This window comes from Antechinus flavipes, chromosome 2 (genome assembly GCF_016432865.1).
Source record: "Antechinus flavipes isolate AdamAnt ecotype Samford, QLD, Australia chromosome 2, AdamAnt_v2, whole genome shotgun sequence".
Classification (NCBI taxonomy): Eukaryota; Metazoa; Chordata; class Mammalia; order Dasyuromorphia; family Dasyuridae; genus Antechinus; species Antechinus flavipes.
The window spans coordinates 542,025,213-542,266,112 of NC_067399.1; the positions used below are offsets into that span (position 1 = coordinate 542,025,213).

Consider the following 240,900-nt stretch of genomic DNA (forward strand, 5'->3'; position numbering starts at 1 on the left):
TACTACTGGGCTTATACCCCAAAGAGATACTAAAGAAGGGAAAGGGACCTATATGTGCCAAAATGTTTGTGGCAGCCCTGTTTGTAGTGGCTAGAAGCTGGAAATTGAATGGGTGCCCATCAATTGGAGAATGGCTGGGCAAATTGTGGTATATGAATGTTATGGAATATTATTGTTCTGTAAGAAATGACCAACAGGATGAATACAGAGAGGCTTGGAGAGACTTACATGAACTGATGCTAAGTGAAATGAGCAGAACCAGGAGATCATTATACACTTCAACAACGATATTGTATGAGGATGTATTCTGATGGAAGTGGATTTCTTTGACATAGAGAACTAACTAGTTTCAATTGATAAATGATGGACAGAAGCAGCTACACCCAAAGAAAGAACACTGGGAAATGAATGTGAACTATTTGCATTTTTGTTTTTCTTCCTGGGTTATTTTTACCTTCTGAATCCAATTCTCCCTGTGCAACAAGAGAACTGTTCAGTTCTGCAAACATATATTGTATCTAGGATATACTGCAACATATCTAACATATATAGGACTGCTTGCCATCTAGGGGAGGGGGTGAAGAGAGGGAGGGGAAAAATCGGAACAGAAACGAGTGCAAGGGATAATGTTGTAAAAAAAATTACCCTGGCATGGATTCTGTCAATATAAAGTTATTATTAAATAAAATAAAATAAAATATTAAAAAAAAAACACCTCAAGGAATGTAAAAAAAAAAAAAAAACATGTATGGGACTATCTGCCTTCTAGGGGAGGGAGTAGGGGGAAGGAGGGGAAAAGTTGGAACAGAAGTTTTTGCAAGGGTCAATATTGAAAAAATTATTGAAAAATTATCCATGCATATGTTTTATCAATAAAAAGCTATAATAAAATGAAAAAACAAAAACAAAACAAAAAACATAGTTCAAGCACCACCTTCTTCATGAAGCCTTTTTTGGTCTCTATAATTGCCAGTACTTTCTCTCCCAAACTACTTAGTATTAATTGTTTTGATATATTTGTGTTTATTCACTATATATATTGCATATATTTATATATGTTCTTGTCTCCTCCATCACAAGTTCCCTTGTGCCCAAAAGGCTATAAAACTATGCATACCCTTTGATCCAGCAGTGTCTCTACTGAATCTGCCTCCATTTTCTCAACTATAAAATGGGGTTTATAATACCTATTTCACAGGGTTGTAATGGATATCAAATGAGATAATATTTGAAAAGCTCTGAACACAGAGTCTGCCATATAATAATTTAACAAATGCTGGTTCCTTTCCCCCTTTTTGCTTTCCATTATCACCTTATTATTTAACATAATTCTAGAAATGCCAGTTATAGTTAGCAAGAAGAGAAAATGAATGTTGAACATAGAAGAATTATACTATATAAGGCAGTATACACAATATTTGGTACTGGTTTAAAAAATAAGTCAATAAGGCAGTATACAATATTTTATGCTGGTTTAAAAAAAGTCAATTAGTGGAACATCATACCCAACATGCAGAAGAAAATGAACGCCATTGCATAGTGTTTGAAAAATTCAGATGCCAGTTACTGGGATAAGGATTCACGACTTGACAAAAACTAATAGGAAAACTGGGAAGTCATTTGGTAGAAATGGGTATAAATCAAAAGTTCATATCATATACCAAGGCAAGCTATAAATGGGCACATGACTTAGACGTAAAGGATGATATGATAAAAAAAATTTGAGAAGCAAGGAAGAAATTACCTTTCAGAGCTATGAAAAGAAGAACATCACATAACAATTTTGATTGTATAAGATTAAAATATTCTATATAAAAAATTAATCTAGTTAAAATTAAAAGAGGAACTGGTAATTGGGGGTGAGGGGAATCTTTCAGCAAGTTTCTGTGATAAAAATCTCATAGCCAAGATATATAAGAAATTTAAACTTATAAGACTGAGTCATTCCCCAGCATATACAAAGTCAAAAGATATGAACAGACAAATTTCCTTTTAAAAAATATTTTTCTTGGGGCAGCTAGTTGGTGTAAAGGATAGAGCAACAGCCCTGAAGTCAGAAGGACTTGAGGTCAAATATGGCCTCAGACACTTAACACTTCCTGGCTGTGTGATCCTGGGCAAGTCACTCAATCGTCTCAACCCAAATATATATATATATATATTCCCAATAACATGTAAAAACCATTTAAAAATTCATTTAAAATTTTTTTGAGGTCCAAATTCTCTCTTTCCCTTTAACTGCCCATTAACTGGGAAATGACAAATTGTGGTAGATGAATGTAATAGAAGAATATTACTATTCCATAAGAAGTAAAATAGACATTTTGGGAGAATACTGGGAAGACCTCTATGAAGTGAACAGAACTAGGAAAATAATTTATATGACAAGTTAATGGAAAATTTTTTTTTCAAAAGACTTTAAAACTCTGATCAATGCAATGATAAATCACAAGGCTAGAATCATTTCCTGCCAAAGAGGTGATAGACTTAAAAAGTGAAATGAGGCATATATTTTTGGACATGGTCAATGTTGGAATTGTTTGGTTGAACGATGCATATTTGTTATGAAGGCTTTTACTTTTTCTAAAAATTGCTCAATGGGTGAAGGAATAGGAGAGAAAGAGATAATAAATGCTTGCAAAAATAAACTTGGAATAAATTTTTAAATGAAAAAAGAGGAAGGAAGAATATAAACTGGAGACTTGTACAGACCCCTTAGGGCAATGACTCAATATCATTCCTCTCCTCTCTCAGGTAGAGCTCAATTTTTAACTCTCTTTTGGATCTGGGCTAAACAGAGATGTTTATCTAAAACAACTTCTAACTTTCCTAATTTCACATCTTATATACTTAAAGTGATTTAAGGGAGTGTGGTAAAATGAAAAGAAAACAAAAGTGAGTTTTTGTACCCAAGTTCTAGTCCTGAATGTATCCACTAATGATTGACCTCTTAACCATTTCTGAGTCCCTTCATTTCTTTAATCTTCAAGTACTTTATTTGTAGAATGAGAAGTTTGGGCTAGAAAGGTGGCATGAAACTCAAATAGACAAAGGTCCCATTAGTCATTACCCAAGGATATCTAGGGGATGCATACTGACTTAATTTTTAAATGTAAAATTATCTATTTTATTGTATTTTTACTTTGTTGAAGAGTTCCTAATTATATTTTAATCTGATTCAAGCTGTACTTTGGAGTGTTGTGGTTAGGGAGTTGACATTGACACCCTAGACCAGATGATCCTTCGTCTCTTAAAGCATTAATATTTCATAATGTCGTTTGAGTATCTTCTGCTCATTTTTTAGTCCTCCACCTGGAGAACTAGGCACAGAGGAGGTGTTTGATTTACTTTGTTTCGGAGGGGTCAATGTGCTTTACACGGTCCTTCTTTCAAAATACACATATACACAAAATAAATTCCATTCCTTTTCCTTTCTCCAAAGTTTGATGGACATTGTTGGCACAAACACACCGCAGAGGAAAATCACTTTCTTTTCCCCTTCTTTCTCCTTTTCCCTTTAAAACTAGTGAGATCCTTTGATGAAAGGCCTGGAATACCCTGTAAAGCTACAGGCTGTTTTGATCTTATGTACTAGCCAGTGTCTTAATAAACCACTAGGGGGAAAACCTGCACTGCCAAACAGTAGAGAGGTTCAGGAAAGAGGGCGTTGGTCTAATTAATTTGCAGAAAGATGATGTAAATAAATGATCTGGGTTCTATCAATAATTGATTCAAAAAGAAAAATATAAAGGGGCATTAAAAAAAATTCAATATATTTAAGGTACCTATTATGTGAAATGTACTGTTAGGTGATGGAGATGGGTGGGGGTAGGGTGTAAAATAAGACTCCTTGACCCAAGGTGCTTACAATTGCGGGGAGAGGGAGGAAGAGAAGGGAAGGGGACATAAAATCTAGAAAGGTAACCATAATACAAATTTTAATAGAGCAATTTTATATGAGAAATATAAAGTATGAAGAGATCATATGGAATACTTGTTGGTAGGTTCCTGAGAATGTGGCAAATTAAAGTAGCAGAATTTTATTTTGGATGTCACCTCTTAGTCATAAATTTCTATATTGTATGCCTCACTTAATTTTAATAAGATTGCTGTTGCAGAAATCTTTTGTGATTTTAACATATACATGCATGAGAGGCATTTTGTTCAAAGAAAGCCTATAAATATATTTTGTTCTGAATCAAATGCATTTTTATAACAAAAAGCATAGTATAATCTTGCATTTTTTGTACCTTTCAGTCAGTTGTGTAACCATAAAGACATGGTCTACTATGAAATATCATTTGCAAAAGCTTAACTGTTTCCTTGTCATATTTTCATTAATAATGCCCTCAATATGTGTAAAAATTATCCTTGTATTTTATAGAGATGAGCTTATCATTCTGATTTTCTCCCTAATTGCTATCTTCCTGTCTCCTAAATCTTAAGATTGATCCCCAGATGCCCTAAACTTGTCTTTTCTACAGTGTGAAACTATGCTGTACATATTTAGTTTGGTCTGTTTTTCCTGTCTTTGTTTGCTTTACAATCATTTGCACTTCCTTATGTAGGACACTGGCAACTGTGATATTTGAATCCAAATGTGTTGATTTCATTGAAAATAATGGGGAAAATAATTTGTTGCAGAAATCTTCACAGATTGCAGGGCTTATCTGCTTCTGTACTAGAAAGAACATTGCATGCATGATTAAAATTAATCAAACCTAGCTAGGTTTGAATATTTTCCATGAAATTTGCTATTTGTATGACAATGGACAGACATTTAGCCTCTTTAAATCTTAAGTTTCCTCTTCTGTAAAAATGAGGATAACAATGCCTATGATATTTAGCTGTTTTGTGAAGATCAAATGTGTTAATATGCAAAGTACTCTGCACATCCTAAAGTACTACATAAATGTGGTTATTTTTATTTTTTGTGTATTTCCTAACAGTTATTTATATAGCTATCTCCAAAAGTTCCCCCTAGAGGTAGATCCTCTTTGAAGTCTTTTAAGCAAAAACTATATGATCACTTGTCCACAATGTTGTAGGATTATTTTTGTTCATCTATGAGTCATAAATTATTTTTGTTTAGGTATGTTATGAATTCTGAGTTTCAACTTTAAATTCTGTTACCAAAAGACCTTGGGGAGTACAGTGCAAAAAGCACATCCAGGAATACCTTGCCAGAAGATGGATCTTCTGAGGATAGTATTGGTTGAAAGAGTGCTGAGATGACAACGGGTGGAAGCATAACTAAGACATTCATCTCTAATCAAACTTCTAGGACACTAAGGACTGTCCCAGGTGGGGCTAGGTAAATCGTGATAAATGGCATTGTGCTTCTAGTGCAAAACTGAGATACTTTTTTTTCTTCTAGTGCTTCTTGCTGTTCTATAAAGTGATAGAGCTCATCATCTTCCTACATTGTGCTCTGAAAATTTTGCAAAAAAGTTCATTTTCTAAGTTGGTATTGCACATGAGATTTTTCTCTGCCCAGCAAGAGACAGAAGTGTTTACTCGTTTAACTCAGAACAAAGCGTAAGTTCCTTAAAGATGGGGTTAGATTTCTACCCCTTGTGCCTAGCACAATACTTGTCATAGTAGACACCTAATAAATGCTTACTGATTGGTCAATTGGCAGCAGCAGTTTCTAGGCTCTTCTGGCCTCTTCATTGTGAGAAGTGCTTTGCATAGCAAATAGTTTTTGATGACATTTATTCCCCTCTTGATTTTCTGACTTTAACTTGAATGTGTCTGAAGATGTCTGAATTTGTAATTTCATTGTTGTGTAAATTCCTTTCACTGATATAGAAATTTATGGTTTTAGAAAGTCACCTGGGCATTGCCTTGAAAATTTGCCTATGGTCACCCACTATCAGAGCAGTCATTGTGCCTGCCTTGTTTGGTCATCTATTGTGCCATATTCTATCTCCATTTTAGCTTGTTTAAATAGATCAGATTGGAACTGTGTTAATTTCATGCTAGATGTGTGATTTTTGTTCTTATTTCTAATTTGGTATTTATACCATTGCTCTAACAAACCAATAGCCAATGACTATGGAGAACTTAAAGAAATATGAGAAGATTGATATGAAATAATGTAACATGAAATGATACTAGGAAAACAATATATACAAAGTCTCTAATAATGTGAATGAGAGGGAAGAATAAAATTATAAACTTAATGCTCTGTGATTATGTTCACCATGCTTGCCCTTAGAGATGAAATGAGAAATAGCACTTTCATTCTTCCTTCTTTACAGAAATGAAGGACTATGGATTTGAAATGATACATACACCATTCAGACAATGTGTTGAATAGTTTTGCTCAGCTGCTGTTTCCCACTTTCTTTTTAATTTGTTGTAACTACTAGCTCACTGGGTAGGAGATGGAAAGAAAGATACATTTTAAAATGAAAGCAATATAAAAATAAAAAATTTAAAGGATGCAATCATCTTCATTTTTGCTGATATTTAGTATTTTCCATTATCAGTTATTCTTCTTGAACTATTCATGATATACAGATATTAGCCTTTTAAGCCTTTAATTCTTTTCATTTCTTGATATTTTCTAATTTTTTTTTCTGTTTTCTTCTATGCTCATCTTTGCATCAAAATCATTCAATATGAAAATAAACAGTAATTTCATTTTCAGTGTCTTGGATTTTTAGAATTTCCTGTTTCTTCATTCTCTACAAGTAGTATTGGCACATAAGCTTTTTTTTTAAATAGCAGTTAATTTTTCCAAATACATGTAAAGATAGTTTTCAACATTCATTTTTGTAAGATTTTGTGTTCCAAATTTTTTTCTCCTTCCCTTCCCCTTCTCCAAGACAGAAAGCAATCTGATACAGGTTATTCATGCACAACACTTTTAAACTTATTTCTATATTTGTCATGTTGTGCAAGAAAAATCAGACCAGAATAACCACTGGAAATAAAGAGAGGGAAAAAAAAAGTGAAAATACTATGTATGCTTCAGTCTCCATAGTTCTCTCTCTGGATGCAGATGGCATTTTCCATCTCATGTCTATTAAAATTGTCTTAGATCACCCACATTGCTGAGAAGAGCTAAGTCCTTTATAGTTGATCATAACAGCATCTTACTGTTATTGTATATAATGTTCTCTTGCTTCTGCTTATTTTACTCAGCATCAGTTCATGTCTTTCCAGACTTTTTTGAAATCAGCTTGTTCATTATTTCTTATAGAAATATTCCATTCCATTCATATATCATAACTTATTCATACAAACTCCAGCCACTCAATTTCCAGTTCCTTGGCACATAAGCTTGAATTATTTTCATGATACTCCTTTATTTAGGCTTAGCATGAGTATTGCTCTGAGATATGACCAAATGTCCCATGAAAATTTTTGCTTTTCAGCAACCATCACTTTTTATTTGAGAAATTGTGAGCCATCCTTTGTTAAACTTTTTTATATCTTCTGTTATCACTTGAAATAAGTTAATATTCACAAAGTTTAGTTCCTTTAGTGGCATGTAGACTAACTGGTCATTATACAAAGATCATATATGTAGAATACCAACAGTTAATGATTATAGGCTAAAAACTATGATTCCGCCACTCATAACTTCACTTACTGTCACTGTGGAAGTAAAAAAGGGTTATAGAGTCTAAGGGTGGGTTTCTATTTTTCTCTGTTGCCAAGGCCAAAGATTTACCACCTACTAGCCAGATTCACTACACTTGCCTTAGAAAGTACAAACTGTTCAATGTTAAGATCATAATGATGCGGGAAAGATTCCTTTCTAGATTCCCACCCTCTCCTAGTTAATAATGTAAATTGCCCTTTAACTCCCAAATCCTGGTCCCTTTGAATTCCAATAGAAGACCTGACCTGTTCCCAGCCCCACCCGGATCTGAGCCAACTTTGGGGCTACACCCGAAAGCCCCTCGAGCTAAGTCTCCTATTATAAAAAGGCCACGCTGGGAACCCCTCTTTGCAGAGATTCCAAACATGGCTACCATGTGAGGACCCTCTGTCCACTGGATCCTCTGTCCAGTGCCCTCCTTATCTCTACCTTCGCCTATACTTTAACTTTGCTTACCCAATAATAAACCTCTTTTATCAATCTAGCTCTCTGGGCCAATAAATGCTTTTATTGGGAACTCGCGCCGCTACTAGACCCCCTTGCGCCGAATCTGTACCCCAAACCTGCCACTAGACCTTAACCCTAATTTCATTTAGGTTCCCCAAATCTAGACCTCAACAATACTAAAAACCTTTCTAATAGGATAAAGCCTTTGCTCTATGGGCATAACATTTGAAAACCCTGTAGCATCAGAGTAGGATTCCTGTAGCAAGTCTTAGAGGCCTCCTGAGGAATCCAATCACTCATTTTACAGATGAGGAAAAGATACTTGATTTAAGGGATGACAGTCAACAAATATTAAGCTCTTGCTAGATGCAAGGCATATACGATGTGACAAATATTAATAGTAGTGTACAAGTGAATTTAGTGAAGGGTGTGATGTCTTCTGGTTTTGGGGTAGAGGGAATTTGAAAAAAATTGAAAGATAAAGATCCTATATAAGAGAAGTCCTAGTCATCTACTAGGAGCACAGATTAGAGTGGGACTCAGGATTATTAACAAAGCATCTTTATATTTCATTATGGTGAACTGAAAGAACACTACAAAAAGAAGAAAGAAACCCATGTTCTAGTTCTTCCTTTGCCATTTGCCATGAGGATTCCTACCTTTTTTGTGTCGTTGTCCATCTTAAAATTTAAAAAAATCATAACTTTACGAAATGCTAAATTTCAGTAAAAAAAGTTTGTAAAAGTAAAGATGTAACTATTTTCTCATTAAAATTCATAGACTTCCTGAAATCTGCAGACTTCTTGGGGATGCGTGAAGTCCTAATTAAAAACCTCTGACTGACTTACTTGATGCATGTGACCTTGGACAAATCACAATCTTACTTCTATTGCAAAACTGAGATAATTTAACTCACTTAAAAGCTAGCATCCTGTTAGCAAAAGCTCTCAATTATGAACGTTTCTGATATTAGAAGGCTCTTGGTCTGTGAAGTAGATTTGGTCAGCTTAGAATACACGCTACTGCTTATGGAGACTTTATGATGTAGATTTGGAGCCAGAGGACCTGGACTTGAACTGGATACTGAATGACACTGTCCAGGCTGGTTCACAGCTCTTCACCAGTTAAGATCTTAAAGGTCTTTTTCAAGTCTAATCTTATGACTTTCATTTAAACCTCTTGGGAGATAGCCCAAAGGGATAACACCAATGTTCTCTCTCCTGGATATATACTTGGTGTGAATTATTCCTGGTGTCCAATAGTTTGGGATATTGGGAGTGATGAAGTCCGATGGGAAAATAGCCTAGACCTCATTTCACCGTTCTCCTAAGGGCTTTAGCTTCATCTTTGCAGCCAATCCAGAGCAAGCACATCATAAACACACCCATACCTTGGATGGATATTTCTGAGTGCTCTTTCCATAACGGCCCTGGGGCAGCAGGAAGGGCAGTAGGTCGTGGGAACAAGTCCTGGGCTCCTCCCCCACAACCCACACAGAAGTCCAGGCTCCACCCCACCCACTTCTGCCCCTGTCTTTCTATAACTTCCCCTCCTCCCACCTCAACTCCAGCAGGAGGAGGAAATGAAGAACAATGCGGCAGATCAGAGAGTGGGCACGGGGCCCACTGTTTAGGACCAGTTTTCGGGAGGAGCATGGGCTTTGACTTCGGGCTCCCCTCCCTCCTCTGCCAAGATCTACCCATTGGCTCCCCTTTTGGCCAACTGTTCTCCCAGACTGTCCTCCCACCTTATGGCTGTGGAAGTTCAGACTTTAGTCAGTCTCATGTCTGTTTTTTGGATTCCGGGCTCTCAGTTTTGGGCAGCTGGTAGTTTCCCTTCTTCCTCGTTTTATATATTCCTCATATATCCCTTGGGGATATATAATGCTTTCCCATCCTCTCCCTCCTCCCCCCTTGAGAATCTATAGCTAGGGAAAGAGTGATTGTTTTGGTGCTCTCAGAGGGAATCCTGGGCCTTGAGCAAGAGAAAGGAACTAGTCCCGAGGCTACAACAGCAACAAAACAGACCTGAACCTCCGAGTCCAGAGGTGGGAGGGTAAGGGGCTGGCTCATGAATGGGAAACACTATTCTCCAGAGAACACAAAGGAATCTCCAGCCTACTTTGCAGCTTCCCAGAGCTGGGAGACTGGTGGGAACCACAGCTTTTGTTTTTCCTTTTGGACTGAAATAATGGTCTAGCCTGAACCGGAACACCTTCTCCCCTACCCTCAAAATATATGCTCTCTATTCCAAGGCTTCCTGCCCCACAACTCTAGGGTACTTCCTGTTCTATGAGCCTGGGGGTGGGGTTTCCCAGGAATCTGGCCACTTCTGAAAGTCAGGCTACTTCCTGACCTTACTTCCATAGTCAAGGAGAGTAGTAGCAGAAGAATTAGAGCTGAATTCCAAGCTAATCATTTTCTTGTTGGCAAAGGGGAGGGTTCTAGACCACTTGTGTCTCTAACATGGGAAGCCTGAGAAGTGGATAAAACTCTCATTTCCCCTAAGGCCAGAATCACAGTCATTTATATAGGCTTCACATTTCCTGGACAGACTTGGACTGTGGGAAAGACTCAAATGACCTCCTATTTCAAGCAACATCTAATGACTTCCTTGGCCCTTTTTCTCTTCTGATATCTTGGGTTCCATTTTTACCCAGAAAAAAAACTGATATACTTCATATGAAGTATCTCTGTTCTGCCTCTGACAAGAGGCCAGGAACCTGCCAAATCTTTTAGACTATATTTGTTATCATACAATAATTTTGCACTATATATAGTCTTGTATTGTTTCTTAATTATTTCATAGGAGGAAATGTCCTCCCTTGAAGGGAGAGACCATCTTCAACTGCTTCTGTATTCCTCATAAGTTCTTAATAAATATTTGATTGAATTGCCTGTAAACACCGAGATTGAATTCTTGAAGTTGGTGAGTTATTTTCCTAGTTAAGGGGATTGCAGAGACACTTTCGTCAGGTACCTTTGAGGTCATTCAGGCCCAGAGGGTTGGATGTCCAGGACTGAGAAGGTCACAAGGTGGTCATAAGATGAAGAATTCTTAAATATATCTTAGAGATCTTCTAGTCTCTAATTTTTTTCCCTTTTGTTGAGACCTGTGACTTTATCCATGTAAAATGTAAGGACTTTCTTCTGTGCAAACTCCCTCCACTAATATAAATTCAGCAATTTAAAGTCATGAGGAACTATGAAACCCTGGAGATTAATTAATTATATATGGTCAAATAGTATGAGTCAGAGGCAACTTGACTTGAACCTAGCTTTTCATTACTTTAAAGCCAGCTCTCAATTCACTGAACACCCTGTTTATCTCTGTCCTATTATAAATGGGGAAGCCGAAGGAAATGGGAAGCATAGAAGGTTGAAGTGGTTTTCATGGAGTAGAAACAAGAGTTGAGATCAAATGTATTTTCTGCCTCCAAATTTAGTGCTTTTCCACCTCATATTATTTCCAGGAAACAAGACTGACAGGCTCAAAGGTCCAACCAGTTTCATTGTCCTGATATAAATAATAACTCAGGCTGGGGCAGGTTAAGAGAGGCTGGAAATAATTTTTGAGAGAGCCCAGTTGGATGAGCTGAGCTCTGCTCTGTATATTTCACCAATACTCTGCTGTGATTTACTTTAGCTGAAGTGCTGGAGATATTCAGGGAGGACTCGCACTGCTGGTGTGAGGGCTTCCTTTTCAGGGCTGCTCATCCAGCTTGGCTGTCCACCTTCACCCAGCTCTTACCTGTGGCTCCAGAGGCACGTACAGCAGCCACTCCCCAGTAAATAGTTGGCAGACAGGCTAACCCAGGTTGAGAGTAACTGACTGGCAGGCCTCAAATCTCTTGATGAGATGGGGGATGTCTACTCCAAGCATGTGAAGACTTCCCCCATAGGAATGGGCGGATGAGAACAATTTGTTCCAGGCCCAAGCAGGCGGGTGCGTGGACAGGGAAGATTCCAAGGTCATCATCCTGGGCCATGCCACTTTTGTTCTCCTACTGGTCTTCGGTTACTCTGGAAGAGAGATGGGGCTGACTACTTTGCACAGCTCTGTCTCACTTAAAGCCAAATCACTCCAAAGTCAAGACATCACCCCATGATGTCACGGGTCCCCTTTGAAAAGGAGAGACCAACAAGCGCATGAGCGCTGGGAAAAGCCTGGTGGACACCTCCAACCATTTCCACTCCTCTCCCCACTCCTTCAAAAACCTTAGATTGTTCGTGAAATGGAGTAATTGTGACCGCGGACAATTATGACATGGGCTGACTATCAACTGCGGTGACTTTTAATCTAAGGCAATTGTGACTTCGGACAGTTGTGGTCTGGAGCAATTGTGATTTAGAGTGTCGTCTGTAGTGACAGATCTGGAGGGATTAGGAAGTGAAGGGACTGATTGGAGTGGTTTGTGAGGGGCAGTGATTATGACCTGGAGTATACTAGCAGCCAGAAGACTTGGGTTCGAATTCTAGCTCGGCTCCTTTTTAGCCAGGGTGCCCCTGAACAAGTCAAGCCTCTCTGGGCCTCAGTTTCCTCATGTGCACAAAGCGGGGAGATGGGGGGGATGGCGGGTGGCGGACCTCCCGGAGCTGACATTCTGGGGCACGCCCTGAAGGTGGCCTCTCCGCTCTCGGCCGCAGCCTCGGCTTCCGTGGGTCAGTTTTTTCAGACTGTCCGTCCATCTCCAGCGAGTTGACCGCCCTCCCCCTCCCCCCCACGACACGATGTAATACTCGGGTCTCGAGGCGATGGGGGTGGTGCCTATGGTTCCCTCAGGAAACAGAAACAGAAACAAAAACAAATCAGCTCCTTCTCCCGACCCAAAGCTGAGGTACGCCACCGGCGCGTCAAGGGGGGGAAGCCCCGATCCGCCGATCCCTGCTGCGCCTGCGCGCAGGAGGGGTGGTGCTTTGCCCTTTGTTGTGGGGCCCCAGTTTCCCAGGACACCGCGCGGCGGGAGCGGGGGTGGGGCTATGCAGATTAGGAGGCTCGGGGGCGGGGCGGTTGCAGCAGCGGCGGTGGTGGCGGTGGCGGCCGGGGAGGGTCAGTAGGAGGGAGGCACTCGCTGAGGCAGCAGGAGGCTTTCGGCCCGAGGCCTCTAAAGGGACTTTAGCCCGCAGTGACTGGCCCCGCGCCTGACCCACTCTCGCTCACTCACCTACTCCTCCACCCACTCACCCCCTCCACGGCGGTGGCAGCGGCGGCGGCGGCGGCAGCGGCGGCGGCGGCGGCAGCAGCAGCGGCAGCGGCATCGGCAGCGGCGCCACCTCCTCCTCCCACCCTGAGCATAGCAGCCAAGGATGATAAACACTCAGGACAGGTAACGGGCCTGGCTCCGGCTCCCCGCCCCCTGGCAGCCCCCACAAGGCCCCGTCCCTTTCCGTCCCCTCCCCTCCGACCAGGCCCTATCCCTCCCCCTCTCCCTTTCCTTCCCTCTCCCTCCTCCCCCCTCCTCCTGCACATCGGCCCCATCCATTACCCTTCCCCCAACTGGATCTCTGCCTCCGAAGCCTCCTACCCCACTCCTTCCTCCGTGGGTTTCTCTAGACCTGGTTTAGCCCACCCCCCCCCCTTCCCCAAGTAGGCATCATCTCTCAACTAGGAACATCCCGTCTATTCCTAACCATTAAATTGGGCCCCATCCTCCCTCCCCCTCAGCTAGGCCCCATCCCCCACCAAGGGTTCCCCTCTTCCCCTTTCCCATTCTAAAGCTATCCTCTTCTTATTCGTGCCTTTCCCCCCAAAACTCCCCCCATTAGTTTTATTCCTTCCTTCAAGGCTACACAGCTTTATGCTTTTCTCCCTCTAACAGGTTCCCATCCCTCCCTCCCTTCCCCCTAGAAAAACCACACATACAAGTGGGAAACACCAAATGGGCCTCTCCGTAACCAGGCCTTGGTCCTCCTTTCCTCTCCCTAAATTCGACACCCCCCCTCAAAGTTGGTACTATCCATGTATTCTTCTCTTCCTTCTCTCTTGTCCTATATTCTTCCTTCCTCTAAACGAGGTTCCATCCTTACCTCTCAACATTGAGTCCCATTTTACTCATTCATTCTTTCAAAATGAACTAGGCCTTATCTTGCCCCCTCCCCCCATTCCTTCTCCCAAGTGCTTGTCTTCTTTAATTGAGACCAATCATCTTTCCACTCTCCACTTTCATTGTCTGTCTTTCCCACATCCATACGATCCCCTTACTTGCGGTTTTTTTCTCTTAAACTTAATCCTAGCTTCATATCTGTCTTCTACTCAGGACCTACCTTCTGTTCCCCTCTCCCCAAAAACTGGGTCCCCTTCAAAGTCCTCTAACAACCTAACTCATAAGAGCCTACCCTCATTACACTTTTTTCAAACCTCAATTCTCCTAAAGCCAAGTGTCATTTTTTTCCTCTAAAACTAGCTTATAATTTTTACCTAAATTAGACTGTTTCTACTTCTCTCATATATGTAGCAGTATTTCTAAAGTTAGTTCCCAATAGACCACTTTATTTGGGTCCCACCCATCCTAGATCATAACTCCTTAGTTCTCCACAAACGGCTCTGGTGGCCTCTCCACACTAAATTTGTCCCATTTGCCATTTTGTCCCAAATTTCTTTCTATAAAGATTCCTATTGCACCCCTAAACTTGGCACTTTCCACCCAAAATCAAACTTGTACTTTCCCAATCTGCCTCTAGAATAGATTTCAGAATTCAAGCTTTCAGTTGGACCTTATTCTTCCTCAAACTAATTTAGTCCCCCAAAGCCCAAATGGAACTCAATTTCTTCATTTAAATCAGGTTTTAATTTACTTAACCCCTTCCTCAAATAGGATCTTTGCACTCTTCCTCACCCAAACTGGTTCTAACATTCCCATAGCTATACTGTCCCTATTTCACATTTCCTACGAAGTATGATCCCATAGACTTTTTAGTTGGCCTCAACCCTTTGCTCACTGCCAGCCTTTTGTTCCATGTTTATTTTAGGTTGCTTCACCTGCAGCAGATCTACACCATTCAAGGGTCCTTCTTCTTCAGGACTTATTTGCTCCTTCTAGTTCCTTGTCAGAATGATGGACACAAACATCACTCCAATCTTTGTTTAGCAAAAAGCTACCTTTCCCCTATTTTCATTCAGCAATCTAGCCCAACCCTCCCACCTATTTCCTTGCCACCTGAAGAAATAAAGCTTGTTGACATTTCCTGGTTGGTTTTTCCGACCACTTTGTCCCACCAGCTGCCCCTAACCACCTCCTGCCCACAAACCTATTCTGCTGTTTTGTTCTTCAGGTTCTTCCTCACCTCTCTTTATCCATCTCCTTTGGCTTCCGTCTCTTCTTCATCCATATTCTCAGAGAGGCTGAGAAGGAGGTTTGACATCAGATCCTGGAACCTCTCTAAAGGACAGTGGAGGCTGACTTGGTGTGTTAGTGTAGAGCTGGTGGTGAAAGTGGGGGAGGGGAGAAAGCTTGTCCCTCTAGGGATGAAGGATGTAGGGGAACTTTGCAAGGCTCTGAGGACCCAGGGCACTAATGATGGTGGAGGCAGAGTTGGTGTTTCAGTATGAAAAAAGCAAAAGATCAAATAGGGCCCCCTTCTCCAGGAATGGAAGGGGGTGGGGGAACTTACAAAGCTCCCAAGTATCATTTAGGATTTGTTTGGCTGGCCAGCTTCCTTATGGATAGAATCTTAGGTGTTTAGAGAAGTATTTTAGTGAAGGCTGGGAGACAATGTGGTCTTTGGGGGCCTTTAGTGAACTATATGTTGAAAGACTGAACTTTTCCCAAGGTGAGACCTGTGGAAATAAAGGGGCTTTGGGAAGAATTATGCAAGACAAAGATCTCATGCTCAGTGTTCTGTCACTACTTTTATGACCTTAGGCAAATTATCTTTCTGGGCCTCAGTTGCTTCATTTGTCAGAAGGGATAGGACTAGATTATATAATGACCCTTCTGATGCTATGTGCTGGTGTTGTGGATATATGAAAGACAAGGAGCCTGAGGGGGTTATGAGAACCGAGGTTTAGATTAGACTAGACTTAAGAGCCTAGAAGTTAGGGGTATATGTGTAAGGAGAAGATATTTCATTGCTCTGAATTATGACAGTTATATTTCTGGAGCGTTTCTACTTTACTCTGGCTCTCCTCTTTCTGTCTAAAAGGAATTCTGATAGAGTACAAACTAGGGATTCTGATAAGAGCCGGATATTCTTCTCAGTCAATGTTCTTGGTGTTTGGTATCCACTGAGAGCTCTGGCTGGGAGTTCAAACTCCCATTGGGGGTGGGGAGGGATGGGATTTCTGGCTGGCCTGGCCCATGTGAAAAACCCAGGAGGAGGAGGTTAGGTTTCCTGGAAGAAGTTGCAGAGTAGTCTGTGTTGTGTTTTGAAAGCAAGACTTTTCCTTTTCCTTTCCTGTCTGATTGGTGCTTATGAAATGTCAGAATTCCTATAACGATTCTATAGGAGAATCCTATGTTCCTATAAGGGAAAAGGCATAGGTGCATGATACAATCCAACAAACATTTATTAAGTAGCTATTGTATGCTTTTTAGATAAATTTTAGCAAATTTGTTGTTGCATGAGATTAAAGAGCCTTTCTTGACTGTAGCGGACTTGCAAGGTACCTGGTAAGTAGAATGAGTTTGGTTCAGATGACAGTTTACATTTATCATGCAGGGTGAGTTGCATGAAGAGACTAGTTGTGATTTGGGTGTAAGAGGGCCCAAGTTTCTCCATCTGTACAATGAAGCCTTGTCTTGGTAAGAACCCTGTTAAATTGTTTTCTGTGGCTTTTGTAGGGTAGGGAGGAAGGGATAGGGCCAAATCAATTGCCTGATAAAAATCTTAACTGAATGGCTTCCTGGGAAATAGAATTTCTGTCTTCTAAAAAAGGGAAGTTTCCCCTTTTTTTTTCTGGCACTGCAACTTTGCTGGAAGCAGGAACTTTGCTCTTCTAGTGTCTTCCTTCAAGGTCATCCTTTTAAGAGATTCAATCCTGGAACTGTCAAGAAGCCCCCCAAATTGGAGGTGCACTTCAGAAAACTGTGTGAGTTATTAATAGCATTTCCCACTCTGCCAATGAATCCAAATTTAGCTTCTGAGAGCTGCTCAGAAATATAGAAAGGGGAGTGGGATGGGGGTGGGGCAGATATTATTATTAATTTTTGTTTCTTAGTTTAAAAAAAATCCCAAACAATACCAACAGTAATTCATACCTTCTCATGCTGCTTTGAGGTGGGTTCCATGATTCAAAAGGTTTTGAAGTGTTTTTGAAGGGTATAAACCAGAAATTATTAAGTAGGTGGGGTTGTGAAATGTTACTAGATAGGAACAAACCAGGTAAAAATTTTCTCTTAGCAACGGAATGATAAAAGGCTTTGTATGAAATATAACCACTTAAAAAAATCTTCTAGGCCTTCAGTGCTATGTAAACAATGAAGTAATTCCATCCAGGGACCTGGGAAAAGAGGCTGGGGCCAAAAGCTTGTGTTGCTTGTGTCACAGTAAACCAGAGTTAGACAGGATCAGTCTGCCTGCGTCTTTTAAAAAGTGAAATTAAGGATCTTTTGGATCATAATTACTTAAATACCTGATATGCTTTGGCAATATTTATAACTACCCTTGTGCAAAAGATAGGGAAGAGCAAGCAGTTTCAATAAGGAGCATTTCTTTCCTCAGGAAAATAACCTTTCTCAGCAGCAAGGAGATGCACACAAATCCTTCTTTAGTTGTCAACACAAATATATTTCACATAGAGAATCAGACCCTAGGTTTGCTTTGGAGCTGTGATTGCTCTGGGAGTGATGTCATATTTTTTCTTCACAACAGTGCTTAGTACGCAGGCTTCTTTGGAACAGAGTAGCTTTGGTGAAATGACTTAAGGTTGGCTTCTGCCCAAGGACCCTTTCTCATTTGCAAGGGAAATTGGCAAAAAGCAACTTAATTGTGGTGCCCCTTTCCTAGCAGTAGCAGTCCCATTCTCCACATCTCTCCTTTCTGTTACTCTTTGCGGGGGTGGATGATAGCCTTAGCTATGTTTATCCTTACTCTTGCCTCAGGACCAGTGATTTGGGAGAGGCAACTCTGGTCTTTGTAAAAGTAGCTTAAATGAAGAGAACCTTGGAATATGGGTGAAAAGTCCTTATGATAGATCCCAGGGACATGGGTGTACTGGAGACATATACCCGTGATTCTGGAGGGAGAATGCACAATACCAGGAATGATGATGGTATTCCTTTTCCCTATTTGACATGGCACCTGACTGCCAGGGTCATCCAGACCTCCTGTGGCAGGTAATTGAAACCTCATGATGGTTCCAAATGTTGAGCAATAAAGAGAAAATCACTGGGCATTTGGAATTGAGTGTTATATTCTTTTGAGATAAGTCTGACTAAAAGTTACCTCTAGAATGAAATCTTTATCATGACACTGTCAAAGCAGCAATGCTGCTTATGGTTTATGTGTGGGTACATCTTGCTTTAAGCAAAACTGAAATTTAAAAATTTAGACTAAGTTTAGGGGTTTTTCTTTCATGTAACAAAGGAATCTTTGCTTTATTCAAAGTGATTCACTGTGACTGTTTAAATGGCAAACTCTTAGAACAATTGAAATATAACACAATTTGAATTGCACAAATATGATTTATATATGACTTCTCAGAAATGCATTAAATAAGGTCAGTTTCTATAGCCAAACTATAGGAAAGCATAACCTATGCTTCTGCAGACATATTTTGAATAAAAACTGCCAGGATGTGGTATCCGAATAGCATTCCCAAGGAATATTTCTCAGGAGACAGCCAACTGTTAACAGGAAAAATAAAAGACTGGTAACTGGGCTGACATCTCCCAACTTTCTTCCATGTTGACTTGTTGATACCCATTTTCAGAGGTTTTTTGCTTTGTCTAATGGTGTGTCTAAAAACAGGGTGGGTTCAGCTTGGGGTTTAAGTTTAGGCTGATAAATTTGACCTTTAATCCCCCTGGTCTTTTCTGCCTCTTGGGTTGAGCCTTTGAAATCACTATTTGTGTGGTATTATTAAAACCTTCACAGTGGGGAAAGCAGGATGTAAGTGAGGATTGGAAAAGGTTGAACTTCAGGCCCAGTTAGGAGCAGGATTCAACATGTGTGAAATCTAATCAGGTAGAGGTTCTGTAAAAGACAGCATTCCTGTATTCAAGAATCGCAATTTAAAATGTATAAGTCCTTCTTTTCCATTTTGGATTCACTCTTTATGGTGAGATTGGATTAGGCTTTTAAAAATTTTTTATTTTTATAACCACAACTGTCTTTGGAACACTATAGGTAATTATGGCAGAAAAAAGGATTTGTGGGGAGCTTCATGACCTTAATTTTTTTTTTTTTTTGCTTCTGAGTTTAATTACAAGTCTGTTTTAGAAATGAAAATAGTTTTTGAAAGAGAAATAGCGCACAGCCGGTGGAAGGGGCGGGGATGGGGAGGGGGAATGCAGATACATTATATAACGAAAGAGAATTAAATATTGATTAATTGTAGTTAATCTGATTTGTAGTTATCTAAAACTATAGCTGTATCTCCTAGGAGCTGGAAGTGGCTTTAGTGTGGGGACCTAAAATGTTTTTTCCCAGTTTGGTTTTCTGCAAAGAATTCTGAATCTTGTATAGACCGTGTGGGGGAGGAGGGAAGAATCTCCAGGATTGTTCTCAGCCATCTTCAAGATGCAAAAAGAGAAAGTGAACTAAGTGACTTCTTATTGTGATATAAACATGTGTGTTTAAAAAGTAGAGAATTCATAAAACCAAAAGACAAAGGGCCTATTGACCTTTTAAAAAGGTTCATTATTCTTCTGATCCTATTGTTACCTTCATTTGCCAGGCAAATTTCTTTATACGGAGAACCAGACTTTGTGGCCAAACCTGTGAGTTGGTGGAGCTTATGTCATTCAGGTTGGCTTAGGAAAGAGTTTCTGCCCTTTGGTGGGAACAGGCAGAGAATCTCTGGGATGATTCTTATGGTCTGTTTGTTCATCTGTAAAATAAGGGGATTGGATTAGCTAACCTTTGGGGCCCCTTCCAGTTTTTTTAAAAGTTCTAATGCCGTTGATATAGAGAATATATACATTGGGAGTGGGTATCTAGATAGTTTCACATGATCTCTCTGCGCTTCTTGTTTTTTCATCTGTGAAGTTAAGGGGTGACATTTTATGACCTTAGATTCCTTTAGCTTGAAATTCTACAAAGAACTCTATCATCCTGGGCCTTTTCTGGAAAAAAAAATTACTTGCCTTAATATCTGAATATATACCCTTGATTGATCCAGGTTATCAGTGACAGTTGCTTTCTCTCTAGTGTGTGACAGGTAAAACCTACATGTCATTCCTAAAGGATGAAAAGTTTTAATCAGAGATGGTTCCTTAGGAATAGCAAATGATCATATATTGTGAATGTTCATTGCTTTGAGGAAAAGCCTATCTTAGAGGTAGATCACAGGTAGAAGAATTTTGAGAAGTCATCTAGTCCAGTCCCTCTCATTTTATAGGCAAAGCAGAGAGATCCAGGGACCAGTCAGTTCCACAGGCTAGTTAAGTGACCCAAGTAGGGTCTAGCTGATTTCCAATCCAGCTAAGTGCTTACTATACTAGGCTACCTTATATTCTATTATTCTGTCTCTTAAAATAGTGAATCCATTGGAAAGGGATCAGTTTCCCAGTGACCCCAAGAAAAAAATAGTCATGTTCTTGAGAACAGGATGGAAAAGTACTCTGCCATGCATATTTGGGCCTGGGCAGGGTAACCTATATTCTGGGTTGGAGTATGGCCTAAAGGTGATTTCCTGAAGAGTGGGTGATGTTGCAAAATGCCTTTGTTTTATTGATCTGTCAATTTAGTACCTTTTCCAATTACATTTCCCAGATGTATTTCTGCCTTCCACTTGGATTCTTGAGGTCTTGAACCTCTGGAGTTGGGCTGTATCATTGAAAGATCTAGGATTTGGTCCCTTATTTTCTCAAACTGAGTTGGGATGTGGCCTGGTTGGTAGTAATAATAAGAAAGCAAGTCACTCACTACTTGAGGTTCCACAAAAATTTATAGTGTTGGGGACTGAGGCACTATTACCAGAGTTGGAATTAATGCAAAGACCTGCCTGTAGTGTACTACAGTTTCAACTGAGACAGAAGCACCATGAGAAACTCTTGCTTTTCTTCACATGAATTGGTTAGACCACAGACCAATGGGCAGGTGGCAGATATACGTAAGGAGAACTTTGGACTGCCTCTTACCTGTGCTTGACTTGTCAGCCACTGGCTTTGAGGTAAGCTATTGATGGAAAGAGTCATCCAGCTGTCTGAGAAAAAAGCATCTGGATTGAATGTGGGTCTTTTTTATCAGGAGTCCTAGATGTACCCTCTATGTGTCATTAAGAGATTCAGCCAGCCCTTTTATGTCTTTGACCTGTGAACTAGCATGCTGCAGTGCCTTCCTATTAGCTACCTTATTAACTCCCATTAAATTTGTGCTTTAATGTTTATAAAGCTACTTCCTCATAATAATCTTGTGAGGTAAATGGTGCAAGTATAAATACCTGGTCTTACATATGGGGAAACTGAAACACAGAAAAAGTAGATAACAACCATACTCACACAGTTTTAAGTTTCAGAGCCAGGATTTGAACCCAGGTCTCCTCATTACAAGTTTCCAATGTTTTCTGTTTTACTGAACTGTCTTTTAGTCTTAACTATATGGCTATATATCATCTTCACCTTAGCTTGATTAGTTAGACTTCACCCCCTATTCCCTTTTCCTCCACAGCACCAGTACAGACAAACTTCCTTCAAACATTGTTGCACACGCTAAGCCAGCATTTGGTAGAGGAGCGAGCAAATCCAGGTCCCCGTAAAAAACCTTGGTGATGCACCAAATGTCCTCTGGGGAGCAGTTAAGCTATGAGAGTTCAGTTTTCAGTTTTGATGTAGCTTTTGATCTTGATTTGAGCAAATGATTTCTCCTTTTTCTTACCCCCACTTTCCTCTGGCGTCAATGAGGAGGCTTGGGAATGAGCACTTAGTTCTTCTTAGGAATAGGTCTTCCTGTTTTCTTGTGATCCCATATTTCTCTTCACTCCAGCTGGGAGCTGCCATTGTAATTTTTGTGGTCTGTGTTGGGTAATTACATTTATGCAGGTGGAAGGATTGTAATCCCTTCTTTTATGCAGGTGGGGGGATTGTAATCCCTTCTTTCTTGGGCATGCTGAGCCTGCCATCTTAAATTTCCGTCTCTGCCACGCAAGAGGCAAGGATCAAGTTCCTCTTGAAAGCTGGCTGCCCCTTTGTGAAATCTATTTGTAGATGTTTGTTTATCAGAGATGTGAGCACTTCTGGTCAGTCATCTCCAGCCAGTCTCCCTTGGCTGTGTTCCAGGCTTTCCTGGGGCCTCCCTTCTCCTCCACAGGAAGGCTGGCTTCCTCAAGTCCACGCTCCCCTCTCCCCCCTCCCCAAAGAAAACGGAAGTAGGGATGGCAACCAGGGGTGAAGCAATGAAGACAATGGCTTAGTTTGACTTAGAATTTTAAGTATGAGAGCATTATTTTCAGGGGTTGAATAATACTAGGTCAGGGTGTCAAGTAAAACTTTAAAGCTAACCCAATTTCTCTTCACCTCTTCTCTCTTCCAGTAATATTTTACCTTTGAGTAACTGTCCCCAGCTTCAGTGCTGCAGGCACATTGTTCCAGGGCCTCTGTGGTGCTCCTGATGCCCCTCACCCACTGTCGAAGATCCCCGGTGGGCGAGGGGGCGGCAGGGATCCTTCTCTCTCAGCTCTAATATATAAGGTAAGAGAGTTCATGGGGAAATGAGTTAGGAGGGACTGGGTCCAGGGGCTGTTCCATAATCAGTGGTGGTCTTGATATAGTACAAGATCATGAATTATTTTGCGGGATGAAGCCACATCTACCAAGAAGTTAGTGTCCATGGTGACCAGGCTGAGCATAATGGCCGCTATAGAAGATGGGATATTCAATAGATCATTTTTACTTGAAGCCATTTTATACATGTCCCATGAAACTTTTCCTTGAAAAAGTTCTCCTCATTCTAAATTTTATATTATACCTAAAACCTGCTCTTGAAGTCTCATTCAAATGAAATAAATAAGTTAATATGCAAATAAAAAAAAAAAAAAGAAGATGGGATATTGATCCTCGGGCTAGGGGAAAATCTGTATTGTGTCAGTTCAGTTGTAAAGAGGCCTCTACAAATGGAAGGCTATTCCGTGGGTTCCCTTAAAGGCTTTTTTCCAGCCTTAATCACTTTCAAATCCAATGCACAACTTACTCAGCAAGATGCCTTACGTTCAATCATCTTTCCAGTGTTTGCTAACCAACACTTTAGAAGCAGAGTATTAAGGACTGTTTGGTGAGGTGAGAAGGTAGTCTCTTTTAGGAACTTAGATACCTGCTTTCCTGAAAGAAAACCAGCAGGAATGAAGGAGAGAATCAGCAGACTGGATAAGAGCCACAGGCCCACCTTAAGCCAAAATGATTCCAGGTCAACCAAATCAGAAACAAATCCAGAGAAATCTTATAATTTTTTCATTACAAATATCTGATCATGAGATCTGCTCTTCACAGCCCTTTCATTTCCTGGGCTTAAATACCTATTTTAGTATCCCTCCCATCTTCAAGAATTGGGTGGCTTCAATCTAATGTAGCCTCTGGCTTCCTCCACAACATCTAAAGCCTGGAGGCATGTTTGGCTATTTTTCAAGCCTGGAATAGGAAGATCTGAAAGTTTTCACCCAGGGGTGGATTCTAGGCCCCAGTCTGCTGTGAACCTTCTTCAGGACTGTCCTGAGCACACCATGAGAGACCCAGTTAAAGCAGGATATCAGTAATCTATCTGTAGTCCAAGCCATTGTTGTGTCGTTTAGAAACTCAAGTTTCTAAAGCCTTTTTCCCCCAATGGGAAGCAGTTGGCTAGACCGAGGGACAGAGCAGCAGCTTAATTTGGATTGGGCATATCCTTTCTTTCAAACTAACCCTTCTACTGGCTGTTCTATTTAAGATTAGAGCAAGATGATCTCTCTGCAAATACTTGCTGTAGAGGATGAAGGAAGGATAACGGTGGTTGCAGGATAGTATCTACCTTGCCCTCTTTCCTGATGTCCCTTCTAGGACGAGAAGCTCACTGTGACCCAGGACCTCCCAGTACACGATGGGAAGCCTCACATTGTTCACTTCCAGTATGAGGTCACCGAGGTGAAGGTCTCTTCCTGGGATGCAGTCCTGTCCAGCCAGAGCCTGTTTGTGGAAATCCCAGATGGGTTATTAGCTGATGGGAGCAAAGAAGGGTAAGGAGTGAGTGGCTTTCCGGCTGCTCCTTGGAAGTGATGCTGTGGATTAGGTGGGAATTAGTTGTCCAAGGGAAGCCTGTGACTGGGGCTAGTCCTCTTCCTCCAATATTCCCAAACCTTTATTGTCTGTTATTTCACAACAGATTAACTTTAGCCAGTAAGGCAGGCCTTGTTGCAGGCTGTAATTAAAAGAGAATCCATATCACATTAACCAAATCCCTACCAAATCCCCTACTGAGCTGTCCATGATGTTGATTGTTGACAGTACTGCTCAGAAAAACTGGGTAGATCCAGTGGACTGGAGCTGAGGTAGCTAAGTTTCCTGCAATCTCCAAGTTGTTCACAACAGTCCCAGAGTTGCTCTCTGCACATCTCTTAAGAAACACCTTTGCAGGGCTCCTGGTGGCCTCAGATCATCCTCCTGAGATGCTCAAGTTTTCTCTGCTGAACTTCATCTCCAGAGATGCTGATTTTACTTCAAAAATGAAGGGCTCTCATTTATCAACAGATTCAACCAAGTCTCTCTTAAAATAGCAGACATATAATGCTTTCATGTCTCTAAAGCACTTTGTATACATAATCTCATTTGAGGCTAACAACAACCCAATAGGTAGGTACCATTCCTATTTTAAAGGTGAGAAAACAGCCTCATTCATATCATGTCATGTCAGAGGTGGGATTTGAACTCTGGGGCCTTCCTTCCTCCCAACCTGAATTCACTCATCCCACTGTACTTCCGAAGCTGAAGCTGAGCTTTCTGAGTAACAGTCCCCAGGGGCCTTAAAACAGGAGCCCTTCCCTAGAACCTCCTAGGTCACCAGGATGAAAAAACAACTCGAAGACTTTAGTGGGTCCTAGAAGGTGTAGGCCTTTGGCCAAGACTAATACCCTCTGGGCACCATCCACTGCAGATTGTTAGCACTGCTGGAGTTTGCTGAAGAGAAGATGAAAGTGAACTATGTCTTCATCTGCTTCAGGAAGGGCCGGGAGGACAGAGGTGAGCAGCTAAAGTGGACCCGAAGATGTAGTTCCCAAATGGGCATTATTAGGGATGAAAGGGGAGGATGCGTGGTGGCTAACTGGGGAGGGTTAGGGTTCTGGTTGCCATTGGGCAATCATGGAAATGCTAGGGAAGAGAGTTGGGGAATCCTAGTTTGCTGTACCAGAAAGACTTGAGTACTGCTCTGTTTTAGATGCTTTATCTTCAGTCTTCCTTTGGTGGAAGATAGGAGAGGAGCTCCTATTCTATATCCCTTATTGGGGCCCTCCATCCTCTGTTTCTGCAGCTCCACTTCTGAAGACCTTCAGCTTTCTGGGCTTTGAGATTGTGCGTCCAGGCCATCCTTGTGTCCCCTCGAGGCCAGACGTGATGTTCATGGTTTACCCCCTGGACCAGAACTCATCTGACGAGGACTAGATGCAATGGAGGAGGCCATTTTGACCAGGAGCCACAGCAGGGGACTAGGGGAGGGTCAGGCAGCCCTGGGGTGGAGGGGGCTCCACGCTGCCAAGGGAAGGACGCTGTAGGGCTCAAGGTGAGGGTCTCCCAATTGTGTTCTCGGAGTTGACTCGTTGAAATGTGTTTTCCATAAAGAACAGTATAAACATATTATCCACATGTAATCACCAATAGTAAATGAAGATGTTTATGAACTGGCATTAGAAGCTTTTTAAACTGCGTTGTGTGGTGTCCCCTAGCCTGGGGGAAGAGATTGCCTGTAGGAAGGGGCTGTCCGGGCACAGGGGCAAGCCACATGGAGGGCTGGCGGGCATCACTAAGGCTCTAGTTCCCCTGCTTTTGGTCTTCTTTCTTGTTTTAAAGATTTGTGTATCTTTCTTTGCTCTTCGCCCATTACTTTTGGGGCCCCTTGGGGGGTGGCCCCCTGATAATCCCTTGAGATGTAGTTTTAAAAGTTTTTTTTTTTTTCCTTTCAATTGACTCATTACAGTCCCCAATATACATTTGCCTTGGAATAAGCAACACCAGTCTCTGGTTTGAATCCTTTACAACTTTAATGCTATCCTGGGCTTTTGGTTAAGCAGGCTTAGTCTGTTCATTGTTACCACTGCATTTGATAAAGGGGCATTCAAGTTCCCTCCCACCACCAGGACTTATATGTAGGGCCCAGGCTTCTTGGCTCTCAGCTCTTCTGCCAGCACTAGGGGTTTCCACTCCTGGCCGCTGGCCTGGGATCCCAGTGTTTCCTTCCCAGGCTTGGAGAGCTAAGAAAGTAATTCAAGACCTGGGAGTAGGGAAAAACTGTTCACTGGGGCTGGGTGATACTTCAGATGAAGTGACATCTCTGCCCTTCTCCCCAACTCCCACTCCCCACAGCAGAGCCTGGCCATAATTTTCTGCCCTATCCAGTCTGAGCAAGGTGGGAAGTAGATGGGAGTGAGTGTCAGACAAGTGGCCTGCACCCTTGTTTTCACTTAACAGCTTGTTCTTGGGGAAGAGGGGAGGGAGTAGGCAAGCAGAAGAAGCTGGTCTGACCCATCCAAGCTGGTGAACTGGGTTGGTCCTTTTGGGGAGGGGGGTGGTAAGAGTGTGTTGTGTTACTGTGTCAATAAACTGGTTTAAAGTTGTGGTTTTGTGTCTTTCCCCTGCCAATGTGATCTGCTACTGATTTAACGGTGGCCTTTTAAAAACTGCTTAAAGTCAGAGGGTGGACTAGAATAAAGAACTTTGAGCTAGCTGGGAGGAGGGACTACCCAGAAAACAGTAATAGTTCTGCAAGAGCTAGCCCTCTGTCCTTACAGTCTAGGGTCTCTAGGGTCCCATTTATGCTTGTCAGGCTCAGGAGATTGTGTCCAGAACACATTACTAGTGATACTCTAGAGAGACCTGTGTATATACTGCAGCTCTGGCTTAACTTGAGGTCCCCTGTGGGAGATGGCTCTTAACACCTGGCTTGCCATACTTTTGGGGATTGCTGCCTGCTAGAGATCTTAAAAAGTCCAAAAATGTGCTTAAAATAGGCTTCTAGTTCCTAGTGTCTAACTTGTAGGCCCTTTTTTCTTTTACTGGGTAATGTTTCTCCTTTCCCAGGGGCAGTGTGAACGTTTCTCCCCATCTCCTGGAAATTGGAACTTGTCTGATGCCCTAAGCTAGGCCTAGGTGTTGTTCTGGGTGCTGCTATTCAATATCTAGCTTGAAATCGACATGCTTTTTGCCTTTTCACGTGATTGATATAAATTTTTTTCTATTTTCTGGGCCTGATGCTCAATATCTAGAAATAGCAGTCAGGAACTACTGCCCAGAGCAGTGGCCTTGAAGCCATTTGCTTTGATTTAGGCACAGAGGGGGGCTGGAGCTGAGCAAATTCACCGAAAGAAACCCTGAGGGCAGTACCTGTATGCTAGGTAGTACACCAAGAAAGTGTGTGTGTGGTTTGGAGGGGGGGGTGGGGTGGGGAGCACACAATTAAATGTGGACAATGAAATAAGACCAATGACACAGAAGTTAGAACCTGGTACAAAGAAAAAGTTAAAACCTGGTCAAAAGAATGCCAAAATAAGAAAAAAGAGTGGGGCGAAGGGAGCAGGAGTCACTACCAACTAGGTATAGGCAGAAATTGTAGCAATGACCCAAATCCTAGCTTTTCTCCTTCCCAAAGCAGAAAGGCATCAAGTGGACTGGGTGAGGAGGATTCTCAGTAGGAGTTTGCTGCCCTCTCCTGGTGGCTCCTCAAAGACAGGACAAGATAATGGAACTTTGTACACTAGGTAAGGCAATCCTTTTGAGGCAAGAATGGGGATTATTTTTTCCCTGTGAGGGCCACTGACTGGAAAAAAAAAAATGAAAAAAAACCGCCAAGGGCCACACTTTTTCCCCTCCCTGAAATGAGTTACTCATTTGATTTTCACAAAAATTGTGAACAAGATCTTAAAGCTTTACTATTTTAGAAATCAACCTCAATTTTATATCATGGTCAACTGGGGAAAAGGGAAAGAGATAGAGAAAAAAACAAACTGGGAAATGGGCTTGCTTGAGCCTACATTTTAGAATGGTCCACTGCCCTGTGGCTTTATACTAGTTGACTAATAATGATTCACAACCTTCAGCTGCTCTTTAGAGTAGACCTGAGATATATTTCTAAATGAGACAACTATAGCAGGTACTATTCTTTGGGCTGCAGTTATCATCCTAGGGCTAAATATCTGTATTGAGTCAGTAGACAAAGAGCTCCTTCCTTATATATCCCCAAAGCATATATACAAGCCTAAATTTTGGGGTTTTATAGTCCAAAATATAGTTCCCAGTTAGCTGCACAGCTTTTTCATCATCTCCACTGTCCCAACCTCTGGAGTTGGGATGTACCCAAAAGTACTCAAGTGCTCCACAGCATCTTAGAGGTTGGGGCCTGCAGGTGGAAAAAAGCAAAGGTTGTAATGAAATAGGAAAAAGCAAGCATCTGTATTGACCCACGCAAAGCTCTGGAGAGTACCAGATATAGCCTGCCATCAACCATATGAGGAGGCTATGTATGTGAATCAAATTAGGAGAGAAGGTAGTAAAGATCCAAACATGGAAGTGTGTGTGTGTGGTGAAACAGTTTGGGGGGACACTAGTAAGCTGAGTGCAGCTCTGTGGCACACACTTGGGAGAAATAACCAGCAGCCCTCACAGGTTTGTGATTGTCTCTTAAAAAGATTTATTTTCTCTTCTTGCCTGAATGTACAAAGGCAAAAAGAGTACAGTTTGTATATATATATATATATATTTATATATATATAAAAAACAAGGAACTTGTTAATGTACACTTTACAGAAGGGAAGAATCAGGAAGACTGAAATCAAACCCAACAGAGCAACTCCAATGGAACAAGCTATAAACAGCAACACTGCCCCCTCCTTGCCAGGCCCAACCTGTTCCCAATGGGCTGAATACCATGGCAAGGAGCTGGGCTGGGGAAAGGAGTTGAATAAAGGGGAAAGGGGAGAGGGGGTAGAGGAGGGGCAGAGAGAGGGGTTCATCCTGGGATAGCCCCCTGGCAATGGGCTAGACAGAAGTTCTTGGGTTTCCCCAATACCACCACAAATAGCAAAAATAGGGCCCATTTATTGTGGGGCCTAATTGCTTGGTCAGACTCTCTGAGAGGATTCAGAGTAGCTTTTGAGTCCTGGGTTGAAGAGGGCGGAGCAGCAGCTGACATGGAGAATTCTCTTCTTAAAGCCTGTAGTTAACAGGCCTCTCTTATTTCCTCTGCAAACTCCCCAGCTTCCCACTGGCCTCCTTTACCCTGTCTAAGGGAGTGGGAGAAGGGGCTAATCATTCTGCATTCCCACACTACGCACTGTATGTTACTTTTATCTTGGTACTAATTAGGTGTCTTGCAGAGCTGGACATAAATATAAGAAACAGACTAACCCTCGAATCACAGCCCAATTCATTTCAGTTGGGAATTCAGTGCTGCCCTCAGTTTGATGAATAGGCTGGCTAGGGACAGATCCCAGGCCTTGTTATAACCTTCTCCCCTTTTCTCAGCTTTCTTCTGAAAGCCTTCTTTCAATGGGGAGGCTTCAAGCATTACCTTTGTAGTCCTGGGCAAAGATAGCTTGATTTGTTCTGGCCAGGGTTCCTGGTCCCTCCCACCCCAAGGGGAATCCTTACTCTACTCGCTAAAACCCAAGAATGGTATGGTTCCCTCAATGGTCCCAATTGTGCCTGGAAGTCCTGAGGCCTGAGGTAGGAGTGCAAATCCTCCACTTAACATTGTTCTTCAACTCCATCTCTTCCAAATTAGCAGCCTCATACCTGCTACCACAGTGTGAGTGGTAGGATAGGGAGAGAAGCCTGGGCCTGGCAAAGGGCCAGGGGTCTGGGAATGGGAAGAAGCATGTTGCCTGCTTTTGCTGCCATCTTTTTTTTGTGAGCCCTTCCTCCCCAATCCTGGGGGGGAAGGTCTTGGATACAGGGGTCAAAGAGCCAAACATCGGTTTAAGAATAAAGAAAATTAAGAGAAAAGCTGTTCCCTTCTGAAGAACCCCGAGCCCGTCCCACTGATCCACCAGCTACCTCGTCTCTATGTTACAAAGTGAGACAGATGAAGCAAGAGTTTGGGGCCATACCCGCCCAATGGGAAAGAAAACTACCCCAAACAATTTCCAAACAATTCCTCTTTACAGTATGTACAGAGCACGCCGCAGACCGGCGCCACAGATACAAAACACACAACAATATTTAAAAACAAACAGGAACAGTGAGATGGGCCACTGGCTCAGCCCCACAGCAGCCTGGGAAGTTACAATGCAGATTAGGCCCCAGAATGAGCTCTTGAGTGGTGGCTGGTCTCAGGGAGGGCACCTGGATCCAAGTCCAGGAGCCTCCTTGAAGGGAAGTCACTGCTCCAAGCACAGCCTATTGGGAGCAGTATAAAGTAGGAAGAATAATTAGGGGGAGAGGGTGACTGCTTGATGGCCTGCGATAAGGTCTGAAAATAGCAGCTTTGCAGAGGAAGGAGGCTTCGTACCCAATCTAGGGCAAAGGGAGAGCATGGATTCCCGTAAAGGAAAGCCCTGTAAGGCTGACTGCCTTTTCTACCTCCAGGGATGCCCATAACGCTTAGAAAACAACCTCAACTGGGTATTGTGCTTGCCCCAATAAACTTGCTACACCCAAGAGTCAGAGCCAGGTTCCTATTTCCAGCTACTTCCTTCTGGCACTCCAGTCACAAAAAGCTTTCCTCTACCCAGCCTGGTCCAGCCTCAATCCTAGAGACCCAAGGGGAAAGGGGAGGGAAGAAAGGAGGTTGAACTCAGAGGTTGAGCTCTGGAAGCAATATTCTTGGAGGTCCTTTAAGCACAGCTACCTGCCCCCTGTGGTCCACATCTTCCAGAGGCAAAGCAACAGGCTCAATGCTGGCTTGAGTTCCCCATCAAAAGGGAAAAGGGAGGGAGAATCTCTTATCTTCGAAGCATCTTAAGGGCCTAAGGTCCAAGAAACCTCCCCTAGCCAACAACCCCTATAAAACAGACGTGTATTACATATAAACACGGCTTATATTGGCACACATGGAAGTTAGAGAGTTATATAAAATCAAGTACACATGTACAGAAAGGGACAAGGGTTGCACACGTGTGCAAAGCCCTAAGTGGGGAGGACACAGAGATGGCTGACTGTGGACAGTGTCTCCAAGATCTTCTGGGTGCTCCAGGGGCTGTCTCCCTAGTGCTACCCTAGGAAGAAAAGGCAGGTTTCATAGTTTCTAGCCCCCGGGTTTCCCATATCAGAAGCAGGTAGGATTTTCTCTGCCTGAGCACTGGGCACCAGGAAGGAAAGAAGAGAAAAGGGTAGAAACTTCTGGAGAGAGGAATGAGGGAGGGGGAAGAAGAAAAGAAAAACTGAAGGAGTTTTAAAAGTGGAAAAAAAGGAAAAGGAACTGGGAGACAGACAGCAGGACCTTGAAAAAGTGGGAGGATGGGGGAGAAGGCTCCATTTTAGAGGCCCCAGCTCTCCCAGGGGGATCCAGTGGGTGGGCTCTGTGCTGGTGCTGGGGTTAAGGGTATAAAGAAGCCTCCCTTTTGGGTCCTCTGGGTGGGGACGTAGGTGTTCCTGTACGGGTCAGGCTCTAAGCACAGGCACACACATAGGTGCACAGGGAAGGGGGAGAAGGGATCTTCATTTCTGATGACTTTGTTTTCACAATCACAGAGAAAACAGCCCTAAAATTTCTTTCCTGAGATTCTAATTCCTCTGCTTGCTTCCAGCCCCTGGAGCCCCAGCTTCTGGGGAGATGAAGGGTCTGGTGGTGGTAGAGATGGGGGGTGATTGCCGCGCTTTCTTCAGACCCCATCTAGTATCTGGGGTGCGCCCCCAGAAGATGACCATGATGGGGTCTCTTGGTTTGGAGAAGGGGCTCAGGAAATGGAGCAGTGACTTCCCTGGGCCAGAAGCAATGCCCCCAGATTACAACCGATGCCTTTACCCCTGTTGTGACCACAACAGTCATTGTGGCCAAGAGAATAAATACTTTTGCTAAGTACCAGCTCTCCGGCTCCTGAGGAGGAGGGAGGGACGGGGAGTCCAGGGGTCTGCTGGAGGGGAGATTGCCAAGGATCTGCCTCCAGTCTCCGTGAGAATGGTCAACAGGATGATCAACACCATTCAACTGATGTCTAATGGCACCTCCAGCACCTCCTCGGATCACCGGCCTCGGAGCCCACATTATCCCAGAGCTTCAGGTCCTGCCAGAGGAGACATGGATGTTCAGCAGCTGACAGGCCACAAGGTGGCGTCCCAGGAAAAAGAGATCAGTTGGCAAAATGCTTTGTTGGAATGTTAGGTTTCCTAAAGTGACTCCAGGGGACAGGGGAAGGGGACAGGGGAAGGTTTCTCCCACCAGTCAGAGAAATGATTCTCAACTTTTGGAAGACTTATCTGGAGGAACCTTAGAGATCATTAAGCCCCCTCACTTTGCAGATGAGTAAAAAACTCCAGAGAAGCTGCGACTTATCAGGAATATACAGACTGACACTAAGCTGCAAAGCCAGGATTTGGAACAGTCCCTCTGATTCCAAAAGTTATAGGTTTTTCCACCACATACACATGCACAAAGTTCTCATAGCTATTTTTTTTCTAGGAGCAAATGGCTTTTGGGCAAGGCCTATTATATGAAATTATATGAAAGAAGTATCATATTACATACAACTAGCCTTCCTACCAACAAGAAGGAATCTTAATAAATAAAGTAAGTTCACTTTCAAATGAGGGGCCTGCCCCAAGAGCTTCCAGAGACTCAAACAAGCCTTCCTCTTCCCCCCATCTGTTTAAATACCTACCATTCTCACCTCCGGGGGGGTGGGTAGAGTGAGGGAGCTGAGCCTTGCTGGCTGGCAACAATGGCTGTAGAAGAAAGTCCTAAAGGAGAAGGAGAGGGTGTTACAGACCAATTTTCCTGAGGACTCTTAACTGCTTTCCCCTTCCCCTTCCCCACTGAGAAGGATTACTAGACTAGATTTGTGTTATTCTAAATCCTGTGTCTTCTCTTTCATTAGGTTGAGTGGTTCATGGAAGTCAGGATGACCAATTATCTTTTCCCAGTCCTGTGGAGCCTAATTCTTTATTCTAAACCTAAAGGGCCTATATTTTGAGGGTTTGGACTAACCTAAGAGCTTTAGGGGAGAAGGAAATGTGACCATTGAATGCCAAAGCTAAATGGGACCTCAGATATCACCTAATCCAATGTCTTTCCTTTACATGTGGGGAGACAGAGGCTGAAACTTAAAGTGACTTACATATGGGCAACCAGTAACAGCGTTGAAAATAGAGCCCACTGAGATAAGCTCACTCCTTGCTTGGGAAAGGTTCGAGGGCTCTGCGTGAAGTTTAAAGGTCCAGGGAAAGTACCTTACTGGCAGGCACTTTCAATGGTCAGTGGTTTTAGCAGTGAAGGTAAAAAGATAGGTAGAGGGAGGCCAGGGCTCACCTGCTGCATAGGGCAGGTTATACTGTGCAGGGAGGAGTGAGTACCCTAAGTGATGGTGGTGGTGGTGTGTGGACATCAGGCGCTGGGAGGGAGAGGTGCGAGGCCGGTCTACACTTCTCTCACTCCCACTGGCTCCCCCGACGCTGCTACAGCCTCCGCCACTCCCTACCACCCCGCAGCCTCCTCGGTCTCTGTCTTGAGAAGCCTTCTCACTTATCTGAAAGGGAGAGCAAACAACAAAGCTGTAAAATAGCACGCACGCACACACATACGCACAAACAAGGCACCTAAGCCAGTCAGGACTTCCTGTTGGATTCAATCAGGCAGGAACCCAGGGAATGAGGGAGTAGCTTAGGGACTCCTTTTAGACCCTGAAGCTTCAGAAGCCTCAGAACAAAGTGGGTGTCCCTCATGGGATCAACATCAAGCTAACCAAGTTAAATTGTAACCCTCTGTGGGACTGGGGTTATATGGCTCTGCCAATGTCATCAAAACGCTTACCGTGGGAGACTTGCTCTTGTAGTGGCTGGCATGCTGCTGCAAGATGTCCAGGGCCTTTGACTCTGAGCTAGACTTGCAGCTCACACTGGGGCTGGCTCTTGCCTTGTCAGCATCTTCACCCCCCGAGACTTTGCTACCATATGGGGAAAAGGAGTAGCTGGAGGGCAAATAGGAACCTAGGATAAGAGAAACAGTCATGAAGAGGGGAACCTTTTGTGAGGCTGGAGCCACTAGACTCAAATGGTACTCATAATCCCATGCTAAGATGGCTGGGCTGTCCTGTTTGCCCTGGTAGGAACCCCTCCCTACCAGGAAAGAGGTGCAACCCCTCTGGAGCTTCTTAATCAAACTAGCTTAGCTAAAATTTAAACTCCACTGAAAGGATCAATTCTAAGAGACAAAGGATACTGGCCCCAAAGAGAGATATTTCTTTTGCTTTCCTCCTTTTCCTTCATTCCCTTCCTTCCAACTTCATGTCTGGTTTGGCCCCATGAACCCATTTCAAGAACCCTTGTGAAAGGGTTAGGGGTTGAAAAAAAAAAAAAAGAAAGGAATTATACTGTTATCTGTTTAAAAACCTGGCTATTTCTAAATCTGCCTTGAAATGTCTTAACCATGAATGACTTTCTATGGTTTAGGCCATCTAGAACAAATTTAGGACATATAGGGTAAGAGGTGTCAGAAATATTCCACTTGACAAGGACTTCGAATATCAGGAATCAATAGGCAATACATACATGTAAAGTCAAGTCAACAAGTATCAACAAAGAATTTACTTTCTGTCCAGTGTTCTTATCAATTAACATAGGGAGGTTGTGCATAGGGGCTCCCCGGACTGACTGGACTGAAATTCCACCCTGTTCTCTGCTTTTTCTGAATGTCTTGAGTACTACATTGTACTCCAGAGATTTCCCCTTAATTAACTTATATTGAGTTGGATTTTATATTTAGTCCAAGTGTGTACCTTGAGGGCTTGGATTATCTTTACTGCTTTTAAGGACTCTAAAGTGCTCAACACTAAATGAGCTAAATAAAGACCTCCTGAACCTCCTGAACCAAAATGCCTGTTTCTGAGGGGAAGAAGTCATGACAGAGAAGGGTTTTTGCTCAGTCATCAATGAGCACAGACAGATGCCAACTGTATAACTGAGGCAAGGGAGGAGGGGTGGTGAGTAGTTCCTACAAGTAGCAATTAGGACAACATGGCAGCCAGTTTGAGGTAGAGGGACACAAACAGGCGCACCTTACAGGAAGACATTTATGAATAAGATGCTGTCTAAGAACTGGTCAAATAAACAATTTAAAATCTCTCCTCACAATTCCCTGGGAATAGTAACTGATGCTTTGGTGCCATACCTGGGTAGTTCTGCATCATGACAGCTGGCATGCCTCGGTAGCTGGGATGGTTTGGGTCATAGGACTGGCTGTAAGAGTAGCCGTGCATATAGGGAATATAAGACTGATGCTGGGTAAGAGGGGAGGACACAGGCACATGGACGCTGGGCCGGGGCTCCTTGCCCCCAAGTCGGGAGTCTTCAGAGGGAGGCAGTTTACAATCGCCACTTGTGCTCTCTTTCCCATCCTCCTTGGGGACAGAGTCTTTACTCCGGCTTCTTTCCTCCTTCAACTTTCGGTCCCTTTCCTCCTTCCACCGCTCATCTTCTGACTTGATATCTGAGTACTTGGCAGGATAAACATATGTCCACATTCGAGGTTCTGTCTCCTGTAACAACCAGGGGTTAGGGGTTGGATGGGGTTAGGGAGAAAGAAACCCGATTCAGGCCCAGGTTACAATGGAGACACAAGGACAGCTTAGGAACCAAGTTATGGGGAGAAAGGCTATTTGGGCATTTATTCTTCTCTTACAACTTAATTCAGACCTTCCTACTCCTTTCTTATATGAGAGACAAAAATAAACAAAAAGAAACAAAGGCAATAAGCAAAGAAAAGAAGAGACCACATCAACAGGACCAACAAGTAAAAGGAGACAACTTAGGAAAACATCTAAAAGTAGGGATGCCTCTTCAATAAGTATTCTGGACCATCTGGCATCCTCCTCTCAAGAAGAAAGGTGATAGTGTATTAAGTCAGGAAAGAGAAGTAGAGCAGCGGAGAGAAAAGGTGCTCTTCTGTTAACTGGAAGACAGGAGATACTCTAAAATTCAAGGGCAAGGCAAGTTCTGAGTCCCCAATTCTGTTTTCTAAATCCTTTTGTTAGCAATTGAATGGGGAATGGAAGAATTATTATCACTGCATTTCACAGAAGTTGGAGGCCAAATTTAGCAAAATAAAGCATTTTCAAACACTCAATGATCAAATAGAAATCAAGAGTTCTTGCCTTAGTTACCACCCTGGGAGCTAGAAGACTCTTGCAGAGGATGAAGCACTACACAAAAGCGACTAAGTCTGCAGGTCTCGTCAACCTCTGAGAGATCCCAGGTTTGTGCAATTCTGGCACAAGGGCAAAATGAAAACAGGGACAGGAATGGGTATGGAGGGGAAGGACGAAGAAACTGCCAAATAAGAAAAGACTCCCAAGTGAGTTACCTGTCGGTACCAGAGCACCGGATCCACGTCTGTCTGCCGGCCACACTCAGTGGCTGCTTTGGAGTCTGAGGCCTCCTTAGCCAGGTGGCCAGCCTCACTCAGTTTCACCTTGAGCCCCTCAGCGGCCTGGCTGGGGAGTTTGGAGGAATCCTCCAGTTTGGGGATGATGACAGACTTGGCAGGATCGGGCCCTGGCTCTTTGGCCTTACTGGGCCCCGACTTCACAAGGTCCGTCAGGCTCGGGGCCTTGGTGAGCGTGGGGGGGACGGAGGGCTTCTGTTTCCAGTCCTCCTTGAGGGCGGCCTCGCGTTCCTTCAGGCTCAGCTCCACCTTCTTCTCCAGGCCGCGCTGCTGCTGCGTCTCCAAGCTCTGCCGCTTCTGCTGCTCCTCGTATTGCTGGCGGTAAGCTGTGTTGGTGCTGAGGAGGTGGGTGTGGTAGCTCTGGTCGCTGTAGCCGTAGGGGGGGACGTAGGCGTACTGGTTGTAGTACAGGGACTGCATGTACATGTTGGGGCGCTGCTGAATGACCGAAGGCTGCTGGCTGGAACTGCTCAGCTCTGCTTTCTTATCCTCACAGCCCTCGTTCTTGACTTTTGTCTCAGGGTTCTCGGGTTCTTCATCCTTCTTTACCTTCAGTGACTGGCTCTCCACTCCGGTCTGGCTGCTGGGGTTCAGAGTCCCTGGGCTGGACTGGGGATAGCCTGGAGAGTAGTAGGTTTCAAAGCCTTGGTAATAGGGAGAGTCTTTGCTCTGAGGCTGAGGGGGGAAAAGGGTTTTCTTAGCCCCTTCTTTGACTAACTGGTCGGGATCTTTTGATTTGACGCTGTCCACCTTGCCTTCCCCATCCTCTCCAGCATCCGATATGTCAGAATATGCAGGACTGTTGTTCTTAACAGAACTGGCTTCTGCTCCATTCTGAGTGACCACGTGCAAGGGAGTCATGGGCTGGGCGGGAGTCGTGCTATCCAACCGACTGCTGCTGCCAATGGAGGGGCTGGGGGCATTATCTGTAAAGCTGTAGATCTTATCTGCCTCAGCTTTGATGCTGGCCAGACGACTCTGATGGGGGTCTGATGAGCCATTAAGGAGCCCCTCGCTTTTGGTCCGATCGTCACTGGAGGACTCCCTGAATGGGCTCTTGCCTTCTTCGGCTCGGCAAACCTTTCCAGGAGTCAGGGGGTTTTCAAGTTCCTTCAACTCTTTCTTCTTTTTTTCTTTCTTCTTCTTATCCTTGGCTGGGGTCAGGGCAGGGTTGACAGTAAAAGGCTCTCCCATCACAGTAGGTTTGGGTTGAATGGGTTTAAGTTGTGGGCTGTTGGGCATGGCCTGGACAACTGTAGTGGTCAACCCAGAGGAAGAACCTGGGCTGGCTGCGGTAAAGGTAGCAGTCTGGAAGGTGTAGATCTGTTGAGGGGGAATAGCAGGGGCAATAGGTCGGGCTGACTTTAAGCTCTTGGAAGAAATCTTTTCAGGTTTTGAACTAGAAGGTTTTTTAGATTTGTCTTTGTCCAAACATCTCTTCTCCAATGAATCAAAGCCATCATTGCTTGTCTCATCCACTACCGAGGGACCATCCTCAGAGCCATCATTGGACAGAGCCCCTGGATCTGTGTCCCCTTCTCCACTCAGTTTCTTCTTACAGAGGCCCTTTGTGCTGAATTTGCTTGAAGGAGAGGGGCTATGGGGTTCTACCAGTCGGACTTTGGGGGTGGCTGAGCGGGCAGGGGAGAGGGAGCCTTTCTGGGAGACAGAGGCACCATTACAGCTTCCAAGGTCTGTGTGCAGGGAGGTCTCCTCCCCATATTCACTGTCTCCGTCAGCTTCTGGCTTGCTGTCATCATCTGTGTGTGCATGGGCCTGGTGGTACTTTAGTCCATTGATGTGCTTATATTTCTTGTTGCAGTTTGGGTGGGGGCAGTCAATGAGGACTGGGGAGGGGCAATTTCTATCTAAGATGGCAGGCTCTACCTTGACCCCAGGAAGAGGTCCAGTGGCTGAACCCATAGAATTGGTTCGGACTCTCTTGCTCCCTTTTGAGTCCTCAGAGCTAGAGTTCAGCTCCATGTCAGAAAGGGGTTTATTTTTTCGCTTGTTGGCAGAGGAAGGACTGGCCTTGACATCTTCAGTGGTCGTGCTTGGGGGAGGGCGGTGCTCTGAAGAATTCTGGCTGCCCCGGCGGCCTTTGCTATTAGCCCCTGCCCGGGTCTTGCTGCTGTTACTGGTCCCCTTGCTGTCGGAAGCCGTAGTTGTCTCATTTACGGGTGTGTTGCTGTTGGGACGCATGCGCTTACCTCTGCCTCTGCCGTTACGCATCTCCAGGTCGCTGGTGGGGGAGTCACAGAACCTAAGTAGTAGCAGTAATAAAACAGTAATAATAATAGCAACAATAACTAGTATTTATGTAGTGCCTATGATGTGTCGGGCACTGTATTATAAGAGCATTTTACAAGTATTATCTCATCTGATCTGCACAACAACCCTGGGTGCTGTTATCCTCAACTTACAGATGGAAGTGAACAAAACATAAGTGGCTTGTCCAAGGTCACAGTACCAGGAAATGTCTGAGACCAAATCTGAGCTTCCTGACTGCAGGCTCAGAGCTCTATCCACTTCACTACACTGATGCCCAACTAAGAAGCAAACAGCTGTTGTTAGGGATAGAAAACCAGGGTGGCAGCAGACCAGAACTAAAGTATAGCAGACATCGAAAAGAACAAAGTCTATTTTTCTCTTAGAGGAAGCCTCTCAGCTTCATAAAATAACAACTATTGAGAGCATTGTCCTTCATAGTTTGATTGCAATACACAACCTAGTTGGATATTAATGATTACCCAATCAGTACACCTAAAGACACAGTACTTTAATGGTTAACCAGGCCTACATGTTGTTGTCATCATCAGCATCAGCATCAGCATTTAAGAAGGCCTATTATGTGCCAGGGACTATACTATGCACCTTACAAATATCTCATCTCTGGGAGGTTGACACTATTAGGATTCCCATTTTTCATGGAAGGAAATTGAAAGTTAAGCGACTTACACAAGGAAAAACAGTAGATGTCTAAGCCAAGATTTGTATTCAGGCCTTCTTGACACTAGGCCTAGTGCTTTTATGTATCATGACACCAAGCAGCCTGTACATTTCTCAAGTACTATGCTATCAAGTGTCTAAGAAAAATCTGAACAAGGAGATAGAGTTCACATAGAGTTAAAAAACTTCTCCCCGGGATGGATCCTTCTTTAACTGACCAATCCAAAAGTAGTTTTCACGGTACTCTAAACATTGCCTATGATAACTTATAGATTTAAAACGTATTTTGGTTTTCTTTTCAAAGAGGGTGTCTTCTTCAGGAAGCTGCTATGACCTTTCTTCCCAGATCCAAAAGAATAATTTGTATCCCGTACTGTTTATAACTCTTTAACAGATTTTTTCAAATGGTTTAATTTGCTTCCTGGGTTCATTCTATCTGCTGAATTGATCGTCTATGAGCAGATTACAATATCCAGGCCCTAAGAGGCCACGCAATATTTCTCTTGAGAACTGGGAAAGACAACCAACACTACCCCACCATGGGTTGAAGAAACCTTTCAGTTTCCTTTGGAAAATATTGCTATATATTCCACAGAACAGTTGATGGTTAGATAAGAGTCTAAGTGCATTTTCCTGATCCCTGAGTTTTTCACCTAACAGGGCACCAACATCAAACAAGTTAGGAGATTCCCCGTGCTGAAACAGGATTCAAAGAGACCAAATGGCCACTAACATATGCAGGGGGAATATGAGAGGTATTGGGTTCAAAAGATTCCCTATCTATGTTGTCCCAATAAGCTCGGAGATGAGTCTACAAGCCACCATAAAATGAGAGTAGACAACCTTCTATGTCTAAAGTCTCTGATGAAGAAGAAATGGAATCTCAATAAACAGTGAAAGTTAAATATCTGTGTATTGTGAGATCTACGCTGTTGCCTAATCACCAAATGGGTATACGAAGAAGCTAGGCGTACATGAGGGTATAAAGAATATAAGCTGGATAAAGGTTACAAAGAACAAGGTACAGAAAAAGATAGAAATCTTTCTATTTGCCCAGCTGTATGTAGTTCTCAGAGAGTAAGATTTACTTTTTTCTATTTTTTCAAAAATTCAATTTTATTTTCATCCCTGAATTTGCTCCCTCCTATATCACTCCTCCTTCCATGGCAAAAGAAAAATAAAACTCATTCCAAACATGTAGAGTCAAACAAAACAAATTCCTGCATTATCCATGTTTTTAGAAAAAGGCCTCACTCTATGTTCTGAGTCCATCATCTGTCTATCTGAAAGTGACAGGTTTCATCATGAGTCTTCTGGAATTGTGATTGATCATTGTGTTGATGTTTTTCTAATATTGCAATTATTATATAAATTGTTCTCCTAGTTCTGTTCACTTCACTGTGTATCAGTTCATATCAGTCTTGCCAGGTTTCTCTGAAACCATTTCCCCCTTCATGATTTTTTACAGTACAATAATATTCTAGCATATTCATATAGCATAACTTATTCGGCCATTCCCCAACCAACAGGCAATCTCTCAAATTTACAATTCTTTCCCATTATGAGAAGAGAGGCTATAAATATATACAACTAGACCCTTTTCCTCTTTCATTGGTCACTCTGAAATACAGATCTAGAAATGCTATTTTTTGATCAAAAGGTATGCAGTTTAATAGCTTTTGAGGCATGATTCTCAACTCCATTTCAGTACAAGTAGATCAGTTTTCATAGCTCCAAAAGCATATTAATAAACCTGTTTTACCATAGATCCTCAAGCATTCATCATTTTTCTTTTTTTGGGCAACATTGTCATTTGGATAGGTGTGAAGTGATAAATACCTCAAAACTCTTTTAATTTATATTTATCTCAAAGTAATTTAGAGCCTTTTTCATAGTTATTGATAGTTTGGGTTACTTTTCTCTGAAAACTACATATGTTTTGAATATTTATTATTTGCATAATAATTGCTCTTATAAATTTGACTCAGGTTCTCAATTTATCTTAGAAATGAGACTCCTATTAGTGAAACTTGCTGCAAAGAATGCTCCCTTCTCCATTTCCTTCCTCTTTTTTAATTTGAGCTGCACTGATTTTCTTTATGCAAAACCTTTTTGATTTTCTTTTACCTATTAATCTGAAAAGTAATTTCTTCCATGTTCCTCTATTCTGTTTATTATGGTAACCTCCTTCAATATAAATCACATATCTATTTTGAACTTACTTTGGTGTAAAATGTTCTATACTTAGTTTCTGCCAGAGATTGTTTTCCAGTTTTCCTAAAAGTTTTTATTAAATATTGAATTTGCCCCAACAGCTGGAATCTTTGGATTTATCAAATATCAAGATAAGGTTATCATTTGCATCTCTATTTTGTGTGTGTGTATATGTTTTTAAAAGTTCCACTAATTAGCCTATTTATTTTTATCCAATACACAATTGGCTTTGCAGTATAGTTTGATACCTGGCACTGATAATCACCACCCCTCACCCAATTCATTTTCTTGACATTCTTGACTTTCTCTTCCTCCAAATTTAAGCTCTATAAAGTAATCCTTTGGTAATTTGGTTGATATGACACTGAATAAGATTAGACTAGATAGTATTCTCTTTTTTTACTGACTTGGGACTTACCCCAATGGCAATTAGTATTTTTCTATTTAGGTCTGTCTTCAAATGATATAAATTAGATCTGATTTTCAGTAAAAAGCTAAGAGAGAACTCACCTGGGGGGTGCCCAATCATGACGTGTGCAATCAAGAAGGGTGCCCACGTAGGTCTTGTTCCTCCATGTCACATTCACCACCAACATGCCTGAAATACAAAGACAACTTATGACACCAAATCTACAACTACTGGGGATCTTAGTAGTGTCCTTATATGTGAGAACTCATGAAGTGGGCTATGCTAGCTTTAAGGATACTGGAGTTTTTGATAGATATTTAGAAGAAAGACAAGTTTGGAAAAACATATAGGCCAAATGAAGTCAAAATCTTTAGCTTTTGAGAAGAGGCATGGGATAATGGACTTAAGAGTCAGAAGAGCTGAGTTTGAAGTTCTATTATTTATATTGGCAAGTTATCTTCTCAGAGCATCAACTTCCATATCTGCAAAAAGAGACAATAATACTTTATACCTGTTTTAGGGTAGTTGTGTGGACCAAATGAGATAATGTATTGTGAAAGTTCACTTCCTCTTGGAAAAGCCACTGAACATTAAAACTTGTTATTCTGAGTTAGAAAAGTACAGATTTGGGCTTTAGCCTGGTTTTTGCCACTGGCTCAAAATGTTCTATTAAGATATGTATGTCACTTCAAAGCCCTATTTGCAATGAAAAGGGGACAGCATTCCCTATGCCAATTTTCTCTCTAGTGAGTAGAATTGTCTAAACAGGGAGGAAATCTAGAAAGCATTCTGCAGAAAGTACTATTCAAGAGAACAAAAACAAGGACCTTTTTTTAATTTGAGAGGGATATCGAAAACTAAGACTATGGAACATCAGGACTCTAGGATCAGGAAGCAAAACACTTTAGAAGAAAACATTCTTTTAGAACAGGAAGTGGCAATTACTAAGGATACTAATATTAGAATCAGACAGCATTTTGGCTTCATCACTAAATAATCAGCTCTTCTCATAAGTACCTCAAACATTCTTCCTAAATGCAACAGGGACTCTAAAATGAAAAGTCCCCTTTTTTCAGGTTTCTCTGGCACCCCCCTAAGAAAACAATTACATTAAATGATTTCTAGCCATTAGCAGAGTGAACTCAAGTGGATGTTTCCTCCGAGAGATGGGCTGCTCTGATTACTGCATAACTAATTTGACTAGGAGCAAAGTCCATTGAATTGAATGTATTTATCCGAACAAGGTAAGACTCGGAGATAGGCATCTCATTTACAAGGGCAGACTAGTACAACAGCAAAGAGAACAGGCACACAATTAGAAGATGAATGTGATTCTCAGCCCTGAAACAGCTGGGAGTGAACACATGTTTATAAATCTGGGTGTTTCTCCTAAGTGTAATCTGCAAACCAGAGAAATAATGAATGAGCGGAAAAGATCAGGCCAGAGGGGAGAAGGGAGGAGGGGAAAACCTAATATGGATAGACAGTCTGGGGCGGCCTGTTTAAATGTCAAAGCACAGTTTTTTTTCCCTGCACCGTAAATCTCTCTGCAGGGCCCTGAGTCTAGGAGAAGTAAAGAAAGAAAAAAAAGATCAGAAAATGACATTGGACAGATACTATTTCTGTCAGAGGATGACTAAAGAGTAGCAAAGGTTAGTTTAAACAGGGGAAAATAGGTTCCTGTTACAAATGGTGCTCACACCATAAAGAGAAGGTTGATTTGTTTGGAGATAAGAATATCCAATTTGTTGTTTAAAAAAAAAACAACAAATAATAAAGAGTACTTTGTATTTCACTATAATCATAATATTCTCATAACCACTAAAAACCTTCCAGACATGATCTCATTAGCCATCATTTTGTTTCAAAGTGATGAACATTCTTCCTCCTTAACAGACAGTAACCCTGGGGCATAGGAAGGAAAAGTGACTTTGTGGGAAAACAGTCAATAGCTTCTGCTAAGTTTTAAGAAATATTCTTCTAAGTTATGAAAGATCCAAGCTAAATATATTTCTTTAGCATATAGCATCTATGCTTCAAGAACTCTGAACAGATTAGTGTGGTAGAACTACCCACTCTCTGATGAAACTGTTATCTGCTACCCTAAGGGGCATAATTCCCTCATGTTTTTTTCATCTCTCAATTCACTAGCAAATTCTGTCCTCAGGAAATGATGTGTATAGGAAAAGATGTATACTGTGGAACAAAAGTTTATACTGAGGAGTAGGGAGAAAGAATACTATAGAAAATACTTCAGAAATCCCTCCTTTCTAATGTTTAGCAATAAAGTTCATCATAGGAAGTCTCTGTCTAGAGACAAATCTCCTAATCAAGCAATTAATCAACATGTACTATGTGCTAGGACTATATACATGTGTAAGCGTACAAAAGTATGTTTTATAAATTTATTCAGTATCATACGGGAAAATAAGATATAGTCAAGGTGAGTGAATTTTCAACAAAATTGAAGTTTTTGCCCCCTTAATGTACACAGTTGAATGAAATGCCACTGACTTAAGTTTATATATAATACCCACTACAAGTGGATAATGAGCTGAACACAGAATTGAATAGGGAACAAAGTGGTCTAGAGGTACTTCAGATAAAGCTCCCCTATGACACAAGTACCTATATCTTTTTTTTTTTTTCAAATAGCAACAGTATCTTCTCACTCATACTATATGGCTGCCAATCATGGAATATCATGATCTCAAAATTTTTTTAAAAAAATCCAGGATCTGTAAGGAAATGGAGAGATGAATAACAGGCTTAATTTTTATTACATAGTACTACTGATGACTTGGGTAAACGAATTGGTCTAAGAGATTCCAGGAAATGTACAATAGGCAAAGTTAGGCCAGTCATATATTAAGAGGCAAAGAATAACATATGGACAGCCTTGCTACCCATGAAATTTTTAAACGTTCCAGAAGAAGATCTTGGCGTACTGCCCAAATCTTTTAATGGAAGACTTATGGGAGAAAATGCAAGAATCAATCAATAAGACAGAAAGGTATGGATAAATGGAGATCTTCACTATTTGAAGAAGTGCCTGCAATTACAGAGTTAACAATCAGATTCTAAGAGGTATTGGCACACTCCTTTTAAAGTGCCAAAACTTAAAAAATTCATCAACTTTGGATACATTTTTTTCTAAAACATGTTACATGTTTTCCCATCAAGAAGACAGAAGAAAAAAAAAAAAAAGAATATAAATAATCCTCAATTTAAAAGCCTGTTAAAGCTTAAAACTGTATATTAAGACTCTTGGGATAGTCTGTATATAGCAGGAGATCCATTAATACATGAACTCAATAAAACAATGTTGTAAAGGTCTGTTTTTAAACTAATTTAAGCTTACAGGTTGAACTGGCTTTTGTGAACTAGCATGGAAACTAGTTACTATTTATAACATTTTACATGGAAAATGTAATCTGAATTTTAAAGAATATAATATTTACTTTTTTCTTAAAAATAAGTTTGTTATTGTACTAAACTGTAATGCCTTTAGGGAAATGAGGTTAGCTGGGCTATTTGGCTCCACACTATATGGATCCATAGCTACATGCTTAAAAAATAAACAAGCCCAACACCTTTCATTTTTCTTCTTTTTTTTTTTTTCAGTTAACAAGTATTTTCATTCCTGATGAAAAGTAAACCCTTGAAATAAATACTATGTTGTACTTATTTTTTAAATTAGTTTTTATGTCTCTGAGATTAGCTGTAACCTTTTGTCATTCTGTCTCCTCGAAAGATCTTATCATTCCTTAATCTATTGGGGGGGGGGGGGGAGGAGCCTAAGGCAATTGGGGTTAAGTGACTTGCCCAGGGTCATATAGTTAGGAAATATTAAGCACCTGAGGTCAGATTTGAATTCATTCCTCCCGACTTAAGGGGTGATGCACTATCCACTGTGCCATCTAGCCCCCAAATCTATTGTTTTTAATCTATAATGCTTAAGAAGCTAGAGTTAAGATAAAAACTTCATCTCAAATAAAAATATTAAGGAGGCTTCATTTTCAGGCCCTTGTAGCCCTTTCTGCCCTATTTCATGATGCACAACCCCTCCTAGTATCAGAAAGATATATCAGCCCCAATATACCTTTCTAACTAAAGGACTCAAGTTCTGACAGACTGCCCACAAGTTCATTTTGTTACCACCTGAAGGCAGGTAGTTTAGATACTATATATCAGAAGTGGGGAAAGAACCAATGGCTTGTTATTATTCCTTATGTGGGATCAAACCTCAATATAAAAGGAAAGTATTCTAGGCAAGAACTGGGCTCATGCCTATAAAATACAATAGGGAACCTAAAGTGTTGGCATCTGGTAAAAGGAGAGATATTTTTTTTTAAAAATGGTTATAAATTATAGTCACAAAAGCCTATTGCCTTATTATTAGTTATTCAACCTAAATTGCTAGGACTTTCTCCATGTTGAAGACTAGAAAGCTGGAGACCAGCCAGGTCTCCTGCTCTTAATAGCTGGCCTTCTGGGCAACCTCCTGCTTTGTTGGAACCCTAAATTTGAAGTACTCTGAGCATTGGCAAGCAACTTCCAGGCTCACTTAGAAATAACTGGGTTGGTAATGGAGGAGGAAGTAGGGATGTTTTTACATGCCATCTGGCTGAGGAATCCCATCAAATTTCTTATTTAAAAACCTATTTTGAATTTATCTATTCTCCATCCCCATTGCCACCATCCAGATCTTTAATAATTAACTTCTGGGCTATTGTAATACTCTTCAAAGAAGTCTCTCTTAGACTAATCTCTTCCCAAGCATACTGATGGCATAAATTTGCTTAAAACACTATTTTCACAATCAATCAACAAGCATTTCTTGAATCCTACATTAGCGTCAATATTGTAAAAGAAACAAAGGAAAGGTTATAATCTCTGCCAGCTTTTAATAGACTGCAATTAGATATACACTCTATTTGGAAATGAAAATAATATAAAATGGCATACTTGATGAAAGACTGTATATGATTTAATAACTATAAATTCTTTAAGGATGTCAGAGAGGATTATAAGGAACAGAATTGTTAGTAAATTAAGATGGGTGGGAGACTTGGGCTGAATCATTAAGTATTGCTAAAATTTAGAGGCCAATGGAAAGGGGAAGAATATTCCAAATGTAGGAAACAGCAAGATCATTTGGCTAATAATGAGAAAATTGCCACTGTGACTGGATAGGAGATAGGTTGTGAAGAAGTGTATAAAATTTACAGTAAGGATCAACAGAAGGGGATCTCTGAAAGGCAGGAAGAGAATATAGATTAAATGTTGTAATAAGGAGCTACCATAGACTTAGATGACTATAATTCATAGTTAAGATTATCAAGTTACTATTTCTAGCCATATGAAAATATGCTCCAACTTATTATTAATTAGAGAATTGCAAATTAGCACAACTCTGAGAAACCAATACACACCTGTCAGATTGGCTAGAATGACAGGGAAAGGTAATGTGGAATGTTGGAGGGGATGTGGGAAAACAGGGACACTGATACATTGTTGGTGGAACTGTGAACACATCCAGCCATTCTGGAGAGCAATTTGGAACTATGCTCAAAAAGTTATCAAACTGTGCATACCCTTTGATCCAGCAGTGTTTCTACTGGGCTTTTCCAAAGAGATACTAAAGAAGGGAAAGGGACCTGTATGTGCCAAAATGTTTGTGGCAGCCCTGTTTGTAGTGGCCAGAAACTGGAAACTGAATAGGTGCCCATCAATTGGAGAATGGCTGGGTAAATTGTGGTATATGAATGTAATGAAATATTATCGTTCTGTAAGAAATGACCAGCAGGATGATTTCAGAAAGGCCTGGAGAGACTTACATGAACTGATGCTGAGTGAAATGAGCAGAACCAGGAAATCATTCTATACTTCAACAATGATACTGTATGAGGATGTATTCTGATGGAAGTGGATTTCTTTGACAAAGAGACCTAACTGAGTTTCAATTGATCAAGGATGGACAGAAGCAGCTACACCCAAAGAAAGAACACTGGGAAATGAATGTAAACTCTGCATTTTTGTTTTTCTTCCCAGGTTATTTTTTTACCTTCTGAATCCAATTCTTCCTGTGCAACAAGAGAACCATTCAGTTCTGCACTCTATATTGTATCTAGGACATCCGGTGACATATTCAACATATATAGGACTGCTTGCCTACTACCTGTTGGATATCTTCACTAACATGTTCCATAGGCTTCTCAAACTCAATTAACCCCAAATAAAACTCATTCTCTTTTGCTTAGTCTTGATTCTTTCATCTTTCTTCCTCCTTCCATCCCATATTTTAATCAACTGCCAAATCTTGTTAATTCAATGTTCCTAACACCTCCCTCATGTGACCTCTGTTGATCACTCATCTGGATCCTAGTTCAAGTCCTTCCATCACCTCAAACAAGGAATACTGAATTATGAATTGATCCAGAAGACTACAATTTCTTTTCCAATCTATTTTCTACAAAGTTGTCAAATAAATATTATTAATGCAGAGGCATAGTTATTGCACACGTTTCACCCCACTTAAGAAGCTTTAGTGACTCCCAAACACCTCTATAATAAAATATAATGCCTGTCTTGTATTTCAATACTTTACAAACTGGCTCTACCCTTTTTTCCCTAATGGATTTCACAACACACATACTGCATCCAAACCCAGGATAGGGTGGGCTTCTTACTGTTCCCGGTATAAGACATTTTATCTCCTGTCTTTGTGAGGGCTCTTCACTAAACTTGGAATGTCCTTTCCTTACTAATATCTTGGAATGAATTCCTAGCTACCTACATGACTCAGAAAGAACCACACCTACACATAAACCCTTTCCTAGTTCACCTTGTTGATAAATTGTTTTTTTCTCCCCCCATCTCTCCTCAAAATATCTTTGTTTTTAAATTATGACATATTTAACAATGGCATATTAAATATAAGGCACACCTCAGTATTTGGTTATTTTTTCCACTTTTTTACAACAATGCTAATGAACACTAATACACTGTTTGTGGAACTGGGAAAGGATCCAATCATTCCAGAAAGCAATTTGGAACTATGCTCAAAAAGTTATCAAACTGTGCGTACCCTTTGATCCAGGAGTGTTTCTACTGGGTTTGTATCCCAAAGAGATCTTAAAAGAAAGGAAAGGAACCCACATGTGCAAAAATGTTTGTGGCGGCCCTTTTCATAGTGGCAAGAAACTGGAAACTGAGTGGATGCCCATCAGTTGGAGAATGACTGAATAAGTTGTGGTATACGAATATTATGGAATATTATTGTTCGGTAAGGAATGACCAGCAGGATGATTTCAGAGAGGCCTGAAGAGACTTACATGAACTGATGCTAAGTGAAATAAGCAGAACCAAGAGATCATTATACATGGCAGCAAGATTATGCAATGATCAATTCTATGGATGTTCCTCTCTTCAATGATGAGATGATTCAAACCAGTTCCAATTGTTCAGTGATAAAAGAGAGCCATTTACACCCAGAGAAAGGACTGTGGGAACTGAGTGTCATTCACAACATAGCATTTTCATTGTTTTTGTTGTTGTTTGCTTGAATTTTATTTTGCTTCCCCCCCCCCTTTTTTTTAGTAATTTAATTAGATTTTTCTTTTGCAGCACAATAATTGTATAAATATGTATGCATACATTGAATTTAACATGTTTCTACCATGTTTAATATATACTGGATTACTTGCCATCTAAGGAAGGGCATGGGGAAAGAGGGGGAAATTGGAACACAAGATTTTGCAAGGGCTAATGTTGAAGAATTGTCTACACATGTTTGAAAAATAAAGAGCTTTAAGAAAAAAAAATTAAATAAAAAATAAAATAAAAAGTAAATAGAAAGAAACTCTAAATAAATGAAAAATCACAGATCATGAAGAACAGAAAAAAAACATTCAAACTCCCCCAAGGCAAAAGGTGAAAGATAACTAGACAAGAATATTGCATATGTTGTTAGATATTATCACTCTCTTAGATGGTTTTACTGTTTTTTTGTTTTTTTTGGTCACATGAGAGGTAGAAAGTTCTAAATGACTATGGTGTAAAGAAAAATAAGCAATAAGCTATATTTTAAAAAGAAAAAGGAAATTTTTTTGAATAATTAAAGTGATTGCTTCCACTATTGGGTCCCAACTGGTTTCATGGCCCTTAACTTTTCCAATTTTCTATCTTCTTGAAATCCATGCTTCAACCAAACTCTCTTACCCAAATTATGTCCACATAATGGCTTATTGCTTCTATGAGGAGCAAATATGATCAATGAGAAAATAAACTTTAAAATTCTGAGAACAGTAATACTCCACAGATCACCAACTCTGCTGCTATCTGCCTTCTTCCCCTAAAGCCACCATTTTAGGAGAACAACTTTTATGGAGATGTAAACTTACCTCTGTAGGTACTATAGCTTTTTTCATCTTAACTAAAGACTCTGAAAATAAAAATTCTCACCATGAATCTCTCTTGCCTTATTATCAAATGACTCAGTATCAGATACATTTATGGTTTAATCCACTGGAGATACTTGATAAGCTTCATTACTATTACTTTTGTCACTGAACCCTAAGGAACATTGGGCATTTTCCATCTGACTTGCAACTCAAATCTCCAGTATATCATCTCTCTAAATGTGAGAGCCTTGGGAGCAGGGCCTGTCTTGCTTTTCTATTCATTTCTCCCGTGCTTTACACATGGTACGTAAGTAAATGCTTTTTCATTCATTCATTAACTTTGTTTCTGCCTCTGATTCAGAGGAAAGTAAGAATAATAAATGAAGACTCTTTGGGTTGGAGGACCTGGGTGGACTGCAAACTCTGCTTTGATACTTCCCACTAACTTGTGTGACATTTAGGCACATCACAAGCTCTCTGGATTTCAGGTTTTTCACCTGTAAAAGGAAGACAGAAAAAATGATCTCTAGGTATCTTGCAGTCTGAAAACTGCTCTTTTCTCACTTGAATATAATTTTCATTTCTATCCACTGAAATTCTAGCTATCCCTAACTCAAGTCTATGAAATTATACTCCATGAAGTAATCTCAATTGTCAAGTAATTTCTGTTTTCTCTTTATGTAACACTTTTTTGGTAACAATTTTCTCCACAACGTATTGTCATTATTTGGGCTGCGCACTGTCTCCCTTGTGAGATTCAAAATTCCTCAAGAGCCTAGACTTTGCCTTATTCATCTTTATAGCACTAGCACAAGGCTATAAATATAGGAAGTGCTCAAATAATGTTTACTAAATGGAATTAATTTATGAGTGATCCAACAACTTGGTAAATCCTTAATAACTTAAGAGCCCTTATCAATGAGTTTTTCATAACTAGAAAGCCCAGAGAACTGCAGATTCTGGAACACTGCCAAAAAATTCTAACTATAAAATATTAAATCCAAATAGTCCTTTAAGACCCCATTAGCAATGTTAATCAGCAGATCAAAGAGAAAGGACTGGGGATGGCATAACATAAAGAAAGGAAGATGGTCTTTAAAGGTCTTTAGTTAACTACTGATCATATATCCTCCCAGTAACTGACTATATTGGGCAGCAGAAGTCTAATGGAAATCCTGAACTTTTAACTTTGAAACAAGAGAAATTCCAACAGATAGATGCACTGCATATTTAAAAGCTGGTCCCTATCAGCCCACTTTTTATAACTCAGAATTTGGTTAGGTTCTATAGTACAATAACAGAAAATCTAGACTTTCATATAAACTTCAGATTCTAAGAATTTCTTCTTGTTGCTTTTTTTTTAAACTAATGGTAGAATTTGAGGTGGTGGTATGAAGGATGAAAATAAAAAGGAAGGATATAGGAAATGAAAGTCAACTTCCACATCTTTCCTGACAACTATATGCAGAAACCAGTTGTCATGTTTAAAAAAAAAAAGTTGTGAATCCAATTAAAAGTCAACTTAAGGCAATACTCAAAGTTTGCCTTCAGTATCCATTTTTCTCTTTCTGTACACTTTTGCACATATAGATGGTGATTTCCTTATTTCAGTTTAAATGGTTTTGGCTTAAAGCCTTGGAGTCCCATCAAAAAAGAGAGGATCTGGGAGCCATCCAAATCTACTTTGTTGCCTGAATAGGCTTCCTGAAACTTTCCAGGGGTCCTCAAACTACAGCCCGTGGGCCAGATGCGGCAGCTGAGGACGTTTATCCCCCTCACTCAGGGCTATGAAGTTTCTTTAAAAGCCCACAAAACAAAGTTTTTGTTTTTACTATAGTCCGGCCTTCCAACAGTCTGAGGGACAGTGAAATGGCCCCCTATTTAAAAAGTTTGAGGACCCCTGCTTTAGGCCTTAACTTAATCAGGTCTTTGCATGTAAGACTTTTATATTTAAAAGCTATGAAAATCCTTTTTCCCCCCTCTTAAAGAAACTTGGTAAAATGTTTTGGTAAGCAGGCTCTTTGAAGCGTTGACACAGTTTACTCTGTGTGGTGCCTGATGTAAACTTTTCTGGAAAAGTTGCAGGTCAGGAATCTTTAAAAAATGCCTGGTCCATGGTTTCTACTGGTAGAATGGGGGCAACACATAGTTCCCTTCTCTTTGTGAATCTGGCAAAAAGATTTCCTTTTTTTATGACTTGAAGCTTGCTTGTCTTTTAGCATGGGTTCTTTCACCTATTCCTATCTTTCATCCCTGACAATGTACACAGCCTATGATCCCTAACAACATTTCCCTAACATCCAACTCCCTACTTCCTCCTCTCCTAATTAAGATCCTTTGTTTTATTGTTGTTGTTCAGCTATTTCAGCCATGTCCAACTCTTCCTGACACATTTGAGGTTTTCTTGGAAGATATTAGAATGTTTTGCCATTCCCTTTTCTAGCTCATTTTACATTTAAGGAAATGGGGTTAAATGCCTTGCTCAACTAGTAAGTGTCTAAAGCTAGATTTGAAAATGTCTCTATTTGACATCAGGCCCAGCACATCTGAAATGCCTACCCTTCCCTTTCTGTATATCCTTTCAAAAAAAATCTTAGTATTTAACAATTTTTTAGACAGCTATACAATCCTATTCAATGTTTGGCAACACAGTATGAGCCTCCTATATTATTTCTACCACTGGTTATGCGTATCTGACAAGCACATTACTAGAATTTATACATATATATATTCATTTGTAGAAATATTGCTGTAAATCTTTATTTGTATTTTTTCCATGGTACTTAACACAGCATACAAAATATTTGGGGTATTTATTGGATAAATAAAATCCAAAATTATCTAATTAATCAACATGAAAACGACTCCAGCCTTTTGACTCTGATATTTTTGACAAGACTCACCATTATGAGAAGAATTTGAAAGTATCAATTTCTGCTGCTTTCTTTTCTGATTTAATCTTCATCCCAGAGTTCTATCATCAAATTCCTGCATTCATCAGCAATGACTCTAACTCAGCTCAAAGTTATATGCATTCTGTTTTATGCTAATAGTGCAGAAATTCCCAGAAGCATAAGAAGATATTTATGGTTGGAAAGTTATTGTGAATATAAGTTTGTGACACTTCAGGATTAGTGGGCTTTTATTTGTTTCAAAAAAAAAAATCATACTTTGTTAGATTTGTATCCTATTTACCTGAGGTTCCTTTTAAATCTTTCAAAACCTTTTTTGTTTTTTTTAAAACATTTCAATCCAGAGTGAAATCTGGAATCAGTTCAAATTCCTGGCTGTTAATTACTAGACAAAGACTTGCTGCAAATTTTGCATTGAGCTTTCTTTGTGGATCAGAGAGGGAGAAGACAGTATTTTTTTGAGCTTTAATCACTCCGTGGCAAGAATCTGGAAACTGAGTGGATGCCCATCACTTGGAGAAGGGCTGAATAAGTTATGGAATATTATTGTTCTATAAGAAATGATCAGGAGGATAATTTCAGAGAGACTTACATGAACTGAAGCTAAGTGAAATGAGCAGAACCAGAAGATCATCATACATGACAATAACAATATTATACGACGATTAATTCTGATGAATGTGACTCTTTCCAACAATGAGATACTGATGCCAGTTCCAATGATCTTGTGACGAAGAGAACCATCTATACCCAGAGAGAGGACTATGGGAACTGAATGAGGATCACAAGATAGTATTCTCACTCTTTGTGTTGTTTTCTTACTCATTTACTTTCTTTTTTTGATCTGATTTTTCTTGTGCATCAAGAGAATTGTATAAACATGTCTATATGCATTGGATTTAACATATATTTTAACATGTTTAATATATATTGGATTGTTTGCCATTTAGGGGAGGAAGTGTTTTGAAAATAAAAAGCTTTAAAAAAGAAAAAACAAGCTTTAATCTCATCCTACTTCAACTTCATGAAGGCATACTGATCCTGCTGACCACACCCCAACCCACCTACTTTTTTAAAATTGGCACTCAACTTTTTCTTCTGAATTTAATGCAAAAAAGAGAAAATTTCTATAATGAGACAAAGAGCACTATAATCACAAATCTTTTTCCATAGCACTTAGTTTTTTTTTAAAAAAAGTAAATAATAAATTGCTTTCAAAACTGCTGGGCTTGTTTGTGCTTTCTTCTATATTCTTTAAAAATGTTTTAATGGTGTTCCTTTTTTTCTTTTTGGTATCACCATAAACACTCCTACCACTCCCAATTTAAAAAAGAAAAAAATCCTCAAAACCCTAGTAACAAAGAACCATAATAAAGTAAAACAAACACACACCATTTGATAGTCTGATCCTTCATAGTAAAAGCTGTAGAATGACAACTCATGTTTATATGCTTTAAGATATCTTGAAACAACACCGAGCAGATATTAAGCTTATTTTACTTGACTTGATGGTCGCACAGTTTCAGGAACCAACTTTTTCATTTTTTTCTTGCCTCCATGAAAGAGTCTTCTCTTTGCATGCAGTAGATACTTGATAAGCATTTGTTGAACTGTATCCCAGATTTGGTAACTCAGCTTTGGTTTAATTTCACTACGCTCTTACTGGAAATAATGACAAACAGCTATAAAAGGTGTCTTATACCTTTTTTCTACCATATCATTACTCTGCAGCACCTTTCCCAATCGGATTGCCCAAGTCTTGAGCATGGCTTGTGCTGGTGGTGAAAGGTCACTACATCCCGATATCTGAACCACTTTGCCACACAGACTGCTCACCACTTGCTTCCGGCCACTTTTTGCTCTGAGAACAGTAATTCATGCTAATGCAAATAGAATTTCAATTGCTCCAAAGTTCCATTCTTCATCCATGTCACTTACCTTTTCCTGATTACTATACTCTTACGACTAAAAGGCTGTCATTCTCTCTGTTAAAATGTAATCTTCTGGAGGGCAAAGATGGTTTCTCTTTGAATTTATTTTTCTAGTGTTCATTATACTGCAGGCATATAGTAATTGCTTAATAAATGCCCGTTCATTCATTCATTCTTACCCAAAATGCAAACCTCAACTCACAGGTCCCAAATAAAAGAACAGCTGTCTTCTCCATTATATGTACAGTGGTGAATATCCCCTGGGCTTGTCACTCATGAGACCAAGATTCAGGTATTGTGTTTTTGTTTTAATTTTCAATAGTATTTTATTCTTCCAAATACATGTAAAGATAGTTTTCAACATTCATTTTTTTAAAAACACTATGTTTCAAATTTTTCTCCCTTCCTTTCTTACTCCCCACCCACCCCAAGACAGCAAGCAATCTGACATAGGTTGACTATGTGCAATTCTTTTAAACATATTTCCATACTTGTCATATTGTTATGAAAAAAAATCAGACCAAAAGGGAAAAAACCACTAGAAAGAAAAAAACAAACAAAAAAGTGAAAATATATGGTATGCTTCAATCTACAATTCAGTCTCCATTTCTTAAGAACTGATGGCATTTTCCCTTCCAAGTCTATTGGAACTGCCTTGAATCACCACCTTGGTAAGAAGAGCCAAGTCCATCACAGGCGATCATCACAATCTTGTTATTGTGTACAATTAAACATAATTCTTTAAGATTACAAATTGCATTGAGAAGGGGACGCTTTTATTCCCCATGACGTCACAAATCAGAAAAACATTTAAAAGAACTTTAAGACAGAGATATGCTGGTAAATATTGTGTTTTTCTTTTAAAAATAATAGCTTTTGGCAGAGATTCCAAACATGCCAGCCATGTGAGGAACCTCTGTCCACTGAACCCTCTGTCCGGTGCCCTCTTTATCTTTACCTTCGCCTATACTTTAACCTTACTTACCCAATAATAAACCCCTTTTAAAAAAAAGTAAAAAAAAAAAATAATAATAATAGCTTTTTATTTTTCCAAATACATGCAAAGATAGTTTTCAGCATTCACCTTTGTAAAACTTTGTGTCCCAATTTTTTCTCCCTTTTTCCTCTCTCTCCCCTTTCCCTTCAACATCAAGCATAGGTTAAACAGGTCAGTCTCCACAGTTCTCTCTCTGAGTTTCCACCAGAAGTCTATGCAGAACTGACTTGAATCATCTCATTGTTGAAAAGAGCCAAGCCCATTACAGTTGATCATCACATAATCTTGCTGTATACAATGTTCTCTTGGTCCTACTGACTTCATTTAGCATCAGTTCATGTTTAAGTTTCTCCACGCTTCTCTAAATCATCCTCCCAATTGTTGCTTATGAAACAATAGATTCCCTAACATTCATATAACATAACTTATTTAATTATTGTTCAACTGATGGGCATTCACTCAATTTCCAGTTTCTTGCCACTACAAAGAGGGCTGCTACAGACATTTTTTCACATGTGGCTCCTTTCCCCCTTTTTAAATGATCTTTTTGAGATATAGACTCAATAGAGACATTGCTGAACCAAAGGGTATGCACAGATTGATAACCCTTTGGGCAAAGCTCTAAATTGCTCTCCAGAATAGTTGGATTCGTTTACAGCTTCACCTTTAATGTATTAAGTGTCCCAGATTTCCCATATTCCTTCCAATATTCATCATTATCTTTTCTTGTCATCTTAACCAGTCTGAGAGGTAGGAAATACTACTTCAGACTTTCTCAATTTGCATTTCTCTAGTCAATAATAATTTAGAGCATTTTTCATATGACTAGAAATGGCTTTAATTTCTTCATCTGAAAATGTCTATTGATATTCTTTGACCATTTATCAATTTTTATAAATTTGGGTCAACTTTTTATATATTTTAGAGGTGAGGTCTTTATCAGAAACAGTGACTGAAAAATCCTCCCCCCCATCCTCCATCCCCCCAGCTTTCTGTTTCCCTTCTAATCTTGGCTGAACAGGTTTTGTTCGTACAAAAGCTTTTTAATTTAATATAATCAAAATTACCCAATTTGCATATCATAATGTCCTCTAGTTCTTTTTTGGCCATAATTTTTCCCTTCTCCATAAATCTGAGAGGTAGACTGTTATGGGCCAGAACTGATGGAGACAATACTTATGTACTTAGTACGTATTAGAGTTCACACCTTTAAGAGAGCATATATAAGGAGGAGCTCCCACAAGCCCACAAGCCCACTCTCTCAGAGGCAGTCAGATTTATTCCAACTTCCACTTTTGTGCTGGCTGGAGACTTTGGGAGATTCAGAGTCAGGATTCAGTCGAGGAGATTCACTAGTCCAGGAGATTCACAAATCAGAAGCCCACAAGCCCACTCTTGGAGGCCGAGACAGATTCATTCCATTTTCCACCCCTGTGCTGGCTGGGGATTCAGAGGGAACTAGAGGCAGAAGCTGGAAGAGACAAAGGACTAGCGACAACAGCTCTCAGAACCAAGGAGAGAGATAGGCCTCTAAGAAAGCTAACCGGGTTATTTTGAAGAAAACAATAAAGGATCTGGACTTTGAGCTCCTGGCTGCATTTGGGGTGATTATAGTGAACTGAAAGGAAGGCTGCTCCGAGAAGCCCCCAAGAAACCTGCCCCCAGAGAACATTATATTTAGAGAAGAACATTACAGTAGACTATTCCTTGTCATCCTGATTTGCTTCATGTTTAGATCATAAACCTATTTCTATCTTATCTCGGTAAAGGATGTTAGGTGTTGGTCAATGCATAGTTTCTATCATAATATTTTCCAGTTTTCCCAGCAATTCTTGTCAAATTTGAGTTCTTATTCCAGAATCTAGAGTCTTTAGGTTTACTAAATACTAGGTTACTATAAGTAGGTAAAATAGATTAACTATAGTCATTGACTATTATGTCTTGTGAACCTAACTCATCCCACTGATTCACTACATTTCTTAGCCAATACTAAATGGTTTTGATGACTGCTTTATAGTATAGTTTAAGATCCGGTACAGCTAGGACACCCTCACTTGCATTTCCCCCCATTAATTGCCTTAAAACTTTTTTTTTTCTAGCTCTACAAAGTAATTTCTTGGCAGTTTGAATGGTGTAGTATTGAATAAGTTTGATTTAGGCAGAATTGTAATTTTTATTATATTATAATATTTATTACCCATGAGCACTTGATATTCTTCCATTTGGTTAGATTATTATATTTTTTTTTTTTGGTTGAGGCAATTGGGATTAAGTGACTTGCCCAGGATCACACAACTAGGAAGAAGTGTTAAGTGTATGAGACCAGACTTGAACTCAGATCCTCCTGACTTCAGGACTGGTGCTCTATCCACTGTGCCACCTAGCTGTCCTATTTGATTAGCTCTTAACTTAAATCTGGCTGAAATGTTTTGTAATTGTGTTTATAGTTGGATTTCAATTTTACCTCAGACTCTTACCAGCTATGTGGTCCTCAGTTTCTTCATGTATAAAACTAGATGGGCCCCATAATGGCCTTTGTTAAGTCTTTGTGTGGGCAGCTGATTGCAGGGAGCTCCAGCAGAAGCTTGTTGGTTTCAACCTATGATTGAAGGGTAACCTCCCTTAGGAAGAGACAACCCCTATCTTATAAAAATCAAGCAAGCTCCTCAGGCCATGGGGATCTCTGATGTGGCTTGGTTGCTTGTATGAGAATAAAGTCAATCTCTTTCTCAGAGAAACAAGTCGCATGAGTCTGAAATGCTTGATACTTCTACTAAGTCCTCTTCCCCATCTCTGAGAAAGCTTACTGACTTCAAAGAGGAGTGAGTGTGTGTGTATCTCACTGGTTCTGAAAATGAAATTCATGTCATTCAGGGTATCGAGGTTTTTATTTCATTTATTTATTTATTTAAGTGGGGGGGGAGAGGAGGGGAAGGAAGATGGCGGGATGGGAAGGAAGACGGCGGGATGGGAAGGAAGACGGTGGGATGGGATGGGACCAGGAAGCAAGCTACTGATTTGATGTTTGGCTTTTCTCTGCCAGAGAAATAAGGCTGCCATTATAATGGTGGCAAAGGGACAAAGAAGGCTAGGAGCAAAGGCAAGAAAGGTGTGAAAAGATGAGAGGGGTAAGAGAGCTGCAGGGTGAATAGTGAACACATAGTGAATTCTCCTGGTGCATGAGGCATTTTAGTAGAAGACTCATGACAAAGACCCGAAAAGCTGAGATTTAGTTCAATGACAATGCAGATGTCATTTATGTGTAGATCACGTTTCTTCCTATTCTAGTAGTTCAGGGCAAGTATACCACAGTAGTCAACTGTCATCTTACAAGTTATCTTAATTTACTATTATAAACTTAATTGACAAAGACAAAGAAGAAAAACCAATATAACTATAAACTCGGGAACCAATATAACCAATTTCTTTATTTGTCACAACAACAAAAACTACACAATCCAATAAAATAAAATACGATACCAACTAAAAGTAACAGCTGTAGATAGTATATTACAATCCTAAATCTATTTGTCTATAAGTTTGTGGCTGAACATATGGCCCAAAGGCAATTTCATACTAACTTTTGCAGATGAGCCCTATCTTCCAAACTCTTGAGACAAACACTCTTGGAGAAAGGTACTTATTATTTACTGATGACAGAAAATGCCCATATAACTTAGCACTACAAAAGGTCAAAGAAAAAAGTCCTGTTTTTAGCTTGCTTTAGAAGTATTAAGGTTCCCCTGGAGGGATGTAGGGGATTAAATGGAAGTTGTTATTAATGAGCACTATATCTGTAGTCAGAAGACCTGGATTTGAGTTCTCGGGATCCCCTGCTTATGAGTTCTGTGACCTCAGTGCAATCACATAATAATCTCTAGGTTCTACTTTATCTGGAATCTAGATATCTACTTCCTCAGTTTCCAAAGCACACCATGACATATTTTGGAAATGATAAAGTACTACCAGACTGTCACCTCTTGGTGGCAAACTGTCCTGGTGCAGATATCCCTGCTGAAGAAGCAGAATGTGTCCTCTTCCCCTGGGCTACAGCCATAATAACTTGTCCTCATCAAAAGGGGAGTATGCTGGTTATGTGTGGAACTAAAAACTTAGAATTCAGAAGAACACTGCAGTAAACAGCCCAATTCTCAGCCAATACAGAACACTGGATTCAGGTTTTTCCTTATCCCTAAGAGTTCAGAAGTAAAACAATCATACTATTCTGATTTATAAAACAAGGATTGGTGGCAATCTCAATTGTGATCATTACTACCTAGAGAGTCTTTTCATTTATCTTTAATGATTAACGAAAATGAAGATGAAGCTTCTATATGTCTAAAGTTTGGGGTCTGTGTGTCTATAGCCACATCCTCACCCCCACCCCAGCCTTAAACACCGTATGATGAATAAGAGAGCTAGTTACACTGAGAAGGGCCTAGGGTGTCACTACTTTAAAGCCACATTTCCCAATTCAAAAATACCTAATTATTTTGGAATTCTACATTACTACGTAAGAGCCAGAATGAGACTATGGAGCAGAGTGGCTACACTTCTTCAGATAGATACAATGCTAAACTTGTTATATAATTATACATTACATAACATATAATGTTCTGAAAACATTTTCTCTAGGACAAGAGTTCAAATCAAATGTAGGGAGATGCTAAGCATATTTAAAGCTTATGGATATATGAAAAACAAGAGGATGGCTTGGTTCTAGAACCCAAGAAGATAAAAGCAACAACATCGGGTACAGTTCTCATTCATAAAACATCACTATGAAATACAATGCTTTACCTAAAACCTGTCTTCTTCAGGTCTTAGTTGAGCACAGAATGGAGTTGTTAACCAAAGTGGCATAAGGAACTTTTAGCTTTAGTCTACTGGCTAAAGATTGCCTACATGAGGAAAAATTACCAATCCTCTTTGAATACTATTAATCTCAGTAGAGAATATCCTGTAATTTAAAGCCTCAATCCCTACAATGCTTTATTTAAGGAATCTAAAATCAGTTTAATCCCATTTTCCAGTCTACACCAATGGGATTTACCCCATCAGCCCTGGCAATACATAACAGACAAGTTATCAGTCAGACCACAAGGAAGCATTCAACTTTGAAAGAATCTGTCCGAATAAACTGCAGGCAGAAATATTATTTTTTGGAGAGGCTATTTCTTTTTTTTTTTTTTTAATTTTTATTTTTTATTTAATGATTACTTTATATTGACAACATTATTCCTTGCACTCCTTTCTTTTCCGATTTTTTCCCCCCTCCCTCCCTCCACCCCCTCCCCTAGATGGCAAGCAGTCCTTTATATGTTGGATATGTTGCAGTATATCCTAGATACAATATATGTTTGCAGAACCGAACAGTTCTCTTGTTGCATAGGAAGAATTGGATTCAGAAGGTATAAATAACCCGGGAAGAAAAACTAAAATGCAGATAGTTCACACTCGTTTCCCAGTGTTCGTTCTTTGGGTGTAGCTGCTTATGTCCGTCATTTATCAATTCAAACTTAGTTAGGTCTCTTTGTCAAAGAAATCCACTTCCATCAAAATATGTCCTCATACAATATCGTTGTCGAAGTGTATAATGATCTCCTGGTTCTGCTCATTTCACTTAGCATCAGTTCATGTAAGTCTCGCCAGTCCTCTCTGTATTCATCCTGCTGGTCATTTCTTACAGAACAATAATATTCCATAACATTCATATACCACAATTTACCCAGCCATTCTCCAATTGATGGGCATCCATTCATTTTCCAGTTTCTAGCCACTACAAATAGGGCTGCTACAAACATTTTGGCACATATAGGTCCCTTTCCCTTCTTTAGTATTTCTTTGGGATATAAGCCCAATAGAAACACTGCTGGATCAAAGGGTATGCACAATTTGATAATTTTTGGGGCATAATTCCAGATTGCTCTCCAGAATGGTTGGATTCGTTCACAACTCCACGAACAATGCATTAGTGTCCCAGTTTTCCCGCATCCCCTCCAACATTCATCATTATTTTTTCCTGTCATCTTAGCCAATCTGACAGGTGTATAGTGGTATCTCAGAGTTGTCTTAATTTGCATTTCTCTGATCAATAATGATTTGGAACACTCTTTCATATGAGTGGTAATAGTTTCAATTTCATCCTCTGAAAATTGTCTGTTCATATCCTTTGACCATTTATCAATTGGAGAATGGCTTGATTTCTTATAAATTTGAGTCAGTTCTCTATATATTTTAGAAATGAGGCCTTTATCAGAACCTTTAACTGTGAAGATGTTTTCCTAGTTTGTTGCTTCCCTTCTAATCTTGTTTGCATTAGTTTTATTTGTACAAAGGCTTTTTAATTTGATGTAATCAAAATTTTCTATTTTGTGATCAGTAATGGTCTCTAGTTCATCTTTGGTCACAAATTTCTTTCTCTGGAGAGGCTATTTCTAAAGGTAGTTCATAATAGGGAGAGGGAGGAAAAAAGTTCATTAATGTCTTCACAAAGAATAATTGATGGACCTGCAATGGTACACAGGGAGAGATGCTTTTTACCTATGTCTTCTAAAGACCAGAGAAAAATTATGCTTTCAAAATCCCTGAATTTTCATGTTTGAAACTGATGGGAAATGGAAAACCTTCAGCTGCCCTCATTTCTAGACTCTCAGGACATGCAAATCAAGAGAGCACACGAGCACACATCATGTCTGAGTTGCACTCATATGACCACAAGATTTTTTACCTTAAAAAGATTTTCACCAAGAGACTGCTCAGTAGCCAGTGGAAGCCCTGGATTATATCTGAATTATCAGGTCTGGTGCCAAGGTGGTGGTTATGAGACAGATATGTTGCTACTCTAATCATGGGCAAGAGAGCAAGCTAGGATTGGGCTGGAGAAAACAAACTCAATCTATGATAGCCCAAGTCATCCCAACACTAACCCTAGCCCAAGATGCTAGTAAGGAATGTTGAGGAACATGTCTCTTCATCATGGATATTTTATGTTGTGTTCTAATCTCTAAATCATAAATCCTCCCTTTCCTCCTCTTAGATAACCACAAAATCATTTGGTAGATTGATGACAGAGAGGTAGATTGCCTCTCTCTCAAGGAGAGAGGCAAGCTCAGTAGAGGTCACCATGCACTCAGTTGTCAGTTCAGTGAACGCTCTAGTTGCTGGAAAGGGGAAAAAAGGATTCTCTGGCTATAGCTATAAGTTCCTCCAACTTGAGGAAGCTCATACCCTGTTGTTGGAATTGAGCCACACTTTTCCACAGCTATTGTACTTCATGATTTATCATGGCATGGAGACCTTGACTGGGGGGCATTTCTCCACAAGGCTTAGCAGATGCATTTTTTCCTTTACAATCCTGATCAGCTAAGGGCTGAGAAGTTTTGCCAAAAGCAAAAACTTCCCTTTCTTGTTGGTAATCTTTGTAATATATTTTCAGTTTTTAAGATGCAGTTGTGATTAGAAGGCAAAACCACAATCTGATACTTTGTGCCACCAGAGCAAGAAAATACAATTAAGGTCTGAGGGTGGCTAGTCCTCTTTCCTGACTGACGCTGAACAGTGCTGCATATTGAGCTCCCTAAGCAATTATCTTTTCCTCTCTTCCCACCCTTAGTGGAATCCCGTAGATTAGCAGGACTAACTGTGCTTCAAGCAGCCTGATCTGGCTCCAGTTAGCTTTGCTAGGCCTCGTTCTTAGCCCAGGAAATAAAACAGGAAAAGAGGTGAATCTTGGGGGCTTTGACTGTCTAGCACAGAAAACTCATATCTGTCCTGTCAATCTTTCTACCCCACAGTGTTGAGCATGGATAGTAAGTAGCATGTTCTAAATTGATATCAAGTTTATGTCTTGTCCATTTATAACCTAATCAAAAGCGCAGTATTGCTATTATATCATCCAAATCCTCAAAAGGCAAGAATGAAAATAACAAAGCTGTAGTCTACAGCCCTAAAACACAAGACTACTTAGTAAGCCTTTTTAATAAAGAATACTTTAAAATTGTATAGTTTTTCAAAGATTTCTTTAGTCAGCTACCATATGGAGACTAGGAGAACAGCATCTTAAGAAGTCTTGAGAACAAGGTCCCAATCTTTAGAATGTGGACTCAATCTGGAGTTAGGTTCAGAATTTTTTAAAGGGAAAATAAAACAAATGGCAAAAGAGAAAGACAAAGAAATGCCTAAAGGCAGATTCAGCTCTGTCCAGCAAGAAAATGTTTTGTTTTGTTTTCCCAATTTGGAGGAAAGAACCAACGGGGTTCTTTAAGAGAAAACAGGTGAAGGAAAGCATTTTGAAAGATGCAAAAAGATAGCAAGGGAAAAAAAAGATAAATTTGAAAGTTATATGTTGAATTTAATCATATACTTCAAAATAAAAAGTAAGCTGCATATAAGAGATTTGTGGCTTCATGTACACTCCTTTTCCTGTTCTAGTTTGTCTATGGAAGTGCTCATTTTGTGTTTAAATTTAGGAATATATATATACATATACATATATAAATAGACAAAATGAAAGTTTAAAAGGAGAAATTATTCTTGAGATTTTTTTGCTTTAGTTTTTAGTACTGAAATGAATGATGCTATCTAGTATGTTTGTTCATGTTCCTTAATTCAAATGGGAACAAAGTCACCATCCAATATCAATCTTCAGTTGCAAGAAAGGGACCAAAAAGGATGTTCTTCTGTTGTTCTTGTTTTTTGGTGGTTGGGGAGCTAGATGAAACACAAAAGATGAAAGAGGAAGTATGTTGATTTCATTAATTTTTCCCCTTAGTGATTGTGTTGCCACATGGTGGTCTCTATTGCTATGAAGGTATACTGTGCCAGAGACAATGGTTGTTGAGCTCAAGGTTTGTGTTACTTGCTGAGATTTTTCCAGAGAGAGAATCAGGATAGCATTCAAATAGCCAAACTAAAGCAGGTTGGTCACAGTGCCCTGTATCTCCAGGTGAATGTATACTAGAAGAAAACAACTGATAGTAAAGAACAATTAATTACACTGAAGAAAGCAAGTATTATGTTACTTTTCTGATATAATATCTATATTGATTCAAATGTGGAACTTTTTCATGTCAGAATCACATAAAACAAGAGTGATGGTCAAAGTAGTAATATCTTTGAAAAGAGATTAATAGGATGCTTTTCTCAACTGAAAGAGATAATAACTTCAAGGGAGGGAGGGAAAGGAGGCTTGATCAAGAGGTACCTAAAAAGGAGGAAGATGATGAACCAATCACTCAGGCAGGCCTTTCTCAGGGCAGCTAACTACAGGAAAACTAACTTCCTCCTAAATAAAACCACTGCCTATTACTCTGGTAATGAGAGGACTGCAACCCACAGACCAGAGCATACAGCTCAACCACAGAGTTTGAAATGTGGCCAAGTGTTCTCTCTGGAAACTGGGGCAGGAGCACACAGAAGCCACAATAACCTGTCTGAAAAGACAGGTTTTTTTTGTAGGTTTCCATCCATCTTTATCATCCCTCAAACTTATTTCCTTTTTTTTTTTTTTTAAAAAAAAAAATCTAAAAAGCCTAAAATCTTTAGACAGGGCCTTAGAAGCAACCTACATTAAAATAACGAAGCTTAAGAAGTAAAATCACTTCCTTGGGAAAGAGTGAAGAAAAGTGCAGTGGTGGGTCACCTCTGGCATTACTGCTTTGCTCACTGTCACTCAATGTTTCTGGGCTTCAGCTTTCTCACTTGGAAAATAAGAGGTTTGGACAAGATTGCTTCTGAGGTCCCTTCCAGCTAAAAATTTATGAGTCTGTAAGACTACATTCAAGGTCATAGTTACTAGGCAGGAGTATAGTTAGGAGAAGAACCTGACTCCTAGCATTTTCTAGGGTCCTATGTGTTTTGTGATTCTTTCATTTGACTTTAGGGATGTAGGAGCAGTGTGCCATAATGGAAATCTCAACAACAACAAAATCTTGGAGAAAATAAAACCCTTTATACTATTATAAAAAAATACTAGATAGTATTCTCTTCAATTATATTCCAAAAACCATATGAAGATGCTATGGGATTGTATGGCCCATTTACAAAGTCCCAGTGAAATTTCACTGAGGAGATGTAACCAATCTGGAATTATGGAACACTTGCCAGTGTGACCTTGAGGCAAGGACCTTAAGTTCTCTCTGCCTCTGGTTTCCATATCAGTTAAACAAGTGGGTTGGGCCAATTATTTCTGAGGTCCTTTTTACTTCTAAATTGATGATCCTATGATCCCTTAATAAAATGTGGTTATATGAATTATTTGCAACATAAAACCATATTTACGTCTATTAATCTTCCAGGACTAAGTAAGCTATATTTTGGTTTAAGATATACAATAATAGAATTTTAGAGTTCAAAGACATCTCCCTCAATTTACAAAGGAATAAACATAGGCCTATGATACTTTAAGTGACTTGTCCAAGTTCCAATACCTAGTTAACTGAAAGATAAGAACCAAGGCCTTCTATTAGCTTACTTTCCACTTAAAAAAATTTGACAATTCTAGTAATAAAATATGACACATTTTTGTGGTAAATTACACACTGCCTTAAAGTGGCTCAAATATAGAGGCTTGGGTTTTTGTCTAAAAGCCCCTCCTCCCCCTTGTCTTTCATAGATTAAAAAAATATATATATTTAAAAACATATCAACATGCAACTTTGCACAAGCTGAACTACATAGTGTTTAGCTCAGGCTTTTATTGCTATCAATGTGCCCTGGGTGAGGTTACTGACCTAAAAATATGGATTATAAACAAGATCAATAGAGAGGTATAGTATATATAATCCTGGACTCAGATCTGGAACTCACTTTTCTGACTAAGTGAAGTAGAGAAGGGGATGGGTCAAGGTAAAGATATCAATGCCCTGGATACATAGAGACAGTAACACAAAGAAAAAGCAAAGGAAAAGGTTAGGATTTGTTTGTGAAGGGGCATTTCCAAGAAAATGAAGAGACAGGATACTCCCAGCCTTAGGCACATCCCACTGTCTTTCTAATAGCACAAGTCCCATAATTGAACCATTTCAGGGAGCATGATGTTAGTAGTTCTGACTGGATTACTAATAGTTTAAACGACTAAAAATAGATGAGAACTAAAGGAATCTCAAAATACCTCTAAGGCAAGATCTGAACTGATAGTAGCAGAAAGAAGAGGAAAAGGGACAATAAGGAAAAATGGAGGAAAAAGTTAAGGCTATGGCCTGGCCTTTCTACCAGTTCACATTAAGATGATTCAATTCTACAAGGTTCTTTGTGTATTCCTTGCTCTTAAGAGAGGTAAAGCAGTCTGCAGCTTCTGACTATATATCTAAAGTTTGTATTATATGAACAAGGGCAATCTGCAGTGAAAAAAGATAAAAACCAGAGGTGAAAGTAGGTAAATGAAAAGCCTAGAATCTTGGCTGTAACCTTCTTGTGTACAAGAAGGTTATTTTTTGAAGTTTGCAATTCTTTCTCTCGAGTGACAATTTCTTGTGCATACTTGGGGAAGAGAGGGCAGGAAGAGAGGGCAGCAAGAGAGGTGAATGGACAGACTAAACTAAACAAATGGTGTGGTTTATGATTTGTGATGGAATACCATCGTACTATAATAAGTGATGAACTTGATGATTTTAGGGAAAAAGGGACAGACTTGCATGAAATAATGAAGAGTAAAATAAGCAGAACCAAAAGAATGCTGTACATAGTAACAACAATATTGTTTTAAGAACAACTTAATTATTTTGACTATTATAAATATCCAAATTAACAACAAAGGACAAATGAAGATGCTAACTGCATCCAGAAAAAGAACTGATAAAGAGAAGTAGGTATAAACACACACACACACACACACACACACACACACACACACACACACACAGAGTTACATGATAACAATCATCTTTTTTCCTATACTATTTTAAAAAATGGTTGTTTTCTAAATAAAATACACACACACACACACACATATATATATATATAAAAGATTATGTGCTTTATAAATTAGGAAGACTTATTGAAGAAGGAGGAGATGGGTACATTTCAATTCAGCTCTTTCAACCATCTAGATGACCAAAACAAGGCTAAAAACATGGTGCTAGAGATAAAACTTATAAATGAAGAAGCATTTGCAGTAAACATCTTTTAAAAGGCCATATATTACACGATAATATATTAATGCCCACAAAAAAAATTAAGACCATAGTGAGATTAATACAGATAACACATTAATGTCTACTTCAGAATATACTTTAAATAAGCACTAAAAAATAACATCATCCACTGGCAAAGAATTTATCAAAATGACCAGAGGATTACCTGACAATATATGATAATCAGAGATATTTAGTCATCTTACTCTGGGTCTCAAAACTCCTCAGAATAGAAATTTTACCCTGAAGGTGATTACCCTTGCTGAAACTCAAGGAGGCTCTAGAGGGTCTAGTTTCTTCAATGACAACTCCTCTAAATATTATTTTTTAAATTGGGATTTATCTTTTTAAGTCCTCATGGGTGAGCAGGTAGAATGGTAGGAGTACCAGGAGTGGTCAAATATTTAATGGATGTATGGGAACATAGAGAAATGTTTATTTCCCAATTTTTCATAAGTTTATAAAATTTAATATGTAGTGGGATATGGGGGCTACCAGTGATTACTAGGTAGTTTTGGGAAGAGAATATGGTTTTTGTCTGGTCTTTAAAAAAAAAAAAACGCTAAAGATCATATAATTTAGCCTAATTAAATAACCCATTCCTCGATTTAAAAAAAAAATGTTCATAGGAACAGTGAAGTATGCAGAACAGGGAAAACAACATTCAACAATGACTACAATAATAAGTGGGAAAAAAAACAACAAAAGAACTAATATGTAATACTGTGAAATTCAACTCTAAAGAAGAGAATACTTTCCATTTCTCCTTTTCTAAGGTCAAAGACTATGGGTATGAAACACTATACACAATGTCCAAACTTTTAAAAAATGTTGCTTAATTTTGCTGAACTTTTTTTTTTCTTTTTTACTTTAAGAAGAGATAGCTCTTAGGAGGAAGAGAAGGAAAAGGATATATCATAAAATGTAGGTAATATCAGTAATATCAAACAAGATGTTATGAACATAAACATAATATATTTAAAAGAAAGAAAAATATATAAAGGAGGGGAAAAAAATACATGTTATTTTCTCTGATCTAAATCTACTAAATACTATTGCCTTTGGCTCAGCAATATAACATCTGTAGATGCCAAGGGGTAAATAATCAGTCAAAGAAAGAATCTCTCACAATTCCTCAAATCAGGAAATTACTGCTGACAAACTTTAAATCCATTGCAAAATCATGAGTAGGAAATCATGAGTCCTGAGATTTCTAACCTATACTTGAGATACATTGCATTATAAGCCTAAATTAAACCACCCAAAAGAAGGGAAATTGAAAAAGTACTTAAGGTATGTTACACTACACAGAGAACTTACCATCTTCTGTTTCTTGCCACACAATGCCCTCTAGGTTGACACTGGTCCCAGGTTCACAAGGGCCTAAGCACTCAGGTTCTGTAGCCAATGCCACATCACAGGTGTTCACTCCTACAGAGCGGGTTCGAACCATGATTTGCTCACAGGGGGAGGAGATATCATTACTGACCACTGGAACTAAAAGATGCAGGGGAAGCACAGCTGGTGTGGAGACAGGGGATTCCATCTGTGAAATAAAACAAAGCAGCAAAGGAGTTGCAATTAGAACATCTGTGGAAAAAAGACCTTTTTAAACCCACTTATTTTCCACGTCCCTCTTCAGTCAATCATGCTTGGAGGACTAAATTCTGCATTTCTGATTCTTATTCAAAACTATAGTTTCTCACCCTAGCGTATAGCAACACCACTGAATTCTAGATAAAGTGAGAATCCTACAATAGAAACTCTCCACTGCCTATCATTCCCCATGCCCATCTTCAATGTTTCATACTAAATAATGTAAACCACTGTTTACAATTGGCAAACACTGGTAAGATCAATGTTTCACACTAAATATGTAAACGAACTGGGGCTGTTCAATTCTTTTTTCCTCATGGAAACTCTAGAAAAAGGGAGTTTACAGATGTTCTCAGGATGACACAAGATTTACATCTGGGAAGGTGTTTAGAGACTACATATGGAATTTTTGAATTTTCCTTTCTTGTTAATCCAGTTCTTATCAAGTAATACAGTAATCCACAAGGGGAAAGTAGGTAAAAAGATAGGAACAATCCCTCAGCCAACTCAAAATGATCAAGAACTCTAAAAATATTTTATGAGGCAGAGAGATCCCTTGTTCCACTTTTTAGTTTGAGAGAAATCTACTTAAAAATTTGGCTGAGAATAATTACATGAGTGCCTCTTACTCCAAATATTTAAACAGAAGTTAAGTTAATGACAATGATTGCAAGGAATATGGATCTAGCCATTATCTTCATTGAAAAGAAACAGAAGTCTTACAAATCCCTAGGACTCACAGATGCAACTGATAAAAATATCCTTGAATGAAACAGCCAAAAATAAAAACAATCACTTCACCTACAATCTTAGTCATCTAAGAGAACATGATTACTTAGGTTTCTCAGTGAGTGCAGAATATCCTAAGGAATTAGGAGAAGAGAATTATTAATAAAAGGGGATAGTTTTTTTGGTTCCCTAATTTAATATCATTTATCAGAAGATGGAGAATGAAGAGAAATTGTATTGCTAGAAACCCATAAACTAATTAGATATTTGCTCCTGGGGCTACTTAAAGAAAACGTAGAACAGTCACTGAAACTCAAAGTCAGCAGTTAAAGAAAACATGCATATTATACCATCTCAGCCACTGGGCAGCAATGCAGTAGAATTCTAATTCTGGAATTGTATCACTCATTCCTACTGCTTCTGTTTTATTCCCTGATCTTAAAGACTGTAAGAAAAACTCAGACCTGGTCCCTGCTATGTTCACTGCATGGAGACAACTGAAGCTTTCTGCCTTAAAAAGTCAATGCAATTTGCAGATCATCACTGGTAGTCCAAAGAAGACTCAAACTAATTCAGGCTAATCCTGGTCCTGAACAATTGCCAAAGCATCCTTTTCTGCTTGTTCCTATAAAGTGTATTGACTATACTTTTCTATATCTCTCTCCACCTCACCAATTCCTCTAAGCCAACCTTTTCATGAAACAATTAGAGTAGGAGTTTGTATAATGCATCCTCCATTTTATAAAATGCATTTGGCAAAACAGTATCTAATTTTGTTTCCTCTGAAGTGGGAAGTTTATAATTTTAGCAAGTGGGTCCCCCAAAGTCTCTTCAAATTCTCCATTAGTTTTGATATAAAAACAAAGTAAAAATTTAAGTGGGATATGGGAAAAGAAGTAGGGAAAAGGAGGAAAACCCAAATGAAATAGTGATTCCTCTATGGTCCTGAAACTTTGCTTCTATCAAATAGTTCGGGAACAATATAATGAAGGAGCAAACCTCTGAAAAGTCAATTTCTTGGAGGTTGTACAGTACTATAGAGTATCACTAGAGGGGAAGATGAAGATAACAAAACCCTGAGAAAATAGCAGAGAGTGGAGGGCTCTTCTTAAAGCTACTGGGGAAGTAAATCCTTTGGAGACCAAGCACCTCATTTACAGACCTAGAGAGGTTTTTAGCATTACAAACACCTAGAAAGTCTTCCAGACCATTACTAGGTCTCCTATCCATTGGTTCATATTTATGGGCTGTCAACTCCTAGCATCTAGGCTCTTTGTGTACTACTTAGACAAAGAAAAGAAGTAAGTTCTCTGTGAAGCTTCTCACTACATCAGCTCAAATGAAGAGAACTTTTTAACCAAATAAAAAAACAAGAAGAGATTACAAAAGAGAAAACCAATCATTTTCATTATATGACACTGAAAGGCTGTGTTTTTTTTTTGTTTTGTTTTGTTTTGTTTTTTTTTTTTTTTTTGGGGGGGGGGGTATGAACAGAATTAGCACGTAAAATAAGAAACAGTTGATTTAGGAAAGAAAATCTTTATCTCAAAACTTTATGGTAGCTCTTCCAAAGAATTGGAAAATGAGTAGATGCTCACCAACTGGGGAATGGCTGAACAAGTTGTTGTATATGAAGGTAATGGAATATTATTATTCTATAAAAAAAGATAAATAAACTTATTTTATAAAGACCTGGAAAGATTTACATGAACTGATGCCGAGTGAAACAAGCAAAACCAGGAATACATTGTACACAATAACAGCAAGAATATGGGATGATGAACTTTGTTTTTTCTCAGTGGTTTGGTGATCCAAGGCAACCCCAATAGACTTTGGATAGAAATGCCATCTGCATCCAGAAAAGAAACTATGGAGATAGAATCCAAATCAACACATACTCTGTTCACTTTTTTTTTCCTCTCCCATGATTTTTTCTTTTTTGTTCTGATTTTTCTGTTCCAACATGATTCATAAAGCAACGTGTATTAAAAATAAAAAACTTTATGGTAAAGGTCTGAAATCTAAACTATATGGGAAATTAACACAAACATGCAAGATTCCATAAGTCAGAAGACAAGGAAAAATAGATCTCAAAAGGAGAATATAAAACTTAAAAGAACTTTGATAACTTTAAAATCAACTCAGTTCATTACTAAGAAAAATGTAAAATAACCCCAAGGTTTCACCTCATACTCCATAAACTGGAGAATACACTGTTGGCAGAAAAGTCACTTTATCCAATCACTGTGAAAAGCAATTTGAAATTATCTTTAAAATTTGGCTGAAATATTCCTTGTTTATCCATTGTTTTCACAGAAGACTAATGACATCATGTGTGAACTGGATTTAAGTGAGGCAGAGTCCCACATTTTCTTCTTGACTCATCAGAGCCCAGGGGCAAGACAAAAGTCAGTATAATAGGCAGTGGCCTAGGATATGGTGTTCTCCAATTTAAGCTGTTTTAAAGCCCCTACTATGAAACACTAAGAAGTAAATTTCAGGAAGATTGCAAGAAGTTGATGGCCAGTTGCTTACCAAACAACTCTCCTCCTCTTCCGCCAGTGTCAGAGGAGCCAAGCTGCTTGATGTGTTTATGTAAAAAAAAGGCATGGAGGGATAGGAGGTGGGGTGAGAGGAAGGATGCCTGTGGGTTTGAAACTGCTCAGTTTCCTTCCACTTTGTAACAGAAACCTGAGAAACCACAGTACAAAACAATAGCACTTAATTACAGCTCCAGCTCTGCTAATTACCATTCGATCACATCTATAAACTTCATTTTACCATAGTGCATAATAAGAGGCTCTGTGCTATCCATCTAATAACCAAGGCAGCTTTATGGAATTTTATATTTCACTTTACATGAGAATAAATGCAACTCGTTTATCACTCCAGGAAAAAGTGAAAATAGGAACCTATGACATTCACCTGCTCTTTGATGACAAAACATATTTTAGACTGCAGCAATGCTAGTTTTGTTAGTCTCTATAAAGAGCTAGATCCTTTCTTATGCTATTAAATAAGACAGTACCACAACCTGTGGCCTTTCAGTTCTATCGGAGTAAGGGGGGTGGAAAATAGCTAAAGGAGCTGGGAGTGAAATTGGGATGATGAATTCCTGAACTTTTTCAAAAATTCATGTCTTTTTTACTTCTTAATGAAACTTCTTTTTCATTTCACCTTTAGCTACTAATTTAATAACACCCTATTAGGCTTTAACATGTTGATAGGCAGGTGACATGGAACTGGGGACTAGATGAGAAGAATAAGGGAGACCAAGCCATTAATCTCACCACATGAAGTAATTATATACTGCCCTCCATTGCCTCCCACACATGACAGCAATGATGGCAGGAAACTCTTCAAGGCTGTATGTGACTATTTCAGTTTGTAGAAAATACATTAAGGACTATTCAGGATTTGCTTTTTACAAACTGCTCATTACAAGCAGAGCTTTGGGACCTGCATCTTCAGAATCAAAAGGCAACAGAGAGTTATTCCTCACATGCCAGTAGTTTGAAGACTAATTACAATATACTTCCAGTTATCGAGGATGAATGAGAATTAGGCAGAATCAGCAAGCTCTCAGCAGAACTCCCAGACTCCATCACCTTGAACCATGGTGTAAGTGATTAGCCAAACAGCAGTTAAAATTGCAGCAATAAACTCTAGTGGCTTCTTGTACCACTGGGATCAAACTTAAAATTCTTCGACTCACTTGTTCCTATCCTTCTAGTTTTCTTGGCTATTCCCTTTAACCAGCACACGAACTAACCAGTGATACTCATACTCAACTCCCCATAAACCTGAAGTCTACTGTCATAAACAGTTGGTAGGAAGGCACACACAGATTGAAACGTGCTTATGGCCAAGGTCACTCATCATTCTGGTATTACTATTGGACCCTGTGGAATCTCCTGTGGAATCTTCACCCAGTTTTCTCTACTGAATACAACATCTCTACTGAGCCAACTGTGCAACCTGATCTGCTCGTCTCCAGCTTGAATCAAGGATTGGTTCTCCTCTCTACTGCCAGGGGTTCTATTCCTTAAAACTACCACTTCCCTTATCTTGATCTTTAGAGCCAACGAACCGATTTAGCACCTGAAGATGGTCTGCTTCCAGATTATTACTACCTGGATGACCTTGGCCAAGTCAGTTAACTTCTATGAACTTTAATTTCTTCCTCTGTAAAATAAGGGACTTGAAATAGGTGGCCCCCAAGGTACCTTGTATGCTCAGATTTAAAGTCCTATGATACTAATGGGTAGGTAGCTCTACTGCTCAGAAGACAATGAATGGTGACAGGGTGAAACTATTTACCCACTATTTAGGAGTCAGACCCCATGATGGCTTGTGCCCAAGACTGTGTCACAAGCACTTCAAGCAGAAAAACCTGTAAAAGGGTATTAGCACATTATTGACACATAATGTCACATTATCACCTCAACTGTTGTGACTATCTCACTTGAACTTGGAGGTGAGATAAAGAGGTCACCAAATCTCTTTTCCACATGCTTTATATCTTCTAGCTATGTTGGTTTGCTGGCTGTTCATCACTGATGACACTTGTGTTTCCTGTGCCTGTCATGTTCTTCTGTCACATCTCCGATTCATGGAATTCTAGTTTTTTATTAAAGGCAGCTTAAGTATCAGCTTTTGCAACAGGCCTTTCTTGTTCCCTTCTTTCTCACTCTACTAACTTGTGTCTTCTCCACCAAAGTAGTCTAGGATTGTTTTTTTATCCATACACCTCTAAACATATCTTTTCAACAAAAATATAAAAATTAAAATATAAGTTACTTGAAGGTAAAAACTATTTTAATTTGGTGGTGGTGGTGGTGGTGGCAACAGGTCTTCAGAGTTTGCTTATCGAAGAGCCAAGATGCATAACAGTATTAAAACATGTTTATTGATTGAGGAAGAAAATGCATTTTGAAATAATCATGAGCTTTAGTTTTTGGTAACAACTAAACACTTATAAAGAACCCAAAGGTCCACAAAAGCAAAAATGAAGTCTTGCCCTCAAAGAGCTTACTTCTGTCAAAAAAAAAAAAAAACATAAAAGTAAACATCATACAATGAGGGTGGGGTAAATTCGTACTTTGAGGGACAAAGCAATTCTTCAAGTTGAAAGGAAGCATGGGATTCTAAGAGCTAGAAGTGAAAAGGGAGTGCAAGGAGGGGCACTCTTTGCAAAAGCAAGAAAATCGGAAAAATAATGGTGTTGAGGGGTAAGGGGGTGAGAGACAGAGAGACAGACAGACAGACAGATAGACAGACACACAAGACAATTTGGCTGAATCATCTAGCTGAAGGGGAATAATATGTATTAAGTCTGAGAAGATAGGATTAAAATATATTTAGCAGTGAAACAACACTGAATATAGCTTAGACTTTCTCTAAAAATTGAGAAGATATTTTCTTTCAGAAATTAACTTTTCAAGATCTTAAAATGACTCAGGATCATAGATTTAAATCTGGAAGGTATCACAGAAATTCCCTAATTTTACAGATGAAGAAAATGAAGCCCAGGGATGTTGAGTAATTTGCTCAAGTTCACACAGGTAAGTGATATAGCTAGTATTCAAACCTATGTCACTGGGATACTTTTTAATGCACTATATACCATTGTGAGTATCAGTTACCAATGCAAGACATGAGAGGCTGGTGAAAATGTGCACTGATTTAATGAAATCACTTAAAAACTGAAGTTATTATTCAAAAAAAAAAAAGTCTCAACATCAGTTAGAGACATTTGACACAAAAAATAAGACAAAAATGTAGAGACAATTCTAATTATTTGAACTTTTCTGTTGTTTAGATTCCTGAGAAATCTGAATTTACTGAAGTTATTCTTTAATGAAAGATTCAGTTTTGCTTCTTTAGGAAAGCAACCCCTTTGGAGAAGGGTCCCACCATCCTTACCACCAGTAACACCAACTGCCGACCAACTGCCACCAATTGGCAAGTAAGCCCAAGGGTCCCTGGAACAGATGCACCCCCCCAAACCACTGGACCTGCTTCCAGCCCAGTCCTTCAAGCCATCATTAAGGGAAGCAAATCCTGTAAAGAAGGAGCCAGCCATCCCCACCAACTGCCAACCAACTGCCACCTATATGGCAGGTAAGCCAGCCTGGCAGAAGCAGCAAGGCACCCTAACAGAGAGACAGCATGTGCCAGGATTGTGAAATTACTTCCAACACATTAAAACATCATCTCTTAACTACTGACCAACTGCCATTAACAAGCTGCAGCCCTGACCTCTTCAGCAGCCATATCTACTGAAGACCTCCCCCCAATATCCCCATACCCCACTAAATAAATTCTCCTCAGAGAAGTCCTTGGCACTACCAAAGGGTTCAACATCAGAAATAGATATAGTTTGTCCATGTAAATGACATTAAAGAAGATGCATTACCATCTGCTTTGCTGCTGCACCCTAAGGACCATGGGACCTTTCCATCTGACTTGCAGCTGAAACCTCCTATATAGGTGTTGTCTTCCCCATTAGAATGTGAACTCCTTGAGCAGGGACCGTCTTTGATTTTCTATTAGTGTACTCCAGCACTTAATAATTATTTTTTAAAATTCATTTGCTTTTTAATTCAATTCATTCTTCTGAAAAATTACAAATATATAATCCAAATAGGTTGACAAATGAGAATCATGAAATAATTGTACTTATGGAAATGAGCTCTCCTTAAGAAAAAAATCTTGCTATTCATATTCCTATGAATGGGGACTTTGTGTGTAGACTATGAAGGAAGGCTCTGGATTAGAATTCCTGATACTAGTTTGACTCACACCTTGTACAAGGTACTTAATTTTTCTTAATTTTCTTAACTTTGCTCAATTGTAAAATAATACTTTTACTACCAATCTCTCAGGATTACTTTGGGAAGAAAGTACTTAGCTAAAGCTATATAAGTTTATTATTATATATACTATATATAATATACTATTTATATATATACACTATTATATAATATATATATATATATATTATACACTATATAAGTATATTATTAGTAGGAATAGAATAATGTGGGAAAATCTGCAAACTTAACTATAAAGAAGGAACTTTGCCAAATGCCCAGATAACTACCTTCACCTCTCTCCTTTCTTGCTACTCATTAAAAGGAGAGTGTCAGCAATGATTCTAGAGCTAAGACTATTTTGAAAGGAATGACTATAACTTGTTTCTTTGCTTAATTTCTTTCATAGAAATAAAAAATTTAAAGCATCTGCCTCCCCAGCCCCCTTTACATCCCTGCTACTAAAACTTACTTTAAGGTATCTGTGTCTTTTCATACAAGGCTTCTAGTGTTTCTCTGGATTCTTCATATTCCTCATATTTCATTAAAAGGGTATACCATAATTTTTTCAACTATTTTTCAATTGATGGGCACTATGGTTAATTGCATTCCCCCCACCTCCCCGCCTCCATCCCTCTCAGGAAAGCTGTTTAGAAAAGGGCACTGTCAAAAATAGAAAAAATATATTGAAAGGATAGTTGAAGAATTACAAAAATCTCGCAATTCGCCACGTTCCAAATAGCAGACAAATAAGGTAATTAATAATTGATGCCCAGAATAGATTGTAAAATCCAATCATTGCTATAATGGAATCTGATGACAATTGAGAAAAGCTAGCGTGTAATGTTCAGGCTAGTTTTCTGGACATCTTCTGGACGGGTCTTAGTCTCAACAGGATAGTCACCATGAGGATGGACAGGAATAGAGTCTAGAGTCTTTACTATTTCCTTCACAGTTTGTATCTGTCACAGTCTGACCCAGTCTTGATCTTAGTGGAGGAGTTCAAGAGGCAGGAGAACCACCAAAAGGATGGTCAAAGATGAAATGTCTCATTTCCTGTCCTCTCAGCCCTTAAATACCCTATTACAATTACATCATTACAGCATACTGAGTATGTGTGAACTAGAGAACATTACATCACCGTACTAAGTACTAAGTATATGTAAATTAGAGAACCATTATCTCATCAATTCCACTGAGTTAGCACCTTGCTGTAGGTGTCCTTGTTTCAAGTATACTTCTTCAGAGTTCTGGCCCTCTGCGCTAGGAAGCCTTTCCTATGATCTTTGTTGTCACCTGGAACCCTAAAGGTTAATCCCTTCTGGAAGATAGCATATCAAACACATTTAAAACTTAAGACAGCATAAACCTCCAGTGAAAGGAAATTAGCAAATCACATTGGAAATTTAACAAACCAAAGGAAAAACTTCATAAGAGAATCAATACCTCAATTCACACTCCATTGTCCATTAATATGATAAAGGTGCTGAATGAAGAATGTCTACTCTTCTTGCTACTGTCAATCCCAATTCTTGAAATTCATAGCAGTTCTTTTCCCAAAGCTATTAACTTTGTAGCTGATGAGGGATGACAATGTCTTATCTCTCTGTACATAGCCTGAAATGGGCTGTATTTTTTCCAAATAAGACTAAAATTCTTCACATCTCATATTATTTTGGGAGAAGCATAAGATAACCTCCAAAGTATGAACAACTTGGGAAAAATTCTTTGATTGCAACTTCTGGCCTAAATTCTATTCATACCCACTTATTTTCTTTCTTTCTTTCTTTCTTTCTTTTTTTTTAATTATTATAGCTTTTTATTTACAAGATATGCATGGGTTGCATGCCAAATCTTTTGTTCCAATTTTTCCCCTCCTTCCCCCTATCCCCTTCCCCCAATGGCAGGTTTACCAATACATATTAAATATGGTAAAGTATAAATTAAATACTAAGTATACATGTATACAAAATAACAAACAGTTATTTTGCTGTACAAAAAGAGTCAGACTTGGAAATAGTGTACAATTAGCCTGTGAAGGAAATCAAAAATGCAAGCGGACAAAAATATAGGGATTGGGAATTCTATGTAGTGGTTCATAGTCATCTCCCAGAGTTCTTTTGCTGGGTGTAGCTGATTCAATTCATTACTGCTTTATTGGAACTGATTTGGTTCATCTCATTACTGAAGATGGTCACATCCATCAGAATTGATCATCATATAAAATTGTTGTTGAAGTATATCCTGGTCCTGCTCATTTCATGTAAGTTTCTCCAAGCTTCTCTGTAATCATCCTGCTGGTCATTTCTTACTGAACAATAATATTCCATAATATTCATATACCAAAATTTAGTCAGCCATTCTCCAATTGATGGGCATCCACTCAGTTTCCAGTTTCTGGCCACTACAAAGAGACCTGTCACAAACTTTCATGCACATACAGGTCCCTTTCCCTTTAAGATTTCTTTGGGATATAAGCCCAGTAGAAACACTACTGGATTAAAGGGTGCACAGTTTGATAACTTTTTGATCATAGTTTTAAATCGCTCTTCAGAATGGCTGGATGTGTTCACAATTCCACCAACAATATATTAGTGTCCCTGTTTTCCCACATCCCCTCCAACATTCCACATTATCTTTCCCTGTCATTCTAGCCAATCTGACACATACCCACCCATTTTCTAAAGCCACAGCTGGAGTCAAATTTACTGAAGTCCAGCACTACTACTAATCACTTCATTCCCAAATCTTCTTTACAAGAGGCAAAATACCAAGTAAAGTGAACCAAACTACCGCCCTTTCCTCTCTGCATCATTCAAAACTCAGAGCTGTCTTTTTGTGGTAACAAAGATTTGGAAAAGGAGCGATGCCCATCAATTGGGGAATGGATCAACAAGTTGTGGTACATGAAGGCAATGGAATATTATCTTTGTATAAAAAATTATGAACAAACTGATTATAGAAAGGCATGAAAAGATTTACATGAACTGATGCTGAGCAAAACAAGCAGAACCAGAAATACATTGTACATAATAACAGCAAAAATGTGCAATGATCAACTATGAAAGGATTCGTTCTTTTCAGTAGTTCAGTGATTCAAAGCAATCCCAATAGTCTTTGGACAGGAAATGCCATCTGCATCCAGAAAAAGAACAAAAGAGACTGAATGTAAATCAACACATGCTATGTTCTTTTTTTTTTTTTTTTTTTAATCATCTCTCATGGTTCCCTTTTGCTCTGATTTTTCTCTTCCAACATGATTCATAAAGGAATGTATATTTAAAATAAATTTACTATGATTTAAAAAAAAATCAAGAGCTGGGAAAAGAGCAGAGTCTAAAGAAGTGATTTCCTATATTCTTAGACCAGCCTAAAAGCATGTATCTGAACTTTTAAGTACTCACCCTAAATGCCATTTAGAATAGTGATTTCAATGAAAAATGAGCACAGATTTCCAACCTGAAATTTCCTGCCTGAAGCAGCTCTGTTGAAAGAACACTGAATTCTCATCAAGTCAAGGAAGGGATCTGTGGCACCTGAAGAGGGAAGAGTTCTGAAAGCTATGGTGAAATGGAATTCTAAAGGAGAAATTCACCCTTAACCGCCATTATGTTCTCAAGGGATTTGGCAGATCGGTGAATTCAGGCAGACTGCACTAGTCCTTAGAACCAATCAATTCCAGTTCACGAGAAGGAAGAAAATGAAGAAATCAGGGGCAGGTGAACAGTAGGGGATAGGAGCCTTGTGGACAGTGGTTACAAGTGAGGGATGAAGCTGAGTTTCTTGTGTCTTTGGCAGACAGGGGCTTCACAAATATTTCAACATCAGGAAAACTTAAGGATGATTGTCAGTTTGGGACTTATTATGCAAAATATAGAAATTCCCAAGATGAGAAATTATTAATCACTGTAAGTTAGGTGGCCCAGTGAATAGAGCACGAGGCCTGAAATCAGAAAGACTCTCTTCCAGAGTTCCAATATGGCCTCAGATAGTTAACTAGTTATGGGACCTGGGGCAAGTCAGTTAACTCTTCATTTATAAATGAGCTAACTACATTAGAAAATAGCAAACCACTCTAGTCTTTGCCAAGAAAATCCCAACTGGGGTCACAAAAACTTGGGACACAACTGAAACAAATGAACAGCAAAACCAAATTGAAAAGGAAAAGAAATGTATCTTAACTAGATAACTTTAGGTTTTGTACTTAAAAGGATATACGGGTCCTTTTTGAATTTTTCATTTTAAAGTCCAGTCAGAAATTATACACAGTATTAAAATAAATTGTTTCTATTCTTAACAAAGAGTCTTCCTATTTTCTTATTAATGATGGCCAAAGACACATCAACAGAAGTTGATAGATCCTTGACACTGGTACCCTCTATTAGTCAAACCTATAGGAAAAGACCACTTATTTCTATCCTAGAAAGATTTATGGATTACATGTCACTCAAAATTCATAGATATTACAAGAAACTATTCTTTAATGAGAATCTTTCTACTTGATAAAATACTGGCATTAAAAGTAAGTTCCTAGAGAAAAATTATTTTAATATATAATTATATTGTAATTAATGCATAATGTAATAAATGAGGTTTTTGATAGATTATATGTAAATCATATATTTGAAAAATAGTGAGAGAATGCTTAAATTTTCTTTTTAAGATTTTCAATCCAAAATCAATGCCAAAAATGAATTTTTTTGCAAAAGGAACAACTCTTTTAGCATATGTTTTATATAAATCTAGATTTTCTTTATTAGGTGAGGGCAAATCTTGATTTTCTTATCTTGAGCCACATCTTAACAGTGTATCTAGTTTTAAACAAATCTCCGTAAGAATAGATGAACTAAAAGAAATAACTACTATACTGTAAAATTGCCAAGCAAAGCTAAACTGTTTTCTATGCACTGAAGCTGTTCTTCCAATAACCTCTTCTGAAATAACTTCATTATGTTCAAGTAGAAGAGAAAATACTTAATGATACTATCAAATCCACGAGAATTACAGTGCAGTCACATATAATTTCCCTACTCTACTTTAAGAAAATAGGGATTAAAATCATTTTGATTTTACGCTAATAAAGTGCAAAGTAGCTTAACCAAAATAGTCTTAAAAAGTCAGTGGAACAGTCTCATCATAACAAAAGAATGTCTTTCAAATATCAGTGACAGAAAAAAAAAAGGGTTAGGAAAATCAGCAAGATGAGCAATAGGTTCAATGTAAAGTCTGTAAAAAAGTAAAACTGATCCATCAGAGAATTTTATACTGGGGGCAGAGGTTTTTACTTACCTAGAATAAATTGCTCAGATACAACAAAACTGTCACTACTAACCAATACCTAATGTTTTTGCCAAGCCAAGAGTTCTAATATGGAAGGAAGTGTGCCAGGGAATCAACTAGATGGGATAGCTTCTATCAACATATAAAAGATGGGCTTCCAGGATACTTGGCCAATCAATAGCTTTCATCCTTTTACCCCACAAAGTATCCATTCCAATTAAAGATAAAGTAGAAAACTGGAATCAAGGATGTAAATTGTAGATAGTAAAGATACATGATTTATTAAGAAAAAGTTATTTAAATTTGAGATCTCCACTCAAGTTTCAGGTTTGAAAATTGAAGTATTTTTAGTGTTCTAAACAGATGAACATTTACAGAAGATTTAAAATTTTTAGGGAAAAAAAGTCCTAAAGGTTCAGTAGTAGCTAATTAAAATTTCAGATCCCCAAACAGAAATTTTTAAAGGGGTTTGGTTGGATTCCTTCCTTAGGAACCATTGTAAATAGCACATTGCATTCTGATCTAAGCACATGTGTCAGAGATTTTCTTCTCACACCTTTTTACACCTGGAGACTCAAAAGACTGAATGTTTCTCTATGGTTGAGGGAGAGTAGGAAAAGCAGCATGGAATCTACAATTCATATGTGTTGGGCAGTCTTTAGGTGTTCATAACTTCATAAATAACTTGAAAGTGATTAACTCAAAGGGAGTGTCTCTATTACTGTAGCTTGACCCCCAGAATGATCACTTTCAAAAAGCTTACAAGGATAATTAATTTTACTCCAATTGTCTACAATGAGTGGAACAAATGTCACCTTCCAGGAGTGCTAGATGTGGAAAACCTCTGCTGTTGAGGGTGGAAAGGGAAGAGGGTAAAAGAAGAGAAACTAAAACAATTCAACTTTCCTTAACACACACCCTTTCCCCCAAGGTACTCCTAAAGAATACTAAAAGATAACAACCATTTCTGTTCTAACTAGAATTCTCCTTGGAGCAGGGCCAAGAGATGCCCCACAGAATGCTGCTGCTGGTGCTTATCAAATTAAAATGCAAAGCAGTTCTCTCCAGTGTCACTAGGAACTGTCAAAAAGAGATTATAGTTCCCACTCTGAGGATGCAGGTCAGCTAAATAATACCCATCTTCCTATGCTGATCAGAAAGAGGAGGGTGAAGGAGGAGAAAGATTAGACCTGTTTCCAAACAGTAACCCCGCCTGCTTGTTACCTTGGTAACCTCCTTTCTCTGAGCTGTTCTTATTTGTCTATCTCTGTCTGACCTTCATATTGCTCTGACAGTAACCGTGGAGGGAAAGGTGCCTGTCTGCTGACTTAGCACTCTAAACTGAGACATCAAGCTAGGGAGAGAGGCACTTAAAACGCCTTCACATTATAGTCTCTAAACTGTGCCCTGAAGGCCATTAGTGGCCTCTAAGAGCTTTCTGGTGGTCCTTGTCATCACATCACTCCTCCCCCAAGTCTGTGGGCCAACTTATTTCCCTCATATACACTTCGTAGTGTAGGCTATCTGGGTCAAGAAGAGTAGGTAAGTGAAAAGAAACAATGAAAGGGGGGGGGGGGGGAAACGAAGGTGATTAACTCAAAACAACCTTTAAAAGATAGTGTCTTGATGTAGAAAATGTTTCTACAATCTCTGCTCTTAAGACATCTGCTCATTGGTGGTAAGAATTGGAAGGATTAATATCAATGCAAAAAGCATGAATGAGAGGATGCCCCCTTTGATAAAGGAGAAGGGGAAATTTTGAATGTAATTCTTATTCAAGTAAATATAATTTTTTAGTCTTTACTTTTAAGGATTAGTAATACTGAAAAATCCATGCACTTCTATACTTCTTGACCTTTTAATGTGTCTAGATGTGATCTTTCAGAATAACTATTCATCTTTTATTTCTTTAAAGCAAGGGGCAAAGAAACTTGGAAAAGATTATTGTAGTGCAACTTCTTGAGATAAGATATTTCAATTAAATAGGGTCCAAATGACTAATTTTTGAGGATTTCCAGTCACTAGGATTATCTTTAATGAGGCTGCTATAGTTTAAGGGTAGTTCTCATCATAAAAGAATTTGACAAGGTCACAAGGGACATTTTTTGAGAGATAGCTTATAGCCTTTCTTGACTTCTATGATGTTTTCTTTCTTTTTTTTTTTAATTTTATTTTATTTAATAATAACTTTGTATTGACAGAATCCATGCCAGGGTAATTTTTTACAACATTATCCCTTGCACTCGCTTATGTTTCGTTTTTTCCCCTCCCTCCCTCCAGCCCCCCCCCCCCAAGATGGCAAGCAGTCCTATATATGTTAAATATGTTGCAGTATATCCTAGATATAATACATATTTGCAGAACCAAACAGTTCTCCTGTTGCACAGGGAGAATTGGATTCAGAAGGTAAAAATAACTCGGGAAGAAAATCAAAAATGCAAATAGTTCACATTCGTTTCCCAGTGTTCCTTCTTTGGGTGTAGCTGTTTCTGTTCATCATTTATCCATTGAAACTCAGTTAGGTCTCTTTGTCATAGAAATCCACTTCCATCAGAATACATCCTCATACAATATTGTTGTCGAAGTGTATAATGATCTCCTGGTTCTGCTCATCTCACTTAGCATCAGTCCATGTAGATCTCTCCAAGCCTCTCTGTATTCATCCTGTTGGTCATTTCTTACAGAACAATAATATTCCATAACATTCATATACCACAATTTACCCAGCCATTCTCCAATTGATGGGCATCCATTCATTTTCCAGTTTCTAGCCACTACAAACAGGGCTGCTACAAACATTTTGGCACATACAGGTCCCTTTCCTTTTTTTAGTATATAATGTTTTCTTTTAAAAGATATGTACTTCAAATATTCCTAGTTTCTTATACTACCAGGCACCTAATAAATTGAGGAATTTATAAAATAAAGTACACGACCTATTTCTGAATATTTTAAGACCTTGTTGAACCAGTTTATGTTGGAATATAAAGTCAACAGATTTAATATGCCTATTGCTTAAAGTAACATGTAGATCTGAAGAAAACCACTTCCAAATTTAATTTTGATTTTCTGGAATATGGTAAACAAAATCATTCACCTTCATTTACTCCTACCTTTTACAATATATCATCTTTGACCAAATCTACCTCAATTCTCATAAGGAGCTCCTATATTCTCTTTGTTTCACAGACTTCTTCTTTTGAACTGCTTTCAGCAGGAAATCTTGTTTTCTGAAGAGCATGAAATACTTAATATAAACAATTCCTAAATTTGTTAAGAAGAAAATATCTGAGAATGCTTTATCACTCAATCCAGAACCTGGTGGACCCTATTAACTTCTAGGATGTTCTCCTTCCTTCCCCAATAAATTTAGTGTCTGCTTCAGTCTTTTTCCTCACTTCAGTTCCTGCTGTCATATTAGGGCACTTTTAACACACAATTCAATGATCTCTCAAATACTCTATATTCTTAGTTTCTCAATTTACTTAATTCCCATGTCTGATAAACCCATAGATGGTCAAACCCTCAATCCTGCCATCACTAAAAATTTCTATTACTGATGAACTCTAAAATTCCTTTAAAGTAATAATTTTTTTTATCCCTCTATTCCTTTCCTATCCTTTAAGATTCCTAGTCCAAATCATAGACTTAAATATGGCCTCTAATCCCTTTACCTTTTAGATATTTCCCAGCCCATTTATTTAATTAACATGCATTAATATTAAGCCCATAGTATGAACTAGTTGCTATTAATAAAGCAGGCATACAAAGAAAGACAAAAATAAGGAAGAAAATGTTATGCTCAAGAAGCTCACATTATCATGTGTACCTTACAGAACATACTAAATAAGAGTAAATTCAGCCTCAGATACTAGATGAATGAGCATCAGATATCAGATAACTGAGCAAGTCACTTAATTTATTTTTGCCTCAGTTTCCTGATCTGTAAAATGAGATTAAAAACAGTACCTCCTTCCTAGGGTTGATGAGAGGATGAAATGTATTTGTAAATTTGCTAATTGTAAAGCAGTGTGCACTGTGCCTGGCACATACAAAGTGGTAAATAAATGTTAGCTATCATGATTATTGTTGTTGTTTTATTTCTACCAATGGATGAAACGAAACACAAACAAGCTTATGGACAAACAAAACATATATAGGATATGTAGGAGGTAATCTCAAGAGAAAAAGAGGGAACTGGGATCTTGAAGAACCTCCTGGAGAAGGTGGGTTATGAGCTAAATCTTGAAGAAGAAAGAGAAATCAGTAAAAGAGGAAAGAGAAGGCTCTGGCAGAGGTGACAGTGAAAGCACTAAGCCATATATACTATATGAAGAACAATAAACTGTTTAGGTTAGATGATTCTGGGGAAGGGAACAAAATGTAAGAAGACTAAAAAGGTAGGAAGGTACTGTGAAGGGCTTTACATGCCAAACAAAGGATTTTTATAGGAGCCGTTGGGTGTTACTCAGAAGGGGATGAGATGGTTAGACCTCCACTTTGGTAAAAATCAATTTCATATGTAAGAGGAGGGTAAATTGGGGTGGGAAAGAGATTTGAGGGAGGAAAATCCATTTCATGATTATTGTAAAAACCTGAGTTTAAGGTGATAAGGACTTGCACTAGAGAGAAAAAACATATACAAGAGATGTTATAAAGAGAAAAATGACAAGACCTGGCAACAGATTGCATGTTAAAGACTGGTGTTGGGAATGACAGTGTCTGGGTAACTTTCAACAATATTGTCAAGCCCAAAAGGGGAAACAAAAATCCCACACCTCTCTGATTATAAATAATAAGTAAAATGATCTAAGTCCTTAAAGACAAGAAAGCAAATCTGATGAGTCAGTGTAATCAGAACACTTACAACAAAAATATGGCTTTATAAAAGCCCCAAGGCGGGGAGGAGAAGGGGAGAAGAGGAGAGGCAGTGGAGGAAAAAAAGGAAATATACTGGAGAACATTTGGGTAAAGATTAACCAAGGAAAAAAAAGCAAGGGATGTTGTTGTGAGAGTATAATATAGATGATGTGGAGAGGAGGAAACAAAACTTTGTCCAACTAACTAATCTGAGATTTGGTGAGGAAGTCATTACCTTCACTCTCAGCCATTTCAATATCCAACTCTTAATAAAGCCTACAGACAAAAAAAACAAAAAAAAAAAACAGAAAGAAAAAAAACAACACATAGTTCAGTTTGCTCAGGACAAATATTTGCATATTTAATTTGTGAGATTTACTCTTATCATTATATTGTCCTTTACTATGTTGTCTAAGTGAACAAACAGTATGTTCTAACATGTACACAGTGGAATTAATGTTATCTGTTTAAAAATTGTAACCACTAAGTAGAATCATGTCTATATAGGAATTGTGTCATATCTTCAAACATTTCATGAAAGTTTACAATGGATAGGACACAAAGTCATTGCTAAAGCAAAGAAATACCATATTTCTCTTCCTCTCCTCATCCAGTAAGAAGATATAGCTGAGAGGCAGCTAGATGGTGTAGTAAATAGAATGTTGGCTCTGGTGTTAGAAGGACCTGAGTTAAATTCAACTTCAAACACTTAATACTTCCTAGCTATATGACTCTGGGCAAAGACACAACTCCAACTGTCTCACCAAAAAAGTCATAGTTAAGGAAAGAGATAATATGTATAAAGTATCAACAACTCCCTTGTACCATTCTAGGGTACCAAATGAATGGTGTTAAGATTAAGACTTTGATCCACGAGTGCAACTACTAGTTCTGTATCCCAAAGAGAGAATAAGAGAGGGAAAAGGACTCATACCAAAAAATGTTTGTAGCAGCTCTTTATATGGAAGCAAAGACTGGAAAATGAGTGAGTGTCCACCAACTGGGGAATAACTGAATAAGTTATAGTATATGAATGTAATGTAATGTTATTGCTCTATAACAAATGATGAACAGGGGCAGCTAGGTGGTGCAGTAGATTGAGCACCAGCCCTCAAAGTCAGGAGGGCCTGAGTTCAAATGTGATCTCAGCCACTTAACACTTCCTAGCTGGGTGATCTTGGGCAAGTCACTTAACCCCAACTGCCTCAGGAAAAAGAAAAGGAAAAAGAAAAGAAATGATGAACAGGTTGGTTTTTAGAAAGGCTTGGAAAAATTCATATGAACAAAAAACTTTCGATGGAAAATGCCATCTTTATCCAGAGAGAACTATGGAGACTGAAATGAAGATCAAAGCATACTATTTTCACCTTTTCTTCCCCATCTGTTCTTCCTCCCCATAGTTTTTCCCTTTTGTTCTGATTTTTCTCTAGATTCACAGGGAAGTATAATATATAAAAAAGAATGTATAACTTTTAAAATTGTTTTAATTTAAGAAATAAAAATTAAGTGCTAGTGAGGAAAGCAATACAAAAGGAGTACAGCTGCAAGTTCAGTTTTAAATAATAAATAATAAGAGTAGGACAATCCAGGAAATAGAAATAAAAATTTCCTTATCACAGTAAATATACTTACTTATAGTAATTGCAGGCAAATATAAGACTTCAGTTAATCAAAAGGAACAAAAAATGCTCAGATACCATTTTGGGAAGCAACATTCATGGCAAAATAGGGCCAAGACCAATTTGGGACTGCTTGATAATACCTAAGTATAAGAACATATTTCATGCTCCTGGAAATTAAATGAAACACAGACAGAAAAAGAAGGCTGAGTTTGCATACTTTGCAATACATCCAACTCACCAGAAACTGTCATTCCAACCACGTATTATGTCTTGTACTATGTCAAGTGTGATTCAGTATTCAGTGTCTATTTGGGATTTAACACCTCTTTCACTGCTCTACCAACAGACCTGGATTTCCGTTAAGTCCAACTAAAATCCCATTTTCTATAGGCAATCTTCTTCCAACCCCTCTTAATTCCAGGGCTTTTCTTCTTTTAAAAAATGTTTCCTAATTGATTCTAACTACACCAAATTTAAACTTAGACTCACCCCAGAACTGGATACCCTCAAGGGCCTCCCCAAGCCCACTTCCAGCTTTCCAAGGATTTATCTTCTTACTTTGGATTGTAAATTCCCCCAAGGCAAAAACTATCTTCAGTGTGTAGCACAATGCCTGGCAAGTACATAGTCAGGGAGTCAATAAATACTTAATTGACTCTTAATAATGAGGAACTTACCTTTAACTGAGACAAAAAGGATTAAAAGCATGTATTTAAAAAAAAAAAGATTAATTAAAAAGTAATAGGAGAGGAAAAGGACAAAGAACTGACAAAACCAGGGAAAGCTCTGTGAAGGAGGTAGTCTCAGAAAAGTTGAACTGTGAAACTATAAGGAGGTTAAGGGGATTGTGTATAGAGTTACAGTAACAGCTAAAAGTCAAGTTGGACTGAAATGTAGAGTTTTGGGATATCTTTTCAAAGGGCAGTTACACTTCAAAGGGTTGTTTTTTCCCCTGAGAGGTACATATTCTTTGACTAATTAATAGTTGCTTTCATTCTTATATATTGAATCAATTCTTTATAAATCTTGAAAAAGCAGACCTTTATTAGAGAAACCTGATGCTAAGATTTTTCTCCCCAGTTTTAACTGTTTGTCTTATTTTAGGTACACTGTTTTTCTTTGAGCAAAACCGGTTCATTTTATATTATCAAAATCATCTCTTCTATTACTTGTCTGGTTACAAATACTTTCATCTTCAGAGGAGAATACTGGGGGGAGAGGGGGGGAGAGAACTTCTACCCCAAAGAATAAGATGAAATGACTCCTGGACTAGTCAGAATTTATAGAAGAACTCAAAAAGAATTTAACCCATAGAAAACATGAAAATTACTCTCTGAAAAGTAGAATCGGGCAAGGGGAAGCCAATGAAGCTATAAGAGACTAAGGCATAATAAAATAGATCATAAAGAATGAAAAAATAGAACACAATTTAAAACATCATAGAAGAAAAATAACAGACGTGGAGAAAAGATCAAGGAGAGAGAGAGAGAGAGAGAGAGAGAGAGAGAGAGAGAGAGAGAGAGAAAATTCAACTGCCCTGTAGTTACAATTTGAATTGTACAGGACTTAGCAACAGCCTCAATAAAAGACCACAGATCCTGGAATCATATTTAAAGAATAGCAAGGCAAGTTAAGAAGCAGAATCAAAGCAAAAACAGCAGGAATAGGAAAGTTAAATATATGGGGAGAGGGGAAGGGTAATGTATCTGTATGTATATATCTACATATGTATGCAAAAATATATCCTATTTTAACTATAGCCTGCTTGAGGGAGGTGAAGTGGATGAAAGGAGAAAAAAAAAGAGTAAAGTAAAAAGAGGCAAGCAGCAAAGAACAAAAAGAAGTTCAGAAAAGATGGACGCTCATGAATATAATTTTTTCTAATATATACTTTCTTGAACTGGTAAATCATCATTATGTATTTTAAATCACCCCAGCTGTTCTGCTGGGCATATGAAAATGTTTTCTTTTCTTTTGTATTTCTTTTTCTGTTTTTTTTTTAAATAAAATTTAAAAAAAAATTTGTTAATGTAAGCTTTGTTGTTCTAAGGCAGAGGAAAAAAGGGAGTTTCTTTCTCTCTCCACACCCCACTACCTTATCTAGTTAGAATTTGGGAAATCTCACAAAATAAAAGTTAAACAGCTAGGTCAATTATTTAACTTTAAAGAGGTATATTACTCCTACCCATTTTTTAAGTGATAGATTATGTTGCATCTGAAGGTGTACAATTCCTTTCCCTTCTTCACAGATTATGGAGAGAAGAAAGGCCATAAGGAGAGCTGTGTTGGACAGGCAGGAGCAAGCAAGCTCAGCCCTTTCCCCTATAGAATCCTCTTAATTTGTACACTTCCTAGGTTTCTTAAAATTATCTCATAAGAAATGTATGAAAAGCTTAGCCCTAAAAAATAACTTCAAATCAATCAAAAAATCTCTCAGTAACTATAGATCAAAATGTAAATAAAAACAAAAGTCACCTGAATTCAAATTTAGGATGAGGTTGGTAGGGATTTTGTTTGGTCCTATGCAGACTGCCTCCTACAATCCTATTGCTGGTCCTGTTTTACTAGTGCCACTCCAGTATCTTTGCCAAGAAAACCCCAAAAGGGATCACAAAGAGTCAGACATGACTGAAAAATTACTGAATAATTTGTATACCACCAAGATTTCAGGTTGGCCTCTGACCTCTAGGTCTAGCTTTTCAAGATTTTTAGTGATTCAGGTCAGTGGCTCTAGGGCCACTCTAGTGGACAGAATACTATACATTTGACAGAAACTTTCTCAAAGGATGCTTAGATTTCCCAAGCAGAATATTCTGAGTCTGAATTTTTTTGTGACCACATCAGGGCATGCTTGACTCTCCTGGGGATGGGGTTCCTCTTCCTTCTTAGTGCTTACAAGCTCCTGAACTAGACTGGATGAACATATTGTAGTTCCTGTATTTCTTAATCACTATTCAATCTGGCACTCTTTTATCTTTTCTGGAGTACATGTATGGGAATTTGGCTGTTGTGCTATTTTTCACTTTGCTATCTTAACTCCCAAGTTCTTTCCCTCTTTTCCCTCCTTAAGGAACTATCAAGTTTGTTTGCCCTGTATTACTACTTCCCTCTCTTCTCTACTTATCAAACTGGTATTCAATGTGCTATATAACTTTTATCTGTATCTTTGCTCCCAATAGTTCCCCAAGTCAAGAATTTATTCCATTCTCTTCTCTGCTTATTGATTTTCCAATTATTCTCTAAAGCCGAAATCAAATAACATTTTCTCTCTGAAGACTTTCTATTGATGAATGATGGCTTTTCCCCCACAAATTTCTCATACATTTTATTTTACCAATCTCTAATCCATCTCTATTTAGACTAGTATTACAAATGATATTAGGACTTTATTCTAAAGTCTTGTAATTCGAATGAGAAGTCCTGTTAGTTCTTCTGAACTATTCTAAAACAATGTGCTGTAAGAAGAAATTTCTCTATTGGTCTCCCAGAAGGCCTAAGCAGTTTCCAAAGGGAGGGGCCTTCTCAAATCAGCAAGGAATTCTACTTAAAATTGATCAAGCTAATGATTAGCTCCTTTGATAACTTTGTCTTCTTATTTAATCTTGATTGAATTTTGGTTTTGCTGTTTAATGCTTTAAGTTAGATGAGGAAACAGACCTGATTTAAGAAATGATACATTCTTGCTCCTTTAGAAATCATTTAAGCAAAAATGCTTTATTTAATTATTAAATTTGCCTCTGGCATACTTGTGCCAAAGCAGAATGCTGGATTTTATTTCACACACACATAATTTTGTTTTCAATAAACTTACCTGGGTTTCTCTAACAAACTATAATTTCTCTAAGCAGAGAAACTATTCTAAACTACATTCAGCAGAGCCTAGCAAAATATAGATGTTTACTGAACAAATAAATTGTTTATTATATATTTGTACTAAGTCTGAGATCTGTTTCCTGAACTTACAAGTCTTCTTTTCACTTGGCTGAATAATATATAAGTACATTCCCACTACAAAATTGCTTCTGCTTTTTCTCTCATTGATTGTCACCAAAATTATCAGAATCATACTTTCTTAAATGAATCCCTGAATTAGATTCATAGATTTCTTCGCTTAAGCATGTCCTCTTGATAAACAATCCAAGTCCGTACCCTCTTTTGACTAAAGTCACTATTCATTAATTCTGAATGTATCTTCTATTTTCACTGCCACCACTGAAGAGCAGGTTCTAATTACTGCCTTCCTGGATTACTTCTGTAGCATTCTTATTCTTTTGATTGCCATTCTAGCTTTATTACTTACTACTTGTGTGACTGGTCTTTTTTTCTTCATCTATCAAACAAGAGGACTGAACTACTAGATTACATTCCAGAGCCAAATCCAAAGAGCCCTTTCATGAATTCTTTATATTAATTCCAGACCAACTTTGCTTACACATGGACTTTTCATGTTACCCCTGGGTTCTTATTGCCCACAAAGACTATTCAAAGTACTCCACATCACAGCCTAAGGCCTCCAAAATTTGATGCCACTTTTTTATTGGCAGGATTATCTCACTATGAACAAGCTAGATGACATACTTCTACTTCTCCATGTTAGTGCTGATGCATTAGTTATCTTTTGTTTGGAAGGTCCACATCAACCCTTTAGCTTACTTAATTTCTAAGGATTCTTTCAAGTTCAATTTAAATGCCAACTTCTTCATGTAGCCTTTATTTAGCTCTGGTCAGAAATTCTTATCTCTACTTATCTACTGTTTTCCATGCCTATATTTGTGTATTGCTCCCTCACTAAATAGTTAAGTTTCATGTGAGTAGGGTTCTTGTATCATTTAAACTATGCATGACACCCATCATCTCTCTATGATCTCCATAAAGTAGGCATAATAAATATGATGAATATTGAGCCATAGACTGTGCCAAGTTAGGGATATAAGAAAAAGAAAGATTCCCTGTCCGTATGGAGCTTACAATCTAACACTACAAAAACAATGCACAAAAAGAAGCTTTTATTTGGGTGGAGCATGGAATTTACTCAGAATATGGGCTTTTGATATTGTAGTCAAACCAAGCAGAGGAACTGGCAGCAAATGAAGAAATGGTTAAGATCTGGCAATCTCTATAAAAGAGAGCTATGTAAGGAGTTATTTGTTTTGCACTCTAACTCTAGAATTAAGATACAGATACAACGGAAGGTTCTCATGAATTATGAGTATCAAAGCCGAAGCAATTTCCAAGATAAATCAGTTTCCTAGTGCTAACTTATTGGGGGGAGACGGTAAAAACCAAGCAGAACAGCTAGTGGCAAGTGAGTACTTGATTTTTAAAATGGATAGTGAGGCTTCTAAATAGGGAAATGTGTGAGTTCTATAATATCAAGCCCTCTTTTTAGAATTCTGACCTTGTCTATACCCAAATAGTTGGCTGATCAGATATCTTAACTCCAAAACAAACCTTTTTTTTTTAATTATTTTATTTTATAATAACTTTATATTGACAGAATCCATGCCAGGGTAATTTTTTTAAATAACATTATCCCTTGCAATCGCTTCTGTTGTGATTTTTCCCCTCCTTCCTTCCACTCCCTTCCCTAGATGGCAAGCAGTCCTATATATATGTTAGCTATGTTGCAGTATATCCTAGATAGAATATATGTTTGCAGAACTGAACAATTCTCTTGTTGCACAGGGAGAATTGGATTCAGAAGGTAAAAATAACCCGGGAAGAAAAACCAAAAATGCAAATAGTTCACATTCCAAAACAAACCTTTTGAACTGGAATTTATTAAAAGGTTTGTTATCAAAAACAACCTCCATAAAATGTAAGATAGAGTCAAACATGAATGCCTAAAAGAAAGAATAACCTTTCTCTAAGTACTGCCTTCTAAGTACAGCTCTTCTAATGGGTATCTGGTCTGTATAGATATCAGAAATTCTGAACATACACCTGATCCAATGCAGTCAAGCCACAAACAAAACACAGCATGTACTGGAAGAGATATAATTAAACAAGTCCAGAGAAATGTCTATTTCAGATGCGGCAAGTGACATAAGAGTTTCAAATGCAAGTATCCTCTAAACAAGTAAGATCAATCCATTAAATATTTAAAACTTATTTTGGCATGATTTTCACATTACTAATGTTTCAGGGCTTGTGTTTAAGGATATCCTTCCACTCTTATCTTTTCCTCTTTATAGCTTTTGCTCAAGTTGCCAAAAAAATCTACAACTTTCTAGGTACAAAGCTTGCTCTGTCTGATTGATTTAAGAGATTACAGAAAAAGTCAAAGCAAGAAATGAAATAAACAAGTCATATAACCCTGGGAAGAAAAGAGACATGAGGAGAGGGAAACAGGGCTTTTTCACTCAGGCAAAATTTCAGCTTACAGAAGTTCATTTAGCACTCATCAAACTTCTTTTGATGGGGTCAAGCACAACTAGAAATAAACATGGAGATTTCACACAACCTATTTGGACCTCAGTTTCCTTGCCTGTAAGATGAATGGGCTGACCTAGATGTGTCCAAGGTACTTCCTTTGTAGAACTATTCCTAGGACACAGGATGCTCTGCTTTCACTGCTGAATAAGTACTGTGGTAAAATGGAGAGAATCCTAGTTTTGGTGTCAAAAGAGATGGGCTCATATCCCCCCACTTATGGACTACTTCTCATTTGACCTGGGGGGGGGGGGGGGGGGGAGAAGAAGGCTGTTTAATTAATCAGGTATGTCAGGGTGAGTTTGTTGGCTTATAATCTGTACATTTCATTCAATATAACACTGAATTTGAGCAAACCTGGTACACACACACACACACACACACACACACACACACACACACACACACACTTTGTAAACTAGTAACAAATGGACTTGCCTGGATTTTTAAAGTTCTATCTTTTCCACTAGACTTGTAGGACCTTAAACAAGACCTCATCTATAAAATGGGTGTATTTGTACACCTGACTCATAGAATCGTGGTAAGGGAAGAACCACATTAACTATAGAATACTACATAAATGATATTCAATATTACTTTTGTTATCCATAAAACCACATAGAAAATGAAACGACAAAATGTCACTGAATGGTAGACAATCCCTCCTAAAATGTCATAGCCAGAAAAATAAAAAAAACTCAACGGGCCTTTCTTTTACCATTAGTAGAAAATTTATTTGCAAAATATGCATAAGTGTTGGAATCCTTCCAAAGTGTTTCCCCCCTCCAAAGTGTTAAGTCATTAGAATTGATAGAGACAATAATTATCTAATTTAGCATGGTTCAGTATGATTTATCTGATCCTACAAGGAGATGTTATAGGCCAGAACTTGAAACAAGGTACTAAGTGGAATTGAGGAGACAATGTTTAAATCTAGTTTAGAATTGATTTAATCTTACAACAAATAATGGTTTCCCAGTGATATAATGATTGATGTGTACTCAGTGTACAGCATATAAGCAAGAAGCTCTCGGGGCCAAAGAGCACTCTGGGAAAGATAGAAGCCCACTCTCAGAGGTGGAGAGAGACTCATTCCATATCTACCTTTGTGTGGGCTGGAGACATCCAGAGGGAGCTAGGGGCTGAAGCTCAAGACTTTGAAGGACACAATAAAGGACTTGATTTTGACTCCTGGTTGCATTTGGAGTGATTATTACATTGAACCGAAACTAAGGCTGCCTCCAGAAAACCTCTGAAGGAAACTTGCTCCCACAGAGAATCATTTATATTATTAAAAAAGAAGAAAACACCACACATAAGGACTGTACAATTTTAAATTGTGGTGTGATACATATAAGTTTGGTATTAAGAGATCAGCATATAAAAACAGTCGCAATAGACAAAATGGTCAAAACTCAGAAACTGAGTGGATATAGGGGATGAGGAAGAAGAATCAAAGATAACTTTGAAGTCACTAAAAGGATAGCAATGTTGTTAGTAAGAACTGGGAAATTAGGAGTATTAGCAGATCTAGGGAAAGAAATGTGTTCTGTTTTGAACATGATGAATATGAGAGGCCTAAGAATTATTCTGGAAATAGAACATAAAACTGTAAGCAGATGCCAGGAGTTATAAAACTCCTTATATACATTGTATAATAAAGAGTATATATGTATATAAAGAAAAATGCAAAGACATTAACAGGACAGAGTTTTGGGACTCATGAGTGCTAATGGCCGAGAGCTGGATGATGATCTACATCTTAGCAAAAAGAAGAAGCTCAGAAAAATAACCAAGAGTGAATAAAGTAAGGGAATTTAAGGATATTGAGTGCTGTCAAAAGTACAAAAGCATCAAATTTACCAAGAGCTACAGAAATGTCAAGGAGGATAAGGAATGGAAAAAAAGGCCAGAGGATTTCTGAGTGGAGATCACTAGTTATAATAAAAAGCCTTTTCAGTCTAGTGGTGGGGTCAGAAGGCAGGAGGCAATAAGACAGGGTGATTAGCTCTTGAGAGTTTGGTGCAATGAAAGGAAGAGAGGCACAGAACAAAAGCCTGAGGGAATGTTAGGGTCAGAGAAATGTTTTTGAAGGATGTAAGAGATTGGGACATGTTTGTAGGCATCAGAAAAACAACCAATAGATAAGGAGATATTAAAGTAGAAATACAGGAATGATAAATGGAATAAGGTCCAGGAATACACAGGAGATGTTAGGATTGAGGGCAGAAGGGTTGGCTTTGGTAAGAAAAGCCACTTTTTCCTCAGGAAGCAGAAAGGTAAAAAAGTAAAAATATGGAAAAATTAACTCTTGATAAGTGATGGACTCAGGTTGCAGACAAAGATCTGTAGACCTCCTAAAGGGGTCTTGGGGATCCTAAAAGTCCCAGGATTACATGTTGAGAAATCTCTGCTGAGGGTTTCAAATTTTTCTCATAAAAATAAACTGAACTTCACAATGTGTATTCATCCAAAAAACAAATTACCTTTGACAAGCAGTCTTGTCTTAAAAATAGTTCTCAGGATTTCTTAATCAATTCATTTTCTCAGCCAGGGACCTTTTAACAAAGGCAAGAGATTAACAAAATGAATTCTGAGCACTCAGAACTGCTAATGCAAGAACAGGTTAGCCTGGAATAGCACAATTTACAATGGTACAAAGGTAAATTAATATTATCAAGTATTCACTGTAATCAGTACTATACATCTTAGTACACTAAATCCTCAGAGGATAGCAACTGAGATTGGTGGATTAGATTGGATTAGATACTATTATGTTAAAACAGGATTTGAACTCTGTTCTTCCTGACTCTTTTAAAAAAAAAAAAAAGGTGAGATACCTCAATTTACACACAAAAAATTTAAAGATCATTTCAAAATTCTAATTTTACATGAGTAAATCAGAAAATTAGAATGATTAGTTGACTTACCAAAGTATCACATTAGAAAGTTATAGAACAGTAATGAATACAGAAATATCATAACCTCTAGTCCAATGCACTTTTCACTTGGGGGTGGGTGTAATCAGGGTTAAATGTCTTGCCTTGGGTCACACTGCTATTAACTGCCAAGTTTGTGAGATCTCATTTGGACTGAAGTTCTCCTGACTTAAGACTGGTGATATATCCATTGTAGCACCTAACTGCCTCTCCCACATTAGTGGACTTCAACAGGCTCATAGAATTTTTTTTTTTAAACCAATGAAAATGGATATGGTCATAATTCCAGTTCCTTCAATGATAAAATGTATAACACACCTATTTTACAAAATATGATTAGGTGTCTAAAAGTAAAGTTATTTAACCAATCAAAATTATTTTATGGATCTATTTGTGTTCCTTTCTGTAGAAAGGGAAGGGAAAGGGAAGGAAACTAAGTAGATGCCTCTCAATTGGGGAATGGTTAAACAAACTGTGATACATCAATGTAATGGACTATTTCTGTGCTATGGGAAATGATGAATGTGATAAAAACAGAGAAGTATATCAAGTTCAACATGAAACAATGAAGAGTGAAGAAAAACCAAGAAAACAACAATGTAAGTATTAAGAAACTCACACAAATCAAAAGGCTACAAAATTATAAAGAACAAACATGGTTTGAAAAATGATGTTTCTACAAGTGTATATTTCATATATTTCAGTATAATAAGAAGTTATGCCAATTTTTTCACTTGTTTCATTTTTGAGTTTTTAATTAAAAAAAATACTACCGGGAGAGAGAAGAGATGCTAAGGAATAGTATGGGAATAAAAATAGATAAATTTTTTAAATGAATGAATAAATGAATGAGGGAATGTTAGAAAGTGCTAAATCACTATTTGTTGCTAGGCTCATTGTGTTATTATTAGACAAAAAATTTGTCTGAAGTCAAAGGGACAATTTGAAGTGTTAGACTTCTTGATCTGGATGAAGAGTGAGAGTGGCTGGGGTTTAAAAGAAAAACAAAACAAAACAAAACAAAACCACCATACCAAGTTACTTGCCCTTAATCCCCAGGGTTACATTTTGCTAAATAAGGCCTAAAAGCTACTTCTTAATTGGACAGAAAATGTTCAATCTCTGCCTCCTCTATCCCCCCAATACACACACACACACACACACACTAACACCCCTAATCAAATATTAATGTTACAAGATTTTGTTAAAATAAGAAAATCTTAAATGGGCAGCATCTACCTGTAATGAAAAAAGCACTGGATTAGGGACTAAATTCTAAATTTTACTTTCATATTATGGGCCAGAACTCTGAATTTGAAACAAAGGATTCCTACAAGGTACTAAATCAGTGGAATTGATAGAGACAATAGTTATCTAATTTAGCATGGTTCAGTATGATTGATTTAATCCTACAAGGAGACTTTATGGGCCAGAACTTGAAACAAGATACTAAGTGGAATTTAGGAGACAAAAGTTAAATCTAGTTTAGCATTGATTTAATCCTATAACAAATAATGGTTTCCTAGTGATGTAATGATTGGTTTGTATTCAGTGTGGAGTTTATAAGCTAGAAGCCTCAGCCCCAGGGAGATTCAGAGAGACAAGAGGATAGAAGGCTGGAGCACAAACCCTTGGACTTAAGACAGATTCATCCCATCTCACACCTTGGTGGCAGGCTCTCCTCCTTTACTTCACCACTGAAACCAAGACTCCCGAAGGCCTCCAGAAAACCAGCCGAGCCCCAAGTGAAGGAGACAGGACTTTGAAAGAGATAATAAAGGATTTGGACTTTAACCCCTGGCTGCACTTGTGGTGATTACTAAACCGAAAGGAAGGCTGCTCCCAGAGACCCCAAGAAAACCTCAACAGAGAACATTATATTTTAGAGAGAACACTACACTCTCAGATCTACCACTGAATAAATTATCTAGTTTGTTTAGGTTTCTGTTCTGTAGAATGGGCATAGTAATATCACATAGTTGTGAATACAATGAGAATATGAACATATAAAAACACATATAATGAATATATGAAGCAATATATTTATATTTGTATTTATTTACCATTAGCCTGAAGCATACAGATGTAAGCATACATTGTGCTAGCTAATCCTGCTGGAGCCAAGATGTATTTCTTTAGTAGAATTTGAAACAGATATAGTTTTAGATGGTGAGACTATGCTGGAATGGTTGATAAGCTGAAGTCTACCTTGTTCTTAGTCTGTTTTATTTTAGAAGCAAAATTAGGCTCTAAGTTCAGAGTACCATATCTTAAGCATCTCTGTGTTAAAAACAATTCCCTTTCACGGAATTCTCTGCCTGTTAAGTGAAAACTTAAAACAAAACCAAAACAAACAAAAAAAACCATCAGCATGATTTGAATTAAAAAGAATTTGCTTACAATACACACTAATTCTTGCACACCTCCCCATTTGAGACATAGAGAAGACATTTTTGATCACTCGATTAAAAAACACTTCAATTTGTGCTCCTAACAAAAGAAGGCAGTGTGATATTATGAATAATGAATTGACATAATAACCATGAACTAGGTTTAAGTCTCACTTTTGAAATATACTGGATGTATGAATTTCAGCAAGTTCCTTAACTAAAAATCTCTCACTGTCCTAGCCAACTTTTCTAAAATTATAAATTGTAGAGAAGGCAGATGACTTTTCTCATTCAGGAAATTCCCTTTTTCTAGAAAACAAACAAACAAAAAACCAACTATTTATTTATTTATTCATTTGCAAAATATATGCATGGGTAGTTTTTCAATACTGACCCTTGCAAAATCTTTCTGTTCCAATTTTTCCCCTCCTTCCCCTCACCTCCTCCCCTAGATGGCAGGTAGTCCAATACCCGTTAAATATGTTAAAGTATATGTTAAATACAATATATGTATACATATTTATACAGTTATCTTGCTGCTCCAGAAAGATCGGATCTAGAAAGAAGGTTTAAAAAAAAAAAACCTGAAAAGGAAAACAAAAATGCAAGTAAACAATAACAGAAAGAGTGGAAATGCTATATATTGTGGTCCTCACTAAGGAAATTTTCTTTATTAATAAAAGTAGTTCAGTCCCCATCGTTAACAATTCAAAACCAGTAATTGTATTGAAAACACTTATCATAATTTATTAAATGCAAAGTACCACACTAAGAGCTGGGGATACAAATAGAACAGTAAGAAAAGCCCTGCTCTGAGGGGGCACATCTTCTAATAGAGGAATGCTTCAACTCTGAATCAACTGGAAAAGTCCCATGGTCCTTGAAGTGCAGTAAAAGGAGCGTCAAAGCCTCCTCTCTAATGTCATGTCCACTGAAAATTGAGGCTCTGTCTCCACAGGGCTTGATTCCTAGGATGATGGATAGAGAATCTGAACTGTGGAAACATTTCTATTTTCAAAAGACTTCAGCTAAGCTAGTTTGCCTGGTTTGTGAGGGACAGGAGGAGGAATGGCTACAGGGGCTGGGCTAGTAAAAGAACCAGGGGCCTAAGGAGGTGCGGCTGCTCACAGGGACCTTGTGCTTATAAGAAGGCAGATAAGCCTTCTTGGGGACAAGTGGTCAGCAAATTGGCCCCCTTTTCACCATGTCTCCCTTTCAAAAGTGAGGCTGGAAGCAGGTCTATTGGTTTGACGGACATAGCTATTCCTAAGACATTCATGTTCTGGTTCCTGGGATACGCGTGGGTAGTTTTTCAATACTGACTTTTGCAAAATCTTTCTGTTCCAATTCCAATCAGGATTTCAGGGAAGATGGTGATCAATGAAGAACTGGTTTGACTATCAAGTGAAGTTAACATCTTCACTTCTTTTCATAACATATCATCTGTACTTTATGAATATCCTAGTCAAAGACTCCAATCTATTCTTATCTTGGATTAGATTTTCCTTCACAATTGGAGAAGTATTAATTATTTGTGAGTATGCCAAGTCAATGTAATAAACATAATAGTGTTCTAGTTAGTTATTCAGTGCCACACTACTCCAACTGACAAAGAATTATTTTGTACAGCTAAAACAAAATAATAAAATCTATCTGGAAGAACAAAAAGTGAAGAGTATCAAGAAAATCAATGAAAAAGAAAAAAGTGAAAAGGGCCTTACAGTATCAGATCTCCAAGTATAATAATCAAAATAATCTTGCACTGGCTAAGAAATAAGAGTTGTAGATCAGTGGAATATATTAGGTACACAATAGTAAATAATCACATAATAATCTAATATTTAATAAACACAAAGATCCAAGCTTTAGGGTTAAAAACTTACCATTTGACAAAAATTACTGGGAAAAGGGGAAAACAGGAGGGAAGAAAGTAGGCTGAGATCAATATCTCATACCATACATATCAAGATAAAAGTAAAAATGGATAAACGATTTAGACATAAAAAGTATCACAAATAAATTATGGAAGCATAGAAAAATGTCATCTGTCCAATCTACAAATAAGGGAAGACCAAACACAATATTGAAAGGATCACAGTAAGTAAAAATTGTGATTACATGAAATGGATTTTTTTTTTCCTACAAACAAAACTACTGCTGCTAAAATTAGAAGAAAAACAGAGAATTTGGGGGGAAATTTGCAACAAATTTCTTTGATAAAGGTCTTATTTCTTAAATATATAGGGAACTAAGCCAAATTTATAAAAATATAAACCTTTCCCCAAATGAAAAAAGGTTAAAAAAAAAATTAACAAGCAGTTTTAAGGAGAAGAAATCAAAGCTATCAACACACACGAAAAGATGCTTAAAATCATTAATCACTAGAGAAATGTCAATTAAAGCATACCACACTTCATGCCTATCAGATTGGCTAATATGACAGATAAGAAAAACAACAAATGCTGGTGAGAATGTGGAAAAATTGGGAACACTAATACATTTTGGGCATAGTTGGAAATTGTTCCAGAACTGTAAATTGTAAATTGTTCTATAACCATTTTGGAGAATATATTCTGCCCAAAGGGCTAAAAAGTTTTGCATCTCCTTTAACCAGGCAATACCACTACTAGATCTGTATCCTAAAGAGATCAAAGAAAACAGAAAATGAACTGTTTATAAAAAAATATTTATAGCAGTTCTTTTTTTGTGGTAGCAAAGAATTGGAAATTGAGGGGAAGAGCTCATCAATTGGGTAATGGATGAACAAAATTGTGTATATGATTGTAATGGAATACTAATATATTATAAAAAATGATGAGCAGGATTGTTTCAGAAAAACGGGGGAAGGTTTATATGAATTCATGCAAAGTGAAATGAACAGAACCAGGAGAACATTATACACAGTAACAACAATATTGTAAAGATGATCAATTGTGAAAGATTTATTTATCCTGATCAAGACAATTACTCAAGGGAATTCCCAACAACCCATGATGAAAAATGCTATCCATTTACAGAGAGAAAAATGGATGAACTCTGAATGCAGATTGAAACATATGCCTCTCCTCTGCTTTCTTTTGTAGATGACAAATGAGGAAATGCATTTTGCCTGTCTTTGTATGGATAATCACTGTAAATTATTTGCTTTTATAAGGAGGTAGAATTTGGAAATCAAAAACCTTTTTTTAAACGTATTTTTTAAATGTAGTGGAGAAATAGTTAACAAAATAAAAATAAATTTAGAAAGCCTTCAGTCCTATGTAGCCCTTCCACATTAGTGGTAGCAGAATGGAGGCCGGTAGGAAAAGGAAGACTTAGACCATCACAAAATGTTAAGAACAATGCGGTTTCTTGGAGAATTTACAGATGTTACTTTGTTGTTACAGCTAATTTATAGATCTTTATCAATGATCAACTAATCAATCTATATTTACTTGCTTGTCATAAATGAAATCAAGATACATTAAAATGGAAGGCTTCAGTTCATTAAATAAAACATTTACTACTCATAAATTTTCCTCAGGGAGATGAATAAGTTAGAATAACTGATTAATGGATGCTCAGAGTAGGTTTCCCTATTCGCAAAGAAAGAGTATCTTATAGGATACCTGATCATCTTGCATTGCAGTAGTTCATTATAAATACAAGCAGAGAGAGGTTATTGAAAATAACTATAGCTTATAATCGAGGATGCAATTAAATGAAACTTATAAGACACACCAAATTTGGTCAAATATAACCTGATTTCAATAGTAGAGAAGAATTATAAAAATCATGCTTTAAAATTAAGTTCATGAAATGAAAAGGCAAAAACTTGCAGTCTCTAGAAATTTTATACTTCTATTGTTTATCATGAACAATTTTTTCCAAGGGAAGTAAAAGGCTCTATATGATGATACACACCAAATCACACCATAAATACACTGGTTATAGAATTATCTGTCATTTCTGAATTAGCCATGTACAATAAAATCATTAATAGATTAGAAAACTCAAACCCAAATTAGATGGAAGGATTTTAAAGGAAGATATTACCTGAAATTATAGTACTATCACAATCTACTTAACAAAACTGCTTTTTGTTAAGTTTAAAGAAATTGTTTTTTACTCATTCTAAAAAAAAGGAAACAAAAAAGAAGTTGACTCATACAATTCTTGAGGGAAGTTTAAGCAGTAAAAACCAATCACCACAAAGAGGATGCTGGAAGTGCCCAGAAACTACATTAGCCAGCAAATATTTACTCTTCTTGCCTAATAGTGTCATGGTAGCAAAGGGCAATGTTGGTTTAAGTACAAGCTCATTTATAAAATATTATTAAGAACAGTGCAAGATATAGGCAATACTGCCTCACAAAACAGTGAAAGGAAAAAGAAAGGAAAACAAATTTAAAAACTTAAAACGACTCCTAAGATTTATAAATAAATCTGGCACTATGTACAGATGACAAAAAAGAACTAGTACAAGAATGGGAAGTACTTGTATGCTTATCTTAAAGGACTGGGTTTGTGAAACTAACATAGTTGGACTCTATAGCCTCAAGTGTTCCATGTAATAGGAAAGATAATGGCAATGGTGTTTACAATGCAGTAGGGGAGAATGCTTGGCTTGCTTGACCAATTATATTTAGGAGAAACAATACCCAGGTAATAGTAAAGATAACAAATGATACTTTTAGACAAAAAAAAAAAAGCATTTGAGATAATATTTTTAAATGGACATATATGCTTTATTCAAGCCTCGAAAATGTTTATGAGAATTAATATTTGTAAGGTATCTATGATGACAACATGAGAACAGGAAGACTACTACAGGGGATTTCCTAAGAACAGATCACATTTTCACCTTCTTACAACCAACCAAAAGGAGTAGATGTGAAACTAGACAACAAGAATTTGTTGATAACCAATTTAAATTTGACCTATAGAAAAAAAAATGCAGATTTAAAGGTTTCCCCAAAGTTTTTCATGAATATGGTAAATCAGAGTCCCAACAGAAAAAAGAACTTGGTTAAATGATCAGCTGAGAAGCAACATCAATTAGCACATAAAATAGGAAGCCATGTTCTTTTAAAGTGTTTATTAGTGTTATGAAGGCTATAAACCACAGACTCCAAATAAAAGAAAATTTCTCTACTGTTGGTGAGGTTATACAATATGCAGATGGTACTGTATTATTTTTATTGAGCTTCAGAACATTACAAAATTCTTCAATAAAACCAGTAATTTGAAAAGAGATCATCAGCCTTACTGACTTCACTAAAAACAAAGTGGTAAAAAATGTATACTGCCCAAATTATATATAATTGAGCAGCTCATTGAGTCTACCCATATTAGTATACCCTCATGAATGCAAGCAATACCTCCCCCACCACAATCTACCACAAGAAGCACTAGGGATGATGAACAATGAGCTATACCTAGAACTGAATAGGATGAAATCAACTAGCATTACATTTCAGTAACTATGCAATACTTAAAATGATTCCAAGATGCTCAATACTAGGGATGCCCATCTATTTAATACCAACTGGTATACCAATTTCACAAGTAGCCCAAAGTGCAATGGAAAGATGCAAAAGTTGCTAGTATACAACAATTTATTAATACTCCACACATAATCACACAAAAGAATGGTCCAAATCACTAACAATACGAGGAGTGCAAATTTTTAAAATCCTGAGGTTTCATTTCATACTCTGCAAATTGGCAAAGATGACAAAAAATGGCAATAGTCAATATAATATAATATAATAGTCAATAGAAGGGATTGTGGAATGATCAAGGCACTAATACATCAAAAAGTGGAGTTGTGAAATGGTACAACTATTTTGGAAAACAATTTGGAATTAGGCAAAGCAAAGTGGATATCCATACTTTTTGAACCAGACAATATATGTCACTGAGGAATTAGAGCCTATAATCAGAAAATCATGAAGAAAGTCAGGAGTTTTAAGAGATCTCAAAGTCAAATTAGTCTAGAAGTTCTAGTTTTTTTTTTTTGTTATGCACCTTCTCGCCCGGCCTCCATCCCCATCCAACAAGTAGTTTGGAAAAGTCTGTAAATTCTTCTCTGGATTTTTTTTAAAACATAAAATAAAATACAATGGTTTATGAATGAAACAAGTTATTGAAATAGGTATCAATTTTTAAAATTAAATCTACAGAACTCATAAATAATCTATATCAAATTGCCTCCTTCTTAATGAGTGAGGCGAGGGAGGGAGAGAATTTGGAACTCAAAAACATCTTTTAAAATGTCAAAAAATGTTTTACACATAATTGGGGAAAAATAAAATATTAAATTAAAAAAGATCTTAGATTAAGACTCTGATCTAGTCCAATCTGCATCGGAATTAGAATACCCTTCACATAACTATCCAGTCATTTCATGCAAACTTTTAATAAGGGGAAACCTAGAATTTCCTGCAGCCTATTCTATTGTAGGACAGCCTTTTACATTGCGAATTTTCCTTGCATTAAACCTAAATTGGCCTCTAAAACTTCACTTGAGTTTCAGTTTCTTCACACATATAACTTGAGGGATTGAATTATATAGCCTTTAAGATCACCCCCCATCTAGATCTATTTATGGGCAGAAAAAAGTCTATTCATTTACTTTGTTGAAAGGTAGCTATCAAGATCCATTATCCTCCATAAGTTCTGGGGTTTTTATGCTGTCATTTAAATGATCAGGCTATTTTCTTCAATCAGTATCAAATATGGATAAAAGAAACTTTATCATGTTGGTTGCTATCCTCTTGACATTTTCTCTATTACTACTTCTTTTCTAAAATGTGGCACCCCAAATTAACCAGACCACTCCAGATGTGGTCAGACAAAGCAGAGTATAGGTAGAGTGCAGCATCCCTAGTTATTATTAAAAAGCCTGGTGACTTTCTTAATTACATTAACATTATTGACTACCACTGTTGACTAAGTCGGAGTTACATTTCATTAAAACTCCCACATCCTTCTCATGAGTTGCTGTCTAATCACACCTCCCTCATCTTGTACTTATCTAGCTGATTTTAACTCATGCACATTGTGGTGATTTTCTTCTTTTTAATATAATAGTTCTCTCTGCGAGGGAAGGTTTCTCCAGGAGATTTTCTAGAGGCAGTCTTAGTATCAGTTAAGAGTAATAATCACCCAAAATGTAGCCAGGTGATAAAAGTTCAGATCTTTTATTGTCTCCAATATAGCCAGGTTAGCTTAGAGGCCTATCTCTCTGCTTGGTTCTAAGAGCTCTTGCAGCTTTGTTCTTTGCTTCTGCCTCTGCTTTCTTCAGCCTCCAGAGCCAGCAATCTGTCTTGCCTTTGAAGAGCTCTCTCCTGGCTCTAGCTCAACTCCGACTCGTGGCTTCTTCTGACTTGACACTCCCCTCTTCATGTAATTTGGCTGAATTCCCCCCCCCCCCCCACTGGGCCTCTGCTTTCTTCTTATATACCAGAGAGAGGGATTATGGGTTTTATCCCATAGTGCTCTCAGGCCCTAAGAGCTTCAAGGGAGGTGTGAATTCACAAAGTTACAAAGTTTACTTTGTGAATCTCCCATACTTGTGAATTCCAATGAGTAAAGGTGTAAACACAAGCATTGTATTAATTAGTTCTACTTAGTACTTTATTTCAGGTTCTGGCCCAAAACATCAACTCTAATTAGCAGTTTGTAAAAATTCCAACAGTTCATCACTTTAAATTTACCCTAATACATATTGCCACAGGATTGGATTTGGCCAAATGTCCTACTCCCTCAAAATATTTAACTCATAAGCCCTTCTTCCAGTTTTGTATCCCAATTCTTAGATCTAGCACTATAAATTTGATCTGGTAAAGCCTGAGAATATTCCTGAGGAATTATTCTTTATAAGAATGCTTTAAAATGAAATAAAATACATAAATTACAAAGAAAACCAGTTAGCAAACTATTATATATATATATATATATTATATTTTAATTTTATTTTATTTAATAATAACTTTGTATTGACAGAATCCATGCCAGGGTAATTTTTTACAACATTATCCCTTGCACTCGCTTATGTTTCGTTTTTTTCCCCTCCCTCCCTCCACTTCCCCCCAAGATGGCAAGCAGTCCTATATATGTTAAAAATGTTGCAGTATATCCTAGATATAATACAAATTTGCAGAACCAAACAGTTCTCCTGTTGCACAGGGAGGATTGGATTCAGAAGGTAAAAATAACTCGGGAAGAAAATAAAAAATTAGCAAACTATTATAAAAAATAGTTGATGGAATCAAATTAAAAAACCCTGAATTCCAATCCATAACACTCCACCTTTTTCACGATAAAAATATTAGCCAAACCAAAGCAACCACAGTACATAAGCAAGCACCCTTCCTTCATCTCTTTAAATATATATCTATAGATAGATAGATATATAGATATAGAGTTTAGCACCTTCTTAAAACCCAGAATAGTTTACAGAGTGGCATCAAAAATTGGGAAGGTTTCAATTTTGACTAGAAAAGTCATAGAAGAGCCTGCTTCAAAGAAATAACTGCAGGTACCTCAAGTTTCCAGAAAACCCTATCCTAGAGGAATAGCTATTTACAAGTGTGATTTCACAATGACCTAAATAACAGAATTTCTGCTTAACAAAGTCTAAACCTCTGATCAACTTAAGAATCTAGTGTGCCTATGAAGCACATGAATATGAAAATCAAATCCAAATACTTACTGAAGAGTCTAGTGCAATTTTAATTAAGACCTCCTCAATGGAAGTTCTGATATAAATACATAATATTGTGCCCTTAGAAAGTTGCCAGTAAAATTAATTTTTACCAATTAACATCCACCTGCGTGCCAGGTCAGAAGTGGCCCTAGTAACAGTGAGGATCAGAAAAAAATCTTACATACAAAATAGCTTTTGAACTCAATTTTGAGGAACAGCATGGACCAAGAAACCAAGCTAGATGTCAGAATGTTCTATCTGAAGGAAAGAAGCATTCCAGTTTGGCTGGAACTTTGAGTTAATTATCCTATCAGCTTTTATTATAAAAATGGAAATATAATACTATGGAAAAACTTCTGGTTATTCAGATGTAATAAAAACAAAGTAAAGCAACATATCTTCTGAAATGACAGGTTTAAAGGAGAATGGCATAGTGGGAAGAACACTCAATTTGGAGAATGGAGATGTGATTAGAAGAACTGAAATTTAAACCTATACATGTAGTCCTTCATGTCACAGGCCATAGATTCAGTTTCATTATCAATACATTGAGAAGATTGCAATGACAATATTTCACGACCTCCAAGTACATGTCATTATCAAATAATTCTGTGGATAATGAAAATTTTAAAGATATTCTCAAAGACTTGATGGAGAGGCAGATGGAAGTATCTCTTCCTCATTAATCAACTGAAAAATCAACCTTCTTCCACTAGAAATTAAGTAGGAACAGACTGAGGGAATCCTCATAAGATTTTAGAAGCCAGGAAAAGTGATCATAGGTATCCAGAAAATGCAAGTCACAGAATGTCAAATGAGTGATATGCGGAAGTACTTTAGACATCATTTACTGTGGCCTTAGGCAATTACTCTCTCAATTTCTTTACCTATAAAATGGGGATAGTGATAATATTCACAAGTCTCCAAAAGATAGGGTGGTTATCAATATTAAATCACAAAGCTCTATAGAATTAAGAGCTACACTTAATTCTCTTCAATGATCCCAGATGAATGAAGGATCCTATTTTGACCCATTATCCTGGAACAATCCTACGGATCTTGTTTTAACTGTCTTCTTCCTTATTCTTAATATCATGTTCCTGTATCACCAGAAAACAATATCCACAACAAATTTAATTCCAAAGGATTCATTTCTACAGATGCACAGCCAAATACTAGCCTCATTAATAAGCAGCATAATAAATGAACTCATTAAAGTTATTTGATTGTCAGGGGAAATCCTGCTTTTAGAAAATGTATTTTGGCTATTGCTTCAAGTTGTTCCATTTCTCTGCTCCCAGAATCAGATATGCGCTCCCTCCTTAACTGAGCAAGATGAAGATCTTCATGAGAGCATGACTAAAAACCACAGAGACTTTAGACACATTTCATTTTAATTGCATCAGCAACTGCTAAGCAATTAATGAAAGAGGAAAGAAGAGAGAGGGCATCAGGGTAGAGGGGGAAAAGGGACCAAAGCAACCATGTGGAAATACTTCATCCTTACTCCAATGAAAATAGGTTATTTATGGCAGCTGCACAGAGAGCATCAAATCCTTGCACCTGGACTCCCAAGCCACTTCCCATGAAGCAATAAAACACAGTCTAGATTTCCTCTTGTCTACGGTTGTATGTCTCCTACACTTCCCTCCCTATAGCCACCAAAAAGTGGGGGAGGGTAAAAGCTAGCAGATCAAGTGGGTGAGTTAGCTAGTAGGCCCTTTGGACAGGAGCTGTGTTTTGCAAACATACAAATCTATAGATTAGTAAATATTCCCACCATGGTTAGTGAAGCCACTGTTGTCTTTTGGAGAACAGGAGAAGTTGCTGGAGATGGAAAAGAATCCCATCAATAAGTAACTTTAATTCTCTTCCCTTTCACCTGCCTCCTAACATATGAGGAATACTGAAAAACTAGCTAAATGCAAGCAGTGTCTTCTACCCTTCAAAATAGGCTCCTGATGCAGCATTATGTGTCATAAAACAGCAGCATGTCTGAGAAACTAGAAGGCTAGTTTCTAGCTGTCAGTGTTCATGATAAACACATTATCTAAATCACATCCTCAAAAGAAGTAGATAGGTCATTAATGGCAGGGATTAGAAAGGAAAAGGAAAACATCTTCAGGATCACATGGTTCATCCTATATTACAGGCTACTTTAACAGAGCAGATGTATAGCAAACTTACATGTGCAAGTATTATGAAATGCTACCCAGACTAGGAAGAAACCGTTTCTGATCAAGGGAGAAAATGCTGGAAACTGTAAAACCCTATAGAAAAGTAACTAATAGTAATATTTTATTGGCACCGTTCAGTTCATGTCACACCCTCAAGACTTCAAGAGGCAGACTTTCAAGTAGTTTTGCTGATGTAATACATTACACTCCACTGGAATCATTTTTTTAAAATAACTTTTTATTGATAGAACCCATGCCAGGATAATTTTTTACAACATTATCCCTTGCATTCACTTCTGTTCTGATTTTTCCCCTCCCCCAGATGGCAAGCAATCCTTTACATGTTAAATAGATTACAGTATATCCTGGATACAATATACGTGCGCAGAACCGAACAGTTTATATTCATCTCCCAGTGTTATTTCTTTGGGTGTAGCTGCTACTGCCCATCTTTGATCAATTGAAACTGAATTAGCTCTCTTTATCGAAGAGATCCACTTCATTGGAATCATTCTAATGGAACTGTCATTTTATCCAAGTAAGCATTCTCTCAAATAAAGCAGATCACAAACCATTAAATGTCCACTTGTTCTCTTGCCTTTATACTACTATAAAATTTCTGCAACTGCTCCAACTTATCTTTGGAAATTTGCCCAGAGAAAGATGTCAAAAAGGACAAGATAGCAATTAGGATCAACTATACTAGGGAAATCTGGCAACAATTAAGTAAAAATTTATCTAGGAACCAGACCACAGTGAGTTGAATTGCAGGACGATTATTCTAGAAAATAAGTGTTTAAAAAAGAGAAGGAAAAAAACTACTAAATAATTCCATTGATTTCTTTGAAGCCCAACTATTCAATAATCAAATTTTAATTTAATTTATTTAACAAAGATTTATTAAGTGCCTGCGTCAGGTAGTGATGTAGAGATCAAAGCTGCAAAGACAAGAAAATTCAAGAAGCTTGCATTTTATTGAGAGGAAGTGATATTACACAAAGACAAAGACAAAGTTATGTCTAGAAAGGATACAAGAGGAAGAATAAGCTTTGTAGAGCTAACACTTGAATTCAACCTTGAAGGAAACTAGGAATTCTGTCAGAAATTTTATGAGTCAAAAGTAAGAAGAGAGGAAACATGGCACGGAAAATTCAAAGCATAGAGATGAGTTGTAGAATACTATGTATAATAAGTAAAAGCAAAAAGGACATTTTGGCAAGAATATCTCATGCATTAGTAAAAGCAATGTTCCATAGGTTTGGGAAAGTCATTTGGGGCAATATTTTAAAGGCTTTAAATGTAAGAAAGGAGAGTTTGTGTTTTAAGTTTTATGAGCAGGGAAGTGACATGGTTAAAAATTGTTCTAGAAATGTAAAACTGTCTGTTTCATAGAATTTGATAATTTGGAAAGAGCAGACGGCTATGGAAGGGAAACTAACTTGGAGGTTATTACAATAAACCAAAGGAGAGGTGATGAATGCCTAAAATAAGAGGATAACCATTTCATCAGACATGTTGTGAACATGTGAAGAGAGAATCAACAAGATGACAACCAACTTGGATTATGGTATGAGGAAGAATGAAGAGTCATGGATGGCTTTGAAATGTTGAACCTAGATGGCTGAAAGGATATAAGTGCCTTACAAAGCAAGAGGCAAATTGGGAAAAGAGAAAGAAACTGTGAAGGATATAAGAATGGAGTTGTTTTTTTTTTTTTTTGGGGGGGGGAGGGGAGAGGAGAGAAGAGAGGGAGGAAAAGGAGGAGGGAGAGAAAGATAAAGAGAAAAAGATTTAATGAATTCTGTTTTGGACGGGTTGAATTTAAAATACCTAGGAGAAAGAGAATTCAAAATGTTTAATAAGCAATTAGTGATGGATAGAGCTCAGGAAAAATTAGAGCTGGTTAGTCATCTGAATAAAGATGACAGCTGACCTTCATGGAAGCTGAAATTACCAAATACAGAGAGAGAAAAGAGCCTAATGCAGAACCCAAGGGTACACTTACATAGAGCAGTAAGGACATGGGGATAATCCAGGAAAAGACACAGAAAAGGAACAGCCAGACAGTGTAGAGAAGATGCAAAAAAGAACAGAACATAAAGACAAAGCAAGAACCAGGAAGACAAAGCAGTCAATAGAATTAGATGCTGCAAAGAAGGATCCTAGGATAACAAGCTTACAGTTGGAAGATCATCAGATTCAAGCAAAAGTTTCAGAAGGAAGGGGAAGAGAGATGAAATGAAAACAAGGAGAAAACAAGAAAAAGATAGCTTTTTTGAAGTTCTTGACTGTGAAAAGGAAAAGATATTGGAGGGATATTGTATGTATGTCAAATGAAAGTCTTTCAGGATGCGAGAGTTGGATGATTGTGAATAGTAGGCAATACTAAAAACTCAAGAAACAAGGGTATGAGTTATTTAACTAAAGGTACCTACTTTGAAATATCTTTCTTCCCTACTGCTAAAATTATACAAAAAGTCCTGATTTGTTATCATTGTAGAGCAGTTAAACTCTAATCTCAATACTATATGGCACCACACAACATGGTATCATTTATGTGAGCAAAGAAAAATCAAGACTTAAGTTACAAATTTTATACATGTATATGTGAAATCTGACTTTTTTTGGTACTAAACTAAGACTGGAAAAGCAAAAGTTTTAAGCTAAGTTGTTCTAATTAGCAAATTATTAGATTAAAAGATGTTTTATTTTTGAAAAGATTTAGGTTTTATAGTTTAATGTCAATGATCAACAATTGATAAATTTAGATTTGATTGCCATTAGATTAAAAGCCTTTTGAGGACACAGACTCTCTTTTTAATAATTGTTTCCCACAAAGTTTAGCACAATGTCTACCACAAAGTTGGCACTTAATATTTACTGGTTATAAGGGTTAAGGTAAATGAAATGTGGGGTATGGGAGCTGTAATTAGGAGAAGAACTGTCACTATACTCACAGAGATTATGACCAAATAAAGTGAATACCAATGGGAGATATAACCAGAGGTGGCAACTCATGCTCATTTCTGGGGAATTAGGCATTTCAGGGAGGGACTTGCACTCTAAGGACAGAGTAAAGGTGTGCCTGCTTCAAGATAACTGTTTCTGCAAGATCGTGAATAAAAATCTTTTCCTGACTTCATCATCCAGTAAGATGCTTGTTTTTTTACAACACCATTCTTAGCCTATCTTTGCTCCTTGCTCTCTAGATTTGTTTTTCCATCATTTGTCCCCTTTTTCTCTCTCTCTACCCCTTCCCAGTTCCCTTTAAAACATATCTTCTGATCCTATTAGAATAAAATCTCCTTGAGGTGAAAGATTATCTTTCATTTGCCTATATTTGAATTGCCACCATTTAGCAAAATGTTTGGTACATAATAACACTAATTGATATGACTCGAGTATTGGTGAATTTATGATACTCATTGCTCTCTTCAAACCTTTGTCTATCACTCAGCACATAGAATAGTACTTTGCACATTATATACACATTATGTACAGAGTTATATGTTGAATTTGAAAGTTCAATTGAACATGGACAGTTTATCTGACTCAAGACAGCTTTTGTCATTGTATTAAATGGATGAGATTATGAAATATTATATTTAACATAGATGTGGTCAACTAAAGCACAGAAATATAACAAAATGTTAAGTAACCAAAAATTTGAGATGGATGATACCAGGAAATACTGGAATAGCTAGAGCCAGTTAGTTAAAGCTAGTAAAAAAAGATGGAATTTTTGAATCATGCAGAGATTAGGAGGGCAAGAAGAAGGAGTACTGCAGATGCTTGGAATAACAATTATTTGGAGGCAAAAAGAAGGCAAGTTGTTTTTGAGGGAGAGCGTGTATGGTTTCTTGGCTACTGTTGAAAGATTTAGCTGGGCTGTAGTGATAGATAAGGGCAATTAGGCAAAAGGGAAAATAGCCTCTGATATAAAGTAAGAATCAAGTACTTTGATTTGTAAGACAACATAAATGGTAACAAATAGGGAGGAAAAGGCACTCCTATTTAAATTTCACCTACTCTAACATGTAGACTCAATTTTGACAGACTGATTTGTTGAAAATCCATTTCCCACATGGACATCACTGCTGACCAAACCAGCAATTATCTTTAAGGAATTGCATTTGTGTTCTTCAAATCTATAAATTATAACTTACAGTTTAAACAGAGAAAAATTCTTGTCTATCCTGGACCCTCCTCTCTTCTCTCTCTACACTGTCATCCTATGATGTCAATTTTCATCTCTATACAGATGGTTCCAGATCTTGATATACAATCATAGTCCCTTTTTGAGTTCCCATTGTATATTACTAAATGCCTACTGGTCATTTCAAATTTGATGTTTTGTGGGCATCTCAAATCCAAAGCAGAAATTATTCCCTCTCCCCTGCACCCCTCTTTCTGAACTTGACTACTTTTGTTAAAATATATCACATCCATTTCAGAAAGGCCTGGAGAGACTTACATGAACTGATGCTGAGTGAAATGAGCAGGACCAGAAGATCATTACTTCAACAACAATACTATATGATGATCAATTCTGATGGACGTGGCACTCTTCAACAATGAGATGAACCAAATCAGTTCCAATAGAGCAGTAATGAATTGAACCAGCTACACCCAGGGAAAGAACTCTGGGAGATGACTATGAACCACTACATAGAATTCCCAAACCCTCTATTTTTGTCCGCCTGCATTTTTTATTTCCTTCACAGGCTAATTGTACACTATTTCAAAGTCCGACTCTTTTTATACAGCAAAATAACTGTTTGGATATGTGTGTGTGTGTGTGTATATATATATATATATATATATATATATATATATATATATATAGAGAGAGAGAGAGAGAGAGAGAGAGAGAGAGAGAGAGAGAGAGAGAGAGAGAGAGAGAGAGAGAGAGAGAATGAGAATTTAACTTATACTTTAACATATTTAACATGTATTGGTCAACCTGACATCTGGAGGAGGGGGTGGAGGGCAAAAATTGGAACAAAAGGTTTGGCAATTGTCAATGCTGTAAAATTACCTATGCGTATATTTGTAAATAAAAAGCTAAAATAAAAAAATAAAAATAAAAGCTATCACATCCTAAAAAACCTTCAATACCCCCCCAATCTCTTTTCCTTTTCACAGTCAAGAACTTCAAAAAAGCTATCTACTCTCCTTGTTTTCATTTTGTCTCTTCTCCCCTCCCTTCTGAGACTTTTGCAAATACACACCAACCTTCCTGTAATGCAAAATTAAAATCTTGAAGTCATGGTCAACATTCCCTTGTCTTACATTTCTTCCATCTAACCAACTTCTTCTCTGGATTAAAGCAATAGTCTTGTAATCTGTCTCCCTGCTCAAATATCTTTTGACCTTAACACATACTCCATATAGTTGCCTATTTTATATTCTGAAAGTGTAGGTCTGACCTTTTTTGTTTAATAAACTCTCAGTTGCTCCCTAGGATCTAGAGGACCAAAAGCAATCTTCTTCCTAATGTACATCTGTGGTCTTTTAGAAGCAATAAGTCATGCAAGGAACATCCTTTCTCATTCCTCCCTATTTAGAACCCCTAGTTTCCTTAAATGATCAGTTCAAATGGTGTCTCCAAGAGGAGATCTTTCTTCATTCTCCCAATTTCTGGATCCCATTCATTATACTATTTTGTCACTAGTTACATATGTACATAATATCTCACTAGAGTTGATGTAAGCTCCATGAGCATAAGCACTGTTTATGTTTTTGTTTTTGAAAATAAATGGGCTATAAAACTGTGAATACCCTTTGACCCAGAAGTGCCACCTCTGGGTCTGTATCCTGACGAAATCATAAAGGAGGGGAAAAGACCCATATGTGCAAAAATGTTTCTAGCAGCTCTTTTTGTGGTAACAAAGAATTGGAAAATGAATAGATGCTCATTAGTTGGAAAATGGATGAGTCAGCTGTAATATATGAAGGTAATGGAATATTATTGTTTTATAAAAAATGACCACCATTCTGAATTTAGAAAACCCTGGAAAGATTTACACAAAATGATGCTGAGGGAAACAAGCAGAACCAGGAATACAATGTACACAATAACAGCAAGAATGGGAAATGATCAACTATGAAAGACTTGGCTCTTCTCAGTGGTTTAGTGATCTAAAACAATTCTAAAAGACTTGACAGAAAATGCCATTTCCATCCAGAAAAAGAACTATGAAGACTGAATGTAAATTAATACATGCTATGTTCACTTCTTTTTTCTGGGTTTCTTTTTCTCTTCCATAGTTATTTCCTTTTGTTCTGATTTTTCTCTCCCAACAAGATTCATAAAAAGAAAAAAAATGTATTTTAATAAATGTGAAGATTAAGTTCAGGACCCACTTTTGGATATGCTCAAAATGGAACTTTTTTGCTTGATTATGCACATTTATTACAAGAATTTAGTTTACTTTTGAGGAGAGAGGCAGAGGGGAGAAAAAAATGATTAAGAGAGAGTCAATTTTTAAAAATGTCTTTTGTTACTTCTCACAGTAATTTCCCAATATATCACCAATAATGAAGGAAACCTCCCTTAAAACAATGGAAAGCAATTAAACAAAAACCCACAAGAGAACAATCACATCCATCACTCTACACTTCTATTTCCTCAATACTCTCTCCAGGGATGGAATGCATGTTTAAGTTAGAGATTTAAAAATCTGTTCCCGATTTAAACCTGGAAGAAGGAGCTTAACCTTTAAACCCTAAGCTTAACCCTATCGGTTTACAATTGAAGAAACTAAACCCAAGTATCACAAAGGTAACAACATGACAGAGCAGGGATGCAAATTCATATTCTCTTGCTCCAAAGTCAATGCTTGTACCAGAACCTCCCCTTTTCTAGAAGGAAGGTTTAAATTGAGTTTGTTGTTTTCACGAATTACTGCTGAAATAATTCCAGTGCTGTTTGTTACCTTGGTTTCTTTCTCACCCTATATCACTTTATACATCTTTTCTCAAAGTCTGTTTCTCTTATTTATACTTCCTTATGGCATGGCATTACATTTATATGTCATAATTCCTCCAGCTATTCATCAATTTGCTCATATTTTGAAAAAAATATTTGTAAAACACTTAGTACAAAGCTTGGAACATAAAAGGCCTAGCCATGCTGAGATCCTATGTTGTTGTAGTCATTGTTGGTATTTTTAATAGCTAGCTTATCTATAGTACTTTACGGTTCACAAAATGCTTTACATTTATTATTTCATTTGATCTTCATAACTTTGTAAGGTAGTTAACTATTATTATTACCACTCTCATGAGAAATAAGAAAATTAAAGTTTGAGGTTACACTACTACTAAATGTATGAGGAAGAATTTGAATCCAGGAGTCTGGCACTCTGTCCACAAGTCAATCAATCAACTAACATTAAGTGCTTAATATGGATTAACATTGGTCCTAATATTGGACTCCAGGGACCAAGCCCTGGGGATACAAAAAGTAGCAAGAAGACAGTCCCTGCATTCAAGGAATTCATAATCTAACAGGAAAGACAACAAACAATATATACAAAACAAGCTATGGAGACAATGAATATAATTAACAAAGGGGAGGCACCAGAACTGGGGTTGGGAAAGATTCTCTGTAGAAGATGTGGTGCTAGCTGGGATCTAAATGAAGCCAGGAGCAGAGCATTCCTGGCAAAGGGACAGCCAAAAAAAAAAAAAAAAAATTGCCTGGAGATAAAAAATGAAGTGTCTTAGTAGTGGGGAGTAAGGTATCAGAAACCAAAAAGATTACAAAAGGCCAAATAGAAGATTTTGTATCTGTTTTTGGAGACAATAAATAAGAAGGCACTAGAGTTTATGGGGGGTGGAGATATTTTCCATGGTCAAACCTATGCTTCAGAAAAATCAATGGCTGAATGGATTAAGGATTGGAGTGGGAAAAGAACCATGGTTGGCAGACCATGCTCCCCTCTTCCTTCCCCCAGCAGACTAATTCGGTAATCAAGGTATGAGGTGATGAGGGCCTGCACCAGAGTGATGACAGTGTCAGAAAGAGAAGCAAGCCGACTGAAGAGATACTACAAAGGTGAAATCTGACAGACCTTGCCAACAGATTGGATTTGAAAGGGTAAGAAACAGTCAGGATCATGCTGCCTTCTACAGTAATAGGTAAGTATATAGGGAAGAGGAAAAGATTATGACATCCATTTTGAACACAGTGAGTCTAAGATGTTTGCCAAACATCCACACAGTCTGAAAGGCAGTTGGAAATGTGAGAGAGGCTGGAGCAGAGTAGGCAAATATGAGAATCATTAACAGAGATTATAAATAAATCCAAAGGAGAAGAATGTCCACCTGGAACCCTAAGGGGACACCATTGTTAGTGAGTATGAAGGAAAAGAGGAAGATGTGACAAATAATATTAAGAAGTGATGGGTAAGAGAAGAATCAGGAGAGAAGGGTATCCTCAAACCTAGAGAAAAGAGACAGTGACCAACAGCGTCAAAAGCAATATAGAAGACTGAGGGGGAAAAAGGTCACCGGGTTTAGTAACTCAGAAATGATCAGTAAGTCAGTTTGGGTGGAATAAGAAGGCTGAAAGCTACACTGTAAGGGGAGAAGGTGGAGGCATCTATTGCAAAAAGTTTAATCACAAAGACAGGTTAGTTGGAAGGTGGAAGGAACAAGTAAGAGTTTTGGGGGGATAAGGGAGATCTGGGCATGTTTGCAGACAGAAGGAAATAAGCCAGGAAACAAGAACAGATGGAAAAAATAAGCAATAAACAGAATTGGCAAAGGAAGCAATCTAGGAAACTCCTTTGCCTTCTTTTGCAAAGAGATATAATGTGACATTATGGAAGCTTCTTGGAGGAAAACAAATCATAACCTTTCTATCTTTGCTATGTGTACAGTGTGTAACTTGTGTAACTATCTGTGATTTATATATAATAGGAAAACTATCTCTATTGAGTGGAAAATTTAATTGTTATTCCTTGTACATGAAGACAAAAGCACTAAATTTTTAAATAACACTGAACTATGACTTATAAGGCAAGAAGGGATCATAGTCATCAGAGATCTTCTATCAGTCTGGATGACTATTTGAGGATGTTGTAGATGGGTATTACTTTTTCATTTATCTTAGGTATCATAATCAGAGAGATTTTGAAGCAAAGATTCCTCATTCCCCCATCAACTGTTTCCATTCTTATCTTACTTTGATTTTATTCCTGCAAATCTTTTCTATATCATGTAACTCATATTATTTGTAGAATTGATCACTTCATCTTGTTTTAGTTAAAAATTCTCTTTCAGACATGGCATGAAAGATACCCAAATTACTGTTACTTTTTTTTCCTCCCTCCCCTCCCCCCAATGATGAGAGGTAGAGGTTAAATGTGTGAACACAGATCCTTTATTTTGAGCTTTTGATCTAAAACCTACTTTTAAGGAAAATAAATTCCTGCTTTTCCTAGCAGTTGTCAAGAAAAGGCTTCTCCAACACTTTATTGTCAAATAGGGAATTCTTTAAGGAACTAAATGTTCGTGAGTTTATTCAACATGGGAAGATAAAGTCTAGGAGTTTTTTTTGTTTTGACTGAAAAGAAGTGTAAACTAAGAGTGGATACGTGTTACCAAAACTGGTCAGGTTGAATTCATTTAGTTACTATTTAGTCAATCAGCAATCATTTACTAAGTGATTGCTAGGTATAGAGCTAAATGAAAAGGACACAAGGCAGGGTGGGGAAAGTTTTGCTCCCAAGAAGTTGTATATATACTAGAAAGAAAAAAATATATAAACACATACAAACAAGGTATGGAAAAGATACACCCATTAATTTGTGCTCTTGGATTAACTACATATTAAACTGTTCTGTTTGACTGGTATGAGTTTAAATTATATAATCTCTCTCTCTCTTTCTCTCTCTCTCTCTCTCTCTCTCTCTCTCTCTCTCTCTCTCTCACACACACACACACACCCCACCCCTACCTGTCTAATTTTTTTACCAGAGTACCAATAATTATGGCTGTATAATTATTAAATGCTGGACCTGTTGGGTCTAAATAATTTATTTTCTTTATTGTCTTTGAAATTCATTGTCCTTTTCCCTCTCCATTAAGTTTGTTCTTTTTTTTTTCTAGATTTCTAGAAATTATCCCCTTAAAAGTTTGAAGACCATAGTATTGAATATGTAAATAAGTCTTATTGTCATTTGTATTATATTGTCATAATCCAACCATGACCACTGTGTAGAATCTTTGTCTTCCTTTCTTTCTGTAAGATTGTTTTGCAGCTATTTATATAAGTACTACATATTTTGATAATTAATTTTGTATTTTCATTTTATAGGGTTTTAACATATTTTCCTCCTTTTTTTAAAGTAAGAGCCATAAATCCTGATGAATTTGAAGATTTAGTGTAAAAGCTGCTACTTTATTGAAGGTACAAATCACCTCAACTGGTTTCTTCATTGTTTCTTTAGCTTTTTCCTAAATAAACCATTATATTATATACAAATTAGAATAACTTTAACTCTCATCTGCTGAAATTTCTCCTTTAATTTCCCTTCCATCATTCCGCATATACCTATCATCTGTAGTGTGGGAGAGAGGAAATCAAAGCTGATGGGACTTTCAGCCTTGGAAAGGAGAAGGATACTGTTGCAAATGACAAGAAAAATTGGAGGGGAAAGCAAATGGGATTATTTTTGAACACTGTTTATTGACAATGAGTTGGTACTAAGTTTTGCAGGTGAATATAAACATGAAAAAATTAAGCTGGAATTCAAGGCAAATGCTTGGTAGTTACATGAATACAACTAAGAGGGTAAGCTATGAGAAAGGAAAAGGGATAGTATAAAGACAGAAAAATGTTGAGAGTTAAGTCATTTATCCCCAACATGTTAAGGCAAGAGGAAAAAGAGTTCATAAACTAGCAGACCTAAAACACTCATTCCTGACATTTATAAAGCATGAACAATCTATGTGTTCAGATTGCCAAAATATAAAAAGTCATATAAAAAGAAACTCTTCAAAAGGTAGAAACAATTTTTTATTTACCTCTAGCGCTCCAACACTGCCTTGCATTTAAAGAACAATCATTTTTAAAAATAAACACTGAAAACATTTGAACTTTATTGACATAAAATTCTGTAGCTATCAGTTCCTATCAAAATACATTAACTGCCCAAGACATAGTGTTTTGGTATCTAATAAATGTGTGTTTCACTGAACTGCCTAACCACAAATTACTGAATATATAGATTATAAGACTTAGTGATTCTTAAGTTAAAATCTTAAGAACTTTCAAGCATTCTCTCTAATCGTTTAATTCACAGATTATTACACATGGATAGAGAAAAGGGTAGACCATACTGGCAAGGGAAAGGGGAGCACCTCTCAGGTTAAAAGCTGCCTATTAATAATTTGCAACAATATTTATTCGCCAATCATTTTATGGAATCCTTCCTGTGTTTTCCATTTTAATGGAGTGCTTTGTACTTTACAGAATTTTTAAAATTGATGGCTCTGCTTAATTCTACAGAAGCACTACCAAAAAAAACTAACCTTAAATATTTTCCCTGTAACTCTCAGATTCATCTCATTTTCTTTCCTTATAGTGCATACCATCCAAGCATCATAGGATTTATGATGCTTCATTCCTTCTCCCTAGGCATTAGATTTGCCAGAGTGAACCAGATAAATACCTGCAAACATCCAGCAACTAGCTGCTGACTGACATTCCTCCTTCCTAAATGGCATTGATGATGGTAACTTCTGGATGGAACAGGAGCTATAAACTCTTTGCTCCAATCATATAATCATTTCCCAGATAGCTCCATAAATAACATAAATATGAATATGTAATTTCTGCAATCTTTTTTGGGGAGAACTAGTAAATTACAATTATGGTCAACTGGTGAAGATAATGACACTGGAAGAAAAGCAAGATGAAGTATAAAAAAGTTTGGTTCTCTGCTCATTGACTCAGGTTCAATTTTTATGTACCACTCCAGCAGAGCTTAAATAATTTAAATCATATGGTCTTGTCCAACTTCTAATTTAAAGATGTCAAAGGATCTTCTAGAAAACTAAAAAATGGGACCAAGAGTTGAAAGAAGTCTGGGTTATTAGGTTACTTCTCACTTCTATGCACACAACTGAATCTAAAAGCTTTCTTATTATTTCACAAGACCCAAGAGAGCTAAGCTAAGATAAAAGAAGTGCTCATGGCATCTCTCCATTGCTGCTTTCTGCTTTCTCTGGTAGGGAGAAGAGGGAAGGGAAGAAAGAAGGGGGAATGATGTCATATATCCCAAACAAGTCTTAAGAAGAAAAATGTCCACTTTATAGCTGTTTTAAGCTAAAATACCAAAAAAAATACATTCTACAAAGACATTAATGCCTAGGGTTTGGGGTGGTTTTTTGGGGTTGGTTTTTTTTTGGCTATATATCTGGTTTCCTAAAAAGCCCATTCTGATGGTAATATACCTTCAATTTAAAAGACTTTACCAAAACCAGAAGGTTTTACTTAAACCAAAAGGACCAATGTAGTATACGCTTTGAAATCCCCAATCAGAGCAACTTTAATAGCCAGGACAGCTTTAAATTGTAAACAGAAATTTAGGTTATGAATTATCTGTAGACTTTTAAATTTTACTAGCAGATCTATACTGTTCTCTAAGGAGTGATAAAGCAAAGTCAAAGAATTAAAATTCTGTTGGATTAGTCATATACTATGTTAATGAGAAATCTGCATACATCTAGGTCAATAACATTATTTTCAAAGATAAAAGTATAGCTGGACTGTTAGGGAGTGTTTATTTGACATGTTTTTATAAAAAGCTTAGCTGATGAACTCTAAATGATACTGAATCCATTTGATTATTGCTCAATCCATTCAGAATGAATAGCAGTATTTTTTCACACTCTTTTCCAAAGAAATATAAGCATTTTGATCTCTTTTAAGAATAGTAAGATCCCTTAGATATTCAACTCTACAAGAACAGTATCAGAATGTCCTAAGAATTACTTTTCTTGGCATTTTAAAGGTCAACTTTAAATTTTGTTTCTTAAAACCTTTAAATTTTAGCTGTTTCCTACCTCCCCCTTCCCCCTACTAAAAACAAACAAAAGAATATGATGAAAAGCATATCTAAATGTGATTATCATGGAATTTATAACAAACTCACTTGCAAAGAGAGCTTTCCCTCTTCAGAATCTACAGCTTTAATTTTAATACCTAGCACTTCATGTGTACATATGTTGCACTGCATTTCTATTATTTATTTATATGCATATCACTCACTAATTTAGACTATGGCCAACACAGCTTTTACCTATAGTGAGATGAAACCCATGCTGAATATTATTCTGGATGGAAAAGAATTCTGTATTAGGAAAGGATACCCAGGTGAAGAAATCTAGGAACTAAAGAGGATCAGAGGATAAAGAACAATTGTGATTTTTGTCAGGACGTATATACTTTATATAATCTGGGCAGAAGAAACTTAGAAAATGTCACCAGGTTTCTATGTAAGCATGATAACAATAATAATGGAAGACCTGCATTATACTGTATAGATACTGAATAAAGCCATATCTCTCTGTCAAAAGCTGAGAAACTAATAATTGTGTGCTTTTAATGGTAATTTCTTTCATTAAGAAGAGAAAAAAGTCATTAAAACAAATTAATATTCTGAATCTGATTTCTCATTACAAGTGAAAAACTGGGTGATGGAGATTTTAGAAATGATGGCAACCTGGGAGGAAAGTGCACTCTTGCTTGAGCTTGTGATAAGAGAAAGCTAAGCATTGTCTGACATCCACTCTCAATTTACATGGAGCAGATTTTTGAAGGTTTCAGAATAGACCCTATGAACTATGAAAACTCTTCAGAAAAAGAGAAACTATAAAGAATGAAATTCTCAAAATACAAAGGTAACAATGGATAAATAAATAAAAAAAAAAAACCAACCAACAAACACTTAGCACTGGACTTGATGTGGAGAATATCTGAATTCAAATCCTGCCTCAACATTTACTAATTATGTGACACTAAGCAAATCATTTAACTTCAGTTTGCTCATATGTAAAATGAAGCAATTATAATAATTCACAGGACTATTGAGGATCAAGTGTGACAACATATATAAGGTAACCTGCAAATCTTAAATAAAATACATGTTATCTATTAATCTCTCATTATGTCTCCCATTACACATTACATTGGAATATAAATACCTCCCCAAAATATGAAGAACGTTTAAAAAACAGAAAGAAGCTATATACACAAAGGAATAGTATTCAGGGAAAGGAGTTTTGTCACCAAAATGAGGTGATTCAGCAGGTGATGAGTTCAACCCCTTCCATGGATACCTATGCTGATGATATGAGGAAAAGAGGGAGTAAGGAGCTATTAAGCACCTAGATGCTTTACAAGCATCATCTCATTTAATCCTCACAATTACCCTGGAAGATCCATTATATAATTATACTAACTGTTAAGGAAACAGAGACAAACAAGATAACACATCAAGTAAGTTTGAGTACATTTGAACTCGGGTCTTGGCTCTACTTTCAGTGTTCTATTCACTATAAAATGCTAGCTCAATTAACAAATCACTTAATTTAACTTGGCCTTAATATCCTCATCTATAAAATGCAAAAGGGACAGAGGCAATCAAAAGTAGTGAAAGAAATCCAATTCTACACCAAATAATTGAATCTCCACTGATTGTAACAGTGTCACTAGTCAAAGACCATGGGCTTCCTACAAGGGTCCTCAAAGTCATCAAGTACAACCAACACCTTTCCCCACTAAAAAGTAAATAAATTGTGCATGCCTTTTGATCCTGTGACATTACTGGACGTGTATCTCAAATAGATCTTTAAAAAAAAAGGAATCATATGCACAAAAATTTATAGTAAACAACTGGAAAAAAATTGAAACCATCAATTGTATGGTTGAATAAATTATGGTATTAGAATATAATGAAATATTACTGATAAGATATTGATGATGATTAACTATGAGAATTCATGATGAGAATGGTGGACTCAGAAATTTGAGATTTGTATGAAGTGATTCAGAATAGAGTAGAACCAAAACAATCTTTACAATTGTTATATACAGCACTGTTTATTAAAAAAAAAAAAAAAAAAAAAAAAAAAAAAAAAAAAAACACAGCAAAAAACTGAAGAACCAATGGGTTATATCAAGTAGAAACTAAAACTACCTTTCCTGATGTTCACCCTATGACACTTGCTGCCCTGATACCTTGTTTTTCAGGGTTTTTTTTCCCCTGAAAACTGTAATGAAATCACCATAATCATTGCTCTTGGAAAGTGTTGTCTTTGTGATTTAGGATTATAAATTTAGAACTGCAAGAGTTCTTGATAGTCAAAGAGTTTGCAACTCTCCCATTTTACATATAATGAAGCTAAATAAAGGCCAGAGATAAAATAACTTGCCCAAGTTCACATCACTATTGAGAATGAGACATGATTTCCCCAGCTGCCTTACTTGGCTAACACACTACTCTGTGTTGTATCCAAAATTAAAATGCAGGTACCCTCTGGGGCAGGGACTGTTCACTTAGGCATTTCTCTCCCTAGCACATAAGAGACAATTAGTGCTTCACAAATGCTTGTTATACAACTATAATTCACTTATGATTCCAAAAGATTGATGATGTACTATGCTTTTCATTTCTTCTTAGCAGAGAGATTATGAAGAGGAGGTATAGAATGAAATGCAATCTCAAGACCAACGCATATATTTATTTTGCTTGACCATCTTCTTATAAGGGAAGATTGGAGTTTTTTTGTTTCTTGTGGGGTGGAGGTGGGAAGGGATGAAAGGAGGGAGGGGTAGTGATACTGGTGAAGGGGAATCAAGAGACAGTGATAAAGAAAAGAAAGACAGACAGAAAGAATAGTAATGAAACTTTTTTTAAAAAAATACAGGAAAGAAGGAAATTCAGAGTTGAACACAAACAAGTAAACAGGAGAATGCTTCAATCACTGCATTAAATTTAATATATATTTTAAGTAAGTGTTCATACATACTTTCCCCCCCAATTTTTCTTTGTATGAAGTTCAATGCAATAAAATAGGAAAAAAATTGCTTCTTTAAACATCTTTACATAGTTCTCAGGTGTTATAATTTTATAATGAGATTTTATTAGTAAAATAATATCTGAGATAGAAAAGTAACTAAAAAGCCTCAGAGAACATCAACTATTAAACAATAATCCACAATTTTCTAAAGAATTAGAATAAAATAGATTTGGAGCCAAAAAAAGAACCTCAGAACTGCTTATCGAGTTCACCATCCTAATTTTTCTTGTTTTTTTAATTATAGATTTTTATTTACAAGATATATGCATGAGTAATTTTTCAGCATCAACGGTTGCAAAACCTTTTGTTCCAGTTTTTCAGGACAATACATGCTTTTTTAAAAATTTTTTTTTATTATTATAGTTTTTTATTTACAAGATATATACATGGGTAATTTTTCAGCACTGACAATTGCAAAACTTTGTTACAATTTTTCCCCTTCCTCCTCTTCTCTACTCCCCCATATGGCAGGTTGACCAATACATGTTAAATATGTTAAAGACTATGTTAATTAAATACAATATATGTATACATGTCCATACAGTTATTTTGCTGTACAAAAAGAATCAGACTTTGAAATAGCATACAATAAGCCTGTAAAGGAAATCAAAAATGCAAGTGGACAAAAATAGAGGGGTTGGGAATTCTATGTAGTGGTTCATAGTCATCTCCCAGAGTTCCCTTTCCTTGAACCCTGTAGCTGGTTCAGTTCATTACTGCATTATTGGAACTGAATTGTTTCATCTCATTGTTGAAGATGGCCAGGTCCATCAGAATTGATCATCATATAGTATTGTTGTTGAAGTATATAATGATCTCCTGGCCCTGCTCGTTTCACTCAGCATCAGTTCATGTAAGTCTCTCTAGGCCTTTCTGAAATCATCCTGCTGGTCATTTCTTACAGAACAATAATATTCTATAACATTCATATACCACAATTTATTCAGCCATTCTCCAATTGATGGGCATCTACTTAGTTTCCAGTTTCTGGCCACTACAAAGAGGGCTGCCCTAAACATTCTTGCACATACAGGTCCCTTTCCCTTCTTTAAAATCTCTTTTGGGATATAAGCCCAGTAGTAACACTGCGGGATCAGGTATGCAGAGTTTGATAAACTTTTAGAGCATAATTTCAAGTTGCTCTCCAGAATGGCTGGATGTATTCACAATTCCATCAACAATGTATCAGTGTCCCAGTTTTCCTACATCCCCTCCAACATTCTGCATTATCTTTACCTGTCATTCTAGCCAGTCTGACAGGTGTGTAGTGGTTTCTCAGAGTTGTTTTAATTTGCATTTCTCTGATTGATAATGGCTTGGAGCATCTTTTCATATGGCTAGAAATAGTTTCAATTTTTTTGTCTGAGAATTTTCTGTTCATATCCTTTGACCATTTATCAATTGGAGAATGGCTATATTTCTTATAAATGAGACAATTCTCTATATATTTTGGAAATGAGGCCTTTATCAGAACCTTTGACTGTAAAAATGTTTTCCCAGTTTATTGCTTCCCTTCTAATCTTGTCTGCATTAGTTTTGTTTGTACAAAAGCTTTTAAACTTGATATAGTCAAATTTTTCTATTTTGTGATCAATAATGATTTCTAGTTCTTTTTTGGTCATAAATTCCTTCCTCTTCCACAGGTCTGAGAGGTAAACTATCCTATGTTCTTCTAATTTACATATAATCTCATTCTTTATGCCTAGGTCATGAACCCATTTTAACTTTATCTTGGTGTATGGTGTTAAGTGTGGGTCAATGCCTCGTTTCTGCCATACTAATTTCCAATTTTCCCAGCAGTTTTTGTCAGCGAATTCTTATCCCAAAAGCTAGAGTCTTTGGGTTTGTCAAACACTAGATTATTAAAGTTATTGACTATTTTGTCCTCTGAACCTAACCTATTGCACTGATCAACTAATCTATTTCTTAGCCAGTATCAAATGGTTTTGGTAACTGCTGCTTTATAATATAATTTTAAATCTAGTACAGGTAGGCCACTTCATTTGATTTTTTTTCCCATTAATTCCCTTGAAATTCTTGACCTTTTATATGAATGTTATGGAATATTATTGTTCTGTAAGGAATGACCAACAGGATGAATACAGAGAGGCTTGGAGAGACTTACATGAACTGATGCTAAGTGAAATGAGCAGAATCAGGAGATCAATATACACTTCGACAACGATATTGTATGAGGATGTATTCTGATGAAGTGGATTTCTTTGACAAAGTTTCAATGGATAAATGATGGACAGAAGCAGCTACACCCAAAGAAGGAACACTGGGAAACGAATGTGAACTATTTGCATTTTTGATTTTCTTCCCGGGTTATTTTTACCTTTTGAATCCAATTCTCCCTGTGCAACAAGAGAACTTTTCAGTTCTGCAAACATATACTGTAACTAGGATATACTGCAACATATCTAACATATATAGGACTGCTTGCCGTCTAGGGGAGGGGGTAGAGGGAGGGAGGTGGTGGAGGGAGGGAGGGGAAAAATCGGAACAGAAGCGGGTGCAAGGGATAATGTTGTAATAAATTACCCTGGCATGGATTCTGTCAATATAAAGTTATTATCAAATCAAATAAAATTTTTTAAAAAATTCTTGACCTTTTATTTTTTCATATGAACTTTGTTGTTATTTGTTCTAGGTCATTTAAATAGGTTTTTAGGAGTCTGATTGGTAGAATGCTAAATAAATAGATTAGTTTAGGTAGTATTGTCATCTTTATTATATTTGCTTGCCCTATCTAAGAGCATTTAATTTTTTCCAATTGGTTAGATCTGACTTTATTTGTGTGGAAAGTGTTTTGTAGTTTTGTTCATATAATTCCTGATTTTCCCTTGGCAGATATATTCCCAAATATTTTACACTATCTGTAGTTACTTTAAATGGAATTTCTTTTTGTAACTCTACCTGTTGGATTTTGTTAGTGATATATAAGAATGCTGATGACTTATGTGGATTTATTTTGTATCCTGCAACTTTGCTATAGGTGTGGATTATTTCTAATAGCTTTTTAGTGGAATCTCTGGGGTTCTCTAAGTATAGCATTATATCATCAGCAAAGAGTGATAATTTGGTTTCTTCATTATCTACTCTAATTCCTTTAATCTCTTTCTCAACTCTTATTGCTGAAGCTAGCATTTCTAATACAATATTGAATAGTAATGGTGATAGTGGGCACCACTATCTTATCTTATTGATATCTCCTGATCTTACTGGGAATGGTTCCAATTTATCCCCATTATATATGATGCTTACTGATGATTTTAAATAGATGCTACTGATTATTTTAAGGAAAAGTCCATTTATTCCTATACTTTCAAGTGTTTTTAATATGAATGGATGTTGGATTTTATCAAATGAATTTTCTCTATCTATTGAGATGATCATATGGTTTTTGTTAATTTGGTTATTGATATGGTCAATTATACTAATAGTTTTCCTAATATTGAACCAGCCCTGCATTCCTGGTATAAATCCTACTTGGTCATGGTGTATTATCCTGGGAATGATTTTCTGTAGTCTTTTTGCTAATATTTTATTTAAGATTTTATCATCAATATTCATTAGGGAGATTGAAAACAAAGAAAGAAAATTATAGACCAATCTACCTGGTTTAGGCATCAGTACCATGTCTGTGTCCTAAAAGGAATTTGGTAGGTCTCCTTCATTCCCTACTTTTTCAAATAGTTTATATAGCATTGGGGATAATTGTTCTTTAAATGTTTGGTAGAATTCATATGTAAATCCATCTGGTCTCAGGGATTTTTTCTTAGGGAGTTGATTGATAGCTTGTTCTATTACTTTTTCTGAAATGGGACTATTTAAAGCAATTTACTTCATCCTCTGTTAATCTGGGAAGACTTATTTTTTTTTCTCCTGCTTGAGGCAATTGGGGTTAAGTGACTTGCCAGGGTCACAGGGCCATGAAGTGTGAAGTGTCTGAGGCCAGATTTGAACTCAGGTCCTCCTGACTTCAGGGCTGGTGCTCTATCTACTGTACCACCTAGCTGCCCCAAAAGCCTGTATTTTTGGAGGTAGTCATCCATTTCACTTAGGTTATCAAATTTATTGGTATAAAAATAGGCAAAATAACTCATTATTGCTTTAATTTCCTCTTCATTGGTGCAAAGTTCTCCCTTTTCATTTTTAATACTAACAATTTGATTTTCCTCTTACCTTTTTCTAATCAGATTTACCAAAGGTTTATCTATTTTATTGATTTTTTCATAAAACCAACTCTTAGTTTTATTAATTCAATAGTTTTTTTTTAACTTCAATCTTATCAATTTCTCCCTTTAATTTTAGAATTTCAAGTTTAGTATTTGATTGAGGGCTTTTAATCTGCTCTTTTTCTAGCTTTTTAAGTTGCAAGCTCAATTCATTGATCTTCTCTTTCTCTATTTTACTCAAGTAAGCCTCTAAAGATATAAAATTTCCCCTTATTACCACTTTGGCTGCATCCCACAAATTTTGGTATGCTATCTCATCGTTGTCATTTTCTTGGCTGAAATTATTAATTGTGTCTATAATTTGCTGTAAATAATTCTTTAAGATGGGATTATTTAGTTTCCAATCACTTTTTGGTGTGTTTATCCCTAGCTTTTTGTTGAATGCAGATTTTATTGCATCGTGATCTGAAAAGAATGCATTTACTATTTCTGCCTTCCTGCATTTAATTTTGAGGTCTTTATGTCCTAATATATGATCAATTTTTGTATAGGTTCCATGACCTGCTGAGAAGAAAATATACTCCTTTTGTCTCCAGTTTTCTCCAAAGATCTATCATAACTAATTTTTCTAATATTCTATTTACCTCTTTAATTTCTTTCTTATCAGTTTTGTGGTTTGATTTATCTAATTCTGAAAGTGTAAAGTTGAGATCTCCCACTATTATAGTTTTGCTGAACACCCTAATTTTTCAAATGAGGAAACTGAGAGTTAGAGAAGACTATTAACTGTCAGAGAGTCACAACCTAAAAAGTGTCAGAGTCCAGATTTGAACTGAGGTTTTCCAGGATTTATGTCTAATACTCTAACCACTCATTGGGGCAAGTGGGTAAGGGGAGGAAAGAGGAGGAGACAGCAAGCAAGAGAATTTATCCAAATTCCTTTAATTATATAAAAAATATATTTCTAGTACATAAAAATTGACAATATACTGGAAAGAGACCCAGAAGAAAGCTAACCATTTGCTGCAAATAGTGTATGCATATAAAGAATGAGTTCTCTAAAGTATTTCCATATTAAATGAAATCAACATTTAGTGCCTTGTGTGTAACAGCACTGGGGTAGCCCTCAGGAAAATAGTGTCATAAAGTGTCTAGCCACAAGGAACTTGTAACATATAAATCAATAATCATTTATAAGTGTTTTATAAATCTAAGACAGGGCCCAAATTATATTCATGAACCCTTAGCATTGCTTAGCACACAGCTGGTGCTTAACAAATATTCAAATGAAGGAATTTTATAAAATTTAATCAAATAGCTGTACTGTTTTATAAAAGTAGGTCAAATACTCATATACCTTCATAAAGTCCTCATCTGATGCCTCACTGTGGAGTCAGAGGTGACCAAGTGACCTCATACTTCCTGAAGTATGCTATTATAGCCTTTTAGGTCCTACCAACCTGGAAAAGCTTTGAACAGAGTTCTTGCAACAAATCATGTCTACTTTTCCAGAACCAATCCAGCTCACTACCAGTTAGCTGGTCAGCCACTTGGTGATAAATTCTTTTGCCATGGCAATGAATGAGAGGGGAGAAAAAGACACTTACACTTCAGTAGTGGGGGTCAAAAGGCACTAAAAATCTATTTTTAGATCACTTACAAAATTGCTTTACATCTTAGAACGCCAATCACCTTTCCAGTGAGAGGAAAAGGTGAGTTATCCCCTTCGCTCAAGATCAAGCATTACTTTTTGGTAAATAATCATTCTAGTGAAGATTATAAAACTCTTCTAAGAATATAAATTTTTAAATGTGTAATATCAAATATATGTAAGCCATGTATTTGATATTATACATTTAAAAATTTGTAACAAAAAATTGTGCAGAAGCAGTATGAAGGATGCAGTCAGGGAGATAGTAAAAGAGGGATAATGAACAAACTATTCATTTGCTATGCTGGTATCCACACAAGGTTAAGAAAGTGAAAAGAGGAAATCTGAATGTTCCATGGATTTCCTAAAGAACAAATTTTTTCCAGAACATAAAAAAATATGCTTTTGACTGGAACTCTTAAAGGGACAATCCATATTGAAGATATCACAGATTCAGTAGAATACCAAAGCAACATATAGGAACAGAGCTCAATCTAAGCAGAACAATTTTTGTAATAGTAACAGCAATGTTCTGGGACAATCAGCTCTGACTATGTTATTTCCAGCAATACAATGATCCATGACTACTCTAAAGAATGTATGATGAAAAATCCTTTCCATGCCCAAAGAAAGAACTGATTGGTATGAAAACAGAATACTCCTTTTATCGAAACATTTTATAAAGCTTCACATATGTCTTCAAATGTGGGGAGTGAGGGATAGAGGTGAATATACGGGAGAGAATCTGGAACTCAAAATTTTAAAAACAAATGTGTAACTGGGGAAAGGTATTTTTAAATTTAAGTCTGGAAAGAAGATGACTTACATGGACTCTGAGGTCATAGCTTTGAATCTATGATCCTAATCACCCACCATGCTTTTGTCACACACACACAAAAGAGAGTTAAACTGAAATTAGTACTGACAGTTTATCCAACCAAAGGCATCACCTCTTTATCAAAACATAAAGTTAAGTTTTATTGTTTGTCCTCTAGACCCAATCATAATAATCTAATAATTTCTTTTATATTATTGTTTATAGCTTTGCCCTAGATACATACAAGCTGTCTCCTGGACAGCAAACGAGACCAGGCTAGAATCACTACCTTGACTATAGCTACAACACTGTTACAAAATTGTTCAGGGTTACTATTTTAAATAGAAATACTATGCCTATTCCCAATGGATTAGGAAAGTTGAACAATGTGGATAAGAGGGGAGAGGGGCAATTAGGTGGTACAGTGGACAATCAGGAGGTCCTGAGTTCAAATCTGGCCTCAGACATTTAACACTTCCTAGCAAGTCACTTAAGCCCAAATGCCTCAGTAAAAAAAAAAAAAAAAGTACAGGGAAGAGAGATTTGAAATACTAGCCTTTCCAACTCCACGAAAGAAAATGAGTAATTCAAGACCTAAACATCCCCTTTCTTTGTCTTCTACTTTCATCCTTAAAAAGCATTAAAATGGACAAAAACAATAGTAATTACCAAAAGTTAAGGAAGTAAGGGGGAAATAAATTCATTCTGATCAATGGAGAGATCTAAGAAAAAGTTATAATATGAAAGACCTATTTTGGTTTTACAAAACTCGTGAAAAAGAAAACAACCAAATATAAATGTTTCTAAGGGAAACAATTCAGTATAGTGGAAAGCATGCAAGACTTGGAGTTAATTCAGGAGAACTAGTCTCAATCATGTCTCTACAACTAGCATATCACAATTTCAATGAGCTTCAGTTTATATATCTATAAAATGGGGTTAACACAAAGCTTGGAGGAAAATGCTTGGTAAACATTAATAATTAACACTAATGTGGCTTTTTAAGGTTTACAAGAAACTGTCCTTAAAACCACCTTAGTAATCAGTATTATTGCTTATACAGAAGAACTTGAGGGCAGAATCAATATAATTTTTGTATTCCCCACAGATCATAGGACATTACCTTTTATTTAAAAGGAGCCGAAATATTTGTTGAATTCAATGAAATATATATATATATATATATATCAAAAGAGGCACTATTATTAATTATAATTAGATAATAATGAATAATTATTACTATCTATGCTATTGTCTATCTTTTCAGGAGGTAAAGACATCCCATAATCCTCTATAGGAAACCTGTTTGATAAACTTTTTTTCTTGCTCAAAAACTTTGTCCTTTATAGTATACTACTTTTGGATTTAGTTATGGGGGAGGAGGGGGAGAGAGAGAAGAAACGGTCCTTTCTATTTAATCTCTGTCATTCCTTTTCTTCATATTCTGATTATGCACATATCCACTTCATTGTCAGCTGTTAGACACTAAGATGAGACACATAAAAAAAAAAATCAGACACTCAAACTGAATCTTGATCTTGCCAATGCTCTTAGTATTACCTAAAGATGAACAAAATCTGGGAACACTACCAACATTGTATTTCCTTTTTTAATCAAGCAGACCTGGTTCCTATAGAAAATACTGGAAGTACAATCCAGGAAAGACAAAGGTTTTCAGAAGGAAGTAGGTTTCTAAGCATCGTTTAATCCCTCTAAGTAGCTGGTATTAATCTCTTTCCCCTGCTACTCAGAATAGCAGAAACCACAGACAGTTTGTAATCAAACAATAAGAAAGCTATAAAAGAACTGTGTTTGTTCCTAGTCAGGACATAAGGATTTACAAACAAAGGTGTGGAGAGCAAAGGAAAAAAGAAATACCTGAAAACCAAAAGGACTAATAAAAACCAATCTTCTTTCACTAATTAAGGTGCCCAGAAACTACCATGTTAAAGAGTTTGTTTGCTGGCAGTTTTGCTCATTTATGGGAAAGAATTAATCTATTCTTTGCCAAGTAGAGGACAGGGACCACATCTGACAATGACTTGTACTCTTAAGACAGACACTGGGAGAAACTGAATTCACAGCATGAACAACCACAAAGAAACTGCTATCTTTCATTCAATCCTAAAATAAAAGTCACTGAGACAGACTGAAAACAGGAATTCTACTGTATACACCAGTACAATTTTCGAGGTGACTTGAGGGCAATTTAATTACTAATCATGTTCTGTTCTTAGCTGCTGAACACACAAACCCCATTTGCCCAAAAAACAACCCAAATTATTTAGATTTGTGTAATACAGTCCATAGAAGGAAAAGGGGGGGGGGGGGAGAGAAGAAACTTAAGTGGTTATAAATTAAGAATCTTTTTGCTAAATGATTTCTTTTGAATATGAATTTAATTTGATAAGCATAATAATACTACTATAAAATTTTTGGAGAAAATAATTTTCAAAGTTTATTAGTGATAACACTGGAACTTTATTTGAAATTATTCAAATAAATCACAAGCAAAGTGAAGAAAAAAATCTAAATGACCTTTGCCTAGATTGGACTACTCTACCTACCATTTGCACATATACGAAAAATACAAGTCTGCAAAACAAATCCAAACCATTACATGGGGAAAAAAATTATGTTTACAATATTGTCTTATAAACAAAATTGCTATGAGTAATATTCAAGTTCTCAGAGTAAAATATTATTTCTAATTCATACTCTAAGCTTCCACAAAAGATTAAAATGGAGGGCACAGTTCTGTATGTCTGTACTTCTCTCAGAAGAATTCATATAACCTGAAGAGAACAAAGACCCAATTATAGGATCAACTCAGGAAATGCCAGGTCCAAAATGAGATATCAATTTGAAATGAATTGCCCTTGAATACAGCAAATTCATTACCCTAGGTAATTCATTTCTCAGGTGTTTTACCTTTTTTGCTCAGGGTATCCTTTTGAGAAGGAGAGGCAACTGTTCTTTTTAAAAAATGTTTTATTGATGACTTTTTCTTACAACACTGTCACTTCCCAACAACCCCCCTTTCAAATTCTTCCTTGTAAAGACTCACTGAGCTTAGAAGTCAGAAAGACAGATTCAAATTTAATTTCAGACATTTACTAGCAATATAACTCAAACTAATTATGTCTCAACTATAAAATGGGTATAATAATGGCACCCACCTCCCAGGAGTATTATGAAGATGAAATGAAATATTTGTAAAGTGCTGCTTATTAGTGCCCAGGTTATTCAACAAATTGTTCCTTCCTACTGGCCAGATATAAAATTGTATGTCTACTCTCCACTATACACTTCATTACCTTTCTGTTGAAACAGATTTGGAATACTTTACTGGTCATTGCAATGATCAGAATGAAATGTTTTAATCTTATTCTCCTATGCTGCAATCAATACACAAATTGATGACAGTACCATAAATTAAGAGCTGGAAAGGACCATTACTGGCCATCTGGTCTAAACCACTAATTTTATGGATAAGTTAAAATTACTTAGAGACTGAATGTAAAACAACACATGTTACGTTCACTTCTTTTTTCTTCTGGTTTTTCTTTTTCCTTTCATGGTTTTCCCTTTTGTTCTGACTTTTCTCTATGAACATAATTCATAAAGAATTTGTGTATTTTTTAAAAGTGTACATGTACACTTTATATAGAGTGTACATGTATAACCAGAAAAAATAAAACAATATAAAAAATTATATTCTCCAAGTATTCCTTATTCATAGTTGGCCATTTTTATGGTATAGTTTTTAAAATATTCGTATCACAATTTCTTCAGCTAGTCTTCAATTAACAGAAAACGACTTGTCTTTCAATTCTTTGCTAATAACAAGTGTTGCTTTAAACATTTTTGCATGAGTTCTTTGGAGATTACGCCTAGTAATGATTAACATAAATGATTCCAAAAACATATATATGGTTTAATGACTTAGTTTAGAATAATTAGAAATTGTCTTCTAAAAGAGATGGACCGATATACAGCTCCACTAACAGAACACTAGCGTCATGCTAAGATATTGAACATGTGCATAGAGAGCAGGGGACATAGGTGAAAAATGTCCTGGAGTGAGAAATGACCCAGCAATTGACTCAAAATGTGAATAACAGAAAGTCAAAGCTGATTGTGGTTGTGATCCTGGGTAGCCTTGAAAGAAATTGGTAAGTTAGAAAGCAGAATAGATGTGAGAGAAAAGATAATGAGCTCTGCTTTGGATATTTTTAATTGGGCCAAATTATTAAATTTGTTAAATTTGGCCATAGAGAACAACTACACTAAGCAGGAGTTCAACTATCATTTCTTATATCCTTTGTTAATAGTATCAAGCCTTTTTAAGTCTACAAACAGAAGGGAGATTCAGTCATTTCTAAAATGTTGCAAGAAGGTGCCACATATTCCCTATTGCTACAAAAACTTGATCTCCTCTAATTTTTTTTCCAAGAATACCTATGACCCAGGTTCACAACTATGTTGTTATGCTTGACTCCCTCATTCTACACAGCCCAACCACTTGACAAATCTTAAAGACTTTACTTCTATATCTGCCGTACATCTCTTTACTTACACCATCTCAAAATAGTTCAGATCCTCAAAAGTTCTCATCTGGAATATTACAAAAGACTTTGAAACAGGTCTTCCTGGGTGAGGTTTATCTATCACAGCATACATCTAACATGCATCTCCCTTGCTCAATAAATTCCAGGAGCTCTCTATTATTTTTAAAGCACTCAGCACAGTACCTGGCACACAGTAAGTGCTAAGAAATTCTTGGTTCCTTCTCCTCTCCTTTTCACTATTATTACATCCAGAATCAAATACAAACTCCTCCATTTATCATTTTAAGTCCTTCACAACTGGATTCTTACCTTCCTTTACTGCTTCCACTTGACACACCATAGTATCTGGCCAAACTGGCAGTTTTGCTGCTCCTCATACATGACATTCAAACCCATGCCTGCAAAGCACTCCCTCTTCTCCCTAGACTCTTCACATCTCTCTTTTTCCTTCAAAGACAGGTTCAAATGAGGCCTTTTCTTACTCCACCATTCCCAGCTGCTAGTGAATCTCCTCAACAACTGTCTATTCTTCTGGATCTATAAATCATATTTTTCAAGAAAATTTAAGCCTCTTGAAAGGAGGTTGCCTTTTCATGTCCAGCATCAAGCATAATGCCCCCAAATTATGATAATTGATAAGAGCTAATGTTATATAAAACCTCAGAGTTTGCAAACTGCTTTTCAAATATTATCTATTTTTATCCTCACAACAAACACACACACAAGCATTAATATGTATATAACAAGTATTTAATAAAGGCTTGTTGACTGCTGACAGTTTGAAAAAGCTGAGTCCAATGGATGAGCTAACAGGCTGACAGTATCAAGAAATTGAGGACTTCAGTGGCCCACAATTAAAACAATAGCCATCATCTTCTTGCATGTTGAGATTATCCTAAGCTTCTAATTTCAATCAATTTTTAAGCTTATAAAGTCTGGTTAACCTTAGGAGACTATTAAATTAAAATTTAAAAAAAAAAGCTTTATGATCACTTTTGTTTTTATATTATAGTCATTTCTGGATATATTACCTGGCTGATGGGTAGCCAATCCTCTTCACCTTTCCACCTTTCTTCATCCCTCCATTAACCTTTCCCTAGAAATACAAATAACTCAACAAAACCAATAGTGTGCCTGAATAAAGGCTTGTGCAATATTTTGCCCTCAGAATACCACATTTCTCTAAAAAAGGGAGGAATTATCAGCACCAATTTTTTCAAAAACAATACTTCAAAAATATTATTTTCTTACTATTTAATGCAGTGGTGTCAAACTCAAATAGAAACAGGGCCAATAAACTGAAAATAAGGATTCCTGAAGTCTACAAATTGATTTTCAAAAGCAAATATTAACATTTTGTTTTTATGTGTTTTTATTTATCAAATCTTTCCCAATTACATTTTAATATGGTTTAAGAGGAAGAATGAAGGCAGCATATTTGATACCTTCATTTTAATGTACAATTCCAATTAAATGTCTCTTAGAAAGCACAGATAAAAATTACCTTCACCATCTACTCCAAAATTCCTTAATCTCTTCTCTCCCTAAAGCATAGGCTCATAATCTGGTGTCTATGAACCAGTTTTTTGTTTTTTTAAAATACTGATAATCATTTCAATAAAATAAGATTTTCTTGTGTGTAATCCAATATGTTTTATTTTGTACATTCAACATTCTGAGGAGTCCACAAGATTCACAGGCCTGTTAAGAGTGTCCAGGACATCCACACAAATAAAGTCAGATTTAAATAACTGGAAAAATATTAAGTGTTCTTGGATAGGCCAAGCAAATATAATAAAGATGACAATACTCCCTAAACTAATCTATTTATTTAGTGCTATACCAAACAGACTTCCAAGGAAATATTTTAATGATCTAGAAAAAATAACAACAAAATTCATATGGAAGCACAAAAGATAGAGAATCTCAAAGGAATTAATAAAAAAAAAAAAAAATCAAATGAAGGTGGCCTAGCTGTACCTGATCTAAAACTATATTATAAAGCAGCAGTCACCAAAACCATTTGGTATTGGCTAAGAAATAGATTAGTTGATCAGTGGAATAGGTTAGTTCACAAGACAAGACAACTATAGAAATCTAGTGTTTGACAAACCCAAAGATCCTAACTTTTGGGATAAGAATTCATTATTTGACAAAAACTGCTGGGATAACTGCAAATTAGTATGGCAGAAATTAGGCATGGACCCACACTTAACACCGTATACCAAGGTAAGATCAAAATGGGTCCATAATTTAGGCATAAAGAACGAGATTATAAATAAATTAGAGAAGCAAAGGATAGTTTATTTCTCAGACTTGTGGAGGAAGAAGAAATTTATGACCAAAGATGAACTAGAGACCATTACTGATCACAAAACAGAAAATTTTGATTAGCAAATTAAAAAAGCCTTTGTACAAACAAAACTAATGCGAACAAGATTAGAAGGGAAGCAACAAACAGGGAAAACATCTTCACAGTTAAAGGTTCTGATAAAGGCCTCATTTCTAAAATATATAGAGAACTGACTCAAATTTTAAGAAATCAACCATTCTCCAATTGATAAATGGTCAAAGGATATGAACAGACAATTTTCAGAGGATGAAATTGAAACTATTACCACTCATATGAAAGAGTGTTCCACATCACTATTGATCAGAGAAATGAAATTAAGACAACTCTGAGAAACCACTACATACCTGTCAGATTGGCTAAGATGACAGGAAAAAATGATGATGAATGTTGGAGGGGATGTGGGAAAACTGGGACACTGATGCATTGTTGGTGGAGTTGTGAACAAATCCAGCCATTCTGGAGAGCAATCTGGAATTATGTCCAAAAAGTTATCAAACTGTGCATACCCTTTGATCCAGCAGTGCTACTACTGGGCTTATATCCCAAAGAAATACTAAAGAAGGGAAAGGGACCTGTATGTGCCAAAATGTTTGTGGCAGCCTTGTTTGTAGTGGCTAGAAACTGGAAATTGAATGGATGCCCATCAATTGGAGAATGGCTGGGTAAATTGTGGTATATGAATGTTATGGAATATTAATGTTCTATAAGAAATGACCAGCAGGATGAATACAGAGAGGCTTGGAGAGACATACATGAATTGATGCTAAGTGAAATGAGCAGAACCAGGAGATCATTATATACTTCAATGATACTGTATAAGGATGTATTCTGATGGAAGTGGATTTCTTCGACAAAGAGATCTAACTCAGTTTCAATTGACCAAGGATGGACAGAAGCAGCTACACCCAAAGAAAGAACACTGGGAAATGAATGTAAACTGTTTGCATTTTTGTTTTTCTTCCCAGGTTATTTTTACCTTCTGAATCCAATTCTTCTTGTGCAACAAGAGAACTATTCGGTTCTGCACACGTATATTGTATCTAATGACTTCATGAAACTTAAATTCAAAAGAATGAAAAACTAGAAGAATTGTGAAATAGCTCATTGGAAAAAAAAATTTACTTGGAAAAGAGATCAAGAAGAGATAATTTAAGATTAATTGGACTATCTGAAAGCTATGATCAAAAAAGAGTTGAAACATTATCATTCAAGAAATTATAAAGGGGTTCACTGTCCCAATATCTTAGATTAATGGGATAAAACAGAAACTGAAAGAATCCACCAACTACTTCATTCCCAAAATGAAAACCACCAAAAATACTACAGCTAAATTCCAGAGCTGTCAGTTCAAGTAGAAAATATCAAAGGCAGTCTGAAAGAAACAATTTAAATATCATGGAGTCAATCAGGATAACATAAGATTCAGTAGCTTTTACATTAAAAAAGCAAAGAGCTTAGAATATGATGGTCCAGAAGGCAAAGGAATTAGAATTACAACTAAGGATCACCTACCTAGCAAATCTGAGTATAATCCTTCAGGAGAGAAAATGGATATTTAATTAGAGGGCTTCCAAGTATTTTTGATGAAAAGCCTGGAGCTGAATAGAAAAACTGACATTCAGACCCAAGATTCAAGAGAAGCATAACAAAGTAAACAGGAAAAGAAAAATTATAAGGGATTCAATAAGTTACACTGTGTAAACTCCTACATGGGAAGATGATACTTTTATAACTCTTAAGAACTTTACCATTATTATGGCAATCAGGAGTTTAGCTGACAGGGTTAAGAGAAGGTAGGAGAGGTAAAATGGGAAAAGTTGACTCACATAAAGGAAACATACAAGGAAGAGCTTTTATAGTGGAGGGAGTGATAGACCAGGCAACGCTTGAACCTCACTCAAAGTGGAATTGGTTCAAAGAGCAAAGAATACACACACACACACACACACACACACACACACACACACACACACACACACAATCAGTTAGGTATAGAAATCTATCTTTTGAACAGGGAGAGAGGGGTGGATAATATTGAAGTAGATAAGAGACTGGGGGATGGAAAAGATGGGGAAGAAGTAAGCAGCAAGGCTCTGGAAATGGAGAAAAAGGGCGAAAGGAAGGTAAGGGAGAGGGTGGATTGGGAGAAGTAGTACTTGGAAGCAAGACAGAGTTTTGAGGAAGGTCAGAATAAAAAGAGAAAGAGGATTAATAGAAAAACAGGACAAAGGGAAATGCAGTGGTCGAAAACATGATCCCAGACAAGAGAAAAACATTAGACCTAACAGAGATAATTGGGAAGAACACATTTTTGTAAAAGTTATCATAAATGATGAAGTAATATATTTTTAAAACCTCTCTGATAAATTTCCCAAATTATTTTATCATTTTCCAAATATTTAGGAAACTAAAACTATTAAAACTAAGAGCCACTTTTCAACAATGAGGTGATTCAAGGCAATTACAATAGACTTGTGATGGAAAGAGCCATTTGCACCCAGAGAGAGAACTATGGAGACTGAATGAGGATAGTATTTTCACCTTTTTTGTTGTTGTCATTGATTGATTGTTTGGGTTTTTTTCTTTCTCCCTTTTCCCCCACTTTTAATCTGATTTTTCTTGAGTAGCATGCAAGACAATGCAGAAAAATGTTTAGAATTACACATGTTTAATCTATATTGGATTACTTGCTGTCTAGGGAAGGGAGGGAGAAAAATCTGTAACACAAGGTTTTGCAAGAGTAAATGCTGACACTATCAGCATGTATTTTGAAAAATAAAAAGCTAGGAAAGAAGGAAAGAAAGAAAGAAGGAAAGAAAAAGAACCATTCCTCAACTATCAGTTGAGGTCAAGAAATACGAATGGTAACTTTCAGAAGATGAAATCAAACTTAGATATAGTGACATAGATACACTAATGAATTTTTGGTGAAATAGTGAATTAGTCCAACGATTCTGGAGAATAATCTGACACTATGTCCAAAGGGTTGTAAAACTTTCTGATCCACAATACCCACTACTACTAGATCAGTAACCTAAAGAGATCAATGAAAAAATTAAAGGATCTATACATATGAAGATATAAAAACACTTTTTGTGGCGACTAGGAATTTGAAATTGAGGTGATGTTCAGCAATTAGGGAATGGTTGAACAAGCTGTGGCATATGACTGTGATGGAGTACTACTGTGCTTAAGAAAAGACTAGGGAATGGGGAAGCAGAGATAAGATTTCCTTTCAGAAAAGCATGGAAAGACCCATATAAAATGATACAAAATGAGAAGAATAAGGAAAAGAATAAGAAGAATACTAATGCACACATTAATAGCAATGTCATAATGATGACTTTGTATACATGGAAAGCACAGGAATAAATGAACTTTTCCTTAATATAGTAAAAACATTTACTTAAAACCAAGGATAAATATATATGAGAAAAAATTAGAAATCTTTAAAAAAAAAATGAAAAAGAAATCTTTTCAATAAGATCAGGTATAAATCAAGAATTCCTTTATTAAAACTATTATTTAGCACAGTGCTAGAAATAAGATATACTAATAAGACAAGAAAGAAAAATCTATAGAATGAGCATAAACAAAGTAGTAACAAAATTATCAGCTATTTGTTATTCTTTTTTCTAGAAGAGGATCACTATATTGGAGGCAAGACACAATATGTACCCAAATATACCTAGTTTATAGGGTGAAGACTCACTATTTTTCTACAAGTGCTAGTAAAACTACAAAGCAGCTGGAAGAAATTGTGTATAGACTAACAGCTCTCATCAAAGTAAATTCCAAATGATTACCTAACAGATTTAAGAAAATTCAGAAGGAAGAAATTACCTTAAGTTTCAAATAGTATAGCTAAGGAAAGAGCTCATGACTGAACAAGGGGAAAGAGAGGATCATACAGTAAAATGAGTAATTTTGACAAAAATAAAAATTTTAACAAAAAAATTTAATGCAGCTTAATTAGAAAATAGGGAACGTTTTATAGTAAATTTCACTAATAAAGATTTCATTTGCAATTTATTTGGAGAACAGATTCAAATGTAGAATAAAGAAAAGCATTATGAATGTCTGAATTTATACTCTGAAGAAATTTTTAAAAAGGATAAAAACCCACTGATAGAAAACCGTGGTAAATTCTTCATAGTGGCAAAGAACTGGAAACAAATGAGATGCCCTGGGGAAAGACAGAACTGTGGTATATGAATGTAAAGAAATACTATTATGCTGTAAAAGATAATAAAAAGGGATAGTTTATATATATATGTATATATATGGAAGAAAATGTATATGAACTGATAATGAAATAAGAATAACCAAGAAGGAAAGTAAACAGTTGTTCAAAATAAAGAAATTTTTTAAAAAGTCAGATTAGTCCTTTTAGATCCTAACTTCTGTTAGACTATCTTGGCTATTCCTCCTAATTTTGTGACCAATAAACCTAAAGAGCCTAACTAACACCATTCCTTGTGATACTCTTTCAGAAACCTCCTGCCACAATGATTATGAACTATTAACTACTAATATTTGATAGTATATGAATGAAATGGAATACTACTATGCTATACTAAGCTCTAAGAAATGATAGAAGTCTGGAAAGACTTATATTAACCTTAAGCATAATGAAATGAGTAGATTCAAGAAAATAAACTACAAAAATATTATTAAAACCAATACTTATAAAACACTTAAGAAATCTGAACAAATCAATGATAACTATGATTCAACTCCAAAATCCTAATGATAAAAAGTGTTACCCATCTTCTAACAGAAGGGTGATAAATTACCAATACCATTTTTACTACTATTTAAAAGGCTTTTTACTTCATGTAGAGAAAGATGAGAAGGAGAAAAAAGCTTCTTAGTGGAATCTTAAGAGCTATTAAACACCAGCTATGTGACCCTAGACAAGTCACTTAATCCCGTTTGCTTTTGTTTCTTTACTTTAAGATGAGCTGGAAAAGGAAATGGCTTTCATTACCAAGAAAACCCCAAAATGGGATCAGAAATAGAGGAGTGGACACAACTGATATGACTGAACAACAACAAAATCACTTCGAAATATATTATTCATCCAAGAAGTCTTAAGTCATACTTCTATTACTAGTTCAGTAATCTTGTCAAAAAAAGATTTTGACATTGTCACTTCTATCTTTGTATATTCAGGAATCATTTTATACTTAAAGGTCAGTCTAGTCTAAAACAATGATACAGAGAAAACACTTGACACCTTAAATAAATGACTTTTTTACGGAGCGATTTCTCACTATTAGACATGTAAAGTTGAAGATTAGCGTTCAACCTATATCTTTTATACCCAAAGACAACGGGATCATGATAGAGCATTGGAAAAGAACTTAACAAGAGTCCAAACTAGAGGCAGCTAGGTGGGGCATAGAGTGGACAGAGCACTAGGCCCTGAGTGAGGAAGACGACTACAAATTTGATTTCAGATACTTGCTAGTAAATCACTTAATCTTGGTATATCTCAATGTTTTCTACAGGATATCAACAGTATCTTTTTATCAAGATTTATAGGCACTTAATAAATGCTCACTCACTCCCCTTATTCCAACCCCTCTCATTTGACAGATAAACCTGAGGTCTAGAGGCTCTGAGACATGTGTCTTGGAAAAAGTTACAAAACCAGTGAGAGGAAGAATTTTGACAACTCCCCTCCCCTATCAGACTCCAAATCCAGTGACTTTAGTAAAACTACTTTTTATATTATGGTCAGAAGAATATGGCTTTGTTTCATATTTTCCCCATGATCCTAGAGTTCCGTGGTGCTACCCACATATAATTTTACTCATGTTTTGGCACACCCTGTGACAAATATTCTACCTAGAAAAGGGTCTTGAATGAACGAAAAAGGACAGTGAGAAACCAGAGTTGACCAAGGTTCCTCCAGAGTATTTTCAAAGTAAGTTGGGAGGAGAGAGGGCTCTCATCACATCTACCAGAACACAGAGTCTACAAAAACCAACTAATCCGAAGCCTTTTATAAACCAAAGGAAAGTGATTTAGTTTGCCTTAGGCAGTTGAGTGTCAGAGGCAGGATTTTAATCGAGGTACTCAACTCAACCCTCTATTCTTTCAACTAATTTCAACTTTCAACTATAGCAAAGCTATATATACTTTATTCAAGAATTGCTTGCTGTTGGCTTTTCTTACCAGATCAACTATTTGTCAATCAATAAATCTACAATATATCAGGCAGGTCCAGTACAAAGTAGGCTCTAGAGATACAAAAAAAAAAAAAAAAAAAACCAAACATGTCAATCAAGTAGCCCTCTGCACCCCAACATTCAACCTGATCCCATTTACCCCTTTCTCCTTCGTCCACCAACCATCCAGGTGAAGGATCAGAGTGAAGCACCACTCTACTCCCTATGTAATATTCCTTGAAGATAATGTGGTACCTTACCTACCTGCCATCCACCATTACTCCTATGGCCTCTCCAATTTCTTTCCTAAAATAATCATCATTTAGAAGATACATGTCCTGGTTTTCTCTCTATCCTCCTCCCTCTCTCCACCCCTTTCCCCTTCGACTCTACACTAACATGTACCAATACAGATGTTTGTACACCTCCACTGTACCCCCTCTGGAATCCCCATTCAATAATGAAACAATTCCCCTTTATCTTAGATTCCATCTCTCATGCTCTTTTCATCTATTGGCCCTCACTGAGCCTCTCATTCACAATTCCCATTATTAACTACACTGTTCCTCTAAAAGGACTCAGAATACTCTTTGTTCCTCATTCGAAATTCCAAACACGCCTTCTACCTTTTTCACCCAATAACCTTTTCTCCTTTGAAGTATACTCAATCAAAATTTTCCTATTAACAAAAAGTGCAGTACCTGTAATATGAGCTCCAACCCAGGTCATTCTTCCTCTTTTCTCAAGAAGTCTACCACCTATATCACTATCCTCCTCAACACTTGGTCTTTCACTACATATTTTATTCATGTTCCTACTACTACCTTTGAATGAAAGAATACCCCAGGAATCTCATTATGGGAATAACCTCATCATCTTATAAGATCTCAATACTACCCCATGGTCTTTCTGCTTGGAGGGTTGGACATGAACTTCAAATTTTCCCTTAAGAAGATTATTTTTCTCATTTCTGGTCTCCAATCTTAATCTATGAGTACAGTCTTCTCCTCTCAAACACTTTGTTCCAGCTCCCCTTCTAACCCTGTCAGCAGCTTTGCCAAACCTCAGGTCTGGATTATTCATGTTCTCTCCTCCTATTCATTAGTCATTGAATGAAAAGGGGAGAAATTTTTACAATTTTACTGGCTGGGCACATTACAAATTTATCTTATCCAATTTTGTCTAGAACCTCACTGAAGCAAGGCAGTTCTTTTATACCCAGTTATCTATGTCACTCCCCACAGAAGCTATTCCAAATTACTTTTCCTCCTTATGCTCATCCCCCATTCCCCAAAACTTCTACCACTTCCCCTCCTTTTTATTTCTCTTAGCTGCTTCTTAAATAACTGAAAACACTGAGATCAATTGATGGGAGTTTCCTCTTCTCCCATTCTCTCTCCTTTGATATCTTTACTTCATATTTTCTCCTTTTCCCTAGTCCCATGACAAAGATATGACTTTCTTCCTCTTCTGAAAACGTCAACTTCTATCAACCTATTATTTTTCTACTGATTTTAAATGTCCAAGTCTCCTCCTTCTAAAACAAAACTAGAACCAGAAATAAACAAAAACCCTTTCATTAGACCCTACAACCCTTATCAGCTATTGTTGGTTCTATGACTCTCCCTCCCTGCCACCTATCCAAAGACCTGGAAAAAAATTGTATACCTAGCTGCCCCATTGCAAGTGTCTTGCAGAAAGTTTATTATGACAGATCTGGCACAATCTGGCTCCTTCAACCTACATTTTCAACTATGTCACATCATTGCCCCCCCCCTTTATATATTTTACAAATTAGACAATTAGCTGTTCCTGAATTCAGTATACCACAACTAAACCTCCAACCATTTGTACTAACCCTATCCTATGACTAGAATGCAAGGTCTTTTCATTTCCACCTTACAGAATTCTTAACTTTCCTCAAGGTTATTCTCCACTCTCAAGAAGTCTTTATTGACTCACAATTGTTTGTATCTTCTTCCATACTCAAATTACCTCCAAGTACTTATTTGTATCTAAGTTTTATAGTCTCATACTCCAGCCTCTCAAATATCCCACATAGCTAAGCAAATTTTTGTCTTTCTGTCCCAAGTTGTCAATATAGTAGAGATTTAATAGGTTTCTTTTGTCAATATTTCTAAAATTACTTTTTCTCAGGAAATGAAAAGCATAACCATCACTCATGAGCTCTTTTTAACATCTCATATGAACCTCTCTTTAAATACCTCAATACTGAATTTGCTATAGGAGGAAATAAGTTTTAGAGGTGAATGTTAAAAACTATCTTTGCATATATTTGAAAAAATAAAATACTGTAGAGGGTCACAGTCAGTGGAGAAACTCTGGGTAAGGTATAAGACCCTTCAGCTCACAGAGAATCTGTTGACAGACAATGTCTGATTCAGCTCTCCATCTCCCCGCCTAAGCCTTCCTGAGAAGTTAGGGGGCGGTGACAATCTATGTTGAGATTGAAGCAAAGTGATACCAGGTGGAAGAGTGATACCAAGTGGCAAACTACCTACAATAGCAAGTTGTTTATGTGGTCCCAAGTGCTCAGTGTTGTTTTTGTTACATTATTTAAAGGGAAAGCCCTTGAAATAAATGGATGACATTTTTCCACCATCCTCTGGAGTTCCCCCTCATCACTTCTCCACTAGGAAGGTATATCTTAATCACCCCAACTTGGGGGCTCTAGAAAGCAAAGGTACATTTTGTTACCCCAACTTGGGGGCTCTAGAAAGCAGTACTCAATGTTTTAGTCACCCCAACTTGGAGCTCTAGAAAGGATACAACAAAATACTAATTTTTTTTTTAAAGGGAAAGAAAAGAAATAAAAGTCTTTATCATCCTGTACATGACTTTACAAATTCATCCTCTATACCACGATCCAAATTCAAAGCCTTTAATCAAAAATTAGATTGAATAAGCTATACCAGATCTTAGGTGGTTGTAGCAATAGAACACTAGCTCAGAAAGGGACATTGCTCATTGCATTTAAGATCCTGGGGATAAAAGGTGGGGAATGTGATTAGTTTCAGGGAATAAGAAATTTAGCAATCTGATTTCATCCCATCAGATTGCCCTATGTTTTAATCTTTTCCTCTCTACTGGCTCATTTCATACTCCTTACAAAGACAGCCTTCACTTGATTCTTCCATCCCAGCTACCATCTCATCAGCCTTTTCTAATTAAACCTCAAAAAGGCTGTCTACAAGAAGTTCCTCGACTTTTTCTTCTTATAATTTCTTCTTGCTAAAATCTAAATTCCAACCTGATCCTTTCCACTAAAACTGCTCTTTCCAAGTCCTTGATGATCCCATAGCTGCCAAGTCCAATGGCCTTTTTTCTCCATGTACTTTATTTTGGACCTCTACAGCCTTTGACAGTGTTGATCATTTGTCTCCTTGAAATCCTCTTTGCTCTGGGTTTTCAGGACTCCCTTCTCTCCTGGCTGCACTGATAACATCTGACCACTCCTCAGTCTCTTTTTCTGGATTCTCTTCCGGATCACATCCTCTGACTATCTAGGGTTCATAGAACCCTAGATAGAGCCCTCTTCTTCCTCTACATTACTTTACATGATTCCAGCAATTCTTATGGATTTAGTTAGCATCACTATGCTGATGATTCTCAAGTTTACTTATCTTGCCCCAATCTCTGTGAAAACTTCCAATCTCACACCACCTACTATCTTTTAGACATCTTAAACTCACATGTCTAAAGTGGAACTCACTGCCCTTTTCTGTATTATTGTAGAGGGCAACATTATCCTCCCTTTCCCTCAAGCTCATGTCCTGGATTCCTCACTATTCAATCTGTTGCCAAGGCTTGCTGATTTTACCTTTGCCACATTTCTCAAAAACACTTCCTTTCTCTGACACTGCCATCACTTTGGTATAGGCTTTCATCACTTCAAACCAAGATTACTGCAATAACCTGCTAGTGGGTGTGCATGTTCCACCAACTCATTTTACCCTACCACTGACTATATATATATATATACATCATCACAACCCTCACCTCCACTCAAAGGAACAGTTCTTATTAACTCTAGAAACAAACAAAAAAAAAAAATGCTGTTTGTTATTCCTTCATAGCCTAGCCCCTTCTTACCTTCCCAGTTTTCTTAAACTTGACTCCCTGGCATGTACCCTTTGATTTGGTGACACTGGTACCCAGGCCAAACCACAAACAAGACATTTCATTTCTTAGCTTTGGACATTCTCTCAAGCTAACCCCCACACCTGTTATATTCTTCCTTCTCCATTCTTATCAACTTCCCTGGCTTCCTTTAAGTCCCAACTAAAATTCTATCTTCTCCTAGAAAGAATTTCTCAATTCCAATGCCTTCCCCTATTAATTATTTCCTATTTATCTTGTATATAGCTTGCTTTGTATATGTTTATTTGCATATTGTCTTCTCCATTAGGCTGAGAGTAGGGACCGTCTTTTACTTCTTTCTGTGTCCTTAAAGTAGATCATTAATAAATATTTATTGATTGACTGATGAGGTTCCAGGAATAAAAAAAAAATAAGTTCATCCCAGTCTCTAACAACTTAATCATTACCTTGTTATTCAATTAATCTCTCTCAGAAATAAGAGATCATGGCCCTTGGATATCAGATGCAGTAAGAGTCACAATGAATTTGTGTGTGTGGTTAGTAGTGATAGGACCTAAGAGGGTGGTGCCTCCATATGTAATGGTTATTTGCCATACAAATACCCAGCTCCATCAATCACAGACATTTATTGTCATTCCATCTGAGGTTAAATTTGAACTTAGGTTTTCCGGGTTTGGCACTCTATCCACTGTGCCACCTAGCTGACTATTAGCATTTATCCATCACTTACTAAGGATTTGGTAGATACAAATGCTAACTCCTGAGGAAACAATTTGTTGTTGTCTGGGTTCAACTCTTTTTGACCCGTGATCCATACTGTCTATGGGGATTTTCTTGGGAAAAGATAATGGATTAATTTGTCATTTCCTTCACTGTGGATTAAGGTAAACTGAGATTAAGTGATTTGCCCAACTAGTAAAAGTTTGAGGTCAGATTTAAACTCACTGAGAAGAGTCTTCCTGATTCCAGGACTAGCACCATAACCTCTATGCCACCTGGTTGCCCAATCTCAAAAAGATACTAAGGAGAACTGAGAAAGATTTCCTGTACAAAGTGGAATATAAGTGAAACTGAAAGAAGCCAGAAAGGGTATGTAAGGTATAAGAAGATTGGGTGGAGAGTGCAGGAGAGAAAGGCAAGATTATGAAGAGCTCTGAATGAATGCAAGAAAATTTTATATTTGATCCTGGAGGTCATCCATCTAGTTGCACTGAAACTAAGTAAGTAGAGCAGGGGAAGGAACCTTTTTTCTGCCAAGAGCTATTTGATTATTTTTAACATCATTTGCAGGTCACGCAAAATTATCAACTTAAAGAACTCAAGCAATTGGAGTTTGTTGTCATCTGTGGTTGCCTTGGCAGGGTCAGACCAAATGATTTCACCAGCCTCCTACAGCCTGCAGGTCAGACATTCACCATCCCTTGAGTACAGAGATGACATATGCAGACATATACTTTGTCTACAGGCTTTTGCAACTGACTGAGTATGAGGGAGGGAGTGAAAGAGTGCTGAATCAAAGATGACAATAAAGTTTCAAGCAGGTCATGCTCTCAAAAGTAATAACAAGAAGTGGATAAAGAAGTAAAGGAACTTAGAACTTAGGTGATGTCATATTTGATTCAAATCTCCCTTCCCCTTGCATCCTGCTTGATAGCATCATTTACTTTTTGATCCAGTGACAAGAAAACTCTTCATCTTTTGACTCCAAGAATATTCGCTGGCTGTCTCACATTCCTGGAATGTTCTCAATGTTTTCTATATTCTCTTTCTCTCTCTTTTTGCTGAGGCAATTGGGGTTTAGTAACTCTTTCAGGTTCACACAGCAATAAGTATGTCTGAGGGCAGATTTGAACTCAGGTCCTCCTGTCTTCAGGGCTGGTGCTCTAACCACTGCGCCATCTCGTTGCCCCTGTTCTCTATATTCTCATATATTCTCCAGGCTTCCTTCAAGTCCCTGATAAAATCTCAACTTCTATAAGAAGTCTATCCAACCCCTCTTAATTTCACTGTCTTTTCTCTTTCAAAAAATACATACATACATACAGAGAGAGAGAGAGAGAGAGAGAGAGAGAGAGCGCTTGCATTGTAAGTGTAGGAAAATTTTGACAGCAGTATTTCTGATAAAGGTTTAATCTGCAAGCCACGTAATTTGAACTGATTCAAATTTACAAGAATAAGAACCATTTCAGTTGATGAAAGGTCAAATGATACAAGCAAGCCATTTTCAAAGGAAGAAATCAAAGCTAATATCAGTCACATATGACAAAATACTCTAATTCAATAATGAAGAAAAGTAAATGAAAGCAAAACAAAGAGATTCCAATTCTCAACCACCCAACTGTCAAACCTGACAAAAAAGGAAAATTAGAAAGATTTCAGGAAAACAAGTAAGTATGCCAGTGCACTGCTGATAGAGGTGTGACTTGGTCCTACCACTCTAGAAAATAATTTGGAACTATTTCCAATAGTTTATTAAATTGCCCAGGGCATATCCTCTTGCCCAGAGATATGACAATCAAGCCTATACTAGACACTAAAAAACAAACCATGGGGACTCATATGTTTGTGATAGCAAAGAACTGTAAACTAAGGAGGTATCTACCAATTGAAAAATTAGTTTAGAAAAACTTTGGGAGCATTTGTATCATATGAAACAAAGTAAGGTAGATGGAAGCAGAAGAACATTTATACTATAACAACAAAAATGTAAAGACAAACAAGTTTGAAATACTTAAAAATGATGACAAGAACAATGAACAACCATCTTTCCAACAAACTAATGAGGAAGCAAAGAAGTGATGGTGTGGAATAAGACATACATTTTTGGACATGACTAGTGTGGCAATTTGTTTTGTTTGATATGCATATTTGTTAAAAAGAATTCCCCCCCCCCCTTTCCCTTTCTTCAAGTCATCTTCTACAGTAGTTGCCAAACTGATCTTGTTAAAAACACAAATCCTGACCATGTCACCCCACAAATCAAAAACTTTGAGTCCTTATTTTGTCTTTAATCTTTAGCCTGGCATTTAAAACATCTGATAATATAGCTGTTACCCTACCCAGCCTTTTTTTCTTTTATTTATAGTACTCCCTTTATTCTCACTCTCTCTGTTATTTGCCTGCACTTTGTTTTTCTCAGTTTTTCTTTTTCTTGTGTGCAGCAAAGTAACTGTATAAATATGTATACATATATTGGATTTAACATAGATTTCAACATATTTAACATGTATTGAACTACCTTTCCAGGAGGGGAAAATTTGGAATAAAAGGTTTTGCAAGGGTTAATGTTGGAAAAATTACCCATGCATAGGCTTTGTAAATTAAAAAGCTTTAATTTTTAAAAATAGCACTCCCTTTTCATGCACACTGTTTAACTAGATATTATCCATATATAATATTCTATATCTTCTGAACTTAAACATCCCCAAAATAAAACCCATCTTTCCAGAAACATCGAAGAACACAAAAAGAGGTCTGCAAAAGAAATAATCACCTCCTTTCATCACTTCTTTAAAAAAGTACAAAACGAATTTCATATATTACTCTCAAAACTGTCCTGCCTATTGGTGCTTTCCCCTAAAATTCCCTTTGCTCTTCCCTTTGCACTTAAAAAAAAAATTTAATAACACTTTTTTCTTTGGCATCACTTTTACCAGCTATTTCACTCAATAAAAACTGAAAGGAAAAACAAAAAAGCAGCCCTTTTAAAAACTAAGTACTGTGAAATAAAATCCATAAAGTGGTCATGTCCAAAAATGAATCTTTCTTCACCTTGAGTCCATCATCTTTCTATCAGAAGTTGGACAACATGTTTCATCACAAATCCTCTGGAGATATAGTTATTGTTCTGATCAGAGTTCTTTTATTTTTTCTTCACATTATTTATTGTATAAACTTCTAGTTTTGGTTGCTTTATTCTACATCACTTCCCACCACCCCGGATTTTCTGAAACTATATCTTTAGTCACATCTTAAAAGTCAACATTATAACATTATATTAACATACCACATCTGTTCATCATTTTAATTCTGACTTTCCCAATTTCCCTTCCCTCTTCCCACTACTCTTTAGGACCAGAATATCTGATTTTCCTCTAACCTCCCCCAGTATTATTTTTCTTCTTAATCCTAACCCTCCTGGTTTCCTTGTTAGATTTGATGCATTTCTATAGCAGTCTGTTGTGTTCCACCTTCCTGTATCCGTTTCAGATAAAGTTCATCTTATGTTCATTTCCCACCCCATCCCTCCTCCAATCTCCTGTGTTTGTATATTGTTCTTCTCACATAACTCAATTAAAAGAAATAATAATTTCATCCCCCTTTCCCTCTTTTTAACAGTAATATGCTCTCTTAACCCTCTTCAAACATACAGAACAATTCACCTCCACTTTCTGTTTTTCTCATTTAACTCTTCATTTCTCTTTGAAGATATTAAGTTTCTAAAGGAACACCAGTTTCATTTCATCCTATTAGTATGTTAACACATCCTGAGGCAACTACTTTTGATTACTGCTAGCTGGTCCATGAACAACACATCTTTTAGCTTGGGTATCTTCTTTAGTTATTCCCCATTGCTGAAAATGCTCTTCCTCCTTTGCTCCTCCACTAAGCCAAATGATCAGATAATCTCCCTGGTTTTCTTTAAATCCCTACTAAAATCCCTTCTACAGGAAGCTTTCTCCAACTCCTGTTTTATAGAAGGCTGAAACTATTGAGTCAATGCACCGAGGTCAGGACTGCCGAGCACTTGAGGCTAACTAACGATTGGATAATACTCTATGGGCATATGTTTGGAAAATAGTCCTTCCCACTATCCTATGGTGGCTCAATGATTGGTGTATATAGAGGACTGTAGGAGGGACTAGGGGGTGGAGTAAGACTAGCCTGGGTCACTCTTTGTGGTAGACCAGGGAGAAGGCAGTTGCGGAGATTCTGCTTCCATCCTGTTCAATCCTGCTTCTAAAGACCAAGAATACAGACTAAGGACTTTTGCTTATCCTGACTCTGGCTGATTCTGGGGTATCCTGGGTGCTAGCGTGGTCGTCTCACTCTTCCCTCTTCATCATTTCCTTTATACAGTAACAGTTTGCTTTGTATATAATGACTTGCAAGTTGTCTTCCCTAAATCAGTGTAAACTCTTTGAGAGCAGGAATTCTTTTGCCTCTATCTATGTTCCTAGCACTTACACAATTCCTAGCACATAATAAATGCTTTAAAAATGTCTACTGGCTGCTTGCTCAAATAAATATGCCTTTTAAGGTGTCTCTTGGCCCATATGTCCTCTTAACTGCTATGTCCAGAGTGCAAAGTTTCAAGTCACATCATGGGTATCAAGAAGTGAAGGAAGGAAAATCTGTCCCCTGCTTTTAGATGCATATGATGGGGTGTTTGTTTTATTCTGTTTCATTTTATTTTTTCACTTTGAGGTCCCATCTTAACTGGGGGTTGGAGCTATGTTCACTTTAGACTCAGAATTTCAATGAGGATCAGAAGCCTTGAGAAGTTAGGATGTCTGGAACAGAAGTCCACCCAAGTTAGAACACAGGCCTAGTTCTAAGTCCAAAACCTATCATAAGCTATTTGTATATTTGTTTTATGTTTTCTGAAATAAATGATTCTTTAATCAAAGTTAATGCAACTATCAGTGGTTAAATGGAACTGAGGTACAGGGGAGTCCTGTTACACTTGAGGAAACAACATATCATCTTCAGAAAGTCTAAGCATTTCCCAATTCCCTTAAGGATTCAGAAAAATCATGAGGGTCGAAGGGTGTAAAGATAATATAACAGTCTTCAGGTAAAAGGGTCCATGGTAGCTAATTTTACAAGGAAAGTTTTATCTGGGGTAAAACTGTTTTTTGATAACTCCCTGGAGTTATTCTCTGCCGAGGATTTTTTATTTTACATAATCCTAGACTAAGAAATCCTAGAGAAATGTGGAAAAAATATTTAGACTGAGTATGACCTCACAAGTCATTTCCACTGATATGATTTCATAAAATTCATTTGTTGACTTAAGGGGCTAATGATTTTTGTATTATTGAATTGTTATTCTTGAAATACCAACACATTCTGTATTGCTGAGTCCTGTTTAAGTGTTGATAGTAACTTTAACATGAGAAATCTAGAATCACTAGATTGCTACTGTTTGGTAAAAACGTTAATGTTTTCTTTGGTATGCACATAGATCTAGACTACTTATCTATAAGAACTGGGCTGAGCTATTTATACATACATTTTAAGTATTTGTCAACAAAAAATTTTAAAAACAAAAATGGTTTTAGTCATTTTTCTTTGATGAGAAAGCTGATTTCTCATTATGACAATTCTGGCACTTTTATTTTTGCTTTTGATCAGGTAACTAACCAATGGATTCATTCAATTTTTGTTTTGTTCTCTAGTTCTGAGAAATTTGAAAACTTTTAATGTCCAGGATGTTTTTAAATCATTTTTAAGAAGGCTAATAATTCTTTGAACTCTCCTTGATTCGTTTCTCACGTTATTTTCTAAATATGGGATCTTTTTCTTTTTTCAATCTTGATTTTGCTCTAATATTTTTGCTATCTCATGAGTCTTATTTGAATGATTCTAGTGTTCAAGCCTCCCTTTTTCCTCCCCCCATCCCCAACCTTCTGGAGTAAAAGTTTAGCACTTTCTCTTCCAAAGTACTTCTTTTTCAAAGTTTTGCCTTAAGAATTTTGATACTTTTCTTAGAAGAAGGACAGAGTGGGGAAAGGAATCTTTTTCCTTCATTTCTTTAGGTGTTCATGAAATCCTTAAGAAAAATTCATTTTTTGAACTTTTGAGTATCTGTTTGCATTTGTTATGAAGTTATTCTTTCCTCCTTTTTGAGAATCTCTAGACACATATTAACTATTTATATTGGTCAGTGTTTTGTTTGGCTACTATTAACCAGCTTAAAAGTTCTTGAATTGGGGCTTTGGGCCAGGATTCTTTTCCTCCTGGGTGGGACAGGATAGTGAGCTGCTTCATTCTGCCTTATGTTAATTGGGTTCTTTTGCTGCCATCTCCCAAGAGTTAAGATCTTTTAGATCTTTCAAGTTCAGAGCACCAGATCTTCAATGCTCCTCTCCAGCACTTCAAGACAGTGCTAGGTGCCTAGAATCTCTGAAAAACCTAGGCTATCCAGGTCTAAAGGTAGCCCCTCTATAAAGAATTCTGTAAAATATTTCCAAAGGCTTCCAAAGGACACACCCTAAAGATTTTAAAATTTCAAAGATTTTTGAAAAAAAATTCAAAAATTTTCAAAGGCTTTACTGTAATTGCTCCAGGATATAGGGCTTTTGCAGGTATCTCAGTTCCACTTCTCATCAAACAGGAAGACTATCAAGCTTCTTGGAATGGGATGTCTCTGGCTTTGTCAGACCAGAGGCCTTCTTTCCTAGGCCCATAGGCTTCCAGCTGTTTTTTTTTTTTTCCTACAGGTGGGGAAGGGGGAGGAAAATATCAATTACTATATATATACTTGCTCACTAGCTATTTAGCCATTATTGAATCTGTTGCAATATTCACATTTTTGCTGAACAACTGTGTAGGTGCTATGTGGTCTGCCTTCATCTTGGCTGGAAGAGAGGCTCCACTAATTTTCTAATTGCAATATCTCTCCAAGACACACAGACACACATACTGACACTCACTAGGCCATCTTTCCAAATACAGTCTCATAAGTTTTCTTTATCTACTTGGTGTTTCACAAACTAAATAAAAATTATGGTAAGTTATTTTAAATGGTTATAGATTATAGATCTCATTAACTAGGTTCTGGAATATTATAACATTGTTTGAAATCAGTATAATACTGTCAAACAGCAGAATCCAGAATCACTATATACAATACAAATCCACTAACAGATACTCAATATCCAAGAAATGTACATTTCTATCTGGTCAGACTAGTATACTTGCTCTTCTCTATTTTAGATATTTACAATTTGACTATAAGATGAAAAGGTCAATGGAATCAAAGAAATTCTGCAAAAGACATCTGGATTTTTGAAAGTCTAAATCACAAACAACTTGATATTTTTCTAAATGTATTTTTCTAAACTTTATATCATTGTAGAGCTTTCAATTGATTAAATATTTATTACTATCTTGTTTTACAACACCTACATTACCAATGTATCCCTCTCTTCTTTTCCATTCCCAGAGATTCAATCTTTAAAACTAAGAATAAAGAGGGAGAATAATTGAGCAAAACTAATCAATAACACATATTAAAAACCTGCTTTTATTTGTAGTATTCTAATGTGGAACTCTACTTCTACAGAGAAAGGATCTCCATCTGATATCTCTGAATTCAAGCACAATGAAAGTGTATGCTGCTTATAAACCCAAACTGATATTCTGGGAAGCAAACCAGAAACTAGTCCTTATCACCTAATGGCTACTCAAATTATGATACATAAATGCAATGGAATATTAATAATGAATGTGAAGAATTCAAAAGAGTCTGAGAAGACATATTCATTAAAACAAAGTGAAGTAAACAGAATCAAGTACTCTTGTGGGTCCTGTACACAAAATAACTTAATATAATGCTAGTTATGATCAAGTTACTTCACCTCTCAGAGCCTCCTTATCTGTAAGATGCAAATATTTATTTTGTACTGCTGACTTTACAGAGCTATGAGGAAAGCACTTCAGGTGCAATTTTTGAGTTATATGTATGATTCCTGCCTTACAAGGATTCAAGAGTAAGATAAGGTTTGTCACAGGGTAGGAAGCATGTGATAGAGGCAAAATTAAAACATTTTTCTTAAATTCATTACTGACTTGATGTCAGCTTTACTGAAGTATTGGTATTTAAAAGATAAAGTCTCAAAAATGATGGAAGTTTTCATAACTGGAGATTTCATAAAGAGTGACTGCATAAGTTGCACTCCCTTCACTAAATAAATGTATAGCTATACAGATGCTTTAAAAATCCTAACAAATAGAAAGTAATTTCAGTCATCTCTATGATCACCTATCAATTCTTCCAGAAAAAAGGCAATGCTAATGACCCAGTGGGCATACTCTTTACTATTGTTGTTCTATAGAAATCATTAAGAATATATTAAATGTGTCATCTCCCCAGTAACTACATTTAACTATCTAACTATTTAACCTTATTCCATCCTCAACTGAACTGACAAACAAGCAGGCCAAAAATAAATAGATAAAGTCCTTTTGTCTAACTTATAAACTGCTTGCTTATTTTTCAGCATATTAATTCAAAATCACTAAACATAGACATGAATCTTCTGATTAAAAAACATAAGTGCGACTGTTTTCAAATGGATATATTGTAGAAAATCAGTTGGTTGTACAACAGACCTGGGTTAGAGACCCACCTGTGATCTTTTTACTATTTCTGTAATGCATTTGTAAAACAGAAATAACAAAGCCAACTCATCCATATTATAAAATTCCCATGAAGAAAGTGCTCTGTAATTCTTAAATCAATCTAATCAATTATCAACAGGCAATATGTTAAGTGTATACTCTCTGCCAGGCACTATGCTTGCTAAGCATAGAAAGACAAAAAGACAGTTCCTGACCATGAGCAGTTACATATTAGGGGACTATAACATGCTTACAGATAAATACAGAATATAAACAAAATAACTTGTTCAGTTATGTCCATTTTCCTGACTCTGTGGACCATAGCACATCCATACTATTCATGGGGTTTTCTTGGCCCAAATACCTGGAGTGGTTTGCCATTTCTTTCTCCAGTGAATTAAAAAAAACAGGGTTAAATGACCTTCTTAGGATCATATAGCTATTAAATGTCTGATGTCAAGTCTTCCTGACACCAGGCCCACTTTATTATCCACTAAGCCATCTAGGTGCCTCATTATAAATATACTCCGACTCAAAATGTTAAATAAATGTAAACGATATTATTCAAAGGGGAAAATTATATACTATGCAGCCAGGTAAAGACCACGTCCTTAGAATAAGCAGGTTAAAAATTTGATTGTTTCCTGAATTAAGAATTCCAAGTTCCACACCTCAATGTCTTTACATAGATTGTCCCTATGTGTAGAATTTGGTGCTGAATCTTCACTTTTTGTCTCTTAGAATCTTTAGCTTCTTTCAATGCTCATCTCAGCTGTTATTTCCTATAAGAAACCCTTTTTTTTTAATTTTTGCCCACCTCTTGATGTTAGTCTTCTCTTCTTCCTTCAAACTATATCATATGATACACAAGTGTCTCTTCCTTATAGAATGTAAGCTTTGAAAAGTACTAGCTTTTATCTTTAGATCGCCTAACTGGCAGAGTATCTTTTTCTCACAGCAGATACTCTGCCTGTTGAAATGAAGTACCATAAGAATGAGTTTCCAAAGTTTCTCAAAAGTAAAAATATTCCTCCCTAATGGATTGGAATTAAAACATCAGATGCTTTCCTCTGTAACAACCAAAGGACACACTAATTAACATCTCTCAACATTAAACTAACTAAACTAAACATAAAACAATACTTCAGTGTCAAGATAAGTAGTTTAATTTGTTTTTTAAACTATTCCTTACCATTACCCATAACCCCACTAAATGCCCCTGTGTAGACCAAAGGACCCTGTAGGTCATTTTGTTTCAAGATCCCACAAAAAGTTCCGATAACAATCATTTACTTAGATTTTCCCATTGTTTCAAATTAATTTAAAAAGCAAACCTTTGTTGGCTGTCCCAGCTCATCAGTTAATAACAAATTACCCAGGAGAAAAAACAGGGTCATCTTTAAGCCTAAAAAATAATTCAGGCTTAAGGACAATTATAGATAAAAATATAAGTGTGTCTTTATGTAAAATTGCCAGCAATACTCAAGAGTAGACAAGTTGTGAAATTCAGAACAATTTACACACAGAACAAACAGCAACCAGGAAAATAGCCTTTTGAGCCCTGCAGGTTATGATTTCATCAGAACTAGAAAACGCTAGCCAAGCAGGGCTAGATCAGATCAGTTCTCTGAAATGTGATCTCAAGGTTAGTGAAAAAAGAACTAAGATTTCAAAAGATCAGATCACAAATTAAATCAGTTCTTTGGTGTTAAATAAAGTGAATCCTATGAAGAAATGTCAATAACCCGCAAACAGTTGTAGTTGTAATGAATATTGGAAACCCACTAGTCAAAAATGGCTTAAACAAATGCAAGATTAAGTAGACTGGTTGTTCCACTCTACCATATAGTAGCTTAGGAGGTCAAGACATTCCTATTTGTTAAGCATTTACCCAAAGGGCATCACAGATAATAAGGCTAGTACAAATTCAAAAAATTTTTACAAAGTGTGCTTTTGTCATCAAGTTGCTCAGCCCAGAAGATCCCAGTTCAAACATCTAGTCCCAAGCAGGAAAAATCCAATCCAATCCCAAACCTACTGCAACTTTCCTGAGCAAATCATGTCAACTACCAGGGTTGCTTAAAGCAGTTAGGCATGTGAAGTGTGAATAAATGTGCACTTCTTTCCCAGATGAGCATGCTCCCTTGTTTCTCTACACAGCCCATTTATCTGGCCAATTCCAAATGCTTCAATCCTTGCAGCAGCTTAACCAATGTGCCTCCCCACCCTCTTTTTGGAAATGGCTCTGGGGATTATGAGATTGTAACAATGAAAACACTTCCAAATAAACTGTGAATTCCTTATTTATGGTAGTTTAATAAACTCTTAAGAACTCCAATACTGCCCATTTAAGTCTGTCTGCTCAAGCTAGCTCTGCCTCCACAGGACCAGAATATTAATAGACTGCTCAGGAAGGGCTATAAAACACTCAATACCTAATCACTTCCTGTACCTTGAAATGTTAATTTGGGGGGGGGGGGGGGGAAGAGAGAGGAGAGACACGGCGAAGGGTGAGGGGGAGTCGAAGTCCCTTCCTGTCAGCAGGCTGCTCAGACTAAAGGGAGCAACATCGTTTCCTCCCCTCATGGTTTTTACCAATCCAACAATAAAGTCCAAGAACAACTCCTAGAGTTAGAGGCCTTCCTCCATTTCCCTTCCCTTCTCTTCAGAGGCAGGACTACTCCTGTTTGAGTACCTATTGGACTGCACACTTAGGAAGAATTAATGACACCAATCAAAATCCCTCAGTACCACTATACTGTCCTCCCACCCTCACAAGCAAGGAAGAGTATAAAGAACTTCAAACTGGAAAGAAAAAATACCAAGGCCAACTGCTGACAAAGACTACTTTTTAAAAAAAATTCTAGTGGATTGCCTATATTACCTTTAAAGTTACCCACCTTGAATCCTCAATCCCACATCTATAAAATTAAGGGAGTTAGATTAGATGATCTCTATATATTCTTCCAACTCAAAATTCTATGAAATTACTACTCCACACACATGCACGGCCATCTGCCATCTTTAGTACAAGAGTGAACTACAATCCTTATTAAAAAATTCTTTCTTTCCTTTTCCTTGGCGTGTCACTTTTCTGGTTCTCTTCCTTTCTGTGTGTTGTTTGCATCTTCCCAATATTCACTGATCTTCCTCCTCCTCCAAGATCCTACCTAAATGGTGACATTCCCCAAGGTTCTGTTTTAGAATCTCCTCTCCCTACACATTCCTTGCCCCAACCATCTCCTTGTCCTCCCCTACAGGTTTAGTTTAATTGACTTCCATATCTATCTTTAGCCCCAACCTTTCCTTTCAGCTACAGACTTGCACTTCCAATTGCCTTTGGAAATCTCCATTAGGATATACTTTCTGTTTCTTAAATTTAACAAATCTCCAAAAGTCCCACTTTATGCAGAAGGCTTTACAAAATCTCCCCATCTACTAATGACTCTTACCCTCCCAGATAACCTTTCCTATATTCTGTATGTATTTTGCAAGTACCTAGTTGAGTACATGTACTCAAATTATCCCTTATCATCTATGCTCAGTGAGAACAGGGACTGGTTTTGCCTTTCTTTGTGTCTTCCGTGCTTAGCGAAAGAGTTAAGACAAAGAATTTAATAAATTCTGTTCATTTGACTTGACCCTACAATACCTACAAGAAAAGTCCAAATTCATTGCTATGGCATTCAAGGCTCTTGATGATCTAGCCTCATCTCTACATTTCAAACTGAAATATTCCCTACAAAATATACAGGTACTGGGCATACATGCTTCTGTGGAAATCCTTCAGTCTTTCATTCAGAAAAACATTCCGCGTTTCATCTACTAAATTTTCACTATTCATCCAGCCCAGGCAGAAATAATCCAAACTGCTTCAACACTTTGTTTATACTTTATTATGACAGCTATGTGTATCATTTATGGCTATTTATAAACTTATCCTCATGAAATTACTCAGTTCCCTAAGGAAAAGGACTTCAGCCACATTTATATGAAAATATAGTACCTACGCTAGATTTTTTTTTTTATAATAGGTACTCAAATGTTTTTTGAATAAAAGAATGAAAATATATTTCTTGAGACTTTTCACAAAATAGTTAAGCAACATAATTTGTTCCAGAGACTTATTCTGGATGGGGTTCAATTTCCCCATCATCCCAGCTCATCCACTACAGGTGGAATTTAGGGTCAGGAATCCCAAATGTACTATTTACATGTTGCTTAGTGCTTGGAATCACAATCTTTTCCTAGAAAAGATTTTTTTTTCCTTAGAAAGGTAAAATATTTATACTCCACTTGAGTTCCTTGGCTGATTAGGAGAGCTATTGCACTACTTTAAGAAGTAGAGTCTATATGAATACACAAAAACAATTCACTGTGATCAATTGTAATATACTTGGCTCTTTTCAACAATGAGGTGATTCAAGGCAATTCCAATAGATTTGAGATGGATTGAAAGAGCATTCATGTCCCTACATCATTTCACCTTTGTTGTTGTTTGCTTTTTTTTTTTTTTCCTATTTTTTTCTTTCACCTTTTGAACTGATTTTTCTTGTGCAGCATGATGAATACAGAAATATGTTTAGAAAAATTGCACATATTTAACCTATATTGGATTGCTTGGTGTTTATTGGAATGGGGAGGAAGAGAAGAAGTTGGAACATAAGCTTTTGCAAAGGTGATTATTGAAAACCATTTTTTCATATATTTGGTAAAATAGAAAGCTTAAAACAACAACAACAACAACAACAACAACAATACACAATTCACTTCCCTGGGAAAAGACAGAGACTGCCAGTGAACATGGTAGAAAAACTCATTATAATTTGTATGATGTGACTCTGATCTAGTTCAGGCCCCCATTACCTCCCATTTAAATGATTGTAATAGCTTCCAAATTGGTCTGACTCCCATCTAGCCTTCATACAGCTGCCAGTGAAATAAGGATTTCATCATTCACACATTAAAAACTTTCTATTGGGCTCCCCATTGCCTACAGGATAAAATACTAACCTCTTGGCATAACATTGAACTTGTTTCCACAACACCTGCCCAAACTTTTTTTTTTTAAGGAAAAGGGCACATCTTATAAAAATTGGTTTTACATTTACAGATTATCTCTAATTTGTGAGAAGAGATGTTTCTTGTGGTAAAGTAAAATAGATAAGTAAAATTAAGAGAACAAGGATTTCATCTGAAGGTACATTTAACATTTCACATCTCTAAGAACCCCTCAGTTTTCTATTTTTAAAAGTTAACAGAAGTTTAATAGAAGTTAAAAAAAGAAAGAAAAACAGTCAAGTAAAACAAATTCCCTCAAAGACCATACACAAAAATTTACTTCTGCAAAGAATCCTTATCTCTTTGTGACAGAGCATGTTTCAACAAATGTTCCTCAGAAAAAACCTAGTAAGATTTATATAAACTAATGCAAAGTGAAATGAATGTATTGTGTACATCATATAGTATTGCACTGTATATGTTATATGTATATGTATACAGTAACAGCAATATTGTAATTATGATCAACAGTGAAAGATTTAATTACTCTAATCAAGAGAACTCCAAAAGACCTGATTTTAAAAATTCTAACTCCAGAGAGAGAACTGATGAACTCTAAATAAAGATTGAACCAGATATTTTTCTTCTACATCTTTCTTGCCTTTCTGGAGGGAGGGTAGTAACATGGGTAATGTGGAAATGTTTTTCCCGAATTCACACTTATAATTGACATCATATTGCTTGCCTTGTCAATAAGAGAAACATGAGAGGAGAGAGAATTTGAAATTTTAAAATTTTTAAATGAATGTTAAAAATTAAAATGTAATTGGGAGATAGTTAACAAAATAACCAACATAAAAAAAAAAAAACCCAATGTTCCAGAATCATGAATGATCGATCACTTTACTGATCTTTATTGAACTGTTTCCAGATCCCTTGACCATCTTCCTCAGTAAAGTCTTAAAAAACCCCACAGAGCACCTACTTCCTCAAATAATCTTTCACTAAGTCATTCATTAACATTAACACCTCCTCCAACTAAGAGCAAAATCTTATTTTTCCTATTACACCGAAATCTTCATTAAAAAAAAAAATAGAATGCCATCATTTTTATTTGTATCCCTAATCTCTTACACAGTTAAATAAGTCATGTGGTTATCCCATTCAGACTTTTTCTGGCAAAGATCCTGACTTAATTTGTCATTTCCTTCACCAGTTCATTCTACAAATGAGGAAACTGAGGTAAAGAGGATTAAGTGACTTGCCCAGGATCATCACACAGATAATAAATGTGGGAGGCCAGATTTGTATTCAGGAAGATGAGACTTACTGACTGCAGGCCCAGCATTCTCTCTACTGTACCACCCTAGCTGTCCTAGTCATACACAACTAGGATTTCATGTTTATTGAATTCAAGTGAGAAAAAAATGAAAAAGGAATTTTATGGAAAGTGGATCATTAACTTACCTATCCACTATTCCCTAAGTCACTAAAAATGTGAGAAAGTATTTTAATGTTTTGGGTCCCCCCCCCAAAAAAAACCGCATTTATACCTTTTTCATTTTCATCATAGGCTTTTCAGGACATACCAGGCCCACAATGAATTCTCATTATCAAAAAAAGATAACTAAAATGCAACAATCCGTATCTGGGTCTTTCACCCCTCTAACAAGTGAAGAATGTTTCACTGTCTGTTCTCAGTGTTCACTTGTCTAGCAGTATTTTCATTTATACTATTTTAGTCATGACAGATACTACTCTCCTAGTTCTACTGATTAAAGGTTTATCCCAAGTTTCCTTAATTCCTCATACTCATTTTTACAGTAATCTGTTTACTATTCAGGGAAGACATCTATTTTAAAAGCACATCAACATACAGTTATAAACCAAACACATCTAACAAGTTAATCAAAATACTTTAAAACTCTTACCCTAACACTAATATACTGTTGGTGGAATTGTGAACAGATCCAATCATTCTGGAGAGCAATTTGGAACTGTGCCCAAAGGATTATCAAACTGTGCAAACCCTTTGATCCAATAGTGTTCCTACTGGGCCTGTATCCCAAAGAGATCTTAAAGAAAGGAAAGGGACCCACATGTGCGAAAATGTTCGTGGCAGACCTTTTTGTAATGGCAAAAAAATGGAAACTGAGTGGATGCTTATCAGTTGGAGAATGGCTAAATAAGTTACGGTACATGAATGTTATGGAATATTATTGTTGTGTAAGAAACAGCAGGATGATTTTAGAGAGACCTGCCATCTGGGGAAGGAGGAAGAGGAAAGGAAGGGAAAAGTTGGAACAGAAGGTTTTGCAAGGATCAATGCTGAAAAATTACCCATGAATGTATCTTGTAAATAAAAAGCTATTAAAAAAAAGGGGGGGGTAGGGAGTGGGGAGAATGAGTAGATCACTGTACACAGCCACAAAAAAATTATGCAATAATCAATTCTGATAGACATGGCTCTTTTCAATAATGAGATGCTTCAGATTAGTTCCAATGATCTTGTGATGAAGATAACCATCTACACCCAGAGAGAGGAATGTGGGAACTGATGTGCTTCACAACATAGCATTTTCACTCTTTTTGTTATTGTTTGCTTGCATTTTATTTTCTTTCTCATTTTTTTCTTGTTTTATTTGATTTTTCTTGGGCAGCAAGATGATTTTATAAATATGTATGCATATATTAGATTTAACATATATTTCTACTATGTTTAACATATAATGGATTACTGGCCATCTACGGACAGGGATGGAGGAGAAGGGGAAAAATTTGAAAGACAAGATTTTGCAAGGGTTAATGTTGAAAAATTATCCATGAAAATGTTTTAAAAGTAAAAAGCTTTAATTAAAAAAAAAAGGGGGGGGGAGGGAACCCTTTTACCCTAATATAAGCTTGTATACTGCCTCTCCAGTCTAAGAGTAAACTCTACAAATAGCTTCCCTTAACACACAAAATCAATATAGCAGATCTATTTTTTTTTTTTTTTTCTTGCTGAGGCAATTGGGGTTAAGTGACTTGCTCAGGGTCACACAGCCAAGAAGTGTTAAGTGTCTGAGGCCAGATTTGAACTCAAGCAGATCTATTATTAAGAACTTTTAATTCACTTTAAAAGTTTCCTTCTCGAGGAGGATTTGTTCAATAGTTGAAAGGGTAGGATATAAAGTATGCCTTGAGATTCTGAAGCCTTGAATGCTATTCCTAATGATATGATGATATTGTACATTAAATTTGTATGTGACTAGATTATAAGTCATGCGCTCTCGCGCTCTCTCTCTCTCTCTCTCTCTCTCTCCTCTCTCTCTCTCTCTCTCTCTCTCTCTTTTCTCTCCTCTCTCCATACTGAAATATGGTGTTGCCAAGCAAAATTCCCACTAAAATAGGTGCTGACATTCTGGAGAGCAGTTTGGAACTATGCTCAAAAAGTTATCAAACTGTGCACACCCTTTGATCCAGCAGTGTTTCTACTGGGCTTATACCCCAAAGAGATACTAAAGAAGGAAAGGGACCTGTATGTGCCAAAATGTTTGTGGCAGCCCTGTTTGTGGTGGTCAGAAGCTGGAAAGTGAATGGATGCCCATCAATTGGAGAATGGCTGGGTAAATTGTGGTATATGAATGTTATGGAATATTATTGTTCTGTAAGAAATGACCAGCAGGATGAATACAGAGAGGCTTGGAGAAACTTACATGAACTGATGCTAAGTGAAATGAGCAGAACCAGGAGATCATTATATACCTCAACAACGATACTGTTTGAGGATGTATTCTGATGGAAGTGGATTTCTTTGATAAAGAGAGCTAATTCAGTTTCAATTGATCAAGGTTGGACAGAAGCAGCTACACCCAAAGAAAGAACACTGGGAAATGAATATAAACTGCTTGCATTTTTGTTTTTCTTCCCGGGTTATTTCTACTTTCTGAATCCAATTCTCCCTGTGCAACAAGAAAACTGTTCGGTTCTGCACACATATATTGTATCTAGGGTATACTATAACCTATTTAACATGTAAAGGACTGCTTGCCATCTGGAGGAGGGGGTGGAGGGAGGGAGGGGAAAAATCGGAACAGAAGTGAGTGCAAGGGATAATGTTGTAAAAAATTACCCTGGCATGGGTTCTGTCAATAAAGTTATTTAAAAAAAAAAAAAATAATAATAAAATAAAATAGGTGCTGAGTGGTTCTTTCTAAAATGCAAAATGTTATACAAATTTTACATGTTACTATAGGAATTCACAAATTTTAAGATATTATTATAAGAATCACAATTGGCAAAAGTTATAGAAATCTAATTTCTTCTCTTGTCTTAGAGTCCTCTAAAATTACCCACCATTGTCAAGAATTCTACCGGAGCCAAAGTCAATAATAGTTTTTACCACCTTGCTAATCCATGTTTTGTGTCCCACCCCCTAAAATGTATAACATCTGTTACTATTTTTAAAAATCAGAAAGTTCACGTGTACAATTCACAAATTCCTCTTCCAGTCATTCATTTGCTCTAAAACCTTTAGTGGCTCCCCACAACCTTTAGGATAAAATGGTCTCTTTCAACTATTCCCAGTCAAGACATTTAAAATATAAATCCAGACCCGATTCTCTAATTCCCCATGAGTTGAGAAACTGCAAATGACTACTAGACATCCAAATTTTACCTGGATGTGCTGAAAATATCTCAAAGTAATCATCTGTAAAAAGAGAAATTCCTGTATTTCCCTCCTTTAAACCAATTTTCTCCTTCTAATTTCCCTATTTCTGTCATTCAGAATGGAATGTCAGAGTGGATCTCTGGCATCATCGTTGATGCTTCCTTCTTTCTTCCCACTATTCAATCAGCTGCCAATTCTTTCAACTCTACATACACTTCTCAAATTTATCCTCTTTCTCCACTCTACCACCTTATTAGCACTGTCTAGGTCCTCTATCTCTCTTTTATATACTTGTTAAATTAATCTTCTAATAAATATGTCTGACCATATCATTGCTCTCCTCAAAAACTTCCAGCTATTCCTTATTGTCTAAAGACTTGTCCAAGACTTATAGCTTTCCACATCCATTACAATCTACTTTTCCAAATTCCCCCTTATTCCCCCATACACTAAGCTTTATATTCCCTATATTAATGCCCAGCTGGATGTATTATTTTCTCATATTTTTCATCATCTTCTATTATATATGAAAATGTTTTTTCATCTCTTGTCTGCTGAAATCCCTTCTATTTCTATAGAATTCCTATATTCCTGTAGTCTCCTATAGTCCCTTCAACTTTTCCTAATGCACTTAGTCTGTATATCTTTTGTCCCCATCACATCTTACCTTGTATTAAATATTTATTCCACACAAGATTCATCCACTCATTTAAGTGCAACTCCCTAAAAATACTTGTGGAATTGAAAGTAGGAGGTAGAATAAGAATTAGAACATAAAGAGGCTTAATCAGACCCATTCTTAGAGATGGGAGAGTGGAAGATATATCTATCTGTATTACCTATGGAAGAACTTGAACAAAGACCTTGTTGTTCCCCCCTTCTCCAATCTAAGGCCTCCCTCCTTCCAGTCTTCTCCCCTTCCCTTCCTTTTCCAACCATCAAGGCAAATTCGAATTAAGTAAAAATCTTTTATGTTTACCTAAAGCAAGAACTGTCTTAGTGAGATTAAAGATTGGTTGGAGCCATATGGTTGGTGGCCCTTACTCATCAATATTAACAACAAGGCAAAAAAGGTAAAAATAATTGATTTGCCCCATGACCTATAATGGCCTTCCCTCCAAAGGAAGAAGAGACAAGAAATATTGGCTAATCAATTTAAAAGGTGATCCAATGCATGTAATTTTTCAAGGAGGCAAGAAAGGAAAATTTTAGCCAGATAGAAAACAGAATTTTCCTAACTTTCCAGACTAATAGCTTTAAATTTTACTAATCTGATCTTCAAAATTAGGTATTCCATATATTCCTTTCTCTTTTTATCTAAGAGTATACTTCACAACTTAAAATACATGGACTATACATGAAAGTTCACTAAAAAAGCAGAGAAGGAAATCTGCAAAGGAGATACTTAATTTCTCTATTTCTGGTTCAAATTCTGCTATCTTTTCTGTCCTTGCTTTCAAATATCAATCAAGATAATAAAGATGGTTCATGAAAAGATTTCCAATACTCATTCAAAAAATATAAGTACCTATTAGATCTATACCCAATCATTTTATTTTTTTTAATTTTATTTTATTTAATAATAACTTTATATTGACAGAATCCATGCCAGGGTAATTTCCCAATCGTTTTACTGGATGGATATAGGGGAACAGAAGAAGAGATAATCTATGGTTACTGCCTTCAAGAAATTTTAAATCAACTTGAGTAGTTTAGTATAGTGGCTAGCCATAGAGAGCACACTTAAATGCTTCTTCATTCATTCTTTAAGAAGAAAAAACTCTTATAAAATTTTTTAAAAATCACAATAAAAAATTCCTACACTGTTCAAGAAACATATTATAAAGAAAATGGCAAAGGAAGTAAAGCATCTACTAAGAAAATGCCATACAAAAATAATTAGAGGTTCAGTAGGATAATTTGGATCCCAACATGAATAGGTTTGAAAGGCTTCATGTTATATGAGGCTGATTTCCCAAGAAGACTTAATACAATCAGTCCAATATAACTCCCTCCAAGAAGCAGGTTCCAAAGAAGAAATCCTAATTGTTTGTGTGTAGTGACTGAAGCACTGATAGATCTAAAGGGTTATTTTCTTCAGTAATTCTATTATCTTCTCAGCATTCTTGCAAAGAAATTGCATGGTTTGGCCTTGTCTAAGAACTGCCACTATGACACTAGATCAATCAGCCAAAGGTATAGCATTATCAAGTCTCTGAATGAGGCACTTGAGTCACAAGAGTTTCATCTCTAAACAGTTGCTAATTATAATTTTTATAAACTCTTTTCTCAAATACATATTCATCTAACTGGCTACTGTCAAGCTAAAACATGGAATAACACCAAAAGTGAATTTTACACATATTAGAATTTTTGAGAAGATGGAAGAGGAGAGAAAGAAATAAAGAATGATTTGTCTCCTTTTGTGAGGCTGCTAGGGAACAATGTGAAAAAGCTGGCGAGTTGAACAGAGGCTGTGTAAGGCCAGGTAGAAGAAAAATTAAGTTCAGCAATATCTCTATTGTTAGATAACAGAACACTGTGAATCACAAAGACAAAGTGCTGTCTCAAGTTCTAATCTTAAACTTTCAAGGTAAAACCTAAATAATCTAGAAAGTAAGAAACTTAAATCCACAAGAACCAGGGAAGTAGAAAGAGGAGTAGTAAAATGGATAGGTAAGAGGCCAAGATGGTAAGACAAAAGGACAATCATAAAACCACTGTGTTAAATTGAATAACAATGTATTTCCGTAAATTACCAATTTATAACAGGTATGTTTCTATAACCTTTAACTCCTAGAGATATCAATTAATCAATAGGTATTTATTAAATATCTAATAAGGTACTATGCTAGGTGCTTTGAATACAAGTATAATAAATGCTTTGACAACTGACTGCTTTGATTCTTCTTCCATTATTCCTGGATATAGAGTATCAGTTCACATTTACACCATCCCCATTCCACCCTCCCCACCACCAACTACCCGAGTTTCCACACCAAAGGACCCTTCCCTGGCAGCCACCATCCCAGCCTCACTCAGTATATTATTGGCCCTATTAGACTATAAGATCCTAGAAGGAATAGGTCTTTGCTTTTTCTATTTGTATTCCTAGAGTATAATCAATCAACAAGTACCTAGAAAGCACCAGAAGTTCATTTGGGTAAGGAGGGAGGTGGGGACAGAATAAGAAAAGCCTTTATAATGTGGCTCAGTATTGAAGGAAGCCAGGGAAGCAGGAACATGGAGAACTTATGTAAGTTTATGGGGGGGACAGAAGGGACAGGCAGTGAGAAGAAGGGGAGAGGGGAGAAAAGAGAAGAGAATTGTTACTTGGCCAGTCCTGAGTTTTCAGATAATCAACTTGACAACTCAGGAGAGGATGGTTTGGTGTGCTAAGAAACTTGAGGCAGAGAGAACAATTAGAAAACTAGAGTAATAATCCAGATGAGGAGTGATGAGAGCTTGTCCTAATGCAGTGAATAGAGTTGAAGACAACAAATATGACAGATGTTATGAAGGTAGAAATGACAAGATTTGATGGTAGTTTGGGGAAGCCACTGAGGTTGTGTGCTTGGACAAACAGAAAGAAAATGACTGATATCCTTAACAAAGATAGGGAAAACTGAGACGAAAGGAAAGACCTGGGGAAGGAGGATGGGAGGGAGAAAGATAATGAATTGTTTAGGACTGTTGGGTTTGAGAAGTAATAGAGTGTCCAACTCATGATGTCCAAAAGTTAGTTGGTGGGGTGGCAATGACACTCAGGAAAGAGATTATGTCACTCTGTGAATCATCTTAACAGAACTGAAATCACAAAATATAATAATATGGAGGGAGAAAAGAAAAGGGCCTGAGGAAGAGGAAGAACCAATAAGCAAATTAAGAAGGAACAGAGAAACAGAAAGAATTAGGAGAAAATGTCACATATATACAGGGGGAGAGGAGGATCAACAATATCAAAAACTGAAGAGGGCCTAAGAAGGATAAGCCTGAAGATCAGGCTACAGGACTTGATAATTAAGAAATCACTAGTAATTTTGATGAGAGAAATTTCAGTTGAATAATGAGACTGGAAGTCCTACTACAAAGAGTTTAAAAGAAAGTGAGAAGAAAGGCAATGGAGGGTACCTAATATAGATTTCTTTCTCAGAGTTTTAACTAAAAAAAGCAGGCAAGAGAGAGTCAACAATAGCTAACTGGGATGGTAAAATTAAATGAAAGTTTTGCATGGACGATAAGAGAGACATGTATATTTATAAGTAGTTGGAAAGAGGCCAGTAAAGAAGAAATTGAAGTCAGAAGGGGATGACATCAACAATACTCACAAAGAGACTATATACCTAGCCAGGGAAAAGTCTTTAAATTCTTTTTAATTCACTTAAAGGAAATAAAGTCTCAGAAGAATGCCTGCTTTCAGATTTCTACAGACAATGAAGTGGGTGCAGAATTGAAGAGATTGGACTCAATCACATTTAGGAACTATATAACATTTAATGACCCCAAGTTTCTTACTCTTGTAAAACTCAATTTTTAAATTATGTCATATGGATGTAAATCATGGAACACTATTACATCATGAATGAACTAACAATAGAAAATATGCATTTGTGGTTCTTGGTAAATTGTAACAACTGATATAAGTGCTGTTATTAAAGACACTAATGGGCAGAAGAAATGTGACAGTCATATAACAATAATGGATGACCAGCCCAACTGTACCCCTGTTAACCACAAATTATTAAACTAACTCTGCAGTATACTGGGTAGCTATAGTATGGAACATGCAGACATGAATTAGACTCCTCTGGTATGAAATGTGTATACCCTACGATTTGCATAGACATAAAAAGCAGCAATAAGACCAGGAGTCAACACTGAAACATGAGTTTTGTAACCCAAGATTTCCTCACAGCCCACAATACAGCTCAGCATATTGAATTACAGTCTAATAGTGTCCTCTGCATTAAAGCCACAAGAGAATGAGACAGTCTCCTAATTGGCCTTCCTGCCTCATGTTTCTCCTATCACCAATTGGCTGTCCATCCACTTATCACAACAATACTCTAAAAACACGGGTTTGACTCTGTCACGCCCCAGCATCTAGGATAAAATGTAAACTCCCTTATATGGCATTCAAAGCTGATACTACACACTCCTCTCCGTCATTCACTTTTATTGCAACCCAGCAGGCATACTTACTGTGCACAGTATTCCATCTCTCACACCTTTGTACTGGCTGATCTCACATATTTGAAAAACATACAATTCTGACCTCTCTCAAAAAAACCCCTAACTTCCTGTAAGGTTCAGCTCAAGGCTGAAGTGTCTCCTTGTAGAGGAAAGATGGCCTTTCCTGATCCTACAAACCACTACTATTCGCCACCCTGAAATTATTTTATATTTAATAAATTTATATTTTGAATTTATTTATGAGTAGGTGTTGTTTCCTGAGGGCAGGGACTGTTTCCTTTTTTTTATTTTGTATCACCAGTTCCCAGTAGTGCCTAGTACTACTAAATAATGATTGTTAACTGATACAGTTAAAAGGAAATCTCTTGGCATTCAAAATCCTCCAGAAGCTAACAATCTCTCTTCCCCGCTTCACACACACATTCCAATCATCTTACACATCACTCCACTTAAGTCCAGGGACACTGACTGGCCTCCTTTAAGTTCCTTAAATAAGGTACAGCCTCCTGACAAGAGGATTCTCACTACCCATTACTTGTACAAGGAATGCTCACTCACCCCACCTTCACTTTCCAGTTGAAGTTCCAGCCAAAATCCCACCTTCTTCAACAAGCCTTTTCCAAGCCCTATTACTTCTAACTTCACTTCCAAAATCTTCATCTACCATCACCACAAAGTAACTTTTTTGTCCTTTAAGAATCTTTCAATTTACACTTATCATTCAATAAGTTATTTTGGTACCTATAATCTACATCAACAACTAAAATATTCTGTTTCCTTACTCAAGTTTAGTGTCTGATTACTATTCTTCACCCCAGATCCTGCCTCCTACTGCCATTTTAATCCTAGATCCTCAATTTATTCATTTCCTATATACCTATTTCCTATTACCTATTATACTATACAGAGAGTAATAACTTTGATCTTACCATTACCCTCCAATAGCTCTACTTCCATATTCTTTTTTCTGAAATTCCTTTCTATGAATAATCTTTTATCATTCTATTTATTTCTTGTGACTTCTGATCCTTCTTTCTCAACATCATTCCTAAACTGCTACTATATTCTCCTCCATTCCAGATTTTTGCCTCTTCGTTAAAACCAGTTCAATTCTATACCGTCCTCTAGGATTCCTCATCCCTTGCGCCCTTCTTCAATTATTGGCATGCCTTGACAAACCCCAAACTTGGATTACTCACTACTTTCCTCTACTTTCTCCTCTACTTTACTCTGCTTTTACTGCTATTCATATACAGCTAAATAGAGCTGGAGAAACAAATTTAAATTACATAATCTCATTAGGGCTCTCACTATTGCATAGCAATCCTTTTAAACCTTATCAATTCACTAATCCACATACCACAACAACTAAATATCTAACCCTTTTCATCTCTCAAGCCTCACATGGCATCATTTCCTCTCTCAATCTTTCACTGAAAAAAATTAGAACATTTGCTGAGTGTTCTCTCTTCTTTCTTTCTCCTTGCCAAAATAAACTAAGCATTTCATCCCAATCCATCTTGTCTCTTTCCAACAGATTACCCACATTTACAAAAGTCATGTCTTCTTTAGCTTTAATAAAACCTTGCTACTACCATCCTCACCAGTTATGATCCCCTATATCTCTTCTTTTTCATGCCTAACCTTCCCTTTTCATCACTCCTAAATGCACTTCAATCTGGCTTCTAACCTCAACATTCAACCTAAATTGCTCTCTCTAAAATGATCAAGAACTTTTAATTACTAAATCTAAGGACCTCTTCTTAATCCTCATCCTTTTCAAACCACTTGCAATCTCTGACATTATTGATCATCCTCTTCTGGATACTTTTTTTTTTTTTTTTTTTGCTTGTCTTCCAGATTCTCCTACTATCTGAGGTGACCTGAAGTCTCTTCAGAATATTCATTGAAGTCAGAATTGCTAACCATGGGTGATCACTCTTCCCCTCAAATTTTCTCTTCTCCCTCTCCATTGGTTTTAAGTCATTTTCTTATTTATCTAACCCGAACTGCTTTCTTAAGCATCACATCTCTCATCAAATGTTTATTGGACATCTCAAACCCACCACTTTCCCCTCTTCTTAACTTAAGTATCATACAGCATTCTTCACTCAACCCACATATACATGTTGTACCAAAAATCTGCCTTTTTTCCCCTCACGACATCTTTAATGTATGTCCCCTTTATTTCTCTGATAGAGCTATCACCTTAGTTGGTCTGTCTGCCACAAGTCTCTCCACTCTTATTGCATCTTACCCTCAACTGCCAAAGATCTTCCTAAAGCACAGATTCAATCAAGTTATATATATTCCTCCTCCCTCCACTAACTCAAACTCCAGTATCTCCCTCTGCAATCAAAAATTAACTTCTTTCCTTGACATTTAAAGCCCTTTATAAATTGGCCCCTTTCTAACATCTCTAAGTCCTCAAACACTCCACACTGTAGTAACAATGATTTCTTTGCATCTGTGGACTCTACATTTCTACTGGCTGTCCCCCATGCCTGGAATTCTCTCCATTCTCATCTTAGCCTCCGAGGTGCCTTTATCTCTGAGCTAAAATCTCTACTTTAGCAAAAAGGCTTTTTTGATTTCCCTTAATGTGTCTTCCTTCTTAGATAGGATACTTTAAAAACTTCAAAATGACAAAAAAAAAACTCATCAAGAATAAGGCAAGAGGTTTGTATATTGAGAGCTATATAAATTATGTCTTTTTATATAGTTTATAAGTTCATCCACATGTTCATTAGAAAATAATAATCTTGGACAACTATTCCGGTCTTAATCTTTTTGAAGCTGCAATATCTATGGACTGTTTAAACTTCCCTCCACTATTCTCCTCTGCAATCCAATAAGCCTGGGGAAAAGTACTTTGAGGGTATGTATATTACCTGAAAGTAAAATTTCTACATTTTTAAGATACCACTTTAATAGAATTAAAACTTGAATTGAAATTCCTTATGTTTACTTCAACTATTTTTGGTTGTAATTTGTGCCACTGCTTCTTCAAAATTTTCCTCTCATTTAATGGGTCTTACTCCTTATATATTTTAAAATTCACCTCTAAAATCCCTGAAATATAGTCTAAGGTATGTAGGTCAATTCAAAATCTAAGGTCATAGGTAAAATATATGCTAGTGCTACCAAGCATATTATTTAATCACAGAAAGATGTGGAGTTCTCTATAATGCCGTCATCATTTACAGCAAAATATAAAAATTTAGCAATGTCCTATTAGTTATTATAGCATTCTCAAGGTTTTATGTACAAATCACCAGTATTTTATATTTGTGCCATGAGTCAAACCTAAAGTGAGCAGGGAAACTCTTTACAATCTAAAAATTTAATTCTCTCCAGCTTTTCAAAGATTCTCTGTGTCAAAAATATAGCAAACATAAGGGAGTTTTATATAAAATAATACTTTACATAGTCATGGAGTGATGTTACTCAAAACTAGAAACTAGATTTCAACTCCACCTGAATATTTATTCACAGTGCAGTTTCACTACTTTATTGAAAGGTATGTATATAAAAACGAGAACATAATCCAAAGTTGAACATAATTGACCTTGAAATTAGTCACTTTTGATTACTCCCTCCACAAAGGCCAATTTCTGCGCAGGGTTCTCTTCAAGGCATATCTTGTAAAAGCCTAAGTTCTGGCAAAGGAGAGAATTCAATGTTTTGGGTCTACATCAGCTAAAAAATGTCATCATTAATAAGTTGGTCTCTTAGCTCTAATTGATCAAAGATGGACAGAAGCAGCTACACCCAAAGAAAGAACACTGGGAAATGAATATAAACTGCATGCATTTTTGTTTTTCTTCCCGGGTTATTTATACCTTCTGAATTCAATTCTCCCTGTGCAACAAGAAAACTGTTCAGTTCTGCACACATATATTGTATCTAGGTTATATTGTAACCTATTCAACATGTAAAGGACTGCTCGCCATCTGGGGGAGGGAGGGAGGGAGGGAGGGGAAAAATCGGAACAGAAGTGAATGCAAGGGATAATGCTGTAAAAAATTACCCTGGCATGGGTTCTATCAATAAAAAGTTATTTAAAATAAAAAAATAATAATAAGTTGGTCTCTTGATCATTAATTCTTTGGGCATAGCAAATTCTAAAACAAAGAAAAATGTTAAAGCAGCTTTCCAATTCTTCCATTTCCACCATGACAATGATTTGGGATTTCAATTATCCAGACATTTTCTGAAGCTATATTTCTCTCAGCTAAAAGCAGAGCGGCTAATAACTTCTTGACACGGATTAATGATAATTTTACTCTTTGAAAGGAAGAGAAATCAAATTGAAATCCTATTTTGAATCTGATTCTCATTAACAGGAAAACGGGTTACTGAAGCAGAAATGACTGCTCCCTCCTAGAGTCTGTGATAGAAAAGACGAATAAAAGGTAAGGTCATATCACATATACACTAGTATTTTCAAGACTAGATTTCAAAAGGTTCAGAAGAATAGCAAAGACTTTAGAGAATAAAATTACACATCTGAAGTCAGGCTAAAAGGGATGGGGAAACTTAAGAATAAAATTCTTAAGACACAGAGAACAATCTTGATCCTAAATAAATAAATAAATAAAGGACTTGTTCTAAAGAAAATGATGTGGATAGAGAACTTACCAAACAACTTAGGACATAGATCTTGACTTTTAAATTTTGCCAAAATTCTAGAACAGATTATTAAAGAGATAGTAATGAACATCTCGAAAAGGAAGTAGAGATCAAAAGAGGTAAGCACAGCTTCATCAAGAACATCTCTCATAAATTGATTTCTTTCTTCAGACAGGTTATGAAACAGGCAGATCAAGAAAATGCTGCAGATAGTCTACCAAGATCATAACAAGGGATTGAACACATCTCATGCTATTTTGTGGAAAAATTCAAATGGAACTAGTTAAAAGGAAGGATTCAAAGTGTAGTCATTAAAAGCTTGAGATGTCAATTAAGAAAGAATTCTACAGTGGAATGTCCCAGAGATAGGTTCTAGTCTTGGCTTACACTGGTAAACATTTTTTTATCAATGACTTGAACAAAAGCACAGATAATATACTTAAGTTATCAGATGACAAAGTCTCAGGCTAGCTAACACCCAAGATAATAGTATTAAGATTCAAAAAGGATGCTAATAAGTTAGTAGATTGGGCTGAATCCAGTAAGATAAAACTGAATAGGGATAAAATTTTAAAAACATTTTTAAAAGGAACTTTTTTTAAAAATGAGGGGAAAAATGCCCAGGGAAACATAAGAAGAATTTTAAATTTGCAAAGTGACAAATTTAGGTTTGATATGAAGAAAGACTTACTAACAATTATAGCTACTATGAAAATTAAATGGAGATTTAGTTTCCATAAAATTATAAAAATTGAATTAAAGAAATACATAAAAATGAAAATTAAATTAGAAAACTGAAATCTAAGAAATGGGAGGGTGGGTCATAGAACAAGAAAATAAAAGTAAAGGAAGGGGAAAATGCAATGGGATGGGAAGTTCAGACTTAAAAGGATAATGTTAATCAGGATGGAAATTTAGAATAAAAATTAGATGTAGAGAACTGTAAATGGGGAGAAGGGGACTCTCACGAATAAAGACAAGATTAGAGGAAGAGATTTAAGACTGGAGGGGGAATTAGACTCTTCAAATAGGATAGTACTCAGTCATTAGTAAATCAGCGGGAAAAACTGAATTACTTCCAAATTAGGTGAATGCTAAGGGAGGAGTAATAATGTAATCAGAGGAGGAGGAGGAGACTCACACTCCCAAGGGGATTACACACTCCTGATAGGATGTGACCTCTGCTACTCTGCCTATGGGGAATCAAGGGAGAGACTTGCCTTTAGGGCAAAAAAAAAAAGAGGACAAGAATTGATTCCAGGAATTCTTATTCCATAGGATATGCACATCTGCAATTCTGAAATTAAAGACTTAACTTCACCCTTCCCAAATCCAATAGAGTTCTCTCTCACACTATCTACATGTGATATGGATTGGCCTTGAGAGATAGTAAATTCATATTGACTAGAAATTTTCAAGCACAAGTTTGATGATGAGGTAGGGGGATTTCAAGTAAGATGTGGAATGTGGTGTTTTAGGTTCCTATAAACTCTAAAGTATGTAACGCTTAAAATCCATCTGTCTATGTATTATGAAACAAAACTATTTCTTCCAGAAAAGGTGTAAGCATGTGCATAAGAGTATCATAAAAATTAATTAAAAGCATGTATTTATTTAATATTTTCAATGTACCAGACATGCAGTTCAATACTATAGAGACAAAGAAAAAAAATAAAATAGTCCCTTCGAGCAAGAATTTTCCATTCAATCAGTGGCAATTAAAGGCTTATCAGAATAAACTGGGAATATTCCTATAACAGCCTACTTTTTTAAAACAAAAGTCAAAAATCAACATCAAAATTAGAAAAGATAAAAATGAGAAGACACGGTGAAAGAGGAAAGCAAAGATATATTGTCCATTCATGCAACAAGCATACATTAACCAGGGGTCCTTAAACTTTTTAAATAGGGGGCCAGTTCACTGTCCCTCAGACTGTTGGAGGGCCGGACTATAGTAAAAACAAAAACTTTGTTTTGTGGGGGTTTAAATAAACTTCATAGCCTTGGATGAGGGGGATAAACGTCCTTAGATGCCGCATCTGGCCCACGGGCCGTAGTTTGAGGACCCCTGCATTAAACTTTCATGTATGTCACTCTGTTGTGTGCTAGACTACCAAGCCAAAAAGGAACCATTTCCTAAACACAAGTTTATATTTTACTAAGAGACATATAGTATATTCAAAGATAAATCAATACAAAATATAAAATCAATGTATAAATTAAATATAAAGTAATTTCAAGTTTGAGGAATTAACTGGAAGTTATCAGCAAAGACATCCTGTGGAAGGTGACACTAGAACTGAGTGAGTGCTTTAGGAAAATTAAAATTCATTATAAGCACTTCCTACAAAAATTCAGCCTTACCAAAGCAAAAGGAGAACAGAAGCCCCAAAACACCTGAGTCAGTAAACACTTGACATGCTAACAAGTACAGCGACATGGAAGCCCAAGGCAGTACAGCCTTGGAATACAAACCAATTGGTAAAATCACAAGCAGCATGGGCTCATAAAACAGTAACAAGCAGTACAAAAAGGAAGTTTTGTTTAAGACCTAATGGAGCCAGATTATCCTGAAAGAATTCATAAATGAAATTGGCAGGACAACAAATAAATGAAAAAAGCAACAAATTTATCTGAACTTCACTAAGTCTTATCTCAGTTGTCAGGATATAATGGAACAAGATTTTGAAGCCTAACATTTCTGTTTCCAATGTGATATGGTGAGATTTAAAATAGCATTAAGAAGATGAAGTCATTTTTTTAGTTGAATATGCTTATTTGCTTACAAGAGAGGTTTTCAGTTTCATTTTGTTTTAATTAAAGAAGGTTGTAGGAGAGAAAAAAAGAGAATAGTTATGTAAGGGAGGAAAAAAGGATGGTCAATTTTTTTTTTAAAAAACAGAAAAAAAGTTAAAGGGGCAGCTAGATGGAGCAATGAATAGAGCACCAGCCCTCAAGTCAGGAGGACCCGAGTTCAAATATGATCTTAGATGTTTCCTAGCTGTGTGACCCTGGGCAAGTCACTTAACCCCAATTGCCTCAGCAAAAAAAAAAAGTTAAAAAGAAGACATGGACTATACCCAAAGAAAGAACACTAGGAAATGAATATAAACTGCTTGCATTTTTGTTTTTCTTCCCTGGTTATTTATATCTTCTGAATCCAATTCTCCCTGTGCAACAAGAGAACTGTTCAGTTCTGCACACATATATTGTATCTAGCCTATACTGTAACCTATTTAACATGTATAGGACTGCTTGCCCTAGCATGGGTTCTGTCAATAAAAAAGAAGAAAGAAGAAAGAAGAAAGAAGAAAGAAGAAAGAAGAAAGAAGAAGAAGAAGAAGAAGAAGAAGAAGAAGAAGAAGAAGAAGAAGAAGAAGAAGAAGAAGAAGAAGAAGAAGAAGAAGAAGAAAGAAGAAGAAAAGAAGAAGAAGAAGAAGACGATGAAGATGACGACATGGAAATGCAATATAGCTTTTTAAGTAACATGGTGATTGTATTTTTTTTAAAGGACAAGTTGATGGAAATGGGAACCAAGGATTCATCTTAACAGCCTCTTTTTTTTGTTTGTTTTTTTTTTGTTTTTGCTTTTTTCCCCCATGTGGAAATCCTCTAATTTTTAATAAGTATAAATAAACACACCTATATATCTTTTTTTTTTTAAATAACTTTTTGACAGAACCCATGCCAGGGTAATTTTTTTACAGCATTATCCCTTGCACTCACTTATGTTCTGATTTTTCCCCTCCCTCCCTCCACCCCCTCCCCTAGATGGCAAGCCGTCCTTTACATGTTGAATAACACCTATATATCTTTAAGGAAAAAAAAACTAATTTTGTAAGATCAGCTAGGTTAGACCAAAAATACTTCAAGGAAATGCATGACAACATTTTGAAACCATCAATGGTTGGTTTACAACCCATTTCAAGAAGGGAAAGATACCAAAAGAATGAGGGGAAAATTACAAATATCTTTACTCTAAAAAAGATTATTAAAACAACATCAATAATCTAAATTGTTTTATTATTTTTAAACAAAATAACATCTAAGATTTATTCATATAGTGCTTTAGGTTTACAAATAACTTAATATGTTATCTTATTTGAGAGTCATGACAATCCAGTGAAGTTTATCTTCATTTTACAAATGAGTAAATCGGGGCTGACAGAGAATAAATAAGTGACTTACCTAGGATAGCAAGATTCAAAACCATTATCTTCCTGACTCCAAGTCCAACAAAATACTAGCTACTACTATGAAATTTTTATGAGAATGAAATACAAAAGGTATCAATATTATCCTTGGGGGGAAAAAATAAATAAGGAACAAAAAGACTTATAAATGATTTTCTAGAGAAAAAAACTTTAAATTTTTTGAAATATTTTATTCATTCTAGAATTCACACAAGTGAAATTTTATAGAACTCTAGATTATTCACAAATTCCTCTTCCCTAATGCAGAAACTGATATTCCTAAATCTGACCATTACTTCTCATCATTCCCCATGTTTTGTTTTGTTTTTTTTAACCTTTCTTATACCTATTCTTGAGATTTCCAGTCCCTCCAGATATCCCTGGCATGATTTTCCTCTCTCTCCAAACTCAACTCAATTAAGTTGGTCATTCAAACTTTATACATCTCTACTCTTAAATCCCCTCTTGCAACTCTAGTCACCTCATCCTATTATCAGTTTGGCCCAAGGTCAGCCCTGGATCACATCCATCATCCCAAATTCCCCTCTCCTACTTGAACACTGAATGGAAGGAAAGGAAAATCTCACCACCCAATTGGCTGGGTACATCATAAATTTATCCTACCTCATCTGGGCCCTCACTAAAGCAAGGCAGCCTTTTTTTTCCCCCTTAACTACTTAATTATCTGTCATTCACTACAGAAACTATCACAAACTCTGTCTTCCTCTTCAATCTTCCTTGTTCCTACAAAAAACCCACTTCTCTATCCTTTTCTCTCAGCTACTTCTTAAATAAACTGAAAATACTGAAATCAATTAATATGAGCTCCTTTTCCCATTTTCATCTCCAAATTCCCTGACATCATTGCTTGGTCTCTTTCTTCTTTTCCCTAATCTTTGACAAATATGTGGCCTCTTTCTTTGTCAAGCTCATCCCCTTACCCATGCACCTAATCCTGTCCCTCACTATTTTCTTCAGAAGACTGCAATTCTCAAATACTTTCCTCTTTTGGAGTCTTCAATCTCTTTATACTTTCTTTAATACTTTCAAACACGTCCAAGCTGTCCATTTTTAAAAACACAATCCTACTATCTCCCATAAGCTACTGTCTGAGAGCTCCACTTTTTCTCAAATTCCTTGAAAAAGTTAGGTACAATCAGTGCCTCCACTTCTCCCACTCATTCCTCAACCCTTTGCTATCCAGTTTCAGAACTCACTCAACTGAAACTGCTCTCTAAAGTTACCAATGATCGCAGCTATTCAATCAGATGGTCTTTTCTAAGTCTTCTTCTCAACCTAGCAACTGCAAATGATACAGCAGACACTTCTTTTTGGATATTCTTCTCTTCTCTGGGTTTTTCTAATATTCCTCCTCTCACTGTTTCTTTCCTATCTGTCTTGATAGCATTTAAGTCTTTTCCAGCTTCTCTGAATTCCTCAGATTTGTTTTTTCTTATCGCACAATAACTAAAATTCCATTATAAATCACATACCACAATTTGTTCATCTATTTTACAATACGTACCTACTTTCTTTCTAGTTCTTTACTCTCATAAAAAGTGATGCTATTGGGTGGTACAGTGGATAGAACACCAGCCCTTTAGTCAAGAAGACCTGTGTTCAAATCTGGCCTTAGACACTTAACACTACCTAGCTGTCTGACCCTGGGCAAGTCACTTAACCCAATTGCCTCAGTTCCTCCCTCCCCCCCCAAAAAAGTGATGCTATTTAGGTTTTCATATATCTGAGATCTTTATTTGGGTCTCTGACTTCTTTGGATTAGATACTTATCTCTAAGTTCCCTAGATCAAAGAATGTAACAATTTCAGTCACTTATTTCATGTAAATCCAAATGACAGGATAACTAAACCAATGCATAGCTATGCTAGCAGCATTAAATTTTCTACTGAGAATCTGTTTAAAAGAAGTGTCTCAAGGGACATTATGGAGGAACTGTTTAACTGGAAAAGATGACAGAGCAGAGTAAGACAATTGCAAATGTGAGGAATAACAAATAAATAGCCTGAATGTTAAAACGGTGCCCTTAAAATAAAGTAAGACCTAGAGGAAGGTTTCTAGCAATTTGGGTGGATCCTCTGTGGAAAATGTAAGAGAGAATATGGACAAGAATATAGATAACAAGGATGAGAAGGCATAAATGGCATTGAAGAGAACACAACAAGATGATTCACTGAAGCAAAGGAATGGGTCCAATGGAAAGAACACTACATATGGAATCAGAAGGCTTGGGTTTCAATCTCACATCTCTTACTTACATATTAAGTGTGACCTACAACAAACCACTTTAGCTATTTGAACCACAGTTTCCTCATCTGGGAAATGAACCAAAGATACAAAAGTGAAGGTCTCCTCTCTCTGAATCCTAGCTCTGAATGTAGGATCCTAGATACTGATTTAATTATTGAAACTCTATATTCTATTGGGTTGTAAAAAATCAAGTTGACTATTGTGATTATTTACCCTTGACAAGAATACTATTCAATAGCTTTGGTCCAAGAATATCACAATATAAACTCCATTATATATACTTATGTGGATATTTCAATATATAAGAGTCATCTTTAAAATTTTAAAGGCATATTTCCTTAATAAGGACAGCATAAGATCACAAGCATTATAGTTATTTTCTTATTTAGAGCTTCCTGGGTATCAAGTAGCTCTTGGGAACCCCAGGTGTATTATCATTTTTAATCTTACTTCTGAAGTCCCAAACTGTTAAGCAACATCAAGAGGTGGAAATGATAAATAGGAAATCAGTTTTCCTATCCAACTGACTGCTGCTTTGAAGGCAGAGACTATGATTTTTACCTTTCTTTGAATATCTAGCCAGCACATAGTACTTAATAAATGTTTGTTGACTGACTCAGTTTTGATTTTCTAGGAAGCTAAGTACCTAACTTCTAAAGAAACATGTCAATTACAAAATGCTACCCTCTGTTTAGCTGATCAAGGACCTGCTTATAAATCTTCAAAAGAAAAGCAAACTAACTCTAGATGACTTGAAAGCAGAGCCAAAAAAAAAGGATTTAAATGACAGATTATCGCCAGTTTAGCAAATTATTACATGCTATCCTGTATTCAGCTCAAAGCTTGGGTGGGTCTTCAAAGCCAAAAAATAATTTAAGGTTTTTTTCCAGGCATATGATCTGTGCTTTTTAGTGGACATTTTATGTTGAAAACTGCACATCTCTACAAAGGACCAAGTGTTTATTTCCTGCAGCTGCTGAGAGGTCCCACCACTTACTTGTTATGTGAACTCCAAAAAGTCACTCTCCCTAAGCTTCATTTTCCTCAACTATTTGAATATCCAATGTGACACAGAGCAAGTGCTCAATAAATGCTTGTTGACTATTTCAAAGTCAGTAACAACAACAACAATAAAAATAAAATAGCTTCAGAGATAAAAAGGGTCAGAGATAAAAGGCCACCCTTTGAATGAACAAGACTTGAGTTCAAATTCTATCATATCAGCAAGTTATTTAACCATTCAAGGATTGCCAATCGACATTAGTGAAGAGATTTTCCATACTTTGGAGTTTAGTGCCCTGATAAAAACGGATTTGGACCAAAATTTATGCATAAATTCATTAACTCCTTAGTGTCACTCTTCTCCTTCTGTACCAACAATTCCGAGGAGCACAAGAAAGAGATGCTAATCCCTTCATAAGCCTAATTGCAATACTGCCAAAAACAAAATGCATAAATACAAAGGTTAATTTTTAAAAAGATAGAGAGATGTGATTATCACCCACCTCAACTTGCTCTCTCCACTTCAGATAAAATTCTCCACAAGGAATTATAGAGCTGGCAAAAAACTTGGAAATTAACGAATTTGAGGATGGTAGGGAAAAATTAGAGATCTTTCAGCCCAAGGGTAATCAAAGTCAAAGAAGTAAAGGAAAGTAATCAGGAAAGTCTGGGCAGGTGACTATGATTCTCAACCTTCCCAACTCACCAGCAATCAGAAGGCAATGCAAATCCATATACATGTGAATTGAGGATAAATTCCCAGCCAAGGTCCGATCTTTTACGTGGTAAGTCTTCGTGAAGTTTTAAAGTAAATTAAAATTTTTCATAAATTAAAACTGCAAGAAGACTTTTGGGATATTTATGTGATTGCCATTCAAGTTCCATTTCTTAATAAAAACACCTCTTTTCAACAATGAGGTGATTCAAGGCAATTCCAATAGACTTGTGTTGCAAAGTGCCATCCACAACCAGAGAGAGAACTATGAAGACAATGTGAATCAAAGCAGAGTATTTTCATTTTTTGTTGTTGTTACTATTTGTTTTTTTTCCTCATGTTTTTTCCTCTCGACTTTTTTTGCACAGCATGTCAAATATGGAAATATATTTAGAATAACTGCACACATTTAACTTATATGAGACTTTTGCTATCTTGGGGAGGAAACAGAAAAAATTGGAACACAAGCTTTCAAGAAGGTGAATGTTGAAAGCTATCGTTGCATATATTTAAAAAAATCAAATATGGTTAAAAGTAAAAAAATAAAAAAGAATGAAGCATCTCATCACCTCTCTGGGACAAAGAGAGGGACTAAGAATAAGAACAGATAAAAATGGGTAAATTATATAGCTATATAAAAGTCAAATGTTTTTTGCTTAAAAAAATGGAAACATGTATATAACAAAGATTTCCAATTCACAGTAGATGGCTCATCTAATTCAAATTACACATACTTGAATTTTGCAATGGTGAATAACAATACTTTGGCAAATTACATTAAGAATTTTTGCTTCTAAGATCTCCATTTAATGCTCTTTATTATCCTTCTGTCCATGCTCTAGAAACACTGTAAAAGTCTCTGGACTAATGAAAAATTTTTTTTCTTTTAATGACCTGTCAGTCCACAATTCATATATAAATGAGTTCTAATGCCAAGTCACAGAGGGAGACATTTCCATATCAACACAGATGAAATCACAGATCCAGATGAGAGAGATCTGCATTATGAAAGAATTACCCACTATGTATACAGTTTTCCCCTAATTGCAAATCTGTTCTTAACTTTTGTGAGGTTTGAGGAAACTCACTATAGCACAATAGTAAAAGGTAACAAGTTCTGTGAGGGCAGGAATAGGATTTTTTTTTTTTTTGGGGGGGGGGTTGTTTTTGCATTCTATCTAGCATATGAATCTTTAACAAATGAATTTAACTGAAAAACAATGAAATGTCACCAATATTAAATCAAATTTCAGGCCAGCTAAATAAGGCCTTAAAAAAAAAAAAAGCAAATTTTGATTTTTTTTTGAAACCTCAAAACAACTAAGTTTGAAAATCATATTTCTGACACAAAATTTATTTAATCTGTTGAACTAAATTGAAAATCAAAGTCAGGATACAATGATGTTGTAAGGGTAGAAATACTGAAAAGATCCTTATTTATGTTTTCTTCTACTCCTTTGAGTCACACAGATGATCTTTACTTTGAAATCAACTACAATCACATGTATTTACGACCCAATACCTCAGCTCGACTAAATTGACCTACTCTTCTGAAATTCCCAAAATGGTTCCAAATCCTCTTTATACCAATATCATAAAGGATATCAAAGGCTTCAAATTTGTTAACTATTGTCCTACGGCCAATATGGCAAGTTTCCCATTTGGATAGGTGCTTTTAACCATAACTAAATTGTGTCAGAAGAAATCTTTTAAAACAATAATGTGAGCTGGCATCACTCTGATGCTAGTGCTACCAATCAGGACAATCCCAATGACACAACTGGGAAATTAACTGGAGAGAAAAGCAATCTTCCTTCTGCTTTTTACTCTCAAATACTCCTCCCCCCAAGAGCTCTGAAATGCACATTCATTTTATACACATACAGAGATATAACATATGCATTGTATGTACACGTGCATGCATGCTCACACATACACAAATAGCTCTCGGCAGGAACCAAAAAGTCAAAGCCTAACCCCATGGTTTTTAAGTGAGCAAGTCCAATTTCCTTCTTTGTAGCTCTTGACACATGCTGGCTGGGAACCGTCTGGATTTTTTCTGCCTTGTTTCTGCACCAGAAGGCTCTGCACTGCAGGTCAGGAGATGATAAGGAAATGAACAGTGTAATTTCCAAGGCCTCTGAACAGGCCCTGTCAGCAGCTCTGGAGGCGGGTTACTCAAGCATGGCTTGAAGAGTGAAAGCCACAGAGAGGAGGACTCACAGAGCCAGCAGTAGCAAGAACTCAGCTGTGCACATTACCCCCACCTCCAGCCTGAAAACCCAGGCTCTGAGATTTTTGTTAGTAGAAGCCCTTATACCCCAAATGGCAAGTACACAAGTTCACGCCAGGGAAGATGGATTAAAGGGCTGCGCTTAGGGTTTTCCCATGCATTCATGTGTGGAAGCAAAAACACTTATTGCTCTTCCAAACTTCATTAGACAGCAAATGTTGGCAATCCCAGAGCAACAATGCATCCAACAGCACCAACACTCCAGCAACAATGGCCAAAAAAGAAACCTAGTTCACATGGTAACTGTAACCCAGCAAGCTATTTGAAATGTTCTGTGGAGTCATTTTATAGTTTTAATTTGTATTCTTTTGGACTATTCATACCCCCCAAAGACTAGATCATTCACAGGCAGAAGATTTCTCAATGCAGTATTGGAAATTTTCCACATTCAATGCTTTAAGTTGTGGCAATGAGCTTAACCATGTTCAACAGTCATTATGTACCAATACCTGAATCTTACTTATAACAGCACATTAAAGCACAGATTCAAACACACTTCAGATCAAACTGGGTATTTCCATTCCTCCTCCTCCTCCTCCTCCTCCTCCAAAGCTACAAAGTAAATACATGATGTAACATCAATAGGTCCAAACAAAGATGCTAGGGGGAAGGAAGGAGGAAAGGGGACCCCTCCCCCCAGCTGCATTAAACTGAAAACAAGCATTTATTAAACTCAACAAAGTTGAGTGCAAAGAATAGGAATACAAACCAAAAGAATATTCATCCCGGCCCCCAAGGAGCTTACATTCCATTAACAGGTAGGGAGATAAAAAGCCAGGAGTCAGGCCCTAGAGGGTGCAGGAGAGCCAGTCTGGGGCCCTACACAAAACTGAGGCTAGGGGCTGGCCTTAAGGCCCAGAATCTAATGAGACAGCATGGCTTTGAAGTCAACAAATTAGGACAGAACTGGGAAGAGAAAGCTGACCTTTCAGCCAGAAAGCCCAGGCATTTATACCTGCCTCTGACAAAAAACTGGTTGTGGAAATTTGGACAAATCATCTAATATCTCAGTATCTCAGAAGGGAAGGGAAGGAAAGGGAAGGGAAGAGATGGGGAGGGAAGATTATCTGCATTATGAAAGGATTCCATCAAGCAGCTTCTCCCCTAAATCAGCTGAAAGATAAGCAAGTCCCCAGTACACACCAAGGCATTAACTATTAGTTTTGAAAGAAACAACTAAAACTCCAAGACTTCTTCCTCTGATTTACTGCTAAACTGCAATATTGGGGGGGGGGGGGGGAAAGAGAGGGAGAGAAGAGACAAAAGGGGAAATATTGTTACTAGTCTAATGACTTATCCAGACAAGTTGGGGAGTTTTAGAGTCCAGGAGAATATTGGAAGGGATCTGCCAAGTGAATAAGTTTGGTTTTTCCATATGTAAATATGATGCATTTCAAAGCCAAATACAAAGGTTCTGAATATAAGACCAAAAAAAGCCTTCAACTCAAAATTGTCTGGCTAAACTGAAAGAAGTAAAAAACAAAAAACCCATCATCTTTGTAATTTACAATCTTAAAGAGCTGCCTAGAGCAGAGTGCAGTGATGTGTTCAGGGACAGAATCAAGAAACATTTATTAAATGCCTACACAGGTACAGCGCTACATGCAAGTCAGTTCCTATGCTTAAGGAGCTCATAGCCTAATGGGGAAGACAAATAAACAACTAAGTTCATAGAAGATAATGAACAGAACAAAAGTGCTAAAATGAAAAGGAATAAAGAAAGACTTCCTAAAGAAAATGGAATTTTAGCAGGAACTTTAGGAAAGCCAAAAGGTGAAGATGAGAAAGGAAAGCATTCCAAGCACAGAGGACAAAAGGTCTGTGAAAATAAATGCCAAGAGTGCCTAGTGCAAGGAACAGCAAGGAAGTCAGTGGCTATAGTGGAAGGACTTTGAATACCAAGGGAGGATTTTGTATTTGATCCTGGGGTGATAGTGAGCCACTGGAATTAAGTCATTAATAGAATGATGTAATGAGAATTGTGTTTTAGAAAGATTACTTTGGCAACTGAGGAGAGATATGTGACTGTCACGGCTGTTATAATAGTCCAGACATAAGAGGATGAGGTCCTGCAGTAAGGTGGTAACAGTGTTAGGAGATAAGAGGGCATTTGTGACAAATGTTACAAAGGTAAATGAGACAGGTCTTCACAACAGATTGGATGGAGGGAAGGAGGATGAGACAGAGAGAGGAGCAAAGGATGACAACTGACCTGAGTGCCTGGTTGAATAATGAGGTCAAAACAGTGAGAAAAAAGAGCAGTTTGCAGGGAAAGAGGTATTTAATTTATGTGGAGTTTAAGATAGCTACTGGAACATCTAGTTTGAAATGTTCAATAGGTAATTGAAGATGGGAATCCATTGATCAGAGCTAGACAAGTAGATGTGAGAATTCTCAATATAATGACAGCAAAGTATAAGAGGTGATGAGGTCACTTATGTGAAATAATATGGAGAAGAAAGCAAAGGACAGAGCTATTATATCAGAGGCAGAACCTGAATCCAAGTCTTTCTGCCTTGAAGCCAGCTTTCTACATATTAAAACATTTTATCCCATAAGACTTCTTCTGTCCCATTAGACTGCTAGACCCTTGAGAGCTCATTTTCTTTGCCCTCCTTTGGGTCCCTAGAACTTAGCACAGTTCTTATGCTAGTCAGTAAGCATTTATCAACTTACTAAAACATGCTACCTCTTTCTCCAGCATCACAACATGTAAATTTCATTTCATTTATAAAAATATTATTTAACTCTTGCCCATCTCTTCCAGCTTTTCTCTGAGGGCTTCCTTAGGTGTTCTGGAGTTGTTGTTTCTCTCTTCATCCTCCCCCAGAATTTGTATCTTGAACAAGCCCACCACCATAACAGCTGCTTATGGTGGGATTCTTTTTTTGTTTGCTCTTTCTTTTAGTTTACTTCCTGACCCAGGATTTGACATTTAAACTGGAACTTACCATAGTTCAGGAGGAAGGTCTAGGCCAATTCTTTTGTTTTCCTGGGATATTGAATGTTGTGTTATTATAGGATCTCAGGGACATGATGAGGACCTGCAAGCTTGCATTTATCTCCAAATGATTTAACCAGGACAAATTCTGATTACTGTCCCTCTGCTCTGAGTTCTACAAGTTCCTGACTTGGGTTTGGATCTATCTGAGCAACATGCAAGAGAATGCTGCCAGAAATGAGGAAACCAAATTATCACTCTTTGCTGATGATATGATGGTATACTTAGAGAACCCCAGAGACTCTACCAAAAAGTTATTAGAAACAATCCACACCTTCAGCAAAGTTGCAGGATATAAAATAAACCCACATAAGCCATCAGCATTCTTATATATCACTAACAAAACCCAACAGTTAAGAGTTACAAAAAGAAATTCCATTTAAAATAATTACTGATTGTATAAAATATTTAGGAATCTATCTGCCAAGGGAAAATCAGAAACTTTATGAGCAAAACTACAAAACACTTTCCACACAAATTAAGTCTGATCTAACCAATTGGAAAAATATTAAATGCTCTTGGATTGGGCGAGCAAATGTAATAAAGATGACAATACTACCTAAACTAATCTATTTATTTAGCGCTATACCAATCAGACTCCCCAAAAACTACTTTGATGAACTAGAAAAAATAACAACAAAGTTCATATGGAAAAACAAAAGGTCAAGAATTTCAAGGGAATTAATGAAAAAAAAAAAATCAAATGAAGGTGGCCTAGCTATACCAGATCTAAAATTATATTATAAAGCAGCAGTTACTAAAACCATCTGGTATTGGCTAAGAAATAGACTGGTTGATCAATGGAATAGGTTAGGTTCAAAGGACAAAACAGCCAATAACTTTAATAATATAGTGTTTGACAAACCCAAAGACACCAGTTTCTGGGATAAGAATGCATTATTTGACAAAAATTGCTGGGAAAATTGGAAATTAGTATGGCAGAAATGAGGCATTGACCCACACTTAACACTGTACACCAAGATAAGATCAAAATGGGTTCATGACCTAGGCATAAAGAATGAGATTATAAATTGGAAGAGCATAGATAGTTTACCGCAGAGACCTGTGGAAGAGGGAGGAATTTATGACCAAAGAAGAACTAGAGATCACTATTGACCACAAAATAGAAAATTTTGATTATATCAAATTGAAAAGTTTTTGTACAAACAAAATAAATGCAGACAAGATTAGAAGGGAAACAATAAACTGGGAAAACATTTTTACAATCAAAGGTTCTGATAAAGGCCTCATTTCCAAAATATATAGAGAATTGACTCTAATTTATAAGAAATCAAACCATTCTCCAATTGATAAATGGTCAAAGGATATGAACAGACAATTCTCAGACAAAGAAATTGAAACTATTTATAGACATATGAAAATATGCTCCAAATCATTATTAATCAGAGAAATGCAAATTAAGACAACTCTGAGATACCACTACACACCTGTCAGATTGGCTAGAATGACAGGGAAAGATAATGTGGAATGTTAGAGGGGATGTGGGAAAACAGGGACACTGATACATTGTTGGTGGAATTGTGAACACATCCAGCCATTCTGGAGAGCAATTTGAAATAATGCTCAAAAAGTTATCAAACTGTGCATACCCTTTGATCCAGCAGTATTTCTACTGGGCTTATACCCCAAAGAGATACTAAAGAAAGGAAAGGGACCTGTATGTGCCAAAATGTTTGTGGCAGCCCTGTTTGTAGTGGCTAGAAGCTGGAAAATGAAAGGATGCCCATCAATTGGAGAATGGTTGAGTAAATTGTGGTATATGAATGTTATGGAATATTATTGTTCTGTAAGGAATGACCAGCAGGATGAATACAGAGAGGACTGGCGAGACTTACATGAACTGATGCTGAGTGAAATGAGCAGGACCAGGAGATCATTATATACCTCAACAACAATACTGTTTTGAGGATGTATTCTGATGGAAGTGGATCTCTTCGATAAAGAGAGTTAATTCAGATCAAAGATGGACAGAAGCAGTACACCCAAAGAAAGAACACTGGGAAATGAATATAAACTTGCATTTTTGTTTTTCTTCCCGGGTTATTTCTACCTTCTGAATTCAATTCTCCCTGTGCAACAAGAAAACTGTTCAGCTCTGCACACATATATTGTATCTAGGATATACTGTAACCTATTCAACATATAAAGGACTGCTTGCCATCTAGGGGAGGGGGTGGAGGGAGGGAGGGAGGGGAAAAATCGGAACAGAAGTGAATGCAAGGGATAATGCTGTAAAAAAAATTACCCTGGCATGGGTTCTGTCAATAAAAAGTTATTTAAAAAAAAAAAAAAAAAAAAAAAAGAGAATGCCGCCAGAATCAGCCCCTATCAGCCAGCTGGAAAGCTTTGTTGGTAGAATGACAGAATTGTTGGCTCCCCTTTAGTCTGGAATTCTTGCTGGCTATTCCTCAGAGTTAGATACTAGAACTGAAATCAACCACACTGGTCCTTCTAGCTTCAGTACTTTCTCCTTTCTCAACACACCAGGACCTTCCTACCCCAGAGAAAGCCATTCCTAGGCACTTGCTTCTCCCCTCAATCTACTCTGGATCTGTGATCTACAACTGGATAATTGGGTGACAAAACTGATAGTTGGTTCTGACCCTGTTGCTGTGCTCTAGCATAAGTCTAATGCTATCCCAGTATGGCTTTCCAAGGGCAGGGTACTTGTCCCTGACCCCAGTGTCTATGAACCACTCTATCTCCCTATAGCCACCCAGTCTAGACAAATAACTTAAGTCACTTTGACTTTCTCAAATTTCCCCATTAGAATTCAGTCTAGTACATTTTCTTAGATCCATCAGAAAGAATTATGGGGGGAGGATGAGCTCACCATACTACTTCCAATTACTCCACCATTTTGCCTCAGCCTTTAGCCCAGCATTTCTAAGAAAACCATTAGATTGAAAACTCAGAAAGACCTCATTAGCATAGTTTAAAATATAAAAAGAATCCCCCCCAGGCACAGTACAGTAAAGAAAAAAAGATTCATTCAAATATTCATTAATAATTTATTTTAAAACTCTGTATTAACAGAGGTTTAAGAACACATTCCTTTCTGCAGAGAAATATATAATCCTAGGACTCAGCCTGGCACTAACTATCCATGACTGTAACAAGTAAGCCAACTTAACTTCTCATTTGAAAAATGAGGCTGGATTCATCTCCCAAGTCTCTTTTAGCTCCAAAATTTTAAAACAATCTGATTCTAGGACACAACATCAATGGAAAAAATAAGGGATAAGGGAAATTCAGGTTGGTGGGGTTTTTATCTATATAAGTAACTTTCCCAAGACACAAACCAGTTCTATATAGGAAATTCAGAGGCTTTCCCCACCCCCATCCCCAACCACCACCACCACAAAAAATAAATAAAAGTGTTCTAACAATTCCAGGAAATAATGCCGAATGATGCCACCAAAATCTAAGAGATTAATTAGGAAGTGGATAGAATTTGAGGGGAAACTCTGAGTAGGGATTGGCAAACTAAATCTATGAGAGAAGTTCAGCTTAGCCATTTGTTTTTATACAACTCATGAGTTAAGAATGGGTTTTCACATTTTTAAATGGTCAAAAAAAAAAAATGAAAGACACATTTTGTGATGTGAAAATTATATGAAAATCAAATTTCAATAACCATAAATAAAATTTTAATGGAACATAGCTATACTCATTTATTTACATAGTCTATGACTATTTTTCCATTGTAAAAGCACAGCAGAGTAGGTGCAACAGAAACTTTATTGTAGACTTCTCCTTGCTTTGAAGGGGTGTTCAGCACACCACAAACAGCAGTGATGTTGCTCCAATGTTATAGGCAATAACATTTTGAGTGCTACATGTGTTGATTGCTGTACCATGACTTCTTTTTTTTAATTACCAGCATATATCCATCATGTCAATACAAAAGAAGCAAATTTTGATTGTGGTATTTTAAGTACAGCATATAGATTGTTTTATCAAGTTAGATGGCAAAGCATGGTGTTCACTGTCCTCACAGAACGTAATTTTTGTCTTACCACTGCATTCTTGATGATTCTGGAGGAGTGAGGCTGATGACTTTGTGAAGTTCTGTCTCACTTAAATGCAATTCACACACAGGCCAAATTTTCATCCTTATGGTATCATAGATTCTCTTCAAGAATGAAGGACATATATAAGCAAATCAGAAGAGTTATCTGCACCCAGAGAGAGGACTGGGGGAACTAAGTGTGGATCACTCTTTTTGTTTGCTTACATTTTGTTTTCTTTCTCACTTTTTTCCTTTTTGATATGATTTTTCTTATGTAGCACAATAATTGTGGAAATATGTATAAAAGAAATGCTTATGTTTATCCTATATTGGATTACTTGCTGTCTAGGGGAGGGGGCAGGAGGAAGGGTAGGAAAAAATTTGGAGCACAAGGATTTATGAGGATAAGTGCTGAAAATTATCTATGCATGTTTTGAAAATAAAAAGCTTTAATAAAAGGACAAAGAAAAATATGCCAATGACATTACCAGACTAAGCATTCATCAAAAAATATTCCCAACTCAAAGGAAAGCAACAGAACAGAAATATTAGAAAATAGACTATTTCCTCATAGCAGAATTTCTTATTTTAATAATAGCCTTTTATTTTCAAAATACATGCAGAAATAGTTTTCAACAAAACCTTATGTTCCAAATTTTCTCTCCCTTACTGTCCTATACAGCAAGTAATTCAATATATGTTAAACACATACAATTCTATGTTTCCACATTCATCACATAGCAGAATTTCTCAATAGAAAATGAGATTGCAACCAAAGTAAGTTTCTGAGTGGCTTTTTGATAGCCAATAAAGAAAAGTAATTTCTAGATAATGAGTGAATTAAACAGTGTTTAATTGCAAAGGACAAATAAATATATCCAGAGAAAATTTACTTAAAACTATTAGCTTTAAGGAACTGGAAACTGGATGCCTATCAATTGGGGATTGTCTGAATAAGTTATGGTATGTTAATGGAATGGAATATTATTGTTCCATAAGAAATGATCAACAGGCTGGATTTTAGAAGCATGAACTGATGCTGAGTGAAGTGAGTAGAAGCAAGAGAACATCATAGACAGCAACAATATGTGATGATTAATTGTGATGGACTTGGCTCTTTTCCAAAATGCAATTCCAAAAGACTTGTGATGAAAAGAGCCATCCACAGAGAGAAGAAAACTATGGAAACTGAATTATCTATCACAATACATAGTATTTTCACCTTTGTTATTGTTGTTTGTTTTTTTCCTTTTGATATGATTTTTCTTGCACAACATGATGAATATCGAAATATGTTTAGAAGAATTACACACATTAATCTATATTAAATTGATTGCTATCTAGGGGAAGGGAGAAGTGAGGAGAGAGGGAATACAAGGTTTTGTGAAGGTGAATGTTGCTGCTTTATAATTATTATAAATAAATAAAATAATGGAAACTGAAAAAAAATGTCTATTACCCTTTTGGTTTATATGCTCAGGAACTAATTGGTTTCTGACAACACCTATCGGCATGAAAAAAATTTTTTTTAATTTGTAAATACATCATTATATATCAGTATTTACAGATGAAAAAAGAATGCCATTCTTCTCATTACTAGACCATATTATAATAAGTCAGACAATTGTTATTAGATTTCAAATTTTGTTAATAAACATTTTGTAGAAATTGTTTTTTCTTATTACATAAGATATCTACATAATATCTTCAATTTTTACCTCTTGGCTACACGATGCCTAAAATATTTACAATCTGGCCTTTTACAGGAAAAGTAAAACTAGACTACCAGACACAAGGCTGACCTCCCTTGGGCAACCTGAAGGCAGTAAAATAGAAGGGCTAGGCCAAGAAACATAAGCCAAGGGAAACAGAACAGAAGTGAAAAGAACTCAAAATGGCACAAAAAGATATAGAAACAAAAATAGAATTTTTAGAAGGCTGAAAGCAAAAACAAGCCAAAAGAGGTAGATGAAGGCTTTCTTCATTAATCTGTATTCTGAATTTCCAGGTCCTTTATTTGCCACAGCCTACTTTATATGATTTGGGGAAAAGGTAAATAGTTCCAAAAACCTCCCAGCACCCAACCCTGACATATCTAGCACACTCAAATCAGACACACAAAGTCTGTACTTTGTGAACTTTTTTTTGGCTTGTCAGAATGGCAGCAATTGCCCAAGAAAGGATAGCGAGGCATAACCCATTGCTCCCATAAAACAACTTATCAATCAAAGCCAAGCCAAGTGAATAGGAAAGAATCTGAAACTCTCTTCTGTTTATTTCTTTAACATTCCCTTCCCCTATAGCCTCAACTGGCACCAAGTTTTTAAAAGTGCTATTCACTAACAACTAAGGCTAGCAGTAGCTGCTAGTAATTACCCTTGATAATTCTTTTATCCCAGGGAAGGGGAAGTATTTCTGGAAGCTATGAATACCTATGTGTGTAGATGAACAATATACACACATGAATACATATAACTTTTTCCTCATCACAATCTTCTAAAAGAAGGTCACATCTATAACATATAGAACAATGCTTTCACTCACTGAATATAGGTATGAATGCCCTTGAGGAGGGCTGGGTAGTAGAAGTACTAGTAATGGTGATGGGGCAAGAAGTCTGAAAACACCTAACAGTTAGAGGTGCAAATAAGATACTTCTACCCCATATCTCTCTTTCCTGCCTTTCTAAGCTAAAAAACAACATTAGTCACCAATTATGGTACACACCTCTAATTCCAGCTACCTGGAAGGCTGAAACTGTTCAATCTCAAACTCAGGAGTTTGTGAGGAAGTGGGGTACACTGATTGGTATCACCACTATTATGCCTAAACAGCCTAGGTCAGCGCTTCAGAGCCAATCAGTAGTAGGAGCAGGCTTATATGTAGTCCCTAAACTTCCAGGGGAAGGGGGGAGGGGAAGAGGGGGGGGGGATGAAGAGGAAGAGAAGGAGGGAGAAACCAAATCTTATAATTAAAAAATTAATATAGCTATCTTGCCTAGAAAATCGTATTGAGATGTGAATTTTTCTGCTTTATTACTTAAATGAAAAGTTCCTGGTTCACAGTATCCAATTCCAGAACTAAACTGGTCTTGAGGAACTAAATTATCCCTAAGTTGGACTGTCAAAAAACAATCCTGGCTCTTATCTCCAAGAGCTTGAGGAATGGGATGAGAGATGGAACTTCAAAGAGACTCTTAAATTTTTTCCAGTAAGCTATCTTAGAAACCAAAAAAAAAAAAAAAAAAAAAAAAAAAAAAAATTGTGTCAACTACGTGCATAGCACTGTGCCAACTATTGTGTCATATGGAAGTAGCTCTCTACTACCTACTTCTTGGCTTTTCTCTCATGTGTTCCTCAACTTTTGACTGGGTTCCAGCCCTGCTTTCCTTCTCCTGTGCCAGAAATGCTCTCACTCCTTGTACTTTTGTATTTATCTCCATAGCAACTTCTTCATATTTATTTAAATAATTGTTTATTTAAAAGCCAGAGAAGCTTGCAAAAAGCTAACTCCAACTGTAGACACTCAGCCTGAATTAAGGAAGAGGTCACTTGCTCATCGTAGTGGTGCCAAACTGCAGCGAACTATTAGCCTCCAAGGTTCCCTCTAACAATTACATCCTTCTTCCAAAAACTGAAGCCTAGTTTTTCAAGTCTAGTTTCTCCCCCTGGCCTTTCTCCAAACCCTCACCTTAACTCTGTACTCACCAGCTCACTTGAAGGACAAGCCCTTTCAATACTGACTGTATTAGCAAAAGCTAAATCTCGGCAGAGATTCCAAACATGGCTACCATGTGAGGACCCTCTGTCCACTGGACCCTCTGTCCAGTGCCCTCCTTATCTCTACCTTCGCCTATACTTTAACTTTGCTTATCTAATAATAAACCTCTTTTATCAATCTAAAAAAAAAAAAAAAAAAAAAGCTAAATCTCTCTGGCACCAAGTTAATGTCGTTAGTTAGATGTACAACTACTCTCGGCCCCACTCCCCCTGGAGAGCAACCACCCAGACAGCTTCAATACTTTTATGGATTACATTTGCCTTCTGCTTGGAGCCCTTCACACACGGACCTTAGTCCAAACTCTGCAGATAAGCAAGTACCACACAGGTGTTCATAAGAAACTCTATGTTAGCAAAATGATCCAAGCTAAAAGGAAGATGGAGCACCTTTTTCTGCACTGGGAGAACTGGTCTCTGAAATTTTTCCAGAAGTAATTTACAGATGTGGGGCAAGAGTTTCCTAATAAGATCACAGTAGGAACACAGCCAGCTACACATAACAGACAAATGAATCTGAAACAAAAATAAGTATTTCTTCCGCTTCTGGGACATCCTAACACAACAGAAACCATCGGCCCCTAGAAAAAAGGCAACAAGTGCAGGACAAATAATACTAATACTCAGGATGGTAAAGACAGAGGTGTATTGGAGCATCTATGCAGCACAAACCCATCTCAACCATCCATAGAGGCCACTGACAAAGGATATGAATCAGAGAAATTCATAGCCTTACAAATTATATTGGTCTGGATTTCCAGGAAAAGAAGGGCAAGTTATATAGGGACACCAATCACCATAAAATAACATAACATCCATCTATTTATTAAACAAAGAATTAAACATTCCCTCCTGAAGCCGATATAATTATTGAGAAAGCAATTTATACTGCATCTGTTGGGATCAGCTGAATGCACAAGGTGAACAGAGCAGAGATGCAAGAGTCAGTAGCATAGTTCTGACACCAAAACTTTTTTTTTGAGTAAACTATAAGGTATAGATGCAGCCTGACCCCCACATTTAGACTTTCTTTTTGTGAATCAGGCTCCTCCTCCCAGATAATAAGATCAATTCTCCTTCCCACGATTATAAGCTCATCTCTCATCTCATCTTCCCACCTGGAAGGAAAAGAAAACACTCCCTTGGAAGCTATTAAGTAAAGGGAACGCTCTCACTGCCAGAGGAAAAAAGGTATTCAGAGTGAGACGTATTTGGCCAATCAAATTTTTTTATAGAACACACAGACACAAAAAACACTCTGGGACACTTATTATTCCCTTTTGTAGGTTCTCCCAAAATCTAACCCTTTCACAGCACACTGCTCTATCTTATCACCAGCCTACCCTTTATCACTTAGTGCTAATATTTTCCAGCCTTTCAGGCTGTCCCCAACCTTTTTTTGCATTTTGTTAGGGAAAAAATCTTTTTCCAGGTCCCCACAAAACTTTTAGCCTTACCAGAAATCCAACTTTTTCAATCTACACATATGCCTAATCCAAGTCCAGTTTCCACTTTGGCCCCCTTTCTTCAGTTAGATAGGGGAAAAAAATGGGCCTTACTCAAAGTTTGGTACCAGCTTCTAACATCAAACACCTAAGGCATGGTTTCAAAATATATATATATATAAATAAAAGAATGTTCTTGAATTCTACCAAAAGAAATTCCATCCTTGAAAGTAACTGGATGCAAGATGAGAAATTCTGTTCCCGAAATGCCCATTCTACCTAAGGAACCCACAAGAATCACACTACTTGGAGCAAAAAAAAACCCACCATCATTATCAGTTACTTTGACCTTTTAGTGGCCATTAACCATAAACAAATAAATAAATGGACCTCTCAGAGAGTACACACAGCTTCTAGCAGTTAGTATAATGCAGGCCACCGCAATTCTTACCTTTTCAGACTTGACTTTCTTCAGTGGACGGCACTCGCTTTCCCCTTCCTCTGGCTCCTGCTTAACTCCCAACGGGTTGAGTGCTGTCCCTGGCTCAATGGCTATACTCCCAAGAGGCTCTGTAGTTCCAGTGTCCACCCCTGCACTTCCATCATATTGGCTGCCCCGTCCTCCCAAGGCAAGAGGCTGAAGAACCCCCGAATCCTTCTCTGAACAAGTCCCCACTCCCTCATTTCTCTCCTTCTTGCTCTTCGATGAGTTACTCTCCTTCTCTTTCTTAGAGCTTGCCACATTTCTGGATGCCTTAGCAGCCTTCTCTGAACCCTTGGGGGCAATAGCAGTTACCAGGTTTCCTGCATTAGCACCATCCCCTGATCGTCCCTGAGCTTCTTTCTTACCAGATGCCCCTTCACTTGCTGTGAACAAGGAAGCCCCTGGGGTGGGCTTTCCACTGTCCTTGCCACTCTTACTCCTTTTGGATTTTGACTTGCCTTCCTTCCCTTGTGGTCCTGGCACTGGAGTCACAAACTTGATGTTGTCCGGCAGTGTGGCCACAGCATTGGGGGCTGGTAGCCCCACCTCTTTCGAGCCTGACATCTCCAGTTTCTGCTGGTCCTTCTCCAGGTCAGCGTCCAGGTCAATGATGAGATTCCCTACTCCAATGTCCCACTCATCCCCACTGTCGTACGTTTCAACTGGATTTGCATCTACTCCTTTCCCTCCGGAGGCTCCACTGCTCAAGGACATCTTAGAGTCAACGTCCCACCTCGAGATTCAAGCCTCTTCCTTGCCCCCAGCTTTCAGATTTTCAGTGGTAGCTATTTTCTCAGACCTGTAACAATCTTCAGCATATGCCCAGTGGACAACATCATTGCTAGAAGGAAAAAAACAAAAAAAAAAAAAAAAAAAAAAATGGTCGTTTAAAAAAACAACTGAAACCTAGTCCCAGTCTTCATATTGAAAGGAGGCTTCTTAAGGGGGCATTTTAGATAATAAGATAGACAAGACAAACCAGTTAACTTTGGGTTTTTGATTCAAGCCCCAGACAAAATCAACATCCATACCACCTCCCTCAGGGAGGGGGCAGCATTTTCAATGTCTAATTTGATTCTGTGATAAATCTTAAGTCAATGTTCTTTAGTGTCAGTTCCCTCCATCCCTGATATAGTCTCTCAATACTACCATCACTGCCAGCTGGCAATTCTCCCTGAATCAATATAGGCCCCAGCAGGTCACAGCTCATGGAGTCATGAAGCTATTACTCTTACACTCCTGTTCTCACTATCTCATGTTCAATTATTTGAGTCCCTATTAAGATCATAATATCCTCTTTTTTTTTGCAGTTGCATCTCCAGAACCTAGAACAGTATCTAATTCACAGTAGATGCTTAATAGATACTCACTGATTGACTGATTTGGCTACCTAAAGCCACGTTAAATGTTTTTAGGTTTTTTACTAGCAGAGCAGATCTCAGCTACAAATGTTCCCCATTACTTTTCTGAAGCAAAAAAGAAGCAATCTTGTTAACTACCACTAGCAAGAAAAAAATGCAATATAATAGGAAAGAATATGAGAACCAAGACCACTGACTGCCAAACTTCAAGAAATATGCCCTAATAATGAATTCAGCCAATCATTTTCAATTAATAGGAATTTAAATCAGAACTGCTTCCATAGAGGCTTTATTCATACTTCCTTAATTCCTTTTGCTTCAACCCATGTTCTATGTTGAGATCTACTCTAAGACCAAAAAAACAAAACAAAAAAAACTGTCATCAATCAGACAACTTCAAAGAAAAATTGCCCCTCCCGTTCCCCTCATGTTCAGCCTTAACAGAACTAGGAGTGGGGGAGGGAAAAAAAAAAAAAAAAAAAAAGACTTATAAGGAAGATGACTCCCTGACAAGGGAGCTAGGTAATTTATCCAAAAATCCAATATGACCAGGATATATGTTTGAGAGCAGGCTTTTAAGACCTGAAGAGTATTTGTAGAAATGGAGGCTCTTCTGAATAGCCATTATTCTCCTATGACACTGAATATGTAAGTTATATTATGAGTAATACTTTCTAATTTTTCTAAAATTCAACTTCCTTGTCTCAATAGGATTGGCTAGTTAGTAGTGATTCTGGTGGTATACTTCCAAAAACACAAACACTACCATAAAAATGCCAAGGACTCTTTAATCAGCTGTCAGCAGAAATCAAACTATTCCCCATCTGCTCTCTGCAACATCCCTAGCTCTCTACAGCTAATAATCAACTCTCTGACAGGTCATTAAGGAGATTTTTAACCCCAGGAGATGTAGTAACATGCAAGCTAGGAATGAAAAGCACTAATCTCTTATCAATAGCAGAGAAAGTGCAGAATCAGGAGAACCAATGCTCTACAAAATCCTTAAGTCACTTTAAGCTTTCGAATACTACTGTACAGATTTTCTTCCCTTCCTTATTAGCTTTCCCACAGACTAACCATAATCCACTTTCTGTCTTGGAATGAGCACAACAACTCAGTGATCTAAGCCACAAAACCACCAGCTGAGTCTACCTGATTCTGGAGTCCTTTCCCTCCTATGCTTTGCCAGCTATTACCCTTTATGCTTTGTTCCTACAACTGAGATCACTGAAAAGCTGTTCTCTGCCTAGATGTGCCTATGGGGAGTAAAAGAGATGTACAGTGATCACTCTTCCTCTCCCTTCTCCAGCTCCCAGAGCACATACTCATCCCTGTCTATATGAGATAATCCATCACAAACACCAAAAGCTTGAAACTGCACCTTCTCTGAAAGCCAGTTTTTGTGCCCAAATAGTCTGCATTTTGAAATCACTACTACTAGTACACTCAAGAGCTGAGCCCTTTGTACCTAGACAATGCATTTTCCCAGATGATGCCGTGGAACATGCCAACATCAATCTCAGAAGGCACGCATTCCATGATCAAGGCTTCAGTGAGTGTTCCAACTGAGAAACTTTCCATTTACTCATTTTACATATGCCCAGAAGGAACAAATATCAAATAACATGTCCAAATGAGTAATTTAATTTCTGAAGGAAAAAAAGTTCCTTCTTTTCTACCTGTACTTCTTTATCTTCCTATTTATTATGTCCAAGCAGATCACTTAACTTCAGACTCAATTTCCTCATCTGAAATAAGGATAAGGATGTATTTCATACATCAAAGGATAATTATAGAACAGCATTTTGCAATCTATAAAGTACAAGGTAAATGAGCTATTGTTATGAGCTATACTGTTATGTTAGAAAGGTTTGAAGGTTATTAACTTTTTTTATGACTTGGAACCCTTTAAAAATCTGGTGAAGTCTATAGACCCTTCCCTTCTCAGAACAGTGTTTTAAAATTCATACAATATATGAGACTGCAAATTAAGCCAATTATATTGACAGCCCAATTGTAAAGATAAATAAAATTCTAAAAATCTCCCAAATTCACAGACTCTCTTGAAATCTATCCAGACACCCTAAGGATCCATGGACCTGATGTGAAGTAGCTCTGATTTAAAGAGTTTCAGTCTTAGCTAACCCAGATACTTAGGTATCTATGTGCCCATGAAAGTAGCAAACTCTAGGTTTCAGTTTCCTTCTCTGTTACAAGGAGATAATGGATCATATCACCTATTATACAAGTATAAAGGAACCATGGCAATCTTTACATAGGGCTAGAAGGAAAATGTTACAAATAGGAAAAAATAAGTAAATCTATAAACATAATCAATTCTTATCCTTGAAGAATTAAAAAAAAAAAAAAAGATTCTCTTTAACTTAGTCTCTTTTAGAAGCTGTCTTAATATAAAAATCCCACTCTGCATTCTATTGCTTACTGACTGAACTGTTAGCTGGCTAGTATTTACATAGCACTCTAAAGTTTATAAAATCTTTTCCACGTATCTCATGACAGAAACCAAGTACACTAGAAGGAAAAACTTTATTTATTTAGGCATTGTACAGAATATGAATATATATATATATATATATAAATAAAATAGCACATAACCCCAGTCAGTAATCTTACAGCTTATATTCCTTTCTAGGAACACAAAATGACATACTAGATATAGCACTAGACTAGACATCAGAAGGACTAAGATCTAGTCCAAACTCTGTCAGTGGCAATTAGGGTGATCTTCAGCAAATTTTTTTTAATGCGCCTCAATTTCTATTGGAATCTTAAGGTTTTGGCTTCTCCATAAAGCAGCACTGTCCACCTTTCCTAAATTATTTTTAAATAACTTAATAAAATGAGATCCCACAGTTAAATGGCATAAGATAATGCAAACCTAAATTGCAAACAGTAATTAGTTACAAGGCAATGCAATCTTTAGCCTCATAAAGCTCTTGTTCTTGTGAGAAAATAGAGTATTACAATCCTTGCTACCGAGCACACTAGTTTTTCCAAAGGAAAAAAAAAAGAGATGGCTCTGGTAGATTTGATCTTACAAAGCAAATGGGAAGTAGCAGACATTAAGGAAATCTGAGTATTGTCAAAAAAACAAAAACAAACAAAAAACTTTATTTTAAGGTTACCTTTAATTTCAAGGAAAAAACCATAAAATCATAGGTCAGCTAAGAGTAAAGCTCTACTTAGGTTCAAATCACTTAAGACTTAAGAGTACAACCAAGGCTGGAGTTTTTGGAACACCTAGAATCTTCTGAGTTTCCCAAGGAAGTGGGAGTGGAGGGATCAGTAGTGGGGAAACACAATACATGCTATTTGACAGCAAATCCCTTCTTATAAACTATATATTTATGCTGTAAGTCTTAATAACCTGTTAACTGTTAAAAAGAACTGCTAGAATATAACAACTATCTTTTGTTCAAGTTTAATTTTATTCTAAGTTCATTCACTAGGTGAGTTTCAACTAAACATGGACTCTCAAAGCAGGACTTGGGATCAAGTGACATTTAAGACTTTTCTAGCTTTGGGCAAAATGCTCAGGTCTTCCTTATAGACAATAAAATGAAGGGAGCTAGAAGAGTTGAGTTTTTGAGGTCACTCCTACAATTCTCTGACCAAATGAATTGGTGACTAGTATAATAAGTAAGCCATTCTTTGTGACTTTAAGTCACTTGGAAGAACAAGAATTTCCCTCTCCAAAGGCCACACTTCAGCAGAGCTAACCAACAAAAGAAGTTTCCACAGGAAAATCATCAAGAAATAATCAACTTCTCAATAGGTCCCTCCCTTAATTAATTTCATTAATTACTGTAACAAAAGGAATTGAATCATCTCAACTATCACAGCCAACAATTTAGTCCCACAAAGGGATTTGAGATAAAAAGCACAAACCCATTTAAAAGAACAGATTCAGTTCAGCTTTCTTGCATTTGAAAGATTCATCCATTTGTAACATTTAAAGACAGGGTGATAAGAAAATGGTTTTCATAAGTCACAATGTGGGTCAACCCTCCTTGAATAATGCATATGCAAGGTTCAGTGGTCTACATATGCTATCATTGTCTAGTAAATAAGGAGAGAGGTCTGACCTGCTTCATGTAACAAACTGCCAACCCCTGGGGAAGAGAGATAATTGGGGAAGGAGAGGGGAGTTAGGAGTGGAGATAGAATAGCAGTTTTGCAATCCTGGGACAAGCAAACACAATTTTCATTCAGTTTAATACATAAGTTTCCATAGTAAGCTAAATGGAAATATCATAAGGAGAAATTCCTGTCTTTGTCTCCTTTGCTGGATCCTCCTCCAGATCATTCCCTCAAATTGAAGGTATCCCTCAGAATTCTGTCCCTTGATTTTCTCTTCTCCCTCTAAAACTATTTCACTTGATGATCTCCACTGTGACAGATTTAATTACGATCTTATTTAATTACCTTTCTGACCAAAATCTCTCCGCTGACCTCCAATCGCCTTTAAGACATTCTGAACTGGACTTTCAGACAAACTAAATTGTCCAGTAAACAATTTAAAATTCACTATCCAAAATGGAATTCATTATCTTTCACTCTCAACCCTATCTCCCCACCTCTTTACCATTATTGTAGCGGGAGGGCAATACCATTCTCCCAGTACCTCAGGGAATCATCCAGGATTCCTCATCATCTCTCACCCCACTTCCTTATATCCAATCTGTTGCTAAGGCCTGTCAATTTCATCTTTGTAACATCTCTCAAAAACACTTCTCCTTGACTCTTACCACCATGCTAGTGCAAAACTCACCACTTCACATCCAGATTACTACAATAGCCGATTAGTAGGTCTGTCTGCCTAAAGTCTCGCCCCAAAACAATCCATCCTCCATTCAGCCACCAAAGAGATATTCTAACACTGCAGGTGAAATCCTGTTACCTTACTCCTAACATTTCTCTTCTCCGCCCCCCCCATTCAAAAGACTCCAGTTTCTTCCCAGAGGTAGTTACCCCAGAAGCAAATACAAAATGCTCTTTTTGGCTTTCACAGCCATTCACAGCCTAGCCTCCTCTCTCTCCAGTATGCTTACACTTTTAACTCCCTGGCATGTACTCTAAAGACACTGGCGTCCTGGCTGTTCCAGGAACAAGAAACTCCATCTCTCAGCTCTGGACATTCTCTCTGGCTGTCCTCCATGCTTGTAAAGCTCTTCCTTCTTTACTCAGTCTACTGACCTCATTGGCTTTCTTTTATTATTGTTATGTCATTTTAGTTGTCCAACTCTTTCTGAAACCATTTGGGATTTTCTTGGCAAAGATACTGCTGTATTTTGCCATTTCCTTTTCCAGCTCATTCTACAGATGAGGAATTGAGGCAAACAGAAAGTGACTTTCCAAGAATTACACAGTTAGTATCTCAAGCTGGATTTGAACTCGGGTCTTCCTGTTTGCAGGGCCAGATTTTATCCACAGTGTCACCTATTCTTCTAAGTGGCCTAAATTCAAACATTTCTCTCCAATTAATTATTTCCTATTTCCCCTTTAATAGTTTGCTTTGTATATATTTGTTTGCATGTTGTCTTACTTTCTTCAAGGGCAGAGATTGCCTTTTGTCTTTTTTTGTATCCTCGATATTTAGCACAGAGCCTGACACACAGTATGGGCTTAACACATGCTGATTGACTGAAAGGCCGTTATTTTTTTTTAAAATAAAAGAGGCATTCATTACTAAGGCTTATCATCTACAAGCTGTCCAAAAAGCAAAGGAGAAATTCCATCTGGGATGAGAAACTTAAAAATTATAAGGATGGGTGCTGACCCTACATAAATCATGTACACAATAGGTACACAACTAATGAGATTTAATATACAGTGGACTCTTAAAAATGCTCTAAATTCCAGGAATGATTTTAAATTAATTCTTCACTTAAATATTTGTTAAATGCATATTACTTTTAAAAAGTAAGTTATTTTGATGGTTTTTGCTTTCACTTTACAACCACTGGTTGTATATCATGCCTTTTTTATAACAAAAGAAAAACAACTGGTTAAAAACGACCTATAAGCTCACCTGAAAATATATGCTACATATTACTACAGTTAACCCAAAACTTTATTCTCCATTAAAAGTTTATATTCCTTGGAAAAATCATTTATAGTCGCTGCTTCTACTTCTTCCTTACTCTCCTAAAACCTCTGTAATGTCTCCCTATTTCATCATTCAGTCAAAACTGCTAGTTGGTTGTCTATTCCAAATTTACTAATGATCCCAATTTTCAAATCTCACAGCCTTGATTCAGTGCCCAGATGTCTATGCATCGTTGGCTACCTATCCATTCACTTTTCTCTAAAATCTCCTGACTGCTCTATCTCCCTAGGTTCTCTTACCCATCTCATCTCTCCTTTTAATTTTCTTCTGTAGGCTTTTGTCCTCTGAATCAGAACAACTAATAAGTAGGTATCCCCCAACATTGTATCCTGGATCCTCTTTTCTTTTATGTTTATACTACCTCAATTGGTAATAATTGCCAGATCTATATATCCAACCCTTGTCTCCTGATAACCATTATTATCAATATATTTTGGACATTTCAAATTGAAGGTCCTACAGGGACCCCAAACTCAACACATCACTATCTTCTCTCTAACTTCTCAAAATTTCCCTCTTCTGACCTTCCCTCTTACTGTCAAGGGAACTATGGCCCTTTTCAACGAGCTAGATTCATAAACTTAGTGTCTTTCATGACTTCCCAGTCACTTTCCCCAAATATCCAATCTGTTTCTAATTATAATTTTTCTCCACCACATCTCTTATCTATATCCCTTTCTCTCCATTCCAATCAGTAGTCACAAAGCTTTTTCAAAAATACAAGTTTGACCACATTGTCCCTCTATTCAAGCCTTAACAAGATCCCATTACTTCCATAATATATAAATCATTTAAAGCCCTTCTCTCTATCCTCTTGTCACCCCTCTGGTCTTCTCATACTTTACTCCCTTCGATCCAGTAATACTAATCAGTGAATGATTATTCCTCACATTCCATTTCCTGACTTTAAGCTTTTTAAATGGATGACTCACACGCTTTCCCTCTTCATCTATAATGAAGCTCCCTTGGTTTCCTTCAAGATTCAGCTCAAATCCCACCTTCTGTAGAAAACCTTTTTCTGGCCCTCATCTGCTACTGACTTTCTTCTGAGATCTCCTTACCATGTACTCATATATCTTGTGCGTCAATAGTTGTCTGCATGCTGTCTCCCACATGAAAATATAAACTTGAGGATACTCTACCTCTCAGATCTATGGAGAAGGAAGGAATTTATGGCTAAAGAAGTAGAGAATATTATGAAATGCATGCATAATTTTGATTATGTTAAATTAAAAAGGGTTTGTACAAACAAAATCAAAGCAGTCCAGATTAGAAGGGAGGCAGAAAACTGGGGGGAAAATTTTACATCCAAGGGTTCTGATAAAGGCCTTATTTCTAAAATATAGAGAGAACTGAAAATGTAGACTTGAAGACTGGTTCTGATTTTGTTATTTTTCAGGGGGTGAGGGATGGGGGAAGTACTCTGGCCTTTATTTGTAACTCAGCCCTTCATATAGTGCCTAACATATAATAAGTCCTTCAAAAATGCTTACTGATTGAACTAGATTATAGTTTTTAATGTGAAGCTAAGAACTTTGCATTTTGTCCCTAAGAAGCAACAGGGAGGCACTAAGCTTTTGGTTTTTTGGTGTTTTGTTTTGTTTTTTAGGAATATAATGATGTGGCCACATCTGTCTTAAAAGTTAATTTTTTGAAAAATGTACTAAATGTACCAAAGAGGCTGGAGACTAGAAGCTGAGAGACTAATTGGGTTAGTGTCACAGTCAAGTCAGAAGCTATGAGGACCTGCATAAGGATTATGACTAAGTATGAGACACTTTCTGGATATACCACAGATTGTAACTTAATATTTGATTAGCTATGTGGTTGAGAGGAAATAATAAAGAATGACTAACAGATCTGATAAAAGGGTGGGTTTAGGGGAGAACATAAGAGCACAAAACTAAAGCTAGAAGGCACTTCAATGGCTATCTAGCCCAACCCCCTCATACTACATACAAACAAAAGAATTAAGTCTCAGAGAGATTAGAAAATTCTTTTACAAGTCAAAGTTCTTCAAAGTTAGATGAAAAAATTGAATCCAGGTGTTTTGATTCTATAATCACTACTTTCTGTCCTGTAAATAAACAGACATTTAATGCTCAATGAATTGATACTTTCTTATCTCTATCCTTAAAGGTATGGCTGGAAGCAACAGCTATTAGGAGCAGTTACCTCCCCTCCCCCAAATCACAAAAAAACGTGGACATTTATTGACTTATAGGACTTATAGTCTTAACTTTCTTAGGACTCCATAAAACGATGGTTCTGCAACAAGTTTTAGTAAGCCCATAATAAAGTTGTCAAACTTTTTGCAAACATCTGAATGGCCATTGCCTTTTTTCAAACTTCAACTAGCCTCTCTAGTCACTTATTTAAGAATTCAAGTCAATGAACACTTCCATACCTGCCTGTTTAGTTACTTCATGTAAGTATTATGTCTGATACTGGATTCACAGAACTATGACATCAAATATGAAAATGGGAAAAAAATACACATTTGCTCAAGATCTACTATTAAAGAAAATTTTAAAAACCATTATTTTATCCAAATCTATTTACCTGTAGCAGCATTTCTTAAATATACTATATAATGTATCTTAGCTTGTGGATATCTAAAACTTATTTCTTTTAAATTTGAAGGGTTGCACAAGTTTTAAAACTAGGTGAATAAGTCTGGATTTACCCTATTTAGGATATCTAATTTTAGGGAATCTAATCTTACTACTTCTTAGTCCTCGTATGCTAAAATAGTTTTTCTTTCCTATTTTCTCTAAAAGATGGTCCCTTCAATCCACTTGATCATTAGCGCTTTAATTTTTTCTGGTTCCCAATCACAACTGTATCAAGTACTCTAGAAGGTGATGAAACCATAGTTTTATACAAAGAAAATATTTTCTTTCTTTTTTTTTTTTTTTTTTGCTTATTCCTGATACCTTTCCCAATAACTACACACATCTTGACAAAAGACATCCTGACAAAAACTCTAGACAATTTATAATTCCTGGAAATTCCTTTCTAAGTTTAAACTGTTATCTATCAACTCACCATCCTATCACACAGTTGAATTTTGCCCCTCCACCACCTAGATGCATCATTCATCCACAATGAAAAGTAACCATCACTTTTCATTCACATTCACATCAAAACTTTCCTTTAGTAAATACTCAACAACTTTAATATTTTACTACCTTGCAGGATAGAATTTAGAGCTGGAAAGGACTTCTGAAATCATCTAGTCCTCATTTTGCGAATGATTTGTCAAAGTAAGTAATCAGCTCATCTAAGATTTTAAAAAATCTTAGAAGTGAGGTCTTCTCACTTCAAAATAATAGGCTCTTTCTACTACACACACTGTTACCTTAATGAACTGAATACCTAGAATTCCTTTTGCAAGACATTTTAAAAAGACTAAATAGGATCACATTCAAAGGAACCCATGGGTCATTTTGATTTGATCTCTTTACCCCATACACACACACACCTCCAAGGTTCTCCAGCTGTCATCTACAAAATTCCCATTAAATCCAATTCTTTGATCTTAACATTTGTCAATTTAAACCTAATTTGCCCATAAATAAGGTAACATAAATTTGCCCTGTGCTCTCAAGTATGCCATATTGGAAAGCGTTTAAACACTCTTATTAGATTCTTTATGGACGATATTAGTTTGCATCTGTTTTATACATGCCTATATATACATAAAATGCCATCTTACATTACAAAATAAGCTCCATGAGGGCAGAAATTGCCTAATTTTTGTCTCCATTCCTAGCACAAAGCCCTGGACATAGAATAAGCACAAGTACTTCTTTACAGATCAACTAAACACTTCATAAATACAAATTGCTTCCTGACTTAGAGGAGCATGGTCTAGATTTCATCATTTGTATGTATGATGCTAAAAATGTCATAAACCTCAAGGATTTAGAGTTGGAAGGAACTTTAAAGATCATTTTGTCCAACATTTATTTTATAGAGGAAAAAACTGAAACCCAGAAAAGACTATTTGCCAAAGGTCTCAAAATGACAGGATAGCAGGGCTGGAATCTGTACCCCACTGACCCCATATCCATTGTTTTTCCCACTTCAAGACACTGGATTGAAGTTTGCAGAATACTGGGGCAAAGGGTCTCCATTAACTCATGTGTGTCATCCCTTCCTGCTCTAACTCTACCCATCAATTTACATGAAACCTTGCCAAAGGGACATTTAAAACTCTAAATGCCCACTGAGTTAAATGTTTGTTAAACATCTATGGTCACATCACTAGCACTGGGAGAGAGTTCTTGTCCTGATGGACTAGATCCCCTTTGGGGGAAAAAAAAACACACATACTTTTTTATAGTTGTTCCCCCCACCCACAAAAGTTTATGTTTTGAACTGATGCTGAGTGAAATGAGCAGAACCAGGAGATCATTATATACCTCAACAACGATATTGTTTGAGGATGTATTCTGATGGAAGTGGATCTCTTCGATAAAGAGAGCCTTAATTGATCAAAGATGGACAGAAACAGCTACACCCAGAGAAAGAACACTGGAAGATGAATATAAACTGCTTGCATTTTTGTTTTTCTTCCCGGGTTATTTCTACCTTCTGAATTCAATTCTCCCTGTGCAACAAGAAAACTGTTCGGTTCTGCACACATATATTGTATCTAGTATATACTGTAACCCATTCAACATATAAAGGACTGCTTGCCATCTGGGGGAAGGGGTGGAGGGAGAGGAAAAATTGGAACAGAAATGAATGCAAGGGATAATGCTGTAAAAAATTACCCTGGCATGCGTTCTATCAATAAAAAGTTATTTAAAAAAAAGTTTATGTTTAATTGAGGAGCATATGGAATGTTGTTGTCCTTTAGTAAAGACTGAGAATGAAAGAGATTTAATATAAAGGTAATATAGATAATGGTTCTGGCCTCAGCTTCAAAGTCAGCAAGATTTAAATGCGATCTCAGGAAGTAACTGAGTAATCCTGGGCAAGTAATTTGTTTTTTTAATCTCTGTGCCTCAGTTTCCTCATCTGGAAGGTAGGAAGGTATGGCATTCTCTCAAACCCTTCAAGGTCTAAATTTATGCTTCTATGATTTAGTTATTTTGCCTAGTTAAGGGAGTGAAGCTCAGCAGTCTATAGTCCTCACAACCCCTTAGTAGCTTATAATTAAGCTTATCATGAAAAGTTTCAATTCTTCAGCCTTATATCTGATGCTTTTCTGGAATCTGAAACTACCTTGTCTTATCACCATTCCCCCTGTATTGCACCCTACAGCCAAGCAGGGTGACCTGTCTTTTCCATTGATGTTCCACACTTTCCCTTTTCTATCATTTTGTTCATCCTCTTCCTTATTCAAGTTTTCAATGTCATCTCTCTTCACCTGAATTTCTAAAAAAATGAAAATACCTAGTCCTTCAGGAAGTACAGAGGAAAATCTCACCCTAGACCTAGGCTTAAATCCTAGTTTTGTTAGCTTGCACACCACAAAATAAATAAACAAAAAGGGAAATTTTTTTTCAAAATACATATAGATAGATTACCTGAAGACCGTGATAAAATAACAATAACAATTTTTTTTTTTTAAAGAAATCCCTTATGGTTTTTTAAAAAGTGTGATCCTAGAAGCAGTGATGTGACACAGTCCTAGAGCCCTAGTCCTGGAGTCAGGAGGATCTGATTTGTCTCCCAAAAAATAATAACAACATAAAAATAAAATTATGATTCTGGTATGCAGTGAGGTCTCATATCTGCCCTTTGTCCTCCCCATACATACATAACCCCCTTTCCCCAGCCTCACAAAGCACTTTGCAGCACACCCCATGTTTGACTATAAACTCCAAGAGGACAAGAACCATGCCTTATCTAAATTTCCTTGCACTCAATACCTTACAACACAAAATGCTGTAAATAATAGACAATCAAATATTTGCTGAATTAAACTTTCAATCAGTCACATTCCAGATCTGTTAGTTTCCTGGGAGAACTATCTTGTATACTTCAAAATTCTAAGTTCTATCATTTCCATAATTTCACCTTTAAATTGATTCAGAATTCATAGGGAGATTGATGTCAATCAAGATAAGAACAGAGACTGTTATAAATAATAAAGCAACAGTTTAAGTCAACAAGCATTTATTAAATGTCTACTATGTACCAGATACTGCACTAAGCTGGGGATACCAAAAAAAAAAAAAACAGCAAAAATAGTCCCTGCCCTCAACTTAAGGGGTATACAATCTAATTTGGAAAACAACATGCAAACAAAATGTAACATATCTAAGTAAAATAAACTGGAAAGATCTCAAGAGGGAAGACTCTAGCATTAAAATGGAGACAAGAAAATGGCTTCTAGAACAAGGTACGAAACTGAGGAGACACAGATAAGTTATAAAATTTGAAGCATAGCAGACAGACAGCAAAAATGCACGGATTCAGGAAAAAATTCTTTTTGGAGGAACAGCAAAAGGCCAACTTCCATGAAAGGTGTAAAAAAGCTGACAGAATAGGGTAGAGTCAGGTTATGAAAGGTTTTAAAATGCAAATAGCAATAGATAGCCTGATGAGACTCCAAATGAGTCAAGTAGTCAATCCTGTGTTCAAAAATGTCTCCCATACTTAGGAATTTTTTGATTTAACCTCTCTGATTCTCAGTTTCTTATTTGTATATATTTACACAGATAGGTAAATTTGTATTTGCCTAAAATGAGATAATGCACATAAAGTGTTCAACAAATCTCAAAATGCTATATAAATGTCAGTTATTATTAACTGCAGTCATGAAAGGCAGAAATGGAAATTAGAATTATTAAAAATGTGATAAGGGAAGATTAAGTTGTTCACTCAAATTCATTCATTTCCAACTCATAACGCCATTTTAGAGGAAAAAAAAAAAACAATTCCTAAATGCTGTGATATAACCAAGGGATTATGTTCCTTGTTTTTTCAGTGAACTATTATAACTCAGAAAGTATGACTCCAAGCTAATTACAGATCAGGCTAACATAGCGCTACTGGGCTGAAGGGATTATTAAGGGAGAAAACTATAAGTATAGCATACGATGATCATTTAGCAATATATTTGACAGTTTCTCATTATAATTTTTAGATAAGATATAGAAATGTGGGTTGGAAGATAGAATGTTTGGACAAAGTCACAATTGGTTGAAACATATTCTCAAAGGAAGTTGATAAAAATCTTCCAGTGTTACCAACAGACATAAGTCTATGATAATGGGTAATGTGTCTCTACACTAGACCTCTTGTTCAAAAACTATAATAAAGAATTAAGATGAAAGCCCAGATCCTTTAAATGTACACCTCAAATTCTTTCTTGGTCCAGATCATTTCTATAGTTTGTACCATGTTTTATAGATTTTCCTAGTTGGGAAATCATTCCGTTTTCTGAAGGGTGCCTTTTTCCTTTCCATATAATGCTAACATGTGAATGAGCAAGGTTTGATAGGATACGGGTTCCCACCACCACCACCACCACCACCACTACCACTGAAGCATCCAGAATCTGATCCTTGACTCACAGATTAACAGTCTCATTTCCTGACACAACACTGTTTTTTTCAGGGTTTTCTGATTTTCTTCTTATTTATTCATAGTCTACCTTGTTCTAAAGCTGATTGTGATGGATGTTTTTGAAGTTTCCCCTTCCTAAAAGAATACTGATCTTAATTGTATTTTCAATCACTGGTTATTTAATCATAGTTCACTCATAGATCCTTTTTTCTATTTGAGCTGGCATATTTTAATATTTTTTAAAATTACATGTAAAAAATTTTAACATTCATTTTTCAAAATTTTGAGTTCCAAATTCTCTCCCTACATTCTCCCTCACTGAGAAGGCAAACAATTTATTAGAGGTTACATATGAGCAGCATAGACACTTCTAATTCAACAACCTTTGGGACAAAGTCTAGACCTTTCTTTGTGATTCCAAAGCCATGTGCCTTAAGAAGTAACTGTCAAAACCAAACTTATCCCCCATACCACCACCCTATACATGTCCTATATTATTCATACCCAGAGAAATCATTTGCAGCTTCCCCTATCTTATTTAACACTTTAAATAAGCAAGCTCGTTCAAAGTGATTAGTTTTGTCATATTTTGTTAAAGCATGTTTCCATCAGTAGGAATTCACTGGTACTTCCTCTGTCCAGGAAGAGAAAGCAAGGAGTAAAAAAATTGCTAACAATTCCAACAATAGAAACATTTTTAAAATAAATCAAACACAATTTTTGAGTAAAGGCATTAGCTAGATTTTAAATCTAAGTGATTAAAATTCAAACAGGGAAAACAAATGGAAACAGATAAACTTTTATATATAGTAAGGAATATTTGTCCATCACTCAGCTACATGTAGCAGCTATTTCACCACAAGTGGGCAATACTTATGGCCAGCAGCCACATTCTAAAACATTATTCAACAGATATTTGTTATGTACCATTTATGTGAAAGCATTGTGCTAGGCAGTTTGGAGAAAAAAATTAACAGGCCATAATTCTTGACAACAAGAATCTTATGGTCTACTAAGAAAAATGTGAAATACACATGCAATTAATACCAACCACATAAGTGACTAGAAATGGTTTTCTTAAAACGTAGTGCATTTTATGTGATCAAATGAGTATAATGAAATGTCATGACTACAAAGGATCTCAAGAACCTGAGAACTACACAAATGCATACTGCCCTCATCATCAACATGGAACTCAAATCAAAAAAAGCTTCATATAAGAGGTAAAAGAAAATTCCAAGACTAAGAGGGTAGGAATGGGAAAGAGTAAAAGGATGGCTTCAGCAAAGGCACAAAAAATTTAAGTGTTAATATCTAAGATCAAGAAACTTGGCTGTTTCATTTGTCTGGAGTACACAAAGGTTCAACACAAAAGGGGGGAGCAAGTCAATTGACTTTCCTCAGTCTCAGTTACCCAATCTGCAAAATAATGATACTTCAATTTAACTACCTCAAAAGCTGAGGAAAATTTTGTAAACTGTAAAACACTCTATAAAAGTATGCTCTCATTGTTATTTCTGAAGGGAAGGAGCAAAAAATGCACCTGGGAAGATTGTGGAGGACCTGAAATGCCTAGCTAATGGTGAGCCACTGAAAGTTTTCTAGCAATAGAATCTATCCAGAAGGTTGTATTGGTGTAGTTTGAACTGGAGCAGAGACTGGAGGGCAAGCAGCTAGAAAGTTGCTGCATTACACACACACACACACACACACACACACACACACACACACGTTGAAAAATAACTATATATTATTCTAATCTCACTTCACATAAAGTTCACTTCGTATTTAACTCAAAACTGTCATTTTATAACATTCTATTCCATTAATGTACACTAATCCATTCATATTTCCTTTGTTTGGACATATATTTGTTCTTTGGATTTTTTTCACTATCTCAAATAAAAGCAGTAAATGAAGGGGGAAAAAAAAGAAAGTTGCTGCATTAGTCCATGTAAGAGGTAATGAGCTTAAACTAGGATGGTAGCAATTGAAAAGATGACAGGTTTTTGGAGATAACATAAGCTAGTCATCACAAATGATCAGAAGTGCAAAATGAGAATAAAAGAAAAGAAAAAGGTGACTAAAATTTCAAGTTGGGGCAGCAGTTGGTGGGTGGCTCTGAAATTTCAGGTTGGTGTGGCAGCTAGGTAGCGCAGCAAAAAAAATAAAATAAAATTTCAAGTGGAACACTGTGGTGCCATTAATTAACAGAAAAGAGTGGCTGCCCCACTGGACTCATTTTTTTTCCTCCCTCTAAAACTTTTTGTTTTACACTCTTTTCTGTGGAGTACCACAGTGTTCCACTTGAAATTTTATTTTTTTTTTTGCTGAGGCAATTGGGGGTAAGTGATTTGCCCAGGATCATGCAGCCAGGAAGTGTTAAGTGTCTGAGGTCACATTTGAACTCAGGGCTGGTGCTCTATCCACTTATACTCTTTTCTGTTAACAGAAAAAACAATGAGTCCACTGCTGAACATTTTGAGCTAAAAATTGTGGTGGGATATCCAGCAGGAGATATAAAGCAAATATTTGGAAACATGAGTGCAACTCAAGAGAAGAAGCAAGGATAATAAATACAAATTTGGAAGTCATCTATGTAGAGATTATAAATAAAGCTGTGGTCACTAAGAGAATTTTATATATTATGAATAATTGTACATATGTAATCTGAAAAGAATGAGTAAGGTAATTTGTAATCCCAAAGCTTAATTTCTTTAGATAGGTGGGTAAAGTAAGCCATATTAATAAAGTGCTAATAAATTAATGGATTGTTAGAAATTGCATATAGCAAGAATTAACTTCTGTAGAAGGCTAGCACTAAAAAGGATATGGGGCAATATCCTGAACCTGGGGAAGAATTAATGGAAGTTTTTTATTTGTATTTTTTAGTGCAGGGAAATTGTGGTAGATAAAAGATACTCAATTCAACTCAAGCAGCATTTCAGTGTCAACTAGGTGAGATGTACTGTGCAAAGACAAAACACAGTCTCTACATTAATGAATTAACATTTTACTAGATATGGTATTTAAGAAGGGATTCCTTTGCTTGGGAATGCCAGAAAGCAAGTTTGGAGTGAAATGTTTCTTGTCACACATAAGCACCAAAACTCAAAAAGTCTTTCCTTCACCTACTATCCCCTCAAGATACCATTCTCATCTCTCACCTCTTTTTCAGAGTCAAGTTTTTTTTCACCAAACTATACTTCTTGTCTCCACATCCTTTGCTTTATTCTCCCTCATTTCTCAATTTCTTGTACTTTTGATTTCTGATCTCACAACTCAACTGCAACTACTTTCTCCAAAATTTGCAATAATCTTGCCAAATACAATGAATGGTCCCTTCTCATTCCCCCAACCTTCCTAACTCTCCTGAAGCATTTAACTGACCCAACTGCTTTCCATGCCTGGATACTCCTCCTTGGGTTTTGTTCATGTATAGCTAGCTATTGCTCAGTCTCTTTCAATGGATAACCACCTCCGTTCTTTTTCTTTAATGTATCCCGAAGGCTCTATCTAGGGTCTTCCTTTTTTCTCTCTCTCTATACTCTTTACTTTTTGACCTCTTCAATCCCCAGGGATTTAACATTTCTATGTGAATGACTTCTAGATCTTTTTCCTGAATATTAGTGCCAAAATCATTAGCTACTCATCAGACATTCTTAACTGGATTAGTCATCTCAAACTCAACATGTTTATAATCCTTCTCCTCAGACCCTCCTCTTTTCCTATTTCTGTAAAAATCGCCACCACCCTTTCAGATACCCAAATATCCTGATACTCCCAATCCTTGGAATCATTTTCAAGTCTTCATTCTCCCTCATTCCCCTCCCAAGCAATCAGTAGCTAAATTTTATTGTTTCTACCTCTTCAACAACTATTTCCTTAAATCCACTCACAACTACTATCCTGACATTCTCACATGGATTATTGTAATCCTAATTGGTTCCTCTGCCTCAAATCCCACTCCTCTCCAGATTGCAGGCTTTTACATAGCTGCAAAGTGATAGTCATCATCATTCCCTCATTTGGGAAGCTCCAACAGTTCTTCCTAACTTTAGGGTAAAATACCAACTCCTCTGTTGGACTAGGAAATTTCTATTTCCACGATCTATCTCCTTTCTTTCACATACACACTTAGTGTCTTCACATAGCACTGTTCAGAAAAACAAAACTATTCCTAAGAGAAAAGTGGGGAAACATAAAAGGTGTACACAAATCTTTCTCTCAGCCCTTATGCTTAAAATGAGAAAAAGTCCTGTTTTCCCCATGGCCCTATTACAAACACCTCTCACCTTAAAGAAACAGAGTTCTCCCCTTTAGATTTGTGTACACCTTTTATCAGGAAAGTCAAGAGCAGTCAGGTTCTCTGGTTGCAAGAGCCAGGGCAATGGAAAGATGTAAGGAAGCCCTAGTATGGTGGTAACTTGAAAAACACAAATGGATAAAATTGCAAAGAAAATTTCTGATAAAAGGGTCTGCTGAAGCACCACAAAAAGTCTACCCCATAACTGGGTCAGACTTACATGCTGGATTTATTGTTTGAATACTTGAATTGCATTTGTGATTCTGCCACTATCTACACACTATGATCTCAGACATTGTTAAAATTGGGTCTCTCAAATTGTCCTTCCCTCAGAAACAAAGAGAAATAAATCTAAGTAAGAAGATCTGCCTCATACACCACCTTGTCATGAAAGTATAAGCCATTGCAGAATTCAATTTTTTAAAAATTGAGTACCAATCATGTGAGGCACTTAGGTTAGCATAATAAGAAGTGCAGTGAGAAGAATACCAGATTTGCAGTAAGAGAATCTGAACTCAAATTCTGTTGTTACTACTTATAGAGTCATAGCAGCCATGTAGTATGTGGATTGTTAAATTTTTTTTTTTTAGTGTCATGGATCACCCCCTTTGGCAGTCTGGTGAAAGCTATGGACATTTTCCCAGAATGACAATTTTAAATGAAGAAAATAAAATATACAGTATTGCAAGGGAAAGAAATTATACAGAAATACAATTATCAAAAAAAAAAAAAAAAAAAAAAAACTTCATATATCCCAGATTTAAGAAACTGAGGTGCAGAGATCTGAAATGACTTGCCCAAAGTTACCTGGGGGTCAGGATCCAAACAGTACTCTCCCCACCAAACCACAATGCCTCTCTCAACAAGCATCAGTCATGTGACCTTGAACAAAATCTTTAACTCCTTGAGATCACAATATTCTCATGCGTCGAAAGAAGGGGTCAGTTGACCCTTTAAAGCCTCTCCTGGTTCTAATACCTCTAATATACCTAAGAATCAACAAGACAAAGCTTGATCAAGGGACTGGCAGCTTAGAGTTCTCTCCCAATCTTTTTACCAAAAACAAACCCAAACTTTGAAACTTTAATGACTGTTTCCTCCTTACAAAGCAGGTTGATGAAACAAACTCATTGTCAAGAGTAGGAGTACACAACTTCATTTGAATTGGCTTCTCAGGTACCTTCTCTAATCTTACAGATTTCATGGGATCACAGAATCAAAGTTGAAAGAGATCTTAAATATATACAAATATGTGTATGTATATATTTAAGACCATGCTTGAAAATAATAACTGTTAGCTTTAAAGTTAAAAATCTAATATTAGAATTTACTTAATAATAATATGAATTCAAGTATGATATATACCAAAATGTAAAAGATATGTAAAGTGGACTAGGAGATTACTCTTTACAGAAAGCACATCTACCTAAAATACTAGCTTGTTTCAGCATTGGTATATAGAATAAAAAGTATCAGAACTTAGATTTCATTTCTGTGGTAGGCAGGTGTTCTGCTTAAGGTAGTTTCATTAGAAACAGTCAAGTTGATGTTAAATAAAACCTAGTCTACAAGTTCTAACACCACCCCCAATCACTACAAATAGAGACTGTGGCTGGCTGGCAGAGTTGGGCAGAGTCCCCAGACTTCACCCAACCAAACAAAAAAGATGGATACTGGCTGCTACACCTCATGCATATTAACAAGAGAGTCCAGACCAAGTCCTGTTCTGGGCTAACTTGGGAATAGAGAGAAGGGAAGGAAACAAGAAGATTCATCAAGAACAGAAAGATTGAGTAAAGGATGGATAGAGGAACAGACAAGAAGGGAATTTCAAAAAGTAATATGCAAGTTAAATGAAGGGAAGTTCTCCATCAGACATCTTCATCTTTACACTGCTGAATTGGGTAGTAGGCCTTCTAAGACCACAATTATGTGTTGGAAAGAAGCCAAAGCACCAGAAACAAACCTGAAAGTTCACTTTTTGAGTTGGTGAACTAGGCACACCTCTTGAATTTATATTTAAACAGGGACATGAAAAAGCCCTTCTACCCTAAGAAATTACTCCAGGAGAGAGAAGAGCAAGAGCTGGGTCCATCATAGAGTCAGGTTTTTTCCCTTTAGGCCTTTGAGAAGGCAAATTTATAGAGACCCAACTCAAACAATACTTATAATAAGCAACTAATATCTAGCAAGTATTGGGGAAAAGTCCTGCTTAGCTGGAAGCTGGGTTACAGAGCTTCAGGGTCAGCCTCTGGTGCCTCCTAGACATGACTGACTGCAATTTTCACCCTGATTAACTTCCAGGAATGCCAGTCAGAGAAGGAGCCAGAAGAAAGATACATACACCAAAAGCTATTTCCTCCCATGCAGCTGAACTCTTCAGTATTAACCTAAGACTACCTCTTTATCTCAACAAGTTGGACAGAGACAGTATTGAGTGCCATGATCCTTGTGACACAAGGGATTTCTAATTTCTAATCTCAGGAAGGGAAGGAAACACAAATAAATATCAATCTACCAAGTAAATTATTATGAACTTTTTTAAAGATCCCAAGCAAAATGCTGACACCAGCAGTTTAGTCCTTACTCGCTCCCCAGTTTATGAACAGCCCACACTTTGCCACCAACAGCACTAGTTTCATTTCTAGAAAAAGGACCAAAAGATGAAAATTTCTCAAAGCCCCCACAGCCTGTCTTGACTTTTAGTTTATTACACACAGTACAAAAATGAGTCCTCCTTAGGAAACCAAATACCTACTGATGAAAATTTGGGAAGAACAAAATTGAGATTATTACTTCGCTTTCTCAGGATAGCACTTTTCTTTCTTCCAATTTTCTTGCAAGTATCACTTAGACCTGTATAATAAATTCTAAACCCCAATTCTAAAACCAAACCAAATAATGACTGAATTTCACATACTACTCTCTAGAGTTTGTAGTCAAGGTTCAAGGATATAGATATACACTTCAATACCTATGAGTGGAATTTCCTTTGAGTCAGACTTGCAGTACCCATGGAAGGAAACCATGTTGATAATCTACTAAGAGTCTTTAATAGGACATACATTTGCAAACACAATAAAGAATATAACATTCAGACCTGCCTTTTAACATGGAGGTATTGCCTGAGAAACTACACGTCCCAGCATGCAATATGGCCAAACCACCTGGATCAAAATGAAGAGTTAAAGGTGTGGCCTCATGTGCCTAGGGCTGCTGCAACCAGCCCAGCCCACTTTCCAATTCCCCAACTCAGACTTACCACAGGTTTTCCACCAATCTTTCCAAACTACTCATATTCTTGATTCAAATCTTTCTAAAAGCTTACCAAAAGTTTTTTCCTTAAATCTAAGTTTGATCATGGTTCAGGGTCTTTCCTTTCCTAATCTAGTACTGACTAATCTAGGAAATAACGACAAAGCCCAATACAGCAGGCGGCAAAACAAAACCCAATACCTCTTTTCTATGGGTCCATTATAATCAGTAATTACATGCACACAAACATGGTATTTCAGTGACAGATTAATGTTTTAAGTGAATTATTTCAATATAAGGAACATTACTAGCACAGTACTGAAGCAAATCAAACATAAGCTCTTGGTTTAAATGGGGGAGAAATCATTCTTTAAATAGCCAATAAATGGTTATTATCAACCCACAAATCCCAGTATTAATTTCGAATCTCTAACAAAAATCCTAACTTGAGGAATTATCAACCTGGCTGTAAAACCTTGCTGGGAACTCTCCCAGAATTCCTGTGAACCTGAAAATTCTTGGAGATACCTACCCAACAAAATTCCCATTTTTGATGTGATATTCAATAGGGAAATTTTCTAAAAGGATTTGAATTAAATGTTATTTAACATTAAAAGGACAAAAATATTTACTAATCAAAATATTTTGGACATATTGAAGGTCACCAGAAGAGTCAACTCAAAGATTTCCATTAACTGAACAAAAATGAAGACATGTCCATCCTACCCCTACACAATCTGAAAATACCCCTCCAAGCTCAAAGAATCCAAATGAAAGTAACTCCACCATCTTGAGTCTGAATACCAAAGCTAAGCAACAAAACTTGCACAGACCATGGAGCAAATTCTTCCAGGTCTAATTTCCTTCCTTCAAGCTGAAGTCTTTCCTTGTTAAAATAATTCATTTATATAGAACTTTAAATATTATCACTGCTCTCACAACAATCCTGTCTCATTGGGTTTTGGTTTTTTTCCTCCATTATGACTTGTGATTTCATCAATGCAGAGGACTCCTGTTGTTGAAATTCCTTCTACCAGCATAGGCCAGCAACTCAAGTCAAAGGACTTGCCGCCCAGTTACATGTCCACAAATGCATGTTTAAGCATGACTTGAACACAGTTCTTTTTGACTCCAAGGCCAGTCCTCAAGAGAATCACTATATAATCTGTCTCTTGTGAGATAGTAGTATTAAGTTTTATTATACCCATTTTAGAGGAAAGGAACCTGAATTTCAGAGTTAATGATGCAACAGCTTATTAAATATCAGCACAAAGATTTGAATACGCCAGGTGTCACTAATTTCAGGGCCCCTTCTAATTCATCATGATGCAATGTAAGCTCTGGTTACCTTTCCTAGGTCACTGGGGGTTTAAGCTAAGCCAAAAAGAGTCAGAGAAAAACACCTCTATGAATACACTCAATAAAGAACTGCCTCTATAGTTCATCTAGAAGGAAGAAACGAATATGCAGGTAATTCCAAAATACAGTACACTGTGGCAAAAGCAGAGCATAAGTAAGTGCTCCCTCCAACAGGTCTAGCAGTATTTTATGAAGACAGTTCATTCCTACTTATTTTAGCTTCAACCTTTTCATCCCAAACATCTGCTCCCCACAAATGCCCAATTCGTCATTCAAGCTTTAAATGATAGTACCTTAAGGCTGGAAGAGATCTTAAATATCTAGTCCAATCACTCCATGGATAAGGGAATGGAAGCCCAGGTAAGTTAATTGCTTATTTGAGTTTATAGATAGATAGATAGATAGATAGATAGATAGATAGATAGATAGATAGATAGATAGATAGAAGAATGGTGAATGAAACCCAGATCTTCCAAATTCTAATCTAGTGTTCTTTCTCCCATACCACTAGATCCAAAGGGTCAAGTTAATATAAAGAAATGTCCAAAGGGGATCTTCCTAATAAAGATTTCCCCTGCTTGGTCAGATGGTATCTTATAAAAATAGTTGAACCATACCAAAAAAAAAAAAAAAAAAAAAACATCCTCGCATGTACTTACTCTATTTCTTTCTCTCTCTTTCTCTCTCTCTCTCTCTCTCTCTCTCAAAACACACACACACACACACACACACACGAACAAAGGTCAGGGTTAGGAAAGAACCCTGACCAATGAGAGAAAAGTTCCTGTAAAGATTTCCTAAAAACTTCTTACATTTTACAGTTTTTATTATCTACCATAGGCTGCACTGTACTTAGCACAAGAGGATAAGCATGGATTCTTATCAATTGCAAAAGGAATCCACAAAGAAACTTTAAAAGATCAAGAAGGACAAAAGTAGAAAGTAATGTCTGGAGCATTCAATTTGAAGTAAGAAGCAAAACTCAAGAGCAAAGCCTGCCTGAGTTAGTGGCCAGAAAGGCCAACGGTAATAAAGTAATGTCAGAATCTACCTGATAGCAGACTGTTCTCACTAACAAAGAATGGGAATAAAGACAGAAACAAGAGAAAAGCGTCTAAGTTTATCTGCGAGTGATGGACTAAATATGACCTAATAGGTATTTGCCATTTCTGGTTTCTACGACTGATCTATGTACAAACGGTAAAAGAGCCATGAAAAATCAGCCCTGTAGGATTTGGAGGTCTGCCTTGACAAGATAGAAAGCTCATTCATACATCTGACTGTGCTCATGAGACTGCAGTTCAACTCCTGCTGTTGAGAGAAGGAGGGGGATGACAGAAAAGAGTGAGAGAGAAGGAGGTGGAGGATCTGGGCTGTGACTATAATAGCCACAGTAATTAGTGTTTCCAAGCTGCTAGTAGAGTCCTCAGAGCAGAGAACCAGGATGGGAAATGGGGGAAGGGAGAAAAGCATGAGGAAGCAAACTACCAAGAATTATAGAAAAGGATATGGTGGCTCTAGGCAATGGCTTGTTATCAATGAGAAGAAAAACAAAACGGGAGTTGCTTTATCTAGGGAATACAAGGAGCTTACTCTCTCCCAGCAGTGAGTGCCATACACTGTTTCCCACCAGGCTCCCATTTAGAATAATCCAGCAGACCAGCAGAGCCTGGGCAGACAGTATAGTACCAAAGCCCCAGGTTGCCCTGTCAATGACCCCAACAGCAACCCATGGGGCCTGGCCCCAGAGAAAAGGGGGGGGGGGGGGGAGAGAGAGAAGAGAATGCACAAAGTTGGCTGGCTGATCCTCTTTCCCTCAAGACCTCTCTCTCTCATTTGGGCTGACAAACAGGCTAGCGTCTTGACTATAATCAGCATGTATGGAGGGGTCGGGAAGAGGTATTTTGGAAGTCCAAAAGAGGGCCAGATGTTTCCACCCAATTAAGCCATTCTGTGTTTCCTCCATCAACAAATAAGCTACAGTTATAAAAAGTTTCCTCTCTAGAAGGGTATAGCAAAAGGCTAAACAAACACGATGCATAACTTGTTATAGTAACTTTGCTATCACTATGCTCTCTCTGGCATTTGACAATGCACACCTGGAAGCTTAAAATCTTATTAAATTTTTTAAGAAAAATGATGATGCACAGGAAAAATCTGGTGACTTGGGGTGACTCTTCAAAAAGGCAGGTGGGAAACTTCCCAAAAAGGATTAGGAAATAAAAGTTCTTTTTTTAAAGTAAATATTTAATAAAGACATCTCTTTCAAATCATTCAGCCCTCCAATGATTGTTTGACTTTACCAAGCAGGCCTAAGCAAAGGGCAAAGGGCAAAGTGTTACAAAGGTGTTATTCAGAAAGACTGGAAACAAAACAATACAAAAACCCTCAAGAATAGCAACCATCATGAGGATCATATGTTTAGAGCTAGAAGGGACCTCAGAGGCCATCTATCCAGTCCCCTCCTTTTTTAGATAATAGAATTCAGAATCAAGATATTTAGGGTAAGTAACTTGTCTCACAATGAATGACATTTAACTTTTTTTTTTTTAAGTTATTTTTTAAATGCCTCAGATAAGGCATTTTAAGGACCAGGCTACTACCACAAAAAAATATATATATAGCCCTCTAAAGCAGAGGAAAACTTTCTGGTTGCCTAATATCCAGCCAGTGAATAAAATTTAAATTAAAATTTAAATACATTAAATTATTTTCACGATGATGAAAGCAATGGTTTCTCTCTTTCCCATTTCCTTTTAATAAACAAATACTAGAAACCCTAAATTACTACCATTTCCTTCATATTCATGATACCCAGAAACACAATTGAGCCTTCCTAGGATACCTCTTGAGCTTTGTCACTCAACAATCTATTAGAAATCCATTGGCTTGAGAATCTCCTTTTTTCTTTTACTACATCGTCATTTTTTCCCACACATTAGCACAATGCAAAGAAATGGGAAAGAAAACACAATTTCATACACATGGATTAAACCTCAAACACAGGAGATCAAGCATCTTCTTGCCACTCTGGCATATGATTCTTTTACCCACCTGCTTAATAATCCCTCCTTGGCCGCACAGCTGCTGCCAATTCCACGTGCCCATCGAGGCAGGTGCTTTGGTGAATTACCTGTTCCCTGGTGAAGACAGTCTTTCATGGTCCCCTAAGTGAGCCTAACACCTGCAAATCATGGACTAGACAACTCATAACTTCTTCCTTTAGCATTCTAACCAACTTTTTCCTGGAAACTGTATCGAGTATATTCATAGTTCACTTGGTATTTTTGTAGAGAACTGGCAGTCTCATTTTTAAGAGCAAGTGAAAGAAAACTGGTTGGAAAGCCACAAACAACATGTCACCTAACATAAGGTGGCAGTGTTCCTAGAGTGGGCTCTGCCTGGCAGTATCCTTATGCATGATCAGTTGCTTACAAAGAAGGCAACAAATGGCTAGCTCTCAGTTGAGAAAAAACAGCAATATAAAGCAACATAATGCTGTCAGGCAAGGGAGCAGAGGTAAATACACAGCAAATAGACAAGGGCTCTACGAAGTTCTGTAGATCACCCACACTTTCTAGCTTGTGTGGCTTAACTCAGACAGCAGTGCCAGCCAATCATCTAAATCAGAAATAGCACCTCTGCCTGACACAGCAATTAGCAAACCCATCAGTAAGCAATCTTCTATTCCACCCCCAGATTCTATCCAGATGCTGCAAATGTGTGCTGCCTACTGCAGACAACCCACTCTATAACCAGAATGATAAATACACTACACTGGAAATACACTAGAACCACACACACAGGTCCCATATGCACCTATTTGCCCAGCAAAATATATGTACATAATTCAGATGGATAAACTTTCTACAAAAAAGGTACAAATTTCCCACATGCCCCACAAACAGAAACACTTAAGAAAGAAATAAAAGTAAAATATCGAATTCAAATCTTGCCTCGGTGAAATTCATCAGCAAAATGAAGGGTTTACACTAGACTATCTCTAAAGTCCCTTATGGTTCCCAATTGATGATAATATGAAATCCAAATTAAGTTCTATATCAACTGGTCACTTTAAGTCAATATACAACATTGGGACAATGGAAAATAGTCAAACGATATCAATTCAAATAACTGTTCTGCCATTTACTACTTGTGAGATATTGAGCAAAGTCAATTAACATCTCTAGGCTTCAACTTTCTCATTCATTAAATGAGGATGGTAGAATAGATAATCTGTCAATGTCACCCAGTTCTGTATTTATGATCCTATTCTCCACTTGGAATGTCTTGATGCGTTGGTCTACAGATACAGAACAAAGAATCATGGACATCTATTACCAAAATATAGTCTAAATGAAAGATGTCATACAAAGATCAAAATGTAATTGGGAAATATTTTACAAAATAAAAATACAATAAAACAGACATTATATTTTAAAGCTAAGCAGCAGTCATTACTAAATAAAGATGAATAGCTCCTATTTTCTATTTGAGTTTGACAGCACTAGTCAAGATCGTTTGCAAATGGTTTATTATGTTCTCTCTTACTTCTAGGGACCAGAACTCCACTTCTCAAAGTGTTGTTTTTCCCCCCAATCTCTTTTAAAAGAAGGGATCTTCTTTAGTGTACAAATTGGAAACCTTTTTCTATCACAAAAGAATCTTCTAGGAAACTAGTGATTTGTTGTTGAGTTTTGAGTCGAGAGGAATGTAAATGTCATTTTGCCAAGTCATGTGATTATAAAATTGCTGACTTGAAATAGAAAAGGACTTCAAAGGACATCTAGTACAACCTTCCAAAACAAATCTGTCCATACAGGTGAGGAAACCAAGTTCAGGAAGGTTGAGTTACTCAAGGTCACAAAGGTTGTGTCTGGAGTAGAATTTGAACACATGTCCTGTAATTCCAAATGCTCTTTCTTCGTCACCATGCTATCTCTATGGGACCTATTTACAGTCTCACCTTCAAAGTTATTTTTCATATTTAATACTACCCCAATGCATTAATGTCAATCAATCTCAATTTTTTTTTCCATGTTCACATTCTACAAAATCTTCATTGATTAAAAAAAAGTCTTTATTTTGCCCAGCCAGCACTTCCTTTTCTTATTTCAGTACTCCTAAGGGTTTCTGATTTCCATCAGCAAGAACTGCTTCAAACAACATAGATCACAACCAATCATTTCTTAAGATAGCCTTTCTGAGTTGCTGTAGAGGTGGGAGGAAATTCACATAGTGGCCTACCTTCTGGAAATGTGCTTATCTAAAACTCAAAGTTGCTCTTTGGAACAAGACCTGTGGGTGCCCAATTGTACTCAAAAGTCTTTGTAAATCCGTGAGACCTACTCTAAGCTTTCTCTCAGCCGGCACAGTTTTCAAGAAGCAGATTGTTTCTCAATTGTCTGACAGCAGAACCCACAGTCACCTCCAAGAAATAAAGCAGCAACTTAGTAGGAATTTAGTGGAAGCAATTAAAGTGACCACTCCCTTAGCGAAAGTTTCATACCCACAAAACATATCCATGTACGAAATGCCAATGGCTTTTTAAAAGACTATCCTACTACTACTGATTAAAAAGTCATTGTAAAGAAGGTAATTGGGTCTCATTCGTTTCTATACCCTGTACAGGTCCTCAGCAACATATTAAGAAAAAATATAAAAGTTACAGGCCACATCTCAGTCAAGTCAGAAGAGCTAGACTCTATGATTGGAAGGAGAGTGTGCATCTTTTGGGAGAGCCGATTTCCTCTAAGGAGCCTCCCAGACACTACTCCTCCACCTTGGGGCACGCTAGCTGACAAGGGAAGCACAACACTGGCACCCCCTATTCTTCAGAAAAATGTGTGCCAAAGAGCTCTGCATTGTTCCTCACTCAAAAAGAAGAGCCTCTCTGTCTGGCTTCCTCCAATGGCTGAGTCCCAGTCTAGTAAAAGGAAGAAAATGGCACGGAGGAGCCTGGGAGATGGAGCATATCCAAAGCTCTCAGACAAGACTTGAACCTGTGACCTTCACTGTGTACACAATAGGCGGGTGAGAGGGACCGGTTTATCTCCGAAGCAGCAGTTCTCAGCCCTAGGGTTGCACTCCTGATAAAATGACACGACTATTGTGTGTGGCAGCATAGCAGTCACCCCCTCACAACTGCCCAAGCCAAAGCTCCCTCCCTCAAGACAAAGCAGCACAGGGGTGAAATTAACTCAAGGCTACCGAGTAGGGCCTAAGAGAAGGAAGACAGGCCTGTGGGGGCTCAGCCCTGGAAGCTCTGGGCACATGGCTGCGAACAGCCAAGCATTTTCCCCCATCTTGGCAATTCTCATTTGGTTAGGAAGCTGCCTCTTAGAGAATTTAATCATCTGTGATTTGTTCAGAGATATTCCCCCTGAAGGGCTCTGATCTCTCCGCCCTGTGTGAGCCTAATTCCTAGAAGCTGAAATGACTGTTTGCTGCTGCCTGTTTCACAAACACACATTAATTGGTCAGATGTGTCTCCTCCTCCTCCTCCTCAGCCCCAGAGGGAGGAAGGAGAATCTGAGCAAAGCACAGAAATGATCCAACCATAATTACACATAAAGGAAGAGAAGGGTATCATGGGTCTACCAAGCAGGACGGGGTCACAAACCCTACCAGGGCACAGGGAGAGCTGTTAAGGGCCAGGGCCAGGCCCAGGGCAAGGGCTCCCTCGGCCCAGGGAATCCCTCCATTTTGAAGAAAAGGACAGAAGTGGATGGGACCTGGGAGCTGGAAGAGGCACACACCCACAACCTGATGCCCACTCCCTGCCACCCTGCTCCCCCCTTCCCACTAGCAGGCAGACCGTTCACCAAAACCACTCTCTCAGCCCCACGCAACCTATCATCACCTTGGGTCCCAGATCCAAGCGGGGCTCCTCGCCAACTCCCCCTACCCGGAGTGCCCGCCACCCCCCTACAACCCTCGATTCCCCTCCACTCGTGGAATTTCGCTTTGGACCGCCCCCCCTTTCCGAAGGCCCCCCTCCCCACGCAACGACCTCCCCTTCGGCCCCCTCCCCGCGCCCGAGCGGCCCCCCCCCTTAGCCTCTAACCCCCACTTCCTCCTCCGCCAGGCCCCGGGCCCCTCAGCGCCGCCCCCTCCCCACCACCCCCACCCGGGCCCGGGCTCCCTCCGCCCCGACTGCCCGCCCCCTCCCCCCGCCAGCTCCACACAAAGCTCCGGACTCACCGCGCGGCCGGTCCCGGGAGCCGCCACCTCCGCCCACCCGGGGCTCCCGGCCGTGGAGCCGGAGCCGCCGCCGCCGCCGCCGCCGCCGCCGCCGCCGCCGCCGCCGCCGCCGCTACGGGCCCCAGGCCGCCATCCGTGCCTGAAGCCCCTCCCCCCACCCCACCCCGGCTCCGGCTCTCCTCCTCTTCCCGGTTCCGCTCGCCCCGCCCGGCCTGGCCGGTGCCGCTGTGTCCCGGGGACCGCGGGTCCCTCCTGCCGCCGTCGTCGCCGCCGCCGCGATCCGGGACCCGGGACAACCAGGGCCACCCAGAACACCCGGACACTGGATCACCGAGCCCGCGGATCCGGATTCGTGGCCGGCGCGGAGAAACCCGGAGGAAAGAGATCCTGAGTACGGAGCGGGAGAGCGCTGGGGGGCGGGGAATGGGGGGTGGGAGGGGGAGGGAAACCCGGAACCCGGATGGAAGAGGCAAATCCTGGTCCCGGAACGCGCCGCCACGCGGACCCCGGATTGGAGAGCAGATTTCCTACGCGAAGAATCCAGGAAAACCCGGAGAACAGAGTAGACACGGAGCGAGGAGTTCGAGGAAACCTGAAGTGAGGAACTCATAAAAGCAAACTGCCTGGTCTTGGAAGGGAGGTCTGAGGTTAGTCTTGAGGGCGACACGAACAGAACCTAGAGTAATCTTTAAACGTCCTCCCGAGAAACAGGGACGCTTTTTTCTTCCCAACATAAGCTGGCGATGGTTTTAGCGCTTAGCACAGCGCCTTGTACCGAGCGGGTGCTCAGCCAATGTTTAATGTTTGACTACTGAGTGATTGATCCGCAACCACCCAGGAAGAGAAGAAAAGCCCCGGGAAGGGACAAAGCCAGACACTCAAAATGAAGGCTGGTTGGGGGAAGAGTTCCAGGGTTCCTCTACAGAGCCTTCGTTTTCTTGTCTTTAAAAATGGGAATAACAATACCTACTGCTATCTACTTATCTGAAGAAATTGCAAATCGTTCTTCCTGTCCCAAACTAGACCAAACCCTCTTGCAAATCAAAATAACCTGCATATCATCTTCCTTTTCTCCAGTCTTTTATTCTGTGCCTAAAAGTGTAGTCACCTAGTGTTTTCCTAACCCTTCCATTTCTGGACCTCTTCATGACCTTCACCTAAGATTCCCTCCCCATTTTCCATATCAAATGGAAATTTATCTTTATCTTGGAGGCTCCCTCCCTCCTCTTTACTATTTAACCAGGGCCTGTATCTCTCCTTGGATTGTAGCCTATTTTCCTCCTCTCTTCAGTCTCTGTGACCTCCCTTTCTTCTTTTATCTCTAAGTACTCTTCTGTAGTCTCTCACATTCAGGATAGCACATGACTTGGAAATACAATCCAGAACCTGGAATGCCCCCAAAACCAGAACTGAGTAGGGAATTTTCATGACTCCCCTTGGTGGTTTTTGGACCAGGGTGGAAGCAACTTTAATCTTGTGATTTTCTTAATGTACAATTTGAATCAATTGTGTAAGCACCAAAGTTAGAAAAGTAATAATAGTTGATATTTATGTAACACTTTGAGGTGCACAAAAAACCTTTCTTTACACTATCACATTTAAACTAAACCCTGTAAGGTAGATACAGATAAGAAATTCAGGTCAGATAAGTTAAATAACTTGCCCATGGTCACATATTTGAAGTTACATACATAAACATGGATTCTTGAACCAAACACAGTATTTTATATATTATTCCACACTAAGAAAGGGAGAAAGGACTGAAGACTGTGACAAAACTGGTATTTAACTTGGCCCAATTAAATTGCAGACCTCTTAGCATTAAGGAAAAAACCATGTAATCAAATTTAGAGTGGGAAAGGATCTTAGAGGTCATGTAATTCAACCTTCATTTTGTAGACCCTCCAATCTGAATAACTGGCAAAAGTTATTTTTCTTTAAATTGTTCTTAGATCTGAAAATGGTACTGACATTCACCATTTGCAAAAAGCTAAACTGATCTCTGGCCCCGAGAATAATACTGGGCTTATAGTAAATATAGTTTGATCTTGATGTTAGGCATGAGATTGTGATATGTAGTTACTAAGCAATACCCTACTAGAAAAATATTCAGTAATTCCAAAAATTAAACATAGTGTGATCCTATCTCTAAGATATAAACTTAACTGAGGAAGGAAAAAAAAATGGTGATCCTTACAAGGAAAACTAACAGCCTAAATAGATGAGTCACTTAGAGGGTAAAAGTAGTTACCCCCAATTTTAAGGTACTTAGGTGTCATATATTACTCAAAATATTTCTAGGTTTTAATTTGTTGCACTAATTCTTTTATTCCCTTCCCCCACATTCCCTGACAACTTTTGTTCCTTCCCTAGCCCAGGTCCCTTTTTTCTCTTTGCAGTCCTCTGCTCTTATTTAAAGAGTTCTATTTGCTTAATAAACCAGTTTTTTTTATTTCCATTTTCCAGGGAGTATTTCCTTCTAGATCCCATCCTTTTCTCCCCTAGATTTACCTTTTCTGAGTACTGCTCGGGTTGGTTCTACTCTTTCTTGTTAAGCTAACACACCCTTTCTTTCCCCCATTCCCTCATTTTCCTCAAAATCTGGCCAACCAACTTTTCTCTGCTTTCTTATCCATATTGAGAAAGTGACTGGGTTTCATACACACTAAAGTTTGCCCACTGAGTAATGGGGCATGCAAACACATAAATGTACACATACCCATACAACATCCTTTGTGAAGGTGAATAGCCCTACTATTGTGCTGTCTCCAGCATTCTGGCCTCTAGAGGCTAAAAAGCTTTCCCACATGCTGGTAGCTTTCTTAACTTCTGGAACCTGTGTGTTATGTATAGATTCCATCACAATCAGCTCCCCCCCTTCCCCTCCCCTGCACCCTTCAGATTATCAGAGCCTGAGAATAGCAAATGTACACTTACCATTGAAATCCCAGGAAATATAAAAAATTTTTGGACTCTATTTCTCCCCTAGTTCTAATATACGGAAGTTTACAGATCTCCTGTAGCCTTTTTCTTGGCCATTCATTCTCTGTATGGGCAGAACAGCCCCAAGCTACCGTCTGTATTTCTGACTCAGGAACTGACAAGGGCATTTTTAAAAAGTTTTAAATTAAATATAATCTGCATAAACAGTCATTAATAAAAGAGGACATTAAAGGTAAAGGGATTTTTGAGTACAATTCATTTGTAATGGCATGAAAATATCTACCTTGGAATTCAAATTTTTACACCTGTTCTGTTGACTTCTTGAAGTTTTCAACTGTTTCTGAGTTAAAAGACTGGGAGAAATTTACATCCATTTCTTCAATTGGTTTTCCTTCAAGCAAATTTTCTCCCCCCTTTAAAAAAAAAACAACTCTCTTGGGGCTATAGAGGTAGCCTTTATTATCATGCATAAGCAACTTTGGAGCATGCAAATAATTGTGGCTTAGGAACTGGAAGGAGGAGAAAGAATAAACAGAAAGAAAACTATAGACTACCCATCCAGGTGCTAAAAATTATTAAAACTGGTCCAGTTATAGCCAAAAGGAGGCGCAATCACTTTGGCTGCAACTGAAAACCAGCTTGGGGATGTCTAAATTCTAGTCCAAATTATCCCAGAGTTGCGTCAGTGTAAAATGTTATAAAGGACTGAAAGATTGGTCCAGGGTGAACCCAGCACACAGGCTGCAAAAAATCTACGCCATGTTTTAAAAGCATGTTCTTTTATCATGTAAGAGCCAAGTCATTTCTGTACCAAGTCTCTCCTCTCCTTCTTCCTTCTCCTTCCTAGGTCCCAATCTACCCCCACCCCAAACCCTAAATGGAATAAAACTGACTTTTATATCTAAAGGCTACCTTTCCATATCATTCCATTCTTCTGCAATTAGCCCACCTCGTTATTTAGCATGTGGAAAGGCTGGATAACCAGACTTTTTTCTTGAGGCTTAAATTGGTAATCTAAGTAGAGTCATCAATCTGGTCCTTTCTGTACTCAAATAAAAAGGCAGGAAACCTTTACCTTCTCTGTGCATGCATTTTACGTGAGTAAAAAACTAGACAAAATCTAGCACAATACAGACCACTGTGTAATAGAACTGTTAATTGCCTAGTGAACTCAGTCTAGTATCATTTGCTGATAGCATGCATTTGTCTGCATGAGGGCAATAAGTAATTTTTTTTTACAAGTTCAATACTTCCCACTTTTCCCAGGCAGGTTAAACAACAAGAGATCAAGAACTATTCCATGTTCCATCATGTGCTACTATGTGGTTCGTTTTGCCTGGGAATCAGTAACACTCAGGCCATGTAGAACTGGTGCCTAGAGCTATGCAGCAAGCAGAGTTCACAGTTGAGTGAACATCAATGCATAATGAGTGTAGGCATTTCAATGCAAATAAACGCTGAATATGAAGGATTAAAGAAAGGGGAAATTAATCTTATTCATAACACAGAGTACTTTTTCCCTTTTTTTTTTTTTTTAAGTCATGCACACAACTCCTGGAGGGAATCCAACTTCTCCAGTGATGCCATAGCTTTATAAAAAGCAGAATGTACATATTTTAAGGCTGTGAGTTTCCTCAAGAAGCTAAGGAACTGAGATTCTAACAGCTCCCTAGAACTGCTTCAGAAACAAAACATTCCTCTAAGTGGGGCCAGACCCACTAATCATCATTTTAATTGTATCCCCTGGTTTTTAAAGCACATATTTTCCCATAGAAGGGAATAAGCATTTATACATCACCTACTAAGTGGCAGGCTTTTAACAAATCTTTCACTTGACTTTTACAACCTGTGAGGTAGATGCTAAATATTATTCTCACATACATATTGAGACAAACAGAAATGGTTGACCAGCATCACACAGCTAATAAGTATCTGAGGCCAAATCTTATTTCAGGTCTTCCTAATTCCTGGCTCAGTGCTTTATCCACTGGGATACCTAGCAAGCAGAGAATGATCTGAGGATTTCGTTTCAGTATTTGGAGGCATTTGGATGCATTATTGAAGACTTTTTTTCTTCATCAGAAATGGTGTAAGCAAGGTTGTTGGATTGTCAGTTCTACCTAGTAGTCCTAGAGTAGCAATCAGCTCCATAGGGCTTTGGAAGGAGGAAGAAAGAAAAAAAGAGGGAGAGAAAAAGACAGAGAGCGCGACCATTAAGGGCCAAAGTCATCAGTTCAGGCCAACAAACACCTGACTCACTTTTTGAACTGATGAGTTTAAAAAAGGAGACAGAATTGGTGGTAATGACTTTTTTTGAGAAATCTTGTCCTATCCCAAGCCTGTTTTAGCCAGAGGCTCACTTGATCATTTTGAGATTTGCCAACTGTCCTTTTACTTTACTTCTG

At 37.1% G+C, this 240,900-nt stretch overlaps 2 protein-coding genes across 2 annotated transcripts; one reads left to right on the forward strand and one right to left on the reverse strand.

Moving 5' to 3' along the window:
• The first annotated feature begins 13,067 nt into the window (after positions 1-13,067).
• Positions 13,068-26,952, forward strand: OAZ2 (ornithine decarboxylase antizyme 2). The gene is given in 6 exon segments (XM_051980884.1): positions 13,068-13,388; positions 22,693-22,768; positions 22,770-22,850; positions 24,189-24,364; positions 25,279-25,364; positions 25,654-26,952. Coding segments are annotated over 6 exon segments (570 nt in total). The 5' UTR covers positions 13,068-13,368; the 3' UTR covers positions 25,785-26,952.
• Positions 26,953-28,998: 2,046 nt separating this feature from the next.
• ZNF609 (zinc finger protein 609) lies at positions 28,999-235,636 on the reverse strand. The gene is made up of 10 exons (XM_051980869.1): positions 235,553-235,636; positions 204,379-205,252; positions 70,196-70,421; positions 42,598-42,685; positions 36,844-39,187; positions 35,653-36,019; positions 34,297-34,472; positions 33,796-34,012; positions 33,149-33,227; positions 28,999-32,554 (listed from the first exon to the last, which is right to left on the reverse strand). Exons 2-9 carry the CDS (start codon positions 205,123-205,125, stop codon positions 33,154-33,156), a joined length of 4,239 nt encoding a protein of 1,412 aa, XP_051836829.1. The 5' UTR covers positions 205,126-205,252; positions 235,553-235,636; the 3' UTR covers positions 28,999-32,554; positions 33,149-33,153.
• Positions 235,637-240,900: the final 5,264 nt, after the last annotated feature.

What these genes read in the sequence shown, in the direction of transcription:
- ZNF609 (XM_051980869.1), bottom strand. Translation starts at nt 205,125, where the DNA reads ATGTCCTTGAGCAGTGGAGCCTCCGGAGGGAAAGGAGTAGATGCAAAT. An exon ending in CATGATGCAGAACTACCCAG is followed by an intron (nt 34,473 to 35,652) that starts GTATGGCACCAA and finishes CTCTTATCCTAG; the next exon opens with GTTCCTATTTGCCCTCCAGC. An exon ending in TAACCTGCCCTATGCAGCAG is followed by an intron (nt 33,228 to 33,795) that starts GTGAGCCCTGGC and finishes CTTCTCCTTTAG; the next exon opens with GACTTTCTTCTACAGCCATT.